Genomic DNA, 288,358 nt, shown 5'->3' with positions numbered 1-288,358 from the left:
TCCGTAACACAGCTCAAAATAACATAATCCTGTTATTTCAATCACAATTATCGCGCAGTCTTGTCTAATAATAACCAAATCATAAATTCTCTGCACCAACAGAAGTAGGAACCAAGCCTACGTGCGTTTCGGCAGTAATCCTCTAATGTAAGAGGCCGCCTTCATCAGGGCAGTTCCTTGAGTGCTTTATAATACAAAAAACCGCAGGCTTCATCAATTTTGTAATCCTTCCCAATATTCAATAGCCTGCAACCAAGGCGAAGATATAGGTTAAATCCGAAAAAGGATGGAAAACATCAGTTTTCTAATTCCACTGTAGGTGCACAGATACTCCTAAGCATCCTCTCCAAAGCTTTTATTGGTCATGGACCTTCCATCTTGTCAAACAGAAATCCTCTCCTCCAAAACTGATAGCAACAATAGCTGGGCCTGATTCACAACGATCAGATATTTTGCAGTAAGTTTACTATTATCGGCATTGAAAACTACAAAAGTGTAAGTTGTATGTCTTCATCTCACAGTAATGTAATTGGCTTATTCTTATGTGGGTGGGTGGTGTCCCTCGATACACCCCTCCCTGACCCTCTGGAAGACCCTGTGAATCCTCCCTAATCCAATCTAATCCCCTTTAGTACCAAGTCTGCCCTTTTCTCCGCCCACTCCCTTGTGTCCCTCCAACATTTACTACTAAAATCTATACTGATATGTGCAAAGACTCCGCAGCTGGGGCAGACAACTATGCACACATAAGCATAGGCAAAACTTAACATTTTCGAGTACGCTTTGTACTACTACACAACATATTTAAAAATGCAGTTTGACACTCAGGCCCTTAATGTTGAGATAACTAGTCTTCTCACAAAACTTTCTTTTAGGAAATCCATGAATAGAAAACTATCAAAGGCCACATTTGCTGTACATTTCTCTGAACAACATTTTGAAAAATGCAGCCAATGCCTAACATAGGATGCTCTTGAGGCTGGCCTGCGACTCTGCTGGATACATTCTGAGACACTGAGTAGTCTAAACAATGAAGTGCTATCTTTTGAATTGCCTGGTCAGAGATTCCAGTAGAATATCTGGCCGAAGGAGAGGAGACAGGAAGACTGGTATGCTCAATGAAGAGTTTCAGTAATGGAAACTACGTCCCACATGGCCAAATTAGAGTTAGTAAGAAAACTTGCATGAGGTGTTTCTCTGATAGCTACTAAGGTATCAGATCCGTAAGGTGATCAGAAACGGAAATTAGGACGTCCATACCCAGAGATGGAGGGTTCCAGTATTTCAATAAATGCAGAACCATGGGTCTGAGGTGCACCTGGGCCAATGAGGCTACAGCTGTTGTTGTTGATATCAGAACTTGGACCCTCAAAAAAGCTTTTGTAGACCCGCTATCACATGTCAGCAAATTTTAGAGATATTTCTGAAGAGACAACATTTCCTATTCTGGAAGGGAGGCTATCCCCACCTGTGCAGAACAAGGCTCCTATAAAATTCTTCTGTTGAGCCGGTTCTCTGAGGAAACATGCAAATCTTCTTTGTATTTTCTTGAGCCTTAAGACAAGAAGAAGCACTGATTAGTCAATCATCCAAATACAGGAATATTTGGACACCTTGAACTTGAAGAAAACCCCCATAGTAGGAGCAGATACTCGTGTGAAGACTCTTGGTGACTGGGGGACCTACAGCTGATAACGATCTTGGCTTACCACAAATGGAAGAAATGGTTGAGGATAACCTGATTGGAATATGAAAATAGGCACACCAAAGATCCATCACTGTCAGAAAGTATCTTTGTATTATCAATAAAATTACTTCTTGTTAGGACACTATCATGAAAGTCTTCTTGCACACTATATGATTCATTGGATAGATCGCTTCCTGCAGGTTTTTGTTCCACAACAACTATACAGTACAGTCCCTTGATCTGCTCCTAGAATGTAACCTTGACAATTGTCTGCCACCACGTCCTGGTGAGCTTCTTTTCTTCCCCCACAGGAGGAAAAGTATTTTAATTGAAGACAGAATTCTGCGAGAGCTCCTGGAATTCAATTTAGTACCCCAAAGTCACTAACTCTACAACCCATCAATACAATATGTGAGAAGCCTAATTTGTTGAGAAAATAGAGAGAGAGGACCTTCCATTTCGGGTGTTATTCCCCCGACAGTAAGAGTTTGGGTGACTGTTTGTCTGCTGGATTGTTGGACCAGGCTTTGTGTGGCCTCCCTGCCCATTCCATAAAAGGGCTGCTGAACAAGCCCTGTTGTAATGTTTGCCATGGTTGCTAATCTTGACAAGGAACTAGGAATAATCGGGGCTTAGTGACCACCCTGAAAGGTTGCAACAACTTCTTTTCCTCCCCTGATTTTTTTAGCATGTCATCTAATTGTGGCCCAAATGGCCTAAGGCCCAGGAGAAGTAGATGCGAGATCAGTGATGGTTGGGGTGCATCACGCTTCCAAGAGAATACCCAAATATGTCTTCAGGTATTCGTCACTTCTTCAGAGGCTATTGACAATGCAAATATGTTGTCAAACGTTGAGTAAGACAGAAAACATAGCTCCATAGAACAAGGCAATATAGTGCACTTGCCACCTTCTGAACACGTTCATATAAAGCTTGTAAGTCCTTAAGAAGGGTGTGACAGAAACAGGTCACACAGGTAGACAAGCAAACAAGTTAAAAACGAGGTAGCACATGCTCTTCTAAATATAAGTTAACTTTTTTACTAATTGGATTGTTTGCTGTCCTTCAAACAATTCACTTTAAATGACTGGGGAAACTCCACCTTGAACGTCTTAAAAGGGCATCTCTTGCTTTAAAATGGCAGGAAACCTATCTAATCCACATCCTTTTATTCGCTATCCTAGACACTTGTGGCTGACTAAGGCAGGGACAAGAAGTAAACCACCTGGGGAATATGAGCATTGAGACTATGTTCAGTCTCTGCTTTCACTTTCGGAACCTGAAAGCCAGGATATGTGCTAAAAGTTTAGATACCTGCGGACCTTGAACAAGCTTCCATCTTTGTGTCCGAGACTCATAATCATTATTATCATCAAGGACAGGCACCTCCATGCGAGGCTGCTCCGATTGAGCCTGCAACACTCCCCTCATTGCTTTATCAATGTCTTGCCACTCAGCAGAGGGCAGCTCGATGTTTGAAGGGCCCCACTTCATCATCCTCAACGTAATGCCTTTTAGAGGCACGCTTCCTCATCTCCATAGTTTCAGCACCAATAGTCCCCATTGTCACTAATTGCCATACACCCACAATAGTAAACCAGATTGGTCTGGGGCCTCCAGCACAACTTCAGTTTACAAAAAAAGTTTCTCAATGGAGAGGGAAGGACACCTGCTGACGTGAAGCCTTCTGTGGCTGCAGGCTCTTGCCAACCCATGTCCTGTCTGCCTCTACAGAGAGCAATGTAGGACAGCATTCGAGAGGTGAGTGAATATAGCCCGCTTAGCAAGGTGCCAAACATGCATAATATTACAGCCCAAAACAAAAAAAGTTTTCACCCAGCACCCCAACCAGATCAATTCAGCATCCCCAGTTTGAGGACCTCTGGCTTAGAGAAATGCAGGCAATTTTTTTTTTTTTTTGCAGTATTATATAGAATGAATTAGGCCGGAGGACATCAGAGCACTTTAGAAGAGAAAAAAGGAATATGGGTAGCAATCAACATAAAATATCAGATAAATAACAAAAAAAAAACATAGACCTAGTAGTTTGAGTCAGGGGAGGAAAGTTAGCCAGATTGTATCTTGATAGACTGCATAAGTGCCAACAAACCCGACTATGGAGAGAGGCTCCTAATTTTTAAAACCAAAAATGAAATGAATCATTTTGCTGCTAGGACTTCCATACCTTTCCCACCCCCAAAGGCTAAGCCTTTTTTTGGCTATTTGTTTTTTTTTGCACTCAGGACTCCATAACCTTTTGCCCACATAAGCCATCCTTGCCAAATCTGCATCCTTGGGGATTCTAAAGGTAACCAGGTTTGAGGATTACCCTGAAGGGAACTGAGAATTTTGGGGGGTATGGGTGGGTGGGGGTGGGGTGCGTGTGTGTGTGTGTGATAATGGTAAAGAAGTGCTGCAGAAGAAAGGGTCTGTTTTTTTCCTACTAATGGCATCAATGAAGGGTTTGTGGTGCTGACATTTTTTTGGAGATAGCCGATTTTTCCTATTTTTTGTGCTGTCAACCTCCTTCCAGTCTGTGATGGAAACAGGTGTGAAACCTATAGTGGATCCCGGAAAGCTAAACATTTCTGAATTCATCAAAGGTCATTTGTGTTGATCTTTCAATGTTTTTTTCCAAAGAAACTAAGGGGGTTATTCCAACTTTGGAGGAAGTGGTAATCCGTCCCAAAAATGACGGTAAAGTGACGGATATACCACCAGCCGTATTACGAGTCCATTATATCCTATGGAACTCGTAATACGGCTGGTGGTAAATCCGTCACATTTGGGACGGATTACCACCTCCTCCAAAGTTGGAATAACCCCCTAAGTGAAGAAATAAAAATACACTGAAAATTTGTAGGAAAAAATGTCCATTTGTGACAACGTTTTCATTTGTAACATCCTATCACGGAGGCCAATTTACAAAAGCTATAAACCATTATATCTACCAGACCCTTCTGGCTGTGGGGATATGTAGGGTTTATGGGTTTTCTAAGAACTCGAGGCACCCTGAGCCAATAACTGAGCTGCACCTTGCAATGGTTTTCCATTGTGTACATGGTATAGAGCAATTCATATGGTAAAATATAAATAGTGAAAAATAGGCATCAAGAAAACTTATGTATTTCATAAATGGGCACAAAATAAGGAGTTTAGACACAAGGATTATTTGCACATCTCTGAATTTGTGGGCACCCCCACTAACATGTGAACTAGAGGGCATTTCTCAAAATGTCTTCTTTCTTACACATTGTCTTACATTTGGAAGGTACAAATGCAGAGAAGTACAATTGCAAATAACACTTGTTCTACTATTCTGTTTTCCCTTAAGTCTCCCTTTAAAAATGGTATGCCACTTGTGTGGGTAGGCCTAATGCCTACAATAGGAAATGGCCAAAAGCACTACATAGACACATCATATTTTTCCACTGAAAACTAACCTGTTTTTTTGCAATGTTCCTAGATCTGGACTTTCGGCCCTAGCTCAGCCGGCACCTAGGGAAATCTAGCAAACCAGCACATTTTTGAAAACCAGACACCTAGGGGAATGCAGGATGGGATGACTTGCATGGCTCTCTCCAGGCGGTTTCACACACAATCCCTTGCAAATCTCAAACTTGACCAAAGAAAACACATTTTCCTAATGTTTCTGTGATTGACAGTTCTGGAATCTGCAGGGAGCGACAAACTCCCTTCCACACCAGCACTCCCCTGAGTCTTCTGATAAAAATGGTACCTTACTACTTTGGGTAGGCTTAGTGTCAGTGACAGGAAACTGCCCAAAACGCAACATAGTAAATTGTTCCGTGGAAAACTGACCTGTTTTTTGCCAAGTGGATAGGTGTGGTTTTTTGGGCCCTAGCTCAGCCGACACCTAGGGAAACCTAGTAAATCTGTACTTTTTTAAAGCTAGACTTCTAGGGGAATCCAGGATGGGGTGACGTGCATGGCTCACACCAGGTTGTGTTACACTGAATCTCTTGTAAACCTCAAACTCTAACTGACAAAACACATTTTCCGCATATTTCTGTGATGGAAAGTTCTGGAATGTGCAGGCTGCCACATACCTCCTTCCACCCAGCATTTCCCTAAGTATTCTGAAAAAATATGGTATCTCACATGTGTGGGTAGGCCTAGTGCCTGCAACAGGAAAGGGCCTAAAACACAATATGGATACATCACATGTTTCAACTCAAAATTGACCCATTTTTGAGCAAAGTGACAATTAGCCACCTAGGGAAATCCTGCATGGGGTCACTTGCATGGATCACATGAGGCTTTTGTACCCACAAGGCCCTATAAACCTAAAACTTTGCCTGAAATCACACATTTTACGTACATTTCTATGACAGAAATTTACAGAAATCACACAATTACTACCACCCAGCACTACCCCACTTGTGCTGATAAAAATTCTGTGCCACATGTGTGGCTGGGCCTAGTGCCAGAGACAGGAATGGACAATGAGAGCCCTCGTGTGGGGACACCAAATGACCTAAGTTAGATCCGTTCCTGTTGCTAGCACTAGTCCCAACCACACAAGTGGCACAGCATTTTTATAGGCGTAGGTGGGGCAATGCTGGGTGTTAGGAAATTTGAGGATTCCTGCAGATTCTAGAAGTTTCCATCACAGCAATATGAGGAAAGTGTGTGTTTGTAGTCAACGTTTGAGGTTTGCAAGGTATTGTGGGTAAGAAAATGGTGTGGGATATATTTGAAGCCTACCACCCTCGACTACCACAGATGTCTGGTTTTTAGAATTATCTGGGTTTTAGGTGGCAGCCTACCCAAGCTCAAAAGGTGCAGCTGCTCACCATTGTAAGTGGGATGATACTCTGAGTTAGCCAAACTCTCCTGGCCCATTTGAAAAACAAAACCCAAAAGAATCAAATGCCCTCTTGCTTGCCATTGGGATGAGATGCTTTAGTCCACAGTGGAGCAGATAGACCTGAGATTTTAGGGTGAGGGTGAGGCCTGATGTTAGGCTGGGAAAGACCCATATTACTTTATTAAAATAAATAATGCTGCCATAGAGTGGGCTTTCTGCCCTCCTGGGGGCAGATAGGAGGTAATTATCTCATCTATCCCCAGGGGAGCAGAGGGGCTTTTTCCCCATTTTTGAGGGGTAGGAGAATGACCATGCCCATGCTGGGCAGTCCCCACTCCTACAAATAAATTACAAAACTTAATCCCCGGTGTCAGTGGGTTCTCAGCCCCCCCCCCCCCCCAGGGCTCAGTAAGCTTGTTAGCCCTTGAAGGAGTCTCTCAGGGCCCTGTTGGTACATTACTTAAGCAAGAAAGCAATGTTTAGCACCAAATAAATACAACAACATCCTGATCTATCTCATGCCTAGAGATGGCGGCTGTGTGAGACGGGCAGATTGCACACCCTTTCAGCCCTTGGTATTTGAAGTAGTTACTGACCCTCAGTGCAGTCACGTGCGTCCTGTTATATGAGCTGGGATACCCGGTAGGAATGATTGATGTACTGTGGTGCCATCCCCCCAGAACAGCGATTTGACTGTAGCTACAATCTTGGAATTGCCTGGGGTGTGTGTGGGTGACATTGAGGTTAATCTACCATTATGTGATACCCCCAAGAGAATGGCCAAGTCTGCCTGTACACCTATGGCGGCGAGGGCAGTCAAGGCAGGCGGCTCAGGGGTAGAAGGGAAAGCTGCTGTGGCAACATCGGGCCCGCAAAGAAAGGGGAGGGCACCGGTCAAAAGTTTTGTCCCATTGATAGAGGAAGTTAGATTGGCGGACTCCCTTGCCCAGCAAAATACCTCTGACCTCATAGTAGGTTACCTTAATCTGGTTAAGAGGCATAGCCGGTATGCTCGGTCTGGGGATTTAGGTGAGAGACTTGCTTATGGTGAAACGCACCCAATGACAGAACCCAGAGTCAGCCAGCAGGGCAACTCTGTTGATGGGGAGCAGGGAGCTTCCGAGACCGTCACCATCCCAGGCTCTGCGTGTGCAAAGGAAGTGCCAGGCTCGACTGAGCCCACCCTTATAATGTGGCCAGGTGACTCCCCGATCTTGGTGGAGCTAAACCAGGCTGCAGCAGCAGCAACAGCAGCACCTCTTTCGGGACAAAAGGAAACTGAGGAAGCAGGCCGCATACTAACTTCTGACACAGAGTTAATGAGCAACGATATGGTCGGAGCAGCATTGACTCTAGGTAGTAACTAACTTTGATCTTACTTCCATAGCGGGAAAGGCTGTGAGACAGCACAAACCTGGCGGAGTCTTCACATGTGGCAGCAGTGGGTAATAGACTTGACAGAGTTGCATACACGCACAGAAGACATGGTCAATCATTTATTTTCATTGTCTTATCAGTCCAAGTGGTCGGAGGATGAGTCAGAGCCCAGGCACAGTAGGAGGAGCTCGGTGGCTGGCGCGATGAGCGACATGAGTGGTCTTGACTGTGGAGGAAGGCATTGGTCAATACCCTCTGGAGCCCGGCCAGCCTTATCATATATTGTTAAAAAGAAGGGGGCTTTCCTGCAGGTCCAAAGAGAGGGGGCCAAATCAGCTGTCAGAAGCCAAGAACTCCTGTGGGACAATTAGGTGTCACCCTGCCTGGAGGGCTCTTCCTCTGGGGAAAAGTTTCTGACTCCATCTCTTTGGAGTCAAAATACCAGAGTATTATGGTTCACCGTGAAGAGACCCGGGCAGACAGCCGTAAGACCCAAAATGATTACCGGAAATTGCAAGGTGCCATCCGGTAGATGACTTCTCTGAAGCCTCTGACTTCTCGTAGAGGCTGGGGGAGTTCGAAACAAGGATTGGTTTATTGGAGTCTGAGTCAGTAGCCCATAAAGTGACTAGAGATCAGCTGGAATCCCAGGTGTTGGACACCCAGTGGAAACCTGAGCACTTTGAGAACAGGCTAAGGTAAAACAATTTGAGAGTGCTGGGCATCCCGAAGGGGGCAGAGGGAAATGACACTTGTGTGTTTATCATTAGGCTTTTCAAGGGGGCCTTTCCAAAACCTTTAAAGTGGAATTGGGCAGCAGAGGTCCAGCGTGCTTGTAGATTTCCATTCCAATTAAGAAAACAGGGGCAACAGGAGAGTGACAAACCTAGGGCAGTGCTTGTATTTTTTGTGAACTTTCTTTGCGACAGGCTGTCTTTGATTTGGCACACCCAGATCAGTAGTGCTCTTTAGAAGGCTGCTCCTTTATTGTTACACCAAACTTCTGTCATGTAACTGTCGAGAAGAGATTGCGCCTTAGACAGCTGATCCAACCCCTTCAACAGAAGGAAACTCAGGTGTACTTAATAAATCCAGCGACGCTTAAGGTTGTGGTTCAAGATAGGGCCCACTTCTTTACCTCAGAGGTTAAGGTTAAGGAGTTTCTTGATAGTGGGGGCCATTGTTAGGTGGTTTGGCCCTTCACAGCCATTTGTGTAAAGTGGATCAGATGTACTGGCCTTGTTGGTTTCAAAGGCAAGGGACTGGCATGGGGTCAAGGGACGGGGAGAGACGGTTAGGGAGTGAAGGTGACTAGGTTGGCTGGTTTGGGATATGCACGGAGGAGGAGCATTACCATCATCAACAGGCGTGACTGGGGTGAGCATATTTCAGTTTTAGCTCTGAATGTAGAAGTTCTAGAGAGCGAGGAATAATGATTTGAAAAAAAGCTTGCCTAAATCCTTCGAATGCTGAGTAGGTTGCCTGCTTGAAGAGGATTACATTATGATATGCATAAATGGTTAAAAGAGTTCCTCGAGTTCAATCAGAGTACGGCAGCTCCCAGCATTGTGTGGGAATCCCTAAAGGCAGAAGTAAAAGGTGAGACATGGAGCTTTAGGTTGAAGAAGCAGCAGCAGATACATCTTCAGACGCCAGAGCTGCTTGAGACCCACCTTAGGCATGGGGTTGAGCTAGTTAAGCTGATTAAGCAGGGGCAGGATTGTGTTGAATATCAAAGCCACAAGGCAGATTGTTACGAATATGAAGAGAGAAGTGGCAGGGTGCTGGAGCATCAGATTTGGCAGAGGGGGGCAGAAAGAGGCATAGAGGATATTGAGGATAAACAGGGGAAGAGGTTGGAGAGAGCTGCTGAGATCTTCGAAGTGTTTTGGAACTACTAAATGGAATTGAATGCAGAAGATATCCTCCCACAGCCAGAATGCTATACTGAGTACTAACAATCAATTAGTGTGTACCAGCTGAGCGATGATGATAGGGCTGTTCTCAAATGGCTGATTGATTGAAAAGAGATAACAGTGGCAGTAGGTCTCATGGCCGGGGGAAGGCAGCAGGCCCGTCAAAATACCTCTGGAATTTTATAGGCTGTCCATCCCCGAATTGCTGGAGGCTATGTTTCTTGCTTTTCTCACAGACCAGGTAGAGGGAATTATTCCATCCTCACTGGAAGATACCTCTGAGCCCAGGGTCATACCAACCCATCTCATTGATAAACACAGATGCGAAGGTCTACGCAGAAGATTTGGCTAGTAGACTGGAGCAGGTTATGGTGAAGCTGGTCTCCCCATGCCAACATGGGTTAATCTTGGGGCACAACACTGCCGAACATGTCCGCAAAGTAACTATCCTTCTAGACATAGCTCAGGTCACTAAGGATCCTACAGAACTGGTTTTGCAGAATGCTGAGAAAGTCTTCGACTGAGTTTCTTGGGATTACCGTTGGGAGTATTGAGGTGGAAGGGACTTCGTCCGGGTTCTACTAGATCCATTAGTACTCTTTACCAGGCACCCAAGGCCTGGATACAAATTTGTAGTAGGGGGACAGAGGTGTTTCCTATCACAAGAGCATTTGCTCTGTACATAGACCCATTTACTGCCTGCTTTGAAAGTAACAACAGGAATCAGTCAGTCTATGTTGATCAGCTACAGTACAAGATGCTAGCGTATCCCGATGATATAGTGGTAGTAACACCGGACACCCATACCCCCCACCGTAACACCACAACCAACCTAGAACAGGTTGTCAAGAACTTCTCCACCTAGATCACCAAATGTGCCGACAGCCTCACCCTTCTGAAGCCCTCCAGACTCAAGAGATCCACCAAACGTGTTAAATACTACACCACAGAACTGAGAACCTCAAAACGCAACTGCAAATGACTAGAAAGGAAATGGGGCACCAGCAAAGACCCCACAGACCGAGTCACCTTCAAGACAACCCTCAACCAATACCACCAACTCCTGAAGGACACAAAAAGGAGCGCTCTGGTTGACTGCATCAAAGCCATTTCTGACCATATCAAAGAGCTCTTCAACATCATCAGAGAGTCCTCCAACCACCATCACCCCTTCCAAGGAACTTTGAGGCACCCTGCAAGACTTCTTCCATGACAAGATCTCCTCCAGCTACAAAAAATGTGAACCCCAACCCACCAACCTCTACAGCCTCCTCGCTCTCACAGATGCTAACCTCCACCACCTACTCACCGACTGGGACCAGCTCACCATTCAGAATACTACAGCCATCTTGAACTCTGTCCACTCAGTATCACCCACAGACCCCTGTCCCCAACACATGTTCAACTTCAGGAGCAAAACCTACATTTTCAACGCATGTATCACAATAGCCACATTCCAGAAGACACCCAGCTCATCCTCTCCCTATCAGAAGACCCATCCACCACAAAGGCCAACTTCTACAGGTGCATGACGAGTGTCGCCAACTAGATGAAAAACAGCTGGCTGAAATTAAACACAGACAAAATGGAAGTGCTGATCTTAGGGAACAACACCTCCCTGTGGAACCACTCCTCCTAACTAGGACCCTCACCTACATACCTTGCCTGCAGTCTTTGCATCATCAGGGGCAGCAATCTCACCATGAAAATCTACGTCAATGCAGTCTCCTCCGCCTGCTTCCTCACTCCTTGCAAGCACCAGAAAATCTTCGAATGGCTCCCCATCAACACTAGACAAACCGCCCCTCCAATCCTCGCCACCAGCCAGCTGGACTACGGCAACACACTCTACGCAGGAATCACACTCACCTCTTGAAGAGACTGCAGACCATACAAAATTAAGTGGCCATACTCATCTTGGACCTCCCCAAACGAACCCATATCATCCCCCCTCACCTCAGAAAGGTCCACTGGCGACTCCTCCTTCAGAAGAGATGTCAATTCAAGATGCTGATCCATGCTTACAAAGCCTTTTGCGATCAAGGATCAGCATACATCAACCTCTACATGAATTTCCCTCTAGAGACCTGTACTCTGTATATCTCGCCCTCGCTCGCATGCCGTGCATCCGTCGAAGCACGAGTGGAGGACACTCCTTCACCTACCTCGCTGCTAAGTCCTTGAACAGCGTTTCCATCCCCCTCTGGACCTCCTCCTCTCTCCTGGAATTCAGAAAGGGACAGAAGACTTGGCTGTTCAACTAATCCCACCGAAGCAGCAAGGCTTTCAGTGACTGGATACCCTCGAGGGTGATTAGCCACACTATGTAAATCATGATTGATTGATCTATTGAATAATTCTGTGTTATGCTCTAAACAGTCTAAACAGAAACAAAGGCACATTGAGAATATAACCAGCATCTCTGTTTGGCGAAAGGAAGTGGCCTTCAACTTGTATACCACAGTAAATCTGTCTTCTCCAGGAACAAGGGCAGAAATTAATATATTTTGAAAACAGCTACACTGCTAGTGAGAGCATCAACTAACTGATTTACATATAATTGAAAGACTGAAGGTCACAATTAAAGCTCTTCTGTACACAGGAAAGAAAAAAGAAAACATGATTATAATCTCTGCTGCTCACACCCATCTAAAACGTGCAATTCAATAACTCAGCTAAGTCTTTTTTGGACAATTTAACACTTTTGTCATATTAAATAGAGGTTCAGTATTACATTTGCGACTCTCTAGTATTAATTAAAAGGCAAAATGATTAGTTGTGGAACTTGCTTCCACTACTAATCATCACCACAAAACCACATTACAAACCCACTTAATAATTCACTTGCTGCTTCTTGTGTTTTGAATTCTCCAACTCTTGCAATTTGCTGTACAAAGTTACTTTTATATTTTCCACATCATACTCTTCCTGATTCCTTCTATCACCACTTATTACTTCTTCTTTCTTAGACCAACAATTAGACCTTTTCTACAAACGGTTACTCCAAGGAACTTAAAAGTAAGTATTAAACCTATTACACACAAGATAATCATAATTAGTGGTGTTAAAATCTTTCTCAACATACTTCCTCCAGTGTCACCAAACTATTCACCAACGTTTGAAATTCCACCTCCAATTTTACAAAAAATTAACCAACTGTTTCTCACATGCCTATTTCTTCAAGAACTTTTGTCTCACAAAAACAGTAGTAGTATAAACAATACATTGATTATCTGAAACATACACACAACACTGTCTCAAGCTCACCACAAGACAGATACAGCCTTTTTTGGAAAAAAGAATATCCAAAGTTAATATAAATATCTTAACGCTAAGGGCCTGATTATGACCTTGGCAGAGTGGATTACTCCGTCCCAAATGTGTCTGATATGCCGCCTGCCATATTATAAGTTCCATTACATCCTATGGATATCTGTCACATTTGGGACAGAGTAATCCTCTCCGCCAAGGTCGTAATCTGGCCATAAATGACAGTTCTTCTTAACTTCAACCATTACTCATTATGATCAAATTCTATTAAAAATCAAAATTCTAATCTACAAATATGGTGCAAAAATCAATCACAGACATTTTCAGAACTTTAGACTATTAATGTCATTAATAAGAGGTAGTTCACTTCAAGAAATGCCCATACAATAACTATTATCTCCAAATGGATACCTCAGGTACAAAATTAATCTTTTTGAAAACCATAGCACACAAAGCAATCATTTCCTTGTTAATCTTCGTTAGTACACCAGCACCATTAGTTGCAAGTTGATCAACCAAAGCTGACACCTTTCTAATCTTTAAATAATTCAAAGCAACACCAAAAGAAGGAATAAACATATCAAATGTTCCGTAAGCACTGATCCAAATCTACATTTGACCTTTTGAGTACACTTTAACTCACATTGTACAACCAAGGAAAAATCAAAGCAAGAGAACAGCAACCCGATCAATCTTATGGTAGATTAAAATAAGCCATTTCATCAAAATACATAATAAATATAGGTTGTTCACCCTTGAAGAATTTGTCATCAACCATAACATTATACCTCAATTCCCTTTCTCTCTTGCTCATTTGTAATTCCATGATGCACCTTTCAACAAATAAACCTCTCTTCAGCTTCTTCCTGCAATTCAATCTCTCTTGTCTCATCAAAACTCTTACTAATTGTCATTGTTCTGTCATTACAGTCTTTAATAAAATTCATTTTAAAATCACCCAACTTACGCACATACACTTCTCAACACTTATGGTAGTAGTACTTAAAGGCTGAATAATCTTCACATTATTCGTAATAGTACCTAAGCCACAAAAATTAGGTAATTTCTCTAATGGAAGATCTACATTACTTATTTTAAGAAACTCTTGACTAATACACTACAGGGAAAAGCACACGAAAATGGCAGTTGATTATAGATCATCCCTTTTGCAAGAGACACAGGTAAATCTATGCAAACATTAAGATTTGACAAATGTATTATTAATAAACATTTATTTAACAAGCTAACATAGAAATTGTCTTTATAACAATTAATAGGTGTGTTATATTTAAACCTCTTGTCTCTAGCATTATTAATACCAAAATACATTTCAATTTCAGACATAGGTGAAGCATATCCAACTCAAGAAGGAAGACTACCAGGATACCCACTACTATAATTAATAAGAATAATATAGAAAACATCTTCAACAATAAATACCAGCTCTTCTTAATTTCAACCATAACTCCTTTTGAAAGAAATCTATTAAAAATAAAAAATCTAAACTACTGAATATTGTGCAAAATAATCTATCAGAAATCGTCATAACCTCAGAATGTTAATGTTACTAACAAGAATTGCTCCATAAGGAATTATTAATCATTGATTTTTTTTCCGATCGCATTTCACGCAACAAGTTCACAGTGGTTCTTCAAAAATGAACGAATATTCTTTCAAATCAATGGAGGTGATTCTGACCCCGGCGGTCCTTGACCGCCGGGGCCAGGGTCGGCGGGAGCACCGCCAACAGGCTGGCGGTTCCCCGCAGGGCATTCTGACCGCAGCGGTTTGGCCGCGGTCAGAACAGGAAAACCGGCGGTCTCCCGCCGGTTTTCCGCTGCCCTGCTGAATCCTCCATGGCGGCGCAGCTTGCTGAGCCGCCATGGGGATTCAGACACCCCATACCGCCATCCTGTTCCTGGCGGTTCGCCCGCCAGGGACAGGATGGCGGTATGGGGTGTCATGGGGCCCCTGGGGGCCCCTGCAGTGCGCATGCCAATGGCATGGGCACTGCAGGGGCCCCCGTAAGAGGGCCCCACAAAGAATTTCAGTGTCTGCTCAGCAGACACTGAAATTCGCGACGGGTGCAACTGCACCCGTCGCACCTTCCCACTCCGCCGGCTCCATTCGGAGCCGGCTTCCTCGTGGGAAGGGGGTTTCCCGCTGGGCTTGCGGGCGGCCTTCTGGCAGTCGCCCGCCAGCCCAGCGGGAAACACAGAATAACCGCAGCGGTCTTCTGACCGCAGTGCGGTATTCTGGAGGGGGGAACTCTGGCGGGCGGCCTCCGCCGCCCGCCAGAGTTAGAATGACCCCCATAGTCTCTTTGATTGGGCTCAAACCTGGACTGGTAAGTCCATTCAGGTGTTGTATTTTTCTTGTTTGGAACTGTTCATTTTGTGGCTTTTCTAACAACAGTCTGCTCTGACTTTTTGTCACTCAAATCTGCTTCTGTGTGGTTTTACCTCTTCTCCAACTGCTTTATGTCTGCTGCTTTGTTTTGGCTCTCTCCCCCTCCATTCCACACTCTCAGATAAACCATCTTAAAGCCAGTCTTCATCAGCTGACCTATTTATGACAACTGCTGCGTCTTCATCTTCACTTGCAACTCGATCTTTGCAGTCTTTAACTGGAACTGTTTGACTTGCTCTGGCATTTTTGGAAACTCAAAGTTTCGCTTTCTGATATTCGTGAGGTTTAGCTTGTGAAGTTTGTGTTTCTTCTTGAGCAATTTCTGCTGTTTGTGCTTCTTCTTGAGTTTGCTCACTCTCTTCTCTATCCCCTCTGGATTCATAGAGAACTTGAGCTTGCCACTATGAATCGGTGACTGGTATTACCACTGCTTCATTTACGGTCTTCACTCTCTTCGGGTGAGATGCCTGGGTCCCCAGTGGCAACCCTGTACAATTTGCAGAAGTATTTGTCATAAGGATGACTTGGTGGGGTCAGTGCCACTTCGTATCCGGGCATCTCTAGGTTACATGTTTTTCACCACTGCTCGGTCTCCAGGTGAAAAGTCCTGGCATGTTTCTTCTTTTGCCAGAGGAGTGTTGAGTCGTACTTGGTGAGAGATAGGACATACCACATCACCTAAGCAAGTGGTTCCCATACTTTTTCAACCTGTGGCTCCCTTGACGTATTGGTCAGGAGCCGTGTCTCCCCGTTATGTTACTTTTTTTTGGCGGTGAGAGGATGAAAGCCCGGCCTTGAGAGTACCTCCATTTTTTTCCCTGAAAATAATTGGGATGAAGCAAATGAAGGTATTATAATCATAGATGATAGACATAAGCCTAGACAACAGTGCTGCTATTAGCAGCAGGCCATGCCTGTTTCATATCGCCCTGCCCACAGAGAGAAGGCAGGAACGTTTTGTAATGTCAAACTTTGCCCATGCGAACTGGGCCACATGCCTAGTCAGCTTCTAAAATGAGAAAGGGTCTGTGTCCTTCAACGACAACCAGGCCCACAAATCATTATAGACATATGCCATCTACTGAACCATTCACAATGTTATTTGCATATATCCACAGGGCATCTCAGTCTCTGCAATTTTTTTTAAAATTTGTAATAAGTCTGACTGTAGAACACTGAAATCAGGCTTTGATGTCAGTTTAAAAAGGCTAAATATATGTAATTGGCTGACAAAAAAATTCAGGGGGTTATTACAACTTTGGAGGAGGTGTTAATCCGTCCCAAAAGTGACAGTAAAGTGACGGATATACCACCAGCCGTATTACGAGTCCATTATATCCTATGGAACTCGTAATACGGCTGGTGGTATATCCGTCACTTTACCGTCACTTTTGGGACGGATTAACACCTCCTCCAAAGTTGTAATAACCCCCTCAGTGTTGCTGGCTATAAAATACTGTTTAAATTATTTCTAACCTTAGCTGTTAGTGTTATTATTAGCATTATGCTTAGTACAATGTTGTCTTCATAGCTGCTGGGGTTAACCGCATTTTTTTTTTATTCTGTACATGTTGGTGTCCAGCGCTATAAAAGTTATAACTGTGTTATTTGTAGATTACATCGGATATTTATCCAGTTGGCAGCGTCACCAATGCTTTTTAAATATTTTTTCATATGGTAATGTTCGGCATATGTTGGTTTGTTTTCATTGTGTGATGGTAGTAATTATTAATTGAGTTCACTGTAAATTTTATTTTATTGATTTTTATTCATTTGAAAAAAAAAAAAGTCTGCACATTATAAGCCAGTCGAATGTGCCCCAAAAAACTATTTAATTCAGACTGTGAACCATTGAAACCGCTGTGGATTAGGGATCATTTATCTGCCTAGAGATCTTTATAAAAGATGCATGTGACAAATTATGCACCTGCCGTCCCCTTCTCAACTTATAAAAAATAGCGCTTGCCTTCGAAAATTACATGTATGCAATTTAAAAAGGTGTTGAACAGTTATTTATTCATCCACTTTTGCCTTCCATGTAATAGTACAGTCTTTTGAGCCACCAGCATAGGCATTACTGCTAGGATTTACCCGCTAACTAGCCTTCAGTACATGCCATTAGCACATATCCGTGCATTATCACATTAATCCACTCATAAATGTGTTATTATTCATTAATTTGCCAATAACAAGCCAGTACATTAACCCCTTCTGTGCCCAGGAGGTAATGGTTACGTCCTGAGGCACAGTGCTGCTGTGCCCAGGACGTAACCATTACGTCCTGTGCACAGAGCCCAGAGGGAGCGCTCTCGCTCCCTCTGTGGGGTTCCCCCCCACCCCCCCAAGTCAGGGATGGAAGGGGAAGCCCTTCCCCTCCCACCCCCGACCCCCCCAACCCCCCCTGTGACGTCAGCACGCGAGCGCGCGCTGATTAGTCACAGGGTCTCCCCCATCGCATGAAAAAGAAATGCTTTTGCATTTCTTTTTCAATCCCATGGGGGAGGCCCCGAGAGGCATCAAAGGGAAGGAAATGTATTTCCTTCCCTTTGAAGTCTCTCACAGGTTTCAAAAGCCGGATTGCTTGCAATCCGGCTTTTGAAACCCCACTAGACACCAGGGATTTATTTTTTTTCCTTGAAATTGGCAAAAGGGAGCGACCCCTTGGGCAATGGTCGCTCCCAGGGGGGCATTTTTTTAGGAAGGCCTTTTCTGCCCCGGGGGCAGATTGGCCTATTATTAGGCCGATCTGCCCCCAGGGGGGGCAGAAACCTCTAGGCACCAGGGACCTTTTTTTTTTTTTTTGTGATGATTTCTTTTTTTTTAGGTGGGGAGCGATCCCTTAGGCAAGGGTCGCTCCCCTACGGGGCAATATATATTTAGGCCATTTCTGCCCCCCTTGGGGGCAGATTGGCCTATTTTGATAAGGCCAATCTGCCCCCAAGGGGGGCAGAAACCATTAGACACCAGGGAGTTTGTTTTTGCGCGCGAATGTCACGCAACAAAGCGACCCCTTTGGCAAGGGTCGCTCCCAGGGGGGGCAATTTTTTGGGAAAGCCTTTTCTGCACCCCCTGGGGACAGATCGGCCTATTATTAGGGCGATCTGCCCCCAGGGGGGGCAGAAACCTCTAGGCACCAGGGATCTTTTTTTTTTTTTTTTTCTTTTTGTTATGTTTTCTTTTTTTTTTAGGTGGGGAGCGACCCCTTAGGCAAGGGTCGCTCCCCTAGGGGGCAAATTATATTTAGGCCATTTCTGCCCCCCTTGGGGGCAGATTGGCCTATTTTGATGAGGCCAATCTGCCCCCAAGGGGGGCAGAAACCATTAGACACCAGGGAGTTTTTGTTTTTTGCGTGAATTTCACGCAAGGGGAGCGACCCCTTAGGCAAGGGTCGCTCCCCGGGGGGGGTTGGGGGGGGGATTATTTTAGGCCAATTCTGCCCCCCTGGGGGGGGTAGATCAGCCTATTTTGATTCGGCTGATCTGCCCCCAAGGGGGGCAGAAACCACTAGGCACCAGGGATTTTTTTGTTTTTCTGTTTTACAGATGGGGAGCGACCCCCTTGGACAAGGGTCGCTCCCCTGGAGGGGCAAAATGTATTTAGGCCATTTCTGCCCGCTTTGGGGGCAGATCGGCCGATTTTATGTCAATCTGCCCCCAAGGGGGGCAGAAACCACTAGGCACCAGGGATCTTTTTTTTGCGCCGTCACACAAGGGGAGCACCTTGTAGTCAAGGGTCGCTCCCCGGGGGGGGGTAGGGGTGGGGGGGGCAAAATTATTTTAGGCCATCTCTGCCCCCCCTGGGGGCAGATCGGGGGCAGAAACCTCTAGGCGCCAGGGCACATTTTTTTTTTGTGTTTTTTTTATTGGTTTGGTGTTTTTTTTAGAGAAGGGGAGCGACCCATCAGGCAAGGGTCGCTCCCCTGTGGGGCAAATTGTGTTTAGCCCATTTCTGCCCCCCTTGGGGGCAGATTGGTCGAATTTAGGTCAATCTGCCCCAAGGGGGCAGAAACCACTAGGCACCGGGGATTTGTTTTTTGGCGCCAATGTCACGCAGGGGGAGCGACCCCGTAGGCAATGGTCGCTCCGGGGGGGGGGGGGGGGGGGGGTTCAGGGGGCAAATTTATTTTAGGCCATTTCTGCCCCCCCTGGGGGCAGATCGTCCTATTATTAGGCCGATCTGCCCCCAGGGGAGGCAGAAACCTCTTGTTGCCAGGGCAACAAAAAAATTTGTGGTTTTTTTTTTGTTTGGTTGGTTTTTTTTAGAGATGGGGAGCGACCCTTCAGGCAAGGGTCGCTCCCCTGGGGGGCAAATTGTGTTTAGACCATTTCTGCCCCCCTTGGGGGCAGATTGGTCGATTTTAGGTCAATCTGCCCCAAGGGGGCAGAAACCACTAGGCACCGGGGATTTGTTTTTTGGCGCCAATGTCACGCAGGGGGAGCGACCCCGTAGGCAAGGGTCGCTCCGGGGGGGGGGTGGGTGTTCGGGGGGCAAATTTATTTTAGGCCATTTCTGCCCCCCCTGGGGGCAGATCGGCCTATTATTAGGCCGATCTGCCCCCAGGGGGGGCAGAAACCTCTTGTTGCCAGGGCAATTTTTTTTTTTGTGTTTTTGTTTTTGTTTGTTTGGTTTTTTTTAGAGATGGGGAGCGACCCATCAGGCAAGGGTCGCTCCCCTGGGGGGCAAATTGTGTTTAGACCATTTCTGCCCCCCTTGGGGGCAGATTGGTAGATTTTAGGTCAATCTGCCCCAAGGGGGCAGAAACCACTAGGCACCGGGGATTTGTTTTTTGGCGCCAATGTCACGCAGGGGGAGCGACCCCGTAGGCAAGGGTCGCTCCCGGGGTGGGGGGGGGTGGCTGTTCGGGGGCAAATTTATTTTAGGCCATTTCTGCCCCCCCTGGGGGCAGATCGGCCTATTATTAGGCCGATCTGCCCCCAGGGGGGGCAGAAACCTCTTGTTGCCAGGGCAAATTTTTTTTTTGTGTTTTTGTTTTTGTTTGTTTGTTTTTTTTTAGAGATGGGGAGCGACCCATCAGGCAAGGGTCGCTCCCCTGGGGGGCAAATTGTGTTTAGACCATTTCTGCCCCCCTTGGGGGCAGATTGGTAGATTTTAGGTCAATCTGCCCCAAGGGGGCAGAAACCACTAGGCACCGGGGATTTGTTTTTTGGCGCCAATGTCACGCAGGGGGAGCGACCCCGTAGGCAAGGGTCCCTCCGGGGGGGGGGGAGTGGGTGTTCGGGGGGCAAATTTATTTTAGGCCATTTCTGCCCCCCCTGGGGGCAGATCGGCCTATTATTAGGCCGATCTGCCACCAGGGGGGGGGCAGAAACCTCTAGGCGCCAGGGCAATTTTTTTTTGTGTTTTTTTTTTTGTATGTTTGTTTTTTTAGAGATGGGGAGCGACCCATCAGGCAAGGGTCGCTCCCCTGGGGGGCAAACTGTGTTTAGACCATTTCTGCCCCCCTTGGGGGCAGATTGGTCGATTTTAGGTCAATCTGCCCCCAAGGGGGCAAAACCACTAGGCACCGGGAATTTGTTTTTTGGCGCCAATGTCACGCAGGGGTAGCGACCCCGTACGCAAGGGTCGCACCTGGGCAGGGGGGGTTTGGGGGGGTGGGGGGTCAAATTTATTTTAGGGCATTCCCCCCCCCGGGGCCGGCTGAGCTAGAGGCCAAAATCCACAGGTAGGCACTTTGCAAAAAACACCTCTGTTTTCTGTGAAAAAATATGTTGTGTTTTGGGCCAGTTCCTTTTGTGGGCGCTAGACCTACCCACACAAGTGAGGTACCATTTTTATGGAGAGACTTAGGGGAACGCTGGGTGGAAGGAAATTTGTGACTCCTCTCAGATTCCAGAACTTTCTGTCACCGAAATGAGAGGAAAAAGTGTTTTTTAGCCAGATTTTGATGTTTGCAAAGAATTCTGGGTAACAGAACCTGGTCAGAGCCCCGCAAATCACCCCATCTTGGATTCCCCTAGGTCTCTAGTTTTCAAAAATGCGCTGGTTTGCTAGGTTTCCCCAGGTGCCGGCTGAGCTAGAGGCCAAAATCCACACGTAGGCACTGTTTTCTATGAAAAAATGTGATGTGTCCACGTTGTGTTTTGGGCCATTTCCTGTCGCGAGCGCTAGGCCTACCCACACAAGTGAGGTATCATTTTTATCGGGAGACGTGGGGGAACGCTGGGTGGAAGGAAATTTGTGGCTCCTCTCAGATTGTAGAACTTTCTGCCACAGAAATGTGAGGAACATGTGTTTTTTTAGCCAAATTTTGAGGTTTGCAAAGGATTCTGGGTAACAGAACCTGGTCCGAGCCACACAAGTCACCCCATCTTGGATTCCCCTAGGTCTCTAGTTTTCAGAAATGCACAGGTTTGGTAGGTTTCCCTAGGTGGCGGCTGAGCTACAGGCCAAAATCTACAGGTAGGCACTTTGCTAAAAACAGGTCTGTTTTCTGTGATGTGTCCACGTTGCGCTTTGGGGTGTTTCCTGTTGCGGGCGCTAGGCCTACCCCACAAGTGAGGTATCATTTTTATCGGGAGACGTGGGGGAACGCTGGGTGGAAGGAAATTTGTAGCTCCTCTCAGATTCCAGAACTTTCTGCCACAAAAATGTGAGGGACATGTGTTTTTTTGGCCAAATTTTGAGGTTTGCAAAGGATTCTGGGTAACAGAACCTGATCCGAGCCCCGCAAGTCACCCCTCCTTGGATTCCCCTAGGTCTCTAGTTTTCAGAAATGCACAGGTTTGGTAGGTTTCCCTAGGTGCCGGCTGAGCTAGAGGCCAAAATCTACAGGTAGGCACTTCGCAAAAAACACCTCTGGTTTTTTCCAAACTTTAGGATGTGTCCACGTTGCGCTTTGGGGTGTTTCCTGTCGCCGGCGCTAGGCCTACCCACGCAAGTGAGGTATCATTTTTATCGGGAGACTTGGGGGAACGCTGGGTGGAAGGAAATTTGTAGCTCCTCTCAGATTCCAGAACTTTCTGCCACAGAAATGTGAGGGACATGTGTTTTTTTAGCCAAATTTTGAGGTTTGCAAAGGATTCTGGGTAACAGAACCTGGTCCGAGCCCCGCAAGTCACCCCTCCTTGGATTCCCCTAGGTCTCTAGTTTTCAGAAATGCACAGGTTTGGTAGGATTCCCTAGGTGCCGGCTGAGCTAGAGGCCAAAATCTACAGGTAGGCACTTCGCAAAAAACACCTCTGTTTTTTTCCAAAATTTAGGATGTGTCCACGTTGCGCTTTGGGGTGTTTCCTGTCGCCGGCGCTAGGCCTACCCACGCAAGTGAGGTATCATTTTTATCGGGAGACTTGGGGGAACGCTGGGTGGAAGGAAATTTGTAGCTCCTCTCAGATTCCAGAACTTTCTGCCACAAAAATGTGAGGGACATGTGTTTTTTTAGCCAAATTTTGAGGTTTGCAAAGGATTCTGGGTAACAGAACCTGGTCCGAGCCCTGCAAGTCACCCCTCCTTGGATTCCCCTAGGTCTCTAGTTTTCAGAAATGCACAGGTTTGGTAGGTTTCCCTAGGTGCCGGCTGAGCTAGAGGCCAAAATCTACAGGTAGGCACTTCGCAAAAAACACCTCTGTTTTTTTCCAAAATTTAGGATGTGTCCACGTTGCGCTTTGGGTTGTTTCCTGTCGCCGGCGCTAGGCCTACCCACGCAAGTGAGGTATCATTTTTATCGGGAGACTTGGGGGAACGCTGGGTGGAAGGAAATTTGTAGCTCCTCTCAGATTCTAGAACTTTCTGCCACAGAAATGTGAGGGACATGTGTTTTTTTAGCCAAATTTTGAGGTTTGCAAAGGATTCTGGGTAACAGAACCTGGTCCGAGCCCCGCAAGTCACCCCTCCTTGGATTCCCCTAGGTCTCTAGTTTTCAGAAATGCACAGGTTTGGTAGGTTTCCCTAGGTGCCGGCTGAGCTAGAGGCCAAAATCTACAGGTAGGCACTTCACAAAAAACACCTCTGATTTTTCCCAAAATTTAGGATGTGTCCACGTTGGGCTTTGGGGTGTTTCCTGTTGCCGGCGCTAGGCCTACCCACGCAAGTGAGGTATCATTTTTATCGGGAGACTTGGGGGAACGCTGGGTGGAAGGAAATTTGTAGCTCCTCTCAGATTCCAGAACTTTCTGCCACAGAAATGTGAGGGACATGTGTTTTTTTAGCCAAATTTTGAGGTTTGCAAAGGATTCTGGGTAACAGAACCTGGTCCGAGCCCCGCAAGTCACCCCTCCTTGGATTCCCCTAGGTCTCTAGTTTTCAGAAATGCACAGGTTTGGTAGGTTTCCCTAGGTGCTGGCTGAGCTAGAGGCCAAAATCTACAGGTAGGCACTTCGCAAAAAACACCTCTGTTTTTTTCCAAAATTTAGGATGTGTCCACGTTGCGCTTTGGGGTGTTTCCTGTCTCCGGCGCTAGGCCTACCCACGCAAGTGAGGTATCATTTTTATCGGGAGACTTGGGGGAACGCTGGGTGGAAGGAAATTTGTAGCTCCTCTCAGATTCCAGAACTTTCTGTCACAAAAATGTGAGGGACATGTGTTTTTTTAGCCAAATTTTGAGGTTTGCAAAGGATTCTGGGTAATAGAACCTGGTCCGAGCCCCGCAAGTCACCCCTCCTTGGATTCCCCTAGGTCTCTAGTTTTCAGAAATGCACAGGTTTGGTAGGTTTCCCTAGGTGCCGGCTGAGCTAGAGGCCAAAATCTACAGGTAGGCACTTCGCAAAAAACACCTCTGTTTTTTTCCAAAATTTAGGATGTGTCCACGTTGCGCTTTGGGGTGTTTCCTGTCGCCGGCGCTAGGCCTACCCACGCAAGTGAGGTATCATTTTTATCGGGAGACTTGGGGGAACGCTGGGTGGAAGGAAATTTGTAGCTCCTCTCAGACTCCAGAACTTTCTGCCACAGAAATGTGAGGGACATGTGTTTTTTTAGCCAAATTTTGAGGTTTGCAAAGGATTCTGGGTAACAGAACCTGGTCCGAGCCCCGCAAGTCACCCCTCCTTGGATTCCCCTAGGTCTCTAGTTTTCAGAAATGCACAGGTTTGGTAGGTTTCCCTAGGTGCCGGCTGAGCAAGAGGCCAAAATCTACAGGTAGGCACTTCGCAAAAAACACCTCTGTTTTTTTCCAAAATTTAGGATGTGTCCACGTTGCGCTTTGGGGTGTTTCCTGTCGCCGGCGCTAGGCCTACCCACGCAAGTGAGGTGTCATTTTTATCGGGATACTTGGGGGAACGCTGGGTGGAAGGAAATTTGTAGCTCCTCTCAGATTCCAGAACTTTCTGCCACAGAAATGTGAGGGACATGTGTTTTTTTAGCCAAATTTTGAGGTTTGCAAAGGATTCTGGGTAACAGAACCTGGTCCGAGCCCCGCAAGTCACCCCTCCTTGGATTCCCCTAGGTCTCTAGTTTTCAGAAATGCACAGGTTTGGTAGGTTTCCCTAGGTGCCGGCTGAGCTAGAGGCCAAAATCTACAGGTAGGCACTTCGCAAAAAACACCTCTGTTTTTTTCCAAAATTTAGGATGTGTCCACGTTGCGCTTTGGGGTGTTTCCTGTCGCCGGCGCTAGGCCTACCCACGCAAGTGAGGTATCATTTTTATCGGGAGACTTGGGGGAACGCTGGGTGGCAGGAAATTTGTAGCTCCTCTCAGATTCCAGAACTTTCTGCCACAAAAATGTGAGGGACATGTGTTTTTTTAGCCAAATTTTGAGGTTTGCAAATGATTCTGGGTAACAGAACCTGGTCCGAGCCCCGCAAGTCACCCCTCCTTGGATTCCCCTAGGTCTCTAGTTTTCAGAAATGCACAGGTTTGGTAGGTTTCCCTAGGTGCCGGCTGAGCTAGAGGCCAAAATCTACAGGTAGGCACTTCGCAAACAACACCTCTGTTTTTTTCCAAAATTTAGGATGTGTCCACGTTGCGCTTTGGGGCGTTTCCTGTCGCGGGCGCTAGGCCTACCCACACAAGTGAGGTATCTTTTTATCGGGAGACTTGGGGGAACATAGATTAGCAAAACAAGTGTTATTGCCCCTTGTCTTTCTCTACATTTTTTCCTTCCAAATATAGGAGAGTGTGTAAAAAAGACATCTATTTGAGAAATGCCCTGTAATTCACATGCTAGTTTTGTCACCCCGGAATTCAGATATGTGCAAATAACCACTGCTCCTCAACACCTTATCTTGTGCCCTTTTTGGAAATACAAAGGTTTTCTTGATAGCAATTTTTTACTCTTTATATTTCAGCAAATGAATTGCTTTATACCCGGTATAGATTGAAAACGCACGTCAGGGTGCAGCTCATTTATTGGCTCTGGGTTCCTTGGGTTCTTGATGAACCTACAAGCCCTATATATCCCCGCATCCAGAGGAGTCCAGCAGACGTAACGGTATATTGCTTTCGATAATCTGACATTGCAGGGAAAAGTTACAGAGTAAAACGTAGAGAAACATTTATGTTTTTTTCACCTCAATTTCAATATTTTTCTTTTTCAGTTGTTATTTTCTGTAGGAAACCCTTGTAGGATCTACACAAATGACCCCTTGCTGAATTCAGAATTTTGTCTACTTTTCAGAAATGTTTAGGTTTCTGGGATCCAGCATTGGTTTCATGCCCATTTCTGTCACTGACTGGAAGGAGGCTGAAAGCACAAAAAACTGCAAAAATGGGGTATGCCCCAGTAAAATGCCAAAATTGTGTTGAAAAATTGGGTTTTCTGATTCAAGTCTGCCTGTTCCTGAAAGCTGGGAAGCTGCTGAGTTTAGCACCGCAAACACTTTGTTGATGCCATTTTCAGGGGAAAAACCACAAGCCTTTTTCTGCAGCCACTTTTTCCAATTTTTTTGAAGAAAACGAAATTTTCACTGTATTTTGGCCAATTTCTTGGCCTCCTTCAAGGGAACCCACAAAGTCTGGGTACCTCTAGAATCCCTAGGATGTTGGAAAAAAAGGACGCAAATTTGGCTTGGTTAGCTTATGTGGACAAAAAGTTATGAGGGCCTAAGCGCGAACTGCCCCAAATAGGCAAAAAAAGGCTCAGCACAGGAGGGGGAAAAGGCCTGGCAGCGAAGGGGTTACTATGTGCATTGATGAAGGCCTTCTCTTGTGTACCAACGGCTTGGCCAAAATGTAATAAATCCCCCCCCCCCCACACGTGACATACTTTCTACTTTCTTCACCTTGTCAGAGAAGCTTGTTCTGGGGAGGGAGCGCCCTCTGCTGGGACAGTCAAGTAAACACTCCTGGTGGTTGCACAGCTTCCTCCTTCAGCGGGTCTTATATTTTCATGAAGCTTCCATACTCTGTATTTGTAAAGAGGCTCATTTCTGAACATTCTGCACTCTTGCATGACCCCTTTCATAGCAGACGCAGCAAAATAATGCAGAAAAGGTAGCATACATTTCACGACAGTGCTAACATCACCCTTGTTTTCCTGAGTAAGTGTAGTTTCCGGTGAACTTCACTCAGTGATTCCCAAACTGTCGGATTGGTGCTTGATGCCCATGGCTAGCTTTGACCGTGCACCGGTGTGCCACGGCCACAGATTGGGAACCACTGGCCTAAGCCTTTGCAGTACTTTAGTGCACAATCATCTCTAATATTTACAAGTACAGCAGAATGAAAACGAGAAACTCGCATTGCGCTCCACATGAGCATCTAATGAGTGGGGCGACATCTTTATTTGTTAGGAGTACTTTTCATGCTCATTAATGCCAATGGAAAGGTATCTAGCCACTTCAGTCATTTTTGAGTTCTATATTTCGGACAACTTTGATTTTAGAGTACCATTGATTCTTTCTCTAGTTCTACCCATCTAGAAAGAGACTGACAGTCACAAAAATATAATATAATTCATTTCATTTTGGCACACCCACATAGTCTTTTTGCATTCATTGTTACTTAGGGTCACACAGTTTTTTTGCCTACATTCATTTTCTGACACCTAACACAGCACTGACAAAAATCTTCAGCTGTAGCTCTGAAACAATTAAACTGCAAGACATGCCATCATACCCAACATGCACTGGACCGTGCATGAACCTTACCATGCGGTGTAAAACACAGTCCAGTAAGACAAATGTATCATCAGGTGACCTCTACAAATCATTTTCGTCCATAGTACAACCCACTGAAACCCATCTTTTCTTTTCATCCACTTGCACACTGTTTTACAAAACCTTAATTTCCCCTAATGTGTGCATTGTTGTTGCCAAGAAACAATTTACACTATCTTTTTCTCAGTTGCAATCTCTATTTGTCTCTAATATACTGGGCACAAAAGCACAGTAGTTTCCAACTCTAGCCACATAACGGTTGCCAAGGATAACCATGTCATGTCCATTCTTATGTCCTGCACATATCACAGCCTCAAATCCTTAGCTCATTAGTGTGCTGCTGCATGTCAAAACATCCCTTTGTAACCATAGATGGCCAAAGCCATGGACCATGACAAAACCATATTGGCTGCCTGTGTAGATAACAAAACTCAAACCATTGGCTGTGAATCTATTCATTCTGCCACTTGTGCAGATGTTACAGTATTCAGGCATGGTCCTTCAACAATGTATGAGGCACTAATAGAAATAGTGTACAACCCGCCACAATACCTTCACTCTGCCCATTGGCATGACAGGTTGCAGCAATGCTCCTTATGGAGCCTGGAAGCATAATGTAGCTGAGAAATAAGCCACTGGCACATCTGCTCCTATGTGTTGCTGGGTAAAGCACTGAAACCGAGCACCCTTATCTTTCATGACAGAATAAATAAAAAGTGTTTTTGTAATTAGGCAGGCCGAGAGCGGGTGCAGTAGAAAGGCTACGTCTGAGCTTCAGGAAGACATTAATCATTGTAGGGCACCAGTTCACTTGCACCACTGTGAGAAAGCCTCTGTAAAAGTTTTGCAATCGGGGAACATTTTCTAACCTAATGACGACACTAGCAAACAAACCAAAAAACATTGTCACTTCTTTCTGGGTCACTGGTGGAATTGCAGAGATGAGTTCTTTGGACACCTTCTCCACTCCTTTCTCATTTTATGACCCAAGTAAACAACTTCTTTCTAACATTATTGCAGTTTTGGTAGGGGTACCTTATAGCCATGCTCTGTAAGAAGATTCAGCAGTCCAATAGTATCAAGTCTGCAGTCCTTTCTTGTTTTTATCCATCCATCAGGTCATCGATATACTGCACCAACACTGAGTAACAGGGCAAATATAGACTCTAAGGCCCTCCTAACAACACTGGTGGATGGTGGTAATTTGGGGAAAGGTTCTGCCAACAGGCTGGCGGTACCTTTTCCCAAATTATGACATTGGCGGTTTGGCTAAGCCAAAAGCCAAAGCCAAACCGCCAATGTACCACTCCGTCTGCCAGGGTGGTAACGGCGGTCTCCAGGGAGGCAGCCTTCACAATCCCACTCTCAGGATTATGACCCCAACTACTGCCATGGTTTTCGTGGCAATCATGCCACCACGAAAACCACGGCAGTAGGCACTATCAGTGCCAGGGAATTCCTTCCCTGACACTGATAGGGGTCTCCCCCGCCCCCTCCACCTACCCAGAGTCCATCCACAATCCTCCCCCTCTCCCTCTCGCCCCTCCGCACATTTACACACCCACACGCGCACACATACGCACTCATACACACACGCATACCCACATCCACCCACGCATGCACACATACATACACACACACTAACATACATTGTCACACACACGCATTCACAACACACAACATACAAGTACACTCACTTCATTCACAGTCATTCACACACACATTCCACGCGAATCATATCCGCATGCACGCATACAAAAACAGACCCACAACACCTCCACACAACACCCCCACACACGCACACACCATCCCTTACCCCCTCTCCTGTCGAGAACACGACTTACCTGCTTGCCGGGGGTCCTATGGCAGGAGACAGGACGCGGCGCTGAACACGATACACTAGGCGGTGTTTTGCTGGCGTGGCGCTGCTGCTGGCAGCAGCGCCACCTTACCGGCGTCCGTCGCCATGACCATCAACAGAATTCCGCCAGCCTTCTAGCGGAATTCCGTCTACGGTCATGATGCGAGTGGGCAGCTGGTAGCCACGGCGACGGTATGTTGGCGACCGTCGCTGTGGCGGTAGGCGGCATTTACCGCCAATGTTTTAATGTGGGCCTAAGTCTTTCTGCATAATTTGGAAGAAGACAAACGGACTATCTGTATAGCCTTGTGGAATTATATACTAGACCATTATTCTATTTAAAAATCTGAAAGCAAAGAGATACTGACTATCCTCATGAAGTAGAATAGAAAAAAAATGCTTGGCACAAATCTGTAATGGTAAGTCACTCCGCATCAATAGGGATTTGAAACAATATGACAGCTGGATTCAGTACCTCAGAACAACATGGAACTACAATATTATTGAATCTGGGCAGGTCTTGCACTATTCTCCCCTTTCCACTTGTTTTTTTAATCCCATAGTGGGAAACTTGCAATGGTTTCCTAGCACATCTTTAAAAATGCCATGCTCAATAATGTTCTCAATAACAGGTGCCACTCCCTTCTCTGCTTCACAAGTAAGTTTGCACTGACGAGTACACCTAATTTGGTTTCACTTTTATTTGCACTCATTGTGCATTTTTTATTGAAAAATGTATCTTTCTGTAAACTCCTAGACCCTCCCTTTCACAAGATAACGTAGTAACCAGGGAAGCTTAATCATTTTGGTAAGGGCACCCAGGTCCTCAAAAAACAATAGAACTCATGAAAAGGTATTTTTGGTGGCCTACATTCGTTCATGATCTTAAGCAAATGCTACAATCATGTGAAGTACGTGCAAGATGCAAAAGCGAACATAGTAAGCCCAAAGGTCTATTAATACCTTTACCTGTTCCCAATCATCCATGGGAACATATCTCTATGGATTTTATCACTGATCTTCCGCAAATAAAACAATTTTCAACTATTCTAGCGGTAATAGACAGTCTTACCAAATAAGCACATTTCATTGCCTGTAAAGGACTCCCAACTTCCGATGCCTTAGCGACTATCATTTTAAAAAATATAGTTCGGCTTCACGGACTTCCAAGATTTATCCTCTCAGGTAGAGGAACACAATTTTCTGCACCTTTTTGGCAACAAAGGTGCAAGCCTCTAAGAAATGGATTCAACTTTATCTACTAGTTATCATCCACAAACGGATGGTCAAACAGAGAGACTAATCCAAACTCTGAAACAATATTTATGATGTTATGTAGCAAAGTCTCCGACAACCTCGCTGGATCTTTTATGGCTTGCAGAACTGGCTTACAATAACTCTCACCACTCATCAATAAATTAAACTCCTTTCTATGGTTTATATGGACGTCATCCGCATATTTTGCCAGTTACATTACCTACATCTACTCAAACCACTCCAGCAGTCAAGGACATGCTAACACACATGCAAAAGATACATGTGCAACTACAACAAAATCTTTGTCAAGCAAAGAAAAAATATAAAATGCAATATGACAAAAAACACCAGCCTGGTCTTCAGTGTACAACCAAAGATAGAGTTTGGTAGTCCACAAAAAACTTTGTATTCAAAAACAAAAATATGTTTCATTCAAAATTCAAAGGGCCGTATGAAGTAATACGACAAGTGAACCCAGTCACATATAAGTTAAAATTACCGTTGTCTTTGAAAATTCATCCAGTGTTTCACACTTCGCTTTTTAAACCAGCTTCGCCCTCAAGCGTCACACAACCTGCTCCTCTATTAGTTAAGGGTCATTGGGAGTATGAGGTGCGAGCTATTCTAGACTCTAAATTTAGGGGTTCTTCCCTTTGGTACTTGGTGTCCTGGAAAGGATACGGACCAGAAAATGACTCTTGGGAACCTGCAAGACATGTTCATGCACCACGTTTGGTGCGACGGTTTCACCTCCTCCATCCTAATAAACCAGGCCCTGGACTGCACATGGGAGAGGGGTGTAATGTCAGGAATAAGGTCAGGCGCGGTCCAGGTCTCGCCCAAAATTCCGCTGCACAACTCTGCGGCGCTTTATGCACACCATTGTTCATCCCCGCTTGTTCCAAGAATGGCCATCAGCTTCGTCTGCCCTGTGGTAAAGCTCACGTAGCTGCAGGTTCAAGGCATTGGTGGTCAATATGCACTTATCAGTGTTATCCTATGAAAGGACGACATTTCCCATGTTTTTAGAGGCAGCGGGCATCTTGGGGTGTGGCAGGCCTATGAAGCCCAGGCACGTTGCTCACTATTTTGAAGACCTCGTGGAGGTTTCTCTGGAAAAGTCCAGAGTTTCTGAATGGCAGAGTCCATGGTGCATCCAAAAACAAGAAGGTTGTACTCGTAGCGGTAAGGCCTTGCTGAATCCAAGTTTGGAGGAAGTTAATACTTCCAAGAGGTAATGCGCTTTGCGCGCAGGTGATTCATGGTTTTCTGTTCATAGATGTAAAGCGCTCATTTGGCTCAGTGAATTCACAGCGATTCAGTTCAGAGAGATAACGCGCTTAGTGCACATGTAATTCATGGTGTTTCCATTCACAGATGTAAAGCGCTTTTTTGGCTCAGTGATTCAAAGCGATTCAGTTCACAGAGATAACGTGCATAGTGCACATGTAATTCATGGTGCTTTCCGTTCACAGATGTAAAATGCTCTTTTGGCTTAGTAATTCAAAGCGTTTCAGTTCACAGAGCAAACGTGTTATGAGTACAAGTAATTCAAGGTGTTTCAGTTCCCAGATAAAAAGCGCTTCCTGGTGTTATTAAGTAAGGCGCTTTAGGTTTCGATTAGTAAAACCTTTTTGTCAGTTATTCTTATGAATGTGAAATTATTTTGGAGATAAAACTAATCAAAGTTTTCATTGATCTTTGAATAACTTAAGCTATGAAAAAACATTTAAGTCTTTTGAGATTTTCTAAGTCATGATCAAAGGTTTATGATGTGAATACATAAGTGTTACAGGATTGATATTCAGTGTAAAATCATAGTTCAACATTCTTGCCATCTCTTGAATCTGAGGTCGTGTTTTCACAAGGGGCTTCGCCCCCATTTTAGAAGAGGTCTCCACCTGATATCTCAGAGACACATTTAGTCAAGAGTCTATAAACGATTTATGTTTTTCTATGAAAGAATAAATGCATACTTTTCTAACCCTTTCCTTTTCAGATCTCTCTCCCTGCTGTTCCCTTCCCTAAATTCCCTTCCCCCGACTGGCTTCACCATAACTCTGTGCTATAATAGCTTTCTGAGTTGGTGACGCCGGGAGGTGGATATTTCGTTCAGCAACGTGCAGATCCCGAGGAAAGGACCCCGTGACACTCGCCCTCCATCCCACTGCTGCCTTCACCCTCAGTGGATTCGCCCTCATGGGCCATATGGGATGCAGCTCCCTCTGTTGCCAGTGCTTCTGCTCCTCTGCCAGATGATGCTAATGGACACAAGGACAGGGTGACAAAACAAAAAGGGGCAGGAGAGACAGAGGATACACTTGGTCAGTGCCAGCAACATCACAACAGTTAGAGTACACAACGCACAGGGATCAGCCCTATGCACCAGGCCATGCCCAACCAGTCACTCAGGTAGTCACAAGCCCATGGGGTACAATGGCTACCACCAGCTTTTGCACACCTGACACCCACAGGACCCTGCCCAGCAGTGGATGCCCCTTTACACCATTGGGTTTGGAGTGCTTCAGAGCCTGCACACAAGGGACCTACCCTGCCATGATTGCCCTGGCCTAGGGTCACCCACAGCCCACATACCCGACCCAGCTACCTCCTAAAGCGCACAAAGTCAGGAATCAGAATCTGTACTCACCCCCTTGTGGCTGCTGTGATGCCCTCAAGTGCCCATCCAACTCCGGATAGGCCACTGCCAGGATGCCGAACATCAGGGGGGTCATGGTGTGACGGGCACCCCTTCCACGTTCAGAGGCCAGCCCCAGCTGGGCCTCTGCCGTTTTCTTCGTCCAGCGGCGCAGGTCCTCCCATCTCTTGCAGCAATGGGTGCTCCACCTGTGATAGACCCCCAGGGTCCGCACCTCCTTGGCGATGGCACGCCAAATACCCTTTTTCTGGTGGGCGCTGACCTAGAGGGAAAAGACAGGAGGAAAGGAAATTACCCACCCCTCCGGACCGGCATACTCATTGCCCCCCAATTCCCACCCATACCCTGACGCACATACACTGACCACCTCTCATGCAGCACTCAGGCCAGGATGCCTCAGCACCCCCCAACATGTGGGTTACATCCACACCACTCAAAACATGCATTGCCCACACATCATGCTCTCAGTGTACTCACCTGTTTGTCTGGAGGACCGTAGAGTGACTTGTACTGAGGTAGGACCCCATCCACCAGTTTCTCCATCTCCTCCGCAGTGAAGGCAGGGGCCCTTTTCCCAGACACTGTAGCCATTGTCGCTTCCAGACTCAGGTCACAGCAGCACTTGCAGTGTATGTCCTCTCCTGTTGACGGTCAGGAAGCAAGTGAGTGAGTAGTTAGAAAACAGCGGTCACGTCTGTGGCGGTGCGTACCGTCACCGCCGGCATACATCGCCATTGGCTCCTGGAACCCATAGGGCCCAATGATAACCAATGCGAAGTTGCGCGGTGGTCATCGACCGCCTACCGCGACAGCGCACAATGCCAGCGCACTTACCTCATTTCCACTTATCCTTCGTCACAGGTCAGGCAGCAGCCATTTCAGGGGGGCACATGGCATGGCACCTAACTACCTCACAGCAGACGTTGCCCCATCAACTGACTCTCGACTTCACATACTGCTTCTGTGACCTAACTTCAGCTACAGTTGTGCATTCTATGTGGAAATATGACCTTCTGCTCACTGTTCTCCTCCATAGGCTACAACCGCTGAGGCAGATGATGAGATGGCTTCATCCTCCGGTGTACAGACCCCTGGTGGACCTGTCGACAATGGAGGACAGACACATTATCATCACATACAGACTTGATCGTGCCACAATTCAAGAGCTGTGTGCCCAATTGGAGCCAGACCTGATGTCAGGTATCCGCCAGCCCACAGGAATCCCCCCCTCTAGTGCAGGTTCTGTCAGTGCTTCATTTCCTGGAAAGTGGTTCATTTCAAACTACAGTGGGCATGGCATCAGGAATGTCTCAGCCAATGTTCTCCAACGTGTTGACCAGAGTGTTGTCTGCCCTGCTGAAACACATGCACAGCTACATCATATTCCCCCAGGTGGATGATTTGGCCACAGTAAAAGCTGACTTCTATGCCCTGGGACATATCCCCCACATCATTGGTGCCATTGATGGTACACATGTGGCATTTGTTCCCCCCCGGAGAAATTGACAGGTTTACAGAAATAGAAAAAGCTATCACTTGATGAATGTGCAGATGGTACTGTTTGGCAGACCAGTACATCTCCCATGTGAATGCCAAATATCCTGGCTCTGTGCATGACGCCTATATCTTGAGGAATAAGAGCATCCCTTATGTGATGGGCCAACTCCAGAGGCACTGGGTGTGGCTAATAGGTGAGCCCAAGGTCCCCACCCACTATAGGAAGGTGTCTGGGTATGGGGTTGTCCCTAAGGGTTAGTGTGTGTCTAACAGTTGTCCATCGATATTCACAGGTGACTCTGGTTACCCCAACCTCTCATGGCTACTGACCCCAGTGAGGAATCCCAGGACAAAGGCAGGGGAACGTTACAATGAGGCATATGGGGGTACAAGGAGGATTATTGAGAGAACCTTCGGCCTCCTGAAGGTCAGGTTCCGGTGCCTCCATCTGACTGGTGGATCCCTGTACTACTCACCCAAGAAGGTGTGCCAGATCATCGTGGCATGCTGTATGTTGCCCAACCTGGCCTTGAGACGTAAGGTGCCTTTTCTGCAGGAGGATGAGCCTGGAGATGGTCTTGTGGCAGTGGTGGAGCCTGTGGACCGTGAGGAAGAGGAGGCAGATGAAGAAGATGTGGACAACAGAACAAACATTGTACAGCAGTACTTCCAGTGACACACAGGTAAGAGACTGTAATACAAATTTACATTACAGTATACTTTTGGACATTGTACATGTGTCAACGAGACCAAATCCTCAGGGTACACGCATTGTTGTCAATAGGCCCACCTCCAGGCAGCTCCAGCTCTACAAGCCTTAACAGCACAGAGTCTTAGAGTGGCCAAGTGGGGGGTAGGGAGTTAAGGAAGGGTACAGCAGGGAAGGAGACCTGCGGAAACAAGAATCACAGATACTACAGAGAAATATCAATCACAGAACTCTTCGGTATCTGTCAACTATAAATCCAGCATTCACTTGGAACAATAGTAAATCATAGCGCCTTTCATAAGTTTCAAGAAATGAAAGATTAACCCGGTATTCACTCAAAGAAATGTTACTTCACATTTCAAAAACTTTCCGAGATACACAATTTCAGTTTGTGTCCGTATTTTACATTAACCATAATCAAATATTCCCTTGAGTTCAAATTATTGCCTTAGCATTTATTCATAACCATTTAAATCTTTTCTGAATAACCGCGCTTATACTATGTATCTCTTTCGCTACCGAGCGACTCCACAAGTAAACAGCTGAAGTTGAAAAGTGACCGCGAGAAAGCAGTAACGCTGTAACAGCAAAACATTCGCTTAGTTTGTTATCGATTTTAATATTTACAGCTGATTGCCAAAGATTACTACTTTCTCCAACAAAAAAGAATATCAACCTTTAAACAGTTTTATCAAATAAGAAAACAGATGATGGAAGCTAGAAACCACCATCCGTCTTACCGCCCTGAGTGTCTGCTACTCGCTGCTTCAAATGCCTCAACACAGGGAAATCCCAGGTGAACAAGCAGGAACATGGAAACACCCGACTTCAAACAGAAAAGCTTGATCCTCACGAAATCCTCAGAATAGTGAGCAGTGGGAACTGGGCGGGGTCACTTAAATAGACTTGTGCCCCACCCCATGTGTCACACCCAAAGTGCCCCGCCCCAAGTGCCACACCCAAAGTGTCCGGCCCAATGTGCCACGCCCAAAGTGCCCCGCCGATGATGGCTGCCATAAAGATACTTGGGACCGATTCCATGAAATAAAGACAATGCACGCACAGAGCACTGCAGCGGCCACAAGACTCTGCAAATGGCAGTCTCTGGACCCAGACTGTGTGGTGGAAACAGTAATGCAGGGACTCTGGCATCAGGTGGGCCCTAGAGCGCGCCCGGAGCCATGGTGTTGAAACATGGCATCCTCTTACCCTCTGTCTATGGACACTGACTGTTCCCTTTGGAATCACTATTTTTAGATCTGTGCACCCCATTCTGGCTACTGCTATACGTACTGCTGCCCACCAAAGGTCATCCTGTGGTATATTTCATGAACATAGACGTTGCAATGCTTTGATAATGTTGTAATAATACATCTTTCTAATCATTACACTGACTCCAGTATGGTTTCTGTTTCAAGGGTGTTTATTTTTTGTGCTAAACAGTATAGGGGTAAGTGCAAGGGGCTGGGGTGATGGTGGAGGAATGTCCAGTTAGAGTCCAGTCTATTGGTATCACAGGTGCATTGTCCAATGGGGCATTGGAAGGGGAGCAATGGCAGTTCACGATGGACAGGGTGACATTGTGGGACAGAAGGGTGACAATCAGGAGAGTCTTATTTCCTGGCGGGGGGTCTTGGAAATGTTCTCAGTCTTCTGCCTGGATTGCAGGGACGGTTTGAGGGGTGGTTCTCTATCTGGAGGGGGTGGGGTGCTGGTGGCCTGTTGGTCCTGTGGCGGGGCCCCCTGTCCACTAGCGCCGGCAGAAGTGGAAGGCTGTTCCTCGGTTTGGCTAGTGTCAGGGGCCCTTTGTTGTGCCACTGCGTCCCTCATGGTCTTGCCCATGTCAGCCAGCACCCTTGCAATGGTGACCAGGATGGTGTTGATTTTTGTTAGGTCCCCCCTGATCCCCAGGTACTGTCCCTCCTGCAGCCGCTGGGTCTCCTGTAACTTGGCCAGTATCTGGTCTCCTGGGAATGGTGGTATGCTCCCAGGATGTTCGGGAGTGTCTCGTGGAGGGCCGGTTCCCTGGGCCTATCCTCCCCCTGTCGCACAGCAGTACTCCCAGCTTCCCTGTTGTCTTCTGCCTCTGTCCCCTGAACTGTGTGCCCACTGCCACTGACCCCAGATCCCTGATTGCCCTGTGTTTGTGGGGTTGCCTGTGGTCCCTGTAGTGGTGGACACACTGCTGATTTCACGTGTCCTGGGGACAGTGGCATGGGCCCGCTGGGTGGGTGCTGTGCTGGTGTTTCCTGAGGGGGAGGCTCTGTGGTGGGTTGGGACTGTGGCAGGGTAACTGACTGTCCAGAGGTCCCTGATGGGCCAGGTTGGTGATCGTGATCCAGGCGTGCGGAGCTGCTGTCATCACTGTGGGCCTCTTCTGGGGGGAGCTGGATGTAGCTGGCACCTCCTCTCCGGTGACGTTGAGTAGGGGTCCAGTTGGGATGCAAATGCATTGTTAATGTATTTGTGTGTGCAATCTTGTGCAATGGGTGTGTTTCCCTGTCTGATTGTGCTTTCCCTGTCGGCTTGGCCTTGTGTGAGGGGTGATTTTGTAGGCTGGGTGAGTCTCTCTATTGGGCAAGCTGGGATGATGGGTGTCCATGCAGATCTGTGGTGGGGGTCCATGCATTGTTGTTGTATGCAGGGCTTGGTATTGGGATGGGTGGGTTGTGATGGTGGGGTATATGTGAGTTGTTGGAGTGATGGGGGTGAGGGTAAGGGTAGGAGTTTGTGATGGCATGCAGGTAGGGTGGGGGATATAATAGTAAAGATTTGACTTACCAGAGTCCAGTCCTCCTTCTACTCCTGCGAGGCCCTCAGGATGCATTATCGGCAAGACTTGCTCCTCCCATGTTGTTAGTTGTGGGGGAGGAGGTGGGGATCCACCGCCAGTCCTCTGTACAGCAATCTGGTGTCTTGAAACCACGGAACGTACCTTCCCCCGTAGGTCGTTCCACCTCTTCCTGATGTCATCCCTTGTTCTTGGGTGTTGTCCCACGGCATTGACCCTGTCCACGATTCTCTGCCATAGCTCCATCTTCCTTGAAATGGACGTCTGCTGCACCTGTGATCCGAATAGCTGTGGCTCTACCTGGATGATTTCCTCCACCATGACCCTTAGCACCTCCTCAGAAAACCTGGGGTGTCGTTGGGGTGCCATGGATGTGGTGTGAGTGATATGTGTGAGGATGTGTGAGGATAAGTGTGGGGTGATGTATTGGGGTGTATACTGTGATGTGCGTGGATGGTGGATGGGTGATGGTGTTCTGTGCCTCTAAGTGAGAGTGTTCTCTTTGCTTGTCTCTCTGTGCTTGGTCTCTGTTTTTTTCGTTGTAAGGGGTTGTGGGTAATGTGGGTGTGTGTTTTATAGTGGTATGAGTGTGAGAGAGTGGTGTGTGTATGTGTGTCAGGTGTGTGTATTTTGAATTGTCCAATGTGGTGTGGTTTTGTACGTCTGTGTGCATTTTGAGCACAGCAGTGTGTACCGCCAATGGTTTACCGCGGTTGAAAGACCGCTGCGTTGATTCGTGGGTCGTGATACTGTGGGCGTATTCCTGTTGGCATAACTGTGTGGGTTTTGCTATCGCCAGTTTATCACTGACCTTTCGTGTGGCGGACTTGTGTGGGTGTCTGTATTGTGGCGGATTTCTATGTGTGGGTCATAATACCCATGGTGGATTACCGCCGCGGTCACGGTATGTTGGCGGCCGTCAGCAAGGCGATAGGCAGCATTTACCGCCACGGTTGTAATGAGGGCCTTAATGTTCATGTAAAAGATTAGCCTGCAATGCAAGTTTCAACTTCAACCATGTGTGCAACATATAACCGAAAACAAACAATCCAACATCAACGTATATTTTTAAATCAGCAACTCAATAACCCACACACCACACGCAAAACAAGCCCAGTTTATGCTCATTTAATGTAGATTCAGCAACTACTACAAGCAGACCAGTACATCAGGTTCCATGCAGCGTCAGGGACTGAGGCTAAGGAGATATTCAAGGATTCAGAGTAGGGAATCCTTTAACAGTTTGAGATGTTGCAATGATCTGTATTTAACCTATTTCATCATCATCCACTGCTACCAAACACTGTCTGCACTTTTTACATTAAAAGGGATTGACTGATGGATCAGAGCCACTGTGTGAGTCTTTAAAACAAGAGACCTAAACATGATTGTGACGGGGTCAACAAAAATGGAGGCTTGTAGACATTATAGTAGTTAATGGTTTTATTTCTTTTTCGTAACTTTATATGTTACAATCTTTCTACCCGAGTGGGTCTGTGTTTTCCTTTTCTTTCTTTCTCTCTCTCTGATGCGTCTTCTGTACTCTGATCCGTCTTTCTTTTCTCTTTCTTTCAGGTGGAATCTCAGGTACCATCCATGAGGGCCACAGGAGGAAAGAAGAACATAGATGACCTTTAGGAGGTAGGTATAGTTTATATCTCTCTCTCTCCCTCTGTCTTCTCTGACCTTTGTTTCTTTCTCCTATCTTTCTATTCTTCCTGGGTGTTCTGTTTCTATTCTGCCTTTCTTTCTTTCTTTCTTTCTTTCTTTCTTTCTTTCTTTCTTTCTTTCTTTCTTTCTTTCCCGGGGCTCTCTATAATCCCCTGTCTGTACTCTCTGGTCTGTCTCTGCTTCTCCTTTTCCTTCTTGCTACTAGCGATACTAACTGCTTTGTTCTCCTCAGTCTTTCTCTTGGTGTCTATATCGTAGCCACATGTCAATTAGCCTTAGAATACTAACATATTTTCTGTGCCCCGTGTCACTGTGAACAGTACCACAACCTTGTTTTGGGCGCCCCCTTCTCCTTTTCTCCATGATGAATTCCTTATGGCCCACTCCCCCTTCTATTAACTTAAAACAAACAAATTCCCGCCTCCCCGTCTCCCGTTTCAGCAGTGCCCGTACCTGACTAGGCCACGTTCTTCCCAGAACGTGGCCGATCTGTCCGCTCCTTCTTTCCTTCCGGACATCCTCCACAGTCTCCGTTTCAGCGTTGTTGAGCGTCTCTCCTCCTCGCCGTCTTCTGCCCGTGTTCAGCTCCGCAGCTGCTCCATCCATCCCATTCTCCTTCTTCGGCGCGTCTTCTCCTTTTGGGAAAGACGATGTCTCTCTTCCCTCGTCCTGCTCGGGGTTTAAAACCCTGCTCGTTTCCGCGTCCTTCTCGTGGATATGCTGTTTCACCCCTCCCTCCTCTTCCGGGTCAGTAGGGATACCGGCGATAGTGCCCCCGGGGTACTTCCTCCCCTGGTTTAGGTTCCGCGGCCCCTCACATCCACTCCCCCTAGTCAGAGACTGTTGGAGCCACTGGTCGGATGGGTATCGGGAGAGATAATCAGCATTTGCCAGGAGAGAACCAGGGGAGTGCTGTATCTGAAAGGAAAAAGATTGTAGGGATAAGAACCATTGTGGGATCCAGGCATTCGTGTCTTTGTGTTGCGATAACCAGGTAAAGGGAGAAGGATCCGTGACCAAAGTAAATGGGCGGCCCGATAAGTAATACCTAAGGGATTCAATAGCCCATTTAATTGCGAGACATTCTTTTTCTATTGTGGGATAATGTCTTTTGCGGTGTAAAAGTTTCCTGCTATGGTATGCAACAGGATGATATAGTCCCTCCTTGTCTTTTTGAGACAAAAGGCACCTATTCCTTGATCAGAGGCATTGGTTTGAACCTGGAAGGGTTTGTTGAAGTCAGGACAATGTAACACTGGGTCTGTTGCTAGTAGGTGTTTCAAGTGCAGAAAACATTTTTTTTCCAAGTCGGTTAAATGGGATATCTGATTGGGTCTATTCTTTTCGAGTAAGGTAGTAGAGAAGACGCGATATCAGAAAAATGAGGAATAAAGCATCTATAATACCCTCCATACCTAGGAATGCTCTGATGTCCTTTTTGCACAGTGAAAATGGAATTTGTGTAATAGCGTATACTATTTCCATTTGTGGTTTCAGAGTTCCCCTTCCGATCACGTATCCTAAATAGTTAATGGTATCCTGACCTAGTTTGCTTTTTTTTTGGTTTTCTGTGAGTCCTGCCTCTCTGAGAACTTTTTAAATGGTAGATAGATGTGAAGTATGGTCTTCCCATGTTTCACTGTAAATGACGATGTTGTATAAATATGCAGCCGTGTATTCCTGAAAAGGCCTTAACACCATATCAATCAATCTTTGAAAGGTAGCTGGTGCTCCATGTAGGCCAAAAGGAAGGACCGTGGACTGATATCTCCCTGACGGGGTTGAAAAAGCCGTTTTTTCTTTATCACCCTCCTCAACAGAGATCTGCCAATAACCCTTTGTTAGGTCTAAAGTAGTCATATATTTTGCTTTTCCTAACCGTTCTAGCAGATCATATATTCTTGGCATGGGATACGTATCGAAGTGGGAGAGGGCGTTTACTTGTCGGAAATCAATGCAAAATCTGGTTTCGGGACCAAGACTATGGGTGAACACCAGGGACTAGATAAAGGCTCAATAACCCCTGCTTTTAGCATCCCTTTTACTTCCTTCTGAACCATCTATTTTCTGGCTTATGGTATCTGATAGGGTCTTTGTCGGAACACCCGATTACCTAAGGTACGAATGTGATGTTTTATTAGATGGGTCCTCCCTGGAATTTTAGAAAACACGTCAGGGATAGTACATACTATATTTACATACTGAGCATACTGATTTGGTGTGAGATTGGTACCCAACTGCGGCATAATTATGTCATTGTCCTGTTCCATACTAGAGGGATATAGTGATATTTCAGTTTCGGAACAGGTGGAAATGTATAGATTACTGGTCTGTTCTTCTGGTTCATGCCATACTTTCAAAAGATTGATATGATATATCTGTACTTGACCCGACCAAGCAGGTATTTCTATTTTATATGTCATCGGAGTAAGCTTTTCTAGTATGGTATAGGGCCCCTGCCAGCGAGTGAGTAATTTGTTCTCTCTGGTCGGCAAAAGAACCAATACTTGTTGTCCTTTTGTTAAGTCACGGGGTTTGCTTCGAGTATCATAATAGGTTTTTCTGTCTCTCTTGAGCTTCTTTCAAATTTTTATATACCTCCTCCTAAATGTTATGTAAGTTTTCCTTAAGCTCACTAGTATATGTCAATACATCTTTAATTTCCTATTCAGTTTCTTCCCATTTTCTGCTCCCATCTCCAATAGGGTACGTGGTTGTCTCCCAAAGAGGAGTTCAAAGGGACTATGCCCTGTGGATGATTGTATGTGGGTTCTTAGGGCATATAGAACCAGAGGTAATTTTGTTTCCCAGTTCTTCCCAGAGTCATTAATGATCTTGCGTAACAGGTTTTTGATGGTTTTGTTATATCGTTCAATCAGACCATCGGTTTGAGGATGATATACCGATGTCCGTATTTGTTGAACTCCTGAGAGCGTGACATACCTCGGACATTAATCGGGACATAAAAGGAGTCCCCTGGTCTATAAGGAGTTCTTTTGGGAATCCAACTCTGGAGAAAAACTCAGGCCTGAGCTATGGTTTTAGTAGTCATACATGCTAATGGGATAGCCTCTGGATACCTGGTTGCATAGTCTACAAGTACTAAAAGATATTTGTGCCCTCTAGTGGATGGGATCAACGGTCCCACCAGGTCCATGCCCACCCGAGTGAAAGGGACCTCTATAACAGGTCAGGGACGAGGGGAACTGTGGAAGGATTGATTAGTTGGCATTTGGGACATGACTGACAATGTTTCCTGATATCACCGTATATACCCGGCCAATAGAATCTCTTAGTTATGGACTCCTCTGTTTTTTCTCTTCCGAAATGCCCTTCCCCACTATCTCCATGTGCCAAATTAAGTACTTGTTCTCTATATTCTTGGGGAACTACCACCTGAGGGCCTCGGTTAGTGGAAGAAGGACACACACAATATAAAAGATCATTAGCGATTTGAAATGTGGGGCCAATCGAAGGATCGTCAGGAGACATGGCTAGATGCCAGGCATTTCTCAATGTGGGTTCCTCTCTCTGTGATTGCCGAAACTGTCCGGCAATGGATAGGATTTCTTTCGGGAGCATCTGTTGAGGTGTACGTGTGATGTCTTTCTGAAACATTCGTTTTTGTTCTCGCTTTTGGGATCTAGAGAGTTTCATCTTGGGGTTGTGCTTCTCTATCTCTGAAGACACGAACGGGGCCTCACTCCACCAGGAATCAATTTGCTTAGTATGATTTAGTGACTCTAAGAGCTCTGGAAACGCTTCATAATCAGTTCCCAAAATGAGGTCTTCACCTGGGTCGGGTACTACACCTACCGAAAGAGTCTCTTGTCCTCTGCAATTTATTTGTACCTTAGCTACGGGATAGATTTTTCTATCCCCATGCACACAAGTGATCAAGACTTGTGCGTTCACTACCCATTGGTCTGGTTGGACATATACTTGTTTAATTACACTCTGACTGCTGCCGGAATCGATTAGTCTCCTTATGTTTGTTTGGTTTACCATCAACGGGGTGGTATAGCGAGCCAATCAATCAATCAATCAATCAATCATATTTATACAGCGCGCTACTCACCCATGAGGGTCTCAAGGCGCTAGGGGGGAGGAGGTCACTGCTGCTCGAAGATCCAGGTCTTGAGCTGCCTCCGGAAGGCGAGGTGGTCCTGGGTGGGCGGGGAGGGAATTCCACGACTTGGCTGCCAGGTAGGAGAAGGATTTTCCACCTGCAGTGGTTCGGCGGATGCGAGGGACGGCGGCGAGAGTGAGGCTGGTGGATCGAAGTTGACGGGTGGGCGTGTAGAAGGTGAGGCGACGGTTGAGGTATTCAGGGCCCTTGTTGTGGAGGGCTTTGTGTGCATGGGTGAGGAGCCTGAAGGTGATCCTTTTGTTGACGGGTAGCCAGTGTAGGTGTCTCAGGTGGGCAGAGATGTGGCTGTGGCGGGGTACGTTGAGGACGAGGCGTGCAGAGGCGTTTTGTATTCGCTGAAGACGTTTCTGAAGTTTTGCGGTGATTCCTGCGTATAGGGTGTTTCCGTAGTCCAGACGGCTTGTGACGAGGGCGTGGGTCACAGTTTTTCTGGTGTCTGCGGGGATCCAGCGGAAGATCTTTCGGAGCATGCGGAGTGTGAGGAAGCAAGAGGACGAGACGGCGTTGACTTGCTTGGTCATGGTGAGAAGGGGTGTCCAGGATGAATCCGAGGTTGCATGCGTGGTCTGAGGGGGTAGGTGCGGGGCCGTGGGCCATCAGGAGTCGTCCCAGGCGGATGAGGAGTTTCCGAGGATGAGGACTTCCATCTTGTCTGAGTTCAGCTTCAGGCGGCAGAGTTTCATCCATTCTGCGACATCTTTCATTCCATCCTGCAGGTTGGTTTTGGCGGTGGCTGGGTCTTTGGTGAGGGAGAGTATCAGCTGGGTGTCGTTGGCGTAGGAGATGATGTTGATGTTGTGTTTGCTTGCGATGTCGGCGAGGGGGCTCACGTAGACATTGAAGAGAGTAGGGCTGAGCGAGGAGCCTTGAGGGACGCCGCAGATGATCTCGGTGGGATCCGAGCGGAAAGGCGGGAGGTAGACTCTTTGGGAGCCACTGTCTGGCCTAACCATAATACTCTTCCCTTGGGCATGCCAATATCCATAGGTTCGTCTTGATCTCTTTTAAGAGGGCAGTGTTTCACAATGTGCCCCCACTCTGCACAGTGAAAACATTGGGGCCCCTTCGGGAATTCTTTGGAAGGGGTACGAGCACCGGAGTCTCTGTACTAAGACCCGATAAGACTCTACGTGGAAATGGTTTTGGTGGATTCGCTCGGGTAGTCGATGTTACGGGCTTTAAGGTGGACACTCTAAAGTTGGGTGCTTGGTGATATGCACATGCCAGTTCGATAGTGGTAGCATTGTTGAGACCCGGATGTTGGCGAATCCAGTTCCTTGTAGATGAAGGTAGGGCGTCTAGGTACTGTTCCAGTACTATTGTTTCAAACATTTCTTCTTTCGAGGAATTGGTGGGATTCAACCATTTACTGGCTTCATGATAGACCCTATAATAGAGGGTCCTGGGATTTTCATGACTGACCCATTTTGTATGTCGGAAACGCAGACGATAGTTCTCTTGGTCTAGTCCCACTCGTTCTAATATCGCTTTCTTTATCTCCGTATAAGGAGTTACACCCCAGGGTTCACTGCCTGATAGGCTGCCTGCAAGGTTCCTGTGAGGAGGGGTGCAATATATTGGCCCCATCTCTCCGTAGGCCAATTGGCAGAGCTAGCTACCCACTCAAAGTTCATAAAAAATGCGTCAGGGCCCTCATTCTCCTGATATTTTTGTAGCAGGCTACGAGGTACATTAGGGTGTACCCTAGTCGTGGCTATCGTCTCCGTCAATTTGCCGATGGCCGTTTCATGCACTAACTGATTATTAGCGAGGATAGTCGCCTGACTTTTCAGTGTGGTTTGTAGTGCTTTATGTTCTTCCTTCACCTCTTTTAACTGCTCCTCCCAGACCAGCTGTAGATGTCTTTGCCCTTCAGCTAACTGTGTGATTATGTCTGCCAGGGTCGGTTTCTCCACCATTGCCTGAGCCTGTCCTTGAGACGGTAGTTAGGAATCCCACTTCTGACACCACTGTGACAGGGTCAGCAATTACGGAGGCTTGTAGACGTTATAGTAGTTTATGGTTTTATTTCTTTTTCGTAACTTTATATGTTACAGTCTTTCTATCTGAGTGTCTCTGTGTTTTCCTTTTCTTTCTCTCTCTCTCTGCTGATGCGTCTTCCGCTTCTTTACTCTGATCCATCTTTCTTTTCTCTTTCTTTCAGGTGGAATCTCAGGTACCATCCAGGAGGGCCACAGGAGGAAAGAAGAACATAGAAGACCTTTAGGAGGTAGGTATCGTTTATCTCTCTCTCTGTCTTCTCTGACCTTTGTATTCTTTCTCCTACCTTTCTTTTCTTCCTGGGTGTTCTCTTTCTCTTTCTATTCTGCCTTTCTTTTAGTTGTTACTTATAAATTATGTTTCCTACTCTTGATTTTCGCTTTCCTTTCCTTTGGTCTTTCTTTCTTTCTTCCTTTCCCAGGGCTCTTCTATAATCCCTTGTCTGTACTCTCTGGTCTGTCTGCTTCTCCTTTTCCTTCTTGCTACTAGCGATACTAACTGCTTTGTTTTCCTCAGTCTTTCTCTTGGTGTCTATTTCGTAGCCACATGTCAATGAGCCTTAGAATACTAACATCTTTTCTGTGCCCCGTGCCACTGTGAACAGTTCCACAACCTTGTTTTGTGCGCCTCCCCTTCTCCTTTTCCCTGTGATGTATTCCTTTCGGTGCCCACTCCCCCTTCTATTTACTTAAAACAAACAAATTCCCGCCTCCCCGTCTCCCGTTTCAGCAGTGCCCCGTAACTGACTAGGCCACGTTCTTCCCAGATCGTGGCTGGTCTGTCCACTCCTTCTTTCCTCCCGGACGTCCTTCTCACGGATATGCTGTTTCACCCCTCCCTCCTCTTCCGGGTCAGTGGGGAAACTGGCGATAGTGCCCCCGGGGAACTTCCTCCCTGGGTTTAGGTTCCGCGGCCCCTCACAATGATATTAATTTAAACCCTGAAAAATCACAAAGGAAAATTTTAATGGTTAGACAATGAATTCAAAATGCTTGTAATGCAAATAAATGTAAAAAAGTGGGATGAAAAATGAACTCTAATCTTATTAATAGCCAGAACCAGTTATGGTCTAGCACAAGGTAAATTCAAAATAATGAGTATTTGTCATGGGACTGCTCAGTAAAGGCTAAGGGGCTTGATTATGAGTTTGTGCTGGTGGTGGTCTGACTGCCGTCGATCTGACAGTTGGACCGCTATATTAAAAGTATGGCAGTTGTACCAACAAAAGACCACCAGCGGCCCGCCGGCACTGGCAGGTAAAATAGCCTGCCACGGTCACGAGAAAGCACAAACAGGCTGGTGGAGCCTGTGTTTCTGTCGGACTCATTACTAGGTTGCACACTGCCAATGTGACTGTGGCGGTACAGCCATCATGTATCAGAAGGCAGAAATGGACAGTATAAAGGGAGACACTCACTTGCAGGCAGATGTACATGTCCGGTGCCGCCATGGAGCCCTTCACATTGTCATGACGCTGATCCTTCTCATCGAAAGACAACAAAATCCATGCCACCGTGGATGTCAACAAACGTAGGTACACACACTTACCTGTATCATTATCCTTAAAAACAGTGTGTTGCACCTGCTTACACATCATGGGGGGCACGGCTCGGGCAACGGGTACACGTCTCAACCCACAGACATACATCAACACTAACACGCACACAGTAACTATACGCCCCCATTGGGCAACACACTCACACTGCACCTCAACACTATACCTCAACACTATACAAATACACATGGCCACACAGCTCAGGTACAGCGACAGTGAAGGCTATACAACATTGTCACACCACTGGACAGGGACTGTCCACACATACAACACACATATGTATCGAAGTGGCATGGAACACAAACAACACCACCATGAAACAACCCTGACACACACACACATCACAGCACAATGGAAGTGTAATGGCATGTGCAAAACACAGAGAGACAAATAGACAAAGAAAACATGATAACTATACCTGCACAAATGGGGGAGGCATCCGGGACACCCAGCACTGGGACATACATCACCTCGAACAGGCCCCTTAAGCAACATGTGCACATGAAATAGCGCTACATGCGTTCCAGGGACAAACAATTCTAAACCCACATGTCATGCACAATGCACAATGGAGAATGGCAAGTCACCAAAGCACATACAACTCCTACTGCATGGCACATACCCCTACAGGAACTAGCTGCAAGAGACACACACCTAAATGGAGACATGCACGGGCAAATTCAAACACAGCACGCACAACTGAGCACATTCCATGTATGCACAAACAAAACTCAAGATGACACACATCAGATACATACAGAAGCCATATCAGGGGAACATGTCGAACACCATACATGCCCACATTGCACAACACAAAAATAAATATTTACCATTCCAAATACTACACAATGCCATGACACCAACACTGCATTTACAAACACATACCCATACACACATATACCCTCCTCTCGGGAGACACCACACTGCCCACAAACTCACATACTGCAAGCAACAGCACATGTAGCAGCAAGCAGGCTCAATCACACAAACACACCTGCAGGCACATAATACAAATTAGTCAGGAATAATGTAATGATGCTAAAGGAATTGCAGGAAAAATGTGTACCCCAACAAACTGTTTGGGTTTATTAACTTTGAATGTTCTTGAAGTCCAAAGGCCAGTTAAAAACACAGTGTTGTACCTAAACTTGACTCCCAACTGCCATGGAACCTCCACAGGAGGCATTAACAGGCTTGTGTGTGTGAGAGTCAAGATGGCGTTCACATGTGTGCGGTGGCAGCAGGGAGCCTCTTCCTCCAGCTCCCGATGGCTTGAACTGTCTTTTTATTATTTTCTTTACCTTCTCTGTGGAATGTTCGGGCGAGGTCCCGGAGTGGTGGTACTGCTCGCCGTAGTGGTCCTGCTGCGGCCATGGACCGAGGAGCTGTGGTGGTGTGCTTGCAGCGGGAGCCGCCGGCGGTGGGGAGGGCCCCTGGAGGACTGAACAGACTCGCAGGCGTGGCCACCTGGGAGGCAGTCATCGGCAGCCATGCCCGCGCCTGCACAGTATGGAACCAAAAAACCCTTGCAGCACTTGGTGGAAGCTGGGTGCAGGTACCGTAGAACGGATGTAGCCTCTCTCCTTGGGGTGCCCCCAAGGATGGACCGAGGTGGGTTTCTAAGCACCAGGGAGCTAATTCCAGGAAAAAGCCCAAAAAACGTAAGGACTGCAGCGCTGAAAGAGGATTCCGGTCTGATGTGCTGGCTGGAGATGGCGCAGTGATCCCGGATATTTTTAAAAGCCCCAAAACAAATAAGAAGGTTAATAACCCCAGCTGAGAAAGGGGCAACTGGCTCTATAACTTCCGCCCAACAGAATCAGTTGCAGGTGCAATTAGAAACAGATATTATTCATAGTACCGCAGCGCAGCTGGAACTCATTGCTGACCCACCCCGGTCAGTGATAATTAAACTGTAACATTAAAAGATTCTGCAGTGATTTGCATGAGCGATACAGCTGGTAGATCTAACTTGGGGGCATCAGTATTGGGCAGAGAGTGTGGGGCTTTTGAAGGAGTACAAAATTACTGTGAAAGTATACCAACGCTTCAGCACACAATGGATGTGAGGCATTATGGTGAGGTCACCATTGCACAGCAGCATGATGGTGTGTGCCCAAGGCTAAGTGGGGACAACTACGCAGCCGCTACAGACATCAGACCACCCAAGGGGTTTGAACCTGGGCAGGGAGAGGCTCCGGAATTGTTTCTTCCCTATCAGACCAATCTGGGGGGGAGGTCTATAGCTCATCCACAGATCTGGATTCCAGCACAGCTCTGCCGCCTTTAATGTGGGGTCAAGGGAGATAGCAGCCAAAAAAGGCTCCAAAAAAACTGGTTTTGGGAAAGGAGAAATAAACATTTTGAGAAAGAAAAAGAAAAAGTTGGCAAGGAGGTCAAGGGCAAGGGCAATGTCTTGGGATTATTCTGCGACTCAGCCGTTGCATGACAACTTAGTTACCCCCTCTAATGAACCTACGGATCCTGACCCTAGCCCGATAGAGGTCCCTGAACCTCCCTCTTTGCACCTTATTCATCAAACGATGATGTCACATTATAAACAGATTCAGAACGACAGCTAGAAAGCCAGGATTGCTAGTAATCAGCTCCAAGTGTCAGTAAGAAAGATTGCAAAATTCTGCTCTGAGATTGGTGAACACATTACTGCAGTGGAGACTTGCAACAGTATGTTAGAGACTGATGTGGGCACTGTGATACAACAATCAGCAAGGCATGAGCCACAGCTTACGGATCTCCAATGGAAAATAGAAGAGTTTGAAAATCGTCAACGACGCAGTATTCTTCGAATTTCTGGGATTAAAGAAGGGGTGGAAGGCCAAGATACGAGGGCTTATATCACCAAATTATTTAAAGGTGCCTTCTCCAACCTAGAAAGCTGGGACTGGAAGCGGGAGATACAGAGGGCTCATCGGTATCCGTTAAATTTGAAAATAACAAAAGGAGGAATCCACGGATCATCTATCACAACCCAGGGCTGTTATAGTGTATTTTGGTAACTGTTTGTTGCGGCAGGCGGTTTTTGAGAAAGCCCGCTCTCACTCTAAAATTGATTATGAGGGTGTTTCTTTTTTTCCTCGCCCTGACTACAGCCATGCTACTGTGGAACGATGTTGGCGATTGAGACAATTGATAAATCTCTTTCAGGAGAAAGCGGTAGAAGTATACCTACTGAATCCTGCATGCTTAAAAACTGTTTACAAGGGTACTATTCGGGTATTGTCTTCAGAAATTAAGGCCAAAGAATATCTTGAAAACCTGTCTTAAATTTAGACTGTTGATGGTACAGGACAAATTGTTGGCTAAGGTCATAATATTATTTGGATTATTGTCATTTTCTCCCCCGGGCACTATGTGTTTTTTTGTTTTTGTTTTCAGGAAGGGAAAAAAGGGAGGCAAGTGAGAAAACACAAAAAAAGGGCAAGGTAATTAAAAACAAAAAAAGCGGGGAAAGGAAAGGAAAATAAAGGTCCTACGTGGCATTAGGACTTTGAGATTTAGTGATGCCATTGGGTGGGGAGGGGGAAACCTCTCCATCTTAAAGACCACAGTCTGGTAGTCTCATTTGGTAGGTGGGGGTTGCTGTTGAGGGGGGAGTGGTAGGGGTGGGCTTGGGGCAAGGGACGTCAGGGAGGGGTGGAAGGGTTTGGGGGGTATGTTTGGGTGGGCACACAAAAGGTACAAGAGGTCAATGGGCCGAACTGATTGAAGTTGGTGTATTCCCAGTTGGAGCCGCAGGGGCACGGGTACACACAATCATAGATTTAAATGTGACATGATATTAACTTGGGTATTGCCACACTAAATGTTGGTGGGTTAAATGATGGCAGAAAACTGCGCTTTGTAGCTTAAGGTTTAAAAACATTGAAGGCAGATATTATCTGCATGAAGGAGACACATATTATCGACCCTAAAAACACCTGCTGGAATTCCCTGGTTATTGTATTGTATAGTATTGTAATTGTATTAATATAGCACTTACTACCCCTGACGAGGCGTCGAAGCGCTTTTCGATGAGTAGCACGCTACTCCGGAACCCAACAAGAATTAGTGATGGATTAGTATCATTTAATAATGAGTACAGTTTTAGTATTATTATGAGTTAATTTGAGCCGCGGATATGAGAGTCTGTTAGTTAGATTGACTGGAGTAATGTAGGGGTGGAGGAGGAAAGAAATCCAGAAGTGTTAATTGGGAGTATATCCTTCATTTACTCAACCCAAAGGCTTGGGATGAATAAAGGGGGGCGGAGGGGGAAGAGTATGTGGAAGGGTTAGGGAGAGCATAGTAGCAGGGTGAGATGAATGCAGGAGAATTTAGTAGGGTTGTGTGGGAGGTCACAGAGGTAGAGTGAGGTTTGGTGAGTTAGATGTGGAGGTGGAGGGAAGAGCTTAGGCAGAGATATTTAGGAGATGAAAGTGGTCGAAGGGATTTGGGATGAGTCAGAGTGAGAATGGAGGATAGTTTGATAGAGACATGACATAAGAGTGATGAGTAGATAAGTGTGATAAAATGAGAGCAGAAATTCATAGATATCTAGTATAACAACCCAAAAACCAGGAGCCATGCAATGATCCACAAACATGCCATGCACAGAAACAACATATACACATACATACACACATATATATATATATTTATACACACACACACACATGAATACACACACATATGCACATACAATACATAATTAGAATCATGGGTAAAAAATACTTAGTCAGACAGGTTTAAAAGAGCGTGTGTGTATTTTATTGTTATGACAGTAGCAATACATATTTTCCAAAGAAACTATAAATAAATAGAAATATACATATAATCTGAAAAAAATATTTATCCACATAGGCATATGCAGTTTATAGTTGTTTGAAAAAGGTGGTTATGAAGGAAAGAGCCAACTCTTGAGTAGTTTTCTGAAAACAAGAAAGTTATCTGTGGCTCTTATAGTTGGGCGTAATGAATTCCATAGTTTGGCTGCTTGGATGGAGAAGGATGTACCACCTACAGTCTTTTTCTTGTATGGTGGTGTTCTAAGGCGGGGTGCCAGTCTTGAGCGGAGGGTTCTTTGTTGGATGTATTTGGTAATTTTCTTTCTGATAAAATGCGGTCCTGTTCCATGTATAGCTTTGTGGGGGATACAAAGCAGCTTGAAAGTGCATCTTCTGGCAACGGGTAATCAGTGTAGTGCTCTCAAGGCAGGGGAGATGTGGGCTTGCGGCTTTATAGGTAGTAGTAGCCTGGCTGCGGAATTCTGGATACGTTGTAGTTTTTTCATAACAGATAGAGATGATCCATGGTAGAGGCTATTGGCATAATCCAGTTTGGATAATACAAGTGAGATAGTAGCTTGCACCTTGTGTGGAAATCCGAGGTGGGGGAAGATGCATCGTAAAGTCTTTAAGGTGATGAAGCTTGTGCGTGCTAATTTGTCTACTTGGGCATTCATAGTTAGCTTGGAATCCATGGTGATTCCTAGGTTTTTAGCTTCCTTGGATAATTGAGGAGGTGGTCCGAGATCGTCAGGCCAGACGCACAGAGGGTCATAATTTTTCCAGTCACCACATATGAGTATTTCTGTTTTGGAGGTATTTAGTTTGAGATGGCTCCAGGTCATCCACTGATCAACGGCTCTGAGGCAACTGAAGATTTGTGAGTTTTCAATGTTTTTGGGGTCTTCTAATTGAAGTAGTATTTGTGTGTCATCTGCATAGTTGTAGCATGTGAGATGGAAATCATTAATCAGTTCTGGTAAAGATATCATGTAGATGTTAAAAAGCAAAGGTGAGATGATTGACCCTTGGGGGACCCCTGTTTTTGTGAGGTAGGGTTCGGATGAGAAGGGGGGTGAGTGGATGATATTCGCTCTTTTTTGGAGATAGGAAGTAATCCAGTCGAGAGCAATCCCTTGTATGCCGGCTTCGTGGAGTCTTTGAGTTAGGGTGTCATGGTCAACCGTATCAAAGGCAGCTGAGAGGTCCAAGAGAAATAGTGCAGCAACTCCATTTCGGTCGACTGTGTTTTTAAGATCGTCCCAGATTGCCATGAGTGCCGATTCAGTGCTTCTTCCTGGGCGGAATCCAGTTTGGAAGTCTGAAAGTATAGAATTGTCTTCAATGAATTGTGACATCTGGGCGAATGCTGCTCTTTCTATCAATTTGCCCAGGAAAGTTCCATTTGTGATAGGTCTGTAGTTGTTGGGGTCTTGCGGGTCTAGGTTTGTTTTCTTTAATAATGGTCGTATGTATGCCTTTTTCAGGTCTGTAGGAAAAGTTCCTGAAGTTAAAGAGTTGTTGATGATTCTTTTTACAGGTGTGGCAGCAGAAGTAGATAGCAGGATGTTCTTGAAGATTTGTGGTGGGTAAGGGTCAGAAGGGCAACCAGAAGGTCTGCTTGCTTTGACCAAATCCATAAATTCATCACGGGATATTTGTTTGAAGGACTGTAGATGTTGGGATGGTTTATTCTTAAAGGGTATTTTAGTAAAGGGGTTGGTGCTGATGGTTTTCTTCTGTTTTAAATAGGAGTCCAATGTGTCTGCCTTGGTTGTGTAGTGAGTTGCTAATTTGTTTGTGAAATCTTGAGTGGTGGGATGACTTCCTTCCATGCATGTAGGTTTTCGAAATTCATTGAGAATTTTATCAAATTCCTTGGTTGTAGATTGAGTATTTAGAATTCTGTCTGAGTAGTATCTTTTTTTAGCTTTTTTGATTGATGATTTGTATTTCCTGTTAAGTTTGTGCAGCTGCAGTTTGTCTTGACTGTTGTTTGTTTTGAGCCAGGTCCGCTGCAACTTTCTGATTTGTTGCTTTATCTTTTTAAGTTCTGTGTTTCTCCAAGGTGTTGGTTTTCTTTTGTCATGTTTAGTTTTTCTGAGTGGTATTAGGACATCAAAAGCTTCCTGTAGCCACACAGAAAGTTTTGGTACAGAATTAATTGTATCTAGATCTGTGTTTGCTGTTAGTTGTGTTTCTAAGTGATCCAAATTGAGTTTTCTCCATGGTCGATAGGTGTATGTATGTAAGTGGTTGTGGGGTGTGTTGATTTGTGGAGTTGTCTGTCGGAAAGTTATCAGATGGTGGTCTGACCAGGTGGTTGGTGTGATGCTATGAATAGTAACGAGTTCAGGCTTAGCAAAAATGACATCTAGGATGTGACCAGCGATGTGTGTGGGATTGTGTACAATCTGATGTAGGTTCAATGCGAGTAGGCCAGTGGTGATAGCTTTTGGATGGGGCATATTGGGTTTGTCAAACCAAATGTTTAGATCCCCAAGAATGCATAGATTGGAGTATAGTGTAATAAGGTTTGAGACTGTGTCAAGAAAAGCATCTGGGAAAGTGGAGTTGTTAGGTGGAGGTCTGTAAAGGAGGAGAAAGTTACAGGAGGAAGTTGGAGTAGGGTGGCATCTGGTAAGGAGGGCTTCACAACCTTGTATGGAGATGTTGTCTGTTTTACTGAGGTTTATTGCCTGTTTGAATATAATAGCTAGTCCACCTCCTCTCTTGCCTATATGGTTTTGTGTGATGGTTTGATAGCCCGGAGGAAGGGCTTCGTGCAACACTGGGGCCATGTCATCTCCCAACCAGGATTCCGTAATGAATAGTAAGTCAGGTTTTGTGTCTGTGAGCAGGTCGTAGATGTGGTGCTTGTTTTTTTAGAGTGATCGAGCATTTATGAGCTGGCAGTTTAGATAAGGTGTGTTAGTGGTAGTGTTGTTTTGTTTAGTAGAAGGGTAAGTAGTTTAATGTGAGCTTGAAGCAGGAGTGTTGCTAGTTGTGATAACTGTTTGAGGCTCACAATAGTCTCTGCTTTTCAACATGGTGTTCCTCTTCCAGCAGGTTAAGGAGGCATTTTGTTGGGTCTGTGTGTGTGGGTGGTGGACTTGGTGGCTGAGAGAGCCATGAGGAGTGTAGTGTTTTTTGTAGGGTAGTTTTATTATGTAACAAACAAGGGGATGCGAGGTTGCTATGAGTGGCATGTTTTTTATTTTGTTTGCGTTATCAATTATTGACATATACTACCCAGGGCTCAACAACAAAGGGGGTGGCAGTGTCGGCACGCAATCAAACAATAGAGGTGGTTAAGAGATCTTTGGACAAGCTGGGCTGATGGATGAATTCACAGTGTCCAAAAGGCAGATCTAGATTTTTCCTTTGCTCGTTATATGGATCTAATTTTGATGAACCAGAAGTACTTGATTTCATTAATATCGAACTAACAGCATGGGCCTTACCCCTTATTGTTTGTGGGGATTTAAATATTCCTATCGACAGTAATCTGACTATTCAGCACCAGGGGCATTATAAAGGGAGGAAGCCGAAAGTAGATCAGGCTTTGCTTATGTTGGTTGTGCGCCACTGGCTGTTTGATGCGTGGCAGCAATGTAAGGCTCCTGACCACGGTTACACTTTTTTTCATTTCCACATAAGAAATCTGTCAGGTTAGATTACTTTCTATGATCAACTTTATTATCTGAGGGGTTATTGATTGATAAGCACTGAAGAATAATGTCTGACCACAATCCCCTGGTAATAGAATTGCTGCCTTCAAATAAGGCACAGCACCCCAAGGCAAGGTCATTTGACAGGGTTTATCTATTGGAACAAGCATACATTACACATATGAAAAAGTGGATACCCGATTTTCTGGAAACCAATCGAGGCTCTGCCCTGAGTGGGGTGGTTTGGGACACTTTAAAAGCAGGAATCCGAGGTGAGGCCTTACGTTATAGTTTAAGAAAGGGTAAGCTGTGTGCAAAATTTATAAATACTGCTCTGGCTGAGTTGGTAGTATTAGAAGCTCGAATAGTAGAGGCGACCAAAAACAACTTACCCACTTACCCCAAAATACAGAAGTAAGGGCTAGAAGTATGCAGTTTTATTTAGAACGTAACATTGCCAAGACGCAGACATGTCGACAGGAATGCTATAATGCTAGCGAAAAGGTTGGCAGGCTTTTGGCCTTTAAAACCAGGCAAAAAATATTGCGCAGTGTTATGAACGCGATCAAAGATAAAGATGGACAGATAGTAAAGGGAAATATAGCAATTTTAAGGGTGTTTAGAGGATTTCATCATACACTGTATCAACAGGAAGCACAGGATATCCACATGCTAGGTAAGCTTAATTTTTATCTCGATGAAACCCCACTGGGACGACTGCATGATGATGACAGGGGTAAACTTGCTACGTCTATAACATCCGATGAGATAGTAGCTGCTCTGAATTCACAGGCCAGTGGAAGGGTGGCAGGCCCAGATATGATTCCTTTGGAATCCTTTAAGGTGTTTTTCAGGAATTGAGCAATTAATTTCTTACATTATTTAAGGTGGTCCAAGATTGATCACCCGCTCCGGTATAGTGGCTCTCAGCAAGTATTACCAAGCTCTTATCGTCCTATTTCTCTAATTAATATTGATGCTAAACTATACGTGAAGGTCCTTGCCACCAGGCTGTTCCAGGTGATTGACAAACTGGTTTCCCCTTGGCAGCATGGCTTTATTCCGGGCAGAGGTACCACTGATCATGTAAGGCGGGTCACGGCAATGCTAGACTATGCTCAAGCTGCTAGGGCTCCGATGTCGCTAATTTTGTTAGACGTGGAAAAGGCTTTTGGTTGTGTGAATTGGGATTATTTATGGGTGACCCTTTCTAAACACAATATTGATCCCGCTTTCATCAGGGCCATTCAGGGGTTATATCAGAACCCAAACACAAGGGTACAAATGTACAGGGTAGGATCTGAAACTTTTTGTATTACAAGGGGCACAAGGCAGGGGTGTCCCTTCTCACCACTACTTTTTGTGCTTTACATTGACCCTCTCATAAGAAAGCTGCTAGATAATAAACTAATTGTCCCAATCGAAATTACTGAGGGGGGACGTTAGCATACGCAGATGATATTGCTATATTATTACCAGACCCAGAGACATCGCGAATAGAAATAGAGAAGGAAACGTCCAAATTTGGTGAGGAATGTGGCTACCTTTTAAATAGGGTCAAATGTCAGATATTGGTCACTGAATAGACAACTTTAGAGGATGCGCGAAAAGCAGCGCAAGTAACCTATTTAGGAGTCAGGCTGACAACCAGGTTGGATAACATTGTTGACAATGATCTTGCCCCCATGCTTGCCAAGACTAAAAATGAATTGCAAGGTATGAATAATCTGGATCTTTCAATAGTAGGACGATGCAATATTATCAAAATGCTTTTTTTTACCCAGGGTCTTATATTTCTTCAGGACAATTCCACTGGAATTTGATAAGGGCTGGTTTAACCATATGGAGGCATTAGCAAACAGCTTTATATGGTCCTTTTCTAGACCTAGTCGAGCTTCTAAGTATTTAAGACTCCCCCAGAGCATGAGGTGGGAAGCTTCCAGTTTTCATCTATATTACTGGGCTGCAGTTGTGCAATATATTCAGTCCCTAATTATACATGATGACCTCAGACAATCATCAGGGCGGTCCTGCATAACTATATACATTATGATCTGGGGCAGTACAGCTAATGCCGCTTTTTTGAGAATTTTGGAGCCTAACTACTTCAAAAAAGTTAAATTTAAAACAATATGGTCTGCATTTAAAGTATGGTCTCAAATCAAGCGTAGAATGGGAATTGAGCGGCTTTGCTACTATACTCCTGTTTGGAACACCCCCATCCTTCCTGGGATATTTGGGGATAGATGGTATGATAAATTGGCAACATGGTGAAGTTCTAAAAATTGGTGACTTTTATAATGGGAGGCAAATTAAATCCTTCAGTGAGGTAAAGCAGGAATTTGCTCTTGAGAGTAGAGACTTTTTCAAGTTTTTGCAAATTAGAAATTGTCTGATGTCTTCATATCGGGAAGGATTATTGGGGGAGAAGCCTGCAATTATGGAGGCTCTTGAGAATATAGCAGACTGTGGTATAAGGAAACTTTACCCGCTTTTACTAAATCTCAGCCAAGGTGATTTGGGAAACCATTTAAAGAGATGGGGGCGGTGGATAGGGGCTTCTCTTTTTCAGCCTCTTTGGAACTGGCTCTACGGATATTACTTTCGGCAGGACCATAGGCCCAACACTATAAAACACTATTCAATCTTTATTACACCCCTGCCAGAATCTCTAAATGGGCGAAGTCCACAGGGATTTGCTGCCCCAGGTGCAATAGCACAGGAGCGGATTAAGTTCATATTTTTTTAGTTGCAATAAGCTCCGAACCCTTTTCTCCGACATCACAGGGTTTCTGGTGAAGATAGATCAGCAGGTAGACTGTCTAACACCACAACTTTTACTACTGGGGATTGATAAAGAGGTGTGTGCAGGTCAATCTCAAGGCTTTCTGTTTTTGACCATGGCGGTTACACGGTGTTGTACTGCTTCAGACTGGATAAATCCTGAACCACCAACATTTAACCAATGGCTTGCTCGTATTCTCTCCATGTATTACCTTGAGTTGGGCTTGTATGCATTAAAAGGGCATGAACGTAGGAAAAGGGGTATGAAATTGTGGGCTCTGTTGACTAAATAAAACATAGATGACTCACTTATAAACAGTGTACATGGAACTCTGAATCTGAACATGTTTTCTTTGTTGTGTTTTTTTTTAGCCTCTTGACAGCAGTATAGTATTTAATGATACAGAAATGATGTTCAGTCTTTATTTGCTCTTTTTTCATTGGCTTGTTGTACCTTATTGTGAGCAACAAATAATAAAAATAATTAATTTTATTTTTAAAAAGAAACCTCCACAGGAAGGGACATCAAGAGGGCAGGCAGGTGGGGGATCGTATTTGGGAGAGGGGGGTTTGGGCTTGGGAAGGGTGGTCTTCTTGAGAGGGGTAGGATTCTTCTTGGGCGGGGTGGGCTTCTTCTACAGGAACGCCCTCTACACCGGCACCTCGACTAGAAACATAAAAAAACTACAACTCATCCAGAGTGCCACCTCCAGACTCATCCTGGACCTCACACGCCGAGAACATATCTCCCAACACCTGTGGACCCTCCACTGGCTCCCGGTCGTGAAACAAATCACCTTCAAGCTACTCACCCACACATACAATGCAATACAAAGCAGGACCAGCCTACCTCAACAACTGAGTCTCCTTCCAAACCCCCGCCAGATCCCTAAGCTCCACCCAGCTGGCCCTGGCCACCATCCCTCGCATTTATAAAACCACTGCTGGAGTACGATCCTTCACCTACATCGCAGCAAAGAGATGGGAAAACCTCCCCCTGCACCTCAGACAAAGCCCATCGCTCACCATCTTCAGGAAAAACCTCAAGACATAGCTCTTCGGATGAGGACTCCACCTCCACCGCCCCCTGTTCCGCCACCCCCTAGCGCCTTGAGACCCTCACGGGTGAGTAGCCATGCTTTTTAAAAAAATGATTGATTGATTTGTCTTGGCAGGGGGAGGGGTATGGGTGCTTGCAGGGGGAGCAGGGGAGGCCTTCAAGGTGGAAGGGAGGGCTGTGGAGCTGGGTGGGGTCCTTTTGGGTATGGAAGGGGGGCACAGGTGTAAGGTCAAGCTCACAAAGGGACAGTTTTTTGGACACAAGGGCGGTCATCAGAAGTGGGTCAGGATTTTGAGACTGAGCGAGTGGTTGTAGGCAGTGTAGGTGTGGATGTTGTGTGTGTGTGCTTAGGCAAGGTATGCTTGTGTGTGGTGGGTGTAGGTGGGCGTTTGTGTGCTTTTGGGGGTGGGAGGTGGAGGTGCTGGGGGATGCTGTGGTGGGTGGGTGGGTATCTTTTGGGAGTGGTGACTGCAGGTTGGCTGAATGTGGTAGACGAATGTGTATCTGTAGTTGGAGTGTCTGGAGGTGTGGTGCTTGTGGTGAATGTCTGCGGGTCTGCTGGGGTTGTATCTGCAGGTAGGATGGGTGTGGTGGCTGTGTCAGTGAATGTTGTGGTGGTGTCTGTAGGTATGCTTGATGTTGTGTATATGATGCTGGTGTGGTGGGGGTGTCAGGGGAAGTTGTGCCTGTTGTTGTGTCTGTAGGTGGATGTTGTTTGTGTGCATGCCAGTGTGTCTTGTGGAGCTTGTGTTTGTGTGTGCTCTGTTTGTCTGTTGAGGTGGATGTCTGCGGATCTGTTTGTGTGCTTTAGGAAGGTAGGGGAAGGGGGGATTTGGACTGGGAAGAAGGAGGTGAAGTGGTGTCGGAAGGTGACAGGCTGCTGTCAGTGTTATGGCCAGAGCCTGAAAAGATCTCTGTGTAGGCTAGCCACTGCAACATGAATGCCTTCCAGGAATGCATTAGTCTGTTGCAGCTGGCTTGCCAATCCCTTACTGGCATTCACAATAGCTGATTTACCCACAGAGATACTCCTCAGGAGGTCAATAGCCTCCTCACTGAGGCAACAGGGGCTGGGGCGGAGGTGGCTGCGGCGAAGGAGACGCCCATCCTCATGGCTGAGCAGGCATGGCCAACTAGGTGGGTAGCAACAGCGAAGGTGGTGATAGAACGGGGGTGACGGACAAAGATGGTGCTGGGGTTTGCCCTGATGGGTCCGCCACCACTAGGGAGTGGCCACTGGAGGAGAAATCCAATGATGATGCAGATCTGGTCTCCCCCGTGGCACTCCCCTCGCCCTCTGGGCCACTGGGTTCCTCCAGGTCAGTTGTCTCTTGACCCGAGGTCCTGTGGCCAGATACGTAGCCACTTGGCTCGGCCCCATCTCCTCCGCTGTGATGATGCTGCAAGGTCAAAGAGGACTATGGTCAGCACATGTCCAAGATAACATCTGAACCACAACTCAGATTGACAAACAATACAATTATGTCAAGTAGGCCCCAGCAAAACAACTCATCTAAGTGGTGCATACATGTGCCATGATATATGCATGCATGCCATCTGGATTTACTACAGTGGATCACAGTAAAATCAGGACCTCAGCAAATACAATTGCATTGGTGAAGTCTTGGAACTACACTAACCATACAACAACTAGGAGTCCTATTCATTCTCAAAGCTGTCCTACATGCAGCAGACCTCAGTTAACTACTGGCAAGCAACAATATCCCAATGCAAATTCCATTTCCACATATCTCAGACAAGGTCATGCACACATCTATTTGGCACATACATAATGAAATAAAAATGTGAAATGATGCCCTGAAATCCTCCTAAGTGGATCACAAACGTTCAATATCCTGGAGTAGGTGACATGGAAATAACCATGTCACAAAGGAAAAATTTCAACAAGGTACACTTTACCAAGCAACATCTGTCACAATAGATTCAAGGAGGAATTATCAGTGTAACTAAGATAGGCTTCACAATTGGCATTGAAAGAAACACTACACTGTTGACATGAGGTTCAACATGTCAGGGAAAGATGTTCCCAGAATAAAAAACAATGAATTAGCTAAACCCAGGATAGTCACCACTACTGCCTGACACCCATTACAATTGCATCCTCTGAGTGCTCCTGCAGTAGACATCTGCCCTTTGCATGTTGGAGAGACAGAGGGGCATATTTATACTCTGTTTGCGCCGGAATTGCGTCTGTTTTTTTGACGCAATTCCGACGCAAAACTAACTCCATATTTATACTTTGACGTTAGACGTGTCTAGCGCCAAAGTCCATGGAGTTTGCATCATTTTTTAGCGTGGACTTTGCGTTAATGATATGCAAGGTAGGCGTTCCCATCTAAAAAATTGACTCCGAGGCATGTGCGCCGTATTTACACTCCCGGGCAAAATTCACGCCCGGGAGTGGGCGGGTCAAAAAAAATGACGTACGGCCGCTTTTGCGCCGGTTTTTTGCGCCTGGTCAGGGCAGGCGTTAAGGGACCTGTGGGCTCGGAAGGAGCCCAGAGGTGCCCTCCCATGCCCCCAGGGACCCTTGCCCACCCCCGGAGGACGCCTAAGGATGGAGGGACCCATCCCAGGGACATTAAGGTAAGTTCAGGTAAGTGTTTTTTTTTTAAAAAAAATGTGGCATAGGGGGGCCTGATTTGTGCCCCCCTACATGCCACTATGCCCAATGACCATGCCCAGGGGACAGAAGTCCCCTGGGCATGGCCATTGGGCAAGGGGGCATGACTCCTGTCTTTGCTAAGACAGGAGTCATTTCTATGGGGGTTGGGAGTCGAAAAAAATGGCGCAAATCGGGTTGAGGCAAAACATTTGCCTCAGCCTGACTTGCCCCATTTTTTGGCACCCAAGCTCCATATCCCCCTACGCCGGCGCTGCCTGGTGTACGTCGTTTTTTTTCACGCACACCAGGTAGCGCCGGTGGCTAACGCCGGCTAACGTCATTGAATAAATAGGCGCCCGCATGGTGCTTCAGAATGGCGTTAGCCGGCGCTAATTTTTTTGACGCAAAACTGCGTTAGCGCAGTTTTGCGTCAAAAAGTATAACTATGGCCCAGAGAACTTTGTACGAATAATAGAAGGGCCTCAACCTGTTGCCCAATGAGCACCAACACCACTAAAGATGACACACTCCTGTCTGTGGAACCACATAAAATGGATATCCATAATAGATTTACTATTCCACTAACAGTTTCCCATGCATATATATGTGAGTGAATACAGACATCATCCCATCAACAGAACATACATGTAACTGCAGCATTGAAATATGTCCTAAAGAGAAAGGGGCACATGCTGACATGTAGGCACAAGGAATGCTGTCAACAGTGATGATGCATCATTCATGTCAATAGACATTCCCAATTACCAAGGGAGAGTAGTTTGCTACAGCTACAAATAAATAGCTGTGTAAGCCATGCCATATGTATGATGGACACATAGACATCACAGACTGCAGTGAGGCACCAACACCCATCATACACTGAAGATAACTAGCTCCTGGGTGGCAGATGTCTACATACACATATACCCAGACATATGGCAGAGGACAGTGATCCACAACCTACTTACCTTTGGCCTATAAAATTTAGAAATAGTGATATGTTGTATAGAAATTACACCCAGTAGAAGAACAATCAGTAAATGAATGATCACTGTACACAGCCATTTGTGGTCCCTGCTGAGCAGGTGGTCTGAAGATTACCCCCAGTTTTGTCATAGGTCCCAGGTCCAAGAGGCAATGCACACCCGTTTGATACACATGATATGTCAATGCAAACAATCTCCTATCTACTGTGTGACACATGGCTCATCCCTCATTGTGATGGGGAGCGGTCAGTACCTCACTTAATCACTTGGCAATGGGACAGGCAGTAATTTGCCACGCACTCACCCCCTTGTGGCTGCTGTGCTGCCCTCAAACGTCCATCGAGCTCTGGGTCGGTCACCGCCAGAATGCGGGCCACTAGGGGAGATCATGGTCCGACAGGCACCCCACCCACATTGGGAGGACAGCCCCAGCTGGGCCTCCACAATCTTCCAGGCCCTGCGTCTCAGGTCCTCTCACCTCTTGCAACAGTGAGCTCTCTGCTGGCTGTGGACTCCCACGATCTACAAATTCTTGGTGATGGCTCTCCAAATCCCTTTCTTCTAACGGGCAGTGACCTGCATGGATGCAAAAGGCAAGCCAAGAAACTATGTCAACATGATCCATCCAAAATGGTCAAGTCACATACATGTCAGTATAAAAAGATAAGAATATCCTGTATTGCCCATACTGCCCAAGTGTGGCACAAAGCAGTCATTGAATACAGGGAGATGACTACAAACACTTCCCAATATGCATCCCTACTCACCACCCAGCTCAGGCCCTGCAGTGACTAGGGCGGTCAACTGACGTCTTGTGGGAAGTGATCTAGCAATCTGACAGAGATCAGAAACACTATGAGACACATCATACCTATGTGGCTTCTGGAAGGTAAAGTCCTCAGCCACGAATGCATCAAAGGGTTCACAATCTGTGAGAATGATCCTCTGCATACAGTCCCTACAGGCTACTGCCAGGGTACAAACTCTAACATCACATATGGGTATCAATGAATCGATTGGCATGGTGGGCAAAGAAAGAGTCCAGCCTGTCCATGTGTGGATATGTGCAAATACAGATGTAGACTCATCCCTCTTCAGGGGGTGGGGGTCTGTGTGTCTCATCATCTACACAAAACACACTTTTTGACATATGTGTCCATAATACATAGATTATCTTCAAAATAACATAGGCAGGCATTGTACATTTTCTGCAATGTGACGAGACAACTGAGTCACATGTCATGAGTTATCAGTAAACAACACACTGTTTGCACTTATGCAATGTCAGAAATGCAATGAGACTGCACAGGACACATGTGACCTGTATGAAGCTGACAACAGGGCTGTGGGATCAAGGGACCTGTCAAGGCTCTGAAACACACATTGACAAAGATGCCAAGTGCACATTAGTCACAAATCACCAGCTCTACCCTAATACCATTTACATTCTTATCAGATCATAGTGCCTCAATACGCTGCATATTACAACAGAGGCAAGAATTGGCTTTATAACATGATGTGCCAGGATACAGGGAGTAGGCAAAGTGCCACAGCTGCATAGCAAAATTGATTCGACACCAGACCAGACTTGGACAAATACAGTGAGATACATTTGACAGACCTACATGAAACTCCATTGCCAACACTTCCATGCATGACAGTGCATCGTGTAGCCAACAGCCGATTGGCATGTGGTGCTTTTGTGCCAACCTGAGGGGCAGAGTAAGTCAAGATATGCCTTACAAATAGTTTAACAAGGGCAGATGTTGTATGGAATGTCTGTGGCACCATACACATAACTCACATTACACACAATTGACACATACAACATGCATACACAGCTCATGCAGTCATGAAAATACATGTGCTCTCACAGTGATAACATCCATGAGTTAAAAAGTGTCTGGGGATGGCTGTAATATCACCCCACCTAGTTATGTGCATCTAACACAAGGTGGATCAGGGCACACTCAATACACACACATCACAATGTATCAGAACTCAACACCTGGCACTGAACACAAATACATGCACATTGACTCTCCCATTAATGCACACTGACTGCACTTAAAGGGCTTTGAGTTCACATTATGTGACACATGGTCACACTAGCCTGTGAGGATGGAACATATGTCGAAGTACAGAGAAACATGTGCACATGAGGCACTTACATTCTCCTCTGGTGCACCACAGAGCTGTTCGTACAGGGGTAGGACCTCAGACATCAGCTTCTCCAGCTCCTCTGGTGCGACAGCTGGGACACTATCACCTGCTGGATGTGCAATGATTGCTCCCAGAAGTGGTACATAGCAGTTCAGGTCATGAAGGTCTTGCTTGCAGCACTGCAAGAATTCAAGTGAGGGATTTTGCAGAACATGGCGGTCACGTCTGCCATGTACGCAGACGTCACCGCCAACAGACACAGCCATTGGCCTACGACTGCCACTTGCATCAATGTTAGCGTATGCATGTGTTCGCCACAGTTGCAACTGCCTACCGGCATGACAATTTCCACCGGCGGTTGCAGGAGGTTCCTAATGTCCTGTGGAGTGGGTCAGGTATATGCCATTTTAGATGCCTGAAATGTGTTATATGGCTCCTACAGATGCGTCAGACCTCCAAAATAGTTGGTTTTTACATTATTACCTGCTGGCTTTTCCTGTCATGCAGCTCCTACTACTCAAACACCATTGTTGGCAATTTGCACTGGGGCACAGCCCCCCTCTTGACAAAAGTAATTTTAATGCTTGAGACATCAAGTCACAGTCTGAGAGGCATGTTTTGTTGCACAATTGGTGATGACATGTTACATGAGTTGTACACATGGATGGCAAAGCAAGGGGGGTGACATGTGACTGCTGTCTGATTATCAGTTGAGATGTGTACTGTGTATCAAGTCCACACCTCAATACATGCCTTGTCACACTTTTAGCATAGACGTGCATCCTGTATGTTGCAAGCGACACATTGAATAATGGCAACACCTAGGTACCCAGGGAGGGGAAGGATTAGACAACTTCCTGTCTATCATCCACTGCCAGACCTTCAGACCACGGAAGAACGCCACATCATCTAGATCAGTGGTTCCCAACCTTTTGACTTCTGTGGACCCCTACTTTGTCATTACTGGAACCAGGGACCCCCACTGAATCATTATTGGAATCTGGGGACCCCCCACTGAGTCATTACTGAAAGCTGGGGACCTAATCTGTTAATATTATTCCATTTTCCAAGCAGTCACGGGCCCCCTGAGGAGGCTTCGCCGACCCCCAGGGGTCCTCGGGCCACAGGTTGGGAACCACTGATCTAGATCTACTGTCTGAATAGGCTAACAATTGTGGACCTATGTCGTCAGTTGGAGCCAGATCTGATGCCTGCATTTGTCATCCAAACTCCATACCACCCATTGCACAAGTTATGGCAGTTTTTCGTTTCCTGGCCACAAAGTCCTTCCAACATACAGGGGCCTTAGCTGCTGGGATGTCCCAGCCTATGTTCAGTCTGGTTTTGAAGGTTATACTCTGAGCAATGTTGAATCACCTGGACAGCTATATCCGCTTTCTTCAATGTGAGGATTTGACCCATGTGAACGCTGACGTCTACTGTTTGGCACACATCCCACATGTGGTGGGAGCCATTGATGGTACACATGTTGCCCTGGTCCCACCGCATGGCAATAAACATGTGTACCGCAACAGAAAGATCTTCCATTCGATCAATGTCCAATTGGTTTGTTTGGGGGATCTCTACATTTCACAAGTCTGTGCCTGTTTTCCAGGTTCAGACCATGATGCCTTCATTATGCTGAACTGCGCAATACCCCATCTGAAGTCACAATTGTACCCAGAGAGGGCCTGGCTGGTTAGTAAGTCAAATCTTTCCTGTTTGTGTGTGTGTGTGCAATATCTACTGCAACAATTACAATGAGAGGGACTCATAGTTGCACATATATTCCATTCCATAAAAGGGGACTCTGCATACCCAAACTGTCCATGGTTGTTGATGTCGGTGGGGAACTCAACTACGCCAGGGGAAGTTCCATTCAACAATGCCGATGGAAGAACACAGCATGCCATGGAGCGGGTATTTGGGCCCCTGACGGCCAGATTTAGGTGTCTGTACAAGACAGGTGGAGCCCTCCTCTACTCACCCGAAAAAGTGTTTAAGATCATTGTGGCCTGATGCATGCTCTACAACATTTCCCCGAGGAGGAATATCCCATACATCCCAGATGAGGGGGAGGCAGCAATGCCACCGGTTGAGAATCTTGAAATGCTAAATGAGGGTGACAGTGATAATGAGGAAGGTGAAGAATTGCGGGCAGATCTCATCAGTCACTACTTTACCTGAGTGTAAGCAAGTACTGTTATGTCATCACTTTGACTGTATGAGGAACTGTATTTGTCAGGATGTGTGGAGTAGATTGTTTTTCCTCCAGACTGTGGATGTTATGCTTTGCAGTATACATCTGAGCTTTGCTTGCTAAATCAGACTTGAACATTTCACTACCTTGATTGTCTGCAGGGTTTGTCAGTCTCATTGCAATGTAAACTGATGTTTGATATGAACTTATGGTCATAGGTATACATGGTCATAGGTATACATTTCCAACCTAATCTCCTTGAATTGTTTATTATCCAGGTACCTTCACCATGCATTCCTCATGTGGGCATTTCAGAGTCATGACATTGGCTGGTACATGATGCTGTTCTGACATAGGAAGAGGACATGGATTGATCCAAGTAATGTTGGTCACAGATTTAGGGTGTATGAGGCCTGTGCCACAATAGATTGGACAGTGTGTGGATGGAAATCTGAAGTGGAGGATACACTGGTTTGATATGGTGTGTTGGTCCATTTGTCACATGTGTGCAATCAAATGGCCTTGAGATATGTTCTAATCACTCTTCAGATTGTGTTGACAATGATCCTTTATGACCTGTTTGTAGCTGTAGATGTTTTTCCTCATTGCAGGCCAGAGTGCCTGTGCCACAACAATGACATAGGTTGTATCATACTCCCAGATGTTTTGTCATTATATTGGGATGGACCAATGATCTGGGACCGTTGTTCTGCCCTCCGTCTGTGCCACAGCTTGTTATGTTGGCAGACCATGTTTTAGTATGTGATGAGGCTGAAGCTGGTGACAATATCCACGCATCTTTAACCTATTCAACGGAGCAAGGTCTGACAAAGCCCTTTCTTCTGTGGTCTGGGGAGGGTACCTTGGCATATCTAGCCTGCTTCAATATGATTCAGACATTCTTGACTATGACAGTCCATACATTTTGACAGCCTGTGTGCGGTACAGTGCAATAAAATGTTTGGTGTGACCAGACACTTGTATCAGGGTGTTCTTGTTAATCCTCGCATGACACTACCTGTGACATATCCCGCCTTCCATTACCATCTTGTGTCTTCCTCATGTGCATCACAAGGACTTACATCTCAACATTTCAACTTGTGGAACAGAAGCAAGCAGGAAATGTTTTTCTGATTGGTGAGTTTATTTACATAGGTGTCGGAAATAAAAAACGGATGCTATAGAAAATGACACTGAGGGGATCAGTTGTGGTGGATGAAATCATATAGAAGATGCCACAACAGTTGGAGTTGAAAGTCCAGTGCCCTACCATAGGAATGTGGTTGTAGAACAGTCAACAGAATGAAAAATTGGTACACAAAGGAGTGAAATCAGGAAGAGGTCACTTGCTGGCAGTGGTTGGTGTCTTGCTATCTGCACCTCCTGGAGTTTTGGGTGGGGGGTTCTGCAGCTACAGAGGCAGGGGTGACTGAGGCAGGTGCTGCCCTTGACAGTGTCTCCCTTCCTGTGGCTGCCACCGATGTAGAAGAGCCTGGTGTTGTTGGGCCAAATAGAGGGGTGTGGTGTTGCTCACAGTCCCTTATCGAGGCACTGCTAATCACCCCTGATAGGGGTGCCAGGTCGGTGTTGTGGCATCCTACTTTTCCAACGGCTCTCGATGGTATTCCCTCTGAAGCTGCTTGATTTCCATGAGTTCAGCAAGTACCTGGCCCATCATACCTTGGGATTCTTGATAGGCTCCCAAGACTTGGCTGATGGTGTCCTTTCTAGGACCATTCCCAGTGGCTTCATGCTGCTGGTTTACAACATCCCTCCCACGCATCCTACCCCCACGTGCCTGCGCCCTTGGCACAGCCTGCCCCCTACCACTGGTTCCAGGACCATCATTGTCGGAGGTGTGTTGCTGTGACTCAGGATCCTGGACTGGGGGCACACAATGGAAGCCACTGACCTCAGAACACAGGTTGGGAGCGAATGGCTGCCTGCGATGCAACCGAGCTGAGAGGACTCGATGTTGTCACAGTGAGCCTCACTGGTGTCATCTGACCAGGATGCCCTGATGGGCCAGAACCGTCCTCAACGTCTAGATGTCCAGGACTGTTGTTGTCACTGAAGGCTTCATCCTTGGGGGTAGTGGCAGTCTCTTTAATGGTCTCGGTATTCCCAGTAGCTGCTCGACCTGTTGATGTGAGAGATACAGTGTTACAGGTTTTATGGTGACATCTGCCTCCAATAGTGTACAGTGACATTTAGCCATGGACGTGTACACGTTGGATTGGCAGGTTTTCCTTATGTGACTAGTACACATGCTATCAATTGTATAGACAACTGCAGAATGCATGAGTTCACTAACACTTGGGAGGAAGGTCACCGACTTACATCTTCCCAGAAGTGCAGGCAAAATAGTGGCTTGGCAGGAAGTGGCTTTGATCCTTTTCGGTCTCAGTTGACTGTTATGCAGACAGACCCTGGACATTGTTTTATATGTGACTGTAGTCATCATGTGGTCAGCGCATTGTGAATGTGTCTGCTGCCTAAGTGAATGTGTCTGCTGCCAATACCATTCAGGTGATGCATCTTGAGGTCTTTGGTTCATGTTTTTTGGTGCACACAGGTTGAGCTGTCCTTCTAGTCCACAATAATTTCATCCTGGCTTAGCTGCTCAACATGGATCTAGGTGTTTAGCCACTTCACAGAGTGTACCATGATCTGTCTCTTGGTCCCTCCCATGTGAATAAAGTTCATTTGTGAGTTCATAGACAGATGCTTTGTGACATATGCACAGTGTCCTAGTGACTGTAGTTACATAAACTATCCGTCCTGGAATTTGCAGTCATGTTACTTCAAGTACTACCCATTTAACAAAAGTTATCCCCCTGGGTGTGTACACTACCATTGTGAGTTCACAAACAAAAACATATTGTTCCAAGATATATTGGAACAGATGCACACTGGGCATGTATTTTGATTTTTTGAGACAAAGCCTCCTGGCCTTAGCAGTCATGTAACTTCCTGTACTTCATGCAGTTGTTATATGTCATCCCCCCAGATGAGTGCACTTCATGTGTGGATTCCCAAAGAAGGGTATTTTGGCAAGTATACACTGGACTTGTGTTTAGAGTGACAGTAAGGAGACTCCTGTGAGTTGCAGCCATGTAACCTCCTGTATTACACACACTATACTGATGGTTTCCTCCCAGGTGAGTACATTTCAGTGATGATTTGGTACACAGGGGTATTCTGGGGAAGGACATTGTTTTGGAGTCTTGATTTGGAGAGCAGTGTCTGCTGTGCACACTATACAGATATCAACCTCTCAGGTGACTACACTTCAATGGTCAGTTCAAGGACAAGGGTCATTTGAGCTGAGGACACGGTGATGGCTGAGTGGAGTGATGGTAGCAGTGCCTCCTGGCCTTTGCAGTCCTGTCAGTGCTTGTACTACCCACACACTATACAAATATCAACCTCTAAGGTGAGTACACTTCAATGGTGAGTTCAGGGGCAAGGGTCATTTCAGTGGAGGACACTGTGGTAGCTGAGTGGAGTGACGGTAGCAGTGCCTTCTGGCCTTAGCAGTCTTGTCAATGCTTGTACTATCCAATACACTATGCAAATGTTATCCTCTAAAGTGAGTACACTTCACTAGGGTTTTGCCAAACAAGGTAATTTTGAGTATGATACAATGTTTGTTTTTTGTAATTGTAGGTCAGTGCCTGCTGAGAATGTTAGTGCTGTCAATCCCTGTACTACACACAATGTACACAGCAATTGTTCCCCCAGGTGAGGCTAGTTCACATGTGAGATTCCAGACAGTGGTCTATGGACAGGTGGACACTGGGCTAGTGAGTGGGGTGACAGTGAAGGTGGCCAAAGGTGAGCAGTGAGCATGCATGACAGTACATTTTCGGGAGATGTTTTATTGTTGTGATTTAAATGACTCCACTCGCCCAGGTATTTTTGTCAAGCCCCCAGGATGCAGGATGGCCAAGACCTTCTCCTCCCAGTATGTGAGTTTTAGGGGAGGAGGTGGGGGACCACCGTCAGTCTTCCTGATGTAGTCCCTTGTGCGCAGGGTGGTGCCTACAGAATTCACTCTGTTGACTATCCTTTGTCACATTTCCATTTTCCTGGTGATAGTAGTGTTCTGGACTTGTGCTCCAAAGAAATGCAGCTCTACTCTCATGATTTCGTCCACCATGACTCTTAACTCATCATCAGTTAAACAGGGATGTTTCTGGGGTTACATAGTGGTGCTAAGGGAAAGGATTAAAATTAACAGGTGACGGTGAGTTTGTGAAGTTGGGAAGTGCAAATGGATGTGCCTAGGAAAAAAGTGTGTAGGGTGTGGTATGTGATGTGAGAAAAATTGCAGGGGTGCCTATTCCAATTATATATTATTTTCTAGTGTGCGCTGTGGCTACAGTGTGTTGCCTTGTAGATGCAAAGGATTGTGGTCTGTGAAGGGGTTTGTTTTACAGTGTGCTTTGCAAGTGTGTTGAGTGTGGCAATCTGTGTCAGCTATGTTGTTTCCAAATCCATCCAATGTGGTATTCTATATAACTGTGGTGCCCGCGAACCGCCGTGGTGCGGACAGCCATTGGTAGACCACCATGGCTGAACCGCAACTGCGACTTTTGGCTTGTAATATGGTCGGTGGTTGGTTGACGGGCTGTCGGTGCTGGTGGTCAGACCATCCATTTCAAGCCCTCCACAGGACAGGCGGTCTTGTGTTTATGGATGACTTTTGGCGCGCCTGCCTGTGCAACTCGTAACACGGCGGTCTGTATGACCGCTAACATGGTGGCCTTTTGGAGTCCACCACTATGGCGGTCTGACCGCCAAACTCGTAATGAGGCCCTAGGTGAGATCATCCAAAAATATTTTAAGTGCAGATTGCTAAACAGACCAGCATCTAGTCTCCTCTCTTAAAGGATCAGGAAGGAAACCTCTGAAATATTCTAAATATTAAAGTAGTAATGGGATTGACAAGGACTATGTCTCCAAGGGAATCAGGAAGAGAGCCTTGCTTGTCTCCCAAAAGGAAAGAGTATTATATACTAGTCTATGCTGAAAAACATACAGTCACTGTGGTCAGACATATAAATGACATTGGGCTACCCAGTAGTAAAAGAGAAAACACATTACATGACAATTTGGCTTTTACCCTACATCTATTGAATAATCCTGTACTATGCCCTAAACTAGAAAAAAATGGCACAATAAAAACAGCATCTCTGTTTGGTCAAAGGTAATAGCCATAAATGTCTATACATTTGTAAATCTGTTCTCTCCAGGAACATCATCAGCAGACATCAATATATTTTCAAAAATTACACTGCTAGCATGACCATAGCGCTAACTCAATTTCATACATTCATACTTACATTCATACATTCAACTGAAATACTGAAGGTCATTAGTGAATCTCCTTTGTCACAAGCAGTGGATAAACAATATGATTGCACACATCTAAAATGAGCAATTTGAAAACCAGATTAAGACCAGTTTGAACAATTGAACACTTTTGTCATATGAAACACTATTTAAGCACACACACCAATAGATCCGATTCAGACGGGAAACTCACAATTTCTAAGCCAAAATTGGCTTTGAGTGTCTCCTGTCTAAATTTGCCTTTGTTTCAATATACGCCCAGTGCTAGAATTGGAAAAAATGTGCTACAAGAACCCATAAACTGGGGGCCAAGGTTTAACAGAGGAAAGGGGTGGAGTCATGAGGGACAGAGCTTGAAAAACAGTCAGAAAGCTGGCTTAATGCATATTTTTAAATAAAAAAGTTGCAGTGAAGAAATTGGCAACAAGGACGTATGTGACAGAAAATCTGTCCTAGATTATATAATTGGTCACAAAGAAGCTACATTTTCAAATATCAACTTGGTTAAGACACCCACTTCAGAAATTATTATGTGCGAGCAATATTTGAAGGGGTCATAATAGTGGTAAAAGAACTCTAGTGGTTAACCCAGTTCTGTGAGAGTTCCGTGTTTTGACCAGTCACAGTTTTTATTCATACAGTTGCATAGAGGGTTAATGTGCCGGCATGTGTGTCACATTCAGATCACAGATTGGTATTTTATTTAGAGAAGTTAAGTGGGCTTTTGTTTTTGACAATTAGATCATTTTGTTACTTGCGGTTCATACGTTGCAAGACTTCTAATACAGCTGAGAGAGCGAAGGATCCTAAATTTATAAAATACTACGCATCTCTTAGACACCCAGGAGGGGATATTGGGAATGGGTGTAGGTACAAACTGTAATATTCCTAAATACTACATTTAATATTATTTTATGAGTTAATAATGAAAGTTTTAATTGAAGTTTTAAAGTTTTATTTTTCTCATAAATTTTAAGTTTTTCTTTATGAGTCAGTTAAAGTTTACAGAACATTGCATAAAGCGTTTTCCACCATCTAGCCTTATTCTAGTATTCTAAGTAAGTAAAAGGAAAACAATTTAGGCAATGAATAGCAAAAAGAATAGATTCTAGGAGCAGTCTGGTCTGCAGAGCTATCAGTGCTCATAAAAAGTTCTGCAACAGAATTCTGATAGAGAATAGTCTAGGCAGAAAGCAAATCTGTGCGCGTCAAGAGCTCAAAATGAGAGAAAGAGAGTCTGTACCTGAGAGAAAGTGGCAAGGCCAAGCATAAACCTCCTCCATCTGTTCTTTCGCTAGGACACTTTTATACATGAATGCAAGAAATACACAAGTTATTACATTTTTAAATCTCAGATATTAGACAGCCAATCAAATACGCTGAAATTCGGATAACAAGGTTTGCTTTTATTGGGATGGAAATGTTTAACAAAGACAGTGTTACTACAAGATACAGGGGGTCATTCTGACCCTGGCGGTCGGTGATAAAGCGGCGGCCAACCCGCCAACAGGCTGGCGGTTCCAAAAATGGAATTCTGACCCTGGCGGGAACCGCCAACACAGCCCGCCACATTACCACTCCGACCGCCACGGCGGGACAGACAAACAGCGTGGCGGTCACCGCCAACAGGCAGGCGGCAGACAAAGTACCGCCCACCCTATCACAACTCACCAATCCGCCACCTCATCCGGGGCGGGAGCCCCGCCGATAAAAACACAGCGGAAACAGACTACGAACGGGAAAACGCTCACCTCTATACACTCCACGAGGACGGAGGACAGCATGGAGCCCGAATTACACATCCTACCCGCTCTCGTCTACCTGCTCATCTACCACGAGTACGAACTCCGGCGCAGACGACAACGGTGAGTACCGCACCTACGACACAGGGGAGGGGGGGGGGAAGGGTTACGGGCACACACATACGCATCACACCCACCCCCCAACTATCTACACACCAATGCAGAGCACCAAGTCAAAGTTACCCCACCCAAACCCCCCGGAATAACGAAAAGATATGATTCAAGTGAGAAACAACATTTATGTACAAAATAGGTTCAATGAAGACATGGCAAAATAGGAAAATGATGGAAAAATTATCTAATGTAAACATTGCGTGACCGAGAAATAGAGGCAGAAAGTCCCGCACAGTCACAGAAATTGCAAATGTCCGTGGGCCGAAGTGTATCAACACATGGGCAAAGCCCACACAGGAGACCTGAATCCGTTGGAGAGAACACTGCAGGGGCATCACATGACAAAACTACAGGCACCTCAGGGGGAAGGGAAGGGGGGGCACCACAGCCACATGAGTCCACGACGCCAGATCCAAGAAGGGGCCACCATGCCCACCGTCCAATCCTGGGTAGTGCAAAGCCACAGTCTCTCAAGTCTCTGCAGTGGGTGGCTTGCCCACTGTCATATCCTGGGGAGTGCAAAGTCACAGTCCATCAAGTGGATAACAGTCTCCACAGGCAATGGAGGAGGCAGGGTGGGCCGAGTGCAGCGTGAACATTAGCACGACACAGAACCGGCACAGTCATTGGCCCAGCGGTGCATGAGACGGCGGGGCCCAGCGGAGCGGTGCTTGACAGGAAGGGCCCAGCGGAGCGGTGCTTGAGACGGTGGGGCCCAGCGGAGCGGTGCTTGAGACGGCGGGGCCCAGCGGAGCGGTGCCTGTGATGAAGGGCCCAGCGGAGCGGTGCTTGACAGGAAGGGCCCAGCGGAGCGGTGCTTGAGACGGCGGGGCCCAGCGGAGCGGTGCCTGAGATGAAGGGCCCAGCGGAGCGGTGCTTGACAGGAAGGGCACAGCAGAGCGGTGCTTGACAGGAAGGGCCCAGCAGAGCGGTGCCTGAGATGAAGGGCCCAGCGGAGCGGTGCTTGACAGGAAGGGCACAGCAGAGCGGTGCTTGACAGGAAGGGCCCAGCAGAGCGGTGCCTGAGATGAAGGGCCCAGCGGAGCGGTGCTCGACAGGAAGGGCCCAGCGGAGCGGTGCTTGAGACGGCGGGGCCCAGCGGAGCGGTGCCTGAGATGAAGGGCCCAGCGGAGCGGTGCTTGACAGGAAGGGCACAGCAGAGCGGTGCTTGACAGGAAGGGCCCAGCAGAGCGGTGCCTGAGATGAAGGGCCCAGCGGAGCGGTGCTTGACAGGAAGGGCACAGCAGAGCGGTGCTTGACAGGAAGGGCCCAGCGGAGCGGTGCCTGAGATGAAGGGCCCAGCGGAGCGGTGCTTGACAGGAAGGGCCCAGCGGAGCGGTGCTTGACAGGAAGGGCCCAGCGGAGGGGTGCCTGAGATGAAGGGCCCAGCGGAGCGGTGCTCGATAGGAAGGGCCCAGCGGAGCGGTGCTTGACAGGAAGGGCCCAGCGGAGCGGTGCTTGAGACGGCGGGGCTCAGCGGAGCGGTGCTTGACAGGAAGGGCCCAGCGGAGCGGTGCTTGACAGGAAGGGCCCAGCGGAGCGGTGCTTGAGACGGCGGGGCCCAGCGGAGCGGTGCTTGACAGGAAGGGCCCAGCGGAGCGGTGCTTGAGACGGCGGTGCCTGAGATGAAGGGCCCAGCGGAGCGGTGCTTGACAGGAAGGGCCCAGCGGAGCGGTGCTTGAGACGGCAGGGCCCAGCAGAGCGGTGCTTGAGACGGCGGGGCCCAGCGGAGCGGTGCTTGACAGGAAGGGCCCAGCGGAGCGGTGCTTGAGACGGCAGGGCCCAGCGGAGCGGTGCTTGACAGGAAGGGCCCAGCGGAGCGGTGCTTGACAGGAAGGGCCCAGCAGAGCGGTGCTTGAGACGGCGGGGCCCAGCGGAGCGGTGCTTGACAGGAAGGGCCCAGCGGAGCGGTGCTTGAGACGGCGTTACCCAGCGGAGCGGTGCTTGACAGGAAGGGCCCAGCGGAGCGGTGCTTGAGACGGCAGGGCCCAGCGGAGCGGGGCCTGTCTTGGCGGGGCACTCTTCAGCGGTGCCTTCGTGCACGGCGGGGCCCTCTTCAGTGGTGCCTTTCAGGACGGCGGGGCCCTCTTCAGCGGTGCCTTTCAGGACGGCGGGGCCCTCTTCAGCAGTGCCTTTCAGGACGGCGGGGCCCTCTTCAGCGGTGCCTTCCGGCACGGCGGGGCCCTCTTCAGCGGTGCCTTTCAGGACGGCGGGGCCCTCTTCAGCTGTGCCTTCCTGCACGGCGGGGCCCTCTTCAGCGGTGCCTTTCAGGACGGCGGGGCCCTCTTCAGCGGTGCCTTCCTGCACGGCGGGGCCCTCTTCAGCGGTGCCTTTCAGGACAGCGGGGCCCTCTTCAGCGGTGCCTTCCGGCACGGCGGGCCCTCTTCAGCGGTGCCTTTCAGGACGGCGGGCCCTCTTCAGCGGTGCCTTCCTGCACGGCGGGGCCCTCTTCAGCGGTGCCTTTCAGGATGGCGGGGCCCTCTTCAGCGGTGCCTTCCTGCACGGCGGGGCCCTCTTCAGCGGTGTTTGTCCTGTAATTCCAGGGAGTCTGACCTGGGCAGGACTCCCTGCTCAGTCGCCCTCCGACCGTGCAGTTGCTGGACCCTTCGGTGACGGTGTCCTGAGCCCTTGGGTGTCCTCCCTCACACCCGGGATGGGGCTTGTGGGGCCCTCCTGGTCCGCGCTCCTGCTGCCTGACTTCTCTGCCCTGCTGCCCTTGCCCTCCTTCGCTGTGGCTCTCTGGGCCTTGCCTCCCCTGGATGTTGTGGCAGGTGAAGTGTCTGAACTTTGGTCCTTGGGGGCAGCCGTGGCACTCCTCCCGCGGCAGCCCCTCACTTTCCGGGTCCTCTTTCCAGGGGGGGGGCTGGCTGTCCCCTTGCTGCTGACCGATGTCTCACTGCTGGCAAAGGGGGGACTCCAAAATCCATGGACTACGCTGACACGTGAACCCAGGCTGGTGGTGGCTGAGGTGCTTGGGACTCTTAGCAGATGGAGGGGGTGGGTCAGGTGAGGGAAAGAGGTCAAGATTGGAGAGGTAACTTTTTAGGACCAAGGTAAAAGGTAGGTGCAGTGGTTATGGGAGTGGAGGAAGAGGAGGTGGTTGTAGGAGAGTCAGGTGTGCTGTCCTTGGGTGAAGGTGCATGGACTGGAGGCTGTCGTGAGGTGGTTGGCTGTTGGGTGGGTGGCTGCCTGCGTTTGTGTGTCTTGGAAGAGGGGGTGACAGACACAGTGGGAGAGGACACAGGGGACGTGTAAACGGCAGTGGGGGTGGTGACTGCACGTGTGCGGACTGTACTGGAGGGTGTGCTGGTGATGGGTGTACTGGCAGTTGGTGGTGTGCATGCAGGTGTGAGTGGCGACGTCACAGGGAGGGAGGAGGGAGACGAGGAGGTGGGGGACACAGAGGTGGTAGTGGCTGTTGGCATGTCTGCATCTGGGTGTTGCTTGGGTGAATGTTTGTGTGATCTGTGGTGCTTATGTCTGGAAGAGCTGCCCTTGGGTGTTGAGGTGTGTGCAGGCTGGTCTGATGGTGTGGATGGGATAGGCTGAGGAACAGGAGACAGAGACAGGGTGGAGGCAGTTAGAAAAGGGAGGCTGGAAACAGGGACAATGGCTGCCGTCAGTGCTGAGGCCAGAGAATTGAACGATCGTTGATGGGCAGACTGACCCGAATGAATGCCCTCCAGGTATGCATTGCTACGATGCACCTCCCTCTCTACCCCCTGGATGGCATTCAAAAGGGTAGTCTGCCCAACAATGATGGTCCTCAGGAGGTCAATGACCTCCTCACTGAGGGCAGCAGGGGTAACAGTGGCAGGGCCTGAGGTGCCTGGGGCGAAGGAGACGCCCGCCTTCTTGGGCGAGCGGGCACGGAGCGTAGGCTGAGGGGCTGCTGGGAGGGAGGAGCTGGTGCGCTGGGTGGCGGCTGTACCTGTAGAGGCCGGGGGCACGGATGTTGCCACCACCGCTAGGGAGCTCCTTTCCGAGGACGTGTCGGTGTCGCTGGTTTCACCACGGCTCCCCGTTGTGAAGCTCCCCTCGCCCTCCGTATCACTGGTGGCCTCGGTGTCTGTGCCATGGCCCACCGGGGCCTTGTGAGTCGCAGCTCCCTCGTGCTCCGGTGCCAAGTCTCCTCCGCCTGATGATGCTGAAGCACACATGCACAAGAAGATAAAGAAAAAGGGTGGGGGGAGACATAATAAAAGGATGAGTACATGCATTGTCAACACCGTTGGCGGAGAGGACAGACACAGGAGCCTCATGCACTAAGCCGCGCAATCGGGGTACACTACTGAGTACTTGTGACTGGGCCAACAGGTCTAGGGACAACAAACGCGCACATGGGTGATGCAGGACCATGGCTAGCTGTACCTGGCACCGTACAGAGGTTGGGGGCGGGGGCACAGGGCCATGCCTAAAGGAGGTGACTACACTACAGAAAGCGCCCTGGCCTAATGTCACCCACAGCCCTCCTCCCCCACCCAGACGCCTCCACTGCGTGTAAAGATAGCTGAATGTGCTGGTACTCACCCCCTTGTGTCTGCTGTGATGTCGTCACGCGCCCATCCAAATCGGGGTAGGCCACCGCCAGGATCCGGGACATCAGGGGGGTCAGGGTACGACTGGCACCCCTCCTAGGTTGGGAGGCCATCCCCAGCAGTGACTCGTCGGTCTTCCTGGTCCCGCGGCGGATGTCCTCCCACCTCTTGCGGCAGTGGGTGCCCCGTCTGTTGTGGACCCCCAGGTTCCGGACTTCCTTGGCGATGGCACGCCAAATGTCGATCTTCTGATGGGCGCTGACCTATTTGACATGGACAGGGTGGAAATTGAAATATCATCAATTTTCCGCATGATAGATGCGATTGGCCCCCCCTCCCCAACCTTGCCATGTGGCACATGCTCTCATCTGTCGTGCCTTGCACTCGTCATTGTCTCCCCACCCCACCATCTTACATCCACCATACACAACCCAGGCATAGCCCATTCAACGTGCACACAGTGTACTTACCTGTTGGTCTGGAGGACCGTAGAGTCGCGCATACTGGGGCAGGACCCCATCCACAAGTTTCTCCAACTCTTCTGTCGTGAAGGCAGGGGCCCTTTCCCCAGTCGCTGCAGCCATTGTATCTCCCAGACCGAGGTCACAGCAGCACTTGCAGTATAGGTCCTCTCCTGTGGATGATCAGGTCTCGAGTGATTAATCAGATAGAAAATGGCGGTCACGCCCGTGGCGGCGCGTACCGCCGCGGTGCGTTCCGCGACCGCCGGCGCAGCTAGTCATTGGCCCGTGAAACCCATAGGGTTCGATGTTAACCAATGCGGCTTTGCGCCGCGGTCTTCGACCGCCTACCGCCACGGTGTGTCACGCCAGCGCATTGACCTCACACCTCATTGTCACACTTCTCAGGTCAGGCAGCCGCCATTACAAGGGACCACAGGGCTTAATTACTACTGCGTCACACAGGCCTAGGCCTTGCATTGCCACTCATACAAGCCATTCAATGCATTGAGAATCGTGTACTGTGCAAGCTGTAGTTACGTACCTGTGGGTTGTTTGACTCTGTGCTCCATGTTGTCCTTCCTAGGCACCGTCCGCTGGGACTTGCGAGGAGAAGGATGAATCCTCCTGTGTACCAACCGCTGGTGGACCTGTCGACAATGGAGGAACGTCATATAATACTTCGATGCCGACTTGACCGAGCCACTATACATGAACTGTGTGCCCAGCTGGAGCCAGCACTGATGACCCCCATCCGCCAACCCACAGGAATTCCCCCTCTGGTGCAGGTTCTGTCAGTCCTCCATTTCTTGGCAAGTGGGTCTTTTCAGACAACAGTGGCCATGTCATCAGGGATGTCTCAGCCTATGTTTTCAAAGGTTTTGTCCAGAGTGTTGTCTGCCCTGACGAAATACATGCGAAGCTACATAATTTTCCCTGAGGAGGGTGATTTGGCCACTGTGAAGGCTGACTTCTATGCCCTTGGACATATCCCCAACATCATTGGTGCCATTGATGGGACCCATGTGGCCTTAGTACCCCCAAAAGACGATGAGCAGGTGTACAGAAACAGGAAAAGTTACCATTCTATGAATGTCCAGGTGGTCTGTTTGGCTGACCAGTACATCTCCCATGTAAATGTCAAGTTCCCTGGGACAGTGCATGACGCGTATGTTATGCGAAATAGCAGCATCCCCTATGTGATGGAACAGCTACAGAGACACCGTGTGTGGCTAATTGGTGACTCTGGTTACCCCAACCTGCCGTGGCTACTGACCCCAGTGAGGAATCCCCGGAACAGGGCAGAGGAACGGTACAATGAGGCCCATGGGCGATCTAGGAGGATCATAGAAAGGACCTTCGGCCTCCTGAAGGCCAGGTTTAGGTGCCTGCATATGACAGGGGGATCCCTAATGTACTCACCCAAGAAGGTGTGCCAGATCATCGTGGCCTGCTGTATGCTTCACAATCTTGCATTGCGATGCCAGGTGCCTTTTCTGCAGGAGGATGGTCCAGATGGTGGTGTCGTAGCAGCTGTGGAGCCTGTGGAGAGTGATGAGGAGGAAGACGACGGGGACGACACGGACAACAGGGACACGGTCATACAACAGTATTTTCAGTAGCACCCAGGTAAGAATCCCCCACGTCATTTTACATTTACTTCTGGCCTCCTGCATCTCTACTTTCTGTGTTTCCCCCCAGTTCCTTTCAACTGAATTGTGACTTTCCCTTGGCTTTTCAGAGCTGTATGACCCACTGCGTGACTTCTGGTTTGTTCGGCAATGGAGTAAAGCAAATTGACATTGGTATGTTGTCATCACAAAGTAACTGCACATTTTTGACCCGTTATGCATAATACATTTGTTAAGAATACAAGCAGACTCCTGAGTGTTTTATGTGCAATAAGTGATTTATTTAAAGTGCTACATATAGGTCCATGATAGTAAAACGGTGATGGGTGGGGGTGGAGTGATGTCCATGGCAGAGTCCAGTTCTCGGTCGCACAGGTGCATTGTCCATATGCCTGTGGACGGATGGAGCAGGGGCAGTTCAAGGTTGGACAGGGTGACGATGTGGGACAGTGGTATGACATCCGGGGGGATCTTAGGCTGGCGGGGGTCTTGGCATCCTACTCTGTCTTCCTTTGTGATCTCTGGCTCCTCTTGCGGGGTGGTTGATCTTCAGCAGGAGGTGGGGTTCTGGTGGCCCGTCGTTGTGTGGGGGCCTCCTGTCCACTAGCGCCGGCGGAGGTGGTAGGCTGTTCCTGGTCCGGGCTGGTGACAGGGGCCCTTTGGGGTGCCACATGGTCCCGCAATGTGGTGACTATTAGGTTCAGGGCCTGGACGATGTTCCTGAGCTCCTCTCTGTACCCCATGTACAGTTCCTCCTGCTGTGCCTGGATCTCCTGGAACCTGGCCATTACCGTCGCCATCGTCTCCTGGGAGCGGTGGTATGCTCCCATGATGGTGGTGAGGGCCTCTTGGAGAGTCGGTTCCCTGGGCCTGTCCTCCCCCCCCTGTCGCACTGCAGCCCTCCCAGTTGCCCTGTTTCCCCGGGCCTCTGTCCCCTGGACGGTGTGCCCGCTACCACTGCCCCCAGGTCCCTGTTGTTGTTGGGGTGTTGGGTCAGCCTGGGTGCCCTGTAGTGGCGGACACACCGCTGATTGACCTGTCCTGGAGACAGAGGCATGGGCCCGCTGGGTGGGAGCGGTGCTGATATTCCCAGAGGGGGTTAGGTCTGCTGTGGCCTGTGTCTGTGTGTGGGGAACCGACTGTCCAGAGGTCCCCGATGGTCCGGGCTGGTCATCAGGTTCCAGGTCGACAGAGCTGCTGTCCTCACTGCAAGCCTGTTCTGGGGGTGGGATGGACATATCTGGACCCTCCTGGCAGGTGTGTTGGCGTTCGGGCCCTGCAGAGGTGAAAGAGTATGGTTATTGCTTCTGTGTGTTCCATGGTGTGCGATTTGTGGGTGCCCTTGTCCCCCAGTGCTGGCATCCCCTTGTGGCAGGAGTTGTGAGGGTGGTTTGTGGGGGGGATGGGTATGTGCAGTGGTCATGCATAGGTGATGGGTGTCCATGGTTTGTGTTGGCATTCAGGGTTTGGTTTTGGGTTGGGTGGGTTGTGCTGGTGAGACATTGGCAGGGAGGCTGTGTGCTGGGGGGTTGGGGGTGAGGGTGGGGGTGTGGGTTGGCATGCTGGTGGTTGGGGGGGGGAGTAGTTGAGACTAGACTTATTAGAGTACATTCCTCCGCCTACTCCAGTGAGGCCCGCAGGATGCAGGATGTTAAGGACCTCTTGCTCCCATGCTGTGAATTCGGGAGGGGTGGGTGGGGGTCCGCCGCCAGTCCTCTGCACAGCGATTTTGTGTCTGGAGACCATCGACCGTACCTTCCCCCGTAGGTCGTTCCAGCGCTTTCTGATGTCTTCCCGGTTTCTGGGATGCTGTCCCACAGCGTTGACACTGTCGACAATCCTCTGCCATAGCTCCGCCTTCCTGGCTATGGTGGTGTGTTGCACCTGTGTGCCGAAGAGCTGGGGCTCTACCCTTATGGTTTCCTCCACCATGACCCGGAGTTCCTGGTCAGAAAACCTGGGGTGTCTTTGGGGTGCCATGGGGTGGTGTGGATGAGGTGTGGGGTGGTGTTTGCGGTGATGTGAGTGGTGGTGTGTGGTGATGTGTGCGTAGATGTGGTGTGGTTGATGATGTTGGGTTCCTGTGTGTGTTGGGGTTTTCGATTGCTGTTCTCTCTCTCTCTCTCTCTCTCGCTCTCTCTCGCCTTCTCTCCGATTTCCAACTAGTGGGGGTTTGTGGGTGATGTGGGTGTGTGTTTTATAGTTGCTTGGATGTGTGGGGGTGGTGTTTGTATGTGTATCAGGTGTGTGTATTTCAAATTGTCCAATGTGGCTGGGTTTTGGAGCCTGGGTGTGTATTTTGACCGCAGCGGTGTGTACCGCCAATGGAATACCGCGGCTGAAAGACCGCCGCGTGGATTGGTGGGTCGTAATGGCATGGGCGTGTTTGTGTTGGCGTGGCGGTGGAGGTTTGGTCATCTCCAGTTTATCGCTGCCCGCTGATGAGGCGGCCTTCCGTGGATGTCGGGTTTTTGGCGGCTTGGCAGTTGTTGGTCAGAATTACCGTGGCGGGTTTCCGCGGCCGCGGCGGTAGAATGGCGGTCTTCTGACCGGCGGTAAGGGCCTTTTACCGCCGAGGTCAGAATGACCCCCACAGTTTATTATTTTTCTACACAATTTGAAATAGTCAAGCATTTTCCCACTAGTCTTGGTCTTTGAAACAAAAAACACATAAATATTTTGTACAAATGAACTTAGATTCTGCTGCATTAAAGCTTGTTGGAATTCGTCAATGTTGGCAAACAAAGCAAGTCAAGCAAACAGGTCATGCAAAGTTTAGAAAGGAAGGTGCATGTTTTAATGCTACTTTTGGTTAAGCCTAGCTTTTACTCAAGAGTGTTATTTCTATTAAAATCTCCAACATAGCACAGTGATCTACTTATTGGCATCAAGGAGCTGCATGCAAATTGTAGTCATAGTTTAAGATCATTATTGTGCTTTTTCATCAATCTGTTGTTATTTTAAGATTGTAAGGAAGAATTCCATAAGGAAGTAATAAAGCCATGTTAGTACAGACAACCACAACTGCTGTGCTATGTTTTATATCCGTACTTTATGCTTCTCCTGACCATTCAGTCTTAACATAAATGTCTACAAGTATGGACAATATATAGTTCACTATAAAGCAATGAAATAAATAAAAAAAACGAGAAGGTGCCATTTAAATCAATATTTGTGTAACTACACATACAGACCTTTACATTTAGCGTTCTTTCAGTTCAAGCACATCTCAAACATAGGGAGTTAAAGTTAAAAACCTGCCTCCAATGGTAACTCTTAAGTACTTGTGAAAAGGTAACAAGCTCAGGTGGCTCCAAGTAAAGATAAGACAGGAACAAAAGAAGAGATGGTGGTCCTTAAAATCATTCCTTTGTTTTAGGCTCAGCTGAAATCTAAAATTAGAAAGCACCCTTACTGCCTGCACGTTGTTGCTCTGAACAGAATGGAGATAATGTGTATGCACTGCTGAATGTGTCAAGGTGTCAAAAAGATGACACCAGTGTTACGCTTATCAAATGTATGAGTCCATGTCACCACAAAGTCGAAGGGGCGTTCCGGGAGCGGATCCCATGACATAGAAACCCATGGTTGAGCCGGATAATGCAGGATTTAGAAAATAATAAAGGTGTCTGGGTCTCAGACTTCGTGGCTTGTTTACCATCAACAGCCCAGTGTTTATTATGTGCTCTCCCTGTCACACTGAACAACTCTGCAATCGCCCAGCATTCAAAAAGTGTCGAGGAGGAGGTCCTGTTCCCACCACCTCAACTCATCTGACCCGCTGCCGCTCCTGTCGCTTCACACTGAGGGCCTCAGTGTGCCTCCCGATGCTACTGCTGCCCCACCGAGTGGGTGGCTGCATGCCCCACAGCTCCGGAACAACGGTACGTGGCTCCTGCCGGCAGTATGCCCATCATGTCATTGCTATGCCGTGGCGGCTCCATGATACGAGGAGAACTCTGCTCTGCATAATGAACGATTGGCTTCTGACTTAGCAGCTGCCTTTTGCTGCCCCCTAGAGATGCATTGGTGATACAACACCTCCTGCCAGCTCAGCCAGTAATACAGGTGTCGGCCTGGCCTTATTGGCAACAACTACCCGGCTGCCTGCATTACTCTACATTTGACTGTGGGATGATTATGCTCAGTGATCGTGAGGTCAGCTATTTTTCTTCCCACTGGTGTGATGGACAGTGTGTGATTACACGTGTATGCTGCTGCTGTGCCTTCTCTTTGATGAACACTGCCTTTTCACATGTGAACGCTGTTACTGAACCTCACCTTTTCGCTTCCTACCTGGTTTTCCCTTTACTGACTGCCAGGAAATCCATATTGCATTTCATGTGTGGCACTATGTCCGTGGCATTCCTAAGATCGGTAGTTGGTGAGGGAAAAGAGCACATGCCTGGTGGCTGACTATCATGCTGCAAGTACGCATCACAATCAACCTCAACCCCTTTCCTGTATGCAATGGCAGAGTCAAGAGTACATGTTACGATGACGTCCATACCGCCCATAGGGCCATTTGAAGTCGATGGTTACATCGCTCAAAGCCACAAAATGGAAAGACTGGGTTGAGCGCCTAGAGACATACTTTGCGGCAGTAGCACCAGACAATGACAGGAGGCATCCAATGCTTCTGCACTTAGGAGGTGCAGCCATTCACAAGATGGGAAAGTCCGACACATAAACTGGTCCACAATTCACATATGGCTCGCTAAAACAGGCCCTAACTGCACACTTCGAGCCATTGGCTAACCAGGACTATAAGCATTACTTACTGCACCATGTTCGACAACTACCTGACGAATTGGTAGATGCATTGTACACTTGCCTGAAGGATCTGGCCAGCACTTGTACTCTTCCTGATGAGAATGATTAAATCCGGCCTCAATTCATCCAAGGGTGTCTATCAGTCAAGTTGTGGGAGAACATCCTTCAAGTCCCCAGCATGGCCATGGCAGACATATTGACAATGGGCAGATCGAAAGAACTGTCCAAAGTGCGTACTATGCACATGGAAACAGTGCTACAACATCAAGTAAAGACAGAACCAGTCAACACAGTCACAACAGGGACAGCTGAAAGGAAGAAGTCGCTAACCAAGCACAACTCAACCTCCAAGACGCTATATACATACCACTTGCTCCAGAAGATGAAGAGGATATGGATGATGAAACATTGAAGGGCTGCCACATCACACATGCCATACGGTCAGGTGGGCATCCCAGCAAATGAATTCCAAAGTGCAACATACTCCTTGCTAGTCATCAAGTTCAAGCGCAGATTGATACTGGAGCATCCATTAATATGGAACAATCCGTGTTGAAGACACTCCCTACCCACCGGTTCTGCACCCCACTTCCACACAGGTATTCGTATACGGATCAACGAGTCCACTACAACTGGCTGGAGTGTTCACAACTAAAATTGCCCATGAGGCTCACTACTTACACCAAAGTGTATGCCCCGCAGAGGCCTCAGGAATGTTGCTGAATTGCCAGACAGCAGAGCACCTCCAACTCGTTGCCTTCGCCTTCATTGTACATCAGGAAAGTGTGGAAGATCTGGCGACTGAGTTTGCACCTTTGTTCGAAGGCATAGGGTAGTTCAAAGATCACTTTGTACACCTTCACATGGACCACTCCGTCCAACCAGTTGCCCTGAAACATCGGTGAGCAGCCTTCAATCTGAGGCCCAAAGTGGAAAATGAGCTAAGAACACTGGAGCAAGCAGACATCATAGAGGTCAATGACCCGACTCCAAGGGTGTCCCCGATTGTCATTGCACGAAAACACAAGCAGTCTGGGGAAGTGAGGATATGCACCGAATTGCACCTGCCCAACATGGCCAACCGGTGCAAACAAAACCTGACACCGACCGTGGACGACACAGTGGCTAAAGTAAGGGAATCCAAGTGGGCCCCCAAGATGGATGTGCAAGCCAGATACCACCGGTTGATGCTAGACCCGGAATCTCGAGCCATCACCACTTTTTCTACCCTTGTAGGCCTGAGGCGATATAAACGGCTCAGTTTCAGAGTATCAAGTATGGCAGAAGTATTTCAGTAAACGATCAAGGCTGGACTTGAGGGAGTCCTCAATGTCAGTGACGAAATCTTGGTACATGCCCCCATGCTGGAAGAACACCTGAATCACCTATGAGCGACATTTCAACCTTTACAGGAAAATGGCCTCCCGCTTCATTGAGAAAAGTGCGCATTCCTCCAGAGGGAGGTGGCATTCTTTGTGTATCAATTTTCCCACACTGAAATAATACTAAACCCAGCGAAAGTGTGTGGTATCCACTCAACACCGGCTCCCATCACAGTCACAGGGGTGCTGAGTTTTCTAGGCTTGGTCACAGAATGTTGATGTTTCATTAGAAGTCTGACCGACCTCACTGCCCCACTGAGGAAACGAACCAAAACCAACACAGCCTGGAGCTGGGGACCTGAACAGGAAAAAGCTTTTCAAGCAACAAAACAGGCATGATCGGCAGACACCACCTTAGTCTATTTTTATCCCAACCGGGAGTCCGAGTTGTCTGTTGATGCGAGCCCCACTGAATTGGGAGCCAAGCTATCCCAAAAACAAAACAACATTGAATGGATTCTGGTGGCATAAGCCACCCATGTATTAACCGAGACTGAACACCAATACTCCCATATTGAAAAGGAGGACATCGCAGTGCACTGGCGCTGCACTCACTTCCACATCCATCGATATAGTCAGCCATTCGTCATCCACACAGACCACAAGCCTTTAATCTCATTGTTCATGGGTTCATCCTTGAAGCTTCTGCCGAGGATTGAAAAAAAGATTTTACAACTACAAGAGTAGTGGTTCACGGTTGTGTATGCCCTGAAACCCAGAGCTACCTACCGAAGCATGTAAGGGCAGCTTCGGTGAAAGAAGAGTCGGAGGCTGACGAAACAAAAGAGTATGTTCAACTTGTGGTGGAATGATCTAGACTGCTACCCATATCTCTTGTGGAGATCATTGAAGCCACGACTACCAATGACTGGCTCCAAATGGCCATCCCTGCCATAGCCTCCGGAAACTGGTACACGCTAAGGAACAGAACACATCCTCGGACTGAGGATGCGTGATTGATGCTGGATTCCCTGCACAACGCCCCTTCCGAAGTGGCAGTGTCCCCTGAAGGATACTTGATGAGAGGCTCTAGGCTAGTGATCCCAAGAACTTTACAACAATGAGTAGTTGATCTTTCTCACCCGGCTCATCATGGAATTGTTAAACCTAGTTTGAGATGCAAGGGATGGTTCCCTAGTCTAGATGACCTAGTGGCACAGACAGTACGCAAGTGACCGCTATGTCAAGCCACTGGCCCCACACAGCTACCAGCGCAAAATCTCATGGAAGCCATTCCACTTCCCATGGCAGAGAGCCATCTCAGACTTTAGAAGCCTTCCAGATGGCCAACACATGTTGGTTGCCATAAATTACTTTTCTAAGTACCTGGAAATTGAAATAATGGCCTCGACAACCACCAGATGATACTCAGGCTAGAGAAGATTATGGCCACTCATGGACTACTTGAAGACTGACAATGTCCCTCCATTCTCAAGCCAGAGGTTCACAGAATACCTGCAATCCCAGAAAATCACCTTTCGCTGGCTGCAGTCCAAGATTTATGTGCACTCTAAACAAAATGCTCTGCATCGCACTGGCAAATGGACAGAACATGGAATGTGCTCTCTATGATTTCCTAAGAGAGTACCGTCTAACACCCTACTCAACATCACAAGTCAGTCCCAGCTCTTTATGTTTGAACCAAACAGTGGGAGATGGCATTCCCCAAATAGAAGAACCATCAGTTATCGAGAGACAGGCTGCTGAAACTTTAGACTAGCGCAAAACATAAAATTACTGAATGTCTAAAGTCAGGCAAGCCAAATGAAGTTCCATCAAGGTTGGTGATCTAGTGTTGGTAAAGCAAATAAAATCCCCATAGCAATTTCTTGTTGCCATTTGAACTTAACCCATAGAAAGTACATTCAGCAAAAGGGACCACAAAAACTGCGCAGAGGGCAGGAGAGACCATGTCAAGGAACATATCCTTCTTCAAGCCCTACATGTTGGCAGTGAATGTTGAAGAGGGAAGTCTCAACACACATCCAGAGGAGGAAAGAGAGAGTGAGGAGGAACACTCACCCTCCCACCAAATTAGGCGACCGGAGCTCCCTCCTGCTGTGGCTTGTTTCCAAGAAGGGGGTCCTGCACATCTCTGGGTGGAGAAGCTGCTGTGTAACCTAATCCTGATAGTCATTTACAGTTGACACAACAAGATGGGGTGGAGAAGGCGCTCACACACCAAGGTAGAGAGAGATATCATCTCTGACCTCATCCAGAGAGATCATCCCGTCTTTTTGTATTAAATTGAACTGTTTTTTTTCTTGTCTTCTCACTTCTCTTTCCATTACTTGTTTCACTCACTCTCTTTTCTTTAGTTTTAGTTTTCGATTTTTCTGGTGTAGCTCATTAAGTTGAAGTTTTCCAGCTATCTGGTAAATATGCTGACTAGCTACCTGGAGGAACACGCCTTCCATGTGGCAATGCGCGAGGAATGCTCCACTGTACTCCCTATTCTGGCTGGAGTACCTAAGGGATCAATCCTTGGACCATTTTTCTTTAATATATTTACAAATGATATTCCAAAAGACTTGAAGAAAACAGACCACACTTTCTACGCCGACGATGTTGCAGTCATCGCCTAATCTTTCAGCGAAAAGGAAGTGGCAAAGAACTTTGTAGCTTCGTTCAGCAAAATCTCTGGATGGTACAGTGACTATGAACCTCAACACAAGCAAAACCTCAGCAACATTGTTCACCAGAAAGCAGATCAAAAAGCATCCACAGATCCACCTCAATGGAGAGGAGATAAAGTGGGAAAGCAGCAGCTCATACCTAGGGGTGACACTTGACTCCAAACTTAGCTGGAGAAACCACATTGAAAAGACATGCCAGAAAGCAACAACCAAACTGGCTGCATTGTACCCGCTTCAGAGATCAAAATCAATGCCTATGCGGAGCAAAGTGATGGCTATCCATGGCCCATCACTGCACTGACCACATGAACCAACTTCAACTGTGACAAAGAGTCACAGTTCAATAAACAAACAAAACAGCAATTTAACAAGTCCAAAATGTATATGGAGTAATGAGGCTACTGCCTCGGTATCCAAAACACAACGCTATCGGAAGGAATCTGACAGCCAGAGAAGAGAAAACTGTAGACCTCGTGGCTTGTTTAACCATTGCTGAAGTGTTAGAAATGGGGTCTTTGGTTGACAGTCATGTTACCCCCTGTTCAAGCAAGAACCCTCACTCTAGTCAGGGTAAAAGAGAATCACCCTCAGCTAACCCCTGCTTACCCCCTTGGTAGCTTGGCAGAGCAGTAGGCTTAACTTCAGAGCGCTAGGTGTAAAGTATTTGTACCAACACACACAGTAACTTAATGAAAACACTACAAAATGACACAACACCGGTTTAGAAAAATAGGAAATATTTATCTAAACAAAACAAGACCAAAACGACAAACATCCGACAAACACAAGTCAAGTTATGAATTTTTAGAGATAAAACTCAAAAATAGCGCTTAGAAACAAAAATGCTTCGATGAGATGTTAACACGGCGTCGTGACGGAGTCGTTCCCAACAAGCCGACACCAGCGGCGCTGGACACAGAGTCGTGTAGACCCCCAAGTACAGTACCTTTGGTGAAGAGTGAAAACAAGCCGATGCGCGAAGTCGGGGATCGCGGCGTCTGTGCGAAACATTGAATCTGTGCACTTCGAGCGGCGTCGGTCACGACGTGGTGCGGCGACTTCCACGGAGTCGCGGACTTCAGCGGGGCTGCTGTGGCGTCGGGCCTGCGAAGAGCGGCGCGTTCCAGCGAAGGTCACGGCGTCAGGTGCAGGTGGCGTTACCGGATTCAGCAGCGGTGTCGGTCCGGAGTCGTCCGAAGTCGATTTCCTTGGATTCCACCAGCTTTCCTTTCAAGGGCCCAGGGACTGGATAGGGCACCACTTGTCGGGGCAGGAGTCTCTCCAGAGACTCCAGGTGCTGGCAGAGAGAAGTCTTTGCTGTCCCTGAGACTTCAAACAACAGGAGGCAAGCTCTAACTCAAGCCCTTGGAGATTTCTTCACAAGATGGAAGGCACACAAAGTCCAGTCTTTGCCCTCTTACTCTGGCAGAAGCAGCACTGCAGGAAAGCTCCACAAAGCACAGTCACAGGCAGGGCAGCACTTCTTCCTCAGCTATCAGCTCTTCTCCAGGCAGAGGTTCCTCTTGGTTCCAGAAGTGTTTCTAAAGTCTGTAGATTTGGGTGCCCTTCTTATACCCATTTTAGTCTTTGAAGTCACCTTTCTTCAAAGGGGATTCACACCTACTTGTGAAATCCTGCCTTGCCCTGGCAAGGCATAAGACACACAGCAGGGGGTTGGAGCCGGCATTGTCAGAGGGAAGCACAGTCCTTTCAGATGAGAGTGACCACTCCACCCCTCCCTCCTAGCAGAGATGGCTAATCAGGAAATGCAGGTTACACCCCAGCCCCCTTTGTGTCACTGTCTAGTGTGGGGTGAAAAACAACCCAACTGCCAAACTGACCCAGACAGGGAATCCACAAACACGGCAGAGTCACAGAATGGTTTAAGCAAGAAAATGCTCACTTTATAAAAGTGGCATTTTCAAACGCACAATCTTAAAATCAACTTTACGAAAATATGCATTTTTAAATTGTGAGTTCAGGGACCCCAAACTCCACATGTCCATCTACTCTCTAGGGGAATCTACACTTTAATCATATTTAAAGGTAGCCCCCATATTATCCTATGAGAGAGACAGGCCTTGCAACAGTGAAAAACAAAGTTGGCAGTATTTCACTGTCAGGACATATAAATCACATTACTATATGTCCTACCTTATCCATACACTGCACCCTGCCCTTGGGGCTACCTAGGGCCTACCTTAGGGGTGCCTTACATGTAAGAAAAGGGAAGGTTTAGGCCTGGCAAGTGGGTACACTTGCCAAGTCGAATTTACAGTGTAGAAATACACACACAGACACTGCAGTGGCAGGTCTGAGACATGATTACAGAGCTACTTATGCGGGTGGCACAACCAGTGCTGCAGGCCCACTAGTAGCATTTGATTTACAGGCCCTGGCACCTCTAGTGCACCTTACTAGGGACTTACTAGTAAATCAAATAGGCCAATCATGGATAAACCAATTACATACAATTTACACTGAGAGCATATGCACTTTAGCACTGGTTAGCAGTGGGAAAGTGCTCAGAGTTCAAAAGCCAACAGCGACAGGTCAGAACAAAATAGGAGGCAGGAGGCAAAAAGATTCAGGATGACCCTGCATAAGCAAAAGTCCAACACGACCCCCTACCAGCCTAAAGCCAGGGGAGAACAATCAATACCTTGATGTACTTCCCTGATTGGGGCGATAGAACAAGGACCCAGGCCCACAACAGCAGGGGCATGTTCCAGTTCTACGCCTTCCTGACTCCAGTTGGATCCCTCTGTCCATACTCTCAGGGCCCACTAAGCTAACCCATGGGGAACCCTTCTCCACATCTACAGACACCATCTGTGCAGCACCTAACTTGACTTTGCTCACAGATGTATTGCAATGGGCAGATAGTACCACCAGGGCCAACACAGTGGTGTTGCCCACTCCACCCCCGGGGTGTGACTCTCGCCCCCCCCCCCCCAGGGGCACCTCTGTCCACCAGGACAGCAAGCCACGGTGGCCCCGGACAAGTGTCAGTGATGAGAGCCCGACCTCAGGCCTCTCCAACCACTATGACTGCGGAGAGTGGGGGGCGGTAGCCCCAGGTGCCGGGCACTCTTTGACCACTCTCTCTTCCACCAGGTCAGGGATGACAACCTGACCCTGGTCCTCCCCTCTGGGGCTATGTACCCTCCCTGCAGAAGCGGCACCCCCAGAGTCAAAAACTGTCAGGGTGCTTGTAGAAGCAGTCCTGCCCAATTCTTCCACCAGTGCAGGGCTGGTAACCTGCAACCGGTCCGCCAACCTGGGGTCTGTACCTTCAGGTTGGACCAGGGCCAGAGGTGAGGCTTCCCTCCCCCTGCCCTCCCTTCTGGGGTACTGCACCCCCCAACTAGGAGTGGCCCCCTCAGAAGACAACATGGGATGGGCACTGTTAGCAGTAGCTGATCCTCCAGTCCAGGGTCTGTACCCACAGACTGGACCACCGCCTGGCAACCCAGGACTTCCTGGGGGGAATACCTACCCCCGCCAGGTCAGAGTTTACCCTCTGAACCTGGTCATCCAATCCAGAATCACCACCCTGCGGTTGAACCACTGCCTGGCACACCAGGACTTCCTTGGGAGCACACTTACCCCCCATCAGGTCAGAGTTTACCCCCTGAACCTGATCATTCAACCCAGAGTCACCACCCTGCGGTTGAACCTTTGCCTGGCACACCAGGACTTCCAGGGGGGCACACTTACCCCCCTCAAGGGACACACTGTCCCCAAGGGCCATACAAGAGTCTGGCTGGCGCAGGTCCCCTGACCTCTGCCCATCTGACAGAGTCTGGATTCCCCTTAACCCAGAAATGGTCTCACCAAGGTCATTCCTGGGGGGCTCTGCTCTCAGAGCTGACCCCTGACCCTCCAGGTTCTCCACTGGGGTCCGCAACCCCCAATCAACTCTCTGTCTGGACTTCTGCACCCCCTCACTAGGAGTGGTACTGCCAGACACCAGAACTGGTGGGACGCTGGCTACAGCCGCCCCCCAAGTTCTCCTGACACTGTGGGGTCTCCCTCAACAGATGGCCCTATGGTACAGGCTAGGCTCCCCTCCTGGTGTTCCCTCATGGAACCCTCCAGCACCTGGGACCGGATCTCGGGCACCTTGGGCCTCAACCCATCCCCATTCCCTCTCCTCTGAGACTGGAAATGGGGTCCCTCACCCATCCCACTACACTGGGACCTACCTGGGACACTACAATTCTTCCCTACCTCACCTGGTTGGGAACTACCTAGACCACTCCTCTCAGGAGCACCCCCAAATGCCTCTTCAGGCTCTCTGGTACTCACCCAGAAGTCTGCCTCCATTGTAAGCTCCTTGGGGTCAGAGAACTCACACTCCACCTGGTGTTGGCGTAGCTCTGGAAAATAAGGACTAGACATATGCTCTCCAGCAATTACATCACTCAGCCCCTCACATGAATTAACCAAAGTACCCTTCACCCAACCATCCAGTGACTCTGCTTTGAAAAAGCACCCCACATCACCCTCCTGAGACTGGTGAGACAGTACCTGACTGTCCCTGACATTCAACCCACACTCTTCTGGGATGTCTTCACATTCCATAACCAGGACGTTTACCTGGGGGGAACCCCTCTCCCTGTTACTCTCACCAAGAGTCAGTAGAGTGTCCTTCCCACTAGTAGGAATATGACTCCCCGTGCCAGTTCCCCAATCCACCTCAGGGACCCTGTGCGCCACTGGAGCTATCTCATACCCCTGAACCTCCTGGTGTGTGTTAACTCCCTCCTTCAAGTAGGGCACCACATCTCTGGGCACGTGCACTTCTTCAGCAGTACTGGATATCAAATTGTTGCTGCCACCATTCCAGCTGGACTCAGCCCTCATGACTTCCAGCTCTTTCAATTTAAGCTCGTAAGCATAAATCATCCTCCTTTCCTCAAGGACTGCTCTTCTCTCATCTCTTCCTTTCTCCAGATTGAGCTTCTGTAGCTCCAATTGGTATGCCCTCTCTGCCTGTCTGTCCTGCAATTCTTCAAGCGTCAGACCTTTGGAGGATACACTGCTACCTGCCCTAGAGATTCTTTCCCTGGGAATAACAGGTCCCCCCACTATACCATTATGTACTGATTGCCCTCCCTTCTCATCCTCCTCCTCATCCTCAGTGTGCCCTCCAGTACTTCTGGTTGTCCCCCAGGCCCTCAGTGCCTTTTTCAGCTCATCCTTCTTGGAAGAGCTCTTAATGGGACAACCAAAATTTTTACAAAACTGCTTTAGCTGAGCCTTGTTATAACTATCCAATTGCTTCAGGTCAAAAACAGCTTCAACTGATGCATCTCCAAGTTGAGACATGATGAAAGGTTAAAAGAGTGCAAAGTTCCAAATGCAGAAACAAGTTCCCAAATGAAGTTCAAAGTCAATCAAAGATCAGCGAAGAAAAACAACGTGGACGTAGGGAAAAATCACCAAAAAGAGAAAAAGCTAAAATCTCAAGACAAGCAGTATGTGGTCACGTAGTGGTCTGCACTCAAAATAATAGTGTACACTTAATCACTGTATGTCAAGTACAAATACAAGTCCAAATCCCAACCGCTGATCACCAATGTTAGAAATGGGGTCTTTGGTTGACAGTCAGGTTACCCCCTGTTCAAGCAAGGACCCTCACTCTAGTCAGGGTAAAAGAGAATCACCCACAGCTAACCCCTGCTTACCCCCTTGGTAGCTTGGCAGAGCAGTAGGCTTAACTTCAGAGCGCTGGTGTAAAGTATTTGTACCAACACACACAGTAACTTAATGAAAACACTACAAAATGACACAACACCGGTTTAGAAAAATAGGAAATATTTATCTAAACAAAACAAGACCAAAACGACAAAAATCCGACATACACAAGTCATGAATTTTTTTAGATTAAACTCAAAAATAGCGCTTAGAAACAAAAATGCTTCGATGAGATGTTAACACGGCGTCGTGACGGAGTCGTTCCCAACAAGCCGACACCAGCGGCGCCGGACATGGAGTCGTGTAGACCCCCAAGTACAGTACCTTTGGTGAAGAGTGAAAATAAGCCGATGCGCGAAGTCGGGGATCGCGGCGTCTGTGCGAAACGTTGAATCTGTGCACTTCGAGCGGCGTCGGTCACGACGTGGTGCGGCGACTTCCATGGTGTCGCGGACTTCAGCGGGGCTGCTGCGCCATCGGGCCTGCGAAGAGCATCGCGTTCCAGCGATGGTCACGGCGTCAGGTGCAGGCGGCGTTACCGGATTCAGCAGCGGCGTCGGTCCGGAGTCATCCGTAGTCGATTTCCTTGGATTCCACCAGCTTTCCTTTCAAAGGCCCAGGGACTGGATAGGGCACCACTTGTCGGGGCAGGAGTCTCTCCAGAGACTCCAGGTGCTGGCAGAGAGAAGTCTTTGCTGTCCCTGAGACTTCAAACAACAGGAGGCAAGCTCTAACTCAAGCCCTTGGAGATTTCTTCACAAGATGGAAGGCACCCAAAGTCCAGTCTTTGCCCTCTTACTCTGGCAGAAGCAGCACTGCAGGAAAGCTCCACAAAGCACAGTCACAGGCAGGGCAGCACTTCTTCCTCAGCTATCAGCTCTTCTCCAGGCAGAGGTTCCTCTTGGTTCCAGAAGTGTTTCTAAAGTCTGTAGATTTGGGTTCCCTTCTTATACCCATTTTAGTCTTTGAAGTCACCTTTCTTCAAAGGGGATTCACACCTACTTGTGAAATCCTGTCTTGCCCAGGCAAGGCATCAGACACACAGCAGGGGGTTGGAGCCGGCATTGTCAGAGGCAGGCACAGTCCTTTCAGATGAGAGTGACCACTCCACCCCTCCCTCCTAGCAGAGATGGCTAATCAGGAAATGCAGGTTACACCCCAGACCCCTTTGCGTCACTTTCTAGTGTGAGATGAAAAACAACCCAACTGTCAAACTGACCCAGACAGGGAATCCACAAACACGGCAGAGTCACAGAATGGTTTAAGCAAGAAAATGCTCATTTTCTAAAAATGGCATTTTCAAACGCACAATCTTAAAATCAACTTTACAAAAAGATGTATTTTTAAATTGTGAGTTCAGGGACCCCAAACTCCATATGTCCATCTACTCTCTAGGGGAATCTACACTTTAATCATATTTAAAGGTAGCCCCCATATTATCCTATGAGAGAGACAGGCCTTGCAACAGTTAAAAAAGAAGTTGGCAGTATTTCACTGTCAGGACATATAAATCACATTACTATATGTCCTACCTTATCCATACACTGCACCCTGCCCTTGGGGCTACCTAGGGCCTACCTTAGGGGTGCCTTACATGTAAGAAAAGGGAAGGTTTAGGCCTGGCAAGTGGGTACACTTGCCAAGTCGAATTTACAGTGTAAAAATACACACACAGACACTGCAGTGGCAGGTCAGAGACCTGATTACAGAGCTACTTATGTGGGTGGCACAACCAGTGCTGCAGGCCCACTAGTAGCATTTGATTTACAGGCCCTGGCACCTCTAGTGCACCTTACTAGGGACTTACTAGTAAATCAAATAGGCCAGTCATGGATAAACCAATTACATACAATTTACACGGAGAGCATATGCACTTTAGCACTGGTTAGCAGTGGGAAAGTGCTCAGAGTTCAAAAGCCAACAGCGACAGGTGAGAAAAAAATAGGAGGCAGGAGGCAAAAAGATGACCCTGCATAAGCAAAAGTCCAACATGAAGCAGATGTCTTAATTAGAAATTATTAATGAGTGTTTATGTATTTTGAATAATGAATTATGTAGAAAATGAATAAAGTAGGAAAATAATGCACACGTTTGAAAATGTGACCTCGAAGAATGGCCCCCAGTGTTCACGAATTGTACTAATTAATGATTAATACGTATGTAATATTGAAAATGGATTAGATTAATGTAGTAATATGTCATATTTAGGGTTTTGAAGTATGCTCTAGCTATTAATTTTAGGCCTTAACTTAGCGGGTGTCTTGGCCTAGTTTTGCCAGGCCTCATGCAGAAGCTGTATTTCTTAGTGTTTAATAGAAAGTGCTGACAGAGTGAACTAACTGTGAAATGCTCATTGTTTAATAAAATGCTTAACAGAAGATTTCCGTGAGAACCGACCAACAGGAGACAGTGTCCTTAGAATATATCAGACTGTATGTAATGTGTGCAAGAGGTTCTTTCGCAGGACGCGAACAATGAAGACACTGACTGGAGAGGAAGAGGCAATAAATTCGATACCTGACGAGTCGGATGATGTGAACATCATAAAGGGGACCAATCAACGTTGTGTGAAAGGCGAAATATTAGAATTCATAGATTTGGTATAGAATTACTATTGGGTAGAGTAATAACGTACGATTAATTGGCCAATTTGGAATTAGGGGATAGTTTGGGTGACTTTGATATAACAATGTGACAGAGGGTAAAGACTTCAGATCAGATTCAGGCAGATCTTACCCCGTTATGAGATGCAATACTGAGAAGAAGAGACTCAAAATTATGTCAGTAGGCTCATACTCTCTGACTGAGAGCTTGATGCTTTCCTGATCGACTGATGACCTGTGGAGGAAGACTGATTCTGTTTGCTGACCCATACCGTGGATAGGTAGATATGACTTTATGACTGAATTGTATTATTATGCCTTTTCTTTCTAGGTACCAACTGCACTGTTTTGATAGTTTTCCTTAGGTAGATGTTCTTAATTGTTTTGCATGAAGCCCCACATGCTGATGCTAATTTGGATTAGTTGAGGTTATCTACATGACTATTGACAACTACAGAGATAAATGGTTGACAAATTAGTTTGCTGACCTCTATGGATTATGTTGCCCCATTAGAGTTGACTTTGCTGATGATTTGCACTGATGCTTCGGAATGTATTGTGATTCAAGCTTTAATTAAGTTGTGCTTCTTGCGTCTTTTGGTTAATCCGTATTATTACTAAGTGCGTTGTCTTGATTTTGAGATAATCTACATGACTTTAGCATTGTTAATATAAGGGAAATAAACTTACTAAACTTTTACTAACGGTGTGGTTATTCATGGCTGAAAAGTCATGGTGTGTGAAAATGACTGACTCCATTGATTATTGATTGTTGACTTGATTAACGATTATTGTGTATTGGTTATTGAATCTGTTCTGGAGCAATGGTAATAACATCTTGAACTAGTCAAAAGGTTAATCGACCTATACGCGTCCCCTTGTAAGTTTACTTATTAAGGATCGACGTGCTAACACCATCAACAAATGGTTTTTATTACATGCTCTCCGTGTTGCGCTGCACAGCTCTGCAATCTCGACAGATTTAGCATGTTTCTCTTTGTTGGCTGCCTTTCAGATCTAACAAAGAAATAGCTGCTGCAACCTATCTACGCAGTAAAGGTGTAGGGCTCGTTCTACCTACTTTCCAGCACTATATCAGCGTATGGGGAAAATACAGCCCCCCACCCCTTTTTTTTTTTCAAAATATTCCACTTCCCATTTTGAAAATGTTGGCATGTACGTAAGCACGGCATTTACAACTATCTAGTACTAATTAACCCGTTCTGTGCCCAGGACGTAATGGTTACGTCCTGAGGCACAGTGCTGCTGTGCCCAGGACGTAACCATTACATCCTGGGCACACAGCCCAGAGGGAGCGCTAGCGCTCCCTCTGTGGGGTTCCCCCCCCAACCCCCCCAAGGCAGGGATGAAAGGGGAAGCCCTTCCCCACCCCCGTGACGTCCCCCATCGCGCTGGAAGCTCAGCTTCCAGCGCGATCGGAAGAGAAATGCTTAGCATTTCCGATCACGTGGGGGAGGCCGAGAGAGGCTTCAAAGGGAAGGAAATGTATTTCCTTCCCTTTGAAGTCTCTCGCTGCGTTTTGGCAGCCGGATTGAAAGCAATCCAGCTGTCAAAACGCCCACTACACACACCAGGCATTTTCTATTTTGAATGAAATTGGCATAAGGGAGCGACCCCTTGGGCAAGGGTCGCTTCCAATGAGGGTCATTTTTTTGAAGGCACCTCTAGGCACCAGGGATATATATATATATTTTTTTGTTAGTTTTTGTTTAGTTTTTTGTTTTAGGTGTGGGGAGCGACCCCTTAGGCAAGGGTCGCTCCCATAGGGGGCAAATTATATTTAGGCTATTTCTGCCCCCCTTGGGGGCAGATTGGCCTATTTTTATGAGGCCATGGCAGAAACCACTAGACACCAGGGAGTTTTTTTTTTGTTCGTGAATTTCATGTAAGGGGAGCGACCCCTTAGGCAAGATTCGTTCCCCTGGGGGGCAAATTTATTTGAGGCCATTTCTGCCCCCCAGGGGGGCAGATCAGCCTATTTTAATTAGGCCGATCTGCCCCCAAGGGGGGCAGAAACCACTAGGCCCCGGGGATTTTTGTTGTTGATGTTGTTTGACAGATGGGGAGCGACCCCTTAGGCAAGGGTCGCTCCCCTGGAGGGGCAAATTGTATTTAGGCCATTTCTGCCCGCTTTGGGGGCAGATCGGCCGATTTTAGGTCAATCTGCCCCCAAGGGGGCAGAAACCACTAGGCACCGGGGATTTGTTTTTTGGCGCCAATGTCACGGGGGGGAGCGACCCCGTAGGCAAGGGTTGCTCCCGGGGCAGGGGTTGGGGGGGGGGGGGGGAATTTATTTTAGGCCATTTCGGCCTAATAACAATAGGCCGATCTGCCCCCAGGGGGGGCAGAAACCTCTTGGCGCCAGGGCACATTTTTTTTTTTTTTTTTGTTTGTTTTTTTAGAGATGGGGAGCGACCCATTAGGCAAGGGTCGCTCCCCTGGCGGGCAAATTGTATTTAGACCATTTCTGCCCCCCTTGGGGGCAGATTGGCCGATTTTAGGTCAATCTGCCCCCAAGATGGCAGAAACCACTAGGCACTGGGGATTTTTTTGGGGGCGCCAATGTCACGCAGGGGGAGCGACCCCGTAGGCAACGGTCGCTCCCGGGGGGGGGAGGGGGGGTTGGGGACTTGGAGGGGTAAATTTATTTTAGGCCATTTCTGCCCCCCCTGGGGGCAGATCGGCCTATTGTTATTAGGCCGATCTGCCCCCGGGGGGGGGCAGAAACCTCTTGGCGCCAGGGCAATTTATTTTTTTGTGTGTTTTTTTTGTTTGTTTGTTTTTTTAGAGATGGGGAGCGACCCATTAGGCAAGAGTCGCTCCCCTGGTGGGCAAATTGTATTTAGACCATTTCTGCCCCCCTTGGGGGAAGATTGGCCGAATTTAGGTCAATCTGCCCCCAAGGGGGCAGAAACCACTAGGCACCGGGGATTTTTTTTGGGGCGCCAATGTCACGCAGGGGGAGCGACAGGGGGTTGGGGGGTCAAATTTATTTTAGGCCATTTCTGCCCCCTCTGGGGCCAGCTGAGCTGGAGGCCAAAATCCACAGGTAGGCACTTTGCGAAAAACACCTCTGTTTTCTGTGAAAAAATGTGATGTGTCCACGTTGTGTTTTGGGCCATTTCCTTTCATGGGCACTAGGCCTACCCACACAAGTGAGGAACCATTTTTATCGAGAGACTTGGGGGAACACTGGGTGGAAGGAAATTTGTGGCTCCTCTCAGATTCCAGAACTTTTTGTCACCGAAATGAGATGAAAAGGTGTTTTTTTGGCCAAATTTTGATGTTTGCAAAAGATTCTGGGTAACTGAACCTGGTCAGAGCCCCACAAGTCACCCCATCTTGGATTCCCCTAGGTCTCTAGTTTTCAAAAATGCACAGGTTTGGTAGGTTTCCCTAGGTGCCGGCTGAGCTAGAGGCCAAAATCTACAGGTAGGCACTTTGCAAAAAACACCTCTATTTTCTTTTAAAAAATGTGATGTGTCCACGTTGTGTTTTGGGGCATTTCCTGTCCCGGGCGCTAGGCCTACCCACACAAGTGAGGTATCATTTTTATCGGGAGACTTGGGGGAACGCTGGGTGGAAGGAAATTTGTGGCTCCTCTCAGATTCCACAACTTTCTGTCACCGAAATGTGAGGAAAACGTGTTTTTTTTGCCATATTTTGAGTTTTGCAAAGGATTCTGGGTAACTGAACCTGGTCAGATCCCCACAAGTCACCCCATCTTGGATTCCCCTAGGCCTTTAGTTTTCAAAAATGCACAGGTTTGGTAGGTTTCCCCAGGTGCCGGCTGAGCTAGGGGCCAAAATCTACAGGTAGGCACTTTGCAAAAAACTCCTCTTTTTTCTTTCAAAAAATGTGATGTGTCCACGTTGTGTTTTGGGGCTTTTCCTGTCACGGGGGCTAGGCCTACCCACACAAGTGAGGTATCATTTTTATCGGGAGACTTGGGGGAACGCTGGGTGGAAGGAAATTTGTGGCTCCTCTCAGATTCCACAACTTTCTGTCACCGAAATGTGAGGAAAACGTGTTTTTTTTGCCATATTTTGAGGTTTGCAAAGGATTCTGGGTAACAGAACCAGGTCAGAGCCCCACAAGTCACCCCATCTTGGATTCCCCTAGGTCTCTAGTTTTAAAAAATGCACAGGTTTGGTAGGTTTCCCTAGGTGCCGGCTGAGCTAGAGGCCAAAATCTACAGGTAGGCACTTTGCAAAAAACACCTCTGTTTTCTTTCAAAAAATGTGATGTGTCCACGTTGTGTTTTGGGGCATTTCCCGTCCCGAGCGCTAGGCCTACCCACAAAAGTGAGGTATCATTTTTATCGGGACACTTGGGGGAACGCTGGGTGGAAGGAAATTTGTGGCTCCTTTCAGATTCCACAACTTTCTGTCACCGAAATGTGAGAAAAATGTGTTTTTTTAGCCAGATTTTGAGGTTTGCAAAGGATTCTGGGTAACTGAACCTGGTCAGAGCCCCACAAGTCACCCCATCTTGGATTCCCCTAGGTCTCTAGTTTTAAAAAATGCACAGGTTTGGTAGGTTTCCCTAGGTGCCGGCTGAGCTAGAGGCCAAAATCTACAGGTAGGCACTTTGCAAAAAACACCTCTGTTTCCTTTCAAAAAATGTGATGTGTCCACGTTGTGTTTTGGGGCATTTCCTGTCACGGGCGCTAGGCCTACCCACACAAGTGAGGTATCATTTTTATCGGGAGACGAGGGGAAACGCTGGGTGGAAGGACATTTTTGGATCCTCTCAGATTCCAGAACTTTCTGTCACCAAAATGTGAGGAAAATGTGTTTTTTAGCCAAATGTTGAGGTTTGCAAAGGATTCTGGGTAACAGAACCTGGTCAGAGCCCCACAAGTCACCCCATCTTGCATTCCCCTAGGTCTCTAGTTTTCAAAAATGCACAGGTTTGGTAGGTTTCCCTAGGTGCCAGCTGAGCTAGAGGCCAAAATCTACAGGTAGGCACTTTGTAAAAAACACCGTCTGTTTTCTGTCAAAAATTGTAATGTGTCCACGTTGTGTTTAGGGGCATGTCCTATCGCGGGCGCTAGGCCTACCCACACAAGTGAGGTATCATTTTTATCGGGAGACTTGGGAGAACGCTGGGTGGAAGGAAATTTGTGGCTCCTCTCAGATTCCACAACTTTCTGTCACCAAAATGTGAGGAAAATGTGTTTTTTTAGCCAAAGTTTGAGGTTTGCAAAGGATTCTGGGTTACAGAACCTGGTCAGAGCCCCACAAGTCACCCCATCTTGGATTCCCCTAGGTCTCTAGTTTTCAAAAATGCACAGGTTCGGTAGGTTTCCCTAGGTGCCGGCTGAGCTAGAGGCCAAAATCTACAGGTAGGCACTTTGCAAAAAACACCTCTGTTTTCTTTCAAAAAATGTGATGTGTCCACAATGTGTTTTGGGGCATTTCTTGTCGCGGGTGCTAGGCCTACCCACACAAGTGAGGTATCATTTTTATCGGGAGACTTGGGGGAACATAGAATAGCAAAACAAGTGTTATTGCCCCTTGTCTTTCCCTAAATTTTTTCCTTCCAAATATAAGAGAGTGTGTAAAAAAGACGTCTATTTCAGAAATGCCCTGTAATTCACATGCTAGTATCGTCACGGTGGAATTCAGAGATGTGCAAATAACCACTGCTCCTCAACACCTTATCTTGTGCCCATTTTGGAAATACAAAGGTTTTCTTGATAGCTATTTTTCACTCTATATTTCAGCAAATTATTTGCTGTATACCTGGAATAGAATGAAAACGCACTGCAGGGTGCAGCTCATTTATTGGCTCTGGGTACCTAGGGTTCTTGATGAACCTACAAGCCCTATATATCCCCGCAACCAGAAGAGTCCAGCAGACGTAACGGTATATTGCTTTAAAAAATCTGACATTGCAGGAAAAAGTTACAGAATAAAACATAGAGAAACATTGGCGTTTTTTTCACCTCAATTTCAATATTTTTCTTTTTCAGTTGTTATTTTCTGTAGGAAACCCTTGTAGGATCTACATAAATGACCCCTTGCTGAATTCAGAATTTTGTCTACTTTTCAACCTGTTTAGGTTTCTGGGATCCAGCATTGGTTTCACGCCCATTTCTGTCACTGACTGGAAGGAGGTTGAAAGCACAAAAAATCGTAAAAATGGGGTATGTCCCAGTAAAATGCCAAATTTGTGTTTAAAAATTGGGTTTTCTAATTCAAGTCTGCCTGTTCCTGAAAGCTGGGAAGCTGGTGATTTTAGCCCCGCAAACCCTTTGTTGATGCCATTTTCAGGGGAAAAACCACAAGCCTTCTTCTGCAGCCACTTTTTCCCATTTTCTTGAAAAAAACGAAATTTTCACTGTATTTTGGATAATTTCTTGGCATCCTTCAGGGGAACCCACAAAGTCTGGGTACCTCTAGAATCCCTAGGATGTTGGAAAAAAAGGACGCAAATTTGGCTTGGCTAGCTTATGTGGACAAAAAGTTATGAGGGCCTAAGCGTGAACTGCCCCAAATAGCCAAAAAAAGGCCTGGCACAGGAGGGGGAAAAGGCCTGGCAGCGAAGGGGTTAAAAGGCAAAATGTTTAGTTGTTCAATGAGCTTCCACAGCTAGTGACAAAATTCGAGATTGTGCAAAGAACCAATTGGATTACTCTTAAAAGGTGTGCCAATTCATCGGAGCCACTTCGCATCGGCAAATTAAAAACGTTTATTTTCCCATAATATAACGAGTTGTGGATTATTTAGGAGTTTCCTTTAAGCGGGCAGCATACCTTACTTAAACTTGACGAGAAAGTAAACTGCAGACCGCAAGTTTCCAAAATTAGCATGGTGAACCTTTATTCCCTGCTCCCTAAACACAGCAAGAGGGCTCCAAACCGGCCATATTTATGCAGTCTGCTTACCATGTTAAAGGAAGTAACGTTTATATTTTCGTTTAGAATGAGATCGAAAATTTAAAACACGAAGCATAGTGATAGGCTTTTAGTTAAGACTATTTACCGGCCCACCAAGTTAGAAACTTGTGCGTAATATTGTATCTATATATATTTTTTAAGTTAAATTTCGCGTAGCTCCAACAGTTTGCTCATTCTTTGTTTTGCTTCCTTAAGAACGAGACCTTCATTTTACCTATCTGAATGCCCTAAAAAAATGAAAAATGAAGTAGTCTAATATGGCGTCTTCCGCCGACGCCTCTTCTCTCCGTGCGTCCTGTTTACCCTTGCCATACCCCACGATTCACGTGACCAGCTCGTTCTGCCTCACATGACCATTCAGCCTGAGTCGATCTTCAGCTATGGCGGAAGAAGAGGACCGCGAGCCTCTGCTGGACGGAGCACCCAGAAAGATTGGCAGTGTGGGAGGCCGGGCGAAGATGCTGGGTTGCTGCGACCCCAGCACCTTAGGGCACAGGCTCATCGTGCTGGGACTTATGTGTTTCCTTGGTTTCGGTAAGTTGAAAAGCTTCCACCTGCACCCCATTCCTAATGGACTGCTGCTACACCAGAACAGAACACTCACCCACTGGGCATCTTTAGCCTCTGCTCAGGCACCCACATCCTTTATTTATGCCTGCGATTTTATTTAGCGCGGACCTTACCCAAGGGTGTCTGAGCGCTTTACAATAGAACAGAGAGCGTTACAAGAGAAATTGAGAGTACAGGATAGTAGGAAACAAAATGTATATCTACTGTGGTTACTCATGACAAGTTACTTATTTACATCGTACTTAATAATTACATAAAATATATTTAGAGAAATTACAAAAGAGTACAAGATTATACAGAAGAATAATACATATTTACAGAATGAAATCCAGGGAAATCTAAAATAAGGCACACAAGTAACAAAGTTAAAGCTCTCGAGATAGTTAAATAGCAGAACAACAAATTAGGGATATGCCAGTAAAGGTGGGGTTGGAGTTAAATAGCAATTAGAGATATGCCAGTAAAGGTGGGGTATGGTTTTCGATGAGTGGTGTTATTGTGAACTATAACTGTGGGAGAGAATGGTTTTGAAGTCTGTTCAGAAGTAGGTGGTGGTGCCAAGGTTTATAGGCAGTGAGTTCCAAATTCTAATCCCTTTAATTTGAGAACAACTGCACCATGGTTCCCTTTTGAAAGTAAGAGGTTTGAGCAGCAGACTGTCAGCATTTCTTGAGGGTCTAGTGCCACCAGATAACTTGAGGTTGTTTGCTAGGTAACACAGGGTGGAGGTGTGAATGGCTTTATGCGTGATGCAAGCAGTCTTATATATGGCCCTGGCTTCAATAGGAAGCCAGCAAAGAGTTATCAACATAGGCGTGATATGGCCATTTCTTTTTCCCCATAGATGAAAAGTGCAGCTGAGTGGAGGATGGACGTTAGAGGAAATAAGTGAGTCTTGTGGAGGCCAGCGAGAAGAGAGTTACAGTAATCAAGTCTATAGAGTACCAAGGATTGGACTAGAGTTTTCAGCTCTTGCTCGGGAATAAAACATTGATCCTCCGAGAGAAGTCTCAGTTGAAATTGTGCATTCTTGCCTATGGTGTTGATTTGGGACTGGCGTTTGAGTCTTTTGTCTAGGAAGACACCAAGGGTTATTTGGCACTGTCAACGATGGTGGGTTTGCTGTTGAGAATGTTTAAATTATCCATCCATGTTTGAATAGGAGGTTGGGAGTTTGAGGTAGAGATGAAAAGGAATTCAGTTTTAGAGGGACTCAGTTTAAGGTGATATGACATCATCCGTTCTTGGATGGAGTTAAGGGAGGTGGCCAGAAGTGAGATGTCGTGTGCAGAGCAGACCTTGAAGTAGATTTGGGTGTTGTCAACGCAGAGGTGATAGAAGATCCCGGCATCTTTTAAAAGGGCTCCTAGCAGTTCAATGTAAAGATTGAAAAGGCGAAGAGCTAGGATAGAGCCCTGAGGGACACCTTGGTCAACAGATCTTGTAATTGAGCGACTGTTTTAAATTCAGATCATCTGAAATCTCCTGATGAGGTAAGATTCAAACCATTTAAGTATTATCAGCGGTGTGGAATTCTTATAGCCCGATGCCTAGGACATATTGTTTGGTGTCAAGGACAACAAGTTTTCATGTATACTTTGTCCTTGGGACAAGTAGGCCCAACCCCCTGCAGCACAAACTATTTGGCTGGCAGTTTACAGAGAAGAATACTGTCTGCAGTTCAGGTAATATTTGTGTCCATATGTTAAAGCTGTTGAACTTATATTTATGGTTCATTAATGCAGAGCCTTTATTATTAGGGTGAAGGCTTTAAATAAACGTAAGGTCACACTGCACTACTGACAGTGGTTCCAGTTAAAAAAAAAAAGCGTAAATATTTGAAAAGTTTAACAATATGAGGCTATGTATAATGTTCCCAGAATGCTATCTAATTAGATACAAATGTTTGCAGAAGTGTGTAAGCAAGATTGGTGATTCTTTGCTTTCAAAATAAAATGTGTAGAAAAAAACGAAAGTATAAAAAAGTTTCGCTAAGTTACTGTGACGTTTTTGGTACTATTTCTTTGACGCATCATTTAGTAGAATGTGTTGATGCATGGTAGTATTTCCAAAAATATTCATAATTAAAAATCGGTGTAACCATTTTCAGCAAAATTGTGGGACACATGAAAATAAACAAGCCCTGGCAAAGCCAACTGATCCTTCATTGTTTTTTAGCCTTTTTGTTTAGTTAATCCGTGCCTTGTTTTGACATGGCTTTTGTAATACTTTATTGCTGTGGGAGCTGCTAGGCTCTCACCATTGTAACAAACATTGACAAAAAGAAAAAACAGGTTCTTTTTGGTCTCAAAAAGCACACATATTGCCCTTGTGGAAGAGCAGAATGCTCCTCAGTCACTGTAAAGCTAGACAATAGGTAGAGAGAAATAGAATTTTAATAAAAACAAAATGTATTGGTTAACGTCGTCAGCCCTAATTAGGGGCTGAAGTCTTAAAGAAAGTCACAAAAGTACACTCATGGAATATGTCTTTGCATTAGTGGCTTTCATGAATTTACAGACGTACACCAGGAAAGAGTACTCCTAGAAAATATTTGTGAACTGTATTTTAGCATGAGCAAATATGCATCTGTAGATTTGCACATGTGAATAGCTATTGAGCGTTTACAAGTTCACTTTCCCTTCATCCACTTTTTTCCCAACCCTGGAAGAACTTCTACTTCTGACCTTGTCAGGAGTACATTTCCAACCGTTCTCAATATGTGAAAAGATTAGAGAAGAGCTGGTGAAAATCCTTAAAACATTCTTTTGCACAGGTTTGCACAGACTTGGGCATTCCATCTTCCTCGATCCCCAGTATGTAGATCTGCAGAAAGGAGGTAAAATAAGGACACTGGTGCACTAGGGCATGAAATTCCTAGTATTCAAGCACTACTATAGTATCAGACCTGGCATAATCTGAGAGGATATTATCAGAGCTCTTACACAATGAGATTGCTGCCATAACTTGTTGCCACTCTACATGGCACCAAAGGGACAAGTAGATTTTTTTTTTTTTTTTTTTACAGGACAAGTAGATTTAAGAAGCAGCCTGTCCCATGGACTAGAAATATTTTTTAAATTTCACGTCCCTGACTATTCCTTCAATACCCATTCTTTGTTTTAGAGTGTTGGTTCGTATGAGATGGTTGACAGTATCAAAGGCTGCAAAGAGGTCAAGAAAGATCAGAAGACAGGAGCTGCCAGATTCTAGGACTCGAAGAGCATCATCGATAATCTGTAGCTGCGTTGTTTTGGTGCTGCAGCCTTGACTGAAGCCAGATTGAAATTTGTGGAGAAGATTATTGTCCTTTCTCTGCTACACATCTTTCAGTGATTTTGGCGAGAAAAGGGAGGTTGGTGATATGGCTGATCTTCAAAATGTCTGACCTATCAGTGGAGGGTTTCTTAAATAGTGGGGTCAGCTGACCAGATTTGAGGGAATTGGAAAAGGATCCTTCGCAGATGAAAGAGGTTAATCAGATTTGTCCAGTAGGGAAGTATAAATCGACTTCTTTGTTGCATGGGTTAGGGTCTGAAGGGTAGTTCGATGGTTTGGTGTTCATGATGTGTTTCAGGAGGGAGTCTTCAGTGATGACGTCAAAACAGAACCAGGAGCCTTTGGATTTGCATATCTCATATGGGGTAGTATGTGAGTCATGGTCAATTAGCGATTTAACCTTTGCATCAAAGAACAGTGAAAAATCTTCTGCTTTTTTCAGAGGGTCTTCAAATTTGATGGTCGAAGATGCTATAGGGTTATTGCTGGATTCGATTAGGTCAGAGTTTTTTTTAGGTCTGTTCTTGGCAGAATTGAGCAGAGATCTAAAGTAGATTGATTTTTCCCTATAGATATGTTTATGATAATGAGATTGCGCATAGCGAAGGTGTGAGAGGTTGTTGGTCGAGGGTGACTGTCTCCATTTCTTTTCCAGGGTTCTAAGATCTTTTCATTGATTGTAGAGGGTCTTACTGAGCCAAGGACAGAAGATGTAAGACTTCTCTTCTTCCCTTACATTGGAGCTAGATTGTCAATCAAGACAGGTAGATTGGAGTAGCAGTGATTGGTCAGATCATTGATGATGGAATTGGGGTTGATGTCTGGTAGTATTGTCTTAGTGCTGTTGCAGAGAGTGTTGATGTCAATGTTCTTTGTTTTGCGAAACCAGGTAGTTGCTCTTTTTGGTTGGCCCAAGGTACACAGCATGCGAGAGGTGGAGTGAGAAAGGGATGAGGAAGTGGTCGGACCAGTGGACTGATATAGCAGCCATGTCTTCCTGGGTGTCCCAGTGAAGATTAAAGTCTCCAAGAAAAATCAAATTATCACTTTGCGAAGATTGATCACTAATAAAGTCAATGAATTCCACGATGGAGGAGCTGTCACCTAGTGGGTGGTAAATGGCGTTAATCTTGAAAGGGGAGATGTGTTCATGCATTGAGTTCCAAAGTAAGGCATTCAAATGTACAGAAAGAACTACTAGGTAGTTCCTTACATTGAAGGGAGTTTTTAAAGATGACAGCTATTACTCCCCCCGGCTCTGCCTAGTCTGTCATTATGGTTGAAAAGAAGATCGAGGAAAGTGTGAGCTGTCATTAAACCAGGGCTCAGTAGGGATTAGTAGGTTGGAGGTTGTTGTGAGTAATGGTGTTATTTCAAATTTGTGTTTAACTGATGATCTGCAGTTGTGTAGCATACAAAGCAGCTCTGAGGTGACAACTTTGGTGTAGGGGGTGTCAGTGAGTTTGGTGGTGGTGGGAATGCTGTTCTTGTAGGGCTGAGTATGAGTTGTGGGTAACCAGTGTTTGGTTTTGACCAGAGAGATGGTGGGTATAGTGCATTGTTTAGTGCTGTCAGGATAGGAGATGGTGGAAGACGTAGGGGTATTATAACTAGCAAGTAGATTATATATAATTTTGGGTGATATTGTGCACATTTCTTTGGGGGTATGGGATCGAGTGATTGGGATATTGTAATGTAGCCGAGGGGGTTAGCGAGACGAGTACAGTGGAAATTTTGGAATTTAAGGGGGGAAATAGAGGCTTCAAGCTGGGAGATTGAAGAGATGAGGAGACCAAGTTTGTTATTAAGGGTGTTAAGAACAGTGTGAGGAATGTAATGGTGATCGGGAAGGGCAGTGGGGTCAGAGGAGAGAACTTCTTGGGCAATAGGGTGGGTGAGGGAGAGAGGAGGGGTGATGAGAAGGGGTGTTAGATTGTTGAATGGAGTGTTACAAGCCTCGAATCATAAAAATGTTACTAGACCTGAAGATTGAGTAATTTGAATTATCTACTTGGCCTAACTGTAATGTATTTGACCCGGAAACTGTTCTCAAATTGTGTGATCCTAGGCAAATATTATACTTTACAGTCACCTTTTTCTTCATTCTCACATATGAGTGCACCTTCCAATATGTGAGTTCAGCATTTCTGCTGTAGAAAAAATCCTCTTTTGTTTGATTAAATACACTAAACGTTTGCCCCATGTATAATAAATCTAGCCCACAAATGAGGTACATATGTTCCATGCATGGCTTACCTCTTAGTTTACTAACAGCTTTCCCATCAGGGCAGGAGTGTTTCTCAGTTTATGTTTAAACACTCACTTTAAATAAATATATTACTAAAGCATTATGTGGTAGCGCACTGTCATTTACAGACAGTATATTTCCAAGAAATTTTCAAAAGCCTTCCCATTAACTTGCAGCTTTACTGTTAAAACGATATAGTGTATTAACATTAATCTGTGAAAACATAAACTCCCTGCCTGGGCCAATCACTGGAAGTCGCGTACTGGAAAACAACAAGGCACCATCAACGTGGTGCTGTATTACGGGGCTTTTCACATACACTGACTCCAGACCCATGCCCCATATAGGAAGGTCCAGGTATTTACTCCATTATTTACTCCAAACATGCCACCAAGGCAGTTTAGCAGTGCAACACCACTTATAATGAGTTGGTCCCAGGAACTATAAAATAAAAGTGATGAAAAACGTGCTCCAGGGATTTACAGAGACTTGTACACCGGCCTAGCACAGCACAGTTATTTTTTTGAACTCTCAGATATTGGTACTAGACCACCACTCTGCGAGTGTGCACCAGTGAAACACATTCAGATTGCGCTAATATATTTCATGTAAAGACGTGACCGCCCGTAGCTCTGACTGGGACTGAAGCGAGTGTGAAGTCAACAGCTCACAAAACACACAAACATACCCAAATCACATTTTAAATTGGCACTGATAATTAAATGCTTTCCTTCTGATGTCATTAAACTCTTGTTTTCATTGTTTGTACTCTTTTGTCCGGCCTAGGGCTCAATTCCTCCTTGTTTGCAACCAGTTGTAATTCTGCACTAATGGGAATTGTGCAGGAGCAAAGTCCTGTCTCTTGGGCACTGAATGAAAACATGTTGAATGACGAGCAGGTCGTGTCAAGCCTTGTGTAGATTCAGTCCATTCATGGCATCTGGTGTTTCTTGCACCTTTGTGATTTCTGTCCTTTTGTGTCTCGACTCTACCCTTTGTGGATGGTGTTCTTGGAGCCTGGGTTGTATGTGAGGTCTGACATATACAGAACAGTGAAGGTAATGACAGTGTCGCCTGTATTGAAGTGAACTGTCTCAAGTAAGTCAGTTGCAATATGTTTACCTATTGGTACAGGTCTTAGAGCAATACCAAGTGGAGAGCACATGCATTATGGAGAATGGGCATATTTCACAGCTGTCGTTGCCAGCTAGACCTCTTTGAGAAGATCTTCATGCCTGGTGGTGAAAGAGGAAGTTCCACCCTCACCCTGTCCCCGTCCTGTTTAAATCTGTTTGCTCAGCATCTACTCTCTCCAGTGCCAGGCTAGTGGTGGAAGGAGGAAGGTCTGCTTCCTTGTTTGTGGTTGGAGAGCGTCCGGACCCTGCACTGTATACTCCATGTACCAAAAATTTCTCTCTCGTAAAGAAATTATTGTTACCTAAAAGCATCCCGTAACTAATGGAACCTTTCATTGCTAAGTTAGAATAGCACAATTGATGTACAAGTCCAAAGAGAAAGTTTGTTAATTCTACCTGAAGTAGGGAACAAAGACTGTGAATTGGCTAAAATATTATTGCAAAACTGATGCTTTTGCAATAGTTATTCTTGTAGTCATGGAAGAAGGAGGCAGCACCATCCAAGAGTAAAGCTGCAGTTGTGTCGGTGGTCTACCCTTACAAATGTGTGGCTACGGTGTGACACCCCTTCCTCTTCCCCGAGTTAAGAATGCATGTTCTGACTTGTTGTTTGCAACCAATGATGAAATAACCTAAATATTTTGGTACAACTATATCTCCATTGCCAGAATACGTGGCATGTATGTATCAATCACATATCTAACAGGCTTGACACACAGGAATTACCTATTTTTAGAAGCCGTATAAATGTATACATGTTCTGAAGAAAGCTGCAGACATGCTGTGCTCTGTGAACACGTAAAACATGTAGACTGGTGCAGGTGGAAGGGTACCAATAGCCCCAGCCCATCACTCTTGGTTTTAATCCAGTTAAGGTAACGGGGAATAAATTATTGCATTGGATAACGGAAGACTGCTTTCTAATCACTCCTTTCTTGCAAAGGAAGAATTTCTCTCCCTTGCACAAAAAAACCTTGCTCTCGCTAACAGTGGTTGTAGTGCACTTGAATTTGCATGTAAGTGTGGTAATGCTCGATGATGATTCATGCTATAATTTTGTAGGTTAGGGCGTTGAAATTCCCAATGGTAAATTTGTCCCTATTTGGTGTCTACAGATTTGATTAGCCCTGTTCTTCTAAAGTCGATCGATATATTTTAGCCCACCACTCCACCCACACGACTTCAACCTGAGCATTCGACTACTCTATTCTCCCCTTCTTTTTTTATTGCTTCTTATTTAGTACTTAGTACACATCGATCAACCTACTGCCATTGCATAACTCTGGACCACATAGTTGTCTCTTACCAGCTTACGTTGTCTCATTTGTTTCCTCATCTTTGACCATTTGAATACATGTATGGTGGTTACCATCCCTCCTACAAATCAGCCTATCTACTTTTCCATTTCATTCAGTAACTGCTCTTTCACTGATTTCTAAAAGCAAATTAATACTAATCTCACACATCTGCGGTACACCTCATTATGCGACCAGTTTAATAAAGGCTTCTGCTTGCCTTTAAAGCACACTCATTCTTGCACACATTCACACCCACTGCTTCCATGTCCAAAAGCCCCGGCAACCCTATAATTTACTCACTGAACACCAAGATGAGGGCACTTCTTTGTAAGTGTGCTTGGAGCAAATGCAAAACTCGGACAAATCTGCACATTTACAGGCATGCAGTATTTCTAGCCTTAGATAATGCCAAATCTACCTACTTTCAAAATCTTAACAACCTTATTGCGTCACCTTTCAACCTGTGGCATTTACAATCAGGAACTTAGTCTTCTCACCATTCACACCACTTTTTCCTCGTATTGTTCTTTGAGGATCACCACCATTAAAGACACACTTGCTCCTCACGCCCTGACTCATTAGGCTTCCCTCTCTGACTTTACCATAACTCTGTTGTTGGAGCTTCCCCCACACTCCTGTCTTCAAATCCTGCCCCCATCAGATCCTTTGAGACCTCAGTTTAACAAACCATTGGCTCTCTCCCTGATGGCTCTCTTTTGCATAGTCATTCTTTTCAATCAGTTCCTCTTACCTGGTTTCTGCCCATGCTTTTTCAATTGTATTACCATTACAAAAGCAAAAGAAAAGGTACATGGAGGCTGCAGATTCCTCTTGTGGAGCTGCCCTAATGCAGGTTAAGACAAACAAAGGACAAGCTGACTTAAGGAGAGAACATGCATAGTTAATGAAAAGACCTATGTTTTTGTCCTCTGCTCAGAAAATGAGAAGATAGGATCAGTAGGCAAACACACAATAATTACTACTAGTATTAAACACCGAGGACTAATCAAACTATTTGGAAGTGGGTGATAAAAATGATTGAATGTAGGAAAGATGAGAAATTATGGAAATGTACCCCCTGTGGAGAGAGGCAATATATAGTGTAAATGTAAGTTATTCCTATAACATCAGACTCGCATTGTCCCTATATTTCCTTTTTAGGATTGAGACTGTGAGTGCATGCGTCAGTGTATGCGTCTCACTTGCAAGACTGTTGTGTTTAGTAAAAGGCTTGGAGCCCGCATTTTGCTCACCATTTGTTAGTTTGTGTGGCATTTTTTTTTTACATTTTTTTTATTTTACAGCCTCGTAATTCGTCAAGGCACGGCTGGCATTATTATGTCCCTCTGTGTGAAGCAGGGATCAAGCACTAATTGATTCAACTTAATTAGTGCCTGACCGCTGCTCATGATATGATCGAAGTACTATATATATATTTTATTTAAACTTCTAGTGCCCTGCAAACAAAAGGCTTGTGACTGTTAAAACGTTCCCAGCAGAATAAACTCAATTGCGAAGCCTTTTTTTTTTTTTTTTTTTTTAAAAGCTTACTTCCTATTATTTTTCCAAGTCCTCGTTTCTCACTTTCCACTCATATTTTCCTATGTTTTTGCTCGTGGGCGCAGTTTTCAAAAGATGATAATTTGTTTGAAATATTGTAAATTGACAGTGTTTCTTTATTATGTGTAATCTCTGAAATTGTTTTTTACACATCATCATGCAGTACACCCCAATCCACTCACTCAAATCTGCCCCACTAGTATCCACCCCATCCAGTCCATTCCATCCCACACTACGTGAATCCTCCCAACCCACGCCAATCCAATCTGCCCCACTCCAGTCAAAACAATCTACCCCATTTCAATCCAGAACAATCTGCCCCACTCCAGTGCGCCACACTCCAGTCTGCCCCACTTCAATCAAAAATAGTCAGTCCCACTCCAATCTGCCCCACTTCCATCCAAAACAATATGCCCACTCAATCCCAATGTATTCTACTCCAGTCCATCCTACTCCCATCCAGTAAACCTGACACCAACCAAATCCACCCTAATACAGTGTGCCCCACTCCATTCCAAAACAATCTGCTCTACTGCAATCCAAAACAACCTGCCCGCTCAAATCCGCCCCACTGTAATCTAGTCTGCCCCACTACAATCCAAAACAATCTGCCCATCTCCAATGCACCATACAACAGTCTGCCCCACTCCAATCAAAAACGACCCGCCCCACTCCAGTCTGCTCCACTTAAATCTAAAACAATATGTCTCGCTATAGTCCAGTCTATTCATCCCAAATCACCTCACTCGAATTCAATCAACTCCACACTTACCTAATCTACCCGACTCCAGTCCACACTAATAAAATCTACCCCAGTCCAATCTAAAACATTCTGCCCCTCTCCAGTCTGCCCCAATCCAAAAACAATCTGCCCCACTGCAATACAAAACAATCTGCTCCACTTGAATTGGTCCCACTCCAGTCTGCCCCACTCCAATCCACCCCACTAAATCCCAATGTATTCTACTCCAGCCCACCCCACCCCACTCCCATCCAGTCCACCCCACACCAACTAAATCCACCCACTCCAGTCCACCCTGACCGACTCCAATCCAAAACAGCCTCACCCATTTCAATTCATTTCAACCTGCCCCATTCCAGCCTGCCCCACTACAATGCCCAAAACCCACTCCAATCAAACAGTCTACCTTACTCCAAACTAATCCACCTCACCCCATTCCTACCCACTTCATCCCTAGTCACCTCACAGCAATCCACTTCAATCCCCTCACTGAAACCCAGTCCACTCACCTCTAATCCACCCCATTCCAATATACCCCACTACTACAATCCAATACACCTCTCCCCAAACCAGCACACCCCAATCCACTTCAGTCCAATCCACCCCACTGCAGTCCGATCCACCCTCCTCCAATCCAACTCACTGAACTCCAATCCAACCCACTTCACTCCAGTCACCCCACCAACTCCAATCATCCCACCCCAGTCCAATCTAATCCACCCTACCTCAGTCAAATCCAACCCACCACACTCAAATCACTGCTACCCAATCCACCTCATTTGAATACAGCCCACCCCACTCCAATAGAATCCACTTAAGTCCACCCCTTCAGTCCAGTCTAGTCCACAATAATACACCCTACTCCAGTCGAATCTATCCCACTCCAAACCACCTTAATCTACCTCACTTCAGTCCAGTACATCACTCTCCAATCCAATCCACCTCACTCCACTTACCGCAATCCAATCCACCCCACTGCAGTACAATTCACCTCATTCCAATCTACCTGACCTCAATGCAGTTCATCCTGGTCCAGTCCATCCCACCCCACCCACCTTCTCCAATCCACCCCAGCCCAAAACAATCCACCCCACCCTATCCCAGTTCAGTCCACCCCACTCCAATCTACCCACCACACTCCAATCCACCCACCTCCATGCAGTCAACCCCACTCTAATCCAATCCACCACCATCCAATTCAGCCTACCCCACCACAATCCAATCCACCCCACCCCAAGCCACCCCACCTATCACTCCATCCAAACCACCCACCTAGTCCATTCTAATCCACCCCACTCAAATTCACCACAATCCCATCCACCCCATTCTACTCCAATCCAGTCCACCTCATTACCTCAATCCACACCACGACTCTCTCTGCCACTGAATCCTACGTCCCTCTACTCAACAATACTGTAATCCTCCTACTCCACTCTACAACAATCGGACAAATCCACTCTGACACTCTACTCCCCCACTCTGGCCCTTCACACCACTAACCTTTTAGCCATGTTGAATAGGAGCCAGGCAGGTGTACAACGTGGCAAATCGTCAATAGTTCTTCTATAGGTGAGACCTATTTGCTTTGCCAATGCTTGTTTTTGTTGAAAAGAGATGAGAGTGAGCAATTCAGCGAGTGGGTTATCTTTGATGACCCACTTACCAAAAAGCATTTATGTTCTCTATGTAAATACCATTATATAACTACAACAATTATCTTGTGAGGCTCATGTGGGAATTTGTTCTTTTCAAGAGTCCTGAGAGAGCATTTTGTTAAAAGAAATGTTTTTACTGCAAAGTTTCTTAGCATGCACACAGTGTTTTATTTTTTTTTCTTGCCTGACACTGATAATTTGCATATGCATTAGATTTACATAATTATCACTTTTGCTTTTGTTCTTTAGATATCAAAGAAAAACATATAACAGTTAAATTCTTAGTGGATGATTTAGTGGATGTAATAATGTGTACAATACAGCCTATTCAGATGGGCGAGGGGAGCTGCATGTGCATCAGGGACGTTCTAAACGATGTGTGTTCTGTACGTATTTCCTTTCCCATCTGAAGTGGTCATGTTTTCTCCTGGTAAGTGTCTCAGCTCACTGTGGGCACTTATCTGGAGAAAATCTTAGAACTCTGGTTAATGCATGCCTTAAGTCCAGGTCCTCTGGCAACTTGGGATCAGTATTCAATTTCCTTCTACCACTCAGCAATGTCTTTTAACCATCTACTACCCGTCTGAGCACTTGGGCTTATCTAGGGTATTGCCAGCCTTCCTCTGGTCAGCAGCAGTGTAAGATCTATAAACATTTTGCTCACTGCGCACTTTGTATGGTGAGCCCCAATACCAGGGAGAAACACTTGTAGACAGCAGCATATTTCTAGCTGTAATATAGTTCTGTCTTTGTTCGCATCCATCACTCATTCCGCGTAGCCCTGAACTCTAGGACACTACCATGTAAGGTGGTGATTTGTCGCACCAGCCTGTTGACATTGGGACAATGGGAACCCTGTGGGTTGGCTTAATGTATGTATGATGCACTTCATTAAGTTAAATCAACCAAAACTGATTTATTGGCTGCCCTTTACAGGTGTGAATGCCTCCTGCCACTGCGTATTCAGAAAGAGCTCATTACAGTCTGTCTCCTACTTCTACCTCAAGTGCAATTGGTGTGCGTGTGTTGGCACGTATTGCTTGGTATATACTGGTTTTCACTTCTGTGTCGTCATCTGTCTGCAGTATTAATGCCAGCGTGACTGAGCTTCAGGGTTCCTGGTCTCCTGCATCCCATACCTTTTGAGCTACTTGCAGGTGTGCTTGATAGTATAGGGACAGACCCCATGCCAACTGGCATAAGTCCATCGCCTGAGCCTAACTGGTTACATGTCTTTTGTTTAGTATAAATCTCTTGCTAGATGACACCCTCCTTCCCTCTATTTTCATATATATAAATATATAATACACACACAAATTTGGGGATTTCCCATAAGGGGAGGGTAATGCATGGGAGTAGGGCAGGTCGCACCCCCAAACAGCCCTATTCAGGCCCCAGTCATGATGCAATGCCAGCTTTGCATCCGTTCCCCCACTCTCTAGGGCAGTGGTCTCCAAACTTTATAATGCTGCGCCCCCCCACTTGAAAAATAAAAATCATTGGGGGCCCGTCAGAAATTTTCACAAATACTTTATAAAGATGGCAATGCTTAAATAATTCCAGACGTATTTAAACATTGCAGTTAAGTACTGTTACCTTTTTTAAAATGCAATAGTATGTTTCTGCTTAAAACAAAACACTGTTATCTGGGTAATGCTTCTTATGGCCAGAGTCTGGTGTCCCCCCTGGGATCACTTGAGGCCCCCCTAGGGGGGCCCGCCCCACAGTTTGAAGACTCCTGCTCTGGGGTGTCTTCCATTAGTATACCATATGGGCCAGCTCATCTTGTGTAGATCTCCCCTTTAGTAGTGTGTTAGCTATGGTTCCTTCTATACTATGCCACCCTGCCATAAACTGCGGTCGCAAAGTCTGATGCTCATGCTCATTTGTGCATTATAGTGTCCCCATCTTAATACTACTTATTTTCTTCCTTCAGACTATATTGGTCACAACAACTAACTTTTTACCTATTTCATGTGGGATCAGGAACATGCTACACTGAAACAGGTATATGCATCTGGGGAGCAGTAGTATTTTTACAGTGTCTGTTCCCCTTCCACGGAAAGGGACAGAGAGGTTCAGTAATCTATTTTCCTCTGTATATCCACTTATATCCTGGTTGGATTCAAGTTAATTCATTTGTTATGGTCACCAGGCACCTGTATCCCTCTTCTAGAGAAAGGAATTGATTTCCCACGGTATGCCCACCATTGGGTGTTACTGAGCTGGACTGTACCCCAGTGCTCCTATTGGAAATAATATCGCCCAGAATCCCATCAGGGTTTGTTAGATAAACCAGCAAGCCATGGATGTACAATGCACCATATGCCTACTTTCCCATGTCTGATTAGCACAGAGCTTTGTGCAGTCTGCACATCAGAAATTCGATTGCAACGGAAACAGTAAGGGTGACAATAGGCATCCCGCCATGTTTCTCTCTGTTGCTCCCTTTCGCCTGACACCATGTCATTTGTCAGGGGCTTAATTTATAACCCATTAGCATTTTTATTTAGTGTACCCTGAAGTTCATTTCCCCAGGGTTGAAAATAGGTAATGCCATGCCACAGTATCAAATGCTTGTTCTGTATCTAGTGACGCCAAAGCCATTTCTTGCTCTCTCTCTTCTGCCTCGCCTATTATGTTGGCTCTTTTGTATGAAACTGTTTTGATTCTCCTGTACCACAGTACTAATTAGTCTTGTGAGCTAATTAAATGTAAAGAGGGGAGCAGGTAGATATTTGTCTAAAGATTAACGTAGTATTTGGGGGAGGGGTGCCCACAATACAAGGGTTTTTGTAGAGATGACCCAACCTGCTTCTGAGAATGGCTCTCCACCTTGATTGACCTTGATTGACCATTGTGGGTTTTGTCACTGCATTTGACAGAACTGATCACTCCTTCTGTGAGCTGGAGAGATTTTTGTTGGTTGATTGTAACTATCCGTTAACTTGCATGTTGCTCTGGGGTTAGGTTAAGTTGACCTATTGACAGAAGGGTGTTGTGAGTGGTTACTCACATGCATGGAGTCATACATGAATGTGTTCATTTGCAGTTTATCATTTTGGCAGTTGAAAAGAGCGACCGGCCCAGAATAAGTACATTTTGACTGGAGTGGAATAGTATGTACCAAGAAATATTTGCTGCAGTTGGATCTGGATGAGCTTTTATCATAAAATATTTATACTGGGGTTTTATCCATAATGGAAAAATCTGTTAATACACAGTGTGCAATAAAGAAACTATTTTCTCAATATAGACTGAATCATCTAGACACTACGGGAAAACATATCTTAGCATTTGCCCGTAACATAGTTACTATTCCTAAAGGAGTTCCATAGTGGGTGGATAAGCTACTTCAGTTTTAAGAAATGTCAAGAAAAATGTTTTTTTTCTTTAGGTATGCTGACATGAGCAGCTTGATGAAAGTGAAATTACCTCAGCCATCTGACTAGAACAGTATTACTTTTTAATTGAGCTTTTGTTGCTTGAAGAAATGAGATGTATGTGTTTTCCTGTTGGATTCACCCCCTTCGCTGAATGTTTTATGTGCATGGTATTGGCTAAAGAAAGGTGCCAGGAAGCCCATTAATTACCTGGAAGGCAAAAAATATTCCACAGAGGAAGTTACGTTCCCCTGTCCGATAATGCTGGAGGCAAAAATTAAGTGCTAAAACTCTTAAACTGTGGAATTATACAATTTCAATGTTGATGAATTTGGGAAAAATCTATATCTAACGATTAGGGTTGATGTTAAAAATGCACGAAGACAAACGCATTGTTTAAAGATTTAAACATTTTTTTTTTAATTGACAGGAAATTAAATTACATATGGGTTGCAGGATTTGCCATGATGCTAAGTTATAAAACATTGGACTGTTGTTTACATGTTAGTGTGTCTGTAAAATGCTTTGCATTGAATAAAATAAAAAATGTGTTGATAAATTCGGAAGGGTAGTACATAGCGCCCTTCTCAAGCACAAGCAGGGTGTTCGGGCTAATATATATTTATTAAAGGCTGACACCTCACATTACTAGTTCTGGGTTTTTTAGTAGGAAGAAATAGCACCATTCAGAAGTGTAGCACACTGCTCTCTGCTGGAATCTCAATAGATATAGTTTTAACTGCCAGACTTGTCCCCCTTACCAAATGTGAGTGATAGCAAAACGAATGTCTCATGTCCTACATGTAAAGTACTTTTCTTAGGAATTCTCTGGGTGCCAGTTTTCTATACTCAAACATATGACTTGGTCAGATTTTACATTAATGGCGTTACAAGCAGTGCCACAAATGGACTTTTAATGATAAACCTTCTAGATTTTCCTAAGCACTTTTGTGTGAAGAACCAGAGCTTTAGAGAAATATCCTTCCGTTCTTTAGCTGGTTTTCCTCTTCCGAAGTAATGTATTAGTTACTTCAACTGAGTAACTATTTGCTTCTAATGAACTGCTGAGCTGTCCTGTTTTTTACATCTTAATTGCTGGAACGATTTTCATTTTTACAGTTGTAAAAGAATAGTGTTATCTCAAAGACCCTACTCTGAAAAAAAAAGTAATAATTGCCATGCCTCAGTTTTTACTTGTTGAGGTTGGCTGTTGGTTACCCCTCTTTCACATAAGTCATGATGCATTGATACTACATGAGAGTAATGTCTACTGAACATTCAAGGATCTATATCATGAGGGTAACTTGGGTTTGATTTTCTTGTAGTTAATAGACACTGGTGTTTCAGTTAAAAATGTTTCTCTACCTCCTTAGTGCATAGTCAGTGTACTCATTTCATTTTAAGTTTGCCATTGCACTTGTACTTAGTTTCTTGCTTGTGCCATTGTCGTGTGTATCAGAGATTCCAGTGTTTTTCCTCTTCACTCTCTCCATTGTTGTGTGCTTAGTTAGTGAAACTGCTTCCAATACCTCCATGTACTGTTGCTTCTCTGCCTTTGGGATTTTGTACTCTTATTCTGTATCTGTCCATGTGCTGACTGTCTGCCCACGTACCATGTTACAATATAGCCCGCCCCTCCTGTTGAATTGATTCTCACATTAATTTGCTAATCCATCTGGTCAGCTGCCTGACCCTTTTAGTCCCCAGAATATCGCATCCTTTGCCATTTCATTTAGAATTCCCTTACTTATTCTCCCTCACGTATTCTCCTTCTTCACACTCCTCTCCAGTTACTACCCACTATGCTTTAAGTAAGCTCTCGTACTACAATAGGTACTAATCAAAAGCCACTGAGGACCCATCAACATCCAACAATTGTTCTGTTTCTCACTTCCCCTATTCTCAAACTGTTGAAACGTTTTGTCTCCAATTGATTGACCTTGTTTCTCACCTCACAAAACCTTTTTGACTTCTTACAATCAGGCTTCTGAGCCCTTCACTCGCCGATGCCTCCTTCTCTATTATTGCTTATGTCATTACCTCTACCCAGCATAACAATCTATTTCCTCTCCTCATGTACCTAAACTAACCAGCCTAGCTTGCTAGCTACGCACCACACTGATCACCCTCAACAACAAATATTATAGCATCAGTTGGTGTTCCACGCGTGTCAATGCTTGGCACTCTGGTTTTCTGTCTACAAACTGTATTTCTTAGTAACATTATATTCCCTTTATCTTGTATCCTCTCTGTGTAGATGATATCCAAATCTTCTTTCTGGGGTTTAACCTGCAAGAGCAAGCACTAGCGCATGAGTCTCACTTGCGCAACAATATAGTTTACAAAAAGGGCATGGAGCATTCCCATCTTGCACTACCCTCCACGAACGAGACGTAACCCCATTCCCCCCCCCTCCCCCCAATTGGATACAGACGCAGGCAGTTGGACAGCCTTTGCATTCATCAGAGTTGTGTATCTGGAATATACGGTAAGCCACATGAAACTGCTACATCTGCAGACTAAATCAGAATGTATAGCTTCTGAGATAACTTGCTGGTAAATGTGCATGGAAAAGTGTCAAAGCATGCTCAACTTACTGAGCACGCTAAGCCTCCACAGGCAATGAAATCTAGTTTGTGCCACCGACACAGCAGTGGGAGCTCATGCAAGGCTACAAAGTTCCTTAGCCTACTGACAGGCATGCACCTCAGCAATGGCACTAAAAATACTAGCTTTAAAACAGAGTGTTATTGTCATGGAAGGTTTGGTGCGACTTTTCAAGTTAGTGCATTTATAGGAGTTGTTTTTTTAAGTGTGGTGGTAGGGATGTATGGCTTAGATTCTTGTATTCCACTTGTGGGTGATACGCTGGCTGTCCGGAATCCAAACATTAGGCTGTCATCTTGGGCGGGGCCACGCACATTGCATGCCACAACCTGATGGTAAATATGTTTATGCACAATCTCAAACTTGTATTACCAGAAAAAGATTTGCGCCACTACTGGTCTGTTATTTGCACTTACTACATCTGTTGATCTATGCTGTTGTCGGTGCTGTTTATTTTGTTGTACCTTTTTTTTAATTCCTGGTACAAGACCAGTGCTGCCTTATCCCATTACAGAACATAGTGTGTGCTATGCTGCCACTGCTGCTTTGGTTGCCAGAAATGAAAGTTCTGATTCGGAGTTACTTAATGCATGCAGCAATAGGGGGTAACTGGAAAGCTCTGTTGCCCTTGAGCAGTTAGCCAGAGGACCTTGATGAGCTTCACAGAAGTCTTATTACAAGGATCAAGTCTTAAAACTGTACAGTCTTCTCAGTCGCTTGCTAGTGGGTCTTTGGTTCACAGAGCTGTTAGCCAGAGCTTGTTCAGGCCTGGCACATAGATTCCACTAGGTGTACTATTTCCAAACTTCAACATTGCTGCAATACAGGTCAAATAGTTCTCTTGATCTGGTTGCGGGACAGGCCTCTCGTATCCTGAAAGGATTCTTCATCCTCACAAGGTCTTTTAGCAAAGACCATTTTATTGTAAAGGAGCAGTGGTCACCATGTGTTATTGCTGAGAGCTGTGGTGAAGAGCTGGTGCCTTTTTGCTAAAAAATAACCCTTGTGGTTGTTTGACTGCAAGCTGGTACTATGTTTAGAATTTGTGGAGCGCTAGGCTGCCCAAGCCAGGCATCCCAGGACCAAGATTCATGAACAACAGAACCTTGAAGAAAAAATTGACAGGAGCTGCATTGAAACAGCAACTTCTTTAGCTGCTTCCCGAACATTGCCTCACTTGTACTTTGGTGCAGATTATGTCGTAGGGTGTTCCCGATTTTAGAGGCCAGATACCTGAACTAACGGCCACCCTATCTAACCCTTTTGATATTTGGGAGACACATGCTATCCTTAAGCAAGATGACCTGAGTGCCCAAGAAGAATAGGGCAGAATCACCTGGCAAAAATAGTGGGAGGCGGGGGCTGTATTGCCCAAAGCGCAGAATGCTAAGCTAATAGCTTTGCAGTTAACACGCCTTTCAACTGGTAACCAATGCAATTTAGATAGATCGAACAAAATAAAATTGTTTACGATTGTGTAACAGTAAACCTTTTTGTATTATCTGAGGCTGCTTTAGAAGTGCCTGTGAGATATCCAAATATAAGAAGTTCTCGTTGTCCAGACACAGCATAGTCGTGTTGTGGACTATGTCTTTTGAATGTAGGGTGGAAAGCCACTCAAAAGACCAAAACAATATGTAATTAAGTCTTTTATGGTGTTCGGGGTATGGTTATAATCCAGACACATACCCAGATTTTTAACCATGGGTTTAGAAGCTGAAAAAGATCCTGAGGCAACAGGCCATGTAGTGGGGAAGGCAAATTACTTTAAATTGTGCCTCCCAAAAACTAGTAGTTTAATATTATATGATAAGTCTAGTTCCTATAGTATCCAGCAGAAACAGTCCGAAATTGTTATCCAGTTTTGGACAACACTTTCGGACTGTTTCTGGGCAACACTTTTGGACTGTTACTCGACATAACTTTCGGACTGTTTCTGCTGGATACTATAGGTTCTAGGCATATCATGGTCTGCTGCATCAGGCACTCCCTGATCTCTCATCCACCTTTTGTTACACTTTGTAATATAGAGACATAAGCTGTTGTGGTTTTCTGAATTAGACTTTGCTTACCCAGCTAGCCTTGATAACGTCAACAGGTGTGACGAAACACATGTTGGCTGTGATTATGGAACGATACCCATCTTGATATATTGATGTCCATGTCTACAAATAAATGGAACCTACTAGAGCCAAACTCATTTGGATGACTTGTTGATTTTGAACTATTTTGGAGTGCTGTGGTATCTTTAAAAATATATGCATGGTGTTTCTTCGGAACACTGTATTATGCTTTTGGGTACTGGAGCATACTCCACGACTTAGTACTGTGCTCTACCCCACTTTGGACTACCTTCAACACGAACTATCATTAATTGTACTTCTATAACATATAGGAAGTGCACCCATTTTGCCACTACTACCCATACTCTTCTCTGTATAATGTTTAATATCATTATTTTCCTTATGGAAGAATTCTGTGTACCAAAGGGCACACTTGAAAATATAGTACACCTTTCAGTAAAGATGCTGGCTTGTGATTATGGCCTGGTACTTTCTGAATGCAGAGCAGTAGGCATATCCTTGTATACTGCCAAAGCAAGGATGTATTTTCTTGTGTGAGGATATGGTTATTTTCTACCATAGACTTTTAATCTAGGTGAAGATTCAATTAATGTAATGTGACATAGTTTTCAATTTTAAATGGGTCAACCTTAGCAGGTACTTGAAGCTTGGGATGCTACTCTGCATGTCACACTACACACCAGCAGAGGTGGTGCATAGTGTTGTGGCACAGGGTTCAACTTTTGCTTCTTATCCACAAAAAGTGCTATCAATTAGCATCACTCCTGAAATGCATCAGTCTGGAACTGATTGAAAAAGTGTAATGTCTCGATTTTGTCAAAATGCTGGCCCTGAAAAGGCAAAGCATTTCGATGTAGTGGTAAAATCGCATGGGCATCTTAAAAATTGGTGTACAAATGTGATACTCAGTGAAGTCAGGACCTACTCGGTTGCATATAAAAATATATGAGACACTTTATCCTAGCTCTAAACTTGAGGATAAAAACCTACATTGAAACCTGTTTATTGTAAAGAGGTGAAATTCAAAACCATCTGCCTGTAAGTCTCTGGTAGATCTGTACTATCTTTCAATCTAGCAAAACACCTACTCCTATTTAATCAAACTGTGAATGTAGGAATGACCTGATTTTGGACTGTCGAAACAGTGTGTAAGTTTGTCTGATGAAATGCAAACCATTTGATCTTGGGGTTTACATTATCAACTTGCTGGGAACTCCCAGAAGCTCTGGCAAGGGAAGAACATTGTTTACTAAGATTACTGAGTACTCTGCTTTCGCAGTCCCCCATAACGTTTTTCTTTGGACATAATTGCTATGGCTATCTTTGTTTGCTGGTAGTGTGAAAGCTACATGAAAAAATACATATGATAAAATTGGTTCAGATCTTAAAATCTACAAATCAGTTACTTGTCAGATTCATGATTTATTTAATAAATCATGAATTTGAAAACTATGAAACTATATGTGATAGAAAAAGTATGCTTTGTTTTTGTTTAGCAGTTGCTTAGCAATTCTAAACTTGGTGTTCCACTTTCTGTTTCCTGACAAAATGGAAAAGTATTGCTTATATTTTGGTTGTATTATTGGAACTCAGAGTGCCTTCAGTAGCAGTGACCTATTGGCGCTACGCCAAACCTACAGCAGTTAATCAGATAGTTTTACTTAGGAAAATATATTTTTAGGCCTAACTTGACAGGGCAGCTGTCGCCAGGTGCTGGTATCGGAATGCCTTCTCCATATACCACTTCCCTGATTACCTGCTTGCACGTGAAACTAGAATCGTGGCTTTTATTTTGGCCATTGCGTCATGGTAATCTAGCATGGTCGTCCATGCCTGTCCCTGACAATTCAAGTTCCAGGACTTGCACTGTGACTTGGAGGGCCACACCAAGCTTCCCTTCCCCACATCCAGGGATTGGACAGCTGTCCTTGCTATGATACGCCAGGTAAAGTGGTGGTGGCAGCATACAGTGTTTTTCGAATTTATAATGTGACTAGCCTTTTTTGTGCATCGCACAAAAGGCACTTGCACTGTTCATGCCAGCGTTTATCACACATTAGTCCTTTGAGTACACTGTGGAGTGGTGGGGTGCTCTCTAAAGTGGTCTGGCTGCCTGAAAACTTCCTATCCTCAACTTGATCAACTGAAACTGCTTTACTACCCCCTCACCTCTACCATCTATCAACCCTGTGCTATCATGGCCCTCATTGAATTTATAAGGGTAGTCCTGTTTCCATTGTTTCCCACTTCAAAGTCTAGATCTCCACCTTCCAGCTGCATGAATACAGCCAGTAAACATCCTCTGTCTGAGGAAGCTGTAACCATCCTCCAGCCTGTGATATTCTTAACCAGTAGCCATACAAAATGTGTTCCACTGGTCCCAGTACCCAGATTCTCACCACACAGAGTCCATTTAATGTACATGTAGTACACACTGACTGTACGTACATGAATTTGACATGCACACTGAATGTCCACTCACAATTCTTGTATACATATTGCAGTGTAACTTAACACAAGAGGGATCAGTAGGCCTATGCCAGTTTTAAGGGCTCGTTTGGTGCACCCCTCCAGGTCATTGAAAAAGTTCTACACTTTGCACTACCAGGTATCGGCCTTTGCATGCTTTAGACAAACAGGATTCTAGGACCAAAATAACTGGCAAGCATACCAGTAAAGTGTGTAGCCAGGGCCTTTGGTTTTGTATAGACAACTGTTTAACTTGCAGAGCACATTACGGTTCCAATATTAAATAAATAAAAATAAAAAAATCCACACTTGCAGCTTCTTTTAAGGAGTCACCTATGAAACAGCTTTTGAAAAATAAGTAATCACAGTAACCAAAAATGTGTGTTAACATGTAGTACCACATGGACTGGTTGACAGGGTGCGGAAACAACTAGGTCAATATATATCAAACAGGCAGAGCAAGCACACACAGATAAACAAAACAATGGCAGGTAAAGGAGAGCCTCACAGCATGCCGTTCTTCACTGCGTAAGCTTTAATTTCCATGAATGTAAAGAGCTATTCAGACTGAAAAATAATATTGACAGACAGACCAAGCTATCCCGGGAGTCTTGCTCTTAGTTTAACTCAAACACCAGTTTGCAGTAAAAATATGATGTATTTCTCACTCAGTGTTTCTCCATTTAAACCCATGTTTCTGAGACCTGATTATTGCACAATAATTTCTGGTCAGCTGAAAAGCATTGACTGATTAACATAGATTAAATAAATAATTATTGATTCAGTATGCAATTCATGAACATTCAGATGAGAGTACTAAATAAGAAAAGGGCACTTCCCTGCAGGCAGGAAGAAGTTGATGCTTGTGGTGGCCTTCTGCTCCTCCCAGACACAGGCATGATACGCTGGGCGGTTTGTCCACAACTGTTCGGAGTGCGACGGTGCTCCCCACATCATTTTTGGCACTGGGATAGTCTTTGCGAATAAGCACTTCTGAGGGGTGGGGTCCATAGATGAATAGAAGAAGAAAGGGGTCCATGCACACCCCTTTCCTGGGTTAGTTTATAAACCTCCCTTGCACCGACCTATGGGCGTGGCCCATCCCCAGGGTAAATGACGGCTCGGCAGTGGAGCCCCATGTGCTTTGAGGTCAGTAGAAAGGTCAAATGTTGCCAAAGTTTAATATGTTGTAACTTGGGCCCTGTTGGGCCGATTTTGATGATATTGGGCTCGTTTTACTCCTGGTGGTGAGCTCTACCCACCAGAGGCAGTTACAGTAGAACTCCTCACCTCCAAAGTAGTGCTGTCCTAGTGGAGCTGCTTCTCCTCGCTTCCGGTTCCAGCTTTCATCCTGGTCTGGTTTCTGGGCAGAGAAGTCCAGGGCTTTTACCCAATTGATCCTCAGGTGGCTCAAGGGGGCAGCCTCACTGCCCCTTTGGGAAATCCACTGGTCCTGGGAGTCAACTAGTCAGAGTAGTTAGTATTTTGTGGGTATCAGACGGTTCCTCCTTCTAGTTCTCTGTGGTAGTTCCAGGGTCCAGCAGTGAAGCGCAGAAAAATCACCAGGCAAGAGACAGTCTCTATGCTTGTGCAAGAGCTTTTTTTTAAAGGAGAGAGGATGGGTTCAATGTCGGGCACCCCTGTCCAATCCTAGGGTGCCACATCACCTCTCCACCAGTTCAAAATGGCATCATCCAAATCAAATCAAATCATTAGCATTTATAAAGCGCGCTACTCACCCGTGCGGGTCTCAAGGCGCTAGGGACAAAGGGGGTGGTTATCGCTGCTCGAACAGCCAGGTCTTTAGGAGTCTCCGGAAAGCGGAGTGGTCCTGGGTGGTCCTGAGGCTGGTGGGGAGGGAGTTCCAGGTCTTGGCCGCCAGGAAGGAGAAAGATCTCCCACCTGCCGTGGAGCGTCGGATGCGAGGGACGGCGGCGAGTGCGAGGCCAGAGGAGCGGAGGGGGCGGGTGGGGACGTAGAAGTTGAGCCGTCTGTTGAGGTATTCCGGTCCCTTGTCGTGGAGGGCTTTGTGTGCGTGGGTGAGAAGTCGGAAGGTGATCCTTTTGCTGACTGGGAGCCAATGCAGGTGTCTCAGGTGTGCGGAGATGTGGCTGTTGCGGGGTACGTCGAGGATGAGGCGGGCTGAGGCGTTTTGAATGCGTTGCAGGCGATTTTGGAGTTTGGCGGCGGTCCCAGCGTAGAGGGTGTTGCCGTAGTCCAGGCGGCTCGTGACGAGGGCGTGGGTCACGGTTTTTCTGGTGTCGGCGGGGATCCAGCGGAAGATCTTGCGGAGGGTGAGGAAGCAGGCGGAGGACACGGCGTTGACTTGCTTGGTCATGGTGAGAAGGGGGTCCAAGATGAAGCCGAGGTTGCGGGCGTGGTCTGCGGGGGTCGGTGCGGTGCCGAGGGCCGTGGGCCACCAGGAGTCGTCTCAGGCGGACGGGGTGTTGCCGAGGATGAGGACTTCAGTTTTTTCAGAGTTCAGCTTTAGGCGGCTGAGCCTCATCCAATCTGTGACGTCATTCATACCCTCTTGTAGGTTGGTCTTGGCGCTGGCGGGGTCCTTGGTGAGGGAGAGTATAAGTTGGGTGTCGTTGGCGTAGGAGGTGATGATGATGTCGTGCTTGCGTACGATGTTAGCGAGGGGGCTCATGTAGACATTGAAGAGTGTCGGGCTGAGTGATGAGCCTTGAGGTACGCTGCAGATGATCTCAGTGGGTTCTGAGCGAAACGGAGGGAGGTAGACTCTTTGGGAGCGGTTTACGAGGAAGGAGGCGATCCAGTCCAGGGCCTGGTCTTGGATCCCGGTGGAGCGGAGGCGGGTGATTAGGGTGCGGTGACAGACGGTGTCAAAGGCAGCCGAGAGGTCGAGAAGAATGAGGGCGACTGTTTCACCGTTGTCCATCAGGGTTCTGATGTCGTCTGTGACTGAGATGAGGGCGGTTTCAGTGCTGTGGTTGGTTCGGAATCCGGTCTGTGAGGGGTCGAGCAGGTTGTTGTCTTCCAGGAAGGTGGTCAGCTGTTTGTTGACGGTCTTCTCTATTACTTTGGCTGGGAAAGGCAGAAGGGAGATGGGGCGGAAGTTTTTCAGGTCGCTCGGGTCAGCCGTAGGTTTCTTTAGTAGGGCGTTGACTTCGGCGTGTTTCCAGCATTCGGGGAAGGTAGCAGAAGAAAAAGAAGAGTTGATGACGGTCTGGAGGTGTGGGGCGATGATGTTGTTGGCTTTGTTAAAGATGAAGTGCGGGCAGGGGTCCGAAGGGGCGCCGGAGTGGATAGAGTTCATGATGGATTTGGTTTCTTCCGTGCTGATGTGGGTCCAGTTGTTGAGGGTGATGGTCGGGGATGTGGGTTCGGTGGTGTTAGGTTGGGTCTGGTGTCCGAAGCTGTCGTGGAGGTCGCTGATCTTGCGATGGAAGAAAGTGGCGAGGGATTCGCATAGATCCTGTGAGGGCGTGACGGCGTTGGCGTTGGCGCTGGGGTTGGAGAACTCCTTGACGATGCTGAAGAGTTCTCTGCTGTTGTGGCTGTTTTTGTCCAGTCTGTCGGTGAAAAAATTCCTTTTGGCAGTGCGGATCAGGTGGTGGTGTTTGCGGGTAGAGTTCTTGAGGGCGGTCATGTTGTCAGCGGTGCGGTCCTTGCGCCAGGCTTTCTCAAGTGCGCGACAAGTTTTCTTTGATTCTTTGATGGTGTCAGAGAACCAGAGGGGTTTCTTGGTGTTGTTCTGTCGCTGCGAGCGTTTGAGGGGAGCAAGGTTGTCTGCGCAGTTGGAGATCCAGTTTGTGAGGTTGAGGGCTGCGACGTTGGGGTCGGTGGTGAGGGTGGGTTGGTTGGCGGCGAGTGCGGCGAAGAGTTGCTCTTCAGGGATCTTGTTCCACTGTCGGCAAGGGATGGGTTGAGTGCGGAGGTGGCGGGTCTCGCGTCGGAATGTGAAGTGGACGCAGCTGTGGTCGGTCCAGTGTAGGGCGGAGGCGTGGCTGAAGAAGACGTGTTTGCTGGCGGAGAAGATAGGGTCGAGTGTGTGTCCGGCGATGTGGGTGGCAGTGTTCACCAGTTGTTTGAGGCCGAGGTTGGCGAGGTTGTCGAGCAGGGTGGTGGTGTTGGGGTCGTTGTTTTGTTCCAGATGGAAGTTGAGGTCGCCTAGGAGGATGTAGTCCGGTGAGGCGAGGGCGTGCGGGGAGATGAAGTCGGCGATGGTGTCGCTGAAAGGGGCGCGAGGTCCGGGAGGACGGTAGACGAGGGATCCTCTGAGGGTGGTCCTCGGGTCGGTGCGAATCTGAAAATGCAGGTGTTCAGCGGCAAGAGGGGAGTCTTCAGTGGAGGTGGTGACGCGGATGGAGTCTTTGAAGACGATGGCGATGCCTCCTCCTACTTGGTTGGTGCGGTCTTTCCTGGAGATCTTGTAGCCTTCGGGGATGGCGGTGGCGATGTCTGGAGCAGAGGAGGCGTTCATCCAGGTCTCCGTGATGAAGGCGACGTCCGGTGCTGTGGAGTCTAGGAGGTCCCAGAGTTCAACGGCGTGTTTGTGAACGGAGCGAGCGTTGACTAGGATGCACTTGAGGTGGTTGATGGCGCGTGGGCTTGTGGTCGTAGTTGTTGCGTGGTGGAAGATGCGTTTGCAGGAGTTGCAGGCGAAGGGTCCATGGGTGCGTTTGGGGTGAGCTTGGAAGCAGGTGTTGGAGCGTCCTGGGTTGAGGGCATAGAGGGTGGTGGGGTCATAGCGGATCATCGGGGCTTGGGAGCGCTGGGGACCAGGGGTCATGGCGCTGGGCGCGGGCCAGGCGCGGACGGGCGCAGACGGGCTTGCCTCTGGCGCGCCCCTGGCGCGCCAGCGGCGCGCTCGCGCAGCGGCCGCCATATGAGGTAGGAGGGGGGGGAGGGGTCAGCTGGGGGCGAATGGGAGCTGGGGGGCGGGGGCGTGCAGGAGGTCGCGGCGGGAAAGCGCGAGGGAGGGGGGGGACAAGTAGAGTGAGAAGAGCTGGGGGAGGGGGGTTTATGGGTGGAGGGTGGAGAGTGTTAGGAGGTTTAGGAGATTAGGGAGAAAGATAGGTGTAGGGTTGTGAAGATAGGGGAGGGGGGGTTGTAGAGGTGGGTGAGGGTGAGAGGTAGAGTGAGGGGATAGGAAGATAGGTAATAGAGGGGGTGGCGGGAGGAGGGGAGAGATAGAGAAATAGGTAGAGAGAAAAGGTAGATAGAGAAATCGATAGATAGGGGAAAAAGATAGAGAGATAGGAAGATAGGAAGATAGGAGGAGGTGGAGAGTGAGGGAGTTGGATAGTGGGATAGAGAGATGGAGAGATAGGTAGATAGGAGGAGTGAGGGAGGTAGAAAGTGAACGGGTTAGATAGGGGAGATAGAGGTGGGGATGCGAGTGGGGGAGGGGGATGAGGCAGGAGCAGGAGGGCAGGCGCGGGGAGAAGAGGACGGAGGAGGCAGAAGAGCCGAAGGCAGAAGAGCCGAAGGCAGAAGACAAGAAGACAAGAAGACAAGAAGACAAGAAGAACAGAAGAACAGAAGAACAGAAGAACAGAAGAACAGAAGAGCAGAGGACCGGAAGGACTGAAGACCGGAAGAGCAGAAGACCGGAAGAGCAGAAGACCGGAAGAGCAGAAGACCGGAAGAGCAGAAGACCGGAAGAGCAGAAGACACACAGAAGAACACAGAAGAACAGAGAGGAGTACAGAAGAACAGAGAAGAATACAGAAGAAGACAGAGGAAGACAGAAGAAGACAGAGGAAGACAGAGGAAGACAGAAGAAGACAGAAGAAGACAGAGGAAGACAGAGGAAGACAGAGGAAGACAGAGGGAGACAGAGGGAGACAGAGGGAGACAGAGGGAGACAGAGGGAGACAGAGGGAGACAGAGGGAGACAGAGGGAGACAGAGGGAGACAGAGGGAGACAGAGGGAGACAGAGGGAGACAGAGGGAGACAGAGGAACACGGAGGGAGATACAAAAAACGAAGAAACAGGGTGCAGAATACCACAGCAGAAGATGAGGAAGAAGAGAAGAGGAGAGAAGACGGGGAGAAGAGGAGTACAGAAGAAGAATACAGACGAGGAGCGAGGAGGAAGAACAGAGAAGAAGGAAAGAGGAAAAGAAGCAGGAGCAGGAGAGAGGGTGAGTAGCGCGGGGCAGAACGAGGGGCTGGGAGGTGGGGGGTACTTACTGTGGGGTGGGTCTCAGGAACTCAGGAACCTGGAGGAGCTGCAGCGGCAGGGGGAGCGACCTACCCTTGGGTCAAGGGTCGCTACCACTGTCGCGCAGCGGCCGCCATATGAGGTAGGAGGGGTCAGCTGGCGGCGAATGGGAGCTGGGGGGCGGGGGCGTGCAGGAGGTCGCGGCGGGAAAGCGCGAGGGAGGGGGGGACAGGTAGAGTGAGAAGAGCTGGGGGAGGGGGGTTTAAGGGTGGAGGGGGGAGAGTGTTAGGAGGTTTAGGAGATTAGGAAGAAAGATAGGTGTAGGGTTGTGAAGATAGGGGAGGGGGGGTTGTAGAGGTGGGTGAGGGTGAGAGGTAGAGTGAGGGGATAGGAAGATAGGTAATAGAGGGGGTGGCGGGAGGGGGGGAGAGATAGAGAAATAGGTAGAGAGAAAAGGTAGATAGAGAAATCGATAGATAGGGAAAAAGATAGAGAGATAGAAGAGAGTCACTGGTTACGTCTGTTCCTGAGGTCTCAGCTCTGCCTCTCGGTGACATTCCTACCAGGGCCTTGCACACCAACACACCAACAGTTCAAAGATAGCCTCCTCCTGGGTGGGCTCTTGTTGTCTGGGCTTCCTCGTTTGCTCACTGGGTGCTTGGGCAGGCCCATCCCTGGTACTGTAACCACTGAGTGATTGATTCAGATCATTCGGCTTCACCCCTTTCCTCATCCTGAGCTGGCTGAAGTACTGCTAATTGCTCCCTTGGTGTGGGGAGGCCTTTATTTCTGACGCTGGATAGAAATGTAATTAACTAGGCACAACAGGTTGACAAGAGGCCTGGGCTCCGATCCTGAGTTGAACCACAGAGATATGACATTTTAGATGACCCATAAAGTGTACAGATATAATTATGGGAATTACAGAATGGATTTTTCAGCGCAGGTTACACCCTAACTTAAGATGTTGATGGGCTCTGCGAGCCAAAGGGAAGCAAAACTGCGCTCTAAGGCAGTTCTCTCCATAGGTGTATAATAGTGTCACTACAGGCAAAACAGTAAATCACACTGACTTTTCTTATTAGTGTACACTAACATTATAAGGCCTGTCCCAGGTCAATATCGAATCTTGCAGAGTACCCTTCTGCGCAGAACAGTAGTGTCCCAAGCGCAGACTGCACACGTGTGCACATGTGTAATCAGCCAAGTGCCCCTTACCGCATCGCAGCAGCCTTATTATTTAAAGCATACACTGGCGGCAAACATGTGCAGTCTGTTTGCCATGTGAGTACCACATGAAGCGAGACTCACGCACAGTAAGAAGCCTGAAACAGGGTGATGAGGGAAAAAAAAAATCAAGGTGTACTGAATGGGCGGAACCCAGTTGCAACAGTTACATTTTGTGATTACGCTAGGTATCCTCTGTTTATCAGCACTAGGTAATATCGATTAGTGTCAAAATTTAGTGATATGTGCAGGGCTTTCAGCTTTGTACCACTGTCTGTCTGCCGGTTTGTTATATTTTTGGGAACGTGAACCTCGCCCTGCCGCAGAAGGGCTTAATTTTGGGGCAATGCAATGTATGGTGTATGAGTTCCCCGATTGTTCTCCACACCTCAGACATTCTGGGAATCAGTGATCCCAAACCTCCATTTGTTTCTGTTGTGTGATGTATGTCTGGTGCATATTTTTCAGTGGATCATTCTGGACTAATTGGCAGTAGCCACATCCAGCAGCACCACGCTGGCAATTTACCATTCTTCAACAAAAAGTATTCCCACATCTCTTTCCCATCCCTGATTAAGATTATCAAATGTGTCGGGCGTGTAGTACCAGTCAGCAGTACACTGCAGGTATCTTTGCGCCTCCCGTGGTTGATAAGCATCTTAGCCTCCAGGGGAATAGAGTTAAAATCTGGGAGATGTTAGATTTTCTTTTTTACCTGGGGCATGTCTCAACTGTCTGTACACATTTTAGTTTTTTTTAATGGTATTTGTGCATATTTTAGTTTATTCACAGGTTATACAGTAGTGTGCATCACAGTGGTCCCAAATTTGAGTTTTCAGTCTTGTTCCCCTTGCCCACCCCCATGGAACCCCTTTTATGTTTGAGAGGTTTTAATTCTGCCCATTTCAGAAATATTTGATGTGCTGCTTTTTCTGTAAATGGTTACAAGTACTATAAACAGATTTGTAAATTGAAGATGCTAATCCTCATGCACTACACTGAATTGTACACGTTTTGTTTTCTAGTTAAGATTTTTTCCTGGATGGAAGTGTGACCCTGCAGCACATTAAATTGTAATCTGAACTTCTCTGGTGGCTGATACAGTTGTTTTTTCTGTGCAGCTGAACTCCAAATGTTTTTTTTTTCTTTACTGAAAATTGCCATAATAGGCTAGTAAACTGCAGTAAGTCCAGGATGTTGAGCCCTAGCCTGCCCTGGTAGTTACAATTTCATTTAAATAACATGTTTCTTGTGGAATGTGTCTTGATTGTCATAGACTCCAAAGTCTTTCACCACTCAAATGGTCAATGGAGCTTCGACTGTCTTGGTTGATCAGATGAGCAAGGGTGGAAAGCTACTCCTGGCTATAAGATCTGTATTTTGGGTCCATGAACTCACTCTTTTTCCCTCAAAGGTATCACATGTAGCATATAACAGTTATGGATCCTACCTGCAGGCCTCTCCTTGCTTCTTTCAATTACATGACTGATTAGGGCCAGATTATGAGGCTGGCAGTCCAAGGACTACCAGCCTCGTGGTGATGGTCGGACTGCCCAAATGTGGCAGCCCGACTGCCACATTACAACCCTGGCAGACAGACCCACCGTCCCCGCCAGGAACATCTCTTCCGACAGGCTGATGGCGGTCTGAGTTGTACGCAGCCAGGGTGGTGCTGAACTAGGCTTCGCCTGGCTGATTAGAACTGCACTTTCCGCCTGCCTTTCTATGGCGGGGACTCCACCATGGAAAGGCTGACGGAAAGCCAGTGCTGGGAGTCACAAGGGGGCCCCTGCACTGCCCATGGCATAGGCAGTACATGGGCTGCCCAGCGCCATCTGAATGCGCCCTGTCTGCACCGCAGACAGTGGATATTTTGAGAGTGTTGGTGTGCTGTGCTATTGCCCTCGGCTCCCTTAAGGGACCAGAGACCAATACCGTAGCACTGTCCCCACTGGTCATTCCGGTGGGAACGAATAATACAATGTTCCCACTGGTCATCCCGGCAGGAGCCTTGTAATATGCTTGGGGGGCAACGCCACTGGTATGACGGTGGTGCGCTTCCCACAGCTTTGGCTGTCCGCTTTTAGGACTGCCAAAGTCGTAATGAGGCTCTATGTGTCATTAATGTACGTTTTGTACCGCAGCTGATGCACTTTGATCTTGATCATCCCTACCACTGCCAGCATGTGTCCATGAATGAGGAGAAAGATGAGCCTTATGGGTCTTTAAAATGTAAGATCGAGCTTGGGACAATAAAGGACTTCATCTTGCCTCTCCATCAGACAGTGATCCAGATACTCATTTGGTTTAGATGTTCCATTGTATCACAGGATGCAGAAATATGTGGCTAATCCTGTTGGGCTATTCTGTCTGTTGTTGAGGTGTTTCCTTCTTACAGCAAACTGTTTGTTCTTGGTCCCATGATCGAAACCCGATTGAAAATCAACCATTAGTATTATCTGCACCCACACTGGATCTCAGAGAAAAGGACTGTTTTTATTTGGGAGGTATTTATTTTGGAGGGGAGTCACAACTGTTTGAGTCGTATGTTGCCTGCATCTTATTACTATTGCCGGGAGAGGATCCTTGTAAGACCTAGATTAACCCTCCTCCATCACCCAGCCTATTCTAAAGATCTCTGATCATAACAGTCTTGGAAGATGAAATCTCAGTTATTTAACAATCTACTTCATTAAATCATATTTTATAATAAATGGCCTATGTCACCCAACTTCAGAAATATTATTTAATAGTAGTGCTAGTATTGCACAAGTGAGAGCCAGCAGTCCTTTGACCAAATACCTGTTTTACTGCAAACATTTTTTGAAATTATGTAGCAAATCAAGACAAAAGACAGGTTTTTAATACAACTGTTTTTTTCCAATAGGCAGCTATTTCTGCTACGATAACCCAGCAGCTCTTCAAATCCAGGTTCAAGCAGTAAGTGGAATAACATGCTAATATTTGTTTTGCTGTCAAGTCATACTAACTTACGTAAAACAACTCTGGCTAATTTGCAGTCTATTACCCTCCTGTAAGTGTGACAGTGAGCCTCTTCACCTTTTAGCTGAGTGTCTTACTTTTTCTTCTGTACCGTTTTAGCTTGATTATAAACGCCGGTACCTTTAAAAGGGGACTGTTGGCATACTTAACCAATGGTTTTTATTTTCATTTTGTTTCTGAGACCCCAGAACCTGTTAGGTCCTGCAAACTTATGATTTATATTTGACTGTTAGGTTAAAACAATCATTTGCAATGCAGTAGGTCTTGTATTTGCTGAGTCAGAGCTATTGGCGCTGTAAATGCATAACTGGACTTTACTTGCCACATACATTGGTCAACCCTGCTGCATAATTGGGTCCTCTCTGCCACACAATCCCAGTAATTCAGTTGCAGTCCATTCTCAAGTCATTTCCTATTTCGGAAGGTTGAAGCCAGTTCAAGCAACAGAAATCAGACTATGCAAGAAAATACTTAGAACAGTTGGAAATAAGCAAGGTAGACACAGATTTTACTGGTAAATCCAGTAGAATTTAAACCATCAATAGTGAGGCGGAACATATTTCATGAAGTTAATTGCTTGCTGCTCACATCTGTCTGCTCTAATCTAATCTAATTCCCAGCCTCTCAAAAACAATAAATGTAGTACCATTCAAATGTGTAATACTAATATTCACAGCGCCAAGAGGCAGCTGAAGTTGTCCTGAAACGGTAAACAGATAATAGATGTTATCATTCATGGAACAAACCATCAGATTTTGAATAACAAGAAAGACAGTGCATGTTTTCCACAAGGTCAATACTAGGGTGTTTCTGCTGTTGGATAACATGGGCAGGGCCCATGTCCAAATGACAAAGCGCACTGAAGAGAATGGACACAGGACGGGGGCATAGCTTGGTTAGTAAGATTGTGGGGTTGGGGGATGTGAGCTTCATATTTCCCAAAAATCACGCTGACACACATTAAAATGCATTATACGACAAGCAGGGTGCACAAGAGCGGCTTGAGCGGCAGCGGAAAGGGAGAGGGAATATGGATTGGTAAGGGTGGTAAGTGAGAGAAAACACATTATTTTGCAAAATCTACAACATTTTTTTAAGTCTTTCCAAACAGAGAAGGGAGTGTGTGCGCACATTTTTTTCTGTGTCAAAATTCCTGGTGTAATCCGACAGAGACCTCACCGAACCATACCCACCAGAAAGCACCTGCACCCAACTGTTTACCAAATGAACATTTATTAAGGGGTTGGAACACACCAAACCCCCTCTGCCTCCTGGAAGCTGTGTCCCTGGCACAGGAACATGCGTCTGGCCCTCCTCCCCACCTGCAGAGACCGAAGGATACAGAAAGGGTTAAGAGCACACATTGCTGGTGCCATGAAGAGCCGACATACCCACCTGAGGTGTGCGGAACATGTACTAAACCGACAACATGAAAGCAATGCTCAAGGCAGGTTACAGTTTTTAAAGGAGAAGTTTAAGATATGCTTCATGCTTATACAATGAAGAACCAGTGAAATTCGGTGTTTGCCATATGTGGCAGACCACCTGACTTTGTCGTGCCCACCACATAGCACCAAAGCCATGGGGATGGCAACGTCACATATATCAGAACCACTTGGGGAATGTTAGTTTGAACACACCATGCCTTCAAGTGCCCAACTTCACAACATTGCTATTTATCTGCTGTCTCAAACACTCTGCAAGGGTCATCGAGGGACAATCACTCTGGTCATAAAGAACAAGCAAAGACCACTCGCTATACATAAACAAACAATGGCGTCAGAACCATTCGGAGAGTGTAAGCTTGAACCCACCATGCCTTCAAGCGCCCAACATCGCAGCATTGCTATTTACTTGCTGTCTCAAACACTCTGCACAGGTCAGCTAGGGAAAGTCACCCTGGTCATAAATTACAAGCAAAGACCAGTCACTACACATAAACAAGCAACAGCGTCAAAACCACTCGGGGAATGTTAGCTTAAACGCACCGTGCCTTCAGGCGGCCAACATTGCAGCATTGTTATTTATCTCCTGTCTCACACTCTGCACAGGTCAGCTAGGCACAGTCACCCTGGTCAAAAGGAACAAGCAAAGACCAGTCGCTACACATAGACAAGCAGCGGTGCAGGAAGAACGGCAGCAATGACTGGAGGGAGGGGGTGTGAGCAAGGAGGCAGCAGATGGCCAACAAAAAGGATCATAAATTGAAGTCCGCTGGGAGGAGGGGGGGGGGGCCATCACACACTGTAAAAGGAGGAAGCGTGAACATAGTGTGATGGCGAACAAAAATGTTCTGTTAATGAAATCGCCTGGGAGGAAAAAGGAAACATTTAAGACCAGCACAACAAAGATTGAATGGCAAGAGTTGAAATGGTTAAAAGCTCATAGATTGAATACAACATGTCTTACAGACAGCGCTGCGTGCTGCCTAGGCTCAACCTAAAGACCCAAATGCCGGCTAGTGTCACACCGTATCCATCGACATACGTACCTGCACATTCCTTGCGACTCAGCACTGGCTAGTTTTGCTTTTTTGCGTTGCAATTCCAATGTAGTCGATAGTAAATTAAAAGTCAACTGAAGTGTGCAACACCACAAAACGCTAAGCGAGTGGCCCAGTATCACTTTACAGCTGCCAGCCCCTTGTGTTTCTTCAGTACAGTACAGTTATGAGAAAGAGAGGGAGGACCCAGGAGCTATGGATGCGTCGGGGTGGTGGCAAGACAGCTAAAACTACATGTAGCTGAGGACGCTAGTGTACAGCAAGTGTTTTTTTTTTTTTTAATAGGGTTGCAAATAAGATGTTCGTACTTGATGCAATGCTTAGATAATATGCACATTTTATTTAGTAGTGATATTAAAATAATGTAGTCTAAATACTTTTCCTTTATGAAATTAGTACCTTGAAGTCCTTACCAGGTAATATCACACGATGTAAACTACTGCAGTTAGCCCATAACCCGTTGTCAAGGCTGCATGTGGCTACATGTGGTACACATCTGCTTATAAGTTCCTTAAGTTATTTCTTCCTTTCTAGTTATTTCTAAATCCCTCCGTAAAAATGTTTGGCCCATTTCTTGCATTCCAGTTTGATGGATTTCGGATCTAAAGCAAAGAAATAAATGAATTTGCACATCATCATAGAACGTCATCAAGTGGGGAAGCTAGTTTGACTATCCTGGTTATTCTTTAACAGAATTTGACAACTTAAAGACTTAAGTTTATCTCCAGAAAATTATATGAATGCCTCTACCTGAATGAGTATTTTACAGAAATTTCATCAAGGCAAGCAGGATCCCATAATTTGTTATATTGCAACTAGGACTTCAAATAAAATATGCTCAGTACTTTTAGGTATTGCTTCAGTATTTAGCAAATTTCTTAGCTTTTCCTGTTTTTAAATGTAAAGTAACTGAATCATGCATAGCGTGGTTTGCCCAAGTCACCCAGTATGGTAAAACGGGTAAGCCAGGACTGCAGCCCTTGTTACTTGGATCACCAGTCGCCAATTACACCCCAAATTTCTAATAAGGAGTTCCAGGCCTACTGAAAATCTAAGGAACCCTACTTGGCTATCCACAACCACTTCAGCGTGCTCAGTGGTTTTCGGAGGAAATAATCTTCCTTTGCAGCAATCCGTTTTCTTGTGCTCTATTAAATCTGGGTATTTTTGTACTTTTCTCACTCTGGAAGGCTCCCTCTATCTTTCCACAAGAATAGTTTTGAATGCATGTACATTGTAGGAAGCCACTTGCAAAATATTTGCTACAAGCCTCAAAATCGTTGGTTGTCATTTGTTCACTAGATCTTGCAGATCAAATCCTTCCCGTGATGCTAATATACCTGACCCTGCATGAATGCTTTTGGAAACCTCACCGGCGGGTGGATTTTCAATCTTTGTGTAATTTATGAGAAAAAAATTACACCAGTGTGAATTCTATTGGGATGCATGTTACTATTTCTGTGCTCTCTCTCTCTCTCTCTCTCTCCTCTCTCCTCTCTCCTCTCTCCTCTCTCCTCTCTCCTCTCTCCTCTCTCCTCTCTCCTCTCTCCTCTCTCCTCTCTCCTCTCTCCTCTCTCCTCTCTCCTCTCTTCTCTCTTCTCTCTTCTCTCTTCTCTCTTCTCTCTTCTCTCTTCTCTCTTCTCTCTTCTCTCTTCTCTCTTCTCTCTCTCTTCTCTCTCCCCCCCCCCCCTATTTAATACTGGATTACCCTAAATGGGAATAAAGCTCTATAGTTTCCTTACTGAAACTTTTGGAAAGCAAAAACTTGCAAACATTAATTACACTGCAACTTAACGTTTAAACATAAGTATGGTCCACATATTTACTCTTCTCATCCTACCAGGCAAATTAGCGAGCTCAGAATGTATCTTTTGAATAATAGGTTAAAGACTAAGGGCCTGATCACGATCTTGGCAGGTGGGTCTACTCAGTCACAAACGTGATGGATATCCCGTCCTCTAAGGTGGACAGAATATCCAACACATTTGTGAAGGAGTATTCCATCCGCCAAGATCATAATCAGGCCCTAAGTCTATTGACCCGGTGGCTAGACATTAGTTTACTATATTTATTTATGTCCAAATAAAACACATGTTGCTAATTTATAATACCTGTTGTAGCCAGGGTTAACAGTCTCTAAACTGCCTCTGTAATTCAACATTTTATAACTGATCAAGGATTTGAATTGCTGAATAATACTGTACGGATTCTCAAACACTTTGTAAAAAATTATAGAATAAACATGTACAAGTGTAGCTTTGCTCAAAACTGTGCTTAGTAAATGGCTGAATCCTGCTTTGGGAATGCTAAATTGATTTTACTGCACATCTCTTGATATTTATGCACAAATGTTATAATTTTCATGCGTAGCAGTATGCCCCACAGCTTGGATTGTCTTTCTCAGTAGCCACACAATATTGTTGTCTTCATTTTTTTCTCATATTTTTCTGATGCCATTACTCATCTTTTGTGGTCACACTTTAATCTTTAATTTCTTACAGGACATGAAAGTGAACACCGCTGAGTTCATGCAGTTATATGCATGGTATTCCTGGCCTAATGTTGTTCTCTGCTTCTTTGGTGGTTTTCTAATAGACCGTGTATTTGGAATACGGTAAGTGTGGACATAATCTTTAGCAGTGTGCAAGAAATGTTGCATCTGTAGAATTTCTCACATTTGTTGGATTTGACCCTCTTATTAATGGTATTCTCCTGCATACCAAAGTGGCTGTGATAGAAATTAATGGTGCTACCCATTTTTCAAGCCCTAAACACCTTCTATAAAATTGTTTGTTTTCTATTCACCTTAATGGGATGACCTTCTTCAACATCTGATATGTCCTAAAATCTTTAGTCTAAAGGTTTACATGTGTGCATTAGTCACTGGTAAGGCATCTTCAACCAGCCCCCAGAGGCAACCCTCAGTAGTTTGGTAAAATACACTACATGCATTCTTTGAAAGGATTTAAAATGTTCTAATTCTACTATTCAATAAAATGTTAGATTTCATTTCAGAAAATGTGTACTTCATCAGATTTCTAGGCACTCCAAAATGTCACTTCTCACAAATGACCCAAGATTTGCTGAAATCTGACATTTCACTGAATTCCAGAATCAGTGACATTGAAACCATTTCAAGATCATGAGGCTATAACTTTATATGGAAAGTTAGAAATTGGACATTGCAATGTTACAAACAATCATCATGAAAAAGAAACGTTATAAAGTGATGCCAAACAAAAACTATAATACACCAAAATTGAGCACTGTAGAACTTGGACATTGCACTATGCCTTCATCACGAATAAGAAACTTTAAAAATTGATGGCAAACAAGAACTATAACCTCCAAGGAAGAGAGAGTGTGCCTGACCGTTTGAATTTAAAATAAAAACTGAAATAAAGCACTAATTAGAGAAATAATAGGGGCTATTTTGAATTATTATGGGATATTTGAAATGAATATACGGAATGAGCAAGCATTGAAGTATTACCTCCTTTTGGTGGACTTGGATCATTGATATACCAGTGGAGATGGTTTGTAGTTGAAGTTTCAGGGCTATAAATTCTTAACCCCAAAATCATTTTTGATGTTTTAAAAATTATCATACCTAAGTTTTACAGTCACTTTAACCAATGTACTTTTTCAAGAAGTTCCTGGGGGTATTTGATCATATTCCAAATTGTTCTTACACACCTCTCCTATTTACAGGTAATATCTGACTAGGCTATGCACCCCACTCTTTGCAGACATCTAATCTCAGCAGCAAATAACCTTCAGATGGGGCATCCACGGAGAACGGAAAATGATGTGTAGGGCCTGCCCTGTACCCAGGCCTTCAAAGGCCCAATCCAACTGTGCTTGGCGTTTGACTTTGTGCTGCAGGGTGGGTCCTAGTTCTGGGTGTAGTCCAGGCTCTTCGCTCCCAAGCTCCAAGGATGCCACGGTGAATGGCCAGGCCATTAAAGGCTGTGCACAGAAAGACTATTGCATAGGGCTTGAGCCAATATTGGTAGACCTTTAACATGTTCAGCTCATTATTAGTGTATTCAAATGTGTTTATTCATCAAGGAATCTGTAGTGTATGAATTGTACTGTACGTCCTATGAAATACTTGTCTTATCTTTATGTTGCATGCTGGGACTTTGCTGCATGTTTACCTTTCTAACGTCATTTCATTCGAGCATCGTTGCTCCATGGGTTCCAAATCCGATTACATTCAGTTGTCATTGGAACTCACCAATTGCTGCCTGCTTATTCTTCACTTTACAGGGTCACAGTTATAAGATGGGGCACAAAAACTGTTCATTTACTAAAAATCAATACTATTTAATGAATCTGCATGAAACTTAACACATTGTTAGCATATTTTTTCCCATCTTGGTATGTTAAGTTGTGTGCAGATAAATCGAAAGGGAGCAACTGAAAATGGAGGTGGGTAGTGTTACAAATGTTTGAGTTGGGGATAACATTGGGGCTTTATCCCAAGTCTGCACCAAATTTGACAGTCCCTTATGTTCAGCTTTCCCTTGATACATTAATTTTCATGCAGATCCATCAAGGAAGAGCAGAGTGAAATAAGGAGGGGGAGGCTTGGAAAAAAGTGTTAATTTCCAAATTTTTCTTCTGGTTAATGAATCCCCATGGTATATGAATGGATGTTAGCAAGTGGAGCCCAGAGCAGGACTCAAGTTTCTGATAGACAGGACAAAGGGGCAAGGATACAGCAGGGATTAACAATTATTTTATTTTTTACATCCTTGGTGCCGTATCATGGTCTTGAATGAAATGATAGATTTGCAGAACCTGCGCATATTTACCTTACTGTGAGCGTATGGAGTTGTATGCATCCCATCAATACAGGGCACAGTTCCAGGTGGGAGGAACAAAAAAGTGTTCTTTACTAATAATTTGCTGTCCTGCTGCACACCGTCTACTGTAAGGCACACTGCCTTTAAATGTGAGGACAGGGTTTCCTGTAGAATCTGGCCCTTAGCTGGGTATTTTATTTGTGAACTCTGTTTTATTGGGTTTGCTGACGAAACCTTTAGACCACACTCCTGAAACAATAAATACTTTTATTTTTAAATGTAGATCCTCAGAAAATCAGCAAACCTGGATTTTAGTACTGTTAACCAGTAGTTCACCTTTCACAATCTATTAAGCTTTTCTATTCCACTGACACAGTACTGTAACAATAACTTCTTGACAACTACTGAATGGATTTGCCCCAAACCCAATAATGGAAGTACCATTATTGGGTTTGGGGCAAATCCATTCAGAAAAAAGTTTTACTTTTTGCTCCCAAATTGCTATAATTCCCTTCATAGTTTCTTTCCTAAGCAGAGAGCAAAGATACCCGTAGGAATTAAAATAGGAACTGCTCTTTTTAACACTCCTGTGATTAACAAACATGAGTTTGCAATATCACAAATAAGCTAAACATGGTCATTGTCTGCCAAGTCTTGTGCAGATCTGTAAAACTGCCCCATAGTTATTAACATATCAGTTATATTTTCACCCCCATTTAACTTTTTTTTCCTGCTATATACACCAAGTCCAGCTGTTGCAGCCTGTGTTTATTTTTCTTGAGACACCCTGATTTAATTTTGTCACATGTCCATTTTTTTGGATGATCTCATTTGAGCATAAAACAAAACCTATGGCTCTTCTAACTTTCAAAGATGCCTGGTGACTCTAGGCACAAATAATGATTTTATGAGTTTTAAACACACATATTCACCTCACTGTAGTTTTGCTGCAGCATTTACAAAAGCAGGGTTTAGGTGAAGAGTAAAAATTAGAATGAGTTTAAAAGATGTATGATTTGTGTGAGCAGGCAAGGGTCATTTTTTATATTTTCTTCTGCCCTGAAATAAACTATTTATTGTATGCAAGTGTAGTACTTTTGTTTAAATGCAATGTATTTAAGGCCTTTTTTTAATCTCATTTGAAATTTTCTTTGTTGCAGGTTGGGGACTGTAATTTTTAGTCTTTTTGTTTGCGTTGGTCAGGTAAGTGAAACAAATCATCCATTGAAAATGTTTGATATTTTCCAATATAATTGGAAATATGATGTTCAGGTTGTGCTACAGTATTATGTTTAGAAATGATGTGCACACTATTCACTGAATATTTGTCAGTTCAATCAAGGAATCTGAATGTATTTAGAGTTTCACCACAAAGTTTCTAAACATCAAGGATAATTAATGCTATTCTATTATGAAACTAGTTACTGAACAGTGTACGTCTGTGCAATCCACCTTTTATGAAATCCTTTTTGTGGAAAAATAGCAATACATATCCATTACAGAATGTGTGAATGGATAATTCACACTTTAAGCTGCACATTCCATGCTGTCTGAATATCTTTTTGACCTGGAGGATACAGATACATTCTCTAATGGTTTGCTTCAGTGTCATAGGGAACCATCCACTTAAGCACTGTTTGAATTTTCTGTGTTTAAAAGGGTTGATAGATGGTTTGGGGTTATGTGTGAGTCTGTTACAGGCGAGAGCCTTACAATTAACATCACAGACTGTAGCCATGGGACAAGAAAAACCATTTGGGGAAGTTCACACAAGACAATCTTCAAAGTCTAAACCATGAAAGTTCATTAAAATTAAGAATCAAATAGTGAAGGAATAAAACATTAATTAGTAGTTTTGGAATGCTCAAAATACAAATAAGTATAATATGTTATTAGCAGTGGAAAACTAAGCCCTAATCTAATTGATAACTTGCATAGTACACTGGCAAAATAAAAAATTAGGTTGCATTTTTCTTAAGAACTGTTCATGAGTGAAGAGAGAAAAAACATGAACAAAATGTTCTTATTTCAGAGTGGTAAACAGTCCAAGATATGGTCTGTTCTCCAAGAGTAAGGACGCTTGTCCCCAAAATGATAAGCCTTTATACATTTTCAGTCAAAGAAGCTATACAGTCACTGTGGTGTGACAAAGAAAGTTTTGTATCATATCTTTTAGGTACGCAGAAAACCACATAAAATGCTAATATTGACATTTGCCCTAAATTTAAAGAATACCCTGTATTGTGCCTTACACATAAAACAATACCACATTGAAAATATAGAGAGCACCTGTGTTCAGAAAGAAAGTGACCTTAAATTGTACAGACTTATAAAATTCATCCCGTCCAGCAACATCAAGAACAGAAAATATTATATTTTATAAATATTACAGTGTAAGCAGACCATTGAGCTGCCACATTAATTGCAAAGCTTGAAGGTCATAGCTGAGCTCAGTGGTACACAGCTTGGGAGAGGGAAGGGTGAGTTTGTGTCCAACACTGGAGTCACAAGCATTAGTATGTGCTAACTGAAAACACAAATATGCCTAAGGCCTTACAAATACCAAACTACCAGAAGTTCAATTTTTAAAGGTCCTGTGCCAGTTCCCCCTTTGTATCATCTGTGGCCTAGCAGCCAGTTCACTGGCTCCTGCTGACCTGCGGCTCTCCCAGATGCCCCGCCCTGTCCTGTGGGCTGTCTTTATTCTGTACTGGTAACTTCTTTGTTAGTGCTTGGTTTCTCCTTTGTTATTTATTGTTGTAACTGGTAAACCCTTGTAATTAGTACTTTGTTCCTCCACTGTAGCTCCTCTGTCACGTATATAGTCTCCATTGTATTCAGCCTTGCATTGTATTTACATTGTTAGTCTTTGGTAGTTCTGCATTATTTTATCCGCCGCTCCATTTTGCTGCTGCTCCCATCCCACTGTTTCTTGTCACCTGCCTGCCCTGCCTACTGCCATCTGCGCACTCCCTCCCCGAGGTCCTACTTAAGGTAAGCCCGTATTCAGCCCTCTGCACCTGGACCGTGCCCAGCACCATGAACCCTGGCCCTCCTTCCTCCCACCCGTACTTCTCCACAGAGCTCTACGCCCTGGACCCCAGATGCTACAACAACTGATGCACAACCGAATGAACTTTCACTTGCTGAAACTGCGGCTTAATCTGCAACACAGGACCGCCCACCCACATAGGGACCTCCGCCACACCTCGTCAGAAGGCTTTAATCCTCTGCGGAACTGCTTCAATGCATTCTACTCAACACCCGATTCCCTCTGTAAACATGCCACAGAAATCTGGGACACCATCACCATCCACGCCGCCGACGTAGTCATCACCGAGTCATGCCTCAGGCCCTCCACAAACCTCAACATAGCTACAAGATGAAACACTGAGATAGCACAAACAAATACAGGGGAGGCATAGGCCTCATCCATAAGGAAACCAATCACTAAAATGACCATCAGAGGCACCCTCACCTACCATGGGACCCAGACCCACCTTCTGCAATACCATCGCCAACTTCATCGCTCTCCACCTCTTCTCCCCCAGCCATCAACTCCAAACACTACATCCTACTCAGTGACCTCCACTTCCACCTCGACTACCCTAACAACGCCAACACCACCACCCGGTTGGAGAACATAAACAACATCAGCCTCACCCAACTGGTCACCGACCCACACTCACAAATCTGGATGCACACTGTCACTTCACATCCAGCGACATAGTCAAATATAGCCACACCTCAGAACTCACCTGGTCCAACCATGCCATTGTCCACTTCACTGCAGGTGTCCAGATCAGCATCACTAAGCCATCCAGTAACTCCCACTGCAGCTAGAGCAAACTGTTGGAGACCCACTGGACACAGGCCCTCAGCACCATCCAGGCCAAAGCCATGCCAGACCTTTAGCACACACGTCCAGAACTGTGCCACTTGGATCACCAAATGTGCCATCAGAGTCTCTCCTATGAAGCCAGCCAAAACCAACAAAGCCTCAAGACAGGCCAACTGGTGTACCCGAGAACTCAGAACCATCAAGTAAAGCTGCAAACAACTGGACACATGAACCACATCAAACCCAGCACCAACCGCATGAAGGAACTCTTCAACATAGTAAACAAATTCACCAGCTCTTCAGCCATGAAGAACACTATCTGCCTGTAAGGAAATGCCTCCTTGGCATGGTTGCCCCCTGACTTTTTGCCTTTGCTGATGCTATGTTTACAATTGAAAGTGTGCTGAGGCCTGCTAACCAGGCCCCAGCACCAGTGTTCTTTCCCTAACCTGTACTTTTGTATCCACAATTGGCAGACCCTGGCATCCAGATAAGTCCCTTGTAACTGGTACTTCTAGTACCAAGGGCCCTGATGCCAAGGAAGGTCTCTAAGGGCTGCAGCATGTCTTATGCCACCCTGGAGACCTCTCACTCAGCACAGACCCACTGCTTGCCAGCTTGTGTGTGCTAGTGAGGACAAAACGAGTAAGTCGACATGGCACTCCCCTCAGGGTGCCATGCCAGCCTCTCACTGCCTATGCAGTATAGGTAAGACACCCCTCTAGCAGGTCTTACAGCCCTAAGGCAGGGTGCACTATACCATAGGTGAGGGTACCAGTGCATGAGCATGGTACCCCTACAGTGTCTAAACAAAACCTTAGACATTGTAAGTGCAGGGTAGCCATAAGAGTATATGGTCTGGGAGTCTGTCAAACACGAACTCCACAGCACCATAATGGCTACCCTGAAAACTGGGAAGTTTGGTATCAAACTTCTCAGCACAATAAATGCACACTGATGCCAGTGTACATTTTATTGCAAAATACACCCCAGAGGGCACCTTAGAGGTGCCCCCTGAAACTTAACCGACTGTCTGTGTAGGCTGACTAGTTCCAGCAGCCTGCCACACTAGAGACATGTGGCTGGCCCCATGGGGAGAGTGCCTTTGTCACTCTGAGGCCAGTAACAAAGCCTGCACTGGGTGGAGATGCTAACACCTCCCCCAGGCAGGAGCTGTGACACCTGGCGGTGAGCCTCAAAGGCTCACCCCTTTGTCAAAGCCCAGCAGGGCACTCCAGCTTAGTGGAGTTGCCCGCCCCCTCCGGCCACGGCCCCCACTTTTGGCGGCAAGGCTGGAGGGAACAAAGAAAGCAACAAGGAGGAGTCACTGGCCAGTCAGGACAGCCCCTAAGGTGTCCTGAGCTGAAGTGACTCTAACTTTTAGAAATCCTCCATCTTGCAGATGGAGGATTCCCCCAATAGGGTTAGGATTGTGACCCCCTCCCCTTGGGAGGAGGCACAAAGAGGGTGTACCCACCCTCAGGGCTAGTAGCCATTGGCTACTAACCCCCCAGACCTAAACACGCCCTTAAATTTAGTATTTAAGGGCTACCCTGAACCCTAGAAAAATTAGATTCCTGCAACTACAAGAAGAAGGACTGCCTAGCTGAAAACCCCTGCAGAGGAAGACCAGAAGACGACAACTGCCTTGGCTCCAGAAACTCACCGGCCTGTCTCCTGCCTTCCAAAGATCCTGCTCCAGCGACGCCTTCCAAAGGGACCAGCGACCTCGACATCCTCTGAGGACTGCCCCTGCTTCGAAAAGACAAGAAACTCCCGAGGACAGCGGACCTGCTCCAAGAAAGGCTGCAACTTTGTTTCCAGCAGCTTTGAAAGAACCCTGCAAGCACCCCGCAAGAAGCGTGAGACTTGCAACTCTGCACCCGGCGACCCCGACTCGGCTGGTGGAGATCCAACGCCCCAGGAGGGACCCCAGGACTACTCTAAGACTGTGAGTACCAAAGCCTGTCCCCCCTGAGCCCCCACAGCGCCGCCTGCAGAGGGAATCCCGAGGCTTCCCCTGACCGCGACTCTTTGAATCCTAAGTCCCGACGCCTGGGAGAGACCCTGCACCCGCAGCCCCCAGGACCTGAAGGACCGGACTTTCACTGGAGAAGTGACCCCCAGGAGTCCCTCTCCCTTGCCCAAGTGGAGGTTTCCCCGAGGAACCCCCCCCTTGCCTGCCTGCAGCGCTGAAGAGATCCCGAGATCCCTCATAGATTAACATTGCGAACCCGACGCTTGTTTCTACACTGCACCCGGCCGCCCCCGCGCCGCTGAGGGTGAAATTTCTGTGTGGGCTTGTGTCCCCCCCGGTGCCCTACAAAACCCCCCTGGTCTGCCCTCCGAAGACACGGGTACTTACCTGCAAGCAGACCGGAACCGGGGCACCCCCTTCTCTCCATTCTAGCCTATGTGTTTTGGGCACCACTTTGAACTCTGCACCTGACCGGCCCTGAGCTGCTGGTGTGGTGACTTTGGGGTTGCTCTGAACCCCCAACGGTGGGCTACCTTGGACCAAGAACTGAACCCTGTAAGTGTCTTACTTACCTGGTAAAACTAACAAAAACTTACCTCCCCCAGGAACTGTGAAAATTGCAGTGTCCCCTTTTAAAGTAGCTATTTGTCAATAACTTGAAAAGTATACATGCAATTGAAATGATTCAAAGTTCCTAATGTACTTACCTGCAATACCTTTCAAACAAGATATTACATGTTAAATTTGAACCTGTGGTTCTTAAAATAAACTAAGAAAATATATTTTTCTATAACAAAACCTATTGGCTGGATTTGTCTCTGAGTGTGTGTACCTCATTTATTGTCTATGTGTATGTACAACAAATGCTTAACACTACTCCTTGGATAAGCCTACTGCTCGACCACACTACCACAAAATAGAGCATTAGTATTATCTATTTTTACCACTATTTTACCTCTAAGGGAAACCCTTGGACTCTGTGCATGCTATTCCTTACTTTGAAATAGCACATACAGAGCCAACTTCCTACATTGGTGGATCAGCGGTGGGGTACAAGACTTTGCATTTGCTGGACTACTCAGCCAATACCTGATCACACGACAAATTCCAAAATTGTCATTAGAAATTGATTTTTGCAATTTGAAAAGTTTTCTAAATTCTTAAAAGACCTGCTAGGGCCTTGTGTTAGATCCTGTTTAGCATTTCTTTTAGAGTTTAAAAGTTTGTAAAAGTTTGAATTAGATTCTAGAACCAGTTGTAGATTCTTAAAAAGTATTCCAACTTTTAGAAGCAAAATGTCTAGCACAGATGTGACTGTGGTGGAACTCGACACCACACCTTACCTCCATCTTAAGATGAGGGAGCTAAGGTCACTCTGTAAAATAAAGAAAATAACAATGGGCCCCAAACCTACCAAAATACAGCTCCAGGAGCTTTTGGCAGAGTTTGAAAAGGCCAACCCCTCTGAGGGTGGCAACTCAGAGGAAGAGGATAGTGACTTGGAGGAAAATTCCCCCCTACCAGTCCTATCTAGGGAGAACAGGGTCCCTCAAACCCTGACTCCAAAAATAATAGTCAGAGATGCTGGTTCCCTCACAGGAGAGACCAACACCTCTGAAATCACTGAGGATAACCCCAGTGAAGAGGACATCCAGTTAGCCAGGATGGCCAAAAGATTGGCTTTGGAAAGACAGATCCTAGCCATAGAGAGGGAAAGACAAGAGATGGGCCTAGGACCCATCAATGGTGGCAGCAACATAAATAGGGTCAGAGATTCTCCTGACATGTTGAAAATCCCTAAAGGGATTGTAACTAAATATGAAGATGGTGATGACATCACCAAATGGTTCACAGCTTTTGAGAGGGCTTGTGTAACCAGAAAAGTGAACAGATCTCACTGGGGTGCTCTCCTTTGGGAAATGTTCACAGGAAAGTGTAGGGATAGACTCCTCACACTCTCTGGACAAGATGCAGAATCTTATGACCTCATGAAGGGTACCCTGATTGAGGGCTTTGGATTCTCCACTGAGGAGTATAGGATTAGATTCAGGGGGGCTCAAAAATCCTCGAGCCAGACCTGGGTTGACTTTGTAGACTACTCAGTGAAAACACTAGATGGTTGGATTCAAGGCAGTGGTGTAAGTAATTATGATGGGCTGTACAATTTATTTGTGAAAGAACACCTATTGAGTAATTGTTTCAATGATAAACTGCATCAGCATCTGGTAGACCTAGGACCAATTTCTCCCCAAGAATTGGGAAAGAAGGCGGACCATTGGGTCAAGACAAGGGTGTCCAAGACTTCAACAGGGGGTGACCAATAGAAAGGGGTCACAAAGACTCCCCAGGGGAAGGGTGATGAGACAACCAAAACTAAAAATAGTAAAGAGTCTTCTACAGGCCCCCAAAAACCTGCACAGGAGGGTGGGCCCAGAGCCTCTTCACAAAACAATGGGTACAAGGGTAAAAACTTTGATCCCAAAAAGGCCTGGTGTCATAGCTGTAAACAGCATGGACACCAAACTGGAGACAAGGCCATTCCCAAGAAAGGTTCCACTCCAAACTCCCATCCAGGTAACACTGGTATGGCTAGTCTCCAAGTGGGATCAACAGTGTGCCCAGAGCAAATCAGGGTCCACACTGAAGCTACTCTAGTTTCTGAGGGTGGGGTGGATTTAGCCACACTAGCTGTCTGGCCGCCTAACATGCAAAAATACAGACAGCAACTCTTAATTAATGGGACTAGAATAGAGGGCCTGAGGGATACAGGTGCCAGTGTCACCATGGTGACAGAGAAACTGGTTTCCCCTGGCCAATACCTGACTGGAAAAACTTACACAGTCACCAACGCTGACAATCAGAGAAAAGTCCATCCCATGGCAATGGTTACTTTAGAATGGGGAGGGGTCAATGGCCTGAAACAGGTGGTGGTCTCCTCAAATATCCCAGTGGACTGTCTGCTTGGAAATGACCTGGAGTCCTCAGCATGGGCTGAGGTAGAACTAAAAACCCATGCAGCAATGCTGGGTATCCCTCAACTGGTGTGTGTGAAAACAAGAGCACAATGCAAGGCACAGGGCGAACAAGTAGAGCTGGAGTCTGGAAGAATGGCCCAGCCTACCAAGAGGAAAGGAAAGTCAGTTGGGAAACCAACTGCAACACAGCAAAAGAAAGGGAACCTCTCTTCTCAGGAAGAAGTTCTGCCCTCTGAGGGTACTGAGCCTTTGGAGCTTGAACCTTATCAGGTTGAGCTCTTAGGCCCAGGGGGACCCTCAAGGGAGGAGCTGTGTAAGGGACAAGAAACCTGTCCCTCTCTTGAAGGCCTTAGGCAGCAAGCTGCTGAAGAGTCCAAGGGCAAGAAAAATGGAACACATAGGGTCTATTGGGAAGATGGACTCCTGTACACTGAGGCCAGAGACCCCAAACCTGGTGCCACTAGGAGAGTGGTAGTGCCTCAGCTGTTCAGAGAGTTCATCCTAACATTGGCCCATGACATTCCCCTTGCTGGACATTTGGGACAAACCAAGACGTGGGAGAGGCTATTCAACCACTTCTACTGGCCCAATATGTCCAACATGGTTAAGGAGTTTTGCCTCTCCTGCCCCACCTGTCAAGCCAGTGGTAAGACAGGTGGGCATCCAAAGGCCCCCCTCATTCCACTTCCAGTGGTGGGGGTTCCCTTTGAAAGAGTGGGTGTGGACATAGTTGGTCCACTAGAGCCTCCCACAGCCTCAGGAAATATGTATATCCTGGTAGTAGTGGATCATGCTACCAGGTATCCTGAAGCTATTCCCCTTAGGTCAACTACTGCCCCTGCAGTAGCCAAGGCCCTCATTGGTATCTTTACCAGAGTGGGTTTCCCTAAGGAGGTGGTGTCTGACAGAGGTACCAACTTCATGTCAGCATACCTGAAACATATGTGGAATGAGTGTGGAGTGACTTATAAATTCACTACACCTTACCATCCACAAACTAATGGCTTAGTTGAGAGATTCAACAAGACATTAAAGGGCATGATCATGGGGCTCCCAGAAAAACTCAAAAGGAGATGGGATGTCCTCCTGCCATGTCTGCTTTTCGCTTACAGGGAGGTACCACAGAAGGGAGTAGGGTTCTCACCCTTTGAACTTCTGTTTGGTCATCCTGAAAGGGGACCACTTGCCCTTGTTAAAGAAGGTTGGGAGAGACCTCTCCATGAGCCTAAACAGGACATAGTGGACTATGTACTTGGCCTTCGCTCTAGAATGGCAGAGTACATGGAAAAGGCAACCAAAAACCTTGAGGCCAGCCAAACAGCTCCAGAAGTTTTGGTATGACCAAAAGGCTGCACTGGTTGAGTTCCAACCAGGGCAGAAAGTCTGGGTTCTGGAGCCTGTGGCTCCCAGGGCACTCCAGGACAAATGGAGTGGCCCTTACCCAGTGCTAGAAAGGAAGAGTCAGGTCACCTACCTGGTGGACCTGGGCACAAGCAGGAGCCCCAAGAGGGTGATCCATGTGAACCGCCTTAAGCTCTTCCATGACAGGGCTGATGTGAATCTGTTGATGGTAACAGATGAGGATCAGGAGGCAGAGAGTGAACCTCTCCCTGATCTTCTGTCATCAGACCCAAAAGATGGCACAGTAGACGGAGTGATCTACTCAGACACCCTCTCTGGCCAACAGCAAGCTGATTGTAGGAGAGTCCTACAACAGTTTCCTGAACTCTTCTCCTTAACCCCTGGTCAGACACACCTGTGTACCCATGATGTGGACACAGGATACAGCATGCCTGTCAAAAACAAAATCTTTAGACAGTCTGACCATGTTAAGGAAAGCATCAAGGTGGAAGTCCACAAGATGCTGGAATTGGGAGTAATTGAGCGCTCTGACAGCCCCTGGGCTAGCCCAGTGGTCTTAGTCCCCAAACCTCACACCAAAGATGGAAAGAAAGAGATGAGGTTTTGTGTGGACTACAGAGGGCTCAATTCTGTCACCAAGACAGATGCTCATCCAATTCCTAGAGCTGATGAGCTCATAGATAAATTAGGTGCTGCCAAATTCTTAAGTACCTTTGACTTGACAGCAGGGTACTGGCAAATAAAAATGGCACCTGGAGCAAAAGAGAAAACAGCATTCTCCACACCTGATGGGCATTATCAGTTTACTGTTATGCCCTTTGGTTTAAAGAATGCCCCTGCCACCTTCCAAAGGTTGGTGAATCAAGTCCTTGCTGGCTTTGGAGTCCTTTAGCACAGCTTATCTTGATGATATTGCTGTCTTCAGCTCCACCTGGCAGGATCACCTGGTCCACCTGAAGAAGGTTTTGAAGGCTCTGCAATCTGCAGGCCTCTCTATCAAGGCATCCAAATGCCAGATAGGGCAGGGAACTGTGGTTTACATGGGCCACCTTGTAGGTGGAGGCCAAGTTCAGCCACTCCAACCCAAGATCCAGACTATTCTGGACTGGGTAGCTCCAAAAACCCAGACTCAAGTCAGGGCATTCCTTGACTTGACTGGGTATTACAGGAGGTTTGTGAAGGGATATGGATCCATTGTGACAGCCCTCACTGAACTCACCTCCAAGAAAATGCCCAAGAAAGTGAACTGGACTGTGGAATGCCAACAGGCCTTTGACACCCTGAAACAAGCAATGTGCTCAGCACCAGTTCTAAAAGCTCCAGATTATTCTAAGCAGTTCATTGTGCAGACAGATGCCTCTGAACATGGGATAGGGGCAGTTTTGTCCCAAACAAATGATGATGGCCTTGACCAGCCTGTTGCTTTCATTAGCAGGAGGTTACTCCCCAGGGAGCAGCGTTGGAGTGCCATTGAGAGGGAGGCCTTTGCTGTGGTTTGGTCCCTGAAGAAGCTGAGACCATACCTCTTTGGGACTCACTTCCTAGTTCAAACTGACCACAGACCTCTCAAATGGCTGATGCAAATGAAAGGTGAAAATCCTAAACTGTTGAGGTGGTCCATCTCCCTACAGGGAATGGACTTTATAGTGGAACACAGACCTGGGACTGCCCATGCCAATGCAGATGGCCTTTCCAGGTTCTTCCACTTAGAAAATGAAGACTCTCTTGGGAAAGGTTAGTCTCATCCTCTTTCGTTTGGGGGGGGGTTGTGTAAGGAAATGCCTCCTTGGCATGGTTGCCCCCTGACTTTTTGCCTTTGCTGATGCTATGTTTACAATTGAAAGTGTGCTGAGGCCTGCTAACCAGGCCCCAGCACCAGTGTTCTTTCCCTAACCTGTACTTTTGTATCCACAATTGGCAGACCCTGGCATCCAGATAAGTCCCTTGTAACTGGTACTTCTAGTACCAAGGGCCCTGATGCCAAGGAAGGTCTCTAAGGGCTGCAGCATGTCTTATGCCACCCTGGAGACCTCTCACTCAGCACAGACCCACTGCTTGCCAGCTTGTGTGTGCTAGTGAGGACAAAACGAGTAAGTTGACATGGCACTCCCCTCAGGGTGCCATGCCAGCCTCTCACTGCCTATGCAGTATAGGTAAGACACCCCTCTAGCAGGCCTTACAGCCCTAAGGCAGGGTGCACTATACCATAGGTGAGGGTACCAGTGCATGAGCATGGTACCCCTACAGTGTCTAAACAAAACCTTAGACATTGTAAGTGCAGGGTAGCCATAAGAGTATATGGTCTGGGAGTCTGTCAAACACGAACTCCACAGCACCATAATGGCTACCCTGAAAACTGGGAAGTTTGGTATCAAACTTCTCAGCACAATAAATGCACACTGATGCCAGTGTACATTTTATTGCAAAATACATCCCAGAGGGCACCTTAGAGGTGCCCCCTGAAACTTAACCGACTGTCTGTGTAGGCTGACTAGTTCCAGCAGCCTGCCACACTAGAGACATGTTGCTGGCCCCATGGGGAGAGTGCCTTTGTCACTCTGAGGCCAGTAACAAAGCCTGCACTGGGTGGAGATGCTAACACCTCCCCCAGGCAGGAGCTGTGACACCTGGCGGTGAGCCTCAAAGGCTCACCCCTTTGTCACAGCCCAGCAGGGCACTCCAGCTTAGTGGAGTTGCCCGCCCCCTCCGGCCACGGCCCCCACTTTTGGCGGCAAGGCTGGAGGGAACAAAGAAAGCAAAAAGGAGGAGTCACTGGCCAGTCAGGACAGCCCCTAAGGTGTCCTGAGCTGAAGTGACTCTAACTTTTAGAAATCCTCCATCTTGCAGATGGAGGATTCCCCCAATAGGGTTAGGATTGTGACCCCCTCCCCTTGGGAGGAGGCACAAAGAGGGTGTACCCACCCTCAGGGCTAGTAGCCATTGGCTACTAACCCCCCAGACCTAAACACGCCCTTAAATTTAGTATTTAAGGGCTACCCTGAACCCTAGAAAAATTAGATTCCTGCAACTACAAGAAGAAGGACTGCCTAGCTGAAAACCCCTGCAGAGGAAGACCAGAAGACGACAACTGCCTTGGCTCCAGAAACTCACCGGCCTGTCTCCTGCCTTCCAAAGATCCTGCTCCAGCGACGCCTTCCAAAGGGACCAGCGACCTCGACATCCTCTGAGGACTGCCCCTGCTTCGAAAAGACAAGAAACTCCCGAGGACAGCGGACCTGCTCCAAGAAAGGCTGCAACTTTGTTTCCAGCAGCTTTGAAAGAACCCTGCAAGCACCCCGCAAGAAGCGTGAGACTTGCAACACTGCACCCGGCGACCCCGACTCGGCTGGTGGAGATCCAACGCCTCAGGAGGGACCCCAGGACTACTCTAAGACTGTGAGTACCAAAGCCTGTCCCCCCTGAGCCCCCACAGCGCCGCCTGCAGAGGGAATCCCGAGGCTTCCCCTGACCGCGACTCTTTGAATCCTAAGTCCCGACGCCTGGGAGAGACCCTGCACCCGCAGCCCCCAGGACCTGAAGGACCTCACTTTCACTGGAGAAGTGACCCCCAGGAGTCCCTCTCCCTTGCCCAAGTGGAGGTTTTCCCCGAGGAACCCCCCCCTTGCCTGCCTGCAGCGCTGAAGAGATCCCGAGATCCCTCATAGATTAACATTGCGAACCCGACGCTTGTTTCTACACTGCACCCGGCCGCCCCCGCGCCGCTGAGGGTGAAATTTCTGTGTGGGCTTGTGTCCCCCCCGGTGCCCTACAAAACCCCCCTGGTCTGCCCTCCGAAGACACGGGTACTTACCTGCAAGCAGACCGGAACCGGGGCACCCCCTTCTCTCCATTCTAGCCTATGTGTTTTGGGCACCACTTTGAACTCTGCACCTGACTGGCCCTGAGCTGCTGGTGTGGTGACTTTGGGGTTGCTCTGAACCCCCAACGGTGGGCTACCTTGGACCAAGAACTGAACCCTGTAAGTGTCTTACTTACCTGGTAAAACTAACAAAAACTTACCTCCCCCAGGAACTGTGAAAATTGCACTAAGTGTCCACTTTTAAAGTAGCTATTTGTTAATAACTTGAAAAGTATACATGCAATTGAAATGATTCAAAGTTCCTAATGTACTTACCTGCAATACCTTTCAAACAAGATATTACATGTTAAATTTGAACCTGTGGTTCTTAAAATAAACTAAGAAAAGATATTTTTCTATAACAAAACCTATTGGCTGGATTTGTCTCTGAGTGTGTGTACCTCATTTATTGTCTATGTGTATGTACAACAAATGCTTAACACTACTCCTTGGATAAGCCTACTGCTCGACCACACTACCACAAAATAGAGCATTAGTATTATCTATTTTTACCACTATTTTACCTCTAAGGGGAACCCTTGGACTCTGTGCATGCTATTCCTTACTTTGAAATAGCACATACAGAGCCAACTTCCTACACTGCCTTTCCCAGGACTCCTGTGACACCCTATCGGACTATTTCCACAGCGAGATAGCTACCATCTGCAACAACTTCGATCCCCATGCCACTGATGTCATCCTCAACAACCTCGACCCACCCATGCACACCAGCCAAACAATGACAACTTGGAACTCGCTCACCACCACAACCATCATGACCTCCATCCATTCCAGGCACCCACCGCCCCCTGCCTCCTCCGCTTTTTTTAAACCTGAGAACCATTAAAATAGCCACAGAACTCACATACATTCTCAATGCCTCCATCACTACAGCAAACTACCCCAACAGATAGAAATGCGTAGTGATCAGACACCTCCTGAAGAAGCCCTCTGCCGATCCCAACGTACTCAAAAACTACTGCCGCATCTCACTGCTCCCGTACCCTGCCAAAGTCCTGGTGAAGGCCATCAACCACCAGCTCACAGAAAACCTGGAAATAAACAACTTGCTTTACGCCTCCCAATCTGGCTTCTGCACAAACCACAGCACGGAAACAGCTTTGATTGCGCCACTGATGACATCAGATCCCCCTTCGACCTTGGGGAGACAGCAGCCCTGATCCTCCTTGGCTTAGCATCATTCAACACCATATAGCACCACACCCTCATCATCAGCTCAACAGCATCATCGTCCAGGACAACACCCTCAAGTGGATCCCCTCCTCCTTTACAGGACGGACACAAAGAATCTGGCTACCACCCTTTCACTTTGAAACCAAAGAGTATCATCTATGGTGTACCTCAAGGGTCTTCCCTTACACTATTCTATACATACATTACCCCCCTCACTGAAATCGTTAGATCTCACGGAGTCAACATTATATCCTAGAGCAATGACACACAAATCATCCTCTTGCTCACCCAAAGACCCCTCCACCACCAGAACAAATTTCCACAATGCCATGACCAGTGTTGTCGGCTGGATGAAAACCAACTGCCTTTGGCTCAACTCGGAGAAAAAGAAATGCTGATCTTCGGGAAAAACATCTCCAAATGGGACAAGAGCTGGCGGCATCAAAGTACAGCCAGACACTCACCCCTTCGGACCACGCACAACACCTCGGCCTCATCCTGGACAGCTTACCATGAAGCGCCAAATCAACGCAATCTACTTCTCCTACTTCCACACCCTCCTTACGCTCTGCAGACTGTTCAGATGGATCCCTGTCAACACCAGGAAGACAGTCACCAAGCCCCTCATCTCGAGCTGGGTATGCTACAGCAACACACTCTGTGCTGCATCTCCACCCAACTCCTCAAGAGGCCCCAGCCATACAGAATGAGGCAGCCAGACTCTCCCTAGACCTCCCCAAAAGGGCCCACATCTTTCCCACCCCAGGAAACCCCACTGGCTCCCCATCCAAAATCCCTGCCCCTCGCACATGCCCCATGCATTCGCTGCAGCCACATTGGAGGCTTCTCCTTCTCCTGCACCGCTACCAAGACCTGGAACCGCGTGTCCACCACCTACGGACATATTCCTCCCTGGCTGACTTAAGGAAGAAACTCAAGATCTGGCTTTTAGACTGAGACCCTGCAACCTTAGTGCCCGGATACCCCCAGAGGGGATAGAGATGTGCTCTACAAATACAGATTGATTGATTGATATATATTTCATAAACTTTGCATTGGTGATGATTTTCTGTTAATTAGTTTACAGAATGAATAAGTTGTTGTGGACGTGAAGTCCACAAAAGCAAAGCAGGAGCTGCCACTGGGTCCCATGACGGGAGAAGTGGATCCCACTTAACATTAATTAGTTGATTATTGTGCTTTTCTATCTGCAGGCAAAGTGGTCATAAATAATTCTGTTGAGCGATACCATGGCAAAGAGGTGTGGTAGGCAGGCTGATATGGTGAGCAAAGGAAATATTGAATGAGAGATGACGAAAAGAGGGGAAAACATTGAAAGGGGTACAAGAAGTAAAGGTGAGCAGGAGCTGGAAATGTGAGAAAAAAGGAAGAGTGACAGACGGGTAGGAGGAGGAAAGAAAGAACAGGAGAAAAGAGGAAAGATGAAAGGAAGGAAAAATGGGAAAAAAATTAAAATAAATAAGGAAAGCTTCCTTTGAATTGACATCTAAGCCAAGGGCCTCTCTGGACAGATCAGACCAAATGACTGGTGGCTCATTCTATTTTTCAATGTTGATAAACGGTCTAACTTTGCTTCTGAAGTAAGTTACTTCCATTTGTTTCTCTTCCTTTTGGCTGGCCTCTAGAGAAATATGTTCGCAGTGACTGATTTTTCAACCTGAACTTACCTGCATTTAACAAACTGTTCAGTGTCACTTGAGGTTTTGGTGTGTTTGCTAACTGCATCTGTATGGATGTGAAATGTATATCTTAGACCTGACCCCTTGATATAACTCTGTAAAAAAAAAAAAAAAAACATACAAAAATTGTTGTCCTGAGTTTTTCATTTTTGTTTTGTGTTTTTGTATCATTAGAGAAGTAATTTTAGCTTGGGTAGACATTGCTAATCCGGCCCAATTTTTTTTCTGCATGACATTTTTAAAAATGGCGGATGTTTAGCAGTGATGATATATTATTTTAGGAACCATGAGTCTATATGCTTCATTTTGGTGTCAAAACATAAGTTTTGGGGGTCAAGTCCTCCTATAGAGATAGAAAACTCCTCAGAGCAACCCTTCTTTCATTTTCCAAAATGACGACTCTATAATGATGTGATTTAGCCATCATATCAGTAGTTATTTTAATAATGTTTTTGTTTCACGTTTTTCATCGATTCAAATTCGTAAACATGAACGAAGCAGGTGCTGGCAGAGGATCTTTACCTCTTCACAAAGAGTTGCTAACTGCAAAATCTGAGGTCTCCTCAGCAAAGAAAATTGTGTCATATGAAAACTAATCTGAAGGAAAAGTTACATCAACTGAGGCTGGACAAAAGAGAGTTCGAGATGCTGCAGAAATAGGGCAAGACGAACTTCACAAAAGATTGAAACTGATGGGTGAAGAGGATCAAATACTTTATCATTGTAACAACCAGTGCTACAAGCCATATGCAATGGAGAAAAGCCTGGAAAAACCATCACAAAATAGCAGAAACCAGTAAATCACAACAAGAATCCAATACTTCGGAGAAAGCCACAACAACCAAAGCCAATGCCCATCCACTTAAAGGTCGATGGAAACCCTTCGTCCAACTCCAACAACTGAGCAGAAAGCAAAGGATCTTCAATACGTTATCTGTGGTTTACCCAGAACAAGGGCCAAGGAGACTGACGAAAGACAAAAGTACAGAGTATGTGAGTCTTAAAGGGGCCAAGCATGTTCTTATATGCAGCTAGTTTCTTCGAAGATGAAGTTTTCAGCCGACTAGCTGATCTAAACAGCGAGGTGAATGTATTTGCACTGGATTTGTATGCGTGCATACATTTGAAGATCTGAAAGTATAGTGAGCTCCCAGCAGCAACATAACCTCCAGCCTTCAGTTAAGTTTACACTCTTTGATGAAGCAAATTAAGTTTTAAAGCCAAACTTGAGAGCTGACTACAGGGTCACACTCATTGAGATCAGAGAAATAATTGTCAACATTGATGAAACTGTATTTATCCATGATATAGAAATTAAGATTTTTCTGGTGAGAAATGTCAGACAGAATTCATTTTTGTCAGTCGAACAAAAAGAATGAGCCACTTATGGTGTTCTCAGCTGATTTGACTCCTGAATCAGCAGGGACAATTTTAAGAAAGGTCCTGAAAGATTTAGATTTTGAACTTAATGACAAATTTTGTGATGCCCTAGAGCTCCGCAAATCATGAGAGTCAACAAGAATGCCTGATGTTGTCTTAATATTTTTTACATCATTATTTAATACCAGCAAAGCAAAACTGTTGCAAACTAATGTTCTTGAGTTCGGAACGGAAGTCAACAACATTGATGATGGCTTTGAAGATCTAAGCGAAGAAGTTCAAGAGAATGCCCTAAACCAATAGGATAATGCTGTGCAAATGTACTGTCTTTTTCAAATCATGTTTTATGAATTACATCATAGCAAAAAGAAAACTAAGCTACACATGATGACTGCCCACTTGATCTAAGACAAGTGCAAAAATAGAGAGCTAATCACATCAATTAATAGGATTGGTGTATCAACAAGTTATAATTACATACTACGGAACAGGAACTTCTTAGCAGCTCATGCTGTAAAATCTTGTGACTCTGACAGCACACCACTTTCAAGTCACTTTACCAGGAAAGGATTAAAAATTGCTATGCTTGATAATTTTGATTTTGAAGACAGATCTTCTTTGTCTAAAACATCCAGCACACATGATACCGCCTGGGTACTTTTTCAAGACTGTACCAGTGAAGTAGCTGCTGGAAAACAAGATGTGTCAGCTGTAGGTATAAACAAACAAAGCTGCAAACTTATAACCAACTGCCTTGCCAATGTGTGCAAAATCACTAATAGCCATCAACACATCCCAGTCTACCAGAAATTTTCAAAGTGGCTGAGGACATGGATTTTCTTTTACCTGATGCTGCGGTCTGCATAGCTGATTTAACTGAATTTATCAAATTGCTTATTCAGTGCGGACCTAAGGATGAAGCAAAGTCAGTTCCTCTGTATGTTGGAATTCATACTCTGATTCCCAGAATACTGTTCCACTTAAGAAGGTTGCGTTTTTACCAGTAATACCATCTCCAGTCACAAACTATGCAACAGTATGCACAGCTCTAAAAAAAAGAAAAAAAAAAGAAATATATCAAAAACATGCCTGCTCAGCTTGAAGACCAGCCTATCCTGCCAATTTTCTGCGCTGAAGGTGTTTCAGTATTGTACCTGGCATTTTTATGTGCAAGCTAGTAGATTCAGATCTTTATCCAATGATGGGCATTTTCCACATGACAAAAGTTGTGTTGCGGTGTGCAGGAAGTTATCTCAGTAGATGTGGCATAGACCATGCACTTTTTGAGACTGAAATCTTTGGAAGCAAAACTGTGCAGTCAGTATTGATCAGAACTCAATATGTTAATTCGTTACAAGGTATGCCCATCATATCGGATGCTATATAAAGATTGCGTTGAAATGCTTTCTGAAACAAGAATGACAAATTAGGTTTTGCATATCTCACCTGAGAAGCGAACAAGGTACAGTGTGCACTTTATTCAAAAGACATAATGCAAATCTAGGCAGTGTTCAATACAAGCCGCTCAAAAACCAAGTTTGTAGAGTTTGTCAAAGAATGTGAAGAAAAATCAGAACTTTGCAAGTACTAGGGAAATGTTTTACACATGATAGCTCTAGTGAAAAAGTTGGTACATGCTGACTGGGAAGGTGATTGGGAACTGTACGTGAAGACTGTGAGTCACTGGTTGCTGTGTTTCACAAATTTTATTGCATAAACTACCTGAGATATTGATTCTGGTATTTGGAAAGAGTGAGGAAGCTAGTGGTGGAAAAACCATACATCTACAGAAAATTCATCCAAAGACATTTTGTGGTGAAAGACAGAGAGGGAAAGTTCACTGCTGTGGCCCCAGATATGAAACTGGAACAGATTATCCAGAGATCACAGAAAAGCTCCAAGGGAATTGTTGGTCAGAGACGTAAAAGTGAATATGTTGCTCAGTGGCAGCTGGTTTACCATGGAGTCCTTTCTGTTTGCCATGTTTTCAGAGAGATGTCAAATTCAAAATTAATGGACCATTGTGAAACTGTTCCTCACCGTGAACTTGTGGAAAATAGAGGGGAAAGTTTTAATAAACATGTTGACAACCTTGTTCATTTCATGCAGCAGCAAGAAAACCCCTTTGAAATGACTGAGCCTGCACAACTGCACAACTTTGTGACCAGACAATATGAGGATATTGATATAAAGACACATCTACTAGATGTCCTGGAACATAGATAGAAACTATACGCAGAACTGAAGCAGAAGAGTTTTGTATTGTAAGAGAAAACACTGTCTGACATAATCATTAAAGCTAAACTTCCAGGCTTTAATTGCCATTGCAAGAGTTTTGTCCAACCAGCCATTGCAAACCGGGTTACAAAAAAACAACTTTTGTAAGGCATAGGATGTAGCAAAAGAAAGAGATGAAATTATCTAGGACATTCTGTTGCATGATCTTCCAACGAATGCATTATTTTATGGAGATGCTGCAGATAAACCAGTGAAGCACAAACTACTACAAGAGCTCAAAAAATCTTTCACCTGAAGAATTTCAATTTTGAAAAAATGTCCTCATTTAAAACTGCTGTAGGTGTGAACTTTGTCACAATTGCGAATGGTCAAGATTACCTCCATGCAAAACTTCGAAGAGGACGTTCAGACTGTTTTACAGCTATCAAAGTCAGTGTGCAAAATGCAAGAACTGCACATTGTCTTTGTCAGTTTTCTTGAACTATCTGTCAAAGAATGTGGGAGAATCTGACAAATGTCTACAAGTGGAACAATTGACCTTGCCTGCATCAAAAATTTGACGCCTATACCACTTGATAAATTCTGGTCATCAACATCGAACAAGATGAACTTGGAGATGTTAAATCACCAAAATATTGCTCATGCTTCAGTGAACACTGAATTTCCAATTATCGCAAGAGGAATGATTGTCAATGCGAAGTTGGTGCCTACAGAGAGATATTCAAAAGGTACTGGCCATATTGTTCAAGAACTTAACAGCAAATTGGAGGAAGCTGACCATCGTGTTGTGCCACATGTTGAGTGGGCACAACACAACATGTGGCACTCGATTCATTCTGCTGTCAAATAATACAGATGTTATTATTGTGCTACTTACATTTGTTGCAATAGTATAAGCCAAGGTTTGTCAGAGCTATGGGTATGTTATGGAACAGGCAAGAAAAGACTTAATCCTGCTTCATATTATGTACAAGAAACTTGACCTAGAGATGCCCAGTGTTCTTATCAAGGCACATATTCTTAGGGGTGATCACACTATGAGCAAAATTGGACCAAATCTTGGAGCTTTTACTACTGAACCTGTGAAGTTTCTCAAAGGATTTGCTGAGACAGAAGAGGAATGTGACTTTCAGGACAAATACCTGGTGCGTGTGTGGAAAATGCGTTCTGACTGTCATTCATTTAATGATCTTCGGTAAATTGAGTAGAAGTTCCGCTAAGTGATCTTCCCTCGTCGTCATATTCTGTGCGTGGACACATTAAAAGAGCGTTCTACTTGATGAGAAGATGTGTAAATGTTTTCAGTCATGCAAATGTAGAGAAAGATCAGTGTGAATTTGGTTGGGAAGATATTGATGGGGTGCTAAAACCTAAAAAATTTCTAAAGCCTGTACCGACAGAACTTACACGTACTTGCAAAACGTGCTACAAAAAAGATAACCCTGTTGATATGCTCTTCTCAAATGTTCAACATTCTTCAAATGTACCATGAGCGATTTCCCAAATGAAATGAACTCTGAAAATGTGTCTAAAACAGGAGTGATAAACATTATTTCTTATCATATTCAAATAATAAACATTGGTTGGTGTTTACATAAAAGGATTACAAAACATTATTATTTGTTTAATTTCTCTCTCTCTCTCTTATATATATATATATATATATATATATATATATATATATATCTTATTCCTCTATTATAGACACTATTCTGGAAAATGGTGGAAGGTTGCTCATAGGAGTTACTCTCTGTCTCTAAGACTGCTTGACCCCTAATATCTGTGTCTTGACACCAAAAAGAAGTATATAGTTCTCATGATTCCTGAAATATTACATCATCACTACAGCACATTCTTTATTTTAGAAAATGTTGGCTAGGAAAACGCTGCCCTGATCACCAATGTCTACCCAAGCTAAATTACTTCTCTATTGATACAAAACACAAATCAAAAATGTAAATCTCTGGACAGCAATTTTTTTACGGAGGTATATCGGGGGCCAGGATTATCTAAACACATGAATTTCCACTGCAGACTAGGCAATTTAATACCATTTGATTCATTAGACTCCTAGACATTAGATCACAATAAGCAGAGTCAGGGTTGTGGCTGCCTGGCACTGACAGCCAGAGACAAGCAGAGAAACGATTCCAATCCTCACGGTGGGTGTGTGAAGAAATACCATTGCCTACAAACCTTTGACTGCACAACATGCTGGGATTGGCTGTATGGACTGTAAGTAAGCCTCCATGTAAAACATTTATGCCCATTGGTGAAGGCAACCCATATGTGGGCTCACAGGTCTCTTTTGACCTGCTACTGCTGTGGGAAGGGTGAGTGCATAAACAGCAGCACATTCTCCCATTTCGCAAGGGAGGATGCACCAGCCCAAAAGCTGTGCCCTTGGAAATAGAACGATGCAGCCCCTTACGTCAAACCTCCATCAATATGTTGAGACAATGCCTGTTTGTTACCCCTTCTATGGCTTTTTCATGCTACCTCTAATCCTCTCATGATTGCCCCTTGCCCCTAAGCTGATCTCTTTGCTCCCATTGGGCATCTGTAGCTGTTCCTCTGGTCCATACGCTAGTACTGTGTTCCCCATTGGTTGACTGGAAACCGTGTCCTGCTCAGCCAGGCAAGAGGCTTCTCTCCTTTCATAACAGACATACAGAGAAAAAAAGCACACTGGAAATGATAGCACCCTTTCTTTTTTGTTTCTGGTTTGAGAAATTGATTAAAGAAAGGAAGATTGAATTTGTTTCTTTTCCTAAGGATACTTCTAACCACATATTCCTCACATTTCGAATAGCCCAAGGCACAAATCTTGATCCAGACAATTTTCTCAGCATTTCCCTTACATGCTGGTAAAAAGGTGGTGTGCAGTTTTTTGTCAAATGTGTCTCACCACTGAAGTAAGGGCAGAGCCACATATAACTGCCACCCCTGAACGCAGACATCCGTTCCTTTTTTCAGACCTTTGGATGCGGATCCAGAGCTAGCCCACTCATTTTCTGTCACTGACAGGAAAATATTTCTCTAAAATCTTTCACATATGTCTTCCCCGAAAACTATAGGATTCAAACCCAGCAGGACTGTCACAAACAAATGTCCATGCCACAACTGTGCCCTGATGAATCGAAAGGTTATCTATGACTGTGAGGCCAAGCTGTACGTCAAGAGGCTAGAAGGTGAGTAAAAGGCTAGTCTTGTACGAAGTAGAGGACGCAGATGCATCCTCCCTCTGGGAGGGGTCATTCTTGAGAGAGGTCCTCTTCCCATTCTAAGTCGCCCATTCTTGAGAGGTCCTCTTCCCATTCCAAGTCACTCAAAGTCAAGCAGGAGCATGAGAAGTCAAAGTATGACTCCCCTTCTTCCTGCCACTTTTTTCAAGAGTAGTTGCGTGGACATCAGGTTGCCTCTTGATATCTGTCCCCTACAGCAGAGCTGATTGTGGGACTAGTCCTGGGTTTCTCCCTTTTTGAGGCTTCAGAAGGGGTTTCCAGCAATGACAACACCAAATCTCTTGTCTGCGGCAAAGACCTCGCAGCCCTTTCTAGATGGGGGTTGAGGATTTTGCCGCCAACATCCAGGCCCTCAGTACCAACGTACTATTGAACTGCCTATCCCAATCACCACTTTCAAAGCCCTTTAGCATGTCCTCAACCGCACATGTCCATTGCGTTGGAGGCAGGATAAGGTATTACTGCTCATATTAGTTCCTTCAGCTTTATTTTTATAAATTTAACATTGGAGAAATGTGAAACCGGTCAACTTTCCTGATATTTGTTATTTATATGGCAGGTTGTCTTCGCTGTGGGGGCTCTAGTAAACGCCTTTTGGCTGATGGAAGCTGGCAGATTAATATTTGGGTGAGTTGAAATGGTTTACAGTAAAATAAAATGTAAACTGTCTAAATGCAGTTATACATGTTTTTCTTCCCCAAATTTGTGCCTGCACGGTGATCCTACAAAGAAAAGTGAGGAAACTATGATTTTATTTTTAGCTAAATTTGAGGTTTGCAAGAGATTCTGGGTAAGAAAATTTCGTACTTCTGTGGTGTTCAAATTCAAATTGTGTATAGAAATGCCCTTAGTTTATGCTAAAAAGACACCACCCCCACCAACCTATTTGGTGGCATGCTTCATCATCAGGGTCCCACCCGAGACACCTAGCATGACACGGGTGTGCTTCGACGACTGATTACAGTAGAGCGGGTTTTTTCAATTTTAATTTTACCACACATACTGGTTGGATTTGGCATGAGGTTGAGTGATGGTTCAATTGTTCAAATTTTATTAACAAGAGATTTCACAAAAATGAAATGCACTGTTAATAACTGAAAGGCCAAAAAACTGAACCAGTGACTCACAGCTCACGAGCTGTAAAGCCACATCAAGGCACCAACTTCTTTACAGTCCGTTCACACACCGTGACATGTGCAAGACCACTCACACCACCAGCCGCGGTCCCAGCACATTACAACACTCACATCCACAGACCATGCCATTCAAGGGCCCATCACTGTCATACGCCCACATGCCTGACACAGCAATCACAGCAGCTGACGTAGTCTGTGGACTGGCATTTGGCTAGCAGTGTGTTGTTGTGGCCAACAGCCAGTCACTATTTACACCGCCAAGCCACGCACACCGACAGCCAACCACCACTCCACGCACACTGCCATCACTTTTATCTTAATAAAAAAGAAAACGCTAACTAATGATAAGTAAGTTCAAAACTACACAAAAGCTGTAACTAAATACCGGACAGTAATGCCAACTGTGAAACTAAACAAAAAATATAAAACTATACAGAACAGGCAGTTTACCCTCAAGGGAGTTCCCAATAATTATTTTGGGTGTGGTAACTTCTGAAACAGCCACACACAGCCCAGGCTTAAAAGGACAATCGGGGCAGTACATAAGAGTCTCACTCTGGATACCTCTTTGGGCACAGAATCTTCATTTCTTAGTGGGAAAGTCTTTTTTGGGAGTGGGAGGAATGTGATCAGGAAAGTGGTGCTCCTTCAATCTATCCACATCCTCCAGCACTGCTACTCTAGGAACTCTTGCTTGTCCCACCACAACAAGGCTCTATCACTGACTTCTGAAATTTAACAAATGTCACTTTTGACTCAGGGGAACAATCCTTGAACACAATAAAAGCATTAAAAGTGGCTAAACGGAAGAGATGTTCAGCCAACTTTTTATACCAAACGTAAGCCTTACAAACAGCAGTGTAAGGCTCCAACCTCTGTTCAACTCTATCTACACCACGCAAGTGCGCTTATTATAATCTAAAATGCACACAGGTTTGCACACTTTGGCAACCTGACCCCAAACAGTCTCAGGAGAAGTACGCTCATCATTGATGGTAGTAAGCATGTACACATCCCTCCTGTCTGCAAATTTCAGAGCTAGCAGCTCATCATTACGTGAGGCACTGCACTGTCCCCTCTCAAGTCTTTTTACAGACAAGCTCCCTAGAATAGCCTTTCTGGTTGGAGCGGATTGTGTCCACTCTGAACAATTGCACCCCAGTGTAGAAGTTATCTAGGTACAAATGGTGACCTTTACTAAAAAAAAAAAACTACTACCAAGTTCCCACACACTTTTCTCACTAACTCCAAAAGTGGGCGGGTAACCAGGTGCGTCCATACTAGAATCCCTACCTGTGGTGGTAAATACAGAGTTGGGTATGAGCACAAGAAGATGTAGGCTTTTGATGCTTTTTGTGAAGGGGTCGTTATTTGGGAAGCTATGTAAATAGGAAATAGTTACCTGCTATCTTTCATACCATCAAGTGTGTTGAATGTGCAAAGAAGCTGCATCCTTTGATCCCGTGTGTCTTGTAAATAACTGTGAGTTACAAGAAAAGCAGCCCCTATTGTGTGTTTAGTAATGTTGTTTCATGCCCATGGTGATGCTTTGTATGCAGGCTTGTGCAAGTGATCTTGAGCAAGTAATAATTCGACCAGACCGGACTACTTGCATGTTGAGTGATGTTAAGTGAAGGACGTGTATAATTGATGGAAAAAATATGAAACTTGGTGTCAATATGTTGCATCAACATTCTAATACAATGTGCATGGTGTGTTTAGATAGGAGTCCTTACCACACTAAAAGCTCGTTCATCAAGCAATTTGTAGTTAATCCTTTAGTGCCATATTACGCAATCAGGCGGTTCACACCTACGTTACCTCCCCTAAAACCTGGAAGCATAAAGATTATCTGATCAGAAAATGTTTTTGCACAACATATTTTTTTTATTCTCTTCTGTCCTTCCCTGTATGAATTATTTTAAATTTTGTTGCAGGATGTATGAATCAAGCTGTATGTTTCTAGTGCACATGAACAATATCTAGTTTATAATCTTGTTATAATCATGTTACATGGATTGCTTTGTCACATTTCGACGTGATAATATGCTCAAGATAGAACATAAATGAAAAACAGTCAGTTGTGTTCTATTTGTCATTAGTTGACTTACAAATCTTATTTCATTCGGCAACCTTTCGTATTTCCTGCACTTTGTTAATGCTATATTGCAACTGTCTTGGAAGTTTTCCTAGTTCTTAGCTGGATTAGATGCATTATAAAAATTGAGTTTGGGGTCTCTCCTGGCTCATTTAGTTGCTTATAAAATGCCAGCTTTTCATTCCTTAGTGGTGCAAATAATTGACTTTTTTTCTTAAGAAAATGTGTGCTGTCAGTGACGGATGAAAGGATAGCATCTTCGACTCTTCCATAAACCTCACAATATTTCGTTATCAGTAGCAAACACGTTGGGTACCATTTGAGATTTTCTTAATGCTTGCTTATTTTAATTGTACCTTCTCATTTTCGCTTGGTTTTCTTATCCACTAATAAGATACAAATGGCAAAAGTAGAGAGCACATCAATAAGCTACTTTAAAAAAAGACAAAGATTCAGGTCCTTTTAAGGGAAATATTTACATTTCACAAATATAGGTGTAAATGACTGGGACGTCTAAAGGCACTAAAAAATCTGTCCTGCAGCCAGAGTTTTTAGGCTGAAAGTCATCGGATCCCACCTGTCGGAAGTTAAAGTTTTTATTCCATTCTTTTTATTTTAAATGCTTAGTTTTTATGTCGCCTACCTACACACTGTAACGTCCGCTCTTTTTCGTAGGATTGGTGGGGAGTCTTTGGCTGTGGCCCAGAACACCTATGCCGTCAGTTGGTTCAAAGGCAAAGAACTAAATCTTGTTTTTGGATTGCAGCTGAGCATGGCAAGAGTTGTAAGTTTAATTAAGTTTAATTACGTTTTCCACATTTTAACTTCCACAATATTGACGTTCAGAGTTTTTGAAGCCGAGTTGTCACAATTTCATTTTAATTTGGTTGATGATTGCAAATTATTATTCCTTTAGATGTTCCTTCACAAGTCACTAATTGGTGTATGTCTTTTACATCTGCCTGCTCTTATCTTTACATTAATTCATTGTTTTGGCCCCTACATCGAAAATGAGAATGGGAGAGGAGGTAGTGTGGCACTAGGCCCTCAAAACTCTTTCCATTTTACCCCACGAGGAACATGTAATGGGTGAAGAACTCGCAATGTTTGCATGTTTGAAAATGTAAATTAAACCTAATTCCAATGTCTCCCGTTGCTAGGCTAGAACAGTTCTGGTATTGTTCCATTGGCGGCAGATGCGTTGTCGTTACGGTCCTTCAACAGTGAGGCCATTCATCAAATATATTTAATTGGTGACATGCTTATTCTGGTTTAAGCATGACAACCTACTAAATTGCTTTTTCCAAAGTTCAGTTGGATCAATATAAAAAAAAAAAAGGAAACAAAGTTAGTAGAGGATGTAACGGATTATTTCTTGTTTTTCTGTAACAGCAGTTACTGAGTGCTTGATTTTGATGTCTTGTCTGGAATAAATTGAATTTCATTTTCTTATTTCTTTCTTTTGCAGGGGAGCACAGTGAACATGAACGTAATGGCCTTGGTTTACGGCCGTGTCATGGCAATGGTGGGCTCCGCGGGGTATACGACATTGGGAATCACACTAATGATTGGTTAGTTAATGTCCTCCTTCTGATGCTTTTGACTCATTTCTTGAAACATAGCAGATCTGTTTGAGTGTATATCAGCGACCTTTCCCGTATAAGCATTGATAATTAATATTTCTAAAACAGAGCAGATGGATTGAAGCTAACCTATTACAATGCTACTCCTTTTATCCTGGTGTGTAAATGTTTCTTCTCGCTGTGAAATAAACATTGCTTTCTTTTTCTTATGTTTTTTTCTACAGGTGCTGTAACATGCATTTTTTCTTTGATGTGTGCACTCATTCTTGGCTACTTGGACAGAAGAGCTGAAAAATTGCTCAATAAGGAGCAAGGAAAAACTGGTAAATAAATACATTGGAATTGTGATTACAAGGGCCTGATGTATCAAAGGGTTTTCCCCATTCTGTGTCTGTGGCAAAATGTTTTAATACATATGGCCATAGATCATAAGTCCAGCACTGAGGGCATGATGGACATGTAGTTCATTTACTACCCTCCACCGGCTACCAAAGTCCAATTGAAGTGTAGTGAGCATACTTTTCTGAGTAGTGGGCCTGACAAAAACCATGATGTATTTAAGATTTTCTTAATGGTGGGTATCTCTATGTTTGCCTGCTGCTCCATGATGTTTGGGTGATTTGAGTGTTCATACAGTCAAAGTGCCAGTTCTTGCATAGCTCAAGGGAGTTTTCTCTTAATTTGTTTCATACTGTCCTTCCTGTGAGGCCCTGTATAATGTAAGAAATGCCTCTGTTCAAATTATAACTGCAGGTTCCTTACTCCCTGGTGGAATGATTACAATTAGGGCTCCCATCTTATGGTATTTATTTTTCTAACATTTCTGTTTGTATTTATCCATATTTATTTTTTGCTGATTTTATCATTATCCATATTTATTTGGGGTTTTATGAAAAATGAATCTGAACTAGGGTATTTCCACATATAAACAATCAATAAATGTACATTCTTACTTGAATGCCAGACAGGTTTTGTTGACAAAATGACACCCACACATTATAAATCAATACACTTATATAAGTACATGCAGATTTTAGTATCAACCTTGTGCATTTCTTCTGCTGTTTAAGCCTCATTCTAAAAGTTTTTTTTAACCCTCTTTCCTATCAATCCACACAGTTGTTGGTCTGGCAGTCATGACTGACTGCATTTAGAATAACTCAAAAACAACCTAATTCCACTTTTATCCATATTTAATAATCAATACAGACAGAAAATAAATGTTTCTCTGTATTTTTCTGTAAAAAATCAGTAAAAATGAGAAGCCGAGATCAGGAAACAGGTGACACTGCATCAAATTTAAAGATACTATTAAAGCCTTAGTGTGCATAATATCTTGAGCGTTTTAGCATTTCAGCTCACAGTCCAGGTAATATCGGGGATATTGCCAGTTCCCACCCACCTTAGTTCCTTACTATACTTAAGTCTGTTTATCACCCAAGGTTACCTTTCAATCACAGAGTTAGCTCTGTTCAGCGTCCATGTGGCCCTACTCCCTTTGAAATCTCTTTGGGCATCCTGTGATGTGATAGACCGCTTTCTAGGCCATTATACATCATTCCATATTTCCTCATTACTCTTCGATCGCCAATCCAAGATGTGTTTGGCATATGTCGCTGAAGTACTTTCCTCTCAGATACCCAGTATTGCTAACCATGCTGTTAAGGTTACAGTTACTTCAGCTATCTCCAACCTTGGCCCACAAGGCTATGAACTATCGACTTTCCCATATGGCATGTAAAAAAACAACAACAACAAAAAAATCTCCTTGCCACCGCAATCCCTTAAGCATTTGTTATTAGTGGTCCTGTCAACTGTGTCATTTGAGCACAGTTGCACGGTCTTCAGTTGGATTAACCCAAAACCTGATCTTATTGCAACCCCCTGGGGTGTTTGCATGATTTCCAAATCCAAGTTTCTAGTAGAGTCACGTCTTATTTCCATTGGACTCCCAGCCTCCAGAATTTCATGGATATTGTTAATCATGTTTGTATGTATTGGTATATTGGCCATGGCATTAGCAATTCCAACTTTGTTCTATATTTCCAACGCAGCTATCTAGTAAGTCCTCGAAACTGTTGTTTTAGTACTTGTATAGTCTGCTTTAGCTGTAAGTATTTATACTGCTAGTTGTCATCAAGAAAGTACTCCGCTTTCAGAATCTCAAACTGCTTCATCCCTTCTGATCCCCAAACACCCCCTACCTTAGTGATACTTATTACCATTTTCGAAATCCTGCAAAGGCTTTCACTTCCTAAACCAGCACACCACCGAAGTGTTTTTTTTGCTGTAATTTTTCCCTATTCATCAGTGCTTTTAATTTCTTTTCTCCATGCTCTGGTGACTGTCAGTTCCACATTAGACCACTTAACCAAGACATCCTTCCTCATACAACACGCCAGTTCTGTGCAAGGGCAAGTTGAAGTGGGAAATGGACCCACCAGTCTAGCTCCATAGCTTAAGTCAAAGGAAGAGATAACGATTCAGTAACCTTCATCCTTACACTTGGCACTCTGTAGAAAAGCCTGACCCATAATTTGAAGCTTGAACCTTTTTGTATTTGCTATTGGACTGCATACACAAAGGGCTAATCGACTAATTCCCATATTTTTAGGATCATATGAAATCTGAATTATTGGCTCTTTACTTTTCCTAGCATATTCTAGACAGTAAGCTGTGTATCAATCAATCAATCAATCAATCAATCACAGACATTTGTAGAGCGCGCTACTTACCCCCTAGGGTTCCAAGGTGCTTAGGGAGGGGGGATTACTACTGTTCGAAGAGCCAGGTCTTGAGGAGTCTTCTGAAGGCGAGTAGGTCTTGGGTCTGTCGGAGGTAGGTAGGGAGCTTGTTCCAGGTCTTTGCGGCAAGGTAGGAGAAGGATCTGCCGCCGGAGGAGGCTCGTTGGATGCGGGGGACGGTGGCGAGGGCGAGGCTTGCAGATCGCAGTTGGCGGTCGGGGTGTAGAAGTTAAGTCTGTCGTTGAGGTAGGAGGGGCCGGCGTTGTGGAGTGCTTTGTGTGCGTGGGTGAGGAGCTTGAAGGTGGCCCTTTTGTTGACGGGAAGCCAGTGGAGTCCTTTGAGGTGAGGGGTGATGTGGCAGTGGTGGGGTGCGTTGGTGATGAGTCGGGCTGAGGCGTTTTGGATGCGTTGGAGTCGCTGTAGGTGTTTTGCTGGGATTCCTGCATAGAGTGCGTTGCCGTAGTCCAGTCTGCTGCTGACGAGGGCGTGGGTCACTGTCTTCCTGGTGTAGGTCGGGATCCACTTGTAGATCCTGCGGAGGGTGTTGTAGCTGGGATTCCTGCATAGAGTGCGTTGCCGTAGTCCAGTCTGCTGCTGACGAGGGCGTGGGTCACTGTCTTCATGGTGTCGATCGGGATCCACTTGTAGATCCTGCGGAGGGTGTTGTAGCAGGAGGAGGTGACGGCGCTGACTTGTCTGTCCATGGAGAGTGTGGAGTCTAGGATGAATCCCAAGTTGCGGGCGTGGTCGGTGGGCGTCGGGGCAGTTCCGAGGGTGGTGGGCCACCACGAGTCGTCCCAGGTGGAGGGAGATGTCCCGAGGATGAGGATTTCTGTCTTGTCGGTGTTGAGTTTCAGGCGGCTGTTACTCATCCAGTCGGCGACTGCTTTCATTCCCTCGTGGAGGTTGGCTTTGGCGGTGGCAGGGTCGTTGGTGAGGGTGAGGATGAGCTGGGTGTCGTCGGCGTAGGTGATGATGTTGAGGTCGAACCGGCGGGCCACTTGTTCGAGGGGGGCCATGTAAATGTTGAACAGCGTTGGGCTCAGGGAGGAGCCCTGGGGGACGCCGCAGATGATGTTGTTGGCTTCTGAGCGGAAGGGTGGGAGGCGGACGGTCTGTGTTCTGGACTGTCTCGATCGATGTGGTATAAATCCAGACTTATCTGACCCCCCATCATGCTGTATAATCGATTGGCCAATACCTTTACCAGAACTTTAACTTCAAAGCTTAGTAGTGATATGGGCTTGTGAGTCGAGTTTTTCAGGCTTCTCCCCATCCCTATGGATTATTGTTAAACATTAGAAGGATGTGCTAGAAAGTCATTTGTATATTTCTGAGAGAAACCTGTTCACCCCTGGAGCTTTCCCTCCACTGCTCCTTTTAGCTGATCAATTGCTTCTTGGTTCTCCTACACTGGCCGGTCCATATCTAGTAAGTCTCTGTCCTCATTGCTTAGCCTACAGGCTGGGAATTCTGCCACAAATAACTTTCCCATTCTCCATGTCCTCCACACTAGTTCCGTAGAAGGAGTTGACCCGTTGTCTGTAAGATCTCTTTAATCTGCTTTATTCATCTACGACCTTCCTCTTGTTTGCCCAACCATTCAAGCAATTTGCTGTTCTTACAGCCTTTGGTGTATAGTTGGCATGTGCCACTGTGGATGTGGGTCCGGGATTCGTTCTGCAGTAGATTATGGGTTTGCTCTCTCATGTTTGCTATGTTCTTGTTTTGTTCACAACCCTTGGCTCCCTCCAACTGAATAAGATTTTGCTCCAGCTCTTGCAGTTTCCATGCCTTCAGATAATTATCTGTAAGCATTGTTACAAGCCACTCTAGTGCTCAAAGTGGTAACCAGAGGTGAGTGATCTGAGATTCCTCTTGACAAAATTCCCAAATCTTTGGCCATACACTTGTGGGATGAATAGTGTAATGAATAAATAGTCCAACCTAGAGAACGGCATGTGATACTGAGTAAAACGTGTACTTCTTCGTGTGCTTCTTTATAGAAGTCTTGCTAGCCTAGAGCAGAGTTAAACCCCATTAGTTGTGTCAGGTTTATCTTATGAAAAACCCCTCTGTCTCAGACGTTCAGTCAGTACTGTCATTCATCTCTAAATTAAAATCTGCACCTACCACAAGGATGATTTGTGGTATCTGAAACAGCACTGCACCTATCGTCTCCACAGCAGCTTAGAGTCTGGGCAGCAAGTAAACCGATATAGCTGCCATTTGTTCTCCATGCAGTGCACCTCCCAAAGCCCCATAACAGCCATGCACATCCATCTATGTCTGCTGCACCTGGAAAGATGTCCACATTTTGGTGAGCTACTATACTTGTGAAAATAAACAAGCACTCACACCAATGACCCACCAACATCACATCCTTGTGAAGCAAGTTTCAACTTTCCTGGCTTTCAAGCGCACAAAATGATTGTCCTGGTGGTAAGTACAAACGTATAGAAAAAGGGGTGGGGGCTTTGTTTATACTATCTTTTGTATTTTTTTTTTTTTAATATAACCTTGTGGTAGTTTAGTTATTTTAGGTTTCTAATTTCTTGACTTTCCCCACACCACATACATTCTCCATGTTTGTGTTGTATTATCCATATATTCATACACCCACTTGTCCCTTGGTGCTTTCCGGTGCATCTGCTTCTGAGTATGACACCGTTGCATGGGAAACTCTGTTAGTCCCACATCAATTTCCTCAGTTTTCCATTACCCTGTTTCCACTTAGTGTGAGGTCAGTCTACAAGATGATGGTTCTGTCACTCTTTTGTGCTGGCATTGGATGACCTTTCTTGGGCAGTTCTCTGGATTTACTCTGTTGTTTTCTTGCATTGTGTTTCCTGGTTTTGGTGTTTTTATTTTCCCTTCCATGATGTGGACTCTGTAGTCCCTATCCCTCAAACCCACTCCCACTCCCAGGCACCATGGAAACATGAGGTACCATATTCTGCCTTTCTCTATAATGCGTGCACGCCAGGCATGCCTTTTGATAATTGATCTTTTGTCTCCATTTTTACTGCCTGGAACATTAATTGCTTCTGATACATTTACTATGTGAAGTATGAAAACAAATATTCTTTTGCACCCCCATCTCTTCAGGACCACAGGTTCTTCCTGTCTGTGGAATGGCTTCTCTATCTCAACAATATGAAATCCTTGCAATTATTGCTCTTGGGGGTGCTTCTGGCTTTGTCCTGGGCACAGGAGCACAATGTGTCCTCTTTACCTAGAAAAAGGATGAGTTCTTAGGGTAGGAGAACTTTTGTGATAATGTTTGGCAAATAGCTCAATGCAGTGTCCCTTTGTCCTCTCTTGAATGCTCACAATGCAGATTTTATTTCTCCGTACCATGGTCCCCTGTATCTTCAACCCTAATTGCCAGATCTAATGTTAGTCAACTGTTATCTTCAAGACTGCCTGTTTAAGTGCTTTTGTTTCCACAGACATTTGTTTGGCTTTATTTTCCACTTTCCTAACAACGTGATCTGAGATTTCGTTAAAGACAGCTTATCAGAGATTCGGGTTAAGCTATCTTGATTCTATTCTTGAGTTTCCCTCTACTCTCAAATCACTTTTGGCATGTTCTTCATTATTGGTTCTGGCTCTTATTTCTTTCTTGCCTGTAGTGACTGCACTCCTACTTGTGCTGCTGTAGGCTCCTCCCTTCAGAGGAAGAAATATATGTCAAGCTTGCTTTTTTGGTACTGCTGTGCCTGGGTGTTGCAGTCCTCTCCCACCTTTAATTTCTGCAGGTTAGCAGATTGAGGCTTCTCTCACATACTTGCTGTTTCCGCATTACTGAGTTTGCTGTGTTGTGGTCACATATCTGTGCTGTTCTTAACTCCTCTCTAATACATTTTTTAATAAACAAAATGTTCATTAATCTCTTTTTGTCTCAATATGGTAGCCTCTCGATATGGCCATAACTAAAGGTGCAGTGCAGCCACACCTGTGGTGATGATGCTCTTATTTCTGCTTCTCGATCAGTGCTGTCTAGCAGGTGTTTCTCCTCAGAAAGAATGGGGGTAAAGACGAAGCATCTATTGAGCCATAGGCCTGTACCAACCAGTGAGCCACTTAACTGAGCCATCAAGGCCTATCTCATCTTGGGCCTTTGAATACAGCACACAAGCACTCGCTGCAGCTTGTCAAATACCTTGTGTGAGACCCTCCCCTTTCTACTCATCACACTTTCGTCCGCAGTCTGTCCACTGTTCTCCCTCAATCATGACACATGATCAGGCATCTTGGCTGATGAGATCCCGTATTTGTCCATTCCTTTAGCCTTCCTTCTGGCTGTGCAGGTGTCGAAATATGTTTCCTGTTCCTTCTTTCAGTCAGGGTCCTGGGCTCATGGAGACTTAACTGCTCCACTGGCAGAGGGAGGCTTTGTGTCTTACCTCATAGACTGTGGTATCTCCTGACACTCATCCTGCGCATGACCCCTTTGTGTTGCCATTCAGGCTTCTATTGCGTTCTCTTCTGCTTCTTGTGGAAGCATATAGACTTTAGGGCTAGGTCCAACCACACCAAGTCTCAGCTCTTCTGCTCCCGCCACGGGTGGGCGTCCTCTATCTGTTATGATTGGGGCCCCTGTTTTCAACTACCGGCTTCACCACAGCTGTGGGTCCAAATGATGCAGGATATTGGATGCCTAGTCAGGAGTGTCCTTAAGGTGTGGCCATCTTGATGATTAGTCAGCCATGCCTCAATAATATCATAGCCATGGCACTGGTGCTGACTTGCAGTCACTGGCAAATTAGATTATTTCTTATTAAATTGATTATTAAATTGAAAGTGTGATATACTATCATTTTATTTAAAGGAGGAGCTTCATTGTGCATTTAAGTTGGAAAAACAGGAAATGTAGACTTGTTAGATCACACAAAATAGATTAACTGCATTAATATAGTCAGTTAGAATAGCTGGTTACTGACATGCTTTATCCTCTTTCTTCCTTTTGTAGATGTTATCTTTCTTATAATAGAGGGATTGGTGTTAAGGCATGATGTTTTTACTTACTTGTGACACATTCAGGCGATTATGTGATACTCTCCATCTGCCATTTCTAGTGGTTCTCGATTATTCCTGAACCTCGGTGTAGGAGGCTGGCTTGGCTTCTAGTGGGTACCTTGTGGTACTTACACCATGTGCCAGGTCCAGTTATCCATTATTAGTAGAATAGAGGTGTTTCTAGCAGCTTAGGCTGATAGGAGGTAGCTATGGCAAAGCAGCTTAGGCTGAACTAGGAGACATGCACAGCTCCTACTATACCACTTATATCATATAGCACAATATCATAAGAAAACACAGTACTCAGAGTTACTAAAAATAAAGGTACTTTATTTTAGTGACAATATGCCAAAAGTATCTCAGAGACTACCCTCACTTAGGAGGTAAGTAACATACACAAGTTATATGTACACAAACCCAAAACAGGTAAGTAACAGTAAGAAAAGTAGTTCAATGTAGAATCACCACAGGATGCAATAGATGAACATAGGTCTAGGGGCAACACAAACCATATACTCCAAAAGTGGAATGCGAATCACGAATGGACCCCAGACCTATGGGAAGTTGTAGAGGGTCGCTGGGACTGTAAGAAAACAGTAAGGGTGTCCAAAATACCCCACCCCAAGACCCTAGAAAGTAGGAGTAAAGTTACCCTACTACCCCAGAAAGACACAATAGTCGTGGTAGGGGGATTCTGCAAGAACCACAAGCACCAGCAGAACACTGAAGAGGGATTCCTGGACCTGAGGACCTGAAAAGGAAGGGGGCCAAGTCCAAGAGTCGCGATAGTGTCCAGGGGGGGCAGGAGCCCAGGAAACCCCGGATGAAGGTGCAAAAGGGCTGCCTCTGGGTGGAAGAAGCTGAAGATTCTGCAACAACGAAAAGGGCTAGGAACTTCTCCTTTGGATGGAAGATGTCCCACGGCATGCTGGATGTTGCAGAAGTTTTACCATGCAGAAATACCGCACACAAGCTTTGCTAGCTGCGAGGGTCGCGGTAGAGGTGTTTGGGTGCTGCTGGGGACCAGGAAGGACCAGGATGTCGCCCCTTGGAGGAGGAGGAGACAGAGGGGGCGCTCAGCAACTCGGAGAGCCCCCACAGAAGCAGGCAGCACCCGCAGAAGTACCGGAGCAGGCACTTGGAAGCTCTGTGAACTTAGAGTCACAAAAGGAGGGTCCCACGAATTCCGAGTCCAACTCAGCGGGTTGAGCACTGCATGATTGAGTGCTGGGGACCTAGGCTAGGCTCTGCCCAAAGGAATCCTTGGAGAAGTGCACAGAAGCCGGAGCAGCTGCAAATCACGCAGTACACAGGTTTGCTGTCTGGCATGGGGAGGCAAGGACTTACCTCCACCAAATTTGGACAGAAGGGACACAGGACTGTGGGAGAAACTTGGACCCAGCTCCTGTGTTCCAGGGAGTACGCTCGTCAGGATGAGAGGGGACCCAGAGGACCGGTGATGCAGTCTTTTGGTGCCTGTGTTAGCAGGGGGAAGATTCCGTCGACCCACGGGAGATTTCTTTTAGGCTTCCAGTGCAGGGTGAAGGCAGACAGCCCTCAGAGCATGCACTACCAGGAAACAGTTGAGAAAGCTGGCAGGATGAGGCAATACAATGATGCTGGTAGTCGTCTTGCTACTTTGTTGCAGTTTTGCAGGCGTCCTGGAGCAGTCAGCGGTCGATCCTTGGCAGAAGTCGAAGAGGGAAGTGCAGAGGAACTCTGGTGAGCTCATGCATTCGTTATCCGAGGAATAGCACAGAGGAGAGACCCTAAATAGCCAGAAAAGGAGGTTTGGCTACCAAGAGCGGTAAGAACCTATCAGGAGGGGTCTCTGACGTCAACTGCTGGCACTGCCCACTCAGAGCAGTCCAGTGTGCCCCCAACACCTCTGAATCCAAGATGGCAGAGGTCTGAGACACACTGGAGGAGCTCTGGGCACCTCCCCTGGGAGGTACTGGTCAGGGGAGTGGTCACTCCCCTTTCCTTTGTCCAGTTTCGTGCCAGAGCAGGGCTGGGGGATCCCTGAACCGGTGTAGACTGGCTAATGCAGAGACGGGCACCATCTGTGCCCATCAAAGCATTTCCAGAGGCTGGGGGAGGCTACTCCTCCCCAGCCCTTCACACCTATTTCCAAAGGGAGAGGGTGTAACACCCTCTCTCAGAGGAAATATTTTGTTGTGCCTTCCTGGGCCGGGGCTGTCCAGACCCCAGGAGGGCAGAAACTTGTCTGAGGGCTTGGCAGCAGCAGCAGCTGCAGTGGAGACCCCGGAAAGGCAGTTTGGCAGTACCCGGGTTCTGTGCTAGAGATCCGGGGGATCATGGAATTGTCCCCCCAATACCAGAGTGGTATCGGGGTGACCATTCCATGATCTTAGACATGTTACATGGCCATGTTTGGAGTTACCATGGTGACGGTACACATAGGTAGTGACCTATGTGCAGTGCACGCGTGTAATGGTGTCCCTGTGCTCACAAAGTTCAGGGAATTTGCCCTGAACGATGTGGGGGCACCTTGGCTAGTGCCAGGGTGCCCACACACTAAGTAACTTGGCACCCAACCTTCACCAAGTGAGGGTTAGACATGTAGGTGACTTATAAGTTACTTATGTGCAGTGAAAAATGGCTGTGAAATAACGTGGATGTTATTTCACTCAGGCTGCAGTGGCAGTCCTGTGTAAGAATTGTCTGAGCTCCCTATGGGTGGCAAAAGAAATGCTGCAGCCCATAGGGATCTCCTGGAACCCCAATACCCTGGGTACCTAAGTACCATATACAAGGGAATTATATGGGTGTACCAGTGTGCCAATGTGAATTGGTAAAATTAGTCACTAGCCTGCAGTGACAATTTTAGAAAACAGAGAGAGCATAAACACTGAGGTCCTGGTTAGCAGAGCCTCAGTGATACAGTTAGGAACCACACAGAGAACACATATAGTGCACAAACTTATGAGCACTGGGGTCCTGACTAGCAGGATCCCAGTGACACATATCAAACACACTGACAACATAGGGTTTTCTCTATGAGCACTGGGCCCTGGCTAGCAGGATCCCAGTGAGACAGTAATAACACCCTGACATATACTCACAAACAGGCTGAAAGTGGGGGTAACAAGGCTAGAAAGAGGCTCAGTTTCATTAACCCCCTTGAATGAGACGTAAACAGTTCCAGTTTACTGCTCATATCTTTAAATCTTTACCTCCCCATATTACCCTTGTCTTTAGGGTTGAGCCTGCGAGAGCATGCGCTAGTACATGCTTCTCGCTTGCAAGTTTGTTGTTAACTAAAAAGGGAATGGAGCCCACTAGTTGTTAACTATTTGTTTACTTGCCTGGCACCTTTCTTTCCAGCCTTGTAATTGGTCTCTGCAGGTCTAACATAATTTCCATTCCTGTCTGTGGAGCACAGGCCAAGCTATGATTGATTCAACCTAATCAGTAACCGTCTGCTGCTCCCAACGTGATGGAGGTACTTCTTTTAAAATTCTAGGGCCCTGCAAACAAAAAGCGTGTGAGTGGCTAAAACATGCTCAGCAGGACAAACAAAATTGGAAAGTTTTATTTTCTATAGTTGTCTTTTATTTTATTTTGCCAAGTGTTATTTTCTGACTTTGCACTCACATTTTCTAAATATTGCAAAGCGACATTGTTTCTTTGTGTAATTTTTTTAATTATGCAAATCGTGCTGTACATCCCAGTCCACTCCAAACCAATCTGCCCCACTCCAATCCACCCCACTTCACCCCACACCAGTTCACCAAACTCAATCCAATTGACCCCACTCAAAACAGTTGACCCCAGACCAATCCAGTTCACTCTAGACCAAACCAGTCACCCCATTCCACTCCAGTCCACCACACACCAGTGTGCCCCATCACTGCAATCCAAAACAATCAAACTCATGCCAATAAAAAGTGCCCCACTCCAATCTACCACAATCAATCCAAAACAATTTGCCCAACTCCAATTGCCCCACTCTTATCCAAAACAATCTTCCCCACTCCAATCTGCCCCAATCCTCTCCAAAACAGTCTGCCCCACTCCAAAGCAATCTGCCCTTCTCCAAAACATAAAACGTCCCCCTTCTCAACCAGCAAACGTCATCGATCTATTTTGCCTCCTGTCAGTTTTGCATTGTCCCATACCCACCTTCTTGAACTCATCTCCTCTTCCTCTTTCCTATTCACATGGTTATCAATCCTACTCTAAAACAGTTTGCCTCTCATCAGCATTCTTTTGCTTTTTTGTTTCTTTCTCAGACCTTTTCACCTTTTTGTTCAGACTACGCTCCTACCTTTTACTCACTAATCATGTTACCATTTTATTCCCCCTCCTGATTCTTCCTTCCTCACTTGTAGGTTTTCTAAAACGTTCATTGACAGTTTGGTTTATCTTTCACAGTGCCATTTTGTTTCCCTTTATGATGTACTGAATATTCTTAGTCTCGTTTGATTGTACCTTTACAAGCTTTTAATTATAGGCTGGGAGCCCCAACACTCGTATATTACAAATAATAAATAAAATAAACAGAATTAGGGTTGTTGATTCGCCTTTGCTGTGAGTTTCAGGCAGGCTAGTTATAGGCAAATTGAGTTGGTCCTTGTAGCAACAATAATTGTTCTCCTAATTATATTGTATAGCATCAGTGTTAGCAAATTTATAATATTCAATTGTCAATAATGTTGAACACAGTTGATCATTATATACTGCTGTATTGCTTGGCTGCCTTGGGTATGAGGGATCCAGTTACAAATTGGTTTATGTCTTTTGTATTTTTATCAGACTGCTCGCACGGCACACTGTCCACCCCTTGATATTGGCACCCAAGCCCAGTTTGGTATCTTCCATGGCTTTTCACAGCTCCCCAGACTGTTTAGCATGTATGATAAGCCTTTTGATTTCTTCTGATCCCATTTTTCAAACACACAGATGACATTCAGGTTATCTTTTGAAATGACTATGAGGTAGTTATGTCTGCCTCATTCTAGTAATATATGGTGGTGGTAGAGGGGGTGACGATAAAGATATGATCTAGTTATGTGGAGATAACTGGCTAAAACTAAACACAGACAAAATTGTATTCTGGACTGTATATGGCACCAGCGTCTGAGACCATGCATTTTATTATGCTGAGATTGAGGTTGTGAGGAACCTGGAGATAAAAACCCAGATTTGAGTAGGTCCTTTATCTTTCAGTTCCCTTTAAAGAATCGCAGGAGACTATGCCCCTGCCTTAACATTGCTCAGTACTAGTGCTAGGTATTTGATATTGCAACACCTTAAATGTGGATTTGTCTGAAGACCTCCTTGCTTAGCTGCTGTGGTGGAAATTGGGTAGCCAAGCTTACCCCTTATATTAGATAGCTTGGTACTGCATCTTTTCACCTGTTGAGTTCTTTGCACTGGCTCCATCTTGCAGCCAAGGTGATCCTTTAAGTGGAGCCCGTTGTTTGTCAAGTTCAATATGGTAATGACCCTTGGTTTCTGGACGAGATTGGGCGATTTAGCCCAAGTCAGTTCCAGCACTCTTCCACTAGTTCCTGCTCGTCATCCCCTCTTTCAGGCTATATCATTGGTTTATGAATATGCAAAATATATACTTCTTTTTTTAATATCATATTTATTGTTTATTTTCATACAGACTGTAAAGAAATGGCTCCCTGTTGCAGTTACCCCCCACTTTTTGCCTGATACTGATGCTGACTTGACTGAGAAGTGTGCTGGGACCCTGCTAACCAGGCCCCAGCACCAGTGTTCCTTCACCTAAAATGTACCATTGTATCCACAATTGGCACACCCTGGCATTCAGATAAGTCCCTTGTAACTGGTACTACTAGTACCAAGGGCCCTGATGCCAAGGAAGGTCTCTAAGGGCTGCAGCATGTCTTATGCCACCCTAGAGACCCCTCACTCAGCACAGACACACTGCTTACCAGCTTGTGTGTGCTAGTGAGAACAAGATGAGTAAGTCGACATGGCACTCCCCTCAGGGTGCCATGCCAGCCTCTCACTGCCTATGCAGTATAGGTAAGACACCCCTCTAGCAGGCCTTACAGCCCTAAGGCAGGGTGCACTATACCATAGGTGAGGGTACCAGTGCATGAGCACTGTGCCCCTACAGTGTCTAAGCAAAACCTTAGACATTGTAAGTGCAGGGTAGCCATAAGAGTATATGGTCTGGGAGTCTGTTTTACACGAACTCCACAGCACCATAATGGCTACACTGAAAACTGAGAAGTTTGGTATCAAACTTCTCAGCACAATAAATGCACACTGATGCCAGTGTACATTTTATTGTAAAATACACCACAGAGGGCACCTTAGAGGTGCCCCCTGAAACTTAACCGACTGTCTGTGTAGGCTGACTAGTTCCAGCAGCCTGCCACACCAGAGACATGTTGCTGGCCCCATGGGGAGAGTGCCTTTGTCACTCTGAGGCCAGTAACAAAGCCTGCACTGGGTGGAGATGCTAACACCTCCCCCAGGCAGGAGCTGTGACACCTGGCGGTGAGCCTCAAAGGCTCACCCCTTTGTCCCAGCCCAGCAGGGCACTCCAGCTTAGTGGAGTTGCCCGCCCCCTCCGGCCACGGCCCCCACTTTTGGCGGCAAGGCTGGAGGGAACAAAGAAAGCAACAAGGAGGAGTCACTGGCCAGTCAGGACAGCCCCTAAGGTGTCCTGAGCTGAAGTGACTCTAACTTTTAGAAATCCTCCATCTTGCAGATGGAGGATTCCCCCAATAGGGTTAGGATTGTGACCCCCTCCCCTTGGGAGGAGGCACAAAGAGGGTGTACCCACCCTCAGGGCTAGTAGCCATTGGCTACTAACCCCCCAGACCTAAACACGCCCTTAAATTTAGTATTTAAGGGCTACCCTGAACCCTAGAAAATTAGATTCCTGCAACTACAAGAAGAAGGACTGCCTAGCTGAAAACCCCTGCAGAGGAAGACCAGAAGACGACAACTGCCTTGGCTCCAGAAACTCACCGGCCTGTCTCCTGCCTTCCAAAGATCCTGCTCCAGCGACGCCTTCCAAAGGGACCAGCGACCTCGACATCCTCTGAGGACTGCCCCTGCTTCGAAAAGACAAGAAACTCCCGAGGACAGCGGACCTGCTCCAAGAAAAGCTGCAACTTTGTTTCCAGCAGCTTTAAAGAACCCTGCAAGCTCCCCGCAAGAAGCGTGAGACTTGCAACACTGCACCCGGCGACCCCGACTCGGCTGGTGGCGATCCAACACCTCAGGAGGGACCCCAGGACTACTCTAAGACTGTGAGTACAAAAACCTGTCCCCCCTGAGCCCCCACAGCGCCGCCTGCAGAGGGAATCCCGAGGCTTCCCCTGACCGCGACTCTTTGAATCCTAAGTCCCGACACCTGGGAGAGACCCTGCACCCGCAGCCCCCAGGACCTGAAGGACCGGACTTTCACTGGAGGAGTGACCCCCAGGAGTCCCTCTCCCTTGATCAAGTGGAGGTTTCCCCGAGGAACCCCCCCCCTTGCCTGCCTGCAGCGCTGAAGAGATCCCGAGATCTCTCATAGACTAACATTGCGAACCCGACGCTTGTTTCTACACTGCACCCGGCCGCCCCCGCGCCGCTGAGGGTGAAATTTCTATGTGGGCTTGTGTCCCCCCCCGGTGCCCTACAAAACCCCCCTGGTCTGCCCTCCGAAGACGCGGGTACTTACCTGCAAGCAGACCGGAACCGGGGCACCCCCTTCTCTCCATTCTAGCCTATGTGTTTTGGGCACCACTTTGAACTCTGCACCTGACCGGCCCTGAGCTGCTGGTGTGGTGACTTTGGGGTTGCTCTGAACCCCCAACGGTGGGCTACCTTGGACCAAGAACTAAGCCCTGTAAGTGTCTTACTTACCTGGTTAACCTAACAAATACTTACCTCCCCTAGGAACTGTGAAAATTGCACTGTCTACTTTTAAAACAGCTATTTGTGAATAACTTGAAAAGTATACATGCAATTTTGATGATTTGAAGTTCCTAAAGTACTTACCTGCAATACCTTTCGAATGAGATATTACATGTAGAATTTGAACCTGTGGTTCTTAAAATAAACTAAGAAAAGATATTTTTCTATATAAAAACCTATTGGCTGGATTTGTCTCTGAGTGTGTGTACCTCATTTATTGTCTATGTGTATGTACAACAAATGCTTAACACTACTCCTTGGATAAGCCTACTGCTCGACCACACTACCACAAAATAGAGCATTAGTATTATCTATTTTTTACCACTATTTTACCTCTAAGGGGAACCCTTGGACTCTGTGCATGCTATTCCTTACTTTGAAATAGCACATACAGAGCCAACTTCCTACACAGACCGAATAACAAAGTTGATTAAACATCACAATATCAGCACATATTGTGCAAATGACCCCTCCCTACAAAGAGGTCCCCCTAACCTCCACTCCCACCAGAAAACAAAAACATAGCTGCTCGTACAGTGCGATTGCAGCAGTTAATTAGTATACATTACATATACGAAATGCAGCGGGTGTGATATCAAGGGAGGATTAATTGGCAAGGCACTAGTCTCCTAGCGACAGAGCTGCTGTCAACAGTCTAATATCTGAAGATTGCGTATTCTGTCTATTGGTGAGTGTCCTGGCTGGGTCCAACATCCCCCGTAGGAACTAACAAATATTATCTGATGGGGTCATTAAGTTTACCGGCAACAGTCCTTCACACAGTTTCATTCATCACTTACATATAGTGTTTTGGAATTGCAAGGAGATCAGACTGTGATCAAAATGGAGGCTGTAAATGGCCCCAGTTATCCTGACCTTATATCAGTATTCTCTATAGAATTGTCTAGTCTGGCTCACAACAGACTGCTGTGAGGGACTCACCTGAGGAGCGCCATCATGCTTTTTGTGTGCCACTAACTGTTAGCGCCCTTGCTGGGGTGGGACTCTATTCCAGAGCCCTTGCTGGGGTGGGACTCGGTTCCCCAACATTTCAGTGGGCCAGGAGGCAGGGTCAGGATAGTACCATTGTGCACATCTGCGCTGATCTCTTCACACAGCTCGGGACGCACCCAGGCGAAGATCGGGCACAACTTTGCCTGTCATCACCTGGAATAGGCTAGGCTAGGCCTACCCTCTTCCTTATAACCCTGGGGAGTACAAGAGGACTGATTGAACAAGTATGTCTTTTTGTTGTTTGTAACTTTAGCTAGATGTTGCTTTGATGGTAATTTGCTCATTCTGACAACTATGAGCAAGTGGAAGGCAGTGGAACCCTCAAAATTTAAGAAAACCACTGGGGCCTTACCCGGTCACCAGCTCCCCAGGGACAGCGCTATGACGCTCACAGACCTAGACAACCATCCTTATTGGGGAAGTAGAGACTTTGCTTGATTCCAAAGTAACCAGGGGCAATCAAGTCAAGGAATCTAACATTGTTACAAAGATGAAAAGTTTACCCCAATCCTCACATGTAAACACTCAAGCTATGGCAGCTAGCATTGCTTCACCGCTTTCTGAAGAGGGAGGACTAGCCTTAAATCAGCACAAGTATTATAGCGATCAACTGACTGCATCTAGACAACCTCTTTCATCTACAATTATTATCAACAGTAGCGTATCATGTATAAATAGGTTCCCCCCACCCCCAGCAGCTGCAACAAATACTGTTTCACTTTCTACAGCCACTTCTGAGTCTCACTCAATCTGTAGCCAAATGAAAGATAGTTTCCCAATAATGGCAGGAGGCACTGGTTTTGAAGTTTACCACTGCAAACTGGATGAGCTAGGAAGGCTAATGATTGCATTGAGCAGTAAAGTTGAAAATCTTGAGTCGCATCTACGTCTTTGCAGGTGTATGCACATTTTGATTGCATGAATCCACATGACGACCTGTTTTGGGATCATGTCCTGTCTCAACAAGAGAAACAGAGCGTAGAGGTCCCGAACAAGGACCGCTTACAACTGGACTGGCAGTGTGTGGCAAAGGACAGTAATCCATCACTAACTAAACAAATGCCTTTCATTGACAGGAGGGACTTTTCTGTTATTAGATCCATTAGTCATCCTCCTGCCATGAAGGGGCTTAATAGTCGTTGGTTAAACTATCATCCTTCTGTACATCAAAACAGGAATCTGGGGCTGTTGCATTCTCCTTCTGATTGAAGCATGGCTCCAAGTCAAAGTATTATTCCCCCAGAGAAATACCTAAGTCCAAGCGTTCTGTTTCGCGTCCAGCCCCACCTCCAGCTACGGGGTGCCAGCATGGATTCCAGGAACATGATATTCATTATGCAGGTGCCTAAGCTGAAAGAGGGATCCTATGACGATGTAGACACCCTGATTAATAGTCATACACTGGCTTAGGATGAAACTTAATTGTTTTTTCACAATTAGGTCTGACATTGTTCATGTGAAAAGGCATTCAGATGACTGACAGCGTTTGATTATATTTCTTCATTGATGTGTTCAAACAAATTTGCTAAGAATCTTATCAATTTTGAATTGCCCACTTGCTTTCTCAAAGAGGGTCAAATGACTGCAATAAGACTTAAATCATCTGCTCCTGTAGCTAGCACAGTTGAGTCATGCTGGGAGTTCTTTGGTATATACTCAGCTAAAGCCATTGTATTGCCGGCCTAGTGAGGTGTCTAATCTTAAAGTGGATTCACTGAACTGTTATGGTGATTCTATTAACTGCCCCTCAGGGAAAGGGGCTGTGTAGTAAGGGCATTATGGCTGGGATGCCTGTTGGTGATTTAGTTAGTGCTAATTCAGTGACCATTAATTAAGGTTATCATGCATCATTCCTGGTTATTTCATACTGTGTGTCCGATACTGGCTTTTAGGGATGTGAGGGCCCTCAGGTTTTGCCACAGAGGGTTGCTCCATGTTGGGACATCACTGAAGGCCCTTGTGATGGCGTAGCTATTTGAGCACTGAGTAAGGGGGGAGGGCTTGCTGCCACTGTGAAAATGATGCAGGCTCCTAGGGAAGTGTTGAAATTCCGGACAGGATTATACTAATGTTGTGGAATCTGGCGGGATTAGGCAAAGGTTTTTCGATGTAGAATGGCTGTCCTATATTGATGGTTGTGACATCTGCAGATTCCAAGAGACATTGGCCACTGAGAAAATACATCTAAATGGTTTGACGTCTTATAGTGTGGAAGCCAAACCTCCTGAGAATTGTGGGAGGGCTAAGGTGGCTTATTGATACTGCTGAAAGATTACCTTTCTAGCGCCCGCAGAGTTTTACGTATAGATTCTCCTGACATGACGGGCATTATTATAACATTCCTGTCTGGAATATATATTGCTTATATGAATATTTATGTTCGACATGTGACGGTGAACAGGGAAGCCACTATTCCACCCTCTCTGGACATGATTCTTGATACTCTTCACCCAAATGAAAAACTAATTATAGCAGGCAACTTCGATACCTCATTCGAACATTCTCCATTTATAAATGAGATTATAGATTCAAAGGATGAACTATGGAATATTCCCCTTCTGACAGGGAAACCATGCTGTAATCTTTCGGCTAATACCCTTAAAATAGCTCATTGACGATTGGTAGGGGTTTAAGAGCCTACAATGGTCGCCCACCTTCTGACCCTGAGAGGGCTCCTACCTTTAAGCAAGGTTCCTATTCTAGTGTTATTGATTATATTCTACTGGATGTAAGATTTTGGGCTCTTCTAGGGGAGATGAGAAGTAGACACCCATTTGGATATCAATCATAACCCCCTGATTCTAACTTTAACTGGGGAAGCTTTGAGGAAGGGGAATACTAATGTTTGTGTCACTACGGTTACAGAACCTATCCTGGCCATAACCGTCGCTATGTTTCATGGCCGACAGTGATGACCTACCAAAAACATTAATCAGAGATTTATGGTCTCTGTGTCCTATCTGTCAAACTATGTTGGTCATCCATGCTCAAATATTCATATTCTCAACATACACAATCAATTATTTAATGAGTTGCAGAATTTTTTGTATAAAGAAGGCTGCAAGAAGTTGGGGAAGGGTAATGATAACAAATCGTATGTCGCCGGATGCAAAGTAGCCAAACCCAATTTGAGAAACGCTATTAAGAAGTGTAATAGAGAAGCGATTGTTCAAGCTAGGTGGAATTACACTAGTTCTCTCAACAGAGCTAGAAAGAACCGGGATGAAACGATCTGGCAGGACATGCTTGCTGCAGCTAAATGGAAGGACTCTTGTTCATGCTGGCATTTAGCTGTGTATTTATATATTTAATTTACGTGAGTATTGTATATTGCACTTTGATGGTTGTTGATAACCAAATCAAGTTTTTCTGATGATCACTGCTGCGAAGGAGCTTGTGGGCTAGGGCAATTTACAACATGTGAAAATTTCTTTCTGTTAATAACAGTTATATTATTGGAAGTTTTAAATTTATAATATTTCTTTTTCTTTTTTCTTTTGTTTAAGTTTGACTTTTCTTTTTATTTACAGGTGAAGTGATAAAACTTACTGATGTGAAAGACTTTTCCCTGTCTCTGTGGTTGATCTTTCTGATCTGTGTGTTTTATTATGTGGCTGTGTTTCCCTTCATTGGGCTCGGAAAGTAAGTATAATTCTTATTTTGGAAATTGTATCTCCAACCAAAATACATTTCATTTCAGTCCTATGAGCAATAATATACAATAAAATAAATTCTGTTAGAGCTGTAAAATACACAGTAATACCCAGGGCTTATTCTCCAGTCCTCGTCACTCCATCTCCATGTGCATATTTGGCATTTAGAGCAGGATCACAAGCATGTCTGCCCTTCCGCCCAGTACTCATCATGGTCATTTGTACACACAATATATTTCAGACGTCCAACACATTTTTTTATTCAAAATTGCCAGTAAACATGAAAAATAATCCAAACTAAATTCCTTCTCAAAGGAGTTTCCGAGCTTCACCCCCTGGTCAGTTGGCGCATCGGATGCTGAAATCCGCACAATCCGGCATTACATTTCTACTTTTTTCCCCCAATGTAAACAAATGGAGGAAAGCGCACATGAGACGATGGAACAGCAGATAAGCACTAAGGAAAAGGTGGCAGGCTCTTCTTGTGGGGAGAATACAAGATGGCGTGGAGTGTTGCCTCTGTGTGTAAGGGTAACAGCTGACTTCAGTGATTTCTGCTGGCCTGCCCTTGTAATGCCAACTTCAGAATAACTGGAGTTAAATGTGCAGTGTACAAGCCCGAAATTACAAAATTGCAGTGTATTTAAAATACAAGTAAATAAACAATAATGCTAAGACTTAGGGCCAGATGTGCGAAGCTATTTTGCGGTCGCAACTTCCAAAATTCGCCTTTTGCGATCACGAGATGGCCTTGCTGCTTGTACTGTCCCTACTTTGCGAGTTGGTATCCTGTTACCGACTCGCAAAATAGGGATTGCGACTCGCAGGCCCATATATGATTGTTTTGCAACTGTGAATGCAGTCGCAAAACAATCGCAGTTACCACCAATTTGAAATTGGTGGAAACCCAGTCGCAAACAGGAAGGAAAAAGGGCTGTATTAAAAAAAGAAAAAAAAAATGCTTTATTGACCAAGTAATTACAGACATGGTGGTCTGCTGACCCCAGCAGGCAACCATTCCTATGTTTGTTGACATTCAGAAATGGGTCGCAAATTGCGACATGCCTCATGAATATTGATGAGGTCGGTCCATTGCGACTCATTTGCAAATTGCAAACAGTGTGGTTGGCACTGTTTTACATTTTGCAAAACAAAATGGTCATACATCTGGCCCTTAGTGTGCTTTAGGGAGGTATAAAAATGACATGTGTTAATGAAACAAGAGCAGAAAAGGAAATTATCATCACAAGGTGCATGTAGATTAGAAAATAGATAATATACTGCCTAAATCGTATATTTATAGTATTCTAATTGTGTACCCTAGCACTTATGTAGCACTTGACACCTGAAGAGAGCAAGTCCAGTTATTCTTCTTCTCGACATGTTATAGCAAATGTAATTCAAATGAACTATTGGCAGCTGTCTATTTACCTAGTTGTTTCAGAACTTTGTAATTCTTTCTAAAACATACAATATTTGTCAGCTCCCTTAGCTTTTCATTAAAATCTATTGAATGGTTTTTGTTTTAGTCATTAAAATATAGGTTGCACTTTCTCTATAAAAATAAATGCAATAAAGAAGTCATCATAGCCCATTCAAACACAGCATAATATTCTCTAAGTTTGTTTTGAGATCTGCCAGGCAGGCCTTTAGGCTTTTTTTGGTTAGTGTATTTTACTTTTGGAAGGACATTTCTGTAATTGTCCAGGGAGCTGGGTGATCAGGGTGTCCGGTATTTGCATTTACTCTCAGCTTTCTTCTGCTCGGTTTGTTTGGACATTATGGCTCACATGGAATGCTGTTTTATTTACTCAGGTTAAACACGTTGGCCACGTGCCAACTAGACAAGACCCTCTTACATGATCAAATGTTGCTCTCATATTTCATGGGGGGGGGGAAATCTCCCTGGAATCATTGTGCAAAATGTGGGTTATTGTATAGTAGTGAAACTAGGGGACTCAGATCTCCTCTTTACTCAGTGGTCGCTCCTGACTTTGTCAATCACTCTCTTATCCTCTCCTAGCCCTGGATTCCCAGAGCTCCGTGCCTGGATATGTGCCCTAGTTTGGGTTACTACCTCGAGGCTTCTCCTGGTGTTTCCTTCCTGTCACCGGACTCACTCAGTCAAGGTTGAGGTGCCCGGTGTGCCTGGGTACCCAAACAGTTAACATGCACAGCACCTAATCATTGCCAGTCAGGCTACAACCCCCCCAGCCAATCGGCTCGGTAGGGGACAGCCATCTCTGACTCACTTGTCACCTGTCCTCCTGTGCCCCTTAATTTCCATCCTCTGCAGCCCTCAACTGGTCTGTTGAACTTCATCTCTGCCCCCTTTACTTCCACTATTGTTCTGTTGTGTGGGCTGATTGTGAGAGGGAGCCCCGCGTTATATTTATGATTTTTAATTTTAGTGTTGGTGACATCTTGTGAGGTAAGCACTGATTTCCTGCTGAGGTTGCCAGACGGTTCTTCGCTGCCACTGGGTGCCAAGCCACTCAACCTCTCCACATTCTACCCTTACTCGGGCCCCATCGATCTCTAAGCATCAGGTGTGGTTGTCAGTGGCATCGTCTCTATGTAGGCATCAGTTTCAGGGTACCCTTCTGGCTGAAATAGGGTGGGTATGGATGGAGATCCCAGAGCGATGCGACGATGCTACTGTATAGCAGCCATGTTGTGGAGAAGTCGATTGCTTCCTTTTTACTAAATGTCTCAATGTCTGACAGTGTGGAAAATAATGAAATAGTTGGAGATGGTGGAATCTTGTGTTGCATTAATCTCTTAGGAACATTTACAAATGTGTCTTCTGCAGGAGTATTTAGCTAACAGTGGGCCTAAGAAGCCAAAGACCGGGTGAGTCTAGTATTATCAGTGTGAAGCACAGGTTGCAGAGGATGGAATAGAAAAGTTCTTTAGCAGACCATTAGCTGTATCGACCATGGATATCTCTCACATGTTCATGAGCTCTCTTAGCAGTTCTGGCGAGTGGGGCCTTGGGGAAAAACATCATCTTTAAAATTAGGAGATAACCGATATATTTATATCTTTTTTTAATTCAAGCACATCTTTAGGGGAAGGTGCTGCTAAATTGAACAGACAACGTCAGACAATGCAACATAAATGAAGCAGGTAATAACAGGAATCCTACAATTTTACAAGATGGGTCAGCACATTTAGCAGTGGGCCCAAAAACTCCACATACACTTGCCAGTAGTGCATTTGTCATGGGTGGAAAGAAACGTTTCAGTTCTCCTAAGGAGAAATAATAATGACATTCTGCAGTGGAGTATAGTCTTAGGCATTACGCAGGTATTTCCTGAAGTGGGTCACACCACACAAAGACGTTTTCGGCACTATCAAACATAAAAAAAATGTCAACATTGCACATCCAGGTAGCTAAATCCTATTTACTCTAGGACAATGTTGGGAGTTAATAATAAAGTATGAGGAGAGTAATTGCATGTCTCGTGTGAAACGGGTCTTTATGGAGACGTATTTTGCTAAATGTAGTTTTGAAAAGTGCGTCTGGCCTTGATTGGGAAGTTTGCTGACAAGAGAAATCTAAATCACGGGGCGGTCATGGCGAACCAAACGGCTGTGGGCTTGGTCAGTGACAGTTATTCGGGCAGTATTAAGTACATTTATTCTAGGCTATAGTCCTTAATGCCTGGTATATGTGTGGATCAAAATGGAGGGTTACAAAAGGGGCAGAAATCATATTTATCACTTTGAGATGCAAAATCACAGAGGTTCCAAATAAGCTCTACTGTGCAGTCACATTTAGGTGAAAATCCCATTTGTATGCGAAGTCACAGTTGATACAAAGTCTCAGCAGGCATGCAAGAGCCCCTCAGGTTTCGTATCTGACCATTACAAGCCTAGTGATTTTCTTTCTGGTATTACTCGGATATTACCAGTTGGGCTGCAATGCCCCTTTTTCTTAACACTAATCAGTAACTCAAGCATGTTTTCCTGCAGACTTGAGGATGACTGCTCCTCCTGGCTGTACTGTCTGCTTCAGGCACCTAGAGAGTTTTGCAGGAGTGGTCTATTAAAGGCCTGTTTTTTTTTGGCCACTTCTGGCCACTTCCCACCTCTTACGCGTCCCGATGAATAAGAGAAAGGATGCTAAATGATTTGATTGGAGGAAACAGTATGTGGCTAGGGATCAACACACTTGATGTAGCACAACACATTATAGGCGTACTTCAGCCATTCTTTGGAATGCAACCAACTACTGTACACACATGGTCTCCAGTGAAGTACACTTTGTTGGATCCAAGCCTGCTATGGGTGCATCAACCCCATTCATCTCCAGTTCGAGAACAGAGCATAAACCTGTAAACATGCTTATTGCCAGAGCTTCTTTGATTACCAGGGATATTGGCTTTAGTGACTTCTGGTGTCGAGGTTTCTTCCCACCCAACCCACCGTCTCGAGAGACTCTGCCAATGCAGTTCCATGTGCATCTTGCCTCTCAAATATGTAGGCTGCTGTTACTGGTGCATCCTACGTTCCTCCATTAGCTTTAAAAAAGAATGAAGTAAAGGGGTGCTCCACTTTCTAGTTGCTGGCACCCCTGGTGCCAACCTGAGGTGGGAGTCTTATCCTTTTCCTGACCCTTACCACTGTAGGGTCGTCTCAAGTGATCACCGGCTCCGGTGGATGGCTACCGGATGATTTCTAGTAATGAAGCACACAAGTATCCCTCTTGCTTGCCTCCTATAACTCCAGGCCTTTCGTATATGGTAGCACTGATGCTCTTTCCCTCCATTCGACCTTTTAGACTTATGGGCACCACTGCTGAGCCCTGTATGATCAGGGCATATCCTCTTCTTCCCTCTTCCATGACAGAACCAATAAATTTGGGCTGTCCGTCAACAAATAAAGCCAGAGGGATCGGCTCATCCTTAGTTCTTGGGGGGCATGGTGTCTTTCAGCTAGGCTGCAAATCTGTAACCGGACATTAGTAGTGGTCCTCCTCAATTCGGGCGATGTGAAGTTTTCCTTGGGACAATGGACTATTTCTCTTCAGCTGCGTGAGCTTCCTGATAGACTACTAGGTCCCCTTCTTTCATGTGTTATTTGTCGTCCTCTCTGCACCCTTTAAAGCAGCATCAGCTCCTGTCTCTGTGCACCTAAGAAGCTTCCTGGTGTGGCACTGGGGACTGACTGATGTTCTCCTCGTGCACCATATTGTATTAGGTAGAGGGTGGAGTCTGGTCAACACGAGGTAGTGGAGAGGCCTTTAGGTGTTAACACAACAGAGAGTCTGCTTTCAACCATTTTCCTGTGGATCAGGCTTCGAGCCAGGCTTGCCAGCACAGTGAGATTCAAAATCATCTGTGGTCCAACATCAATTTGAGCATGGATATCTTTAGGAGTTGCAAACACATTTAGTTGCAAAATCACCTTTGGTGCGGCATTAATGTGCATGTGGAAACACTTTTAGGGCTAGAAATGTGCCTCCATTGCAGTACATTAATGCTTCACTTCACCACACGTGCACTGCTGAGGGAGGTACTCTTTAGGCAGGCTGATTAATACACATAATAATCAATATCTAATATTGAGACTGGCTCCCTCCTCTGACCTGTTAAGAATGTGACCAATCCTTTATTTATTTTTTTGAAGGGGTAAAACCCAAATGAATTAAAGGCTGCAAATGCTGAACAATAGCTCTTTGTGCCTTTTTTTATATTTGTAATGTGGGCCCTTGTGGACAGCAAACACTGTCTTAATCTGTACTCAGAGCTAAAAAGAGGAACAAACCTGGTTTACTCCAACGTGTGCCCTTTAGTTTGTACTAAAAATACACAATCGGCATAACTGTTGTGTTGGTAGTTTGAAATGTATTTATCAGAGTTTAACAAAAATGGATTGCATATTAAATCACAATAAAACGAAAATGTGTTTTCTGTTTTATAAACATGAATGTGTTTTAGATAATGATTTTTATTTCTTTTGGTAAACTGTTTTTTTTTTTTTTCAGGGTTTTCTTTATTGAGAAATTTAATTTTTCTCCTCAACAAGCTGGTGCAATCAACAGGTAAACCATGCTTATATAAGGAATGCTTTTAAACCTGCCTTTCTCTGTTCAGTATGAATGACAAATGCATTCAGCAAATTCTCATTCATGAAGGAAAGTCTTCCCCTCTGCTGATCTCAATTGTCTTGCTGATGCTGCAGATAGCCAGAGTTGTCAGTTGTGGTAATGCAAATGTATAGCTTCAAATGGCATTTTGATGCCATCTTTAAAAAAAATTCTCCAGCTAAAGCCGTTTTTTTTTATTTCCATCACTATACCCCTTGCCACTTTATTCTATTGGTACGTATGGAAACCAACAAGAGAGTGTAGGAAGTGTTACTTAGGTGGCAGTTCGAAATCTTAATAAGCCACAGCAGATCTGATTGAGAGTGAAAATATACACAATAATGTTCACACTTTGCAAAGTTTATTGCAGGAAGTTTAGAAACTGAAGTTAAATAAATTACTTTACATATATTCTTTATATTGCTTGAAGACTTTGTTTAAAACATGCAACAGAGTTATTTAACAAAACACTGAGGCCTCATATCATAAGCAAGACACCCCTTCAAAGTATGCAATAAAGTAGTTCTACAAATCTTACATGAGGATCCAAATAATGCAAAAAAATCATTAAGGATATATTCCGCTACACTGAAAAGCAAAACAAAACGTTTTTGTATTAATTACTCGCACTATTCAGTATTTAAATAGGGAGCAAGAAAGGATGGAAGGGGAACAAGGGCACATGAGTGAAAAGAATAATTAGTTTCATTATGAGCCTGAAAAGTGAAGTACCCAAGAAGTTTGCAATCACCCAAAATGTGTTGAAATTCCCAGAAAGTCTTCTTCACAACAGTGATTATTGAAACTGGATGGTTTACATAAATATCGTGCCAATACTTCATTAGAAGGAGATGAAATGGATTGACGTATCCTTAATAACACTCACTTAGCCAAAAGGTGTGAGTGAGTAGGAATTTTGTAAAAACCTAACCAGTATTCTCTATACATTTACCGTAATGATAAAAGTTACTCCAACAACTTCAGAGCTAATGCAAGACCTATTTTGATAAATTAATCCCAGGGGACATCCATGAGGGTTAATAACGTACTTTATCTAGATGCTTAATATCAGTACTTACCCTCACTAAATTCTCAGGGTGAATAACAGAACTGAAACCAAAACATTCTGAAGAACTGTTCCACTCTCTAAAATAAGTTTAGCAGACCTTGGCACTTGTGGAAATGTCTTTGTGGTCTATACTGACAAGATCTATTTTAGCTAATAGAGATACAGCAGTCATACTCATGGACATATGCAGTTGTAGCTCAGTCCAAGTGTGACATATTAAAAAAATAAAAAGCCCTGCTCCTTCGTGAACAGGATCCACACATGATGAACTATATCTTACTCATTGAATTTGGACCTTTGTGAAGTTGAGAACACAAGTAAGGTAGTACTGGTAATAATGAGACTGTCACACAGTCTACACATGCATTGTTAAGGGTGGTGATCCCATGCTTTGTGAGTTATTGTTGAGTGTTCTCTAAAGTTTATTTCTTTTTGGCAAATTTTTTTAATGCCCTTTACTTTGTCTCTGTATCAACAGAGTACCTGTTGTTTCTTAAGCGAGACATGTTAGAGGGCTGGTTGTCATTGTAGAACATAGCCTTATAGCTGGCTGCCAAGGGCTATACCGGTTGCTTAAGGCCCTGAACCAGAGTTATGTACCTCTGGCGTAGGCCTAATACTCCAGAGAGGTCCTCTAAAAGCTGGTATAGCTGAAACAGGAAGGCTAGAAGGCTATCGGAACATTCCTCTCATTGGGGATAGAATGTGCTAAATTAAAAATTGAGAAACAAAGGCAAACATTGGAATTTTGGTGCATAGGGCCTATAACAGCCATTATTAGCCGTGAGCCACTTCATTTTCTTTAGTGGAGCTCCCAACATTCTAATGTGCTAATTTTGTAATACATTTATCTTTTCATTATTTTTTCTGAAAGTAGGAATTAATTTAATATCTGGACTTTAACGATGTGTCTACTTGAGTGTGTTAATTGTGATTGCTCAAGCAATCATCGAAAGAAACAGGAAACAATTCTGGTAATATAAGTATCTGGAGAGAAGTCTATAAATGAAAAAGTTAATTCTTTAATTTCGGGAACATTAAGCTCAGCTGTTTTAAGTACAGGATTGATTTGGGGAAAAAAGCAGTCACTATTTTTGGAGTACAAACATTCTAACAATTTTCTGTGTTTACATTTATAGTGTTGTCTATATCATCTCTGCACCTTTATCCCCCCTTTTTGGAATCCTTGTCGATCGAACTGGAAGGAACATTGTTTGGGTAATGTGTGCTATTGTGACCACCCTTGCTGCTCACATCATGCTGGCCTTCACTTTCTGGAATCCCTGGATTGCCATGGTAATATTTCCTACTTTTTCTTATTACTAATAATATATTTTAGAATATTATATTTTTAACTATGAATGAGTCGGGAGACGTGCATGTAGTACGTATAGGTATGAACAAAAGGAATGCTATTGTGGTATTAAACATAATTGTTTAAATTATGTGACCAATAATTGAGTTTATTTTATGTATTGAAATTAATATCAAAGAGTACACTGATCAATAAAGATAATAAATTACTTTACCTGAGCCTTGCATGTTAATTTATGAGAGAAGTTTCTAGAACACTAAATAAAAAGATAGACTGGGGTTCTGAATCTTGTATGTGTTACTGTTTTTACAGCACTGGAGCTGGCCCTTATTTTGCCTCTGAAGCACTGGGCAGGAATGATTGCTGAATGGAGAATAGTTGGGAAGCCATTGTTAAAAATGTTCTAGGGACGGCTAAAGGCACCTCTTTGGGCAGTTGTAGATTAGGTTGACTCAAAAGTGAGTACTTGAAGTGACCTTGTTTGTGTGCTGCATTATTGTGAAATGTGTCATTGGTCTGTTCCGTTTATATACCGTTTTGGGTTTGAACCAGGTTTTCCTTCGTTAAACCTCCAGTGTTTTGATCGTTTGTAGAAGGGCAGAGGCATCTATTTCAGATATTTGTATTGCTGTACAAAGCTCGGCTGTGTGAAAACTGCCCTTCCTGTTATTGTGTGACCATTTCTGTATAGTCTGATACTCATGACAGACGTTCCTGAACAAATTTGTGTTAGGAGTTTCCTTCCTGATCTCTTTATATTGCCTTGTTTAGTCTTTCTTCCTTTCACCTGCGTACACAACTACTTTGTTGATGAGCATGAGTCTGGCATGTGGGAGCATCCCTGGCTGTATTACAAATCAAGGGTGGGCTCCTTTCTGTTTTCAGTTGACCCATCGTTAGGTAGAGTCAGTGGTCCTTTTGTGTCATTAGTTCTTTGTTTCGAAGGAGCTTTTAAGGGAATCTGCACACATTTGTCTTTTCTATAGTTTTTAGTACCGGTCTATTTTGTCTGTATTTTGTCCTGTATGTGTATCTGTGTGTATCTGTACGTGTGTGTTGGATTGCCCAAAATGTTCATCGGGTGGCCATCTGTGGTGAAGGGTTGGGACGGAACTGCTTTAGAGGAGCTATACACTCTTGGTATCATGGGGAGTTAGGGCACAGTCAAAGGAACGGGCTAAGAGAGGCTATTGTTGAATTGTGGAATTGAATACTCTGATACTAGAGCAACGTTTGTGATCTGTTTTCTTTTCACCCACAATTAGCCCAATGTAATTTTCTAGGTAGAATATTAAATGAGCTTCTCTACATGCTTTCTTCCATATGGTTCCTCAATTTGTGCAAAGATTACTTAGCCTATGTATATTTCTTGCAAACCTCAAGAATCTGATATTATCATAATGTGATATTCTGAAGTGCTCATTGGTTGTCATGGGTAAAGAGTCTAAAGATATATAAGTGCAACATATGTTTACTATGTATAGTGGCAATGACAATAAAATTAACTTTTAATGTGCATTCTTTCTTTGAACAGGTGTTTTTAGGAATTTCCTACTCACTACTTGCCTGTGCGTTATGGCCAATGGTGGCTTTTGTTGTACCTGAACATCAGCTTGGAACAGCTTATGGCTTGTAAGTTGATTCACCTCCCTCTACGCATTTCCTCGCAGAAGTAAAAAACCATTTATGTCATACTTAAAAGAGCAGATTAATGTAGTTATATAGAGCAGGCCCTCTAAAACAACAGCATATGCAAATTCATGACACAATCGAACCTTTGCTGTAAATTATCTGCATAATAACCTAAATTGCCATTTTGTTGCTTGTTCCCCTAGTGAATTTTAACTGTTACCACAGAAACATTTACGTTTGGCATGTGTGGCTGTAGATACACATGCTGTGCATAAGCTTGCAATCTAGTGTTGGTTTCGGAGTGGTACAACTTGTTTTTCTTTGAAGAAGCTTTTCCGAGTCGCAGGATCTAGTGACTCCTCCTCTCTGTAATACTGTGCATGGGCATCAAGTCCTTTGTTAGATTGTTTCTCTGTGCTGCCTGGTTTGGATTTGTGTTCTCTTGATCAGAGTGCTCGGCTTGATACAGTTCAAAACTGTATTCTCTCCGTCTTTCTATCACCGTTTGTATTGTTTCGATTGTGTATTCTACTGCACTTTAACTTTGGTTTCAGCTTACACTCGGACTCGATTTTCAGCCCTTTGGGACAGACACAGCCCTTTCGGGCCCTCTTTGGGCCTACCTCCTCCACGTGGTATTCAACTATGCAGCCCTAATGGAACGAACTCCATTTAGGTTTTACCCTCAACATCACTCCAAATTTCCACGCACCGACCACCAGGTGTGTAATTTGTGCCTTTTACCCTACCACAACGAGCATACCTGCGAAGTGTGCCATTCCTTATTAAAAAGACCGTCTGGTTGAAATTACATCTCGAACTTACATCTCGAACTCCAGACGATACACCAGACATCTTCGGTGAATAGCATGCACAAGATGAGTCGGAGAAGGAGGAAGCCTCCTTCATTCAAGACTCGGACTCTGATGTACAACCTGACATCGAGTCAACCGTTACAATTGGTGCAAACCGTGAGTAAAAAGACCCCTTCACCCTCAGTCAAAACTACATCAAAAGAGGTCACTAGGCAGCCACTGCCTTCCAGCCATGGTTGGAGCAGAGAAAATAATTTGGATGCCCGGCCATCCAGCTCAGCACCAAAAAAAGCCAAAGAAAAATCTTCGGCATCAACCTCCAACACTTCCACTTCGGCATGCCCAAATATACAAGGTGCTTGGATGTCGACCACTTCAGTACAGAAAAAGAAAAAAACATCTACCCATTGTTTATGCACCAAAAATATCCCATATACAGAAGACTTTCGATCCGAAAATCGTAAAGACCTCTGTGGATTCTGGACAGCCTCCATCCACCATCCCTTCACCTGTAGAACAAATTGTAGAAGTTATGGACGCTCATCAGTGCCGACTTCAGATTCAAGAGGGAACAGGGTGGATTATAAAATCACCTCCTCCCCTTTAAAGAAGATATTGACTTTTCAAGAGCCTCTTGGCTCCTCTCCACCTCCAAAAAAGAATACAATGGAAAAGACTCCTTCTGTTACTCAGCTTTCTCCTCAACCCTCACCACCTCCACATAATTCACCACAGCATACTACTCCACCGACATCTACCCCTCCTTTAAGGTCACCACACCACCCAATTCCCCACCTGATGGGGCTCATATTTTGGGAGATACATTAGACGATCAAGATCCACCGGATACGTATGATCCGGATACTATTACACCTAATCCGGATCTCTATCCAGCTAGACCTTCACCACCTGAGGATTCAACCTCATTTAAACAGGTCATAGACAGGGCAGCAGCGTATCATAATGTCCTGATGTACACGGATCCCATAGAAGAGGATTTTCTATTTGACACCCTTGGTGCAACACACAAGGAGGGTCAGTTTCTTCCAGTGTTCCCAGGAATGCTCAGACATGCCTGGAAGCACTGGAAGAAACTGACCCAAGGATTCTCACTCCTGGGTTTGATTTAAAAAAAATAAAAAATACTAAGCTGCACCAACTGATGCTTTATTTATTTATAAAATCACAAATCCCTCCTGACACCATTGTTGCCTCTACAGCTCGCAAGACGGCTAATAGCCAATTAACAGGAGGCACACCTTCTCCTGATAAAGCAAGCTTAAAACTAGATGCGGCAGGTAAGATTGTCAGCTCAAGCAGCTAATCATTGGTTGATTACTAATGACCAAGCATTACTATCCCGGTACGATAGAGCTCACTTGGATGCCATGGAGGAACTACTACAATACCTCCCTGAGGAACACTGTAAAACAGGGGTAGAAATTGTAACTGAAGGGCAAACAATTTCATATAATTCAATAAGATGTGCCCTCGATGCTGCTGACACAGCAGCACGTAGTATTAACACTAACGTCCTCATTAGGCGACATGCCTGGATCAGATGCTCGGGCTTTAAACCAGAGGTACAGCAGGCAGTTTTTAACATGTTGTTTGACAAAGAGCATTTATTGGGCACACAAGTTGATACCATACAAAAACTAAATAAAGACAAACTGCCATAGCTATAGGAGCACTCCAAGCCAGCACACACCTGAGCACTTCATCGCACAGGATTTGCAAGAGGTCATCATTTAGTGCCAGTCTTCTACTCTGACAAAGCCCACCTCTCAAAAAGACCAGAGGTTATTTTAGAGGTTCCTACAGAGGGAATAGTAACAAAGGAGAAAGAAAGCCATCTACATCCAAAGGCTCCTCAGCCAAAACTAAACAATGACTTCCTCCCAACTCACATCACTCCGGTAGGGGGAAGGTTACAACATTTGTTCCTGCAATGGTGTGACAGGTCAATGGGTAGTTTCAATCATCCAAAATTGTTACTCTCTGGGGCTCACTTTCACTCCACCAAATATACCCCCTCATACTCACAAGATCATATCGCTCTTCTCAGAGAGGAAGTGCGCTCTCTTCTTCTCAAAGGGGCTGTAGAATCAGTACCATTACACCACCAAGGTACTTTCTAATACCCAAAAAAGACGGGTCTCTCAGACCAATATTAGATCTCAGACCTTAAAACCACTACATCCTATCAGAACACTTCCATATGGCCACTCTTCAGGATGTGATCCCCCTACTACAGCAAGGTGACATTGACAGCGTTAGACCTAAAGGACGCTTACTTTCACATTCCCATTCATCCAGCACACTGCAAATATCTAAAATTCATAGTTGAAGAAAAACATTGCCAATTCAAGGTGTTACCATTTGGAGTCACAACCGCTCCCAGAGTATTCACAAAATGTCTTGCTGTAGTCGCAGCACAACTCAGAAGACACCAAATTCATGTCTTCCCTTACTTGGACGATTGGCTCATCAAAGCCAGTTCATTCACACAGTGTCAACATCACACTCAGATCACAATCCAGCTCCTATGCTCTCTGTGGTTCACTATCAGTTACCTCGAATCTCATCGACATCTTCTTCAGGTACAACCTTATCGCGGAGCGACCATCACCACACAGTTAGGACTAGCATTTCCCAGCTCAGTCCGCGTTCATGCTTTTCAGGCAATGATTGCTAAATTAACAAAGAACCAAGCATACACAGTAAGAACGGTTATGCGACTGTTAGGGATGATGGCATCTTGTATCACCATCGTACCTCATGCTAAACTTCATATTCGTCCCCATCAACGTCTCCCACGTCAATGGTCTCAGACACAGAGTCAGATGGAAGATCTAGTGTTGTTGGCCCACTCTCTGCATTGGTAGAACACCACAAACCTTATGAAAGAGCGGTTCTTTTTAGACCCTGTGCCTCCAATCACTCTCAACAGACGCCTCAAACACCGGTTGGGGAGCTCATCTCCACATCCTTACAGTCTAGGGAGTATGGGACAACACTCAACAGTCTTTCCACATCAAATTCCTGGAACTCCAAGCAGTATTCCTAGCAGTGAAAGTGTTCGTTCCACAATTGCAACACTAGTTAGTGTTGATACCTACAGACAAAATGACAACCATGTACTATCTTCAAAACAGGTGTGGGGGCGGGGCACAATCTCATCAACTATCCCATCTTGCACAAACAGTTTGGAAATGGGTAATTCATCACCACATTCACATAGTGGCAAAGTATCTCCCAGGGACAGACAATCCCTTTGCAGACCTGCTCACCAGGATGCAGCAACAAGTCCTCGAATGGGAACTCCACCCACAAGCCCTTCATCAGTACTTCCAAAAGTGGGGAACACCTCAAATAGACCTCTTTGCCACTCATTAAAACATCAAATGCCCAAACGACGTCTCCCGGTATCCACACCCTCAATCCAAAGGCAATGCTCTATGGATGAGTTGGTCAGGGATATTTGCTTATGCTTTTCCCCCTCTCCCACTCGTTTCCTTTCTGGTCTGGAAGCTCAAACAATCTTTCCTCAATATGAACCTTGTAGCTCCTAAATGGGCTTGTCAACCATGGTTCACAACACTTTTGGACCTCTCACAAGTTCCACATCAAAAGCTTCCCAACAGACCAGACCTTCTAACATAAAAACAGGGTCAGATAAAACATCCAAATCCCAAATCGCTCAACCTAGTGTTATAGCTTCTGAGATCATAAACCTTTGGGCCAGTTACAGTTACCACAGGAATGTATGGATCTTCTTAAAGAAGCACGCAAACCCACAACCAGGCATTTTTATGCACTAAAATGGAAATGTTTTGTTTACCTTTGTCAAACACAAAACATTGACCCACTTAAGCCAATAGTACAAAACGTTGTCTGTTATTTACAAAAGGCAAATCGAAACACTCTCAAAACACTCTTCCAATCAATAGCAACTTCTGCACGCTAGCCACCGCTTTTTCGAGGGACTTCTTTTTACAGTTTATACACAGCATGTGCATCTACAGCCACAGCATGTAGTGCTGTAGATTCACATGCGTCCTTCCTAGACTTGTGTGGACTTTGCAGTTTATAAATATGTATATATTGTACATATGTAGATACATGGCATGGACATATTTTCTATTGCACGCTCTATTTTCACTACTTCACTCTACTGCATGCAGAGTAACAATCTAACAAAGGACTAGATGTCCATGCACAATATTACCGAGAGGAGAAGTCACTCGCCATGACTCAAAAGCTTCCTCAAAGAAAAACAAACTGCACAACTCCAAACCCAACACTAGATGACGAGCTTATGCACAGCATGTGAATCTACAGCACTACATGCCACAAACAGATGTCTACCGGTAAGAAACATTTTCCTTATAATGTAAGTACGTGCCCACAGTTGAAGGTTTGAAGTGTGTGAGGTGGCTGAGTGGTGAACTTAATGCATGTCATCTTTGCAGCATGCAGTCTATCCAGAATCTTGGGCTTGCAATTGTTGCAATAGCAGCTGGCGCCATTTTGGATGCTCGAGGGTACTTGTTTCTGGAAGTCTTCTTTATTGCCTGCATGTGTTGTAAGTATTTAACATCTACATTTCAGCTTTCTTTGGTTATGAATGTGTAGCTGTAGGTTTTGGTCAGTGATATATCCACCTGGTAAGGCATGCACCACATGTTCAAGTCATCAATGATATTTATATTCACTGGAAAAACAAAGTAAAACATTTAGTTATGTTTCTAGCTCAAAAGCATTAAAGCATTAAGCTGAAATTCGTAGATATCTTTATGAACGCACCCAATGTATAAATGTATGTAATAACTCATCAGCCATGTTGTCAACCAGTTAACTGCTTTTGTGTTTGTGCCTTTGGCAAATTTGTGTTTTGTACAAGACGGGCAACCGTGAGATTTGCAGCACACGTCCTTTTTTCTAGAGTCACAGACTGTGCACTGTACTGCCATCTAGTGGTTGGGTCTGGAATTCTTTCCTTTTTTTATTTTCTTTTTTTACTGTGGTTGTAAGGAAATGCCTCCTTGGCATGGTTACCCCCTGACTTTTTGCCTTTGCTGATGCTATGTTTTGAATTGAAAGTGTGCTGAGGCCTGCTAACCAGGCCCCAGCACCAGTGTTCTTTCCCTAACCTGTACTTTTGTATCCACAATTGGCACACCCTGGCATCCAGGTAAGTCCCTTGTAACTGGTACCTCTGGTACCAAGGGCCCTGATGCCAGGGAAGGTCTCTAAGGGCTGCAGCATGTCTTATGCCACCCTGTGGACCCCTCACTCAGCACAGACACACTGCTTGCCAGCTTGTGTGTGCTGGTGGGAACAAAATGAGTAAGTCGACATGGCACTCCCCTCAGGGTGCCATGCCAGCCTCTCACTGCCTATGCAAGTATAGATAAGTCACCCCTCTAGCAGGCCTTACAGCCCAAAGGCAGGGTGCACTATACCATAGGTGAGGGCCCCAGTGCATGAGCACTGTGCCCCTACAGTGTCTAAGCCAAACCTTAGACATTGTAAGTGCAGGGTAGCCATAAGAGTATATGGTCTGGGAGTCTGTCAAACACGAACTCCACAGCACCATAGTTTGGTATCAAACTTCTCAGCACAATAAATGCACACTGATGCCAGTGTACATTTTATTGTGAAATACACCCCAGAGGGCACCTTAGAGGTGCCCCCTGAAACCTTAACCGACTATCTGTGTAGGCTGACTGGTTCTAGCAGCCTGCCACAGCGGAGACATGTTGCTGGCCCCATAGGGAGAGTGCCTTTGTCACTCTGAGGCCAGTAACAAAGCCTGCACTGGGTGGAGATGCTAACACCTCCCCCAGGCAGGAGCTGTAACACCTGGCGGTGAGCCTCAAAGGCTCACCCCCTTTGTTCCAGCACCACGGGGCACTCCAGCTAGTGGAGTTGCCCGCCCCCTCCGGCCACGGCCCCACTTTTGGCGGCAAGGCCGGGTGAAATAATGAGAATAACCAGGAGGAGTCACTTGCCAGTCAGGACAGCCCCTAAGGTGTCCTGAGCTGAAGTGACTCTAACTTTTAGAAATCCTCCATCTTGCAGATGGAGGATTCCCCCAATAGGGATAGGATTGTGACCCCCTCCCCTTGGGAGGAGGCACAAAGAGGGTGTCTAAAGATTTAGATTCCTGCAACTACAAGAAGAAGAGGACTGCTGAGCTGAAAGACCCCTGCAGAAGAAGAAAAGAAGACACCAACTGCTTTGGCCCCAGACCTACCGGCCTGTCTCCTGCCTTCAAAAGAAACCTGCTCCAGCAACGCTTTCCCCAGGACCAGCGACCTCTGAATCCTCAGAGGACTGCCCTGCTTCAAGAAAGACAAGAAACTCCTGAGGACAGCGGCACTGCTCCAAAAAGACTGCAACTTTGTTACAGAGGAGCAGATTTAAAGACCCCTGCAAATCCCCGCACGAAGCGTGAGACTTGCAACACTGCACCCGGCGACCCCGACTCGACTGGTGGAGAACCAACACCTCAGGGAGGACCCTCCGGCGACTCCGAGACCGTGAGTAACCAAAGTTGTCCCCCCTGAGCCCCCACAGCGACGCCAGCAGAGGGAATCCCGAGGCTTCCCCTGACCGCGACTGCCTGACTCTAAAATCCTGACGGCTGGAAAAGACCCTGCACCCGCAGCCCCCAGCACCTGAAGGAACGGAACTTCAGTGCAGGAGTGACCCCCAGGAGGCCCTCTCCCTTGCCTAGGTGGTGGCTACCCCGAGGAGCCCCCCCCTTGCCTGCCTGCACCGCTGAAGAGACCCCTTGGTCTCCCATTGGAAACCCGACGCTTGTTTGCACACTGCACCCGGCCGCCCCCGCGCTGCTGAGGGTGTACTTTTTGTGTGGACTTCTGTCCCCCCCGGTGCCCTACAAAACCCCCCTGGTCTGCCCTCCGAAGACGCGGGTGCTTACCTGCTGGCAGACTGGAACCGGGGCACCCCCTTCTCTCCATTGAAGCCTATGTGTTTTGGGCACCTCTTTGACCTCTGCACCTGACCGGCCCTGAGCTGCTGGTGTGGTAACTTTGGGGTTGCTCTGAACCCCCAACGGTGGGCTACCTTGGACCCAGATCTTAACCCCGTAGGTGGTGTACTTACCTGCAAAACCTAACAATACTTTACCTCCCCCAGGAACTGTGAAAATTGCACTGTGTCCACTTTTAAAACAGCTATTTGTGTTTTATATGAAAAGTATATAGGCTACTGTAATTATTCAAAGTTCCTAAAGTACTTACCTGCAATACCTTTCAAATGAGATATTACATGTAGAATTTGAACCTGTGGTTCTTAAAATAAACTAAGAAAATATATTTTTCTATAACAAAATCTATTGGCTGGAATTGTCTCTGAGTGCGTGTTCTTCATTTATTGCCTGTGTGTATGTACAACAAATGCTTAACACTACTCCTTTGATAAGCCTACTGCTCGACCACACTACCACAAAATAGAGCATTAGTATTATCTCTTTTTGCCACTATCTTACCTCTAAGGGGAACCCTTGGACTCTGTGCAGGTTATTCCTTACTTTGAAATAACACATACAGAGCCAACTTCCTACAGTGGTCGTCTGCCACTTTTCGGTGGTATGATCCCTTGTGTGAGGTCATACCAGCCCCTTAGGGATGTTCCTGTGTAGCTGCCACCTCAAGAATCTTTTTCTGTCTTTGCATCTGGAAGCAATGAAGGAGCTCCAGAAAGTTTCTTTTTTTTCTTTTTTCAAAAGCTCCAAACTTTTAGGGGGAAATAGAAGAATTTCCCAAAAGCCATGACCAAAATTGATGATGAGAGAAAAAGGGGATCCTTTTTTCTCTCCCTTCCGGCAGGGGACTCGAACGGTACCAGCCACGTTATTGGGAAATTTAGGCAGGTAGGGGTCATGGAGAACACCTTTTAAATTCTGCCCCAAATGCACCACAAATATGCCCAGAGAGACCCCCATGAGATCTGCATTCTCTCTCTCCCCAGGGATCATCAATACGAGGACTGCATTGCCTGCACAGTCTCTGAACCCATGACCCTAAAGGTACATCGAAGACAGAAGCTGGAACTCTACCACCATGTCCAGCACCCAGAACGAACAAGTCTTGCCTAACAACCTTGGCCTGTTGAGTGAAAACGAGGACAAAGCTGAGTAGGCAGAGAGGGCCCGGGAGAAGACTAAAAGGCTTGGCTGTTGAGATCTATGAGGCAGACACTGAAAAAAGCCCTTGTCTAAGGACGTCGAAACAAAGAAGGCCAATGTAATGAAACTGCCGAAAGGCTCTGACTCAAAACCCCTGGACAGTAAACCCCAGAAGGCAGCATTGGTGTCAAAGCACTTGATGACCAAAGGTCAGCCGAAGCTCGAAGAACAGCATGGATCTTGACTGAGTGATAATGTGAGGGGCAGGGTTACATTGAAACCCCTGAAGACACTATCTAGTCGAAAGGTACCGAGAGAGAATGCTAAAGTTTTGGACGAGACAGACCAGTTGCGCTAAAAAAGAGATTGTTGCTTGATTCTGAACAAAAATAGCTCAAGGTCAAATGCAAAAAGATAAGACTAGAGGCTGAAATATCTGCTCACCTACAACATAAAAATGAGTTTGGCGAATCCCTGAAGGTAGAATTCCAACCAGGCCTTTGATCGAGACTGAAGGTAATCGGTCTGTCCTGGAGGGGCCAGCAACACTGGAACCTCACAAAGGGGAGCAGGAATAGTTCTACAAACTTGAGGCGAAGCTGCAGCAGGACTCAACTAGGAGTTACGGCAAGACCTCAACTCCGACTCCTCAGAAGGAGTACACAACTATCCTTCGAGGCCATCACCTTGGATGATCTAGTCCTCTACAACAACCACATAAAGACGGCTGCCGCAATGTATCGGGTCCAGTTAGAGGAGGAAAAAGGAGATTCTTGCTTCCTCCTAGAAACATTGATGCCCTCTAACAAGAGGGACTTGTATTTGCTCATGCTACCAAGCGTACTGGACCAGTGGAAGGAGGCATTCATATATACCAGCTACTGCAAAAGCCATGCTGGCAAGAGTAGAGGAAAAGTACAGGCCATCTACTCAGGACCATAATACATACAGGGAAACCCCATGTGGACTCAATAATGGTGACAACTGCAAGGAAAGTAAACATTGCCCACACGTCTACAGGCCCACCATCGGAAAAGTAGAGAAATGCATTCAAACTTAAAGCAAAAAGAGAATTACCCATGACACCAAGAGCACATTCCACTAGAAAAAAGGGTGCCACAATAGCTTTTCTTGGAAATATACCAATGACAGGAATTTGTAAAGCAGTCACCTGGTCTACGCCTCATACATTTACTAAGCATTACCGTGTAGACGTGTTAGCAACACAACAAGCCACAGTAGGACAGGCTGTATTAAGAACATTATTTCAGACAACTTCAACTCCTACAGGCTAACCACCGCTTTTGGGGAGATTACTGCTTTGTAGTCTATGCACAGTATGTGTATCTGCAGCTACACATGCCACAGAACGGAAAATGTCACTTACCCAGTGTACATCTGTTTGTGGCATGAGACGCTGCAGATTCACATGCGCCCTCCCACCTCCCCGGGAGCCTGTAGCCGTTTTTAGTTGCATGAATTGTAAATATGTAAATAAATATTATTTTAATACACACTATGTACATACATTACTACTCCATTGCATGGGCACATCTAGTATACTCTCAACTCCTACCTCACCCTCAGCAGGGAAAACTGTCTAAGATGGAGTCGAGGCCATGCGCAATGGAGCCGAAAGGGAGGTGTCCCTCGGTCTCGTGACTCGAAAAGACTTCTTCGAAGAAAAACAACTTGTAACACTCCGAGCCCAACACTAGATGGCAGGATAATGCACAGCATGTGAATCTGCAGTGTCCCATGCCACGAACAGATGTACACTGGGCAAGTGACATTTTCCATATATATATATATATATATATATATATCTATATGTGTGTATATATGTCAAATCCATAACAAAATTCAGGTTCACTCAGGAAAAATAATTCAAAGATTTGATCTTTGCGGCCTTCATCTCTGCAGCCTTGATCACATGACCCAATACGTTTTGCACTCCATCAAATACTCATAGTGAACATAAAAAACCAACACACAATACATATCAACATCGTCACCATCTTTGAGTGGCTTCTGCTAACACTACAGGGAGTGCAGAATTATTAGGCAAGTTGTATTTTTGAGGATTAATTTTATTATTGAACAACAACCATGTTCTCAATGAACCCAAAAAACTCATTAATATCAAAGCTGAATATTTTTGGAAGTAGTTTTTAGTTTGTTTTTAGTTTTAGCTATGTTAGGGGGATATCTGTGTGTGCAGGTGACTATTACTGTGCATAATTATTAGGCAACTTAACAAAAAAAAAATATATACCCATTTCAATTATTTATTATTACCAGTGAAACCAATATAACATCTCAACATTCACAAATATACATTTCTGACATTCAAAAACAAAACAAAAACAAATCAGTCACCAATATAGCCACCTTTCTTTGCAAGGACACTCAAAAGCCTGCCATCCATGGATTCTGTCAGTGTTTTGATCTGTTCACCATCAACATTGCGTGAAGCAGCAACCACAGCCTCCCAGACACTGTTCAGAGAGGTGTACTGTTTTCCCTCCTTGTAAATCTCACATTTGATGATGGACCACAGGTTCTAAATGGGGTTCAGATCAGGTGAACAAGGAGGCCATGTCATTAGATTTCCTTCTTTTATACCCTTTCTTGCCAGCCACGCTGTGGAGTACTTGGACGCGTGTGATGGAGCATTGTCCTGCATGAAAATCATGTTTTTCTTGAAGGATGCAGACTTCTTCCTGTACCACTGCTTGAAGAAGGTGTCTTCCAGGAACTGGCAGTAGGACTGGGAGTTGAGCTTGACTCCATCCTCAACCCGAAAAGGCCCCACAAGCTCATCTTTGATGATACAAGCCCAAACCAGTACTCCACCTCCACCTTGCTGGCGTCTGAGTCGGACTGGAGCTCTCTGCCCTTTACTAATCCAGCCACGGGCCCATCCATCTGGCCCATCAAGACTCACTCTCATTTCATCAGTCCATAAAACCTTAGAAAAATCAGTCTTGAGATATTTATTGGCCCAGTCTTGACGTTTCAGCTTGTGTGTCTTGTTCAGTGGTGGTCGTCTTTCAGCCTTTCTTACCTTGGCCATGTCTCTGAGTATTGCACACCTTGTGCTTTTGGGCACTCCAGTGATGTTGCAGCTCTGAAATATGGCCAAACTGGTGGCAAGTGGCATAGTGGCAGCTGCACGCTTGACTTTTCTCAGTTCATGGGCAGTTATTTTGCGCCTTGGTTTTTCCACACGCTTCTTGCGACCCTGTTGACTATTTTGAATGAAACGCTTGATTGTTCGATGATCACGCTTCAGAAGCTTTGCAATTTTAAGAGTGCTGCATCCCGCTGCAAGATATCTCACTATTTTTGACTTTTCGGAGCCTGTCAAGTCCTTCTTTTGACCCATTTTGCCAAAGGAAAGGAAGTTGCCTAATAATTATGCACACCTGATATAGGGTGTTGATGTCATTAGACCACACCCCTTCTCATTACAGAGATGCACATCACCTAATATGCTTAATTGGTAGTAGGCTTTCGAGCCTATACAGCTTGGAGTAAGACAACATGCATAAAGAGGATGATGTGGTCAAAATACTCATTTGCCTAATAATTCTGCACTCCCTGTATTTGTATACCAAATACCTTACAGTACATTTTCTGTTTTGTTTCAGAACATCTGTCGATAATATCAATAATACGATATACTAACAGATTGAATGACATGACACTAAATGGTAAAATTATTACTGATAATGATTTTCAGATTTTTTGGGAAAACATCAAATGTGATCATTGTGTGAACCTCCTTATTGTCTCTCCTAATCAAGCCCAAAGTGGGCAAATTCATCTATTCACATCGTCCATTGATATCACTAAATATCATGCATATCCACAAATCAACTAACATAATATATCACGTAAAGTAATAGTTATTGTTTAACAGCGAACAGTGTTATTCTCATTGTTTGTGCTTACTTATTGTATACGTGATGAATAGCTAATTAGGCACCTAACGATCATAATTCATGTTCCAGATCATATTCATTACCAGTGGCCCCAAATAGGGCCCCTTTTAAGTCCCCTTTATACATCATACACCAATCTACAATACAAAAGTACATCACTCCATCCAGCCCACAGTGGGCGAATATATAAATCATTGCAGATCATATACAATATTATTGCTAGTCATATATACAAACGCGATCCATAACAGTGTATGACGCCTAAACAGTGATTATTTGTGAGCGCCCAATGTAATTCCAGTTGTCCCAATATGTTCATTAGATATATTGATCAAGAATCATTACGTTTGTTACAAAACTAGAGCTCATTGTGAATATCCTAACCAGTGCCATATTTCAACCAGTTTTTCAGCTTTGTATGAGTCATTGCCACTCTGAAACAGTATATGTATATCTGTCATACAAGTCCAAATAAGCATGTCATATCTAGGTGTGCATCATCCACTCTGCTGTGTCAGATTTGCTGTATAGTAACCGACCCGTCCACTCTGTTCATAATTACAATTAAAAATGTATATTTTAATGTACCTAATATGTTTTTAAAAAGAGGAAAAAGTAACATAGAAGAAAACTGAAGTAAGAAAACATCCTAACATCTACAAGAAAAAATCCTTTACATATACACAAGAAAAATGAGAAAGAATAAAAAGGTCCTATAGTGTCTTAAAAGTGCATCCCCTTTCAAAGACTCCCCAATTTATACAATGCAATATTATATGTGTTGACAAAACACCTAACGGAAAACTAGCCAGAGAAAGAGGGATCAGAGTAGTGGGGGAAGTAACAGAGGTAGACTAGCATTGAAGTAAAAGGAAACAGTGGATCTCTTCTGACAATAAATCATAAACAAGTCATCTGTGATGTAAATGAATATTCAACTCCTCGTCCAGATTCATACCCCCCTGGACTAAAGTTCTTAAGGTCAAAGATCAGTTCAGATTATATTAGTTTCAATCGCAAAGTCTGGTTACCTCCTTTCGGATTGTGCCTAATTTGTTTTACAGCAAAAAAAGAGACTTTACTGCAATCACCACCATGTTTTTTTTTTTTTTGTTTTTTTTTAGAAATGTCTAGCCACTGGATATTTCACATCACTATGATCAATGGCTCTCATATGTTCTTGAACCATCTTTCTCACTGTGCATATAGTGCTCCACACATATCTTAAAGGGCAATGGCATTCTAATATGTATATCACATATTGGGAACTGCAAGTAAGAAATTGTCTTATGTTTTGTTGATTCTTTGCTACTACAATATATTCCCTCACATTAGAATGCTTTTTACAAGCTTTAAAGTGTCCACAAGGAAAAAATCCTATCAAGTCATAATCACCCATCCCCTTAGGTAAGGTAATAACATTCTGTATTAAGGAATCTCTCAAAGATCGAGTTCTCTTATATTTGATAGATGGTCTCTCTCCTACCTCCCTTTCCCTAGAGTTTCCATTGTATTCAAAGATGACTCTTTTAGTCATTTCTGTCATAGACGGTTTGTTGTCAAAGTATCGTGTTCCTCTCAATTTGGAAGGCACATTTTACGGCTTTCGCAAGGAACCACAAGGGGTAACCCCATTCTCTTAATCAGGCTATCTTGTTTTTCTCTTCCTCCTTATATGTGGCTTCAGTACTACAATTTCTTTTAGGCCTAAGTAGTCCACCATTTGGAATACTCCACTTTAGGTTATGAGGAGCAAAATACTATTCCCCGCTGTGGGCTTCCTGAACAGACGAGTATGTACCTCCCCATCAATGGCTTCAACCTTGACATCAAGATACTCAATATGAGTTTTACTTAGGGTATATGTGAATACCAAATTCCATGGTTTACTGTTTAAGCAAGCAACAAAATTCTTAGCACTGTTTTCAGGGCCATTGAAGATTATAAAGAGATTATCTATATATCGAAGCAACAGGACAACTTGTTCTTGGTAGCTTGTAAGATTCTCATCGCTGAACACCTGTTCCTCCCACCATCCTAGGAAAAGATTAGCAAAGCTGGGGTAAAACAGGTGCCCATTGCAGTCCCACAGAACTGTTGGTATAACTCCCCATTGAACAAAAAAATATTGTTTTTCAAACAATGCCTCATCATATCAATTATGAGGATGGTATGGTCCAAAAAACTAACCGGTCTCACTCTCAAGAAGTGTTCTACAGCAGATAGACCCTGTTCATGATCATGATTGTATATAAAGAATTAACATCCTAGGTAATAAATTTCCCTTCACTCCCCCCCAACTTCTCTTAAGGATATGGATCTTTCATTTCTCCTTCTAACCATGGCGAAAAGCTGGAACTGACGTATGTTTCCAGGTGTTAAAAAAGGAGTTAACTCACACTTACCTGGAGAGGGATTTGGCAGCCACTCAGCTTGTCTAGTACTGGAGAGGGGTAGTATGTGTCCCTTGCCTTCCCAAAGAGTGTATTATTTGCTAACCTCCTCCTTACTCAGGTTGTGGGATGTTCATTGATAGCCCCCTGCTCTTCACAGTGCCACATATTATTGTACACATTAAGAACCCTGTAACATAATTTTTTAAATCGCTAATTAAAGCAATAGTGAGTATTCATTGAAGGATTTTAATGGAGGCAAATAACATTGCATTGTTGGGCATTTTATGAAGTGGTAAACCTTTTTTTGTTTTTGAGTCTAATGACATTTATTTTTTGTTTACTCTAGTGGCATTAATATCCGTTGTGGTGCTGTATTTTGTGAACCAACTAACTAGTAAGTTTAACAAATGTGTGTTTAGACATACCTTTAAAATGGACATAGACCTGCAGATTCAAATTGAAGTTTGAAAAACATCATTAAAACAAGACTTTTGCATGTCTCCGGTAATCTTTAACATACTTGTCATAGTGCTCTTAATTTTTATTTGTAGACATTAAATTGAGATTTCAGTTTTTTATAATACTTTTCTCTGTGTGTAGTGAAAGGCAGTTCGATGCATGCAAACTAAAGAAAAGTTTAAAGCTTAATGCTATCTACAGTTTAAGAGATGAATGTTTTGTCTGCGATATAACTTGTTATCAATTCTAGGAGGAGAACTTAATTTATCTGCTTGGAAGAGGATGAAATTACAAAAGGAGGCTGAAATTGAGTAAGTATGTTTTTAACATTATTGCTGCAGTAGGACTCCTGTCTAAACGTTCTTTCACACTTGGCATTACGATTGTTTTGAGTTGAGCTAGTGGAATTTAGCCGTATTTATTTTTCAAAATGTCATTGTATTAATTAATGTTATATTGTTTCAACAATATATTTAGCCAATCCAAACCTAGATTGAACTATTGTCCAACCTGATTTAAAAACGGTATTTGTATTGTTCCTGCACCCTGATTATTAGTCATGGACTCTAATTTAATGTACGCACTGTTAAATATCTAGGCAGGTAAGTTGTGTATCAGATGTGAGGCCATGGTTCATTGTGAAGTTCTTTACTGTGTGAATTGTTTCAATCCTGAATAGGATAATTTAAGGTCAGTATGAAAAGTCACCTTTATTGATGCAAGAAGAGACCTCACTTTGAGAATGCTAGAGTATTGTGTTGAATGAGGTAGTGTTTCTGTTCAGGACCACACTATTGGCTCAATTGTTCATTGCAGTGTAGGTTGTCTAACTTCAATCATCAAGGAGCATAAACATCCTATGTTAAAGGCCTGGAAGTCCACACTGGTATTATGCTCAATTAATTTTACACACCTGAGTTTAGAGGTACTTGGTCCATCTCTTACCACCTTTTGTTTCTACACTACCCTTAAACAGATCACTTAGCTGCAATAAAACATATTGAAACTTATTTGTGCAACTTGTGCCCTGGTTCATTTCTGATGCATTTGAGAGAAAAACAGGATTTACTAATATATAGAGGTCCAGCTCAAGACTAGCAATTGCAGCTTGGGGGAGTGCTTTAAAAATATCAACACAATTGTGAGCACTGTATCCTCATCACATAACGTTGTACCTTTTGCAATTGGGGGCTTGCCTTTTGCTGAATAGCTTTAATTTTAATTTAAAAAAATTGATTTCTTGCTTTCTAAGTCAATAAGCTAACAATAATATACATTTGTAGGTAAAAATATAGGATCATTCTGGGAAATATTCCACATAAAGATAGAGGCAGGTGACTTTCGCTGGTAGATTTTAGTGCTTTTGCTAGGCTCTTCAACAACAGGGAAGCATTGAAGAGACCGTATCTTTCCGCTTAATATATAGCTAGTTAAAAAATAGTCACCATTATGTATTCTGTAGAATCTAATTGGCCACTGAATGGCTGGTGAACTGTTCTTAAGGTGCTTTAAGAGACAGTAGGCCTTGAGATGGTTCTACAGTCCACATTAGTACTCCTGAATTATAGAACTTTTTTTCAATGTGTGCAATTTGTGTACTGTCTTCTTTAATATTTTACATCTCTGCTTGTTAACCCAATTTCTTTAATGATGTGTTTCAGATTTTGAAACAGCAGCTTATTTGATGTGTAATATTGGTGTTCAATTATTTTTATCCCTTAGTATAAGCATACTCTCGTAGTAAATGCAGACTAAAATAAATGTACTTGACCCAGAAGTACTGCTGTTTTCAAGTTTTATTAAGTATGTAGCAACATTTAAAAACCAACTAAATATCTTGCGGTCTAGTATTTTCCTCCACTCACCAAAGTACATAGGTTACAAATGTTCCTTTACTTATCTATCCACTTCATTAGGGTTTCCTGTTTTAATTTCATTAGAGTATTCTACATCAGAGTGCTTGCCTAGAACAACATACATATGTGCCTTTTTGTATGACACTGGCCAAATAGCAAACTTCACAGCAAAGGTGCAGTCCTTTTACTGAATTCCTTTATACTTGTCAGCAGTACATATTTGGTCCCTTACCTCCCACTGTCTTCCTTGTTTCTGTCCCCTCAAAATGGCAAAGGGGACCTCACTACTTATATTCTCTGAGGTCAGGCAGAAGTTTTAGCATTGTTTTGTTTGTCTCATTCTGACGCTGCAGGTTTTAACTGGCACACAGCACTTCTTTGTGGCATATATCAAATATTTTCAGAACGTGCACTTTTGATGGTCTGCTTTAACCATTGTTTTACGCCCATGTATTTGAAAACATAATCTTCGTGTTGCACTACAGGCGTTTCTAAAAATCTCTTCATTGCTCACTTTAGTGCTGTGGTTTTACACTTAGAACTGTTTTACAGTAGATTCAGAAGCGATTCCTCTCACTCTTTGCTCTCTGTCCACAAGCTGAGCTTTTGAATTGCTGTTGACTCATGCTGCATCCTCCACCTCTTTTTCTGCACACTTCTAACTTGTGTTTTGTGGTGTGCCCGTCTACATAGCTGGTCTGTTTTGGCTTCCTTCTGTGTTGCTGTCAATCATACAGACATAAATGTGTGCTATATCTCCTTCTCTTCCTCTCAGTCCAGTCAAACTGATCAGTAATAATACTACAAAAAGACAAATGAACACTTAGCCCAGAAAAATAATCTGTGTGCAGTGTTTTTAAAAATATCAGTCAAAGTAGTACTAGAGTAAAGCATCCTGGGCAGGAGCACAAATGGTGTAAAACACAACGGAGCAGCTATTCTTCAGACCTGTGGTTCTTAACTTGTCGTCAGACGGCCCCTGGGGTTCTGAGAGGCCTGCTCAGAGGATCTGCAACTGTTTTACAAAATTAAATAGTATTGAAATTAGTCAATCAAAATTTTAAAAAAAGTCTATACACCTAAAGAAGCAAAATTGAAAATTTGAAAAAAATTCTATATTTGATTGTTAGTTAACAAAAAATATTTCAGTATTTGAGCGTTTGTTTGGGGTATACTAGCATTAGTTTTTCTGGGCATTATGTATTGTTTTAAGGTCCAAATCATAGAAATAGTTTAGTCCAGAGGGTCCATGGCTTCCAGTAATGACCCAGTTTGGCCCCAAGTTGTCAGTAATGATTCAGTGGGGATCCACAGAATTCAAAAGTTAGAAACCCTGCTTTAGACCTTTTCAACACTGCTTTGATTTGCTAGTGATTGCATGCTTTACCTGTGTAGAACTTTTTGTTTGCAGCCAATGCGTGTGTTTGAGATTCAATTCCATTTTATGGTATTCTACGAGACCTGGGTATTGGGCAGGTAATTAGATACTAGTTCAGGGTTGTGCATGCAGCTTAATATATTAAGGGCCTGATTTAGAACTCGGTGGATGGGTTACTCTGTCACATCGGTGATGGATATTGCGTCCACCAAAAAATCTAATTCCCATAGGATAGAATGGGATTTAGATTTTGGTGGACGAGATATGTGTCTCCTTTGTGACTGAGTAACATCTCCGCTGAGTTCTAAATCAGCCCAAGACTCTAGTTTGAGATGGCTGTGGAGTCTACACAAGCAAGAAGCCTCTCTGTTAGGAAAAGGCCTAATCACACCTGAGTAGTGCAACCTATACAAAGAAAAGCAGAAAGCTTTCTTAAGCAAGTTAGAATTTGTGGCTGACCAGTCAACTACTGCAGGTGATTCTTCTGGAAATGGATTAAAATTTCCTGAATGTCCTACCAGGGCTAGAAAGACATTACCCAGGGGATCAAAGGCTGATACTGGCCTTCTGAACCTGATTTTAGGTTTCAGTACTTTTGCTGGTTCGGGCCCTTACATGTTGTAGCATATGACACAGCTTTGAAGTGTCATTTAGTTTGCAGTGGCAGTCCGCATATTAAAGATTTTGCCAAACTTAACCCTACCTGAGCAAGTCAGTTTGCAGATGAGGTTGCGCACTGACATTTTGTAACCTAGTATTTGCTAGAAATCTGTTTTTACATTGATATTTTCATTGTGAAATACACAAATGTAACAATATGACAGCTTAGTACTTATTTTTTATGAGGCCACTTGTCTAGAAGATAGAATCTTCTATGGTATGTGAATGGTGCCCTGCTACCAGCAATCTCAGCAAGTAGGCATTTCATGACTTTGGTGTGGTAATCCTCAATTACCACTGAAACTGGATTGCACATCAAATGCCATTTGATTCACCCACTGAAATAAAGATTTCACTGTTAAGTGGCACTGGAGGACTAATTACTTCCCAAGTGTGCGACAGTTTGCATCGTGTATCTAACCTTCAAGTTCAACTTGATGAGTCTCTTTTGTGCTGGGGCTTACTGCTATAAAATTCCATTGCACTCTGATATGGATTTTGTACGCAAATCCCAGGCATTGTTTGTTACTTTAATGTTTAACATAAGGTAAAACAATAACTTTGATTTAATATCCTGTGAAATTATTAGTAACTCTCACAACGCTAATGTTTTGCAGAAAAGAAAGTTGAATAAATATCCAGAAGTACAGATCGTGTGATAAGCAACACTTCAGCTGGATGGATACTAGTTATTTCAAGCTCTATGTGTAGTCTGTGTACTTTTTTAGTAAAGTTACCTTCTTTTTCAGAGCACTTCATAAGAAAATGTTAATGATTTTAGTTACTGTTAAAGAAAAGTAATTATTTTTTTTTTTTTAAATAAGTATCAACAGTTGAGTTTAGGGAATAATCTAATCAAAGGAAGTGAACCATCTTATATTCTGTAAATGTCAGTCCTATTTTAACTAAGCACTTGCAGTTGTGACCCAAAGCTTGTAAATGCAAACATTCAACATTTTACAAAAGAATTAACATTTTGAGATGTACACTTTTTTAATGTAGCACTTATTGCCACCTTTTTTGCTTCTTCATGCTGTATATAACAGGTGGTGCTAAGATGATAATTTATTGGTGCTCAATTTATTGATGCTAGAATCATCAGACTAAGGCAATCCTGCTGAAATGTTAATGTAGGAAAAGCAGGTTACACATACATGTCCGTAAAAACAATTTTACTTGTGCAGTCATTATAACTTGTAGTGAGCATTGCAAAGTAATGCACTTTTTTGATGACAGCACTTGATAAATATTTAAATATATTTTAATTTTTTATTATGCAAAATGTTTTAAGAAAATGTTTACTTTTTGCGAGTCATGCGATTACAAGCATACCTTTTGGTTGTCTTACCCTTTTATTTTCTCAAGTGATATATGTTTCACATCCAGACATGTTGAAATGTTGTTTGTGCTTTTTATTGAGCCGTAGTTGATTGAGATTACAGGGTATGTCTGACACAGAACATATAGTACATACAACATTGCACTTTGAAGAACACAAAGAGTTTGTTTATAAGTAAGTGATTTCAAACATATCAGTGGAAGGCTTTATAGTTAGGACGTTGTGTGTTTTTCCTATATTGTGTAATTGTTAATATCGGTGTGCACATGTAGCACAAATGCTTTCTTCCTCTTGTGTGGTAAGCATTAATGACTGAGGTCATTTTGTTTGCCATTTGTAATAGGACGTCTTCATTTTTTGGTTCACTGGCCAGTAATGTCTATTACTAAAAGCTGGTGGTGTACATAAACACATACTGCCTTGTGGGCATTTTTTCATTGGATTTGGCCAACTATACAGTAAAGATAAGCAACAAATAAAAATAGTTGCTAAAGTAATCTTAAAAATTGAGGATTTTCCTAGGAACACAAGGAGGAAACTTTTTTTTAGGCATATTGATCTTGGCAATCTCCTCTGTCACAGGATCTCCATTTTGTTAGACAGCAATTTCTGATGTGACTTGTGTAACGTAGACAACATCCATGCTACCTCTTCACTGACTCTTTAATAAGATGTTTACCTCCAGTAGAGCTGGACATTGAGTTTGCATTGGTATACATAGGTTGGCTGATATGCTCCCATGCATCAGCATTTCAAATTATAAGCTCAGAGTAATACCCTTACTTAATGTGTTTTTCATCAAGACAATCCTTGAGGGTGTATCTTTTTACTGCACATTACAGTAGATGTTTTTTGCAAGTAAATAGCCTAGAAATAACCCAATGTAATTCTCATATATTAAGTATGGGTTGATCGCGTAACCCCCTTCCTTTTTTTTTTACTTACTTTTACTGGTGAACAAATGTTTTTTAGTGAAGAAGTATAATGGTAGCCAGGGCATTGTGATTAATCTCTCAAGTTCAAGTTTTGAGTTCTCTTTAACACCATTAGCACATTATATTTTTAGTCAATCACTGTTTTCCTGAATCATTTAAATAACTGTTATTAATTAGCACTTAAAACATGTTAAATGAGAAGAGATATGAATCACTGGCATATATTGTGTGATCTCAAGGAAATCACTTGAAGCCCTTGTGCCTGTTACTGTAAAAAATCTGCGAGCACTTTACATCAGCACTTATTGAAACGTTAACTGCTATGTAACTGTTATTGTGATATGTTTATCTGTAGCCTGCTGACATGTCTTATTATGTACTTGTCTTCTTTTATGCCACATATTTTACCATTATTATTTTAGTTTCTTCAAATGTTTTTACCATTACAACACAAATTCTTATGTTACAGTGCATGGTAGTGTTGCATGCTGTTTTAATTGCACTTGAGTTTTAACAAAATATAACATTGCACGTTTCTTTTCCTGCACCAACTTTACTAATTAAATAAACTTGTTTACCCACTAAATACACTGGCTTGTCTCGAATTTCTTATGGTGTGGTTAATCCTTTTCTTTTTGGACATTGATATGCTTTTCCTTCAGAATTGTGGACCTATGTTTAGATGAGGATTTCATTCTTTATTGTTGTGCTTTTTTGAATCACTGACACATATCCGTTATTTAATTGTTAAAAGTGACAACATTTGCATATTTTCTATTGTTGATCTTGTAATATATTCACTTACTGTTTTTAGGGCAGAGAAACAAGCAATCCTTCGGCGACAAAGTCAGAATGATTTAGCCAGGTTAAAGCCCATGAGTGCTTTTGGTGTAAGAAACAGATATCTTTCCAGACTTGGAGCTCAGGTTTGTGTATTTCTTTGCTTTATTCACACCTTCAGTATTGTACTGGTTTAGAAGTTTTCTTGTTGCTTGAAGGGCATTTGTCCATCTTGCATTCTAAGATTACAACACATGTTGGGTACTGAACCCTTTCTTTTGAAATCTGAGGAGTGACAAATTTTAAAATGTCAAAAGGCATCATAAGGTACACGTTTTAAAGAACTATCTGATTTATTATTTCAGGCCATGGTTCTGTAGATTACACCATCTGCATCTCCCTTTTTGGTCTCCTCCATCTATACATTTATGAATTTCTGGGTTCAATTTATAAAACACAAACATATTTACAAAGCAAGGGGGTGCACTACGGGAAAAGGTTTAACATAATAAACTATAATCAGGTAGGTAGAGATGGTGATGTGTGGTGCTTCGGGGAAGCTAAAGGTGGGTTGAAATGAGGTGGGACGGTAAACTTCAGAGGGATCCAGCTGTAAAGCAATGAGGTGTTCCTTCAAGAGATGAGCTTTTTTTTCCAAAATTGGAGGAGACAATTGAAAAGGAGGAGGTCCCTCTTTTATGTTCAAACAAGGGAGGAAGTGCGGGAGGATGTGTGCTTTGCAAAGGGTCCCTTGTAGTGTTGAATATGAAATTGTGCATACAAATGTAAGCTGTGAAATGAGTCATCAGTGCAGTTGAAATACCTCTCCAATTCAATAAAAAATCTTTATGGTATGCCGTGGCATTAGCTACTTTAGTCTTTTTTTTCTTAATGTAGCTGGGGGCTACCGAGGAGATGTCCTGCCATGTAATAGAACTAATGCCCTCCTGTGGCATTACCATGCTACTCCATTTGTTCATTTGACACTTTCTAGATAATGAGTTATATCCCTTTAATACATGACACAAAGCAAACCAGTAGGTGGTAGCATCTTCTGTGGCAGAGATATGATCTCAAATATTGGTCTTTTAGCACTGATTATAGGTGCACTTTCACTGAACTCTCATCTGACTCTTGGCCAGCCTTTGGTACAACACTAAACACCTCCGTGTGCTGAGATCTCAGTAGCTAGGTTTCCAATACCAAAGTTTGAGGCCTTTTCTTTTAGTCTTGGGACAGTCAGAGGTTTGTGGGCTTTATTCTGTGCAGGCACAGGTGTTTACTACTAGTACCCTTGAGTCACAATGCCAGTGCACTTCAAATTAGATAGTCCACTTACTGCCTATAGGCACTTGACCCTCCTAGGGGAGTTTGAATGAGTAGTAAACAATTACTTCAGGAGGTGTAGCAAAGTAGAATCTCAGATTCACAAGAACACTGTAAATAGAACTCAGTAGCATCGCTAATTAGCCAAAGCTCAATTTAAGGAATACATTTACTTTGATTAGTTGCTAGCTAAGTGCGTGTAACAATTAAAACTGGTTGACTTGAATCTTCTGAAGTGTTCTGGTGCATTACGTTTTTAGAGGGGGGATTGTCAGCATACAGTCAAGGATGGTGGCATTTGAGCTTTACTTTGATGTGCTGACTCTGTACCTAATAGTATCTGAAAAAAAAAATGTCTGTGTCCAATAGTTAGACAAACAATAGTTATCCCAAAACTCATTGCCGACACAAGAAGGTTCCTACCTTTTGAAATGCTTTTAGATACTCCTGGTGATGTCCAACTGCCCCAATTATTTGTCACCAGTTTCCAGTAGCGACACAGCCCAGGTTAGCGGTTTTCAGTGATTAGCTAAGTGCCCAACTTGTCTCTTTTCTTTAAGTTTGAGACAGGAGGCTATAGTGAGCCAGTTCCTGCAGTTTGATCCCAAGGTACTTTTTTTCTTTGAATCAACCATTCACAGTCTATATTTTCCTGTCTATAAGCTTCCTTGGTGTTGAGTTGACAGCAGTGAAAAAGTTAGTAGTTGATACATTCAGTACTTCTGTCCCTCTGGTGGTCAAGGCTTGTTCCATGAATTAACCAGAGGGTCTGCTTTACTCACCAGTTAGATTCCTCCTCCCAGTGCTGGAGGAGCATTCTGTAGTTCATTGCTGGCTAGATTTCACAGGCTTCCTTGAGCAGTGGCTCAGGTAGGATGTGTATTTTCCTCCATCTGGAAGCTTGGTCTCCTCCCATTGCCAAGAGAAATGGCCACAGCCAAGGCAACTGAGAAAGTGAATTTTATCCAAGCGTAGATAACTGATTCTTGGGGAAAGGAGAATGGACTGGATACTTCCCCTACTCACCATTGTAAACCAGTTTAGTGGAGGAATGAGGAAGAGCGTAAACTTGACTTGGCTGTACTAGATGCAAATGATCTTCTCAGCACAAATGAAAACCACCATTTTGCACAACACAGCTTGGTGCCATTTCACCCTTGCACTCACCGGTCCATTAGAAAAACTATATGCACTCCAATACAAAATGGGCATTCTTCATAGGGATCAATCACTTAATGGAGGCAAGAACCCTACTTAAGGGAAATGAACACACCTAATTGGGGAAGCTAGCAGGCAGGCTCCCCACAGTGGTAGGTGAAATGCTTGCAACCCTGTACTAGAGTCTTTCTACCACTGCCATTATTCACTACAAAATATGACTAGAGGGGGCTGTAATCACTTCAGTTCGGAAATGACACACTATGCCATCATAGACCATTCTGGTGTCAAACAATAATGATGAGCATTTAGTGCAACCTTGGTGGGCTTTCATGATTGTCAAGCTCACTGGAACTAAAACACAGGGCTGTCCTGAAAATGTGGAAGAGTGAGGGAATATAACTTTGCAGCTCCAAAGCTAAAATAACAGGTGTCACTTCAAAATCCCTTTGGGACTGGAAACTGGGAGATCCAGGCTTCTCAGTTAACTTTTTTGCTGGGCACGGTAGGGATGATGCTAGCTCACTACACTCATAGTCCTAGAATGTGTCTCTGGTCATTGTCCCTTGTGAGTATTCTGGTGTACTGAGCTGTAAGGTTGTTGCAGCTTCTGGTTGACTGAGTTCCTCGAAGTATTCTCCATTTAGACACAGTTACTGCTGTCTTTCCACCTCCTCATTTCCTTATTATGAGCAGTATGACTCTTTTCAATGGTCAAGAGCAAAAACAGTCATTCTTCCATGTTTTAGAACTTTTCCTGGATTGAAGAAGGCAGGCCACCCTTAAAGTCCTTTGTATGTCTATTGCGTTCTCTAAACTTACGCAGACTTTCCTCAAAGCCTGGCCAAATTGCAGAACTCTGTTCGTCTAAAAGTAAATTCTTTAAACAAAAATGGTAGTCCTCTGGTCGGAATCTGAAGAAAGAAAAAAAAAATGTGTAATTGAAAGTCTCAAGCATTTAACCAATCATAATCCATTTAAGTATTCTAGTTCTTTTCCAAGCAGAGGAAGTACTAGGTTTAACCAATAAGGTTTTTTTTTTCTTTCTTTCATTATTAAGGCCATCTAGTAGCACGCAACCCATGGCACAAGAGTCAGAAGGGGTAGCTTTGCGTATTGTAGGGAGAAACTCATTTGTCTGGGAGAGATGTGCAAGGAGCTGTATGTTTTTGGTTTTAGATTCTCATGTTGAGTATACTCCTGCCATCTAGAGTTTGGTCAGGAAATTGCAAATAGTTTTTTTCTTTTTTCTTATAGTCTTTGAAGTAGGTATGTCTAGAAAGCCTCATTCACAGTCCCCTTGAAGCCCCACAATTCTTAGGGACTCATACTCCAACCGCTATTACTTTGTAAATTTTTTGGCATCTGGAATCCGTTGTGAAATCAACCAGTGAGAGAACTATCATTCTGTTCATGCCATCACTGATTCCTACTTGTAAAAGTTTGTTTAACCCCACACTCAGTCTTGTGATCTCTCACACATCTGTCTCACACGTTCAAACATAAACAATTGTGGGATGTAAGCCAGCATGAAAAGTAACACACTGTACAGTAGTAGTCTTAACTGAAGTAACAATGGCACCCAGAAACACGTGTCTAGAGATATACAGCAATGTCTGCACCAACTTTGGTGAAAAACTACAGATAACTTTCAAGGAAGCGCTAACCGTGAACTGCAAACCAGGATGCTAAGGGGCGAACTGTGCTGGGATGTGAGGCATTGTGCACCCAACCCCCCTTACAAATGTACCTTTGGGGCCAGGACCGAAACCTGAATCAGTTGCCAGTAACCATTAGTTTCTCTATGGTCTACTGTGACAGTGCATGAGCAGTCCTTGGCTGTCGGTGGGGTAGCCCTTAAGGTGTCACCTCAGACCGGTAGAGCTAAGACTCAACAGTCAAATGTCATCACAAGAACATAGAGCAGCTGCTGGTGATTAAGATTGTTAAGTCTACTGGTAGTGGATAAGATACCTTGAACAGGGCATATCAGTACCCATTTTCAAAATGATGCTAAGACTTTTACTACTACTGTGACCTAGATGCATCTGTATGGATTCTTCATTAGTGATCACTTGTTTGTGCCATTCATTTCCTCTCCAAACTTTAGAAAAATCAGATTGTTTGTGGTAACGCTTCACATATGAAGCGGTAATTGTGTATAACCCCACTATTTGCACCAGTCCTTTTAATCTATTCTTCCACATAATCTTTACTACTTGTGTAGATGCATCTTTGAAAGTATTCTTGTGGGATGCAATTCCAGCGCAGAAACGAAAAGTAAAAACACAACAGCCAAATGTTGGACCCCATTGATTGCTGAATCCTCCTTATTAAACCACCATACCCCCACACACAATACTCCTATGACACAGGCACTCATCACCAGCCGATGACTACAGCAAGCCCGCTATGTAGGAATTGCTGTAGCCTCCTACAGTGACTTCAGACCATACAGAACTCAGTAGCTAGACTCATCCTCGGCCTTACCCGACGAACCCACATCACACACCACTTCAGGCAACTCCACTGGCTCACTGTACAGGAGAGATGCTACTTCAAGCTGCTGATCCATACACAAAAGACTTTACACAACCAAGGACCCGAGTACATTCACCACCGCCTGAACTTCGCCAACCTTTCACTTGCCTATACTCCCCACATCTACTGAAGCAGAAGTGGAGGACGCTTCGTTTCTCATATTGCAGCAAAAAGCTAGAAAAGCCTCCCCACGCACCTCTGGGCCATCACCTCACTTCCAGAATTCCGAATGGCCTTCAAGACCTAGCTGTTCGAATGAGCCTCCGGGACATGCAAGTGCCTGGATACCCAATCGGGTGATTATCAGTGCTTTATAAATCCTGATTTATTGATTGATAAATTGATTGATTGACTATCATAAAAATAACAATCCCCACAGCCCAAAAATAACTTGCCCAGGCAGCTTTGATCCATATCAGCCACTTGGTCACCAAACAAAAAGCTTATAGCACTGATCGCATACTATCTGCTACTCCACCACAGTAGTTGTTTCAGCTGCTAAGAGGTTTCGGCATAAAAGCGCTCTTTTGGACCACCTCATCATTTCCTTCCGATTTGTTATGTAAATTAGAAAATGGCATCTACGCTCTAACTTCTTTTTGCAGACGCTGTCTAGCTATCGTAAATCCATCTTGTACCCTTAATTTTAAGTTATAGTCTGACATCAGAGAATGTTTTAAACCCATCAGTTCTGAAAAGGGCAACAATGTTTGTAAACCAAAAATGTTTGCTTCACTTCTTTCTGATCCTCCAGCAATCATTACCTTTTGGTCATAAGCGATTTTCAAATGAGTTAATTGACTAAAGTTAATTTCTGGATACAGGTTTACTAGGGTTGTGCCGGCTAGTGTTACTGAATTGGACACTGTCTCTGTGATGGATTGATCTTTAGATAGAAGTTGATTAGGAAGGATCTTGTTCTTTTGGAGTTCAGCATACAGCTTAATTCAGTAGACCAGTATATCTTATTAAAAAGTGTTGCCCACCTTGTATCATACATCTACTGATGAAAAATGGCTATTTCTTTTGGATACTTCTCACCTGAGATTCTTCACCCTACATACTCCCTATGGGCCAGAGTAAATACTGAATACTTTTTGTCAGCAATGCTCCCACGTGCACCTAGGTGGTGGTGGGCAGCTTCTCATTGACTCCACACAGTCCCAGAAGTGGAAGAGCAGAGTGGAATAAAAGAGCCGCTAACGCATGCTGGCATCTATTAATTACATTCTGTTCTATCCAAAGCTGAGCTGGCGCTCAGTTCCCAATTTTGTCAGCCTTCCTACAACTCCTAAAGCATAAATAACATGTGCTGGGGAACGATGCCCCCTCCCTAGGCTATAGGTTTCAAACCATGTTGCGAATGTAGAAGACAGATGTTGGTTGCATACCAACTTTAAGCGAGTGTCTGGTGTTTGGATTCAGAACATGAAAAGTTGTGCACAAATATACTGTTGTGTACTAGAAGACAACTATCGCTGAACACAAGAAGAAGCTGTGGGCTTTGCGCAAATCCCGCTGGAAGCGGAGGTCGCAAACTCTCTCCGTGGGAGGTCGATTTTACTGTCAAAGTGCTCTTGAAAGAAAAAACCAGAAGTCCAAACAGAAGCACATGCACATAAAGAGAAAGGACTCAGTGCCCCACCACTTCTTGGGCCATCGTTGCCACCCCAGCAAATTGATGTCTTTGTGAAGGCATGATGTAGAGTTTGCATTCTTCCGGCTGTCTCTGGTCTGGCCTTCGGCCCCATGTTCCCACATGGCCTCCAAGTCAGATTACTGCCAACGAATCCTTCTGTCTGACCACCCCGGGCTCCACTATCTACCGCACATGCCGGAAGAGGATCCGATGCCGAAGGAGGATCAGTTGCTTGTTCCTAAATCTGACCCTCAAAGACTTCATCCCAGTCTCGACTGACATCAAGATACAAAATTACTAAAGCAAAGCAGGTTACCATCCAGCCTGACTATGATCATTGGCCTCTACGGCCCCGGCACCATGATCTTTTTTGGCTCTGATTCTGACCAAAGTTTGCCATCATCTAGAGATGATGATGGTGTTTACATTGAGGATTTACTCCCTTTTTGGAATGATGACTGTTTTTACATGGACTTGAACAATACCAGTGAGCTTTATAACTTCCCCTGACACAAGGTTGAACTTGCCATTTTGACCTCCAGTGGAAAAGAGTGCATCATTTTCAGTGGTAATCTGACCAGCAGTTGAGGTCTTCGACCTACAACTACCCGCTATTGAGATTAAGACAAATGTCCTGATGGGAATTTTGCAGTCTGGATCATCATCATCTGAGCCCTTGCTCTCTTTTAAAGAGGCCTACATGGACACCATAATGGGCACCTGGTCAAAGCCCTGTTCTTACGTACCGGTGTATAGGCTGGTGGCTACACATCACAGACCAAAGCCTGGTAGTCCTACTTTTTTCACTAAGTGTCTTACTACAGAGAGTCTGTTTGTTTCAACCAGCAAGATGAATCCCCAATTACCCCTGATGACGCCTTCAAGTAGTGTTGGGTTTGAGACATTTGAAAAGTAAATGTTCTTTTTGGCCAACCTATCACTGAGATTGGTCAAAGCAGTCCATTTGTTTGGCTGCGATACACATGCCCTCTGGGATAAGGCCAGCAGGAGCTTGGTGGCGGTCCTGTAAGACCTTAGGGCCTTGCAGGCTCAAATTTCTGGATGGTCAAGATGTGACTAAATAAGGGATTCCTACAGGCATTTATACTGCTGATTGTCTGGGAAGGGCGGTTCGTCAACTGTGGTTTGAAGGCACTGCAAAAAATGTTCTAGAAGCCTTTCTCATACAGGACTTTCGAAGGCTCATACCTGTTTAACAAGGAAGATAAGAAGGAAAGTAGAACCACATCACTCTCCCTGGGTATTTTGACCTCTAGTAAACAGCTTCCTTACCAGTTTAGTACCATCTGAGGCTACTCTAGGGAGCTAGTTTATAGTCCACATTTGTCTCCCTTGTCACTGCTGCAGTCACCCCAGTCCTTTCAAAGCCAGGGACGTGGCTCGAGTAGTCAACCTGCAGGCCTACGAGGGCATCAGACCTTCCAGTCCCCTTCCCCTGCAGTATTTGGATGCTGTCCTTGGACCTGCAGAAGGCGTATTTTCATATATCCGTCCTGAAGGTCCATGTGTTACCTGCAATTCAAGGTAGGCCAAGAGCATTTTCGGTTTGAAATGCTTCTCTTTGGCCTCACCCCTTTTTCAAAGTTCAGGGGTACCTGTTTTCCCCTAATTCGATGACTGCTTGTTGAAGGTCATCAAAGACCACCTCCAGATACCGGCAACCTCCGAACATCAAAGCGGTTCATGAGCAACAAGCTGAAGTCACTCAGGACTACTTCGCAGAGGCTCCCTTTCTTTGGCGCTGTCTTGCTACGGTACAGTTCAGAGCTTTCCCTCATGTTGCAGTGAGTCCAGGGTATTTGATTGATAATTCCAGTATTTCAGCCTTTCTTCTGGCTTTTTAGCCACTTGCACCCTGCTTGTTGACTAAACTAGGTGGCATATGGGGACTCTGTGATGGAACATGAAGTTGCGGTGGGCCCTAGAGACATATCAGAGGCTGCTCAAATCTTGAAGTAGAATGTGCATTGCAAGCAATCTAAAATGGTGACTATTTGCAATTAGACCAGTGCCTCTCCCTGTTCTCTTCCCTACACAGAACTGATAATGGTTTCCAGTGGTGTCACTGCTGGCCTGGGGAGTTCGTTTTGGGGGAGGTAGAGATCAGAGGACCCTGGTCTCCAGTGGAAGCCTGACTTCAAGTCAACTTATAGGAGTTACTTGCCATTTACTAGGCCTTGAATGCCTTTGTACTGTCCATCAAAGGAAGGCTGGTGCAGATTCTCATGGACAGTACCATCACCATGTTGTACTGTAACATGCAGGGCAGAGTGGGGTCCTGAGCTCTGTCCCAAAAGGCTGTGTGCCCCTGGAGTTATTTGGAGTGTCCTGATCGTGAACCACCTGGCAGGGTCTTTAAGTGCCATAGCAAACTAGCTCTGCAGACCGCATATGGTAGACCACGCATGGTGACCACTTCCTGAAGTAGTGCAGAGCATCTTCTGGCAGCGGGGAGGACCCTGGATAGACCTTTTCTGCCACCAATAAGAACACAGGTTTTGCTTATTGAAGTTCCAGTGAAGAAGCGTTCCGACTGGAATTGAAATATTCACTCCTGTACTCTTTCCTGACTCCGTCTCTCCTGCCCTGATTTCTGAAAATGATCATGAACAATGGGCAAAAGTCAATCTATTGGCTCTGGATTTGGCCAGGAAAGTGTGGTTCCCCGGTCTCCTGGGCATGACGTTCAACCCTCTAATCAGGCTGCTGCTTTAACAGGATATCCTGGGAAGGGTCCTCCATCTGAATCCACACAATCAACCCCACCACGCATGAAGATTGAACAGTGGCAGTTGACCGTTTGATCTGCTGAAGTAAATGGTGGATGTCATTCTTGCTGCTAAATGCCCATCCACAAAGTCAGGTTATGCTGGTCACCGGACAGATTTGTTAGCTGGTGCAGTATCCACAACATTGACCCTTTACAAGCTAAGCTTAGAGGTTTGTTTGTCTTTGAGCCATTAAAGTCTGACAGTGGGTCCCGTTAAATGTTATTTGTCAGTCTTTTCGGCTTCTGTCTTAGCCAGACCAGTCATCCTTGTTTGAATCACCTGTTGTGATTAAATTTATTAAACATTTGACACACGTTTCCTCAAAAGCAGTTTGTGATGACAGATTGGGATCTTAATTTGGGCATAACATTTATGATGTGTATGCCCTTCGAGCTGATGCATAGATGCTTGTTGCATCTCATGACTTTAAAGACTTCCTCATTGCAAAAACCTCAGCTTGTCACATGAGTGAACTCCAGGCACTTTCAGTGCAACCTTCATACATCTCTTTTTCTCCCCGACAGGTTGGTGTTGAGGACTTGGGCAACATTCATGCTTAAGGTCATGACTCTCTTTCACATTTAGCAGTCCATACCCATACATTCACTCTTTGCTTCCTCCATCACAAGTGGAGGATTTCATGCGGCTTGACTCCCAAAAGGGCTTAAAGCTTCAGTCTTGTAGGATGGTGTGTCGCAACAAATCAGCGCTCGCAGATTCTTCACTTGAAAATAATTCCATTGTTGGGTTCCTGATAACTGTTTTTCTTTATTCCTTTCAAGTCTTCGTCCAGCAAGGAGGTTTTTTACGCCTTTGCCTTATTCCCCTGATAAACTTACAGCTTCTCGAGGACACATGCATACCACATATTTCAGTGTATGGTGACATAATGGCTTCAGTAAATGGTCACCCTTAAATCTGGCATTAGAAGACCCAGATTCAGATTCTGAATAAGCAGCCTGATCAGAACGGTCAGTCAGAGCAGATATTCCAGAGGAAATGGTAGCCAATTCCATGATACAGCCAGATCTGAATAAATCACTATGCTACAATTCATGGCCCTTGAACTCACCGTCTTAGACGGGGTGAATCCTCACTACAAATTGTCCTGGATTTATCTGCTGCTTTTGATACAGTTTAATGTGTCTCTCTACTGGCAATCCTCAATGAACAACTTGACCTAGTTCTATCATGGTTTGAATCTTGTCTCTCAAACAGGTTGATCCCATCAGGTAAAAATCACAAACACCTCATCCCCCCACCAGCTAGAAAAAGGAGTCCTCTAGGTTCCATCCTCTCACTCACCCTCTTCAACTAATTACACATGGGACCCGCTGACCGCTCTCTTGAGTAACTCAACTGTCTCATTTAACCTTTACTTTGAAGACACCCAACTTTACATGAGGTTCTATTCACCAAATTATATAATCACACTGGAAAGTGTGATGATGGAGCTACAGTTTTGGCTGACTCGCCATCACCTCAAACATAACCTTCGGACATCAGAATTCATTCTGATCGCACACACCACTTCAATACTTTCTAGTCAGTGCTGGTTAAATACTTTAAACATTCTCAATTGCAATCCTACCATCATGGATATAGCAAAATCCCTTGGCTTCATGCTGGACAAGAATATAAATCTTCACACCAACATCGATACCATGGGGAAGAGTGCATAACTCCAAACTCAACTCCTTAGGAAACTCACACGTCATTCCACCCAGTGATACTCAAACTATAATGCAATCTCTAATTCTTACATACTTGACTGCAGAAATGCACTACTGACTGGTATTCCTAAAACTCACCTAGCCTTCTGAGATTAGCCCTCAGCTCAACAGCCTACCTGGACTCAAGCACAAGCAAATGCTCTCACTTTTCCCCTTTACTGTATTCCTGGAAATGGATACACATTGATGCCAAAAGTCAATTCAAACGTGCCTCCATCCCCCAAAGAGCAATAGATCGTAGAACTCCAAGCAACCTCACCTGCAAGCCATCATTTCAGGAGGGTCCAGAAATTTGAGAATTGCAGACTCCCCTAGTCTCAGATTGTCTTGCATAACATCAAACCCTTCACATCTCAGAAACAGAATCTAGTGTTTTTTTTTCTCTGCTTCCACTCTTGATTTACCTGCATCATGCTACACTGTATTGACCACACTGTGCAGGCCATCACACAGGAACCACAGTGAACTTAAGCAACACCCCCTGGAGAATTGATTCTGACAGGGTCCACCATGCCTTTAATCTAATCTCAACCCTTCCCCATCATCTAACCACTCTTCTTTGCACAATCCACATACTCCCTCAAACACCCTTTTGCTCCGTACAACACACATCCTTATCTTTTGTACATTTATTTTTTCTATATATAGCTACTTGATGTCCTTTTATTTACTGCAAAACCTCATCGACCTGACCCCTCGCCCCTCCCCACCCATATGGTTTCTTCTTATCATATACCTGTACTATAACTCCCACTATGTAGTAGTGCTGTAAAGCGTACTGATACGTGTGGGTCCGGCCCACACTATTTAAAACCAGTAATACATGTATAAATACATCCTTAATACTGTTGAATAATCGATACAGAGAAGATTAATTTATTAATGTCCACACTGCTAATGAAATTGGATTACTTATATGCAACAATAGGAGGGGGCTTGAAACTCCTTCAGATTTACATGGGTTCCTCTGACCTCCTTGGTAAAGGAGGGCAGCTTAGATAAAGACTTAAGAATGTTTTTAAAAAAAAGAGAAGGCATGAAAAGAATCAGTAGATGATGACTGTAGGAAGTTGGCTCTGTATGTGCTATTTCAAAGTAAGGAATAGCATGCACAGAGTCCAAGGGTTCCCCTTAGAGGTAAAATAGTGGTAAAAAGAGATAATACTAATGCTCTATTTTGTGGTAGTGTGGTCGAGCAGTAGGCTTATCCAAGGAGTAGTGTTAAGCATTTGTTGTACATACACATAGACAATAAATGAGGTACACACACTCAGAGACCAATCCAGCCAATAGGTTTTTGTATAGAAAAATATCTTTTCTTAGTTTATTTTAAGAACCACAGGTTCAAATTCTACATGTAATATCTCATTCGAAAGGTATTGCAGGTAAGTACTTTAGGAACTTCAAATCATCAAATTTGCATGTAAACTTTTCAAGTTATTCACAAATAGCTGTTTTAAAAGTGGACACTTAGTGCAATTTTCACAGTTCCTAGGGGAGGTAAGTATTTGTTATGTTAACCAGGTAAGTAAGACACTTACAGGGCTTAGTTCTTGGTCCAAGGTAGCCCACCGTTGGGGGTTCAGAGCAACCCCAAAGTCACCACACCAGCAGCTCAGGGCCGGTCAGGTGCAGAGTTCAAAGTGGTGCCCAAAACACATAGGCTAGAATGGAGAGAAGGGGGTGCCCCGGTTCCGGTCTGCTTGCAGGTATGTACCCGCGTCTTCGGAGGGCAGACCAGGGGGGTGTTGTAGGGCACCGGGGGGGACACAAGTCCACACAGAAATTTCACCCTCAGCAGCGCGGGGGCGGCCGGGTGCAGTGTAGGAACAGGCGTCGGGTTTGCAATGTTAGTCTATGAGAGATCTCGGGATCTCTTCAGCGCTGCAGGCAGGCAAGGGGGGGATTCCTCGGGGAAACCTCCACTTGGGCGAGGGAGAGGGACTCCTGGGGGTCACTCCTCCAGTGAAAGTCCGGTCCTTCGGGTCCTGGGGGCTGCGGGTGCAGGGTCTCTCCCAGGTGTCGGGACTTAGGATTCAAAGAGTCGCGGTCAGGGGAAGCCTCGGGATTCCCTCTGCAGGCGGCGCTGTGGGGGCTCAGGGGGGACAGGTTTTTGTACTCACAGTCTTAGAGTAGTCCTGGGGTCCCTCCTGAGGTGTTGGATCGCCACCAGCCGAGTCGGGGTCGCCGGGTGCAGTGTTGCAAGTCTCCCGCTTCTTGCGGGGAGCTTGCAGGGTTCTTTAAAGCCGCTGGAAACAAAGTTGCAGCTTTTCTTGGAGCAGGTCCGCTGTCCTTGGGAGTTTCTTGTCTTTTCGAAGCAGGGGCAGTCCTCAGAGGATGTCGAGGTCGCTGGTCCCTTTGGAAGGCGTCGCTGGAGCAGGATCTTTGGAAGGCAGGAGACAGGCCGGTGAGTTTCTGGAGCCAGGGCAGTTGTCGTCTTCTGGTCTTCCCCTGCAGGGATTTTCAGCTGGGCAGTCCTTCTTCTTGTAGTTGCAGGAATCTAATTTTCTAGGGTTCAGGGTAGCCCTTAAATACTAAATTTAAGGGCGTGTTTAGGTCTGGGGGGTTAGTAGCCAATGGCTACTAGCCCTGAGGGTGGGTACACCCTCTTTGTGCCTCCTCCCAAGGGGAGGGGGTCACAATCCTAACCCTATTGGGGAATCCTCCATCTGCAAGATGGAGGATTTCTAAAAGTTAGAGTCACCTCAGCTCAGGACACCTTAGGGGCTGCCCTGACTGGCCAGTGACTCCTCCTTGTTTTTCTCATTATTTTCTCCGGCCTTGCCGCCAAAAGTGGGGCCTGGCCGGAGGGGGCGGGCAACTCCACTAGCTGGAGTGTCCTGCTGGGTTGGCACAAAGGAGGTGAGCCTTTGAGGCTCACCGCCAGGTGTGACAATTCCTGCCTGGGGGAGGTGTTAGCATCTCCACCCAGTGCAGGCTTTGTTACTGGCCTCAGAGTGACAAAGGCACTCTCCCCATGGGGCCAGCAACATGTCTCGGTTTGTGGCAGGCTGCTAAAACTAGTCAGCCTACACAGATAGTCGGTTAAGTTTCAGGGGGCACCTCTAAGGTGCCCTCTGTGGTGTATTTTACAATAAAATGTACACTGGCATCAGTGTGCATTTATTGTGCTGAGAAGTTTGATACCAAACTTCCCAGTTTTCAGTGTAGCCATTATGGTGCTGTGGAGTTCGTGTTTGACAGACTCCCAGACCATATACTCTTATGGCTACCCTGCACTTACAATGTCTAAGGTTTTGTTTAGACACTGTAGGGGTACCATGCTCATGCACTGGTACCCTCACCTATGGTATAGTGCACCCTGCCTTAGGGCTGTAAGGCCTGCTAGAGGGGTGTCTTACCTATACTGCATAGGCAGTGAGAGGCTGGCATGGCACCCTGAGGGGAGTGCCATGTCGACTTACTCGTTTTGTCCTCACTAGCACACACAAGCTGGCAAGCAGTGTGTCTGTGCTGAGTGAGAGGTCTCCAGGGTGGCATAAGACATGCTGCAGCCCTTAGAGACCTTCCTTGGCATCAGGGCCCTTGGTACTAGAAGTACCAGTTACAAGGGACTTATCTGGATGCCAGGGTCTGCCAATTGTGGATACAAAAGTACAGGTTAGGGAAAGAACACTGGTGCTGGGGCCTGGTTAGCAGGCCTCAGCACACTTTCAATGGTAAACATAGCATCAGCAAAGGCAAAAAGTCAGGGGGCAACCATGCCAAGGAGGCATTTCCTTACAATGACTATGTATTGGGGCATTTTGGACTTGTGCTCAGTATCCTAGTCATTCTTTGACACCAACAATGGTCGATCCCTAAAAGGAAAATGATTTGTTACAGAAGAAACTTCCATACCCACCCACTAAATAAGGCACTAATGTACAGCATGCGTATATAGGAGGATTGCAAGCTTCAAAATTATTGTTACTGGTAAATAACTTTCATCTATGTTAGTTCTGATAGTTTTCTCTGTAGTACGTTTGAGAAGGATTGTGGTTTTAGTTTTACATCATCCGGTATTGTTAAAACTGTGTTTTTATCTTGATAATTGCCCTTTGGGTAGAGGACTCTGCTATGTATACGTGCAAACATTTATTTTTATCTTTTGCAGTTGCCAAATCATTATTGTACCCACTCGTCTGCGTTGGCCCACAGAAGTGTGCTGAAGTAGTTTACTTCTTTACAAGTTCAAAGAAACTCGGAGCTGACCTGTTTACAATGCTTTACTTGACTTCCACCGTTCAGAATATGGCCATATTTTATATCATAATAGCAATATATGTATTTCGATAAGTAACAAGATATTTAATATTGCTAGTCAAGACCGTTTACCAAGCCACTACTGTCTGAATCAAGACTGTTCATTTACACATGTTCTCTGTTGAATCATGTTAACATGTTGTCCTCATAAAACAACATAAGAGGTGAAAGAGAGATTAGATGCGTATTTCAGTAATGAATCAGTTAGGAAAAACAATCCTTATTCATATACAACATACGATGTTCGCTTTTCCCGAATATCTACACAAGGATTACATTTTTTTATAACAGTAAAATGCAGATTTTCCTATGGAAATGTCTTTCATCATGTAAACGTGGAGACCTTTTCTTTCCAACAGTGGTTTCACCACTAAGGAAATTAAAAAAAAGAAAAACAGTTTGACCATAATGGTGTGTAAAGAGTATTTTCAAATTGTGTAGTAATACCTGTTTGAACCAATGAGGTTCTTGCCATTTTGCATGAGCATTTCATGTGTTGAGCACATTTCAGAGAGCTATCTAGAATGTTTAGCGCATCTTTGCACAAACATGAGGGTTTCATTTCTTCACATACATGTTTAGATCAAATACTCTAATAAATAGAATAGCCCCTAAGTAAGTAGAGAACCCAGTGTCTGAACAAATATATTTGTATTTACTATAGCTGCACTAAATAGGGTAAAATTCATTCAGTTTTAAAATAAGCTTAGAAACACGTTTACATTCCTATCCAAGGTACATAGGTACGTGTGTATGTATGTGTATATACGTGTGTGTGTGTGTATATGTATATATATATATATATATATATATATATATATATATATATATATATATATATATATATACACGTTCTATTTGGTTTTCATACTGACCACAGCCATGTTGTTTTGTAATTGGAGAAATGGTAACTTTCATAAGGTAAAAAGGCAGTGATTTAAAAATATTACATTAGGTTAAAGGGTATACTTGTAATTTTTTTTGCTGTGCTGCAGTGCAACGTTATTAAATGTTTACTGTCTAATTAGGGTGTGTCTTTAAATTTAGAGAAAAAAATTGTTAAGGATATGTAGTAAACTGAGATAGTGATTACATTAATGGGTGCATGTGCATACAGATCTTCCATGCTGATGGGCCTTTGCAGGCACATTAAACTCGAGTATTGACATTAGAAGTTGGGAATAATATTTTTTCTTTACTGCTAATAATTTGCCCTTTTTTTTTTTTTTTTTTAAATTAAAAAATCATTTGTATGTAACGTTTTTACCCAGAAGTGTGCAATGCTGCTATCTGGCACAACAAATGTTTGTAATTCGTTGGCCAGATAATAATGTCAAACTTTATATAAAAATCTTTATAAACAAAATTGAATAGTGTATTCAACGGGTGTTTTATAATTTATGTAAATATTTCTTATTGAAATAAACCACTTTGAGGCCACTTTGCATTTTTATTTCAATTTAAAACATCAATAATGTTGTGCTTATAAGTTATGCTGTTAAAAAATAATATGTTACAGGGCAGCATTTTGTGGAAATACGTCTTGAAATGATACCAAATCTTTAAACAGCTAAAATGTTTTGGCATATTTTATTATTTTTATATAGATAAATGTATGTGTGTGTGTGTATATATCTACATATATATGTATGTGTGTGTGTGCATTCTGTTTAAAGTTTCTTTGTTGTGAAGGAAAAGTATTGCACATGCTTATGAAAAAAGAAAAAATTTAAAGTAATGTAGTTGGCACATTTTACTTGAAACACATTAATATTGCACACGTAGAAGCTCAATGTAGTTTATACAACAGACATATTTTGGAAGAACGATAACTGGATAATTAATGATCTTAGTCAAATGAGTATGGAAAGTGAGCTTTACAAACGATCCCACAAAAAACTAATTTTGTAAGCATTAGTGTAAATCAGCCATTTAATGCCTAAGCATTTAGCCAGTTTTAATTGTCCACCACAAGTCAAGCCCAAGTGACCTACAGTTATTAAGAGTGAATTAATGTGTATTTTAAACTGCTAATATTAAATGTTTCTATCTCAGAAATGACCATGAAGAAAAACTTGTGCCTGTTATTTTCATTTATACCCTTTCAGGATTACATAAAAGCCTTGCTGTTGGACAATCGGGTCTTCCTTACCTGCTTCCTCTGCTTCTATTTTAAGGACCAAAACTTTGTGATTCTTTGTTTCCTTAATTCATCACTGCTGGCATCCTAAGGGTGGTCTTACCCCGTAGACTTGTTTCCTTTACCTCCTGTTTTGTTGCTGTAACGTTTTGTTGGCCTTAGGACTCTGAGCACTTTACCACTGCTAACCAGTGCTAAAGTGCATCTGCTTCTTCCCTTAACATGTTAACAGTGGGGTACAGCTCGCAGAAAAATAAACTGATCCAGCCTGACGCCTGGGGGAAAATTCTAAGGTAAGGAATCTGCAGGTAGAATATTTCTGCACCAGATACATTGTTACCGAAGGTAAAATGGTATACCCAGGACCTGTAAATGAAATGCTACTAGTCGGCCTGCAGCACTGATTGTGCCGCCCTCTCAAGTAGCCCTGTAAACATGTCTCAGGCCTGCCACTACAGAGCCTGATGGTGCAGTTTCACTGCCACCCCAAGTTGGCATTAAAAACTTCTTGCCAAGCCTTAAACGCCCCCTTCATTCAAATAAGTAACCCATAAGTCCTTAGGTAGCCTGGCCACCTAATTAAAAGGCAGACATGTACCTTTTAAGTTTTACATCTTCTGGTGATGAAAAACTCTCAAAGTTGTTTTTCATCACTGTGAGGCCGGCCCCTCTCATAGGCCAGCATTAGTAGGAATTCCTTAAACTACTTTTAAGCTGTAATTTCTGATCCAAGAGGAGTAGCTGCATCATGTTTAGTATCATTGGAATGATGATGATAAGTGCTCTTCACTGGTAAAGTCGGATTTACTATTACTATTCTAGAAATACCACTTCTAGAAAGTGGGCATTTTTCTGCCCTCACTGCCCTGTGTACCTACAGCCTCTCTCCAGGACACGTCTGGCCTGAGCTAGGTGACAGTTACACTTGTGCATTCCCTTCACACACCCACAACACAGGATACTCCACTGCATATGCATTCATCTGCATACTGATGGGTCGTCCTAGGGAGGAGGTAGGGAAGGGGTCCCACTTGCATTTCAAAGGGTGGTGATCTTATCCCAACAAAGGGGCTGCTCACCCCAACTGATAGTCTAGAGTTGGGGTTGGGGTTGGGCTGAAAGGGGAGCGTGCACTTCAGAGAAGTCATCCCACAAATCAAGGGCTCTTTTTGGTATAAGTACTGGGTCTCTGGACTCCTGCAACTCTGCTGGAGTACAAACTGCTGTGTTCCAGGATCTCCACTTTGCCAGGATTGACTGTCCCCAGAAACTGCTGCTCTGCCTATTGTGCAGTCCTGCTGCTTGCTGATCTCTGCCCTGCCCAGAAAATCAAGAACCAAGACCAAAATCAATAACCAAGACCTGCCCACAGAGTGACTCCAAGGGCTTGCTGACTTGCCTCCTGTTCTACTAGGGGTCTCTGGGACATCAAAGACCTCCTAGTGGCTTCCCTGAGGCCTGCCACCACCTTTTGCCAAGGATCGCAGATTGGCTTGCCTGCCGCCCACATAGCTAAGGTTCACAGAGCAGCTTTAGCTCGGCCAGATGCCCGTTTTGCTGAGGATCTCAGAGTGGTTTTCCTGCATCCTGCTGCCCCCCTGCTGTGGTTCATAGACTAGCTTCAACTCAGCTGGCCTGTATAGCAGATTTCACTACACACACACACACACACACACACACTCTCTCTCTCTCTCTCTCTCTCTCTCTCTCTCTCTCTCTTCCTCTCCTCTCCCTCCTCTCCTCTCCTCTCCCCTCCCCTCCCCCCCCCCCCAACCCCCCCCTTACTTTTTTGTGGTTCGGTTTACACATCGCACTCCAGACATTAATTTCTGCAATTCCTCTTAGATTATGATAAATGTTTTGTAGAGAGACTTTCCTCAGTTTACCAGCATCACTGATTGGGCTCAAAAACTGCCCAGAATATTTTCGAATGGGGCCAAGTTATAAGTAAATGCACATTGATACCATATACAGTGCTTAAGAATGGTCAAACAGCAGTTGTACACCAGCAAAAGGGCTGAAGTGCTTTATACAGAATTTTGTTTGCACAAAGGGGTCTGCCAGTGTGTAAAAGGCTCAATAAAAATATTGCTGCCAAGTTCAGCAGCGCCACAGTGTATTGAGTAAGAAAGCAATACGGTAACTATTCACACCAGTTGCCATGTCAGGGCGAATTTTTTTTCTAAGATTCTTTTGAAATGAAAGACACTGCTTGCTTCTGACGAAATAATGAAGAACTCGAGACTGTGTTTCTGGTTTTGTTGCATGTACGTTTTGGGTTCAAACCTTTTTTTAGCCATGAACTTGCAACAGTACCTGTGTGAATGGTATATGAGGTATAGCACAACATGAAACAGGTACGTAGATTGAGAATTTAACCATTATCCCTGTTGGATGCAGCAGAAAGGCTTGTCAGTGTGAGGAATGTAACATTGCAGTGTACACTGTGAACCAATAATACTGCATACAACATATCCACTGGAAATTCTGGAACCGGCATTTCTGTAATATAAAGACCTTGATCACTTCCAACACACTGACCTGGAACTATCCCTCAAATATTCATGGATCATCGATGGCACATTAACCTTGAAGCAAAACACCCTTTTAACCATGGGTCTTTTTATGTATTCATTATGACATAAACCACATTTAACCCTCTTCCCACTCCCTTCCCTCTCGACCTCAGTATGCCACTGGTTTTTAATGCATTCCGTACTTCTACCATGAAAATAAACACATCAGTTTCTGCTTTGTAGTTTTACACTGAAATTGTGGTTGGTACCCAAAGGAAAGTTTTTTTTATTTTTTTCAAACGATTATATGGTGGAATATTCTCAAGACTCAAAACTTAGGCTAAGGTAAGTCACTTTTTCCTTAGTAGTAAACAGTCCTTTCAGAGCTAAACCCATTTACGTTGCAATGGAGATGCTACTGTGCTATTTATAGCATTTCTTATTTCACCACTTTAGGCGTTGTTATTCACGGTTGCAAATTCACTAATTATGAAACACCAGTGCACTGGTGTAGACAGAATTGCATCAGTATTCATAATCACAGCATAAGTACATGACGTCTTGAAATATGGTGACTGTTCATAGGCAGCAGAATGTTTTTAAAGACTGATTATCACCAGTGCTGTAGAGTAGCATCTCCACTGCTACAGTCTCTGCTTGAATATGGAGTACTGTTCGTGTAAGGATCACACATTTGCAACGGTCCAACATACATGTGTCCCCAGATAGTAAGTCACAGAGCAGACCTAGAATCTTCCATTCCTTTCTTGGCAGGCTGAAAAAAAAAGTGTGCGAGATTGCATTTTATCAATTTTGTTTTCATTGGTGCACAGTTTGTGGAGCCTGCCCTTAGCTGCGTACTTGGTTTGGCGGGATTAATGAGCTTAAGTCGTATAAAAGTCTCATGTTACAACTAGCAAAATATTTACAATTAAGAGAAGGTATTAAAGTTTTTTTTATTTTTTTTTATTCTCTCGTAGATAAACTCATTTTAATTTAATGAAGTTTATAACCAACCTGCATTCAAGTGTTCTTCTTTAGCCTGATGCGCACCTTCCTCTTCATCTCTCCATGTATCTTTAAGGAAATCTTTGCCACTAATCACTCTCAATAACACCTTTTATTTTGTCCAAAAATGTACATTTTAAACACTTGCAGTATGGTGATTGCTTTTTAAAGTGTATTTTGAGTTGTGTCAGAATGGAGAGCAGTGAAATGTCTCCAACCTAAGGATAAGATGTCATCTTGTGGAACACGAGATGTTTATATTTGCATGTAGCATTTTGGGGAATGATTATCTTTTAGGCTGTGCGATGTGTTACATTTTTTTTCTCCACCCCAGCCCCCGTTCATAAAAAGAAAATACAAATTAAACTAACAAAAACAAATGCAGATTTTTCCAAACATTTTTGCTTAACAGCCTGTTTTCAAACACACTTTAACCTTGTCAGATTCAGTCCTATTTGCCAGAGCCTCACTGCCACTGGACATCTCTTTGCACTTCAGTACCCCACCTTGGCACCATCAAGCCTACCAGGGTTTGTGGATGGAGACAACACTGTGGACCCAAATCCCTAATATTTTAAGGAGTAAGTAAGCCAGGTGTACTCCTCGTTCACTCCTGGCTACTTCTCTAATACAGGAGTGATACTTCAAGAGTCAATCATGGCAATATCATTTTTAATACAACCCTTCTGAGAGAATTGATTCTTAGGAAAAAGCAACAGGGGAGACTGAACCCTTAATTGCGCTCCAGTATTTAACGGGAATTTCACGCCCTGCAAACCAATGATACATACACACTATTTGCCTCCTCAAAGGAGTATACCTTGTTTGTCACCTTTAAAATATGCATGACTAAATTAATTTCAAGTTCCAGCTCTTAATCTTCAGAACAATTAATCCCTATTCTGGGGCCTATCATCTTCCCTTTTCTTAATGGTTCCTTCTTGAAAAGAAATGTACAAATCTTTTCTGAATATTGTATTGGATTTCAGGGTTGAAACCAGTTCGTCTTTGAAATAGAAAATGGGGGGAAAGGCCAGAGGATCAGGAAGGTTTGGGTTATTGCTCGTCTTCTTTTAGGAGCTTGCATGTAGCTCTGCCTATTACAGGGACAATTAAATTAGAAAGAATTGAAACTATACATTGGGGTTTTATTGCATTTAAGACACTAAGGGCCGAATGTAGAAAAGGGTTTTACCCATTCTGTGTCAATGGGAAAATGTGTTCGTACATATGGCCCTTAGGATTTTGGGTGAAATTAAACTGTATTGTACTTGCATTTTTATAGTGCTTGGTAATCCTGATGAGGTGCCGAAGTGCATTAGCTGAGCTGATGGCTACCACACAATATTATAATATATGCTCAGTAGTAAGTGTATTTATTTTGGGGAAATATTCACTCAGTATCCAAATCTGGAACATTGTTCGATAACTTCAGATCCGTAGGAGTGGCTTTGAGGCAACTTGCCAAAGTGGGGGGAGGGGGGTGCAATTTTATTCTCTCACAGAAATCTATGTAAAGAAAAAGTGGCCCTCGAAAAGATGGGCAAGCACAGGTGTAATTGTGATCTGACAAATTATACTGTCGTCAGGCAAGACCGATGTGCATTACAAAAAATGTTTCATCACTAAAAGGAAGTGTGGTTGTTGCTCCAGTGTTTCCGACTTTCTTTCAAAAGCCACTTCCAGTGTTGCTATAGATTGAGTTAATGCTTTGGATGTTGGCTTTGCAAAATATGAACATAAAGAAGATACAGATCGGGGTAGAGTGGTGTCTCTTGTCTGTCTTCTTTTTTCACCATTCCAGCACTGGATTGGGGATTTGTGAGATAACAGGTCCTCTTAAGCCCATGTCCTTGCTAAAGAACACAAGTCCCTTCCCATAGATGTATCATGGAGGTGGGCTCACTTTGGAATTCCGCAGTTCATTCATGAAGCGAACCCTATTTTTATCTCCAGTTAGGAAGTATAGAAGTGGGTTAACACAACTGTTAAAACTGACTAGGGGCCTCCATATCTTGTAAGAAATACTAACACCCTGCAGTAAGGAGCAGTGTCCAGCGTAATATACACGAACAACAAGATAGATTGTGCGTGTTACGTGGAATGGAACAAATGACACAGCAAAAAGACCGAAGACTAGCAGGACTGTGCGGATTGCCTTGGTCCGCATGGGACCGCCTACATTGCAGCTTTCGTTACTCTCAATAAGGCTCTTAATCATTAGGCAGCAGCATAGGAATATAATACAGCAAGGTAGAAGAAAGCCAGTCACTGTTAAAGTCATGCCGTAGGCGAAGTAGCTACTAAATGTATCAGGGCTGGTCAGATCATAACATACAGTTTTATTATTCACTGTGCCACTGTGTGCAAAAACAGCTGTAGGCAACAGTTCTACAATGACCAGAATCCAAGTGATGGTGGTGGCCATGATGGCTAGTTTTCTTGTCCTGTAGTGGATCGACCGTATGGGATAACAGACTCCCAGGAAGCGATGGACACTGATGCAAGTCAGAAGCAAAATACTTCCGTAGAGGTTGGCATAGAACAAGAACCTAACCAGTTTGCAGACCTGTGTTCCAAAGGGCCAGTTGTCCCTCATGGTGTAGTTAATGATGAGCAAAGGCAGCGAGCAGACGTGGAGGAGGTCAGCGACCGCGAGGTTGACGAGGTAGATGGTGCTGCAGGTCCATTCCTTGGTGCGGCAGCAGGAGAGCCAGATGACTGATCCATTGAGCCCCAGCCCGAGAACAAACACTACACTGTAGGCCAGGGGCAGCAGGATGTGCTTGTACTTTTCATTAAGTGGGCACAGGGTTGTACCATTTACGTACACAGTAGCTTCCTCAGACTGTTCCATCTTCAGAATTCTCACTGTGTGCTTTTCCCACCTCCTAGGGATATGTGTTCATGCACAGACGCCTGCGTTCATAACCTGTCAGGAATTTAGAAATACACAATTATTTCCTTAAATTGTTCACCCTACAAGTTTTTGTATTGTTTTGTGTGCATGCCTTATATTTATAGTGCTTCTACTTCTAGAATATAAAATGTTTCAAATTGCATTATTATTAACATTGCAATACTATACATAAGCAAAACTGTGACTGGTGTATCTGTTGTTCTGGCCACCCTGCCCACATGGCTCAGCTTCCTTCTGCCTGTCTCAGGTACCCGGTGGCTATCCTGGGTATGATCTCTCAGTAGGACACTTTCAGTCCTCTAAATTTAGCCTTGTTAAATTTGCACCATTTGCCATCCACAGTCTCAGCAGAGGTTCTAATTTAATTTCCTCCTGACTGCTAAAACGAGCTCCCTCCCCCCACCCCACTTCCTTCCCGGGGCTCTACATACGCCCCTCCATGACCCTTGGTTTAAAATGAGGTAATTCCAAAGAATAAAACACAAACAATTAACAAAGTAGCATGTGTTTCAGACTTGACTATCCAGCACTTCTCTCACTTGCACCCAAGGTCTACTTACGTTCAATCGTTGTTTGAAAATCTGCTGTAGGAAAATGCCGATTGGAGCACGCTGTAAGGGGGCACAGAGACGATGACGTCTTTTCGACTTTCCGTGCAAATTCACTTTTTCCCACCGCAGATAGTCGCATCACTGCTGGTTTCTTGTTTCGCCTCACAGTCCAGAATTTCCACGTGGGTGGTCCAAGTTTGCTCACCATCGAGGAAAAATACAAATTTCAAGTACTCGTCTTGCGCTTGGAGATTTCTGATTTGTGTAGAAGCGCTTCTGTTTGGAAAAGTACGCAAATGCTCACGCAAACAACGCCATAAGCTCGAGAAAACAAAGATGATTGATAGGATCAGGTGTTGCTTCTGCAAGTTGGAGCGACCAGCCCCCTGTGCTATAAATAGGACGTGCGATCTCTGATGTGCGGCTCTTGAGGTGGTGAAAGACCGTTTCCAAGTGTGGGGGGCCAGGCATGGTTTACAACTCTGTCAAGTCTAAGCGAAAACTTAACTCCTCCTTGTTGCCAACTGAGTTTTACAAAAACACATATCAACTTAGCCATTAAGTATAGTTTTATTAAATTTTAGGTCACGGTTTTGACAGCGCAGCTGCCAAAAACACACTTTGCTACAAATATGCACAGTGTGGTTTTAGATCCATGCTCTTCAACCCCTCTCTTTTAGCCATTGTCTTGAGATTTTGCCTGTCAGTCACTGACAGCCCATTGGAGTACTCATCACTCACCTAATGCTGCTGGCCGTTTGGATATAGCTTTCCACTTCAGTGCTTACCTTTAATTACATGGGAGGCTCCTTTACGACCCTAGCCCGCTCTGCCTTCTCTGCTGGATCGTTCCTGTGTGTCTCACTCTAATGTGCTTGCATGTGTTAGCACACTTTGTTCCAGATCTATTGGATTTGCCAATCCTTACATTTATTTTTAAAATTGATTTTTTTAACAGCAAATTCCTCTCTTTAGAAAAATCCCCAGGCACTAGACTGACACCGGAAACGTTTGAAGCAAAGCTCCTGCGCGCTGCTGGGTGGTGAGGTGTAGCCCTGCGGTGGCTCTTACATCCCGGTAAGTGACAGAGTGGAGTGGAGCTGCAATAAACGCCACCCTTGCATTCTGACGTCAGTTCCTTTCTGTCAGCGCCTTCCAATGTGGATCCAGTGCTCCACTTCCACACTTGTCTGCCTGTGATGATTTCTAAAATTGTAAAAACCAGTGTGCTTGGGAATGATGTCTCCTCCAAATTGACAGGCTGTGCTGTAATAGAAGTTTGGTCCCTGACCTCTGGAGTTGGCTGCAGTGTCAGCTTTCCCTAGTCGTGAACCACTTTGCAGGATCCTTAAATGCCATGGTGTGCAAGCTCAATCAGCGGCGTCTGGTGAACCACTAATGGAGTCTACATCCCAAGGTGGGGCAGGGCATCTTCTGAGAGTTAGGATAACCTAGCCAAGATCTTTTTGTCACTATTGAGAACTCTTGGTGTCAAAGATTTTGCATGATCACCTAGAGTTGGGGTAGGACGATGAGCAACCTGGCAGTTGACTTGCTTAGAGATGAGTAAGGGTATAGTATTGTAATGTTTTTTTTTTTAGGGTTTTAGGGGTGGGTAGGGGTATACAGTAGTATGGTTAAACAAGCATTGGCAAAGCCAGTAGGTCTCACCTATGCAAGAGCTATTGGCTTAGCCAATATGTTTTTGCCATGTTATACATCAGCATGAATACTATTCTGCATGGCTAAAGGTTGGTGGGTTAAAAAAGATTGGTGTGGAGCAGAGTGAAGTAGAGTGGCGTGGAGGGGAGTGACATGGAGGGAATAGTGTGTTCTAGAGTGGAAGGTCATAGAGTGGAGTAGTGTCGTAGATTTGAGTGGTGTAGAATGTCAGAGTTGTAGAGTGGAGTGGCGTAGAGCAGAGTGGTAAATAGTAATGTGGAGTGGCGTGGAGGGAGTTCAGTGGAGAAGGGTGTCATGGAGTAGTGGTGTTGAGTGACAGTAGTGCAATGTAGTAGAGTGGAATGGCATAGAGTGGGGTACACTTTTGTGAAGTGGCAGAGTGTCGTGGAGAGGCACAGAGTGGCATGGTGTAGAATGGCATAGAGAGAATTGCATTGAGGAGTGACGTACTAGAGTAGAGTGCTGTACGGTGCAGGGGCATCAAGGTGAGGGAGTAGAGTGGCAAAGAATGGAGTAAAGGGTCATAGGTGCGTCGCATGAAGTGTATAGTAGAGTAGCCTAGAGTAAAGAGTCATATAGTGGAGGGGTGTCAAGTGAGGGGCATAGCGTAGCATTTAATGGAGTAGAGTGCCAGAGTGGAGTATTGTAGAGTGGTGTAGCATGAAGTGGCATAGAGCGCAGAGGCATAGTGTTGCAGAGTAGAATGTAGTGGCATAGTGTGCAGTGCTGCTAGTAGTCTGCCGTAGAGTGCATTGGTTTTGAGTAATGTGGTGTAGAATGCATTTGTGTAGAGTGGTATGGCAGAACATAGAGTGTACTGACAGTGTGGAGTTATGCTGGATAGAAAGCAGTGGTGTGAAAGAGTGCAGTGGACAGAGCAGACTGTCGTAGAGTGCATTGGTTTTGAGTAAAGTGGTGCAGAGTGCATTGGCATAGAGTGCAGTGACGTAGAATAGAGTGCAGTGGCATGGTGTAGAGTAATTTTGAGTGGTTTAGAGTAGATTGGAGTGGTGCAGAGTTGTGTGGGGTGGCATAGAGTGGTGTGGTGTGGTGTAGAATAGATTGTTTCAGAGTAGAGTGAATTGGCATGGAGTGGTGTAGAGTGTAGTAATGTAGAGTGCAGTGGTGCAGAGTATATTAGAGTGGTGTAGAGTGGATTTATGTAGAGAGGATTGGTTTGTAAAGTGTAGTGGCATAGAATGCAATAGAGTGGTGTCACGTAGAATAGAGTATAGTGCAGTGGTGCAGAGTAGATTGCATGGAGTGCATTGTTTTCAGTAAAGTGGTGTAAAGTGGAGTGGTGCAGAGTATAGTTACATAGAGTGGCGCAGCATAGATTACATTATTTCAGAGTAGATTGAGTGGTGCAGGGCAGATTGCAGTGGCATATAGAATGCAGTGGTGTAGAGCACAGTAGTGCAGGGTTGAACAATGCAGTGGCAGAGTGCACTGGCGCAGAGTGTTACATTGAGTATAGTGATGTAGAGTGCAGTGGTGCACAGTAGATTGGCGTAGAGTGCATTGGTTTTGTGTAAAGTGGGGTAGAGTATATCATCATAAAATGCAGGAGTTTAGAATGGCGTTGAGTCTAGTGGTGCAGAGCAGAGTGGCATAGAATTAAGTGGCACAACGTAAACTGCAGTGGCATAGTCGCTGGTGGCACATATTGCAGTGTTGGAGAGTGCAGTGGCATAGAGTAGATTATTTCAGAGTAGAGTGATGTGGCATAGAGTGGAGTGGTGCAGGGTAGAGGGCAGTGATGTAGAGTGCAGTGTAATAGAATGCAATGATGTGGAGCTGATTGTCCTAGAGTGCAGTGGCATAGAGTAGAGTGAGGTAGAGTTGTGTAGAATGTAATGGTGTACAGTGAACTGGCATGGAGTAGTGCAGTGTAGTAGAGTGGCATGGTACAGTGTACACTGTAGTGGAGTAGGGTGGCATTGATTGCAGTGTCAGAGTGCAGTGGTGTAGAGTAGCTTTTTTCAGAGTAGAGTGAAGTGGATTGCATATGTTAAATAACGACTTCATGGAAATCGCTGTTGAAGAAATGCAAAAATGCAGTGTACCAAGATACTGATTTCCTAATAGCGATTATAACAAGGTAGGAATCGCTATTAGGAAATCGCTATTAAGAAATCCTATTGCATTTTAGTCAGTAGGCTGGTTTTGCATTTCCTAAATATCAATTTATTCTTAGGGAATCGCTGGAAATGCAAAACCAAGGATGGCAATGGGCAAAAGACCCATCTTGGTGCACCACAAAACTAGGGGTGCACATGTAGAGCACACATATGCCTAAGGGGCATGTGTGTGCGCTATTGAAATTGAAGAAAAAAAAACAAACTTTGTGGTGCTTTTTTTTAAATTGCCCAAGTTGCATTTAAGAAATGCGTGGTACATCAGAATAAGAATCACAAATAAGAAATCCCTATTTGTGATTTCCTATCCTGGGAATCACAGATTATGATTTGTACAGGGTAGAAATCTCAATTTGTGATTCCTTAAAGGACTTTGTACAGAAGAAAAGCCCAGTTTGGATTTCTTAATGGCTCAAAATAGCAATTTGGACTGTTAAAAAATGCAAACAGGCTTCGTACATCTGGCTCCTAGACTGGGGTGGTGCAGGATAGGAGGGAGTAGTGTAGAGTGAATTGTCCTAGAGTGAAGAAGCGTGGAGTGGAGTCGAGTGGAGTGATGCGGTATAGATTGGTGTAGAGTGGAGTGGTGTTTAGTGCATTGGCATTGAGTGCAGTAGAGTGATGCAGAGTAGAGTGCAGTGGCATAGAGTACAGTGGCGTAGAGTAGAGTGCCGTAGAGTTAAATGGCAGAGAGTGCACTGTTGCAGAGTAGAGTGCATTGGTATAGGTTATTGGTGTAGAGTGCAGTGGCAGAGAGCACATTGGTGCAAAGTAGAGTGGCATAGAGTGCAGAGGTGCAGACTATAATAGAGTGGCATAGGGTGCAATGGTAAAGAGTGTAGTGATGTAGAGTATAGTGTGCTAGAGTACAGTGTTGCTGAGTAGATTGGTGCAATGGCATAGTGCATTGATTTGGTATAAAGTAGTGTAGAGTGCAGTGGCATAGAGCGCAGTGGTTAGACTACAGTGCAGTGGTATGGACTGGTGCAGTGTAGCTTGGAGTGGTGCACCTTTTGCAGTGCTATGGATTGGTGTAGAGTGCAGTGGTGTAGGGTAGATTGTTTCTGAATGGAGTGGTGCAGGCTAGAGTGCAGTGGTGCTGAGTAGATTAGAGTGATGTAGAATGGATTGGCATAGAGTGGACTAATACAGAGTACAGTGCATTGGCTTTGAGTGCAGTGACATAGATTGCAGTGTTGCAGAGTAGACTGGCATAGAGTGGAATGGTGCAGAGAAGAGTGGCGTGGCCTAAACCGGTGTGGTGCAGAGTACAGTGGTGTAGACTGCATTAGCATAGAGCAGAGAGGCATAGACTGCAGTAACATTAATTGGTGCAGAGTAGAGTGGAGTGGGACGGAGTGGTGTTAAGTGGAGTGGCGATAAGTGGAGTATTGCATGGTGTGGTAGCTTGCTTCCAATGTAGACAACACATTTTCAATTGAAATGGGGTTTACATTTCTACAGGCACACAGTTTTACTGATAAAACTATTGAGTTCACAAACAATGAGTGGAAGTGTCATAGTGTGTGGAATATTTGTTTCCACCGCACTTAAAAATTACCAAGAAATGTACTTCATTTGTGCTTGCCTAATTCGGATATATTCTGAAGTATTTCCACAATTCATTTACAAACGTTTACATGTTTTTGTGAGCTGGAAAAAAACAGCATTGTACAGCCTACCTCCAGCACACCAACATTTCCCAGCATGATTGTCACACAAATTCTCTCACTTTAAAATCGGAGAAAGAAAAGTAAATACCAAGCTCCCTTGGAAGATAGAGCCTGACATTTGACCTCTGTCTCTCAACACAGCAAATGTGACAAGATAAAAACAAAATTTTAAAGCCTGTTTATAAAAAGGAACAGTGGTTGAAGAATACAAGGTGCCCTTGTAAACAGGCTATGCTCCCTGAGGACAACCCCCTATAAGCACCCAACCTTTACCCATGCACTGCCATCTCCTGTGCGCATTAGGGGTTGCCTGCAAGGGCTTGCCTGCAGCCAGTGCATGCGGCCAAACCCCCTGACCACCTAACCCAATGTTGTGCACGGCCCTTTGCACATGCATGGCAGAAGTTAGCCGTTGCCTCTGTGGGTGTGAAAATAGATGTGAGAGGCTGAATCTAGTGATAAGAGTGGATGTCTCGGTGTGAGAGTTCATACATCAGTGTTTTAGTGGGTGTGTCGGTATGTGCGTGGGTCAGTGAGTAAGTGCATCAGGGTGTGAGTGGGTGTGTGAGTAGGTGAGTATGTGAGTGGGTGCAAGAGGGTCTGACCGAGGCTGTCAATTAGTGCATAAGGGTCTGAATGGCTACAATAGTGGGTCTGTGAGTGGGTGCGTGAGTGTCTGAGTGGGTCTGTGAGTGGGTGCGTAAGTGTCTGAGTGAGTGTGTTAGTGGGAGAATTAATTTAAAAAGAGGGAGAGAGAAAGTAAGAGGGAGAGAGCGAGAGTTTTTAGGGCTTTGATGTCTGATATACTTAGAATGACTTATTTGTCTCCAGTTTAAAATAAAATAAAATGTATTTGTTTTTAAAAAAAACAAAATACAACCTTTAAGCTCTGGGGATTTTCTTTTTTTTTTTAAAAAAATTGTGTAACCCTTTATGGGCTTTCATATTATTTTTGTAAAATAATCAAAAGTCTTTTACGGGCAATCTGGCACCGCGGGGAAAGCCTTAAGGGCTCTCCAGCGGTCCATTTATGCATTTTTTTTTAAATTATTATTATTGTTATTTTTTTTTTTTAATAAAAACAAAAAAACCCGCCCTTTGTGGGATATGTGGGACAGCGAGGAACCCCTCAAGGGCTCCCCCCGTGGTCCCTACTGTTTTTTATTTTATTTTTTTAAAAGCCCTTATGGGCTACCTGGCACTGCGGGGGAAGCCTTAAGGCTTCCTTCGCAGTGCCAATGCTTCAGCAAGCACAGAGCTTCTTTGACAGCAGCTCTGTGCTTGCTTAAGCATTTCATCTCTGTCCCCTGCACGCGTGCCCCAGGAAGGTGGTGGCCCCTGGGAAGCAGGGGTCCCCCTTTTAATTTATTTTTACACTTTGCCCTAGGGGTTGTGGTCTACTGGGCAGCCACCCCCCCGTATTTATAAATTGTAGGTCCTGGGGAGCTGGTGGTCCCCATGGGGGAGTCAGGGGCATCTCCCGCATTGATAAAAACAAATACCCCGGGCAGGTGGTGGTCTTCACCTCCCCCGCCCATATATATATTAAATTGAAAGCCCTGGGGAACCTCTGTCCAAGTTTAACCTGGGTGTGGATGCCCCGGGGAGCTGTAGTCAAACAACTGAGCCCTTTCAGGGAGCGACTGTCATGTTTGCAGGGTAAGCCCCGCCCCATAAGGTTCTTTTTCTGCGCTGCAATTCTGCTAGTTTCACCTCTAAGGAGGTTGAAAAAAATGACAGACATCAGAGTCCCAGGAGACGCAGGAGTTCTCTTTCAAATTTGATAGATCTAAACTGGTACCTAAAGGAGATTCAAGAGGTGAGAATTCTGCAGATAAATGGAGTGTTCACCAGAAAGATGATTACCAAATGCAAGTGACTTATTTTTCACCATGGGTATGTGGTGCAGTGAGTCAGGGAAGGTAGGAGGTTGCATTTACGTGTGTCTTGCCTTTTCAGGATTACATTTGGCATCAGGATTGTCTGCTCATAAAAGCAATACGTTCTGTGCAATGCTGAATGGTAAAATCTCTTATTTTGCTTACACCTGAAAAAGTCAGATGTTCCTGCAACCTCAAACCCTAGATATTCGTTCCCTATTGAGTCCATAGCTGTGAATGTTGGGATTGAAATGGAATATGGGTAGAACCAAGTGTCTATCAGAGCTAAGGTATGAAGGTTGTAATCCAGGATGAGGGCTGGAAAGAATGTGCAGTTTGATATTGCAGAGTTACTGAGTCTCCTCTCTGAGATATAAGTATTAGAGAGCAATACTTCTGAGGGTTTTGGGCTCATAGATCTCTGATTCTGTTTTGGTTCCCTAGATCTTGAAATTGTGGGAATGTGATGTTTACCAATATCTGGAGATTTAAAGTATCTTTATGTGGTGAGTATGGTTGATGCAACCTGTGTAGCAGCATGCTCAGGGAGTACCAGGGGGAGGTGTGTGCAAGCAGGCTCAGAGGTAGATATGTGTGAGAGACCAGGAGGAACTGAGTTAGTGTTACCAAGGTGTATGAGAGAGAGAGGGATATGAAGTGAATTCCAATCAGTCAATCAATCAGGAATTTGTAAAGTGCACTACTCGCCTGTGAGGGTCTCAAGGCGCTGAGCTGGGGGGAGTGGGGGGTGGTGCTGCTACTGCTCGAACAGCCAAGTCTTGAGGACTTGAACTTACACAGCTAAATAATATTGCAGATATTGCTGACCCAAAAAAAGAATAGTAAACTAATCAAACCTTATAGCTAGGTTTCTTTACAGTGTATGCATGAATCCTAGATCTTGATTGTTTTCAAAGGCAGCCCTCACTCTTCATTTTGTAGCATGATTCCTCACTGGGCTCTACATCGTGATGCTTTTGTCAAGATGGTGTCTGCCACTCTAGTGGGAGCACTGTATAGTTTTGTAGGGATCTGAAATAATTACTGCTAGAAAAATGGTCTTGGAAGGATCTTTCAATAGTTTATCTTCTTGTTCTTACCAGACAACATTAAAATATATAAATGGATGGGCAGGAAATTATTGTCCCACCATCCTATTATGTACTCATCACGTCGTTTTTAAATGCCCATAAGTTTCAGGTGGCTTTCATCCGGACAGTGTGATCACTATAGGGTCTCTTGAGAGGCACTATTTCTTGAATTCCATTGATTTAAAGTGAATGCATAAGACCCACCAAACAAAACATGAATATAGAGTCCCTTAGTGTCGGTTATCAGGATCTTTTCACTGTATTTAGGGTGTTTCAGCCTGTCCGGAATCATGATCGGGGTGCAAGGGATGAGGTGTGTAAGCGGGGCTGCTGTGTGGGAGAGAAAAGGAGGTAGGGAGTTGACGTTTTTGATGTAAACCAGAGAGATGATGAGTGTATTCTGTAAAATGTGGATTTGCACAGATCAGTAATGCAGATACCGCTGACCTGCAATTGTCACCTTGTTAACCATAGCAGTGTTTACAGCATTCCTGATTCGAAAACTCACTATTGCTACTTTTTTTTCCACGTGGCGAGGACGAACTCTTTGTCAGGAATGATACCATGTAATATTAAATTTTAAACTTCAATGCTGAAAACTCGAAGCAATCGTGTTTGCCAACATGTCTAAGAATGTATTTTCCATGCTGAGAACATTTAGGGAGGTCCAAAAGTTTGGCAATAGCAGGACCTGAAGAAATGCCTACAGGTTGGAAGACCCAATTCCGTTTGCATCAGCAGAAATGTTTTAAAATGTCCTTTAGTTAATAAATGGCGAATAAATACCTGAATCTTTCCAAGGGCTGTTTTCGCCCAAGGAGATCTTGAGATTTATGCTTGGGTTGCCTTCGGAAGGGGAAAATGAGTACCTTACATAAATCTTTCTAAACCGAGTGACTGCAGCACGGATGTCTTTTTGAAAACCATTTCTGTGCCTTGTTAAAATAATTCTATTTTTTTAGGAACTTAAACCTCAGTTTTACTAGAAAAACATATTTGATTTCTAACCTGTGCATTTTTTAGCTCTCACCTTGTTAATATTGTGACGCAAGTCAGAGGGCCGAAACCTCACATTTTCAATTGGAGTGCATTAGATGGAATTAATGATGAGGGCAAAAATATTCCTTACCTAAATAGGCAACTGAATCGTCGAATATTCCTCTTTAAAATTATTATTTCTTCTAGAGATATCGAGTTCATTGTTTAATTAATCAAGTTTTGTTTGCCACTGGTTGTTGCTTATTTAGGACAAAGTAAATATACACCTAACAACTCCTTCACTTTAAAAAAATTGCCAATATTTGTTTTGTAGTTATTTGAGAAGAACTGAAATGCTGTACAGAGTTTTCGCCTGAGTTACTTACTACAGCTTTTTTTCCCCTGAATTATAGCATCCCTGTCGCCTCGTCCTACTTCGGTACATGTCCATCTGATGACATTGAGTAGTTCTTTTAATTATTATTTGAGGCCTTTGATTTCAATCAGAAATTTTACATAGGACCTTTAATTTTAAATAGCTTGCAAATTGATTCTTTTCACCTGTTGTGAAAATATAATTGACAAAGAAAAACATCAAAATATAATAGTTCTCAAACTTATCTGATAAAGGCGCATGACCTACACATGTTTAAAGCAATGTGGAGACTGAAGCAGACATCAGTTTTCCCTTTCTAGTTACGTTAGGTAACACGTCAGAACTATTTTGATGTTTTTGAAGAGGGTAGGTTTTTTTGGACTCCCTAGTGGCAGCACATGGTGACTTGGGTGTGACTCTGAGTCTACGAATGTGGATGCAGTGTGTTGGCGTATAGCAAGAAAAGGATGTTGAAGGAGAACCTGGTTCTTTCTGTCCTCTCTGCTTTGAAAACACGAGGTACCTTGTAAATGCCAAGATGGTGCTGTTATGATGAAGTGGGAATATTCAGGTTTGGGGTGTGTGACTGGGAAGGAGTATCAACAAGTAGTACAGAAACTATATCTTATAGTGGTGAGAGTTTAGAACTTTTCTGTAAAATCTTCTGTAAGATGGGTCACTGTTGCATAAATTTAGTGGAAAGTATATATTGCTGATAGTGCATTCCATCTTTCATTTTGGATGAGGTTGCAGTGAGGAGCTATGATTTTGAAAGTATGAACTCTTAGCATTTTACAGAGGAGCAGATATTATGCTTAGAACTTGAATGTATGCGTCAAGGCTAACAATAGCCATATCGTTGCATCATACAAGTGTACTCTAATATTAGTTTTCTGATTTCAAATGTTGGGTGGTATCCTGGAGTGAAGAAGAGACGCAGTAGAGAATAGTTTGAAGTGTGAAAAATAGACTTTTTTTCAACTCTGTATTGAGCAGATCAAATGCTTTGAAGTAGAGCGAGGTCATTGTGTATTTTGGCCCAAGAATGCTGAGAGAAAGTATGGGGTAAAGTTTAGCATGGGATTAAGGTGATTTGTGGTAGGAGGACCTGTTATTGGATTCTAACAAGAATGTGAATGATGTAGTGGTCTATTAGCAAGAGTTTGATATTAGGTTTATAGTGAAATATTTTGGAAACTAGAATCATATCAACAGCTTTTCTGTGATCAGTACACTATGACACTATGGTGAATTAGAATATGAAACTGAAATCCCAAAGTAAGGTGATTGATGCCTGTTTAGAAGGGAATAAAGAACAGTGTCTATTTCTTAAAGAATGTGTCCAATTATACCTAGGGGCAATACATTTTCAGAATATGTCCCTTGTCAGGAACAGTGATTGCCTTACAGTGGTTTCCAAAGAGAATAGAGGTGTCATGGGCTTTCCTCTAGGGGTGGAGAAGAGTTTAATATAATGGAAAAAAGTCTATCCATCCAATGGGTATGTAGGGAAAGGTGGCAAAGTCAGTGTGGAGTACTCTTGTTATTACTGAGCAACTGGAATACATCCTGGTTGCCTTGATAGGACTGATGTGTACAGCGGGCCTACCAGAGTCAAAGTGGTCAGTGATGAAAGATGTTCTGTTGTGTATGGAGCATGCATTAGGAAAAAATTGAAAGGCAAATTCTGTGTGATGTGAGACTCTGAAGTTTGTTTGGTGATCATGGTCTGGGGGTTGATTTGTGGAGAAATGTAGCATGGTTGGGTGTTAGTGTGTGATGCTCTGTAATAGGGGGCAGTGAGTCTTGCCATATAGACCTGAAGCCTTGGAAAGTGAAAAGCAAAGGAGAAGGAGGGATAAAGATGGGGACTGTAACATGGCGAATAGTGTATGCACTAGGTTGGATTTTGTATCTGAAATGGTACCACTAGTTGATATATGTAAGGCCTGGGATCTTTGATGTGATTTCCCCTGTCTTTTTTCCTCTACTTCTTGTGTTTTTGACTGTGTGCTGGACTTTGTTTTTGCTGGTTTTAGTGCTCTGGGCACTTTAACACTGCTGACCAGTGCAAGTGCTCTCTGTGTAAACTGTATGTATAATTGTTTTTTCCATGATTGGCATATTTAATTTTCTAGTAAGTCCCTAGTAAAGTGCACTAGAGGTGCCCAGAGCCTGTAAATCAAATGTTACTAGTGTGCCTGCAGCACTGATTGAGCCACCCATATGAGTAGCCTTGTAAACAGCTCAGACCTGCCACTACAGTGTCTGTGTGTGCAGTGTTAAACTGCCAAATCAACCTGGCAAGTGTACCCACTTCCCAGGCCCAAACCGTCCATTTTGGTACATGTAAGGTACCCCTGAGGTAGGCCCTAAATAGCCCCATCTGCAGAGTGCAGTGTATGTGAAAGGTAGGACATGTACTTGTGTGTTTTACACGTCCTGATAGTGAAATACTGCCAAATTTGTTTTCACTATTGCAAGGCCTATCTCTCCCATAGGGTAAAAGGGGGACTGCCTCTAAATATCTTTTAAGTGCAGTTTCCCATTGGGAGCAGATGGAGATTTGGAGTTTGGGGTCTCTGAACTCTCTTAAAAATACATCTTTTTGTAAAGTTGTTTTTTAGATTGCCAGTTTGCAAATGCCACTTTTAGAAAGTAGGCATTTTCTTGCTTAATCATTCTGTGCCTCTGCCTGCTTGTGTATTCCACATCTGAGTCAAACTGACAGTTGGGCTGTTATGAATTCCCTCTAGATAGTGGCACAGAGGGAGCTGGGGTACAGCCTGCATATCCTGATGAGTCTCCTGGGCTAGAGTGGGGAGAGAGGAGCTGACGCACCTGAAAGTGCTGTGCCTGTCCTCACACAATGCAGTCTACAACCCTGTGGTGTGTGTCTGGGGCCAGGCCTGATCTTGTGAACAATAGAGACCTTTCTTTGAAGTTTGCCTACTTCAAATGCAGTTAGAGGTATAAGTACTGGACCCCAAATCTCAGATTTTTAGATTACTTCTATACTGAAGAGGAACCTCTACCAAGGAGAAGAGCTGGAAGAGGAGTACTGCCCCTTTGTCTGTGACTGTGGTTTGCTGGGTTGGCCTGCAGTTACTGCTTATGCCCGAAAGAGGACAAAGAGTGGACTTTGTGGTATATTCCTACTTGTGAAGTGTCTCCAAGAGTTTGGACTGAGCATGCCCCCTGTTCTGAAGTCTTAAGGCCATCAAAGACTTCCTCTGCCAGCACCTGGACTCTCTGTTGAGACTCCTACCTTGTCAGTCCCTGGGTCCTTGAAAGGTAAAGCTGGTGGAACCAGGGTGGAAATCCATGCAGAGGAGCCGTGTGGGTAAACATTTGATGCACGACCTGCAGCGTGTTAGTAAAAACAATGCACAACCTGCATCGCGACTGAGAAATCGACGCACCACCTGCATTGTGGCTAAGAAATCAACGCATCACCTGCATCACGGCTGGAGAAACGACGCAACACCCCCTTGCAGCTGCTGAAATCAACAAACCCCCACCCAGCGTGGATCCTCATCACTGTGCAGCTGGATTTTTCATGCATCGTCGCTGGACATCAAAATCAATGTGAACCTGCCCGGATCTGAGGTACCTGTCCTGAAATCGACGCATCACACTCTTGCGGGACAGACAAATGATGCATCGCCTACACCACCGGCGAAGAAATAATGCACGGCTTCAACAGTGAGTAAGGAATCCTTTTCCTACGCACAATCGCTTGTGCAGCTTTATTTTTCACGCAAACCAGGTACTTTGTGTAACAACAACACATCCATTGTTTTCAATGGAGTAAGAGTCTTCTTAATTTAAAAATTCAGAACTTTACTTGTGTATGTTGGATTTGATTTAGATAAATATTGGCTATGTTTCTAAATGGGTGTGGTGTCTATTTGCAGTGTTTTCACTGTATTACTGGGTGCATTGGTACAAATAATTAACACATAGCCTCTGAGATCACCCTGACTGCTTGTGCCAAGCTACCAAGGGGGTGAGCAGGGGTTATCCTAGGTGTTTATCTCCCCTACCCGGACTAGAGTGAGGGTCGCTGCTTGGACAGAGTGCAAACTGACTGCCAACCAGAGACCCGATTTCTAACAATATAGGAATGCTAGCAAGCATTTAGCTATGTGAGTATATTTGCTGCATGCATATTTGTTCTAAGAGGTTTGGAAGCAGGTAAATATATTTGCTGTATATATATATATATATATATATATATATATATATATATATATATACACACTAAAAGGATTGGAAGCAGTTGTGAATGAAAGGTCTCCGAAGAGACATTCATTGTACTTCTTCTTGCTGGGGACTTGAGTGACTGCCTCAGTGCTTGCTAGCATTCAATGTAGAAATAATCTTGTCTGTCCCTTTTCCACCTTCACTCGGTTGCTCCTTCCATTACCTCTTTCCTTTCTTCCCCAGATCTCCCCTTCCTTCTTTACTTCTTTCTTCCATTTTTTCCACACCCATTTGCTTCATTCTCTTTTCCAACATCTCTTCCTAGCTTCCTCTCACTTAGCTTTCTTTACTCCTGTCCTTTTTTCTCCTTTCTCTTTTTTCTTCTTTCATTTTCCATTTCCAATTATTTCCCTTTCCACCCTTATTTTGATTCTTTCCTTTGGTTCACCCTTTGCTTACTCAATCCTTACTCTCACACGTTCCTTAGTTTCTCTCTCTTGCTCCTGTTTTCTCTTAATTTGCACCACCTCCTTTCCTTAACCTTTTTATTCTGGCACCCAGGTGTACCGTGCTAGGGTAGGCAAACAGAATTGTAGCACTCCCATAGCCTTGTACGCCTTGTTCACTCTGCTCGTGTTCACTTTCCCATACTTCATTGCATTGATGCCTAATCTACTAGGGCTCAGCCTTCACTCTATGATAGACTAGGTGGAGCAGGCTCAGAACCCAGGCACATTACTGAACTACATGTATGTACTTATTCAACTAATGAATAGCCTTGCATAGCACATGGAGATTAAAAATAAGGCACATTTTGAATATGCTCATCTTTTTTCATAACTTACCTGTTTTCAATGGCTTAATGATTTACATATCCTCAACCCTCTTATTTATTTTTAATGACGACATGATACCCTACCTGGCTATTTCATGCTGGAAAGCAGACAAACTAAACTCACAGCCATGAGAAGTCAATGTGGATTTCACATGGCCACAGTTTTGGACCTTTTCCATTCCATGCCTCACCTTTCTTTTGGGTTAAAAATGTTAGGACTTTTACTTCTGGCCTCATATTTCACATAAATGCGAGGAGTTTGTATTTTTTGGACCATACTTTTAAATTTTTTGGGCTTTTTGGTTAAGCGAAAGTGAAACAGGAGTGATCTACCAGCACACCACTTTCTTGAACTCCAGTAGGTCTATTTTTGAGAAAGATCCACAGAATGGTGAGCTTCACTTGGTGTCATATGACCTGGGGTTAAAATACTGCACCCATCCTTGTGGAAAGGGTGATGAATTTGTGCTTGTCTAACCATAGTTTAATGCTTGATGGGCATTCTGTATGTGAAACTTTGGTGGAATCCATTCAGATCCTTCCAATCCAGTTTTCTTTAGAGTTCTAGTTTTCAAAAATGCATGAGATTAGTAAGGAAGCCTGGGTGCTGTGACCCGGGGTCCAAATACTGCAATAAATAAGCCTACACTAAATATACATGGTTGTGAGTTAAGCCTTTCGTCTCAGATCCGATGTGCCTTCTCACACGTTAATACTATTTTTGTGGAACATTGGATGATATAATACTTCTCTTACAATAATTATTTTCTAAATCCATTTTACAATATGTATGGTTTTATTTGGCTTATTTTAAACTATTTTATTTTATGTTCCATGACTAAAACTTCCAAACATATATTCTCAATGGTAATTGTACATTACCAAAACTATAGCTAGAGTCCAGTGTGTTAATATATCACATTTATTTAAAATTTCTGTCGAGAAATAATAATGAGTCCAATCTTTGCATTTTAACAGATATTTGCATGAAGCCCTATTTACTCACATCTTTTCAGATAAATCAGTCTAATATGCATAACAGTCAAAAGAGCTCTCAAGTTTAACAAAATATGTCTTCACACACTGAAACTGTTAGCATGCCCTTGGCTTATCTAATTTATCATGATAGTAAGCGGATGCAGCTGTAAGGTCGATGAACCTTTTGACTCGTTTAAATTAATATTACTAAGTGTCACATAACACAACATATTAAACTACAACAAACATCCATAGACTCAGTAAAGAATGCACTGTGACCAATTTGGCCACGCATACCCACACCTTTTAGTATAAATTAAAATGTTTATTTCCCTATATTAACAATGCTAAGGTCATGAAAATTAGTCTCAACACCAAATGGTACAAGTGAAGAAACATCACAGGCTGTCCAAAATGCCTAATAAATCTTAGTTTAAACAAAGCAATAATAACAATAATTTCAATAACGAAAATGCAAAGTAGTAATAGAAATATTTGATAAAGAGATATATAATACACTTGTTCAGCAAGCAAAATTAACATCAGTTCATTAGCATAATGAAACACCTCACTAACCTCAGATTAGCATTGGCATGTTGGGCTACATGCAAATGTTTTACTAACATTAATTTAGAAAACATCTAGCTATGGGGCTAACAAAATAGCAGCAGTGATAAAACAGTAGCAGTTGGTACCTGGAAAACAAAAGATAAACAACAATACACAGATAATACATTTACCTACCCTTAAGGTAATCAGCAAGAACTTCTACTTCATCAGAGGGACATCAGCACCAGCATCAGAATAGGAACAGTGAAAGGGGGATGGTTTAGAATTTTGGACTATAAGATTACTAAACCATCATATCATTAGTTCAGTATTGAACAGGCATAGTAAACCCAGAAAATAATACAACACCAGAGTGTCAGTAGACTGGCTGGCAAAGCAGAAGTGTCAAAGTGACAGGTAACCAAGAATGGCTCCTGTAAGAAGCATGTCAATGAAATAATGGCTCTCTGCTTCTCTGCACTCAAACATTAAATTAAACTTACTAAACATTTGCTACTGGCTGAAAACATCAGGTAAAGAAAGCACATACAATTACAAAAATTTTAGATATCGGCAATGCATTCAATGTTAACTTGGAAAGCGTTGATTGGTTTCTTGCATCTTTTACGTAACTCAAACTATACTAAATGTATCTTGTGTGCCTCTTCTTCTGTCTTTGATCAGTGGGCTCTTTTGTTTGGCACTTTCCAAATACGGTGTTGCTGGACAGTAGTTACTGAGATATGGAAACATTCTTGTCGCACCATTTTCCTTGATAGAAATGCATGAGTTATAAACATAACTAAAGACTAATATGTGAATTCAATGGATGTAGTTTGTTAAATAACAGATGTAAAAACATACAAATGTACCAACAGTAAGAACACTGGGAGTTAGATAACTTCCCACTTTGGCCTTGTCGGCTTGAGGCCCAGCAGAAAACAAGAAATATTCATTTTATTTCAGCATTTATTTTAGCAGAGAACATGCTCTTTAAGAGACATGTTTTTCATTACAACGTTAGTGCATTATTTGTTTAAAAAAAACATGTGTAGGCCTTACATGCGATACTGGCCAATAAGAAAAGCATATTTTGTGTTAACATTAGTTTTTCATTACATTATTTCACACATTATATATATATATAATTGCGTAAAGGATAATTATTCACACTAGATTTCTGCTCTCACAATCCCTCCTCTGATGACTATTTATGTCATCACACTAACATTCCAAATAAATTTATTTACTTGCACAAATTTTCTCTACCATTTTGTTACCCTCACATTTTTGTTTATACTTTTCCTCCTTGAATTCCTCCCATATGATCTTTCTAATTGAAATTCTACCCTCCTCTGATTCTTTTTCAATCTTCTTCTTTTGATCACTTTGCACAGTTTGCATATTCCCCAAATTCCAATTAGACAAATCACAACAATTGCAATCCGTTGTATTATTTTCATTATCAATGCTTTTCCTAGGTTGCCAATCCAGTTTCCCACAGCAGTCATCCCTTTGCTAACTTTTTCAAAAACAGTGGGCTCAGTTAGTTCTTTTAATTCAGTTTAATCTTTTGTTATATTGTTAATCAAGCTTCTAACTGCTTTACTGTTGTCCGGGATACAGAAACAACAATGATGCAGACCAAGCAATTTACAAACCCCGCCCTCCTTTGCTAAAAGAATGTCTAACGCAAGGTGGTTTTGAAGAGTCATAGCTCTTCGCACAGCCATCTCTGTATCCAAAAGGATAATGGCTCCTGAATATCCTGTCAGCATGTTATCGACAACTGTAGACAACTGTCAAATTTTAATAGAATTCAGAACAACCCCCACTGAATGAATTATTGCTCCAAATATGTCTCCAACAATGCTAGAAACTGATTTTCGCTTTTGTCTCTTTAGTTATAACAACAGTCATTTTAGGAAATTTACTCAAGTCAATACATTTTCGGGAAAACTATTCCCAAATAACATGTGCCACACCATCCTTTAGGAAGACGGAAATATGCGTTTTTCCCACGGATGTAACAGATGCACCGGTGGATCCTGACCATTCACATAAAAGTCTACTTATTCTCAAACAAAAACACGCTTACATTCACCCATTTCCACAAATATTTTATCCACCCTAGATTGTGGTGTGTATATACAAAGCTTTCCAGCACTTTGCACATCTAAGCTTAGTCTCCCTTGTTTAGTAATGTCAGTGGATGCATAGTCAATCCCAGGACTATGTGCAACTAATCCCTTATCTACTTTAGCCTTGATTGCCCTTCTCCTATCTTCTGTGTAACCTAAAAAGCTCTGTTCTAAGGGTGAAAGTAAACAGGTGAAATTGTTTCTATGAGCAAAGGCTGTCCAAAACATTAACGTAGGTTCAAAGAAATTCTTGAGTATTACTATGTTATTATCCTTAGCTATCTTATTAGGATCCTTAATTAAAGGTACAAAAGAAAACACTACATCAAAGTTGCAGCAGAAATATTGTATATACTCTTGGATATAGAATCGTGTTAGTAAGAGACTACAACTTATGCCATATGTTAAAGGTAAACTGTGATAGGCAATTCCCTCCTCAACAGAGGCTGGAATCTGTGTACAAACATAACAATCTGTAATATTCTTTGTTCGCGGCTCGCAACACCAGCGTGCGATGCCAGTGTTTGCCGCACGCTCGTCTCTAAAACCGGCATGTTTGGAAAAGAGTTTGTATCAAAGTTTGTGTTAAAATGGACGACAAAGTAAACAACGCTTCGACTGAAGTGTTTGTTCGCAGCAGCTGTTTGTCAGGGGGTTTCTGGCTCAAATAGATATCAGTTAATAATGTTTTGGGCTCTGTCCATTCAGATTATTATATCTTTAATGTGGCGACGAGCGGAGAACCCACCCATTCTTCAAAACACCCGTACCTGTCAGAGATGCCTTTCACATACTGGGCCTTCATCCAAGCCAAGTTGCCTCTTGATTCAAGCTACGACCAGAAGTGAGAGCGCTGAGCAGAACTTTACGGCTTTCTGCAAGGCAGCTTTCTCTTCGAGTTTAGGAGTGGGTGTAGCCACTACTTAAAAAAACTAAAAAAAAAACTAGAGCGCACATTTTACACGTTGCCCATATCTCATTGTGCCTGCCATTTTCTGGTGTGCTTTGGGCATTTGGACTGTGGGCATAGCGTTATATGTTTCTTGAACATTTTTCATGAACTTCCAAGTCTCCCAAAAACAACTTTATAAACTGTAAGCTTTAAAAAAAAAAAATCTGTCTTCTTCAGCAGCTGCACAATTAAATAATCTACAGTAACCCTACTTAAAGGACAATTATTTTATTGGTTTTCTTTCCAGCTACATTGGATTTCCAGTCTCCGGATTTTCTTTTTAGTTTTTTCCTGCTTATACTAAAACATCTGAAATTTTTACAATGCAGTCTGTGTCACTGCCACCTTCGTTCTTAGAAACCCCTGGTGATCCTCCTATCCAATGGAAATGTTGGTTTGACGTATTGGAAACATTTTTGGGTGCATTTGGTGCTACAAGGTTCAGGCCTCAAAGGAAGAAGTATTTTTTGCTACACTCGTTGGGTTTTGAAGGCAGGGCAATTTTCAATCATTTACCAGACTTACCTGTACTTCAAGTTAAAGATCTTGATGAATTTCGAGAAGCTGTAAAGAAACTTGAAACTAGGTTCGATGTTCCTCCAGGTTTAGTAGTGTCCAGACATAAGTTCCTCAAATGTTCACAAATGAAGAAAAATACATTTACATATCCTGATTAAGAATATTGGTGGCAGAATGTGAGTTCGAGAACTTTAGTGATCAACTGATTACACATCAATTGATCTGCCACTGTTCTGATAAAAACCCAACACTCAATGAGTGTGTTAGAATTGCTAAGAGCATTGAAATCTCAGTACGCTCAGTAAAAGAGCTGGAGGACAAACCCTTAGTACATGTGAGTCCTGTTGTCAACTGAGGAGAAAAATCACAAAAAAAGGATTACTTCAACAAAGTACAGTAATTCCAAAACATTTTGTCTCAACCTAACACTTGTTTCAGATGCAGTAACGTCAGTCACAAGAAAGGGAGAAAAACGTACCCTGCCAGATTAGTGTCATGTAGATTGTGTAACAAAGTGGAGCATTTTGCTAAAGTATGTAAAAGTTCAAATTATAAGAAAACAAGTATTGGTGTAGTCACAGATGAGACACTGGATTTACAAGACAGTGAATTGATCACGGACATGCAGGACATGGTCTTAGCGGTCGAAGATGATGTTGTCAAGAGCTGTGATCCTTCTGACTGTGTTGATCCATATATAGACATAAGTGTGGGTGACTAGGAACTTAATTTGTTAGTAGATTCCGGGTACTCATCACTATCATCACCATGGAGTTATTTCAAGCTACGTGGGACAAAAGAACACTTTTGCCTCCTGACCACTCTCCAGTATCCTATGAAGATCGAAAGATTGATCTAGTTGGGTATTTTGAAGACATTCTAAAGTTTAAAGGGAGAGATTTTGTGAGCAAAGTCTATGTGGCGGTCAAAGGTCCCAATATCCTAGGGTGGTTTCATCAAGGATTGTTGGGCCTGGTACTGAGACCAGATACACAATAACAAGTGCTATTAGGGATTCTGAGTTAGTAGAAAACCTTTTAAATTAATTTCCCAAAGTCTATTCTGGTGAACTGGGTAAGATCAAAGGTTTCCAACACAGAATCAAAGTCAAGGATGGAGCGTTACCGATAAAACATAATATGAGAAAGGTACCATTTAGTGTTCGTCAGGATTTAGAAAAAAAAATAGACATGTTAACTAAAACTGGCATCATTGAACGAGTTGACTCTTCTCTGTGGCTTTCTCCCCTTTTGGTTGCTAGAAAGAAAAATCGTGAGCTTAGAGTTTGCATTGACCTTCGTGCTCTAAACAAAATAATCTGAGTTGATTCACACCCTTTACTAAAGATCAATGATGTGTTAGCTCAAGTTGCCGGGGAAAATCTTTTTACAAAATTAGACCTAGTGTCCGCTTACCACCAAATAGAACTTGAACCTGATTCTCGACACTTCACTGCCTTTGTCTCCATGGGGAACGTACTAATATTGTTGCTTACCTTTCAGCTTGGTATCGGCGGCATCAGTATTTAAGAGAGTTCTGGAAAACCTATTAAAAGACGTAAGAAAGGTAGCCAAATTCCAGGATGATATTTTGATTGCGATTGTCAGTCCCATGATACCATGCTCAAGAAAGTTCTGTCCATTTTTCAACAAAAAGGGGTTGTTCTAAAAAGAGATAAGTGTGATTTTGCTTTTGAAGGAAAAGTTGAATATCCCCTGTCATGTGATTTCTAGTTCTGGTGTAAGCCCCAAACCCAGGTTAGTCCAAAACTTCCTTGATTCCAAGTGATAAAGTAGTGTTAAAGGTTTCCTGGGTCTATGTGAATTTTGCTCACGGTTTATTAAGGATTTTGCTTCCAGGTTAAGGCCGATCTTGAATCTAAACTTCATACTGAATTTTGTTGGGAGAACGAATGTGCTATAGCTTTTGAGTGGTTAAAGAGTCAGCTTTCTAATAGTAAGGTACTCAAACCAGTGATCCTGAACTGATGTGCATACTCACTATTGATGCCAGTAATGTTGGCTTAGGTTCAGTCCTCACTCAGCAAACCAGTTTTGGTGAAAACACAATAGGGTTTGCTTCCCGATTCTTAAGAGAAACAGAATGCCTGTATTCAGTGATTGAAAAAGAAACGTTGTCCTGCTGGTGTGCAATTGAAAATTTTCACACATATCTGTAGGAAACTAAATTCATTCTTGAAACAGACCACAAACCTTTGGTTTTTATCCTTAATGGGAAGAATGTCAATAATTGTACTCCCAGGTTGCATGATTGTCTGCCTGCTTACTTCAATTTCAGTTTGAAATTGTATGCATTCCTGGTTGTAAGAATTGGTGGGCTGATTATTTGTCTAAGTTCCCTGCAAACACATTGCCTCATGCTCTGTTGGAGGAGTTTGAAGATGAAAGTTGTTTAGTTGCTTCTATTGAACTAGATGATGCTGGTCCATTCTCTGAGGTAGAATGGACTTCTGCCACGGGTTGCGATCCTGTTTTAAGGATGGTCTCCAGGTATATCTGTGAGGGTTGGCCCAAGGAGAAGTTACTAGAGCCTAGTGATAAACCTTTCTTTAAGGTAAATGAAGAATTGTCTCTAAAGAAGGGTTTGGTTATGAGGGCAGAAAAATTGATACCTCCTGACGTCATCAAACCTCTAATAATAAAGAAGGTTCATGAGGGGCACTTAGGTTCGACATTCACCAAATGTAGGGTGCAAACCACATTCTGGTGGCTGCGGATGGACAGTGAAGTGGATGATGTGGTCAAAGGCTGTGTTATTTGTGCAACTAGCGATAAAGTCCTTAGCACTTCCGTACCACCTTTAAACTCCATTGAACTCCCCACCGGACCGTTGGTAAAGTTGGGATTGATTTGGTAGGTCCTTTTAATACGCCTTCCTCCAAGCTCAAAGTATGCGTTAGTACTTTTGGATTACTACACCAAATGACTGGAAGTTAAATTCATTGGTGAACCCAATTCAAAGTAAGTTGTAAAATTTATCAGGGATATTTGCATGAGAGAAGGTTTCCCTGAATTTATCATCTCTAATAATGGTGTACAGTTTATTTCTAACGAAATTGAAGATTTTCTTAGGCACAGTGGTATCAAACACTTAAACTTCTTTATATCACCCCCCAAACAAATGGTCTTGTTGAATGCTTTAACCGGGTCCTAGGAGATTGTATGAAGTGGTCCCTGCAGAACAAGTTTGAAATTGTTTCTGCTGTTCAGTCTATGCTTTGGTTCTACAGGACTACACCACAGTCATCTACTCTTGTTTCACCTTTTGAACTACTCCGAGGTAGGAAGCCAGCCACTGAATTTAGACCTGCTTGGATGTCCCGATTTATGAAACAAAAGGTAGATGTTCAAGGTCTAGATTGTCTTGTAAGAAAAAATGCCACCAATGCCCAAGCTTCACAAAAGCTTTATTATGACAAAAGGATGAAAGTATCCAAGATATCTGTAAAAGTGGGGGATTATGTTAAGATCAAACTTGGTGATTATGTTAAGAAGGGTGACCCCAAGTTTTCTGCGCCTGTTGTGGTCAATAAAGTATGTGGTAATGCTGTCAGGGTGGATGGTGGACAATGGTGGAATGGGTCTAAGGTTGTGAAGTTTCAGTCCCCATCTGATGACTTTCCATCTAGTAGTGGGGTTCCTAGTAATTGCCATTTCAGCGAGGAAGTAGTAGTTAGTAATCGGGAGAAAAGTGCCTCCAGTGACAGTAATGACAAGTTCTTGTTAATACGCGAATGTTCACATGTACGATGCAAACCCTACAGATATAGATACATTTCTATCTATTTTTTTATTATTGTAACTTTATAGCCCTTAATGCTGAGTTTATGTTTCTGATGATCTTTTGTATTTTTATTTTGTTATCTTGCATTTCTAGCGAGTAGGTTTAAGTAATAGCAATGTTAATGTATTTAGATATTAGTATTTCCTTCTACCTCTTTAAGGTCTTACAATAGATGTGTGCAAGCCTATATATGAATGTGCATATTTTTTTTGTGCTTTCTCTTCAAAGGTTACCAGTAGTTCTAATTCTCTAGTATATACAGTTGGTGAGAATGTTTGTTTGCACCTATAATCTGAGAGATGATTTTGGTGTATTTGTTTTTCCTAATGTTTTGTGTGAAAAAGGAAAACCCATGTAATATTCTTTGTTCGCCGGCTCACGACACAGGCGCACGATGGCAGTGTTTGCCACGTGCTCGGATTGAAAACCGGCATGTTTGGAAAAGCTTTCATGTCAAAATGTTTGTGTTAAAACGGACGACGAAGGAAACAACGCTTCGACTGAAGTGTTTGTTCACAGCAGCTGTTTGTCAGGGTGGTTTCTGACTCAAATAAAGCTCATTTAATGACGTTTTGGTCTCCGTCCATTCAGATTATTACACAATCTCTCTCACATCTATTAGATAAACCTATTCAGCAATAAGCGATAGAAGACAATAGAAGAAAGTTCTCCCTGTGTATGCAAATATTTCTCATCTATTGCTGAAAGGCAGTAATTCTAAACATGTAGTCTACAGCTATGGTATTGTTGGTCCCCTTCTCATAAAAAACAATCATACCCACAATTAATACCAAACATACAATTATACAATCACCAAACCAATACCCACGTATTTACAGCATCTATTTTTAGAATTCTGCTGGTTTTGGTTACCCATGGTCTGTAGAGAATCAAGAAGTAAAACCAAATACAAAAATATGGCTATATAGCAAAAATCAAAACTAAAAAAACAAAAACAAAAATTTTCAAATCTTCAGTCTTCAATCCCTCCTTATTTATTTTTTTCAATAATGTTCACATCTTCATTCACACAAGACCCTTATGTCAAAAATCACTAAAGTTTGTCAAATTCAGTTTAGCAGTTTGTCAAAATCATGTTATCAAAGTCTTTTTGAAAAGTTTTTTTCAACAAAGTCTCTTTCATTTAGTTTTAAACTTTTTTAGTTCATTTTCTCAGCAAAGTTCATCAGTTTTCTTCATGTGCCAAAATACAGAACTAGAATGTCTTTTTCAAAACAGAAATTCAAAAAATCTTCTTGCGATTCTAGGGTATAAACATATGCCTAATGTGGACCTGAGTATCTTCAAATAGCAATTGTGAGAAAATAAGGCTGATTGCAGAGGCCCCCTAACTTTTTGCCCCCATTTTCCACTTTCAGCTGGTGTTTTCCTGACTCTGATGGTGCCCTGGGTACTGCTAACCAGTCCCAGGGCCTGTGCTCTGTGTAAAATCAGTATGCAAATTAGGCTAGTTATAATTGGCTAAGTCAACCTACCTATAAGTCCCTAGTATATGGTAGGGCATGTAGGTTTATGGACCCCAGCACAGGTAGTGCACCCATAGGTACACTGCTGAGGTGCCCAGTGGCATATTAAAGGCAGGCCTGCCTTGCTGGCTGCTTTTAATTTAAAGTTATATGCAAATTCGACTTTGGAATTAAAAGTAGTTCCAAAGTCTTAAACAACCTTATTTTTACATATAGGCCACCCCTAAGGTGTGTCCTATGTGCCCCTAGGGCTGGGTGCCATGTAACTATAAGCAAGGACCTTATAAAAACAGTTTTATAAGCCCTGGTGAGGTAAAACAGCCAAATTAGTTTTTCCCTCATTGTAGTGAATGGCCTCCATAGGCTAGAATGGGGAGACTTTTATTTTAATTTTAAAAGTCCCCTTAAGTGACAGATTCAAAGAGTTTGGTATCAAATTAATTGTTATAATAAATCCCACAACTTCCAGTTGTTGGATTTAATATAACTTGTTCAAGTAAAGAGTTTTAAACTTTACCTGAAAAGTTGCCAACTTCAGCCCTGCATTGTTTTTGTCACTGTACTCTGATTGGCCAGCCTCTGGCAGCCTGGCCAGGCTGCCTTGATGAGGTGTGAAGTGGCCTGGCTTCACACAGGGATGTGCCTGTGGGAGGGGATCTCCCCTCGGCAGATGGTGAGACAAGAAGGGGGAGGGCTGCCAAACTGGTCTTCAAAGGCAGAGAATGACATTTGGAGCAACCCAGCAACACCCCTACATCCTGCAACCCCAGACAACTAGGTGCCCCCTTGATTAGATTAGGAGAGGGCAGGAGAGCGGTGTGTTTACGATTTTTAGCCACACCAGTGGGTGGGCTCAGCCAGATGTAACCTCCAAAAATCACTTTCAGCCATGATGGATTTTTGAGCAATGTTGCCTCCTGGGATTGATTTTTGCCTCACTTCCCAGGAAGTGGTCATCACAGGGGGAAGGACCCTGCACATGATTGGAGAACCAGGACCCCCCTGCTTTTCACCCAGGAGCAAGGATAAAACTGGCAGACCTGCACCCACACCTCAGTTCCCTACCAGATTCCAGCAAGGAAGAACTACAGGAGAAGAAGGACTGCCCTGCTGGACCCCTGGCCTGCACCTGGGCCCTGCACTCTGAAGGACTGCACCAGCTGCACACTTGGGCTTCACCACAAGAAGGACTTTGCCTGGCTTCAACTGGTTCAAGGTGGGCTTCCATGTTTGCTACAGGTGAAAAATTGCTAACCAGAGTCCCCTGCACCAACTCCTGAAGAAACCGACCAGCTGACCACTGTCTAGTGGCCAAAAAGGAGTTTGCGCCAGGTGCATTCTGGGAGTTGTAGTCCACACCTCCAAGGATCATCTCAGAGCTTCTGGAACCTTGGGGTGAACTGTAGACCCCAAAAGAACCGTAAAGGAATATCTGGAAGAAGATCCAGAAGTTTGGAGAACTTTGGAGAACTTTTGAAAAAAAGCTCCATAGAGGGACCGACCCGTCGCTGCAACTCTAGCCGGCTTGCCTCAACCGCGACCCGGCCTGACTTGCAGGTTTGTCCCGGTGAAGAAAATCTACAAAGAAAGGACTAAGGCCCTCATTACAACCCTGGCGGTCGGTGTTAAAGTGGCGGTAATACCGCCAACAGGCCGGCGGAAAACAAAATGGAATCACGACCATGGCGAAAACTGCCAACAGAGACAGTGTCAGAGTCATCAGATCCTTGGGGTCTGTGTACGTTCCCAACACTTCCACCACAAGACAGCTCCAATACTCTGATTAGATTTGTCACAGAGTCTAAGAGAGTCCAAGTGGGGAAAAGAGGATTAGGAAGGGAACAGCTGGGAAGGAGACCTGTAGGAAGCAAAAGTTTAAAACACACAACATCAAAATTACATCTCATGAAATCAGTACTAGGCTATGACTCTAAGCATCATAATTCTGAAAACAAGAACAACCTGAGAATAGACTTAAAATGACTAGGCTTCAAGATGACTGGATACCTGTGAGTGAATCAAGAGAGGTTAAATGAAACTTTCAAATTCAAGTACTTTCCATTGCATGAGAATCAGGAAAACAATCTGAATAAGTTCTGAATCATCTTAGGAATCCTTTTTGAGAATACATATTAGGAACACATCACATTACATCTAGAACTCTGTCCTTTTGTTCTCTCAAAATGTTGGAACATGAATTGCGCACACTGCAGATTTTCACATAGGTAGTAAACACCATAGAAGGATTGTGAACCATGAAAAACACAACGTAGATTCAAGTAATAAATCACGCAACTTGTCAACTCGAGTACTACCAAGTAAATGCCTTAGAATGGTATAGCACAATGAATAACATGAATTAAGCATGAGGAAAGAATCGCGCGTCTTGCTGATTCAAATAACAGCATGCAAATGCCAAGAAACGCCCAAACGCACATTCACACGCGCTGATTCGAAGGCCACCATGTAAACACCATAGAAGGATTGTGCACCATGAATAACACAACGTAGATTCAAGGAATAAATCACGCGACTTGTCAACTCGAGTACTACCAAGTAAATGCCTTAGAATGGTAGCGCACAATGAATAACATGAATTAATCATGTGGAAAGAATTGCGCGTCTTGCCGATTCGAATGATACCATGTAAATGCCAAGGAATGGTAGCGTGCAATGAATATCAAGGGTTAAATCACTAGAAAACGAATTGCGTGTCTTGCCGATTTGAAGGCCACCATGTAACTGCCAAGGAATAGTAGGGCAGAATGAATATCAAGGGTTGAAAGTACAAGAAAACGAATCGCGTGTCTTGCCGATTTGAATGCTACCATGTAAATGCCAAGGAATGGTAGCGCACAATCAATAAAATGAATTAAGCACGAGGAAAGAATTGCGCGTCTTGCCGATTCGAATGCTACCATGTAAATGCCAAGGAATGGTTGCGCACAATGAATAACATGAATTAAGCACGAGGAAAGAATCGCGCGTCTTGCTGATTCAAATAACGGCATGCAAATGCCAAGAAACGCTCAAACGCAAATTCACACACGCCGATTCGAAGGCCACCATGTAACTGCCAAGGAATGGTAGGGCAGAATGAATTTCAAGGGTTAAAGTACAAGAAAACGAATCGTGTGTCTTGCCGATTCGAATGCTACCATGTAAATGCCAAGGAATGGTAGCGCACAATCAATAAAATGAATTAAGCACGAGGAAAGAATCGCGCGTCTTGCCGATTCGAATGCTACCATGTAAATGCCAAGGAATGGTTGCGCACAATGAATAACATGAATTAAGCATGAGGAAAGAATCGCGCATCTTGCCGATTCGAATGCTACCATGTAAATGCCAAGGAATGGAAGCGCACAATCAATAAAATGAATTAAGCACGAGGAAAGAATTCGCGTCTTGCCGATTCGAATGCTACCATGTAAATGCCAAGGAATGGTTGCGCATAATGAATAACATGAATTAAGCACGAGGAAAGAATTTCGCGTCTTGCCGATTCGAATGCTACCATGTAAATGCCAAGGAATGGTAGCGCACAATGAATAACATGAATTAAGCATGAGGAAAGAATCGCACGTCTTGCTGATTCAAATAACAGCATGCAAATGCCAAGAAACGCCCAAACGCACATTCACACGCGCAAGAGTAATTTGTTTATCATGCAAGAATTAGGCCCAAGAATTTGAGCGTCCTCGATAACTGGGTCGGGATCCCAGCCCAACCTCGGTCTTACTGCCCTGATTAAGGATTACCAATGTAGAATGAAGGGCAGAGGCCTGGAAGATCAAAGTAGGCCACCGGAACAGGAGCTCAGGAAGTTGCTGCTGCTCTGCACCAGGACCTCCGAATAGTGAGCACGTGGAGCTGGGCTGGCTCCCTTATATAGAGTCTTGGCCCAGCCCACAAACCACACCCAGGCATGCTGCAGGGGAAAGCTTCTAGAAGGCCCTGGAAGGGGACCACACCCTGACACAGTCTGGAAACCTGCAGCAGTACTTAGCATGTGAACAGTATTTATATGCATGCTAAACATACAGTAAGTCTTTAAGATTAAACTCTGCAATGCAAAAGGTTAAACAACATCATATCATCACAATGCATAAATTATTTTAGCTTGAAGCTGTTGGGCTTTTGCATTCTTGTCGCCCGTATAGCGCGCACTGCCCTGATGTTGACAGACAGCCACTTTAACCCTCAGACCACCACGGTGGTACAAACAAACAGCGCGGTGGTCACCGCCAACAGACAGGCGGAAGACAATGTACCGCCCACCCTATCACAACCAGGCAATCAGCCACCTTTTCCGGGGCGGAACCAACGCGAATAAAAACACGGCGGAAACAGGACTTGGAAGGGAAAACACTCACCTCTCCACACCCCACGAGGAACCAGGACGCTATGGAGCCAGAACTCCAGATACTCCCTGCGATGGTATTCCTGCTCCTCTATCAGGAGCACCAAAGACAGCGGCGACGACCACGGTGAGTACTGCACCTACAACATAGGGGAGAGGGGAGGGAAAAGAGTGACACACACACACGCAACATGCAACACCCCCACCCTCAACACCATACTCACAAATACATGCAACAGCATTACATATACCCCCGTTCAATAGCGCAAGGACCAAAGGAATTGATGTGAACGAATGTAATCAATAAAAATCAGATAGTGAAATTTCAAAATTCAGTTAATACAAATATGTACACCAACTACACAAGTCCGGATATTACTCAAACATCGTCCGTGGATCAGAGTCCCAAAAGACATGGACGAGGCCCACACATGACTCCAGACTTCAAATGGAGAGAACACTGCAGGGGCATCAGATAAAAATGAAACAGGCACCTCAGGGGGAGGCGGAGGGGGGCACCCCAGCCTGATGAATGCACAACGCCACTGCTGCACGAGGGGGCTCCATGCCACCCATTGATGTATCCTGGGGAGTGCAAAGCCACAGTCTCTCAAGTCTCTCCAGTGGGTGGGTTGCCCACTGTTTTATCCTGGGGAGTGCAAAGCTGCAGTCTCTCAAGTCTCTCCAGTGGGTGGTTTGCCCATTGCTTTATCCTGGGGAGTGCAAAGCCACAGTCTCTCAAGTCTCTCCAGTGGGTGGTTTGCCCACTGCTTTATCCTGGGGAGTGCAAAGCCACAGTCTCTCAAGTGGATAACAGTCTCCACTGGTTTGGGAGGGGGCTTTGTGCCCAGAGTACTTCATCCTGCAAAGGACAGAGGTAGTGGATGCCTTTCTCCACTGGTTCTGGAGGGGGCTTTGTGCCCAGAGTGCTTCATCCTTCCAAGGACTGAGGTAGTGGATGCCTTTCTCCACTGGTTCGGGAGGGGGCTTTGTGCCCAGAGTACTTCATCCTGCAAAGGACAGAGGTAGTGGATGCCTTTCTCCATTGGTTCTGGAGGGGGCGTTGTGCCCAGAGTGCTTCATCCTGCCAAGGACTGAGGTAGTGGATGCCTTTCTCCAGTGGTTCTGTAGGGGGCTTGGTGCTCAGAGTGCTTCATCCTGCCAAGGACTGAGGTAGTAGATGTATCTCTCCAATGGTTCTGAAGGGTGCTTTGTGCCCAGAGTGCTTCATCCTGCCAAGGACAGAGGTAGTGGATGTATCTCTCCACTGGTTCTGGAGGGGGCTTTGTGCCCACAGTGCTTCATCCTGCTAAGGACTGAGGTGGTGGATGCCTTTCTCCACTGAAAGTCGTGCATCATGGAAGCTGGGCAGGCTCCTGGAACTGATCACCAACCTCGGACCACTGGGGATGGCAGCCATGTCTGCGGTGGTGCCACAGGCTCAGGATGTCGCGGGGCCGCTGGCGGTGCTTGCGGCGGGGTTAGTCGCGGCAGTGCTGGCGGCGGCCTCTGTGGCATCCGTGCTAGCGGCGGGCTCTGTGGCAGCGGTGCTGGTTTTGGCCTCTGTGGCGGCGGTGCTTTGCTACGGCCTCTGTGGCATCGTGGCTGGTGGCGGGCTCTGTGGCTTCGGTGCTTGCGGCGGCCTCTGTGGCATTGTGGCTAGTGGCGGCGGTGCTTGCGGCAGGCTCTGTGGCATCGTGGCTGGCAGCGGCCTCTGTGGCGGCGGTGCTGGTGGTGGGCTCAATGAGTGCAGTGCTGGTGGCAGGCTCAATGACAGCGGTGCTGGTGGCGGGCTCAATGACAGCGGTGCTGGTGGCGGTGCTTTTGGCGGCGCAGGTGGCGGTCTTCTCCGCCGTACAGGTTGGCGTGGACTAAAGGTGTGACAATAGTCCAATTGTCGGTGCCACCAAGCCCTCTCCTGACCTGCCCTTTATTTTCTGGCCCTTCCCCACCTTGGATGGTGGCGCTGCTGCCTTGCCACCATCCCCTTTCGTTTTCCCTGAGCCCTTGGTGGCAGGTGTTTTCTGCTTCTCCCTCCGGGATGTTGGCATCTTTTTGACTTTTGCAGGTGACGGAATGTCCTTGGCCTTGCTCCGTGGCACACTGGCAGCCCTGTTGGTTGGTGCACTCCAATCTCCAGCAGTTGCTGGCACCACTGTGCCTGGTGATATGGTGGCTGAGGTGCTGGGTTGGGACCTGGAATGCCTGACCCTAGGGGAAGGACGGGGGGAGGTGTAGGGAAGAGGTCAATATTAGCCAGGAAACGTTTTTTATACACACTGGTATGGGTAGGTGGAGTGGAGGAAGAGGTAGTGGCTGTAGGAGGTGTACGTTTGCTGAATTTGGGTGAAGGTGCATGGGCTGGAGGCTGTTGTGAGGTGGATGGCTGTTGGATGGGTGTGTGCCTGTGTTTGTGTACTTTGGGAGGAGGGCTCACAAACACACTGGGAGAGGACACAGGGGATGTGTGAATGGTAGTGGGGGTGGTGAGTGCACGTGAGCAGTGTTTGGTGATGGGCGTGCTGGTGATGGAGGTAGTGGCTGACGATGTAGTGCATGCAAGTGTGAGTGGAGACGAGACAGGGAGGGAGGAGGAGGACGTGGAGGAGGGGGACACAGTGGAGGCAGTGGATGTTGGTATGTATGATGCTTGTGTGAGTGCCTGTGGGATGTGTGGTGCTTATGTTTGCCTGAGCCACCCTTGTGTGTTGAGGTGTGTGCATGCTGGTCTGATGGTGTGCTTGGGATAGGCTGAGGTACAGGGGATTGGGTCTGGGTGGAGGAGGTTGGAGGGGGGAGGCTGGACACAGGGACAATGGCTGCCATCAGTGCTGAGGCCAGAGCCTGAATTGCTCTCTATTGGGCTGCCACATCAGAATGAATGCCCTCCAGGTATGCATTTGTTTGTTGCAAATGCCTCTTGACACCCTGGATGGCATTCAGAATGGTTGATTGCCCAACAGTGAGGGATCTCAGGAGGTCAATAGCCTCCTCACTGAGGGCAGCCGGACTGACTCTCGCAGGGCCTGAGGTGCCTGGGGCGAAGGAGATGTCCACCCTCCTGGGTGAGCAGCCACGGGACACACGCTGAGGGGTTGCTGGGAGAGCGATGCTGGTAGGGAGGTGGCGGCTGTACCTGTTGATGCGGGGGGCACAGAGAGGCCCGCCACCGCAAGGGAGCTCCCATCAGAGGAGGAGTTGCTGTCGCTGGTCTCTGCTTCTGTCCCCGCCGTGGAGCTCCCCTCGCCCTCCGTCCCACTGGTGGCTTGAGACTCCGTTGTCTCGCCCTCCAGGGCCAAGTGGGATGCAGCTATTTCCTGCTCTGGTGCCACTGCTCCTCCACCTGATGATGCTATTTCACACAAGAACAGGGAGATCACAAAAAGGGGGGGGAAGACAGAAGAAAGACATGTTCAGTGCATGCAATACCACTACTGTTGGCGGACACTACAGACACAGCAGCCCTCTGCACTACGCCATGCACTTATGGCTCCTAGATTATTCATAGGGCCATGGGGTACAAGGCCTATGCCCGATTGCTGCACACATGGAAGTCAGAGGAGCCTGACTAGGTGTAGATGGCTCTTACCACTGGTGGGGTTGGGGTGCCACATAGCCTGCCTCACAAAGTGACTTTGCCTACAAAGCTCACCCTGACCTAGGAGAACCCACTTCCCCCACCCAGACACCTCGTATTGTGCGCAGAGTCAGATGGATGGGACGGTACTCAACCCCTTGTGGCTGCTGTGATGCCCTCAAGCACCCATTTAACTCCGGATACGCCACCACCAGGATCCAGAACATTAGGGGGGTCATGGTGCGACGGGCACCCCTCCCACGTTGGGAGGCCATCCCCAGCTGGGCCTCCGCCGTCTTCTTGCTCCAGCGGCGAATGTCCTCCCATCTTTTCCGGCTGTGGGTGCTCCGTCTGTGGTGGACCCCTAGGTTCCGGGCGTCCTTGGCGATGGCACGCCAAATATCCTTCTTCTGGTGGGCGCTGACCTAGAGGAATAGTACAGGGGAAAAGGTAAAACTTTAACCGTCTGGACCGTCACAGTCATTGGCCCACGTTCCCACCCTTGCCCTGATGCACATACACTCACCGTCGGCTCATTGCGGGATCAGTCCCCCCCCCCCCCCCCCCATTTATCTTCCATCCACAACACTCCAAACAGGCATTGCCCATGCAGCATGCTCACATTGTACTCACCCGTTTGTCTGGAGGATCGTAGAGTAGCGTGTACTGGGGGAGGACCCCATCCACTAACTTCTCCAACTCCTCCGAAGTGAAGGCAGGGGCCCTTTCCCCAGACACATGAGCCATCGTCGCTTCCAGACTGAGGTCACAGCATCACTTGCAGTGTAGATCCTCTCCTGTCGAAGGTCAGGTATCAAGTGAGTGAACAGAAAGAAAATGGCGGTCACGTCCACGGCGGTGCGTACCGTCACCGCCGGCGTACATCGTCATTGGCTCCTCAGACCCATAGGGTCCAATGGTAACTAATGCAGGATTGCGCTGCGGTCTTCGACCGCCTACGGCGACGGTGTAGAACACCAGCGCAGTTACCTCATATCCCCTTGTCCCACATTACAGGTCAGGCAGCCGCCATTTCAGGGGACCACATGGCATTAATAATAACTGCATCACACCTATCTAGGCCTTGCATACACACAGTAACAGGCACATTGCGGATTGACAAATGTGTGCTAATGACTTTTTGTAATACCTCAGCGTTGGCTGACTCTCTGCTCGCTGTTCTCGTCCATAGGGCACGTCCGCTGGGCAGGTGATGAGATGGCGGCATCCTCCAGTGTAAGACCACTGGTGGACCTGTTGACAATGGAAGAGAGTGCCCAGTTGGAGCCAGACCTGATGTAAGCAATCCGCCATCCCACAGGGATCCCCTCTCTAGTGCAGGTCCTGTCAGTACTCCATTTCCTGGCAAGTGGGTCTTTTCAAATTACAGTGGCCATTGCATCAGGGATGTCCCAGTCTATATTCTCCAACGTGTTGTCCAGAGTGTTGTCTGCCCTGCTGAAACACATGCGCAGCTATATTGTGTTCCCTCAGGTGGAAGATTTGCCTACAGTGAAAGGTGACTTCTTTGCCCTGGGACATTTCCCCAACATCATAGGTGCCATTGATGGGACACATGTGGCCTTGGTACCCCCGCAGGAGTGAACAAGTGTACAGAAACTGGAAGAGCTACCATTGTATGAATGTGCAGATGGTGTGTTTGGCTGACCAGTACATCTCCCATGTGAATGCCAAGTAGCCTGGATCAGTGCATGACGCTTACATTCTGAGGAATATCAGCATCGATTATGTGATGGGGCAACTAAAGAGGCACCGTGTGTGGCTAATAGGTGAGGACAAGGACCCTGTACCCTGTGAATCGTTGTCTGGATCTGGGGTTGTCCCTAAGGGTTAGTGTGTGTCTAACAGTTGTCCCTCAACATTTGCTGGTGACTCTGGGTACCCCAACCTGTCATGGCTACTGACCCCAGTGAGAAATCCCAGGACAAGGGCAGAGGAACGCTACAATGAGGCACATGAGCGAACTAGGAGAGTGATTGAAAGGACCTTCGGTCTCCTGAAGGCCAGGTTCCGGTGTCTCCATATGTCAGGTGGTTCTCTCTACTACTCACCAAAGAAGGTGTGCCAGATCATCGTGGCCTGCTGTAATCTGCACAACCTGGCTTTGTGATGACAGGTGCCTTTTCTGAAGGAGGATGGTCCA

At 44.7% G+C, this 288,358-nt stretch overlaps 2 protein-coding genes across 3 annotated transcripts; one reads left to right on the top strand and one right to left on the bottom strand.

Annotated features, from left to right (window-relative positions):
• Positions 1-106,195: 106,195 nt before the first annotated feature.
• On the top strand, positions 106,196-244,210 carry MFSD1 (major facilitator superfamily domain containing 1). 2 transcript variants are annotated; one of them, XM_069213267.1, is made up of 17 exons: positions 106,197-106,422; positions 139,170-139,222; positions 144,290-144,402; positions 147,760-147,802; positions 170,931-170,998; positions 174,281-174,389; positions 175,074-175,176; positions 175,413-175,511; positions 195,416-195,527; positions 201,531-201,587; positions 203,841-203,997; positions 205,551-205,648; positions 210,939-211,051; positions 221,314-221,361; positions 221,677-221,737; positions 228,409-228,520; positions 243,681-244,210. In XM_069213267.1, exons 1-17 carry the CDS (start codon positions 106,269-106,271, stop codon positions 243,738-243,740), a joined length of 1,560 nt encoding a protein of 519 aa, XP_069069368.1. In that variant the 5' UTR covers positions 106,197-106,268; the 3' UTR covers positions 243,741-244,210. The 2 variants fall into 2 exon arrangements, with proteins under 2 accessions (XP_069069369.1, XP_069069368.1); XM_069213268.1 differs by lacking the exons at positions 228,409-228,520; positions 243,681-244,210 and adding an exon at positions 225,938-228,180 and having other exon boundaries at positions 106,196-106,422.
• Positions 244,211-248,671: 4,461 nt separating this feature from the next.
• On the bottom strand, positions 248,672-253,341 carry LOC138265494 (P2Y purinoceptor 3-like). The gene is made up of 2 exons (XM_069213266.1): positions 252,974-253,341; positions 248,672-252,425 (listed from the first exon to the last, which is right to left on the bottom strand). The coding sequence occupies exon 2, from the start codon at positions 252,348-252,350 to the stop codon at positions 251,382-251,384; it is 969 nt and encodes a 322-aa protein (XP_069069367.1). The 5' UTR covers positions 252,351-252,425; positions 252,974-253,341; the 3' UTR covers positions 248,672-251,381.
• Between the last annotated feature and the right edge of the window lie 35,017 nt (positions 253,342-288,358).

This window comes from Pleurodeles waltl, chromosome 11 (genome assembly GCF_031143425.1).
Source record: "Pleurodeles waltl isolate 20211129_DDA chromosome 11, aPleWal1.hap1.20221129, whole genome shotgun sequence".
NCBI classification, from domain to species: domain Eukaryota; kingdom Metazoa; phylum Chordata; class Amphibia; order Caudata; family Salamandridae; genus Pleurodeles; species Pleurodeles waltl.
This window is presented reverse-complemented; position numbering and strand designations above follow the sequence as displayed.

Bases quoted from the DNA above. Each gene is read 5' to 3' on its own strand.
- MFSD1 (XM_069213267.1), top strand. From the start codon at position 106,269: ATGGCGGAAGAAGAGGACCGCGAGCCTCTGCTGGACGGAGCACCCAGA. The intron at 195,528-201,530 runs GTAAGTATAATT...TTTTTTTTTCAG, and splicing joins CCCTTCATTGGGCTCGGAAA to GGTTTTCTTTATTGAGAAAT. The intron at 228,521-243,680 runs GTTTGTGTATTT...TATCTTTTGCAG, and splicing joins TTTCCAGACTTGGAGCTCAG to TTGCCAAATCATTATTGTAC.
- LOC138265494 (XM_069213266.1), bottom strand. From the start codon at position 252,350: ATGGAACAGTCTGAGGAAGCTACTGTGTACGTAAATGGTACAACCCTG.